This window comes from Sphaerodactylus townsendi, unplaced genomic scaffold (genome assembly GCF_021028975.2).
Source record: "Sphaerodactylus townsendi isolate TG3544 unplaced genomic scaffold, MPM_Stown_v2.3 scaffold_18, whole genome shotgun sequence".
Taxonomy (NCBI): domain Eukaryota; kingdom Metazoa; phylum Chordata; class Lepidosauria; order Squamata; family Sphaerodactylidae; genus Sphaerodactylus; species Sphaerodactylus townsendi.
Genome location: NW_025950341.1, coordinates 2,104,507 through 2,326,874, shown reverse-complemented (window position 1 = coordinate 2,326,874; position 222,368 = coordinate 2,104,507). Strand labels below are relative to the sequence as shown.

General features: G+C 42.3%; 5 protein-coding genes across 8 annotated transcripts; 2 read left to right on the top strand and 3 right to left on the bottom strand.

Moving 5' to 3' along the window:
• Positions 1-798: 798 nt before the first annotated feature.
• On the bottom strand, positions 799-49,687 carry EDEM3 (ER degradation enhancing alpha-mannosidase like protein 3). The gene is given in 21 exon segments (XM_048482512.1): positions 799-4,389; positions 6,136-6,183; positions 7,718-7,903; positions 9,372-9,532; positions 12,166-12,380; positions 13,687-13,840; positions 14,766-14,920; positions 16,968-17,133; positions 18,555-18,679; positions 19,727-19,810; positions 21,629-21,712; positions 22,975-23,100; positions 24,759-24,856; positions 25,295-25,400; positions 28,205-28,339; positions 29,616-29,769; positions 30,441-30,553; positions 32,935-32,974; positions 34,240-34,340; positions 38,636-38,681; positions 49,366-49,687. Coding segments are annotated over 21 exon segments (2,841 nt in total). The 5' UTR covers positions 49,530-49,687; the 3' UTR covers positions 799-4,009.
• Positions 49,688-58,031: 8,344 nt separating this feature from the next.
• On the bottom strand, positions 58,032-129,114 carry NIBAN1 (niban apoptosis regulator 1). The gene is made up of 14 exons (XM_048482529.1): positions 128,844-129,114; positions 97,462-97,592; positions 96,056-96,187; positions 94,584-94,698; positions 92,518-92,685; positions 80,171-80,286; positions 75,151-75,255; positions 73,558-73,720; positions 70,820-71,007; positions 69,280-69,441; positions 66,130-66,240; positions 62,368-62,475; positions 60,972-61,083; positions 58,032-59,227 (listed from the first exon to the last, which is right to left on the bottom strand). Exons 1-14 carry the CDS (start codon positions 128,896-128,898, stop codon positions 58,032-58,034), a joined length of 2,862 nt encoding a protein of 953 aa, XP_048338486.1. The 5' UTR covers positions 128,899-129,114.
• A 6,800-nt stretch (positions 129,115-135,914) lies between these two features.
• Positions 135,915-155,174, top strand: RNF2 (ring finger protein 2). Its single transcript, XM_048482518.1, has 7 exons — positions 135,915-136,084; positions 145,035-145,123; positions 145,380-145,540; positions 146,448-146,663; positions 149,155-149,427; positions 150,376-150,547; positions 154,809-155,174. Exons 2-7 carry the CDS (start codon positions 145,037-145,039, stop codon positions 154,908-154,910), a joined length of 1,011 nt encoding a protein of 336 aa, XP_048338475.1. The 5' UTR covers positions 135,915-136,084; positions 145,035-145,036; the 3' UTR covers positions 154,911-155,174.
• Positions 155,175-158,167: 2,993 nt separating this feature from the next.
• Positions 158,168-178,930, bottom strand: TRMT1L (tRNA methyltransferase 1 like). 4 transcript variants are annotated; one of them, XM_048482517.1, is made up of 16 exons: positions 178,795-178,930; positions 174,301-174,492; positions 172,698-172,808; positions 171,906-172,019; positions 171,565-171,629; positions 168,941-169,070; positions 167,944-168,067; positions 166,446-166,525; positions 165,871-166,120; positions 163,992-164,204; positions 163,332-163,522; positions 162,626-162,704; positions 161,605-161,771; positions 160,387-160,446; positions 160,039-160,165; positions 158,168-158,775 (listed from the first exon to the last, which is right to left on the bottom strand). In XM_048482517.1, the coding sequence occupies exons 2-16, from the start codon at positions 174,476-174,478 to the stop codon at positions 158,550-158,552; spliced, it is 2,115 nt and encodes a 704-aa protein (XP_048338474.1). In that variant the 5' UTR covers positions 174,479-174,492; positions 178,795-178,930; the 3' UTR covers positions 158,168-158,549. The 4 variants fall into 4 exon arrangements, with proteins under 4 accessions (XP_048338474.1, XP_048338471.1, XP_048338472.1 ...); XM_048482514.1 differs by lacking the exon at positions 178,795-178,930 and adding an exon at positions 178,592-178,787; XM_048482515.1 differs by lacking the exon at positions 178,795-178,930 and adding an exon at positions 178,592-178,787 and having other exon boundaries at positions 174,322-174,492.
• Positions 178,782-220,877, top strand: SWT1 (SWT1 RNA endoribonuclease homolog). Its single transcript, XM_048482528.1, is given in 19 exon segments — positions 178,782-179,273; positions 184,950-185,022; positions 186,303-186,371; positions 187,477-187,535; positions 189,597-190,335; positions 191,422-191,487; positions 193,284-193,413; positions 193,525-193,623; positions 194,638-194,826; positions 196,410-196,503; positions 203,924-204,057; positions 206,473-206,609; positions 208,725-208,885; positions 210,197-210,295; positions 212,991-213,027; positions 213,029-213,123; positions 215,959-216,025; positions 217,811-217,872; positions 219,875-220,877. Coding segments are annotated over 18 exon segments (2,400 nt in total). The 5' UTR covers positions 178,782-179,273; positions 184,950-184,965; the 3' UTR covers positions 219,981-220,877.
• Positions 220,878-222,368: the final 1,491 nt, after the last annotated feature.

Genomic DNA, 222,368 nt, shown 5'->3' with positions numbered 1-222,368 from the left:
TAGACCAACCTACATAGTTTTTCTATAGCACAATATACACAGTGTTTTTACACACAGCACAACACACGCAGTGCTTTTACAAATGGATATAAGGAAAAGGAAGGCCTGGAAAGAAAGAGAAGCCCCATCTTGGACACTGAGATGGAGCTGAGGCACTCAAGTAGTAAGGTCAGGCAAAGCTGAGATCCAGGATTAGGGAACAGAAAAAGTTTAGGGATGGACTGAAGGAACTACCATGCTTGAAAGCTTCAGGACTGGTTCACATTGTACAGAGACCATGTGAAGCCAGACCACTAAACAAGAAGCCTGTGGTCCAGTCTGCATCCCCACCCCCTCAATGATGTCTCAAACACAAACAGCCCCAGGGAAGTACTGTTTGCTCCACTGAGTCCAAATCTGTATCTAGGCATCAGTACATATGCATTTCCCCAATAGGCAGAATGGTCCCCCCCCCCCGCCCCCGGGCGATTTTAGGTTGCAAAAACCTTATGTGAATGGAGGCTGTGCCCCCCCCCCCCCTTTGCATATCACTGCCCTGATTCCAAAGGGGCCTGTGCTAATTCATTGAGTTCTTAACTGGGAACCCCCAGAAAATGTCTGAACATGTCCATGTGGGTGACAAGTGGGATGGATAACACGTGAATGCCCCCAGAGTAATGTTTCTAACGCAGTCTTGATGCTCTTTTGAAAAAGACGAATGGTTCTGCTTTGCATACATACAGATGGAAACGCTGCAAACTGAGCAACCAAAGAGCCTTCCTGGGGTTCGCCCGCCATGCCCAAATCAAGTCAGCGTTCTGACCAGAATATTTACACATTTTATTAAATCTTTACAATCAGCAATTATAATCAAGTACACAATTTTATATACAAGCACTATGTACACTTTTAGCCCATACTTTTACATCACAGTACACAGTTGCCCTTAGAAATATGGTACACACTTAAAATCACCAGACGCTAAAACCCACCAACAGTAGTGTTACAGCACCCCTTATTACATTTTTCATAAATTACATCATAAGAAAATAGACAGCTGTAAATTGGGCTGGTAAAAAGTCTTATAAAATCTGGATGTATGTATGCATTCACAGAATGTCTCCTCCATGGTCCTGATGGAAAGGGTAATCTCTACCCAGCTCTTCTTCCAAGCCAGCTATTTGTCTCCAAATTATAGGAGGAATTCAGGTAGAACAACAACAGAGAAATCCTGGCCAGCGGTCGACCTGCTATTGTGCCAGCTCCTACAGTTCTTTCTCCATTGGGCTGAAGAAATGTATGGGCCTCTCCTGCCAGGTACATGAATGCTTATTCAAAGGAGGGCTTCCATGATGATATGAAGATAGTAACTCATAAGTAGGTAACTCGTCTCTCCAAAAACTAGTTTCCAAATCCAGTTGATACAATGTAAACCTATTGTCTTTGCCATCAAAGGTGCTTATGGCTGTGATGAAGAACTTCAACTAAGATATAAAAAGGGCAACTTATATCTGAGGTAGACCACCACCTTTGAGATACTCCTTTCAAAGAACCCCTGGATCCACAAGGAGAATGCAAACCATTTTGCAAATTTTTAACATCAAATGTATAATATGGATTTTAGGTTATGGACTATAAGCAAGCCCTAACAGGTAGTGCAAAACTCTTCATTTATCTGTAGGAAAGGACAAAATCTTTAGCAGTAGCTGTGTAAAGCAGGTTTAATTCTATGCGAGATATTTTGAGACGATGTAATGACAAGAGAACCATTTTAACCAGAGTTACCGAATAAACAAAATAGTGCCTTAATGGAGTGAGATGGCTTAGATTACAGTTAATATATTACTACTTGCTCGAGTGGCCCTAGCCCTTAGACAGTAATTAATCCCATTTGCTTTTAACAAATCCAACATTAAAAAGGTTGCATTTTGTAGACTCAACCTCATTGCAGACATGTGGCCAAAACACACACACACACACCCCTCTGGATCTGGGTCCAAATTTAGCAAAGGACACTTCAGAGAGAGGCTTCTACATTCCCTGAAGGAATCTCTCTTGCTCTATACAAATCAAGCATGAACGTAATTCAGTCCTCCCCTTTTTTAACTTGTGTGCAAAAAAAATGAAAACATTTGAAAAAAAAAATTAGAAGGACACTTATTCACTAGTCCTCGAAGATTCACCTACGTCTGTAGCATGGTCTCTTCAGCTGCGTAATATGCTGTCAGAGAAGTGCCTGTACATTTGAAAATATGTTTCACGCACCTGTTCCTTTCTATATTAGAACTTGCCTTAGATTACATGAGTAAGTGTTTGCCAGCAAAACAACCGTAGGTCCTTCAGTCTGCAGATTTTTTTAAAAAATCACAAACATAAAAGCCTAATGCATACTAGCATGACCAGACATACACCAACTAGCACTCAGATAGGAAGGAAGTCAAAATTATTCTGTACCCCAGCCATTGGCAAAATGTAGATGTAGCCCTTTTCTCCCAGGCATCCAGCTTGCCATTCACTTCTCATGAGGAGTAAAGCACTACAGTGGAAGATGCCCTTACGGTCCTCCCAAACCTGTCCTCTTCTAACAAGAATCGCATAGTGGGTGAAACTGCCCCAACCGGTCCCTGCGATAGTCGAGGCTGTCCCTCTGCTTATACCCTGCCTCTCATAATGCTAACTTTCCACTAAAATTAACTACACGTAAAGTGGCCAAGTCTGGCACAGTACACAAGAGAGGGCCAAGTCGATTTTGTAATTCAAAACACGCCCACTCAGCAGAAAGAAGCTTAAAACAACCCAAATGAAAATAATTAAGACTGGATATAAATAACGCCTAGCAGACTTGCAAGAGATGCAAACGCATTAACGCCATTTGCTTTTTTTTGTGGCGGTGGCTGCTGCTACAGTCAAGTTCTTTTTTAAGTATCCTAATTTTAAATAAGACATTTGAGAAAAATGGTGGTTATCGTATTGAAACCTCTTGCAGTTCTAAAAGAATCTATGTCCTAAAACTCATACCATAGCATAGACCCGCTACTTCCAGGCAAGACTGTTACCAAGATACTGGCCTTTTCTGGAGAGAGGGAAAGACACACATTATGAACAGGAGCAAGAGTGGTACTGAGGTCAGGCTAAATAAAAAAAAATGGCAAACAAGATGAAAGTCATTCTGTCCTAAACACTAACCGATTTACTAACCTTCCTACAGCATTAATTTTGGCTGATTTTTAGCTTAGTATTTAATATGGACGTTCCAAAATCCAAGAGGGATGGGAGAGCAGTGGCCCCATTACCCAGATTCAAGTTTCAGAATTATCTGTGGATTTCCTTCTAGCTAACAGAGCTCATTACCTTTGGTTTATAGGCTATCTTGACTTGTACTCAGAACTCAACGACAACAAAAAAAGTCCAAGCTGTCTTGGTCATTTCTCAAAGCAACAAATGGAAGAAGTGATACACAGGTACAGCACACCTGCCATATTAAGTGGCACGGGGCAAATTGCAGCTGCCTGTTGTTCTGCTCTCATAATTAAAAGGCACAACCACTCGAAGTACCCTCGATCAGGTATCCAAGAAGGCTCTAAATGAGACACAACACCAACCCCTTCAAATGGCACCTTCCCAGCAGCCCGCCTGCGGCTCTCGTGAGACAGAATGTTGTGGCCCCAACTAGCCGTTCCGGACCCAGAGGCGCATTAATTCCATTGCATTCCTTCTTTGTTGTCTTCCATGGCTAAGGCAAGCTACCTCACAGCAACCTGAAACCCAGGAGGAAGCCGAATCATTCCCTGAACGAACCTCCTGCGTTACAGCACCATGCAAAGGAACCCTGCAAAATGGGTCAATTGCACATTCCCATTTAAAAAAAAACCAGGAAAAATTAAAAAAATATTAACACATGCTGGCTTTTGCCGATAAAACCTGGCTGCTAATCAAAATACTGAACGATTCTTTTCATTTTTCAGATATCAGGGTCCTGCTGTCCTCCAGAGTTCGCTGTTGTCTAGTCCCACGAGAAAGTTATTTGAAGTTATAGTTCATCCTTTTCCATCATTTCAAAAGCTTCTATGTCTTCATTCCAATCTGCTAATATTGATTCCATAGACTGGCCTTTATTATCCCAGGAACCACTGGGACTGGAGTCTGACTCTGTCTTTGATGGTTCCTCAGGGTAATTGTCTAGTTCTGAAATCTGACTGCTATCAGATTCCTCGGGTTTGGGGATACAAGAATCCTGGTTTTCAAGAGAAAGACCATTTTCACTTGATTCTGCAGGCAAACTCAAGCCATCTCCTCTTCCTCCTCCTCCTCCAGAATGGTGACTGACCAGATCTGTTGAGATGTCTTCTGACCTCTGATTATGGGAATCATTATCAGACGACTTCTGATCCATGCCTTCCATTTCCAAATCTTAAAGAGAAAGGGCAAAAAAACCGCACCCGTTATTTTAGGTTTCTGAAATAGCAAATAATGTTACTGTCAAATTATTTAATTTGCACATTTCCCAACTAAACCTTTAGTAAACAGGTTTAGAAAGACATCACAATTTTGTTACCAAAAAATAAATACAAAATCCATGGTCTCTAATTCAATATTATGTGCTCAGAGAATGTCCTAGTGCAGTGGTGGCGAACCTTTGGCACTCCAGATGTTATGCACTACAATTCCCATCAGCCAATTGGCCATGCTGGCAGGGGATGATAGAGATTGGTATGAATGCATATCTGGAGCTGCAAAATTCGCCACAACTATCGGGCAACCAGTCTGCCTGAATTCCTAAGTGTTGATTTTCTTTTTTTTTTATTCTGAGCATTGATACTTCAACAGAAATGTCAGCCTTTTATAAACTTGCATAAGTTTCCTCAAGTTGAGCTGTCTTGCACAAGGTTTTGTCATCCATAATCCTAGGGGGCCCAGCACCTGATAAGTTTCCTTAGCCGCCCACCTGCCGCAGAGGAACCCGGTGCGCGTGCTGTATCCAGGGGCAAGAGCAGGGCACCTTCCCCTCTCCATACACATCCCGCCAGATGATGGTTTCCGCCGAAGGAGTCTCAGGGCCCAGATCTCACTTTAGAGCTGCTGAGACCACTTTTGGCAGGCCCTCTGGGGCTACTGAATTTTTGACGAGCGCTTAGCAGGCATGGTTTTAAAACCATCACTGTTTCCCTAGACCTGCCCACCCATACAAGCTGAGTCCCTATCATGCTACCTGAGTGTGGCGTGCTGAGAGGGTTAAGAACAACCTTTGCCATTGCCCTCCATTCATTAACAACGGACCAAAAGAAACGCCGTCTACTACTGATGATCTGGGATCTAAGCTTTTTCCTCTCACCTTAAAAGAATGATGGCATGCCAGCTAAGAGCTGCCCATAGCAATTCTTTGCCAGATGCAAATTGTAGGGGAAATAGGCAGCTGTTTAACATATATAGGTAGTTTTGGGTAAACAAGCCCTATACCAGCTATGCCATAGAACAATTTTTTTCCAGCACTTGAGCTTTCCATGGAAACCCAAGCTGCCGCGTTTCCTATTAGCGAATTCTTCTGCTGCAACACACCTTCAGCATCACAGGGGCGCTTGCACGGCCTTATTGATCTGCCGTAAAGAGTACTCCCTTTACCAACTACTGGAGTGCCAACTTGATCCATAGGGTGACATCACATCACGACGTTTACCAGGCAGACTATGTTTACAGGGTGGTTTTGCCATAGCCAACACCTATGCCGCATTGTTAGAAGACGCTTTGGCACTCCAGGATGTTATGGATTTCCCCTGGCAATTCCATCAGCCCCTGCCAGCGGCCAATTGGCCATGCTGGCGGGGGGCAATAAAACCAGTCCATAACATCTGGAGAACCGCCCACAACAACCTCAACCAGGCTGGGTATTCCTTGAGGAACCTCAAGAAACTTCCAAAGATCTCTAGGATCAATAAGGGTTCAAGGAACCAAACACACCGTTTAAAAACTTCTGTTCTATGTTCTCTCCTGTGGGACTATAATTCATTAGCACAAAACTGGGCACAGGTTTTATTGTTAAAAGATCATTCTGATAAATTTGCATTCAAGTTCAGCATTATAAAATAAAACATACCAGTACAAGTAGAACAGTTTTAAAAGAATTCTTGGCAAAGGAGTACAGATCTATTTGATACTTACTGCTATCAATAATGTAGTTTGGAATCATTTTATCTTTAAATATAGTTGCTGACATTCCAATGGTAGCACAAGGAGAAGGGAAAAAGCACATATGCATTTTAAATCCATAGACCCACCAGCTCACATTGTAATTAACACGTTCAGTTCTGTTAGGAAATAATATTTGGAAATGCTATGGCGGACTGAGACAATTTACTGTCTAAATGGAAACACTTTAGCGCCTGGGGGGAGCCAAATTCAAGAATGCCATTTCACGCTTAATCAAGAAGACCTTCCATCTTGGCAGGATTTACATCAACGTGAAGTGGGAATGGAGATCGAACCTAGCTGAAGTTAAGCAGTTCTCAATTCCAATAATTTCCATGGGAGAGATTTTAAGAAGAAGAAGAAAGAGTTGGATTTATATCTCCCTCTTTCTCTCCTGTGGGAGACTCAAAGGGGCTTACAATCTCCTTTCCCTTCCCCCCTCACAACAAACACCCTGTGAGGTGGTTGGGGCTGAGAGAGCTCAGAAGAACTGTGACTAGCCCAAGGTCACCCAGCTGGCTTGTGTTGGAGTGCACAGGCTAATCTGAATTCCCCAGATAAGCCTCCACAGCTCAGTAGGCAGAGCAGGGAATCAAACCGGGTTCCTCCAGATTAGAGTACACCTGTTCTTAACCACTATGCCATTGCTGCTCCTTGCAAAGTATAGGACTTAAACACATCACAAAGTGAGCATTTTATCAGTTCTAGAATGAATCCTTTGTCCCAATTTCCCCAAAGTAAGGACAAGTCACAATAATTTGCTTGAAAACCAATACATTCTTATAGCTGTGCAGATTGCTGACCCTAGTTGAAGGATTTCCTAAAGTGGTTTATAGCAAGGTGTGGGATTTCTAAGGTATGCTTGTTCAAAGTAACAGCAGGATATTAAAGGGAACAGAAGTGCCAAAGAAAGAGTTTCTGAATACTGAACAGTCAATAAAACCAAAGGCAGGGAACTCGTAATCTATGCAAACCTGATAAGGAAAAGATCCGATTTAACCACAGTCGACAAGGAAGTAACTTTTCCCTGCTGCACCTTTCATGTATGGATTTTATGATTTTAGCACCCGCCTGTCTTCCAGGCACTGAGGGTAGTCAGGAGGCATCAGCATGGATACAGAGCACTTCACTCTATTGTGCCCACAACTGTTTGAGTTAAGAAGTCTTTATTTAGTGTGTGCTGCCTCTGACCACCCCCCGGGACATTTCTCCACAGCATCCCAGTTGCTTTCTTCTAAAGCGTGAGCCCTTGGGGTGCCACAGAGGATATGGTGTGTTGTATGTGTGTGTGTGTGTGGGAGGGGGGCAATACTCAACATTCTGATGCTCCCCCAAGCTTGATCTCTGTTTCACTCCTGAGACCTAGTAAGACCTGGGAGTCAATGTTCTGATCCTCAGCCTGCACCCCCTCATCGCCAACAAAGTGAGCAGAGTCCCAGGAGAGGGAGAAATAGGATCCCCTCACCCTTCTTTCCCCTTCCTTCCTGTTGGTATTTAGATGGAAGGCTCATTACGACAGTGACATCTGAAACCTGCTGCATAGCCCTGCCCTTACCTCTGTCTTTCGCTTTATCAGACAGCAGCACTTCGACAGCTTCGTACTCCTGGATGGCGTCAAGGATAATACTGCCCTCCTTGTGGAACAGAAACAGCATGGGGATTGTGATGTCATCGGTGTTCTTGCCATCTCCGGCCATTTGGAAGAGAGGGGCTGTGTCGCTGCTGCTTCCCTCGTTGTCATCTGATCGGCACACAGGTGCGACAAGCAAAGCACCCGTTATTTTATGTCCCTCTCGCTCAATGAATCCTGAGTGGTCACTGCTCATCCTAGCCTAAAAGATTCAGCATTGTATGAAATCTCAACTTGTCATACCAGCAACCAGACTCCACTCCCATTGGCATCCACCCATTGGCATTTAAGTGCTTTCCTTTTAAGCCAACAGTCGTAGTGCCCCTTGGCCCTGGATAGGAAACAAACTACCGCTGTACTTTTGTGCGCCCAAAAGAAAGTGTTGTGAGCGGCATTTGAGTGATTAATACCACATGAGCCATTAATTCACGTCACTGAACAAGAAGGTGAAAGAAATGTTCTACCCACTTTTAAACTCAAGATATGCTTGTTTATTTGATAGCCAAGAATCCCTTTGCATATATACCTTATGAATCTGATAGCTTAGGATAATCATCAAATGCACAACTAGAAATCACCATAAGGTCTAAAGAAGACCTGGGATGTAGACAATACACTCGCCAGGATCCAGCAAGTTGTGAAATTAGCTCTTGAAGCCCCAAGGAGCGTCAGGACTTGGCCATCCTGGGCAGCAACTCACGCCACAAAGCACAAGTTCTGCTGCAACAAAGGGATGCAGCTGACGGTCACAAGAGCCAACTGTTCAAAGCAGGGCCAGAGCTAAACTGCACCCAAGGCAAGCGTGCACCTTGCCCTCCTGCCGTGCCCCCACCTGCCCCAAAACACCCCGCCACGCTGTGCGCCCGGTGCACTGCACACACACACCCCGTCCCCTCGGTGCTACGCCACTGGTTCAAAGGAATAAGCCTAAAGTTTGACTGGACTAGCAAAAAACTGCTTAAGTCAGTGTTCAGTAGTTTTGAGGTCCCAGTCAAAGCCCTGAATGGTGGGGTAGAATCAATGCTTCTCTTCCAAAAAAAATCAATTATCTTCCCATCTTCTTCAGTCTACTTTTCTTTTACACCTGTGTGCACTGATTAAGTATCAGGTGTACCACAACTTTAGAGTCCCCTGCTCATCAAACCAGATGAACCTCCCATCTCAACCATTTAAAATTTTAATTTACAAAATGCCTTTTTGCCCTCCTGATGTAACTAATGCTTCTCTTCATTAAAATACTGGATCAGTTCAGGTATCATGCAAAACCATGGTTATATTTCCCCGCATCACCTTCTGTAGCAACAAAGCTAAGACCATGAAACCAGCATTTGTCACAGCAAACCTGAATTGGTGTGATCCCCTGGATACCAATTCCTGGTGTCACAACCAAACGATTTCATGCTATGTCTGAAATGAGTCACTAAAAATGTTCTATTGCGATTTAGAGGAAGATTGACTAGGATGGAATTATATCTGAGAATTCACTTTAAAACTATTTGAGACCATGATTTAGGCTTTGCTTAATTCAAAAGAGAACACGCACAATAACTTTCTACAGCTTTTCAATTGTTTTACTTGCCGATAACGATGCCGCCTATGGCCCCAGCTTTTTGGATGTTCCGGGCCTTTTCAGCAAACATGCACTGTCCTCTTTGCATCAAAGCAATTTTCTCCTTCAGAGCTTCAGGATTGGTGATCTCAGAGCATCCATTATAAGGTTTACTGACCGCAACAAATCCTCTTGTCTGTTGATGAAACACAAGAATATAGTACACAATTCTCAAGCCTGTAGAAAGTTTGTATTCCTCTCAGTGAATCACTGAAAACAGAATGCTAGGGAAGTACGGTGGAGGGTTTGAAATCAGCAGGCTTCAGTGCATTTGGGGAAGGCTGTGGTCAGGAGCTTTAGACCTGGGATCTTCAAACTATGGCCCTCCAGATGTTCATGGACTATAATTCCTATCAGCCCTGCCACTTGGCCATGCTGGCAGGGGCTGATGGGAATTGTAGTCCATGAACATCTGGAGGGCCATAGTTTGAAGACCCCTGCTTTAGACTAAAAGACTACATTGTAGAATTTCTCGTTACTTTTATCTTTGCGCTAAATAAATCATGATGTGCTGTTCCAAAACAAGGTAAAGAAAGCAACCCACAAGCAATATTTTGAAAACAATACAGGCTGATTCTACTGCAGTCTTCTGCTTTCAGCAGCACGAGGCTTTCAGTAATCCAGATCTAGAGGCCTGGATCTTGTTCCAAATAAGCAGGTCTGCCTAAGAAACAACGGATGATTGATATAAATGTAACAGATTTCTGTTTAAGTGCATTTGGTTTGTGTACATAGCTGGGATGCAAACAGTGTGACCACAAATCATTCCAGAGTTCTGTGTGCTTTGAGACAAATGTGATAATCTAATATAGTAAAATGATGTTATCTGGAAACTACCATGTAGACCACCACTTCCTCACATACTAATTGCCTAGATTAGATTTTCTAACTGATCATACAGCTGAAACGCTTTAGGTTACCCAGCTGCACCTTCGGGTATCCCAAGGTACCCTGTTTAGTCCTCTTCTGGAAATGGAGGATCTACAACAGTTACACACACTATGCCTTAATCCGGCAATCTTTTAGCATGTCCCATGCAAGAATACGCTCAAAGGTAATCCAAAACCACAGTGCCAACTTGTCACTACATGATTACAGAATGAGCCGGTGCTAGCTGTGAGGATGTTAGAACATCAGTGCTGACAGACCTGCAGTAGCTACCAATTTATTGAAGAACATAAAAACAAGCCAGCTGGATCAGACCAGAGTCCATCTAGTCCAGCTCTCTGCTACTTGCAGTGGCCCACCAGGTGCCATTGGGAGCTCACATGCAAGATATGAAAGCAATGGCCTTCTGCTGCTGCTGCACCTGGTCTGCTAAGGCATTTGCAATCTGAGATCAAGGAGGATCAAGATTGGTAGCCATACATCGACTTCTCCCCCATAAATCTATCCAAGCCCCTTTTAAAGCTATCCAGGTTAGTGGCCATCACCACCTCCTGTGGCAGCATATTCCAAACACCAATCACACGTTGATTTGATCTAACTCGTGGTGCCACTGTTGATTCCAAAGGTTTTAGTCAGCTTCAGGAATAGAGTACCTTAGAAATTACTTCCGTCTGCGTGAAAGTCCACAGGGATTTGTAACATCATGCAAACCTGTACAGGAGCCTCCTTAAGCCATACTGAGGTCGCTATCTTGAGCAAACAGGGCCTTTCCCTTTTGGCCTGGCCTATGGCAAATATCTGCAATTTGCACTGAATCGTTTTAGAATTGATTTATACTGATCTTTTTAGTATACTGATCTTTTTAGTATTATTTAGTATTTAGTATGTTTGAATTATCTTTTATGCAATTGACTTGTAAATTAAAGACTAAGTGAGAGACAGAACCATAAGGATAGTAAATAATAAACAGGGAGGTGGGTAAAAGTGGAAGAATGTTAGTTTCTGAACAGCAATTTATACAAGATGCAATTTATACAATTTACATGGTCAAAGGCTGCCCAGAGAGAGAATTACTTACCTGTTTATTAAAGCTATGTACAATATCTGCATCCTCCACTAATCCAGCAAGAGACTATTTATATGGATAGGGACTGTATATAGGTGCTATACATGTAATCTCCCAAGCTCTTATTAACAGTTCTTTAGAAATCCTGCCAATTAACTGCTCAGGAGGAGTCCGGATTCAGTCTATTCCATGCCCATTCCAACAGCCATGGGAAAGAAGTTCAGCTTTTTTCAGTGTGGGATTGTGGCCAGAGGGATAATCACACCGCCCAAGCAAAATTAATACAACTCTGCTCACTACCTCTTATGCCAATTACCACTATTATCGTGGGGGAAATGGTGAAGCAGGCTTTGGCGAAGACTTGTCATTGCTAGAAAGTTTTCACTGCAAGCTGATAACTACTGTTTCTAATTAGAACCTTTGAGTAACTTCAGATGTATCTTTTTTTCATGTAGCCTCTAGAGTGTTTTTGGCTTGCAATGTATGCTGAACACCACCACTGCTTGCAGATACTTAAATCATAGAGCAGCCATCGTTCACTAGTCCAGAGGAAATGAAGTTTCCTTTGGGCTCTTTGCCTTGACTGTGCTTGCTCCCAAGTCAACAGCGACCCATTCCAAGAAAACCTTCCAAGGTTACACTCAGAGGAGTATTCGCCATCTTGGCTTAGAAATGCTTATTATGTATGACACACATCACTTTTTTTGGTTGGAAGAAGCCCTATTATCAGAACAGTTTCCAAGCCATAGGAAGTACCCATCCCATGAACGTGCTAAAACAACAATGTGAAGCTTATATGACAGACAGCACAGCGACCTGTATTTGTGTTTGGACAAGTCTACAAATTTCCAGAGCACTGTGCAGGAGCCCAGCTAGTCCAACATTTCACTCTGGCCAAAGAATGGGTGGGAAACAATCTGAACTGCACGCGGAGGTAGCTGCTGTTCTTTTTGCTGCTGACTGGACAGTTCAATCATTTCTTGCATGAACCTCAGACCATCTTCCGCATCGACCGCGCTTGCTGCCTAATGAAAAAGCCAAACAACCACGTTCTCGTATCTTTGAACAACTCAAGTGCAAGTTATTGGGTCATTTATTTATATCAGAACAATTGCTGGCTCTGAGCAAAGATACATATTGAGACTGAAGGCAGAGAGACTAGAGGATCAGGAAAGAGAATTTGGGGGGCAGGCTACTCCTAGAACTTGCTTACTGTAAACATTTGAAATAACTTTTTCTTACAAAATTTTAATGTCATATTTCACCACTTTGGATTTTTTCTCTGCCCAACGGGCGTTTAAATATTTTGCCATCAAATGTAACATATGGCAGATATAGGCAAGTATCACTTCAGAGAGGCAAATATCACTTCTGCTTCTGTGGACTTATCCGCTCATTAACAGATTGTAATCAATTTCATCGCCTACGTTTACTGCTTAAACATCATCTTGTTAAAATAAATTCTACGCATTTAAAAGATGTCAAGTTTGCCAAACTCTTGCCGAGTGACAGAAATCAGACAACTGAAATAGCAGCAAACTTCCTAGCTGAAGTTATAAAACAAAATGTTCTCAAATATGAAGAAATCACTCAAATTTCTGCTAACCCTCCTTGTTCGGAATGATCTTTGGAAATGCACCCATTGCAGTCTTAATTTATAGTTAGGCAAAGTTCTAAAACCAATTTGATTTTGAAGTTTTATTGTATGTTATTTTTTTCTACATGCCATTAAAGGAAACTTGGGTCCTTTATTTATTTGCTTTCACATGGCAATCAAAATTTAACCAAGACCAAAAAGCATTTCAAACTAATTACTTTCTTTAAACATATCCATTTGCAGCAGGAAGTATACAGAAGGTTAATTAAAACTGCCGCCTTTTTCATTATTTGTTTGTATTTCCTAAGTACATCATGGTGAAGCATTAAAAGTTGAAGTGTATAGCATGGAACCAGTTTTACAATCTTACTAAAAACTGTTCCAATTTGACCAGCTGACAGTGAATCATTTCTTGTTGACTGCCTTTGTAATATTAAGAATTAAGTAATATTATCCCATTTGCTTCCTACAATCCAAGGTAAACATCTGGAAAACAATGTTCTCCTATGCCACAGGTGTCAAACTCGCAGCCCTCCAGATGTTATGGACTACCGTTCCCATCATCCCCTGCCAGCATGATGCTGGCAGGGGGTGATGGGAACTGTAGTCTATAACATCTGGATGGCAGCAAGTTCGACACCTATGTCCTATGCCCACCATTAAGAATTCTGGAATTCCCATCTTTCTGCTTGTCCAAGATGAACGTCAAGTAAAAGGGGTGTGTGCGTCCTTACTTGGATAGCGTGTTGCACCAGCTGGACTCGTCCATCTTTGAGGTGAATCAAGCTGACTCCCATCTTCTTCAGTATTTCCAAATGTTCAGGATTGCTGGCCATGAAATCCCTAGCTCTCAGGGGTGGCTTTGGTCCACTGCCTGAGCTCTCCTCCCTGCAAGAGAGGACACTAGAAATATTTTTAAAACTGTCAACTGCATATTTGAACTATGTAGCTGAGGATGTGCCAAACTACAGTTTACATGTGATGCAAACAGAAGCCATTAGAAGTGGAATGGACAGATTAAAAGGCAATGGGATGCTGTCATGCTGAAAATGCATTTCTCCTAAACCTTTCACGTCTCGGTTTTTGACTGAACTTACACTCCCCTCTTTATTGCTCAAGCATTTTGGAGGGCTCCATTTTGACTCCTTCTCACCAGATTCCATGTCGTGCTCGCCTCCCCCCCGCCCCAAACACAGTTAAAAACCACTTGCTCCACTCTGCTATCAAAATTTTCTTTCATGCACTTGCCTCTTCAGTTCTGTGTCTCCCCTGCAACCCTCAATAGATTTACTACCCAGCGAGCAGGACCGGTTCAGGTTTCTTATGCTGCTCAGGTCTCTCCACTAGCTTTTCATCCTACTTTAAATTCGGCATGAATCCTTCATAACACATAAGATTTTCCAGAGCCTTGATTTTTAGTTTTATCTCAGCCTCGCTGGTGCCACAAACTCACTCTTTTTACTTCTGTCACGTCAAAATCACATGCACTGAGTAAGTAATGTGCGAGTAGGAAAAAAGGTTAAATGAACATATAATCCTTTTCTTCCTTATAACAGGCAATTGTTTTTAATAGTACCGAGAATTTGCTAGTTGATTTCATACATCGATTTCTGCATAGGTTATCTTGTTGCATTAATTAGCAAGCAGAATTCAGCTTCTTTTCTTGTGCAGACATGAGTGTAAAAACAAACTTAGTCAAGCTCAGATGCATGAGAAGCAAGCAAATCGAATCAACAGAAATAGCTTCCTGTACATTTCTTTTTAATCACACACATATTCAAAGGCACAAAAGGTATATAATTAAACATCTTACGCTCGGGATACACCCCTAGGACAGCTCTTGTCTACCACATTTTTCAGAGGTTCTCTGATGCTCTGAGCATACATGGGGTCATTTGGAAAAAGAATCTGGGTGTTGGGGCATGTCCAGTCAAAGTTACTATCATCCAGTTCTGTGTATTCTGTAGTCTATAAAGGAAAGAGAGTAGGTGGAAATGGTTCAATGTAGTTGTATTTTCTTGGGTATCTGGCGAATAAGAAAACAGTTGCATACTAAAGCTGCAAAACCGGCATGAATATATTTGCAACTAGTCATAACATTAATACATATATCACAATTTCACATACCCATCAACCAAGGTGTGTATATACATATGTTCTTATACATATAGGCATCAATATATTAAGTATTACAATAAATCATTTCTCCACTCTACAAGGAAATGGCTATTTTTCTTACAGGTAAATCTTAAACATCCAATACAAGATGAAGTATAGTCACTGTGGTGTCAGTGTTAATATTGTTTGTCCAACACCATACCATCAGCTCTCCAACTGTTCAACCATATGAGAGTATCTCAGATTCTCTGATGCTGCGTAAACCGCTAGCAGAAGTCTTCTGGACTTGACGCACGAACCACAAATTGACTTCACCTGTTTGGCGTTCTTCTCCGGCTGAGTGTCAGCCTCACCAAGTAGAAAGGGTATCAGCCATGTACTGAGGGAAAGTGTCAATTTACACAGAAGCAACATGCATTAAGTTTGCATTTTCGATGCCTTTCATCAGTGTGTCATTTCTCCAATCATTCAATGGCCAATTTAAGATTGTATCATTGTCTCTTTCTCTGTTAACCATACACTTCCATTGTGTGACTAGTTGCAAATATATTTATGCTGGTTTTGCAGCTTTAGTGTGGAACGGTTTTCTTTTTCGCCAGATACCCACTGTTTCATTGGCACACTGATTGCATTATTATTCACTGTTGTATTTTCTTGGCCATAAGCCATTCCAGTAGCCAAGTGTGAACAATTAAACTCCAAGTACATTTAGAAGCAGACCAAGAACGAAAAGTGTGGCCACAGTTCACAACAGACCATGTTTACCTGCACAAATTCATTTACACAAACAGTAAAGCTAGTCAACGCTTTGTGCGACCACATGATCAAAAGCCTCCAGGAGATTATATATATGGGAAGATAAATCCCAGATGCCTGAAGCAGCTCACTGTTGTAGTTTGATAATATTCCCTCTAACACACAACTATGGCCAAAAACAGACTCAGCTGCTAGGCTCCCAAGAACTGATTATTTAAGGATTTTGGTTTTCCTGAATTCCTTTAGCAGTTTTGCCATGCAGAAAAATTCAAACAGATTAGCACAATAAATGATCTGGAATGGAGGTAAGGCAAAGTGGAGAAAGAGGAGCTAAGAGAAAAAGAAGGGAAGGGGCTTGTGACAGCCCCCTCGTGGCATACAGCACCACAGACTTCCGAGCACTCTGGGACTGCTGGACAGGGCTATGTTATGTACTCATATTGGGCTGGACCCTCCCCAGTCCTGATACTCCACTGAGGAATTTTCTTTTGGCTTAAGTCTGAAGCCTCTGCATTGCAAGAAGACCCACTTAGTCTGGAGGAAGGGTTGAATTCACCCCATCGTGTATTACTGGGGGCTGCAACACAAAAATCTGCTGAACATCTTTATGTACATTTTGTAATGAATTACTATTTCTATGCACACTCACCCTTCAGGGAACTAGGAAAAAAAACAGCTGTCTGCAGCATATTTCTATGGTGAAAGGGGAACATATACAACTGTGTCAAGCTGGGCTGTATCATTCAGTGTGCATTCATTTCTGCATCTAAGTCCTGTGTTAAAAATGCACGGTGACAATCACAATCTCTCATAATACACTGGTTTTCGAGTACTATTTCTGAAACATTTGGGGGCATGGTCCATTGTGGTGTAGGCACTGTTGCCTACAGGTGCGACACAGTTTTGTCCCTCTCTCCATTTACCCAACATTTACCCAACACTGTGGCTTACTCAGGAGGGCAAGAAGAAGGGCAGGCTGAGGATTCAGGTGGTGCACCTGGTTTCCCAGGCACCTGCAGGCCCTGTGGTATTGGGGGCGGGTGCTGACTCTTTTTGATTTGGGCAACTGCGCAGGAATGGATTTCACCATCTTGCTTTTTTGAAATATTAAAGGGATTTCAGTATCTACAGCAAAACTTACAATATTTTTCCTAGGGGCTGTTTGGTTTGTGGTAGACAACCAGAGAGGTAGCAAATGAGCCTCAGTAGTAAAGACGTAGTCTTCTATATCAAAAGTCAGATCTTCCTTATCAGCAAACAGCAGGTACAAGTATTTAAACATCTCCGCCAGGAAGAAAGAATCCATTCTAGAAAGAGAAGGGAAAATATGCTTTGGATACCAATTGGTGAGGAAATAGCAAAATACAGCAGGATACTTTTGAATGAAACAAGCACTACAGTAAATACAGTGCCCCCCCTTCCCGTTGGGCTCTTTATATCTGGGCCTTTCCATCTAATGGGACTGCCGCCTTTCCCTCTTGGGGAGGAGGATTTTAAATGGGGTTCATCGGACACCTCTTACTATTTTTATTGCTGTTTTAAAGGTTTAGTAATTTTATTGTTATCATATTTCTGTTGTACACCGCCCAGAGCCCTTCGGGGATGGGGCGGTATAAAAATTCAAATAATAAATAAAATAAATAAATAAATAAAATGCCTGTTAAAGCTGGTTCTACAGCTGACAGTGATGTGGACAACCCATGCTTACATCCTTAAGATTAATGCTTTCTTTGGGGAAAAAAATAATCTAAATTATACGATGGTCCTCTGAAGATGCCAGCCACAGATGCAGGCAAAACGTCAGGAGAGAATGCTGCTAGAACACGACCATACAGCCCGGAAACCACACAGCACCCAATCTAAATTATAATTACATTTTTAAAGGCTGTTATAAAATAAATAACTTTTAACACAAGTAGTAAAATGCATTACCATATTTTAGATAACTTGGGTACTAAAAAGGTCTGAAGTTTAACATGCCAGTTACCGTATATACTCGAGTATAAGCCGACTTTTCCAGCACATTTTAAATGCTGAAAAAGCTCCTCTCGGCTTATACTCGAGCATATACAATAGTTCCAAGATGGCGGCCGGAGCTGGGGCTGCTGTGGGAATCCGGTAAGCATGTTGCTGCTTTTTTTCTAACTCACCAGAGAGCCGTAAAAACAAGCTGTAAGGACAGCCTGCATAGCATTACAACTAGGTTGTGTGTGTGTGGGTGGGTGTGTTAAAAGAAACCAAGGCATTTCTCTCCTAAGGGTTATTGGTGTGTTGCATTCTAGATGAATACAATTCTTCATACAGTAGTTTACTGCCAAATACTGATGCTGCTGAAGACAAATACTTTCTTTGGAGCAAAGTTTAGGCTGGCATGGCTATGAATCCCAGAATTATTCTACATTTGGAGGAAAACAGTGGTTCATTTGGTGGTGGTGCTGGAAAGCTGCTCATCCCTAATGCAAACTCTGTTAAGCAACTCTATCTCATCTTGTTCCCAAATCTTCTGTTTTTAGCTGCTACTGAGTTAAGTTCGAAGGCTTATACTCGAGTCAATAAGTTTCCTAGTTTTTGTGATAAAATTAGGTGCCTTGGCTTATATTCGGGTCGGCTTATACTTGAGTATATACGGTAGTTATTGTAAAGAAATCCAATATGTATACTCCAAATTCCAGCTGACTAAATCAAAATGTCTGCTTTTGCAGGCCACATACTTTTCACTATATGTTACCTGTCTTCATGACTTCCAGTACGGACATCCTTCATTGCAGCGAATCCACAAGGTACACGTGCGTATTTATTTAAGTTCTCAATTAGAGTTTTTCCTACTTCCAGGTAGTAAGGATCTCCCGTGGCCTGTTTTTAAGGGCACATGTTAAGCATTTAATATGCAGTGTTATCTCAGAAGTAAAACATTACATTTACTTGCTAAACATTATTCTGGTATCTGACCTAATTGCATTCCTTTAAAAACATATTTGATCTAAGTTCACATACAATTTTAGAAAATAAAAAGCCACTTAGAAGTGGAAAGAGAACCGCACTGCATCCAGACTTGGTGGAAGATGGGAGAATTGTCAAGCGATCCAAAGGAGATAGCCTTCAAATCTAAATGGAACTTTGTTTATATCTCCAATACATTTTAAAATACAGTTATGTATTATAAAAGAGGATGGGAAAGATCCTGGAAATATTCCAAAAAGACAACATGAGTTTTGCAAGAATGATCCTCAGAGACCAAGAATCTAAATGCCAGAACCATCTCTGCTAGGAAAGATAAAAGGTCCATTACTATGGCTGCAATCCTTAAACATACTTACAAAGGATCCCCACTGACTTCAATGGAACTTACTTCTGGGTACACATGCTTACAGTTGTACCCTATGTGCAGCTACTCCACTCCAAGCCCACCGATTCCCCTGGAGTAACTCCAGGCAGGATTGTACTGAAGGCTGCTTGTCAGAAGGGTCCAAACTAAGTTGGACGTTCATAAACAGGAAGTTTGCAAGAAAAGCAAGGTGGAAGCAGTAGTTTTCAAAAGCTGCATGCCATCAGCATCTGAAAATCAGATACCGCTCCTGAGTATGGCAGACACATTTGACTGCCATGACAACAAGGACACATGAAATGTATAAACCCTTTTGACAAGCCATATCATTCAAAGGCCATTACCAGCTCCTGTTCTAAGGAATTCCATACACTGTATTTTGCAAAATTAGTGGTTTCTACCAGTTCTCAACCAACTGCCTATCAAACTTTCTATCACACGTGAAGCAACCAGAAATTAAAATACGATCACATCACTTCCTACAATGAATATAATTTTTTAAAACTTTCAATCAATTTCTTAACAATTTATAGGATTCAGCGTGCCTTGAATTTGAACAAAAACAGAAAACGTACTTTATACAAAAAGTAAGTGCTCTCTGCGAATTCAGGCCGTAAAGGATGCTGAGCCCAATGAACCCGGAAATCAGTTGTGAAAGCCTGAAGGAGACACAGAGGAAAGGCGGAAGGAAGTATTAAACCATTATGCTTTACGAGGCATCTTTGCTATGAGCATTTCGAGGATAAGTGATGGTTATTCCCATGTTAGAGACTGAGAGCTGATGGTGAGAGCAAGTATTGTGACTGATCCATCCAGCCACATGTGGTAGTCACTGATCTTTCCCATGTTTCTTTCCCAATTCAGTCCCATTCCATCCTTGGCTAAAGTACGAAGTAGAGCTGACCTAACAAAGGACAAATGCCAAGGCAGTTTCATCACCTTCCTCCTTCCTAGTGAGCCCCCCAACTTGCACAGCTGTTAGTCCACATGGGTTCTGTGACCCCAGTAATCAACTTTCCTCGGGCAAGCTGGGACTGCTGGGGGAGGGCAATGTGAGAAAGAGTCACAATTTTGCACTCACGGCTTGCTGGATACAACCCTTGGTCTTGATATTATATTGCACCCTCAACCATGACGACGTGTGTTCAACTGGTAAAGTAACACAACGTTTGAACAGCTTACAGTGACATCAGACAATAAGATACTGTCCAAGATCTTCACTGCATAGTCTGATAAGGGGGGGAAACCCCATATTCTTAAATGGAATAAGATCCATGGTTATTCTTACGATCCTGACGAATGGAATCTTCTTCCAGTATACAAATAAGACAGCTGCTTTAAGAAGGTGCACCAGTGGCCCCTACCATATATAGAACATCGAGATTTTCTATCAGCTAGTAATAAGTGCTAGTTTTGTACCTTTCCAAAAGCAGACTGCATTCAAATGTAGTAGTCATGCCCCAGGGCTCAAGGTTATTGGAAAAGAGCACAAAAGATCGTTTTTGAGATATAGAATTGGTCCTTAATTTGAAACCTGAACTTTGACTCTTTTCTGTCCATATCATATCAGAGAGCTACTACTAGACACTCTGTCCTCTGTGAGGATCATATCTGAATGTTATTAGAAATAATTAACCTTGGCAAATCAGAATCGTTCTTAAAGATGTGGACATTGTTATCAATAGTTAAACTAATAGCAATTCAGAATTCTAAGAATTTTTATACAACAAAAATTGGTATCAATTGGCTGCATTTAAAAAAAGACCTTTTGTTAAACTGAATGGATAGGAAAATAATAACTACAACTGTGCATATTCTGTTCCTTCACTTCTTAATTTGTGAACCAGATGTGTTATTTGCTCTGTATACTGTTTTTGATTATGTACTGTTGCATTTTAATAAAAAATTTTAAAAGAGAGTGTGTATCTACAAGTGCATTCAAATGAGAAGTTATCTGAGGACCAAACCACCATGACATGAGTTGCACTGAGGAAATCTTGAGCTGGCAGCATCCTTTCTGCAGGCAAGCATAACATCGGGGAATTGACATTCCAAGTGCATCAGAGCCCAATTCGGTTCAGGGATGTAACTTGGGGCTTCTGCCTTTTCTCCCACACTATTTTCCTGAGTTGAAATGGATCAGCAAGGTAGAAAAGTAACAGCAGCACAATTCTTCTTAATGTTCTCCTAATCACACTACTATGGGAGGCACAGTTAGCAGAAGAGAAAATCTCATACACTTAAGGAGGCAAATGTATGCAAGACTATTTCCTCTAGCGCTTCACACTCATCTGAGACATCCGTCAGCCAATGCTACTAGTTCTTTGTACTGTCATTTGGTTGTATCATTTTCACTGATTTTATAAACCCATTTGAAGGTCATAATATGCAAGAAAGGCAGGTTAAAATTCTGCATTAGGTACATGCAATAAACATATCTTCTAAATAAACTGATGAACTTGTAAACACATGCCTACCTCAGGAAGGAAGTTATGCTTTTTAATCACTTGGTACAGCATCTCATGAGTTTCTATAGCTGGTCTAATGTCACCTTTCAACACCTAGAACCCCAAAAAAGAATAAACAGGAATAAAATCCAAATAGGACTAAAAGGGTTAACATTTGCCTTATATCCACTCAAGATAATTTAGATACAAAAGCTTCCTGTCAGACAGCCATTATACTTTCTATGTTACAACGTGATCAATGCTTTGCTTTTTCTCTATAAACCACTAAGACGATGTAGTTTGACAGAACAAAATAGCACAGAATGCAAAAACTGAGAAGCCCTTGAGAAGTCAGGTGTAGCCACTTGTTTGAAAGGGCCCCCGAATAAACTATGCTGGAGGAAGGTGGACAAAGATCTGCCAATGGAATGCCTATACTGTCCCCAACAAGACTATTCAGGCACATAGTGCCATTCTGGTTAGTCTTTCCAACAGCATCAAACAAAATATGCATGGCACATTTCTCCAAATTTAAATTTTGTAATGAGAGCATGGTCTTTTGGAGATGTTAAATGTCAAGGCAAGTATCGTGAAGGTCAACAAGATACACAGAACAACTGCAAAATACACCAGTTGCCTTTGATGGCAGAGTAGGAAGAGGCAGCTAATAAACGTTTTAAATAAAACTAATAAATAAAATTGACCATCCAGATCTTTTTAGGCTCTTTATAAATATGATGAGGACAAATACGAGAAATGTTAAGTGACCGTTTATGAAAGATTGACGATTGAGAACACAAACTGATATTAAAAGATTTCTGGGCTAGTCAATAAAATTCTAATCTGAATGGCAATTTTGAAAGATGGCTAAAAGAAAGAGAAAGCACAAATAGGTAAAATCACAATTAGTAAAAAATATCTTAAGCTATTCCTCTGACATACTACTGTTACCTAACAGTGTCCAATATGCCTTATTAAAATAAACCACAATATTAAAAAGCACAAGCATGCTGTGAACTAGGGTGTGCTGAAGGAAATTAAATTTCTCATAATCTGCCAAGGTAATCAGTGTTAATTATGCAAAGTTAATACAACCAGCAGAGGGAGCATAAGAGATTATTCCTCCTGCTCACTCTCCAATTTTCTGAGGCACAGTGTGTCTCTGATTGATTTGGCTGAAATCCTTAAAGGGGCAGACTGCTCGTTGATTCTTTCAAACATCCTCCGCGTTCTAGACACTTCAAAAATACTGATTTCATTCAACCCCGCAACCATTTCAGAAGAACAGCTGTGGCTGGCTAGCTACTGCATTGTAATTGAATAGTTCAAAGAGAAAGAAGAATTTTAAAGTATCTGAAGATCAGAAAAAATCTTACCTGCAAACCTGGAAAAAATGCTAGCAGAGAATCCATCCAGGTCCGAGCATTGAGCATTGGTTTGTGTATGTGTACATCCAACAGGAGTGGTGGCTGGCTAATATATCTCATTATGGCATCATAATGCTGTAGAGCAACAGATTCTTGTGAGTTCATTTTGCACACCAAATATATCTGCAAAGTTGGACTTAACCTCCCCCTCAAAAGATGCGTACAGATACTGGGAGCCCAGAAGGAAAAGCTTCCCTGCATTAAAAGACATGCTGCTTAACCAATCCTGCGACATTCTGCTTTACTTCGCTTTCAAAAGCAGCTGAGAAGATAACATGAATTCATGTAGATCAGTGATCCCCAACGCTTTCGAGCACAAGGACATCTTTGGAATTTTGACACAGCATGGTGGGCAGGGCTACAAAATGGCTGCCACCAGAGGCGAAGCCAGCCACAAATTGGCCACCACAGCGAAGATCGTTCTCTCACTGCATAAAAAGTGGCTGACCCACCTCTATGGTAACACACCTCATCAGCCTTTACCACAATTAACAGACGCGTTGCCAAAACGAACTGCAGTCATGGCAGAGAAAGTTCATTCTGCGGCAGTTTCTTTTTCAAGATTGTTGCAAAAGAGGAATGTGGGAAGGCTTCAGTGGAACCATCTCTGCCTGTTCCATGATACGCAAGCAAATTAATTCCTCCTCCGTTTGTGTTATGCAAAAGTTTGAGCCATACATTCCTCACAAACTTGTGTCGTCCCTAGCAACAAGTGCAATTTATCACCCTCCCCCCTAGTATTTTCTTAACCTGTTTCTGAAAGTGACACTTCCAGAACATAAGAGCCCCAGGGGCTCAGACCAGTCCATCTAGTACAAAATCCTGTTTCACACAATGCCCAGTTAACCTGGAGGGTCAAATAGGTCACATAGTCCAGGGCACTTGTTGCCTCCTAGTCGCCATCTATGCTTATAGGGAGCAGCAGTGGCGTAGGAGGTTAAGAGCAGGTGCATTCCAATCTGGAGGAACCGGGTTTGATTCCCCACTCTGCCGCCTGAGCTGTGGAGGCTTATCTGGGGAATTCAGATTAGCCTGGGCACGCCCACACACGCCAGCTGGGTGACCTTGGGCTAGTCACAGCTTTTCGGAGCTCTGTCGCCCCACCCACTTCACAGGGTGTTTATTGTGAGGGGGGAAGGGCAAGGAGATTGTAAGCCCCTTTGAGTCTCCTACAGGAGAGGAAGGAGGGATATAAATCCAAACTACTACTACTCCCCCTCTGCTTCCTCTTCCTCCTCTTCCTCTTCTTCTGTCTATGTTGATTATGTATGCTGGCAAGGGCTGATGGGATTTGTAGTCCATGAACATCTGGAGAGCCGCAGGTTGCAGACCCCTGCTCTACCCTATACTTCAGTCTGCAAAATATGCTACTCACATGACTTATAAGCTACCCTAAAACTGGTCCTATCATTTCAAACCGATGATGACCAAAGAAAAAAAAGTTCACAGCCCTGCCTTCCCTACAAGGAAGGGAATATACAACCCTATAGCCGGCTCCCAACATAAAGCAGATGGAATGCTGAATGGATGTGTGGAACTGCAAATTTGTCAGGGAAAAAGCAACACTACCCAGCCATCTCAGGTTCAACAATATCGCATGTCTGAAGGTTGAAAAGGAACTCATCACTGCAAGGGTCCAAACAACTTATGCATTAACTGCACAGCTGGACTCTACAGTCTCATCTGACATTAAATAAGATTGCTGTTTAAAAAGAAGAATCAATTCTACTCACTGTGTTAAATCTTTCAAGGAAACTGTCATCTCCAAGCAAGACATAGGCTTTTAATAAATACTCATAATATGAATCTATTCCAGCTCCAACTCCACTATCTAAGAAGATAGAAAATGTTGTTGAACGTTTAAAAGAATATAGCTGCAGCTAGTCTTCATTACTGTGAAACAAATCTTTTCTTTGGCAAACTATTTTGTAGGAGTAGGTGAGGACACAAAGAAGAAGGGCTGGGAGAAGAAACTATACTGAGTGCAAGATCACCCTATGGACAGATGTATCTTTGTTCAATTCACATAGGCAAGCATCTTTTCCAGGAGCAGATGAGGCACATTTTAGTTCTGCCCCATAAAATGCCTTTCCTGGATGTTATATACAATTTGCAGTGCAATTTTTGGGACCAGCCCGGAGCCATCCCAGATTTCAAAGAATTGAGGAATATTTTCTCCAAAACCAGAAGTAGCATCCTAAATCTGTTTGCATTTCCCCAAACGAACACTAGATGGAGCCAGAGACCATTGAGATGGAAAGCTTCCTACCTTTTCGGACCCAGTCACCAGTATGAATGTTAATGGTGACTCCCACCAAATTACTGCTGCGCTGCCTTTTCTCCCAAAGAAAGTCAAGTGCCTTCCGTGCATATTCCTGCAGCAAATAAATTAACATTTTTTCTAAGAAGTGCAGTTTTAGTGCAAGGGTAACTGATGCGAATGACAGCGTGTTCATTTGCTCCTTTCAACAAAGAAAGGAAACATTCTGCATAACAAAATAAGGTCCCAAGGGCATTACCCAGAATTAGTTCTTGTCCACTCACAATATTATTTTGCTTGTTGCTGCAAATAAACGAGTCATTCCATCTCCACTTAAAGCAGTGGTTCTCAAATCCCATGGATTGTGACTGGGGAGGTTGAATAATTGCAAGTTGGGCTCATATTACGTTTAGCACTCCCAAATAGGGAGCTAATTTTTGATGACTGCTTCAACCATTCGTCAACTTGCTTGTGGATGGTTTCACTGCACTTGTTCCAATCCACAAAGTTCAGACATTTTCATACATGAACATTTTCACACAGTCTGAGTTCTACCACCCTCCCTGCATTAATGCTCTTCAGGCAACTGTTTACATAAGGCAGTTTCATCAGTCACAAACCATATCAATCAGTGTATTGTCAAAGGCTTTCACGGCCAGAATCACTGGGGTGCTGTGTGGTTTCCGGGCTGTATGGCTGTGTTCTAGCAGCATTTTCTCCTGATGTTTCACCTGCATCTGTGGCTGGCATCTGTGGCTGGCATCTACTATCAGATCTTCTGAAGATGCCAGCCACAGATGCAGGCAAAACATCAGGAGTGAATGCTCAATCAATCATAAATAAATGCTGTGTTCATCGCTTCTCGGCCTTTTGGCTAAGATCAAGTGTAATAAATAAATGCTGTGTTGTGATGAAATTCCTGTCCTTCGGAGGGTCATCTAAGTAGTCCTGAATGATGCTAATGGCTGCTGATTGGTTTGAACTGGCAGAACCTTGATGCATGCACAGATTAATTTTATTTAACTAGGCTTTTATGTTGTCCTTTCCCTTTCAGCTTCCATCAAACAGATATAACAAACAATTCAGTTCTGCAAAGATTTGAGGCAAAGCCATTTGGCAGACATTCATGGATGTTTAATCAGCTCATGTCTGATCGACACCTACAAACACAATAAGTCCGAAGGTCAACAATATTTGTAGTCAGAGTCTCAGCTTCACTACCCAACTTGCAACCCATTCTTGTCTGAGCCGGTCGTGAGTGCCAGGGAAGCAGTACAGCTCTTGGCCAGGCTCCTCCCAATGGTGGGAAAAGAAGAGAGGCACCATATTCCTCATGCCAGGCTATCTGCACCCAGATCGAAACTGAGCCCCTGAATGAACAAGCAGGCTCAGATGCACCCAGCAGCATAGCAAAAGACAGAGGGCTTTCCTGAATATGATGTCTCTCAGACCTCAGAACATTTGACTGGTCTTTGGGGCTGTCAGGGGTGAGAACATCCTGTCAGGCAGGCACTTCTTCCCCCGCTCCCCCTGTTGGGAACTTGAGCCCAGAGCTGTGGGGCTGAGCTCTCAGGGCTGTGTCAGCACTTGGTGAGAATGAGTGGAAACAGGGCGAGTGCTTGTGCTTTCCTGCACAGGCTCGCTTGCCTGGCTCCCGGAAGATCTTCCAGGCCCCTCCCAGGTTCCTGTTGGGAACATGAGCCTCGAGCTGCAGGTCTGGGCTGGCTGGGCTGTGGCTTGGCTAGCCACAGTGGCACTTGGCGAGAGTGAGGAGGATTCTGCACAGGCCATGGCAGCAGCAGGGCGCTGGTGTACATGACACTGGTGCCAGCCTGGGGCCGCTTGCACACGTGCGTGTGGGCAGCCATGAAGCTGCCGCAGCCTGTGGCAGTGCCTCTGCATGAGGTGCACTGCTTTAAAAAAAACACCTTACCTCCTCGTCCCTGCGTAGCTCCGTCAGAATGAGGGGATGCGCCCCCGTGGCTCTGGAAACAGCCCGGAGGTTGGAGGGCAGGAAACATGTCTTCTCGTCCCAACGGAGCTATGCAGGGATGAGGAGGTACGTTTTTTTTTTTAAGCTGTGCGCCGGAAAAAAGCGCCTTCCTCCTGGTGCCATTCGCTCAGTACTGGGTGGACGACAATGCTTTCCAAATGACTCGCTAGTTTAGTGAGTCAACTAAACACCATTTGGAGGGGAAAAGAGCAGCACTGACTCAATTTGGAGGCAGCAGCAGTGGGAAGTTCCCCCTCCAAATGGTGTTTTTACTGGGTCGACACCGGTTATTTCAGCCTGTGCAGAATCCGCCCAAGTGGGAACAGGGCGAGCACTTGTGCTTTCCCGTGTTGGCTCACTTGCCTGGCTCCTGGAAGAGCTGTCAAAAGGCAGAAAACTTGCTGGGGGAATGTTTCGGAAAGGGCAGGCTGCAATTCAGCAGAAATGAAACTGACGTGATGTAAGGTGGGGAGATCAGGTGGCAGGGCAGGAAAAATAAATCAGTTTTGATCCCATGGGCTTCCCATGGCAACAAGTTCAAGTTCAACAAGATCTTGGGAAAAGATCGCGATTTTAGCGGTTTTTGAAAAACCTGGGATGAGGGAAAAATCGTGGGACAAACCCGCTTTAGGATTGGGAACCGTGAGAACTTCTTGGCTAAACCGGGATATTTCCCTTGGACCATGTGGAATCAACCCAGGAGGGATAATTTCCAGAACATCTGAAAGCACAATGCTTCCAAGTATATTTCGAGCATGTAATTAATTGAACTCTTCTCTTCTCATGAGAACTCTTCTCATACAGCAAATTATTCATTACCGTTCCAGCAACTGATATGCCAAAACCGAAATTAATTGGATGCAAACACACTCCACTAATAAAGTTTCAAGTTACACATGTAATAATTAATAGGGCTTTTAGCAAACCTCGAATACTGATGCTCCTGTGAAGCGGCTCAGAGCAGCAAACTCCAGGATCAAGGTACCCGCACAAGCTGTACACGTGTCAGTCTCGGTTCCCGTTCGAGCCTCTGGACTCCTTATGCCAAATTTTAAGTTAATCTATGGAGGAAAGCAGGCAAAACTGACTTTACTATCATAGTGGAGTGGGTTTTTAAAAAAATCTGTGACCCAAAGCAAGTAAGAACCACACATGAACCCACAGCTCTCTCCTAAGTTCTCACTTCAATGCCAAAGCAGCAGGGAATTGAGCTTTACAAAAAAGCTGGCCATGGAGCATCAAACCTTCAATTTCAGAGGAAACTCTGGCAAGCAGCCTGCACTGCATAATGCACTCAGGCAGAGTTTTAGGATAAAGATCCCCCAAAGTTACTACTAACAGGCACAAAAGCTGAGAAGTAGTTTAATAAGCAAATATATGAAACCACAAACACCGCTAAACATAGGGTAATTTATTCACGTTAGAAGCAAAAATACCATGCGGACAGTGGTGGGATTCAAATAATTTAACAACTGGTTGTTTACAAGCACCATTTTAACAACCGGTTCTGCCGAAGTGGTGCGAACCTGCTGAATCCCACTACTGCACATGGAATGCCACAAGTTAATGTACAAAATAAGTGTCAGCTCACCCTTCCAACAGGGCATTAATCAATGTATCTAATGCTCAACATACCAGATCCTTAAATCCAAGACTGGAGCTACATATTCCATTTATTCAAGGTCTTGCCCTCACCCCAATCCTAAATGGTCTGACAATGACTCAGGTTGCTCACAGGAGGTATAGAATGTTGAGGGTAGTTGTGAGAAAAGGGAGAATTGGCCTCTCAAGCCCGAGCGCAGGATTCCCGGAGTGTGACAGCTGTGTATCTCTAACGCCAGATTCTTCCATAAAGGATGGGGGAGGGGGAATATAGGTTTGGATCATAAGCGGCGCGAGAAGGAAGCAACTTCATTCCCCCGCACAGCAGCCTCTTTTGCCCTCTGAAATCATGCTTGTTGGGTTAACAAATCTCAGAGAATAGTGCTGGGGGGGGGGTGTCAAATGGGAGTCTGCAGCAGGATAAGGGAAGAAGCAAAAAAAAATCATCTTTCCCTTCTACAGACAGAAAGCTGTTCTCTCAGAGATGCCCCTGTTGTGCCAACATAAAGGGACATTAGGAACCAATTTGGAGCCACATTATCAACTTCCATTTTATCTAGTCCTAAATCTCAGCAGTCTGCGCTACAGAATAGCGGTGCTGAATTCCTAAGGTTCAAGATCAGTGGATCAGGAAGCTACCATTTATCCCCACAGCTCAGCAGTCTTTAATGAGTATGCTACAGAGGTCAGTTTTCAACTCCATCCCTGCTCTTATCTCCAACTCGTTATACTTACTCTTGGATATGGCAGTCCACTAGTGGTGTTAAAAGCTGGCAAGAGCTTGTAGCCCAATTGCTTTGCCATGCGCAGAAGTTCCCCGTTGTACCACTGCATGTCTTCGCCCTTTTCTTTCAGCATGATGGCTACCGAGTGCCCACCTAGAAGCCCTCTAAGGCAACGAAAGAAAATATGTTTCAGGAATTACATTGAATTTATGAAAATATGGAGCTCAAACCTGGAAACACGTAAAGACAGGTACAGATGTAAGGCTGACCACTGTTGAGGTATCAGGAGCCTCCACCTTTTAACTGGGGTTTAACCAGGGTTGACAGTGACTAGACACAACTCTGTACCATGAAAAAAGGATGGACTCTGGAGATATCAGAAGCCAGGATTTGATTTTCTGTGGTTGGGGCTTCAATAAAAGCATGGCAAATGCCCCCCACCCTCACAATTTAGTAGACTCAGAATTATGCAAAACAGTAGATACTACACAAAACAATGAAAATGTGCATAAAACTGCTTTGTCCCATGATTTACACAGATCAAAGAATAAGGATTACCATAAATTGTATGGTTTCCATTACTCTTAAATTCTAGCAGAACAAGCATCATATTTGCACAAAAGGAAGATAACCCTGATGTAAGATACCCTCAAACAAAGATTACCAGTACACTCAAAGTTTTTAAAAAATATATTACTGTACATACTCTATGCAAATGTATGACAACCCCCTCCTTCTGGACAGCTAACTCAGCCTTCCTTGCAGGAAAATATAGTACATTTAATCTCAAACTAGACCAACTGCGGTACATTTTTTTCTTCTGGCACAAACTCACCCAAGAACTCTTATGTTTGTCTCGAACACTGATACTACTATGTCATTGTCCAAATTAACATCTCTGATCACTTTTTTAACAGCATCCTCAAACTCTTTGGTTTTGTTCAATACCTGCAGCACACACACAAACAAAAAAACCCCTCATTAAGCAATGAGTTTTCCTTCTGTGAAACTGATCTGCTGCAGAAATCATCACAGGTTTCAAATTTTTATCGTATCAAAATTCAATAATTTCAAAACATGCAGGGCAGTATTTGTTAATAAATAAGAGACCGTGTGGTGCAGCAGATTTTTAGCCTACATTATGCCAAATACCAAGTCCTATACAGCAAGTATTGATGGGTAATGATATTCACCAGGGAATGCCACAGCTGGCCATGAGTTCTGGAAACTCAAGAGAGGAAACCTTCAAGCGTATTGTGACAGAATTTACACTGTTTTGATTAGCGAATATACAGGAGTTGTGGGATCCCCAATCACATTTCTTACAAAGGGAATTCCTTTACTGAGTCAAGCCTGGACAATATGCTACTGGCCAGGGAAAGAGAGAGGCAAGAAAAAGTTACTTGAATGCCTGCATGCTGTTAATCATTAATTTAAAAAAGGGAAAAAATCTTTCAAAGATTATACCATACTCTAATCCCACACCAAGCATGTAATCTGTTATTCACAAAGTCTGGAATCTTTTCTAAGGGAGTAAAACATTTTCAAGATGCCAAGTTGAATTTTCACAGGCATCTGGTAACCAACCCTCTCTTTAAGATATACTAGAATGACATCAAGCTCATCTGTATTATATTACGTTTCCAGTTCTGATGTTTCCAACATCCACTGAGGGAGGACTTGAAATGTTCAGTTTCAGTAAACAAAATGGTTAGCAATATGGTTGACAGTTCACATTCTGCAAAAAAAAATTATGCCAGTTTGCCCTATAATCCTTCTTTTCACGGGCTTCATCTAAAACCTCACACCCAACGGAAGGAGGAGTTGTAAGGGGTCAGAATGAAAGGGAGAAGCTCACTGGGAGCAAACCCCAGAAGACAGGGGGCCTAGGGGCAGAGAAAGGAATGGGGTGATGTACATGAATGCGAATGGTTAGCATTAGAAGACAGAAACAGCCCAGAAGGAGTCACCCGGTCTTGCCTTTCAGGATCACATAAGGGAGAATTCTGTTAACTCTTCCTTATACTATCATTTCAGCATTTGATCTGGCAGTACCAATGGAACAAAAGGAGCAATGGACTAATGATGTGAAGCACTGCACTTCACAACCTTTATTTGAACTGATTAGCAGATTCTTTGGCTGTAGACTTCTAATTTCCAAAACAGTGTGTTATGTAAAAGCTATCTAGTCTTCATGCCTCATTACCAGTTCTGTCATGAAGATTCTTCTATCGGATGCACATGAAGTTCCCCACAATATGTACTCTATCAGAATACATGGCACACCAATGAAACAAATAGCGCCTCTGGAGCCCTTTCAGGTTGGGAAATTGACATAGGAAAGCACATATTTGAAATAATTGGTGTACCCAGACAAGTTGTGAGAACTGTGCAACAAGTGGTTAAGCTGCAAGACTGAGCATTTCCTGATGATTACCAAACCTCCCACTTTAATGTATATGTAAAGGTCAGAATGCTCAAAGTTCTACCACATCAGGTTGCCCCCAGTCGGGTTAATAAGCGAGTTGGCTTAAACATCTTGCATAAAATGCACATTGAGAGCCCTGAGCATGCCAAGGCTTTTCCATTATTTTCTACCAGTAGGGAACAGTGGGCACCAAGAACTCACTGAAGTCTACTTCCAGGAGTGAACAGGTTGGCACACTAAGAATGGAAGAACTGAGCTGATCAAGCAAGAACAGGCATCTGGTAAAATCTCCACGCAGTTAGTTCCAGATATTAAGTCAGCAACTTGGCTGGTTCACAATGCCACTCACTGCCCAACCCATTTTTGGCAGTCTGGCGATGCCACCACAAGCATGGGCTTGGGTGCAAAATGGATGAATGTCAAAAAACAGCCACACATATGTCACACCACATGCCAGACTCCGCACACAAAGTGTCAACAGCTCCCACTAGGCAATCCCAGTTTGGCGAGGGGGGGAAAGGAGCAGTGGGGAGGGGAAAGGGAAGAAAACCAAAAACAAGGGAGGAAGTCAGATCTAAAGCAATAGGAGTGGCACGAGGCTCCAATTTGAGAATGCTGGGAGCACAAAAATGTAGACAACTGAGCGGAGGAACGAGGCAGGTCAGATTCAAGGGTAATTAGTCTTGGATCCAGAACTGTAACCTGCTCTTAAAGTAAGAAGCTTCTTTGAAGTAGCAGCACAGGTAAACAGTAAAGTGCAAAATCAGTTAAGGGTGCCTTTTCCCCTAAAGCCAACAATGGTTATAAAGTTTTTTGTTAAGCAAGATCACTGTAAATTATACTCAAACATTCAACAGATCAAACAAAATAGATAAAGAGTGGAAGCCCAAGCAGTACCTACCACAAGAGTGTCCAAAGTATCAATCAGTGTTAGGGAAAACCTGAGTAAGACAAAACAGAGCAAATTAAAATTTTATTTATTTTTCTTATTGCTTCCCTGAGATGTAAATATCTTGAAATAGAGTGACATGGTCAATGTTTATTTTACCAGTCTTAGGAACACCGTTATTAATGAAGGGGCTGCAATTCTACTCATAAGAACACCGTTATTAATGAAGAGGCTTGTGAGCCAAAAGATCCACATGAATGGAAGGGACCTGGGCTCACAAGACCAAAGCCTTCTTTGCAGTTACCACAGCCAAAGATGCAAAGAAGTATCTGTCCTTCTTATGGCCCATTAATTGCAATTAAAATGAAAACATGTTTTGTAGAAGAAAGTAACATTTCCTCAATTTGGGATATACATTTCCTTGGTTCCCCTGACTCACTGAGTTCAGTCAAAGCTTACTGGACCATTAGGTATGAACAAGTCCTGTGCAGAAAATACCTATGACTTATTCCAGCCACTCGGCAACACAGCCAGATGCTTCTCACTGTGCCAACACGATAGACTCCCATTTATCTTAAGGAGTGTGGGCATGCACATGTGTGAGCGCATGTCACTTCTTCATTGGTTTTACATAAGGAGGGGTGTGGAAACAACTGACAAAGACCTTTAACATCAGTCATGTCCTATATGAATAAATGACTACGCAAACAGGCCCTGCTGATGCAATTCCTCCATGACTAAAGAAAGGAAGACAAATCACACAAGCAGGGATCACTCATCTAGGTCTCTCTGCTGGCTGAAGGTTCAAAAACCTGATAGGGGAGGCGCCATATGCCTGTACCTGACTTCCACACTAACTATATGTATACCTTTATGTGCTGGGGGCAGTGTATGAGCTGGAGCTTATCTGATGCTATTTTAGAAATAATATAATAATTCAGCTCCTATTTGCTGTGAGCAGCCGGCTCTGCACTGTGAACAGCAACTAGTGAACTTCATCTTGCAAACAGCTTCGTGGCATTCTATTAGTTCACTTGCCAACCGTTCACCTGAGTTAATCATACATTGTCAAAAGGGCAAATGAGTTTATGAATGGCAATTTTCAAGCTGGATCTAATCGCCAGATAATGGAACATGTTCTCCCACTTTAACATTAACTCGACTGACTTCAATGGTTATTCATCCAGCAAGTATATTTAGGACAACTTCTAAATCTACAGCATCTAAATCTACAGCATCTAGATCTATAGCACTAGATGCGTGAAAGAATAAAGTTTTGTGGACTTCATACAAAATGAATCAATCTAAAGCACTAACTTTCCCAAAGCATCATCCACATCCCCACGGCTTGGTTCTTGACCCCGAATTCTTCCACGGCAAGTTAAAGGCATGAGTTCATCAGCTGGGTAGGCATGTTCCTATAAAATGGGGGGGGGGGGGGAAGTAATACAGAAGAGCATAAATGAAAGACGACTAATAGGGTGTAGGCATGACTTTCATCCATTGTGGGAATTGGCTTCTCCAGGAAGCAAAGCCGTAGAATGTTCCACACTCCTTCACCTGACTGAAGTAACATTTACTAGCCAAATGGTAATAAAATGTGTCCGGATTTGTGGGGAGGGGAGAAAAAGAGGGAGAACCAGACATCAAAATAAAAATAAAAGGAAAAAAATAGTTTGCAAAATCAAAGCAAGATACTGCGAGTGAGTGTGTTAGCAGCAGCTCAGCAGGGTGAGATGCTCCTTATCTACACTGCACACACCTATATATCACTCTACTGTGCCCTGCCTCCACACATTTCCTCTGAGACCCCTCCCCTCCCAGGGTCTGTATATCTGTTCTTATTGCGGCAGTTACTAGAAAATAGACTGCAAAACCTTCACAGCATCAACACTCAGCCTCGCAAGAGGCAGGATGGCATTGCTTTGCGTAACACTGGCAAGCCTCATTTCTTAAAGCGGACATGCCTCAGTGAAGGCTGAAGAAAGTACAGTGACATGCACAGGACTACAAATGAGTAATGAGAAGGACTCCAATGACGGCACAGTTTGACTGTGCAGTTATTCCAGTCTATGGATTTCAGTGGCCTGGGCTGGAGTAACTCTACACAGGATTGTGCTGGAAGAGTGATTGCCTGTTTCCTGGGAAAACATAAGGAAGGGGGGGGTGTGGCTCACTGGCAGAGCATCTGCTTGGCATGCAGAACATACTAGGTTCAATCCCCAGCCTGTCCAGATAAAAGGATCTGGTCACAGGTGATCTGGAAGACCACAACTTCATTTGTGTTCCAACACCCCACTTCATTGTTCTGGGTTAGACTACCTGTTTCCTCTGCTTGCCAATTGTACACAGCCCCGACCCAAAGGTTGTTTACTGAGCAAAAGGCAAGAGAAAGGACTGAGATCACCAGCCGTTCCTAGTGGTGGATCTAACAGCCGCTTGAATAATCTGTCTCTTTAGTACCACTGACACCCAACTTACAGCTGTGCAGGTTATGACCAAATAAGCAGCTCATCTATTTATTTTTTTTAGTTACTGGCAAGAAATAACATGCACAGGAGAACATAAATGGATACCTCACAGCAATCCCAGGTGGGGGTTTAAGGCAAGTGATTAAGCTGAGATGGTTTGCCACAACCTTTCTCTGCAGTTTTCCTTGGAAGTCTCCCTTCCAAGTACTGACCCTGCTCAGCTTCTGAGATTTGACAAGATCAGGCTATGCTATACTACCCCATTATATCCCTTGCGAATACAGAAACTTTATTTGTCAAGCAACATGTCTCCTAACAAAAATTCACAGTAGCAAGCTTCCAAAAAATTATCCGTTCACAGCAGCCTTTACGTCAGCCTTAAGAAACTGACGTTAAACACTTCTCAAGTGTCCAAAATCAACAAACAGAGATGTGCCATTTGTTGACATAATGCCCAGCGTACGTGGCAAACAAATATCCTTTCACCTTTAAAGCCTCCAAGGCATTCTAAAAACCCTGATAACCCAAACACTCCATGCCACGAACACAAGTAAGAAAGCCAGTTCCCGACTTTTTACAATCACATCTTTATTCTACGTATTAATTCCAATATACAAAAAGAGGCTTCCTGCACAATACAAGATCCACCTTAAATGTGCCAGAGAACTTTGTCTAACATTCTATACAAAATGGACGTTAACCTGAGTCCAGATTCAAACGCTGCATTAAGGCATTTTCACAAATTATATTCTATACTTTGGAGCCAATTCCAAGATCCAAAGAAAAGCACACAGCGCCATATGAACAGTATGTGTGCACATAATGCCCTTGTTGAACAAGTAGCTTAAGTAGCAGGCCCACACATAAGTATTTAATAGGACAAAATAGGTGCTTTATACACAACATATATACTGACTATTTTGCAGGAAATGGTAATCATCTGTATGCTTCTGTTCATTGGTAATTGTGTTGCTAAATGCTTTAGGTGCTCAAAGCACTTTGGACACTTTGCCTCAGTAATATTTAAAAATAGTAATATTTATAGGGCTAAGGAAGATCAGCATCACCCTCACAATGCAAAAACAGAAATGACTGTAATTTGCCTAAGGCCACCTAGTGAATTTGTAGGTCTGGCAACATTTGAACCAGGAACTTCACACTCCCGGACATTAATGTTAAGTTTGGAGTTATTTTAATTTACGGAGCAAGGTTCATCAGTGGAATTAGCAGATTTCTCTCTCAGCCACAGTTCCCACCGATAAAAACGATCACCGGCATCGTTACACACACTACATTTACACCCTGGAAGCACTGTTTTTAAAAGCTGACGTTTTCTAAACTTATTATTGAAGGACTTAATGTATGTGAGAATTAAGCGTGTACAAGAATTAAGTGGGTACAAGCCATCTCAAGAGGCAGCTGTTTGCTGTGGGTGAGCAGGTGCAGATTTCATCAGAAAATAAACACAAAAGCCCAGAAGTGAACACACTAAGTCAAGCTCACGAAGGATCTCTGTATTCTCTGGCCCTGATGTCGGATCAAACAATGGTTTGCATTAACCAGAGCTTAATGCCCCAACATTCGAAGCAATCACAGCTAAAGCTGTCTGCCTTCTTTCATTGCTAATCCAGCCACCTCCAACAGCAGCCGCCGGTTCCAAGATACAAAGCACAAACGCTCAGCACCAACGTGAACGGTACACATGTACACAATGTGTTCGTTGGGCAAGCAGCTGAGATAGAGGCTGTGAGTACTTATAAAAGCAGCCATGCATGGTTACTCAAAAAACAAATTCCACCGAGCTGTCTGGAACTTACTCCTAAATAAGGGTGAACATGACTGCAGCCTCAGTTTCACCTGTGAGCTTAATTTCCAGCCAGGTTGCAGAACACAAGCAATCACCACAATGTTAACCTAAAGATCTTAGTAGGCAGTTTCCTGCCCCCTGCTCTTAATTTTTATTATTATCATCTAGATATCTAATAGCCATGTGAGGATCTTATCTGAAGATACCTAAATCTGTGGACCACACGGACAGAACAGGGTCTTTTCTCCAAACTTGGGGGAACTCTCTGGATTGCAGAAAAACCCTAACGCTACTAAAGGGGGGAGGTTACCAAAACCCCCAAAATGGTACAGTTGACTGCAAAAGCACAGACATTGAGGAAGTCAATGACGAGACTGCCAGCAGCTTCTAAAGCCCCTTGGCCAAGATTTGGACTGGTGTGGAAGAAGAGTCTTGGCTCACCCCCACCTCAGGGGGGTTGGAGTAGGTGTTGTGGCTTCCCACACCGGAAGAACAACAACTATGGCAGAACACGCCATAGCAGTACTTTCCAACCACAAAGCTCAGGCAAGTGGAGGAGGAGGAGATGAGGAAGCCACTGCTGCCTCCAACTGCCCCCTTCTAATGATGCAACCAGAAATCTCCCCAAGGCTCCCAGCAGACAATGCTCCTCCCCTGGGGGGGGGGGGCAGGCAGGCAGGAGAGGGACAGCAGCCAGCAGTGCTGTCATCAACCCGTATAGAGCAGCAGAGAGAACAAATGTTGGTCTGAGTGTCTGGGTTAGAAAGAGGCTGGAAGAGGGAATGGCAAAGGGGAACGTGTGAGGAGACAGAAGGCCAGGGGGCATGAGTGACAGGAAAGGGGAGAGAGGAAGAAGGAAAGGCAGGACGAATGGGAGGCCTCTTCCCTGCAAATTCTTTGTGGTTCCTGACTTGGACATTTTAATAGCACTATTCAGAATTTCAGACTTTAATAGCACTATTCAGAATTTCAAATCTGAGGATTCTTGAATATAGTGACTGGAGCTATGGACAGACAACACAGATCTTTCCACAAACGTGAACAATACCCCAGGTTTGCAAAAAAAATGAAACCTAAAATAAATGAAAGGAAGAAAAAGAGAAAGAAAGAGAAAAAGAATGAATTAATCTGTTAGGAGATTTGCAGTGAAACCTATAAATGCAGATCGCCTGTATTCAATAGCTTTTGGTTAATTAAATCAAACACTGTCAGAAACGTAAATACTATTTTTTAAAAATCATTGGAACTAGCTTCCAAGTACATGTCTTTAGGATCAGAATATATGATACCTATCAGAGTACTCACATTTACACTCAGAAACATCTCATTACTCACATTCTGTTCACAGTGTACATTCTGTAAAAGACTCCCAGAACAGTAATTAAATCTGATAGCCAGTTTAAGATTTGAAATTAAATATGATCAGGTTTCTTACCATGTAATTACTATAGGCATGATCAAACATTTCCAAAACTTGACTCCTGTGAAAAACACACAAAAAACACAGTGTAATTTAGGGGCCGATTTAGATTATCTCTGTCAGATTAAAATACACATTTAAGTACATACTTGGAAATCAACATAGCCAATGATAATTTGGCTAGTTAAACATATTAAAGAAAGGTTACCGGAAAAAGTTCATGGCATTAGTGGATTTCAGAAAGAGTCAGACAATACTACCTGTACCTACAAAAGCTGGCAAAGGAGAATCCAGCACAGATTAATTCTTTAAGATTTGTTTTGATACTGGCAAGACAAGAGAGCTATCTAGCAAATGACAGATACTGTATACAAGACTCGGGCAGAGTGGGAAATGTACGCACAGACTTGACATGCTAATGTGACTTGCATCCATCGTTGGTTCACCACCCAAGCAAATGCTTAAGGTACCAAAGCAGAAGGTAGCAGGCATGACTTGTGCCTACTGTCACTGCCCAGCTCCAGCAGAGATACTCTGTGTACTTGTGCCACTGCCAACTGGAGCCAGTGTACAGGAGAAGGTGTAGTCCACACACCTGTACTGCTGGAGGTGGGGGTCATGCCTTCTCTGGTGCCACAATCTCACCATATGGGACAATGCTGCATGTTTCCACAATGTAGAGCAAATTTAGAAATGTCTGCACTCTTGAGTTCCCTGGTGGCAGAAATAATCTCCCAACTTTGCTCACACAACTAGAATTCCTCATGTTGCACAAGTTCAACTCTACACAGTTGGCAAAAAACGGGGTGACCCCCCCCCCCCACAAATGGTGTGGACCACTGTCAAAGGCACCATTTCTCAACTCAGTCTTTGCTCGAATTCTGATAGTGAGAGAGGCGGCTGGGTGGCCCCTATCACCGGGGTTAATGTAGGACCACAAAACCATCAGGCTGGCTTTCTATTTTTCAGAAGGCTTGCAATTGACTTACAATGTACCTTGAGAACTCAGTGAAAAAAGCAGATTATATACACAGCAAATAAGAGAAAAAAATTCCCAGAAATGGTCATTGCTTCAAAGGATGCCTGTATCTCACTACTTTTTCTCTCTCCTACAGAAAGTTGCTGGGGGTGAACTATATATGACTGGGGAAGACAGTGGCAAACTACCCCATAAACACAGTCTGCCTAGTACAGGGGTAGGGAACCTGCGGCTCTCCAGATGTTCAAGAACTACAATTCCCATCAGCCCCTACCAGCATGTGGTGGCACATGCTTTGACAGAAGAGCTGATGGGAATTGTAGTTCCTGAACATCTGGAGAGCCGCAGGTTCCCTACCCCTGGCCTAGTAAATGTCATAATGTGTCATCACTCCAGGAGTCGGCAATGACTCAGTGCTTGCCCAGGGGGACTACCTTTACCTTTTTTATAGGGAGTTGTGCCCTAGCTAGATATACTGGGATATCTTGCTGTAGCTTTACAACCACATGTGATGAATCAATGAATGAAGATGCTGCATTATTTGTTCAAGCCCGATGGTGTGATGCATATGGCATATTCATGCCAACACTCCAGAACTCCACCGTGCTTTAAGCTTCCCTAAGCTTTCATGGACACCTCTACCTTTATTCCAATCTGCTTTCTTAACAACAAACATGAAGCAGATCTGCTGTAGGCATGATAATTCTGATATGCAGAATATGAAGACATTCTTCCTCTGCAAGCATTTCCTTTCTATTATTTCATGATGCTGGCAGGGGATCATGGGAACTGTAGTCCATAACATCTGGAGGGGCACAAGTTTGACACCTGTGTATTATTTGAATCATCATCCACCATCTTCAAACCTTTCAAAGTTAAATCCTTTTTTTGTTTTTTATTGAAATCTTAATTATTAAAGTAAACTGCACCCCTTTGTTTAGTATGAGACTGGATGCTAAAGCTTTAACATGACCTCTGTGTTCCTCATTTTTGAATAATTAAAATTAGTCCATTCAAGATTACTCCATTAATAATTGGATTGATTATTAATAATAGTCCATTAATAATAGTCCATGAATAATTAAGATTAGTCCATTCAAGCTTATAGTGTAACAAGAAAATTTATGAACTACCAGCACTATTCAATTAACAGATATAATCTGAATTAGCCTGCAGAATAAGGGATAAAATTAGTTACTTTTATCAGCACTCATCTAAATTCACTGATAGGAACTGAAAGGGAGACTGCAAGATATGAGCACTATTCTGACAGAGCGACTGCAAGAGATTCCCAAACACGTGGTACGGCACAGTGACAACCAGGCAGCCTACAGTCCAAGTTCTTTCATATTGTCATCGAGTTACCAGATAGAAGGAAACACCTCAGTGTGTGGACATTGCACACAAACGTACATGCAACTTTAGACACCAACCACAAACATATGATGGACCTGACTGGACCAGGTGGTTTCACAGATGCATGTATGCTTATTTGCTGTCAACACATACCATATTTGCTATGCCACCACAGCTGCATGGTAGCATTCTCCCCTGGGGATCATCTTTTAAGCCGCCCACTTCACCCTCACTTAGCCTGCCCCCACCTTGCAAACAGGGCACGATAATAATGGCCTATTTTACATGTTGTCCCTATTTCTTAAAATGACCCTTTATTGTCTAGTACCCAGTAAAACTGCTTATTTCAAGATTCAAAAAGAAGAAAAATGGAAAGACAGATATAATGAGTCATTATATATCACTTATTGAATCCACAAATTGATACTGTAAGAAATCCTATGGCTACGAGGCAGCACATGGACCTCTCCTGTTCTATGCACACAGAGTTTGTTTATTTTATTTTGGAAAACCCAGTTTTTTTTTTTTCAGCAATGGAAAATCTTCGCCATCTTTAACAGACCTACATACTCTCTAACTTTTTATTACTTATGATGTCTAGGAGTATGAGGATTCCAACAAGAGCATCTGCAACAAGCATTTATCCAGCCCCCAATGAATATAGAAAAACTATAATCTTGTGGGTGTTCATGGCACTCCACTCAGTACAACAAATAAAACAGAACATACCGCCACATACCTTCTTTTATTACTTGATTTAAATCATTTAGGTTTAAGTATGTTGCTTTCCATTACTGGTCTGTTAATATGTATTGGCATCTAAAATCCATTAGCTACCAACAGTGTGCCAATTTAAAAAGTAACTGAATTCTGCTCCCAATGGAAAATATTATCAAGCACTACTTAAGTTACATGCATGAAATGTTGCCAGCTATTCTGTGTAACCACTCATGGAAATATCTAACACAAAAGCTCATATCCTATAAAATTTAAACTGCTGAGTTGTATCCAATAGCTCTTCCAGTGAACACAAAACTCTTTAAGTTAACAGATTGACATCTTAGAATCCAACGCTTTGATCTCTTGTTGATACTAGCAAGAAATAATTGTTTTTGAATTTCCAGCACACACTCAGGACGTGAGGATCACGTACCATAAAGTTCAAAAGTAATTTATCAGGAGAAACAAGAAGTTACACATAAGCATACAAGTGAATATATACGATTTTCTAAGATACTCATGTCCTTCAAACATTACCAAGCCTCTCATTTGTATAACTTAAGGTAACTTAATGAAGAATAGTATTGGAATGGTACTTGGAACTCAAGATTGGGAATTATATATACATTCCCAATCGAAGCTAGTATGAATGAAGAACTTCTTCAATACCACATAAATTCAATATGAGTGTATAAAAAGCAATCAAGTTGATCAGAGGGGGGGGGGTTGGGGGGGAGAAGAAGACAAGGAAGAGGAAGAGGAGTAGTTTGGATTTATACCCCACCTTTCTCTCCTGTAAGGAGACTCAAGGTGACTTACAAGATCCTTTCCCTTCCTCTCCCCACAACAGACACCTTGTGAGGTAGGTGGGACTGAGAGAGTTCCGAAGGTCACCCAGCAGGAATGTAGGAGTGTGTAAACCCACCAGGTTCACCAGATAAGCCTCTGCCACTCAGGTGGAGGAGTGGGAAATCAAACCCAGTTCTCCAGATTAGAATCCACCTGCTCTTAACCACTATACCACGCTGTAGACTAACAGAGGTGGACATATATTCAATAGTGAACACTAAACTGTTATTTTTGGATGCAGAACCACATCATCAGCCTTACATCTTGAGACATACATCAGTCAATGAATCTGACCCAGTTATAAATTTCAGAAATATTAGCACAAGTCAAGCCAACAGCTACTGGGTACTTAGGTTTCTAGCTCACCTACTTTTGTTGAAAAGCAAGATGCCCGCTAAAAGACAGATGTAGACAAAAATACCATTAGCTAGTTGTGTAACAGACTTCCCTCTGTGATACACCTCTGAAGATGTCAGCCACAAATGCACGCGACACGTTAAAAACAAGATCTACCAGACCACAGCCACACAGCCCGGAAAACCCACAACAACCATTAGCTAGAGTTGGCTTAACCCCAATCAATGAAAGTAAATAGCACAGGGGTAGGGAACCTGCAGCTCGAGAGCATGCTGACTCTTCTGCCCACTATATGCGGCTCCTTGAGCCGAACCCGCGAGCTTCATCCTTGCCTGCCCTGCAGGTGGCAGGAACGAAGCGCACCAACTGCCCATGGCCCGGCTGGAGCTGCGCCAGCGGGCTTCCGCCCAGCCCTCATTGAAGTGGGGCGGGCACTCCTGGCGGCCGGCGAGGCCGAGCAGCCAGCTTCATCCTTGCCATGCGAACTGGCAGGGCAGGCGCACCAACTGCCATGGCGGCTGGGCTGCGCCAGCGGGCTTCCCCTCTTGCCGCCTCATTGAGCCAGGCGGGCATTCGGCGGCGGGGTTCCGAGCAGCCAGCTTCATCACTTGCCGTACCACGGAGTCAGCAGGCGAGCGCTGTGCCAGCGTCGGCTGGAGCCCGCACTCGCGGGCTTCCCCTCGCCCACCCGTTGGAGTGGGGTGGGTGCTTTCACGGCCCGGCGGTGAGCCGCCAGCTTCGGCCTTGCCCGCCTGCAGGCAGCAGGGTGGGTGCATGAAATTGCCGGTGGCGGCTGGAGCCGCACCGCTGAGCTTCCCTCGCCTGCCCTGTTTGGCCGGGGTGGGGCTTTCCGACAGTCGGCAAGGCTGAGCTGCTGGCCCCATCCTTGCCCGCCCTGCAGGCAGTAGGGCGGGCGCATCCATGCGCTTCTCAGAATGAGTGGAGTAAAGGTAAAAAAACCCAATATATACAGTGTTATCTTTATTTTAAATGTCAAAAATTATTTGCGGCTCCAAGTGTTTTCTTTTCCCGTGGAAAACGGGTCCAAATGGCTCTTTGAGTGTTAAAGGTTCCCTACCCCTGAAATAGCAAAAAATGCCATAGGGAGTATGCTTTCATCTTGGACTACTTTTACCCATTAACACGTGGGCAACTGAATGTTCATAAGCAGTGTCTCGAGGAAATAGATTTGGCATGATGGCAGACTCATGCTGGTCTACAGAACTTTGACAAGACAGCAGAGATTACATCTAGGAAGCATACATTTCCTTGGCACTTCTAAAGATTACAAGTAAAGAGGAAAGGTTCGCATGTAACCTGCAAGATGATTTGTACCTCTACTTTATTTCCTGGTCTGAGTAATGTGTCTCGAGCTTTTCTGGGTTTGAGTAATGTGTCCCAAGTTTCCAAGCATAATTGCTCCTTCAAAAACAAGCAAAACAAGCAAAACAATTCATGTGTCCTCCTTGTCCTCGAAGTATAAGCCTAGTAATTGTACTGGCTAGCAGAGAGACAGAGTTTATGGAAGCCTTAGCGGAAATTGTCTCCAAAGGAAGATCAGAACTATAATTTTTATCATCTGACATGGTCTGAGGCGAGGGGGGGGGGGGCTATAATCCACTTACAGAACAGGGCAGAGAATGAACAAGAAATTCCACACTTATCTTGGAGTGTCCGGCCGCTGATATGGTGCCCCCTACTGCTCTCTATTGCCCCTTGTTTTGGGGCTGTTACATCAGGGTCCCCTCATATTGAGGGGCCCACCGTCCCCCCCCCTCTTTTGGGGGTAGGTTTTAAATTTCGGTTTGGACACCTGTTTATATTATGTATTAATCTGTTTTCGCTGTTTTTAAGTTATTTTATTGATGACATGAGATGGAGCCTATGTATTTATATTGTATGTGTGATTTGCTCCTGCCTGTTGCTGAATTTTGTTGTTCACCGCTCGGAGCCCTTCGGGGATCGGGCGGTATAGAAATTGAAACAATAAATAAATAAATAAATAAATAAATAAATAAATAAATAAATAAATAAATAAATCTAAGGAATTTTTCAAACTATTCTCCTCTCAAATAAAATGAACACAAAAAACTTGTTATGTTCTCAGTAAGGAATGGCCACCTTAGAAAAAAGCAGCTTTCCCTTCCAATTCCTTCTACAATAGTTGTACGGATAGCATTTCTAATTCATGTTAGGTGTTGCAAGAACACGACAAGCAGAAAGACAATTTAATCATTCCAATGCAATATTTTATATAAACGTGGCCTAATTCAGCATCTACTCGAGCAATTTCTGAAGTCCACCCATATGTAACTTTTCTGACGTTCCTTTCCAAATATGAGATGCAGAGCAGTTATTTGCGTTAAAACAAAGATAGAAGAATTAAATTACTTCAGTCAATATAATCCCCAAACGTGGATATCATTACAAAGGACTTTTTAAAAGACTGGTGCTGAAGGACACATGTGAAAAAATTAGAATAATTGTTTGTTATGACAGTATTTCCAAAGCAGCAGGTACCAGCCCAAAAATGAGTTGCCAAGTCTGTGGAAGTAGGTCCCCATCATTTGCAGTTTTATGGATTTGTGTGTCCTCTGCTTTTTACATGTCACAGCATAACAAGTAGAAGAAGAAGAATTGGTTTTTATACTCCATTTTTCTGTATCTTTAACAAGTCTCAAAGCAGCTTATATTTGCCTTCCCTTTCCCTCCCCACAACAGACATCTTGTGAGTAAAATGGGGGTGAGAGAGCTCTGAGTGAACTGTGGCTGGCCCAAGGTCACCCAGCAGGCTTCACATAGAGGAGCAGGAGAAAAAACCTAGTTCAGCACATTAGAACATAAGAACATAAGAGCTAGCCTGCTGGATCAGACCAGAGTCCATCTAGTCCAGCACTCTGCTACTGCTTGAGTACAGGAAGGTGCCCTTGGGAGCTCACAGGATGTGAAAGAAATGACGCTGCCATGGCCTGATCCTGCTGCAGTCACAGAATCAGGAGGAGGATCAAGATTGGTAGCCTTAAATCGACTTCTTCTCCATAAATCTGTCCAAGCCCCTTTTAAAGCTATCCAGGTTAGTGGGCATCACCACCTCCTGTAGCAGCATATTCCAAACACCAATCACACATTGTGTGAGAAGTGTTTCCTTTTATTAGTCTAATCCCGCCCCAGCATTTTCAATGTGTGGCTCCCTAGTTCTAGTATTGTGAGAAAGAGAAAAATGTCTCTCTGTCCAAACTATCCATGCACACAATTTACTGAGCTTCAATCCTTATCCCCCTCAGACGTCTCCTCTCCAAACTAAGATTCCCAAAGCATGCAGCCTCTCCTCATAAGGAAGGTACTCAGTCCCTCAATCATCCCTCGTTGCCCTTCTCTGCACTTTTTCCTATCTCTTCAATATCCTTTTTTTGAGATGTGGCGACCAGAACTGAACACAGTACTCAAGTGCGGTCATACCACTGCTTTATATAAGGGCATGACGAAATCTTTGCAGTTTATTATCAATTCCTTTCTAATGATCCCCAGCATGAGAGTTTGCCTTTTCACGGCTGTACATTGAGTTGACATTCCCATGGAACTATCAACTAAGACCTAAATCCCTTTCCTGGTCTGTGACTGATGCTTGCCTTGACCCTTGTAGCATGTATGTGAGTTGGATTTTTTGCCCTATGTACATCACTTGCTACATTTTGCTACATTGAACTGCATTTGCATTTCTTAGCCCTCACTAATTTATCAAGGTCCGGCAGGAGCTCTTATGATACTTTGTGGTTCTCACCACCCTACATAATTTGTTGCTCTAAATGCAAACTTGGCCACCAAGCTACCACCCTACTTCCCGTCATTTATGAATGGGTTAAAGAGCACTGGTCCCAATCACAGGACCAGGGACACCGCTCCCTACATCTCTCCTTTTGAGTTTGCAGTACACCACTCTTGCTTCCTGTTTCTCAACCGGTTTTTAATCCATAGGAGGTTTACTTTTATTCCTTGATTGCTGAGTTTTTCTCAATAGTCTCTGGTGGGGAACTTTGTCAAAAGCCTTTTGGAAATCCAAGAGCAGACAATGTCCACTGGTTCCCCCCTTATCCACATGCCTGTTTACACCTCAAACAACTCTAGTAAGTTTGTAAGTTGGGATTTACCTCTGCAAAGCCATGCTGACTCTTTCTCAACAGGTCTTGCTTTTCTACATGTTTAATAATTTTATCTTTAATGATAGATTCTACTAATTTACCAGGAACAGATGTCAAACTGACTTGCCTGTAATTTCCTGGGTCCCCCCTAGATCCTTTCTTAAAGATTGGTGTGACATTGGCCATCTTCCAGACTTCAGGGATGGAGGCTGATTTCAGGGATAAGTTGCATATTAAAGTGAAGTGAGAAGATCAGCAATTTCATGCTTGAGCTCTTTAAGAACTCTTGGGTGAATGCAATCTGGGCCAGGGGATTTGGTAGCATTTAGTTAGGCTTTCATGGTTCAGCAAGGGATTCAAACCTAGTTATTCCAGGTATTCATTTGATGCTCTAGCACAGGGGTCCCCAAACTTTTTAAACAGGGGGCCAGTTCACTGTCCCTCAGACTGTTGGAGGGCCGGACTAAAAAAAACTATGTACAAATTCCTCTGCGCAAATAGTTGTAAAATGTTTGATTTCACCTTTCAGCCTTTCTGTCATGGTCTATTTTTAGAACAGTGACCAAAGTATGTCAAGTACAGGGTGGGCTCCAAATATTGTTGGGGAGGCTGTGGAATACCTTCCCCTGTAAAAAAAAGCAGAACTTTCCCAATGAAGCATTCCATCTAACCCAGGATCAGGTATCTTCCTGGGTTCCTTCCTCTAGCAGCTAGCGAAGCGGTAGCCAGCCGGCTGATGCCAATGGGAAGTGGTAGGAACAGAAAACAGAGAGCAACTACATGCCGTGTTAGCCAAGAGGAAGAGGCCCGGAGCAGAGGCGTTGCCACATGTAAGGTTTCCAACTCTGGGTCAGAAAATGCATGGAGATTTGCGGGTGCCATCATGTAACTGCAATCAACGGCCGTTGGGGCCAGTTCCTCCTCTCCCTCAAGCCCCCACTGCACATGAATGGAGCCATCACTGCCATGCCTGGCGGGCCGGATAAATGCCTTCAGGGGGCCACATTTGGCCCCCGGGCCGTAGTTTGGGGACCCCTGCTCTAGCAGCTAAACCACCCCAGTCACAACACTTGACGTTGTTTAAAATCAGCTATGCCTCTGCAGAAATCTAAACCAAAACCACCCCCATTAATGAAATGGTTGTGTCTGAAGACCTTCTATATGTATAACCTGGCTGAACACATTCCTGAAAAACAGCAAGCCACCTTTTAAAGTGACTGCATAATTGAAACAGTCCATAAGTGCAAACCACCTTTAGACAGATGTTCGGAACATGAAAAATTAAACAGAAATCAGCAAGTCAAAGTCTTCTAGCATGAGGCCTTCCCTGGGACTGTTAACCTGTCATTTCTGAACTGATCAAAAATGAACGGCTCCTCTGACACCGCCTTATCGGTGTTATTTTTAGTTCAGCTTCAGGATGGTTACACTTCCATTTATAGATACTTGATCATATAGGCAACATCCTCAACTCTAAGCGAAGTGGCAAAAGGGTCAGCACCTGCTCCTATATCTTTAAGAGCTCTTTCTATTTTGGAAGTTCTCCCATAATAGAAGGAAAATCCATAAACAGATAAGAGGTTGCCTGTGTGCATCACAGTGAAATACTTCTCAAGAAACAGGCTGTGGCAGAACAGAATATGTCACAGTGTTGATGAATTGGGTTGTGCATTTGCTACTTCTACTGCAATGCCACAAAGCTGTAGATCAGGGGTAGGGAACCTGCGGCTCTCCAGATGTTCAGGAACTACAATTCCCATCAGCCCCTGTCAGCATGGCCCAGTGTGCCATGCTGGCGAAACTGATAATTCCCTCTGGAAAGCCCTCTACTAACAAATCATCTATAGCAAAAGGAAAGAGTCCTAATCTGAAAGAAAGAAAGAAAGAAAGAAAGAAAGAAAGAAAGAAAGAAAGAAAGAAAGAAAGAAAGAAAGAAAGAAAAGAATTGCCTCTAATCAACTAGGCAGGGAAAACTCAGGAACAGCCACTTCTCCCCTCAATCTACAATTAAAAAAACTATATGTGGGTAGCTGAAAAAGAGAATTTCATACACTGATTAATCATCTCTTTATGAGAGTACAGTACCAAAACACAGCAGCCCATTGAGAGACTGAGGTGAGGCAAAGAAAAGGAAGCCCATCTCAATTAAAGACTGAAGAAAGCTTTTTCATCGTTCTGGCTTCATCTGACAGACACCATTAAAGACTGACCAGCCTCAATTATGCTCTGGTTAAGAGGGGGGCTGTCCCCACTCCTTGGAAGTGACAGGGTGACCTCTCAGCCGGAGAGGATAAGGAGGGGGCGAGCAGAGCTGACCACCGACCCCCCCCCCCCCCCCCGCTTACCCGAGGCGGCGCTTCTCCTCCCTGCTCATGGCCTGAGCGGTCGGGGCTGCCACCAGCACCGAAGAAGCGGAGAGCAGGCCCAGCGCCAGCCACTTCCATCCCGCCCAACGGCCTGTCGGGGAGTCGCCGCTCCTTCCCTCCCCACCGGCCAATGCTCCGCTCATGGCGGTCGCTGCTCTGCTAGGCCCGGTCCGGTCCCATCCCTCCTAGCCGAGCCGCGCTGCTTCCGCGACAAGCGAAGGGACCGGCCCTTCTCGCTCTTTTCTCCCTTCCTCTCCGCCGTAGCCAAGGTAACAGAGATCCTCCTGTCTGGCAGCTTCCGGGTTTCCCTTCCGGTAACGTGACTGTCACGATGAACAAGAACCAATAGAAACGAAGGGCTCCTGCCACGTGATAATGCGTCCTACACTCCCGGATACAAGGATTACGTGGAAGGGGTGAAAAAGAACGCGCGCATGCGCACATATGTTTTAAACTGCAGGGACGTGGCTGTCAAATGACAAATGCACGCCTCTCTTGGCTGTCAGCTCAAAGGCTGGGAAGAGTGATCTCTAGTTTGTTTCTTTGTATTTTTATTCTTTTACTATGCTTTAGGATTTGGACTTTTTTTGTTGTTGGTTCTTTTTAACAGTTAGCATAATGAAATTTATGGTTGAGTATTGTATAGCATGACACGATCTATCAACAAAGGCAGGGACTAACCAACTTATGGGCAGGCTTTGGAGTTGTCCAGAATTCTTTATTTTCCTGAATTGTTTCAAGCCAGGATCTTAAGGCCTTGCATTACTTGTGAATCTGAGAATATCCAGGGTTTAAATGGTAGGTTGTCCTTGTGGGAGAAACAACCATAAAATGGAAGAAGTCTTTGAACTAAATAAAAAACAAGTACATGCGGTTTTTTCCCCCGTAGCATCCATCTAAAGAAGAGTTTTGGAGAAAGAAATTTGCATACTGTTTTCTTTTGGTTGGTCCTAAGTTGGCAACCTTCAGGTGACACCTCCAGGTCTCCCACTATCACAGTTGATGGTCAGCCAACCAAGATCAGTTCCCCTGGATAAAATAGCTGCTCTGGAGAATGGTTTGTATGGCATTATACCATGTTGAGGTTCCTCCCTTCCCTAAACCTGACCTTCCTCTGGCTGCACCCCCAAATGTCCTAGTATTTCCCAACTTAAGTGCTGGCAACTGTAGTCCTAAGTTCAGGGCAGACCTGAAATACCAGTTCAGTCATGGACACATTGGCCTCCTTCTCAGGCAAACCCAACAACCAGGTTTCTTGTGGTAGAATACCCTTGTATGCCCATTCTGCCCTGAGCTTTTCAGACTAATGGTGGGGTTCCAAACAGAGAAAGCAAAATACTATACTGTACAGTACTATACAGTAACTAATAATGGACAAAAATGTTACCTGATGGCACTCATCTGCTGCCATGCCTTCTAGCTTTTTAGGAGTTATTTTTCTCAAGGGAATGAGAAAAGCCAAATGATTATAATCTCTGACCAGGGGTCTTCAACCTTGTTGAGCCTGAAGGGACTTTGATAAATTTGAGAGTGGGAGTGCTACTACAGAAGATATGGAAGAGTGGAGGCAGCCACCAAACAGTTGCTACATGGGGAAGAACCAGCTTCTTGATTGGGGAAAGTGGTGCTGTTTGGTTTGGTTTGTTTCCAAAGAAAAGGGAAGTCGCCGAACCAAGAGACTTAAGAAAATATGTGGCTATGGCCAAGTCAAGAATGCCTGGCTGTGAGAGATGTACCTGCTTGGGATAATGTCAAAACTTTGCTCATTGGTCAGCTGATAGCAGGACCAACTCAGGCTTGGGAAATTCCTGGAGATTTCAGGGAGGTGCCTGGGAAGAGCAGAGAACACACTGGAGGTATGATGCCATGAAAGCCACCTTCCAAAGCTTCCATTTCCTCCAAAGGAACTGGTCTCTTTTGTAGATTTGTGGTAATTCTGGAGCCCCAGACCTCACTTGGAGTTTGGCACCTTAGATGAATATCCCAGGTCGCCTTAAGGGTAATTCACATGGTCAAAATAAACGCTCAGTACAGGTTCTTGACCAAACCTGCACAGATTATTTGTAAGGGGAATGCCATTTGTGAATTCTCCCAGTCATGAATTTGATCACCGGCACAAAGCAGTGGCTGAAAAAAAAAATCTCCATTGTCCTAAAAGCTGTTGCTGGAGACATGTGGGTAGGGTCATTACTAACTTGTGGTCCCAGCATTTGCTATGCGGACTATTTTTATGGGGTGTTTGCTGCTGCCTTTCTCAGTTTTCTGCTACACTTGACCTCCACAAACTGGGTACTCATTGTATTAACCTTGGAAGAATGGAAGGTTGAGTCAACCTTGAGTCAGCTACCTAAACCTAATTTCCATCAGGTTCAAGTTCAGGGTTTGAGCAGAGTTTTTGACTGCAATACTGCAGCTTACTGCACTGCACCACAGGGCTCCGTATCTGGTCAATTTATATTTATCACGGGGAGACGCTTAACCACTATGGGTCCAGATGCATTACACTGAGATAGTTTGATTCTAATGTACAATTCAAATCCTGAAAACAGTATAATGATATCTGATTCAAATTTAGTAAAGGCAAGAGTCTCTTTTGCCAAACTGAAGTGTCAACAGAATTAGATTTGGTTCCATGCAAAGAAGCCTAACTATCCTCATTAAATTCATGAAGAGCTGAGTATATAAACCTCAGATGCCTTTAAAGAGACCCAGTGGTGACTTTCATAAAGCTGTAAACCATTATAGGAAGAAGAGTTTGGATTTATACCTCGTTTTTCTCAACCGTCAAGAGCTTACTAACTCCTTCCTTTTCTCTCCCCCACAACAGATATCTTGTGAGGTAGGTGGGACTGAGAGAGTTCTGAAAGAACTGTGACTAGCCGAAGGTCAACCAGCAGGCTTCAAGTATGGGAGTGGAGAAACAAACCTGGTTCTCCAGATTAGAGTCCACTGCTCTTAACCACTACATCATGTCGGCTTGCAATTGAAATGTATTTCATACAATAGTATTCAGACCATTTCTGAAGATATTGTTAATGAGGAAGATGTAATACATGAACCACTAAGCCTTTCCTGATAAGCAACCAAGCAGCCATTCTCCAATCAAGCCATCTGAAAAGGTACTGATTAGTTAGTTCACATATTACACCCTCCAAATGAATACAAATGTGGATAAATTCATAAGTGGACATATTTCTTGATGCCATCATTTTGAACACGTGAACTACTCCAACCAGTGTGCAATTCTCATCCACAAACATGGGAACTTTTATAGCATGACCTCTCTAGAAATGATATAATCAGAAAGCATTCCCTGTAACTACTACATAAGCTTCCAAATACATACATAACATGTGATAATGATATTTTATTTTGGCATAAGCAAGTGAGAACTGTAAAGCACATTACATTGTGTTTCACACTTTCTCTGTTCAGTTAGGTAGTAAAGCAGGTAAAATATGTACATTAAATATCCCCATTAAATCTAAACAGTGGAAAATATGTCTAAGATTTTTGGAACAAATTAACTGAATTTTACATTCTACATGAAAATATATGAATGGTAATTTCAAACAAATACTGAAATACTGGAACAATGTCTGAAAATATATGTTATTTTGAGACGTTTATGAAGATTTTTGCTACAGTATCACGTTACTGACTGTCCATTTAGAAAATTAAAGAGAAGTATTCTGAAAAGTCAGGTTCCAAAACAAAAGCAAAATATCACAAGTTAAAATTATCTTGTTAGTAATTTTCTGTATAATCCTTTGGAATTATTTGCACATTTTAGTGTACATTTTTCTTCAGGCAGTTGGCAACCTTATCCATTAGTACACTGTCTATTAATTTTTATTGGTCTCCAGATAAGAAACAGTAAACTGGGACAGAGCCTCAGAAAGTGATTTTTAATTGGCTGAAAGGGCTGGCTGGAAAGCATAAAAGACTGGACAGTTTGGACACAGATAATTTCTTTGGAGTTGCCAGATGCCTGGAGGAAAAAAATACCCTGTTCCTTTAAGAAAGGTTTAATAGGATGTTATTTAACAGGTGATGCTATTCACTTCGATGCTATGAAAAGCTCCATCTATTATTTGCACACATTAAGGGATGGGACATTTTTCTCCCAAGTCTTTTGGGAATCCTAGCATTTGTTGAAAGAGAAGGCTGTAGAAGAAATGTTAAAGACTAGTAGTACTGAAAGGAAGGCAGAAGATGGAGAAAAAATGAGCTAAGGAAATAGTTGAGTTTTCAGGAAGCAGCAACTGGCAGCGTCATCCTTGGCATATTTATTCAGTCCTAAGTGTGCAGAAGTCAGTGGGTCCTGCTCCCTTGCAAGTGTGCCTAGTATTGCAATCCTTGATACCCTACCTCGTGGATCTTCAGTGAACCGTTCTGATCAGGTAGAAGACACCAGAACTGGTGCCTTTTCTTCAAGATATAGAACAATCAAGAACAATCACCAGAAGAAAGACCAGAAAAATACAAACAAGGCCTTTATGAGTGCTGACTTGGGGTGGAAGCTAGAGTATGGAAAATGAGCTGATTGATCAAGATGGGGGAATAGCACAGAGATTACCATTTCCCATAGGTACAGTAATGTTGAAATCAACAACTATGCATACCTGTGTAATCAACATCCAGGGAAATAACTATATTCTGCTTTTAATGGTTCCTAAATAAATCTTTTTCATATTTTGGTTCCTGTTACACCTTGGATTCAGTGTCGATTTATCCCATGTCTATAAATGAGCTACCACAGTATAAAAAGTGTGCTTTAAAAAGAGGAGTAAATGATGGCTGTAGTAAATAGGATTAAATAATGAACAGGTAATTTGTGTGTGTGTGTGTGTAAATCGCCATCAAGTTGCAGCTGACATGGCAACCCCACAGGATTTTCAAGGGAAGCTGTCAAGCAGAGGTGGTTTGCCACTGAGTCTGCAAATTCTTCCTTGATGATCCCCTATTCAAGTACCAATCCAGCTTAGCTTCCAAGATCTGATGAGACTGGCCTATTCTATACCATTCCTCATCTCAAAAAGAAAATTAATGGGGTATATACTTCCTAATAATTTATGGAATGCATAAACATGCTCCAATCTGAAATTTGCTGGGAATAGAGGCATTATAGTCACCACCAGCACGTATTCGTCAAATAATTTGGTGTCAGTGTGGTAGAACAATCCAGTTCAAACCTCCCCCCACTTGGTGTCTGTTACATACAGGACTATGAGATGCAAAGAATTACATGCAATTAGAATATTCAAGTTAGTTCTAGTTCTATGGCTTGTAATGCATTTGCAGCTTTATCTTCTGTGTATTACATGCACATGTATATAAAAACCCTATCCTAAACTCTTGTTCCTAGACATGGTGTGGCACATTTTCAATCAAATTATGAAGACACCTACTTCAATGTTTACATGAACTAGATTACTCCTGCCTGCTACTGACTAAACAGAGACAATATTAATAGCTAATCCCATTGGGCAGTGGCGTAGCGCCCATGGGGCCGGTGTGTGTGTGATGCTACAATTAGGAGACGCGTGGAGGAGAGTTCCAGGGCATTGGGGGGCGAGGCGGTGGTGCGGCAGGGGCATAAGATGCGCCCTTTACCCAGGCGCAGTTTCCCCTTCCTCCGCCTCTGCCATCAGGTCCTGCCTTTGAATTTCTGATATAATTAAGGACGTGATGGTCACTCTTTTTGGAAATCAAGTCCAAAGAACAAAATAACGTCACACAAATAGCAGCCTCTCACTGCTTGGGGTGATTTCAAACATGACCTCCTGAACAAGGAGTAGAGGACAGAACAGCATCTGAAACAGGATGTGCGGAATGCCTTCCCTACCACAGCTGATTCCTTCTGCTTCTCTCATCTAGCGGTGCTGTGAACATTTACTACCTATGTATACTAGTTGCAACCATGCCCTAGGTTAGCTGTCTATGCATTAAGACAAATACTACAAACTTTAAAAAATCACTTTCCTGAAATAGTAGGTGGGTAAAATGTACATTGCAATTTGTATCGGTGCTAGGGCCAGGATCAACATTAATTCTGTTGGTACTGTGAGGAACTGTTTAAATAGCATTGTCATACAGCAGAATTTCCTATTGTTAGATGCTATTAAAATTTGTGGATCAATTGTCAAGTATTATCTTTACTTTAGGATCTTATTAAAGCTTATTATTTATAATGCAGATTTGGTACATCTGGACCTTGAAAGAGCAGTTCTGACCATACCATCAAACTTAAAAAAATTTATAGAGCATGACTGTTGCATTACAGCTTATCAAGGGAGCAGGATGGTAAAACTATATATGTATGGAGGAAGGAAGTGTGGAAAGCCAGGGATACTGTAGGCCTTTTAATTTTCAGCCTGCATTTTTTACAGTAGTCTTTCTGCTTACATAGAAGTTATGGGAAATGTGTAGGAAATAGTCCACTGATTGTTCATTAAAAAGTAAGCCTGTATGCGGCTTTCAGTGTTGCAAAGGCAACGGGGATGATCTGTTGACTGACTCGACTCCTTGCCCTGAATAATGCAAATATCTTAAATTTGCATAATTTCTGCAGGTTGCATAATTCAGCTTTTTCCCGTGTGTGTGTGTGTGTATTCACTCTTGCCTTTTATATATGCCTTATATACATGGAGATAAAATAAGAAATCCTTTCTTTCCTGTTACACATCTACATTACTGTACATTTGGCTACATCTTGGTACCCATTTGCTGTCTCATGTTTGTGGTGGTGGTGGTGTGCTCAAACAAGGAAACGGAGTTAACTGCATAACTTCAGATGTACATGCTCACTAACATGTAAGCAATGGCTATCTCACTGACCAATAGCTAATCAATAGATCAGGTCACAATCAGTAGCCAGCAACTGTTTACATACAAACAGTTAACCCTTTTATAACTGAGTCATGACGGACACTTGCAAAATCCCAACACAAATCTGAGTTGCTTTGATGTATTTTTTTGAAAAAATATAGTCCGGGCTAAGAATCTGCAGAACTGGAACAGGTACAAGTTACTGTAAATGGCTGTCTACCCCCCTCCCCCCATCCCAAGCTATAAAGGTGTGCAGAAGACCAGGACAGAGAAGCTTGCTTCAACTATGCTGGCAATTTTAAACAAATCAATAACAAAAAAAAAGAGAGGAGTAGGATCAGACCACTCCACCGTCAAAATATCAAAGTTTTTAAATACAGTGGTAACCATCCAGCCACCACAGATCATAGTTATGCTGCACAAACAATCAATAAGCAAATGCCACCCCCCACACACACACACACTATTTTCTCCATGCTTCAGACAAATACTATACATTATACTTAACTGAAGTTGATTGTAGCTCTTACTCCAAATACTGCTGACCCATCACTGCAAGCCTCATCTATATGCATGGGTCATGCATTCTAAAAAGCCCCAGTGAATAATTGCAGTGTATATTTAAGAAATTTAAAGGGCTGTTGAAAGGAATTTCGAAAGCTTTAAAATATAAATGGTTTGCATCAGTCTTTGGTGACAATGACTAATTCTCAGTTGTCCGATTCCAAATTGTTAGAATAAATGAAGCAGAGATGATTCAAACTATCAAAATTCTCATTCAAATAACTTCAAAATATGAATGCTCTCAAATAGAAATGTATAGTATGAATGAATCTCTCCATTCTCAGTTTAAAGGGACTCTGATCATGCATTTTCTAAATATCCCCTTTCTTCATTTCTCCATCAGTGATTCGGGACAGTTGCCTTCAGCACTTTCCTGTACGCCTGTTTTTACTTCTGTCAAATTAGCAACGTCAGCACTCAGCAAGGGCACACCTGCCTGCGTAGAATTATCCGCCTCGGCCGAGGGGAAACTTTGGCACTGTGTGTTCACTGAGACCTCCACGGTGCTATCCACATTCTCTTCTGGAGGAATGAGCAGATCACTTGATTCTACTTTCAAACCGGCAGTATTCAAAATAGTAGACTTTAGTGTTTCAACAGAACAGCTGGGGAAAATCTGAGAATCTACTTCTGGTGAGATAGATTGAAGAGAGGAGAGGCCAGATTCTTCATTTCCAATATGGGGCCCTACTTGTGGACTGTCATACACTGAAGAACAATGAAGGGAACCAAATCTCCCCTCCGCCTGGTCAGATTGTTCTCTTGTGACATGTTGTTCTACTTGCAGCTTCTCATCAACTGGGACCAAGGGAGTAGGGGAAAGATCTAGTCCACTCTGGTCAGACTGTCCACCTTCCACATGTTGACTGTCATATACTGAAGCACAATGAAGGGAACCAAATCTCCCCTCTGCCTGGTCAGATTGTTCTCTTTTGACATGTTGTTCTACTTGCAGCTTCTGCACCATCTTCAGGACCAAGGGAAGGATCTAGTCCACTCTGGTCAGACTGTCCACCTTCCACATGTTGACTGTCATATACTGAAGCACAATGAAGGGAACCAAATCTCCCCTCTGCCTGGTCAGATTGTTCTCTTTTGACATGTTGTTCTACTTGCAGCTTCTCATCAACTGGGACCAAGGGAGTAGGGGAAGGATCTAGTCCACTCTGGTCAGACTGTCCACCTTCCACATGTTGACTGTCATATACTGAAGCACAATGAAGGGAACCAAATCTCCCCTCTGCCTGTAGTCAACAGATCTGTTCTCTTTTGACATGTTGTTCTACTTGCAGCTTCTCATCAACTGGGACCAAGGGAGTAGGGGAAGGATCTAGTCCACTCTGGTCAGACTGTCCACCTTCCACATGTTGACTGTCATATACTGAAGCACAATGAAGGGAACCAAATCTCCCCTCTGCCTGGTCAGATTGTTCTCTTTTGACATGTTGTTCTACTTGCAGCTTCTCATCAACTGGGACCAAGGGAGTAGGGGAAGGATCTAGTCCACTCTGGTCAGACTGTCCACCTTCCACATGTTGATTTGCTCGACACTGGTCATCAGCACTGTCACTTTCCATGTCAGTATACCAGATGCTGGTCACTGTTTCCAAATTGGCCGGACAAACATCCAGTTCTGCAGACACATCTGGAGAACCTACTTCAGTCCTGTGGCTTCCTACTCCATTAATGCTTTCTACATTTATATAATCTGGCTCAACAGTGGATAAAAGAGAGAGGCTTGTCACAGTTACACTGCACACTTCTGCACTGGGAAGAAACGGCACTTTAGGAGACTTCTGCATCTCAAATGTTTGCAAGTCATCTGCAATCAGTTTGTCCTCCTTGTCCCTTTCTTCTGCACATTCCTGTGCCTTTGAAATTCCACATTCATGTATGCTTTTTTCTTTGTTCTCAGGAGGAACATCTGCTGGCAGTTCGATTGTCAGTGTCAGCAAGTTTCTTATTTCATTCAGCGTATCAGGAGCTGGTACCGTTTTCTCTTCCACTAGTACCTCATTTTCTGTTCTTGAGCTTCCACTAAAATTTGTTTCTGGACCATCTGGAAACTGTGGAGTTATAGTTTCCTCTGCAGCTGTACAAATCACAGGGGGGGACTCCTGCTGGCTACTGAGATTAGAAACCATCCTGTCTTCCCTCCCTTCTGGAGGAATACTGGAGACATTAGCAGGAATTCTTTCTTCATCATCCAGGGTCTTTGCAGTCTCCTGGCAACTCTCCTGAGTGACTTCTTCTGGCACAAACACTTCATTACTCTGAATATCAGCATGTGATATCTCTGTCAACTTGCCAGCTGGTTTCCTAGCTGGGCTGGCTTGAGCTGATCCTGAAGGGGTTTTGAGGTCACTCAGACTGGATACACTTTCAGAAGGAAGGTTTGTTTCCTCAAAGAGATTGTGTTTCTTCAAGTGGGCAGCCTCTTTTATCACTAGAACAGAAGATGGGGAAAAAGAGTGATTTAGCCATAGGGATGTAAAGTATGGGGGTAGGGGTGACATACAAACTTTTCCAAAATTCAGGTGGTTGGGACTAGCCTTTCCCAAGTGGACTACTCTTTTCTCTGGCTTCTGTCCTTAAGTCTCATTTTTGACCCACACTAAATTCAGACAGGCCTTGGCTGCTGGCCTAAGTCTTGAGGAAAATCGTGATGTGGAGAGAATTGGATGAAAAAAAAGACAGCTGCTTCCTTGATGCTGCTAACAGAAACATGCCAAAGGTATGGGTGGTACTAGGAATTGGAATGAGTGGGGAAAGGCGGCACAGCTTTATTGAGGGGAAGAGGATGGTTTTGGCACCCTGATATGCCTCAATCCCCACCCCTGAGAGATTCAATGTTCTGGGATTTCTTCTTGAACTAGTATTTCCAAGACACAGTGAAACTGATCTTCACATTAATTATGTTTCAGCTAAATGGTTACCCTAAGCAGGCCCTCTCCACTGTGGTTGGGGGAATTAGCTGGAGACAGAGAGTGAGAGGCAGTAACTGGAACAGATAAACTGTGTCTATCATGAAAGTCCTAAGTGAAAACTCTCAAAGGAGCAGGCAGCTGTATAATTAAAACTGGTCTTATTAAAGAATAAAGATAGTAAAACAAGAAGTCTATTTTAAGCAATGAACATATGCACACAAAGCATATAAGAGCTGGCCAAATGAAAAGGGAGGAAGTTTGATAGTGTTTCAGGGTTGGCTAATAGTTGCCAATCTTGAAAAAATGTCCAAGGAAAGTAGCACTGAAGGTAGAAATGGCCAGCACTTCCAGGAGTGGAAGGAAGACCCCACACACAAGTCTAGAGTACACACACACAATTAATGGCCAAAAGACCAATATTTATACCCCAAAATGAGGTGGTATGAGATAAGCTGGCAGGAGAGACAGAGAACTGATTGCTTTTCCAGTGTTCCGACAAAAAGATAGGAGAGCCTCGATGAGTCATCAGGACCCAAGAGAATGCCTGGACTATTCCATTGAATACTGATTGATTGCTGGGATGAGTACAGATAGGATATGTAGTGATGAAATCACCCTAGCGAGACACAGTGGGGATTAGCTAGCCCCACTGTACAGTCAGGCACACTTTAGGGCCAGAGGAAAAAATTCAGCTGTTAACTGCTTTCCTGCCCTGGTTGTCACATAAGATGGATCCAAAAACTCTCTGAGAGGCATCCATTTTGTGGAAAGCAGTGTCTTGCTCTTATGTCAATCTTTGGCCCTCATGCCTTCGTGTTATCCCTTAGAAGAAGGAGAGTCCAACTGCTTACAAAGCCAAATACTCCAATAACTGGTGAAGTTCAAATCTGGATCTAAATTTTGTTTTTCATCCATTTGTAATGGGCTAAATATGATGTAATCTCATTTGCAGACCTGAATCAGAACAATGCCAATTACATGCTTCAGGAGATCATTCAGTTTGACCTCTTGTCTTGTGAAAAGGTCATAGAAAGAACACTATCCAAGCAACTGCCATTTTACCATTCAAGGCCCTGCTTGGCCCTTGGGAGATTAAGACCTCTCATTCTGGGAAGAAGGAGCCACAGTATTTACAATGGAGGCAATTATATTGGAGTGGGAGAAGAAACCAAGAAATTGTATTTTTAAAATGTCATAAGCTGTGTTGAGAATTCCATGGTTGAAAATCAGGATATCAAATAAGTAAATCAGAAGCAAATTTACCTTTCAGGATTTCAACAAGGAGAGTTGCGAGTAAAATTTCTTCATAGACATTTTCGACTTGTATCACACTGGTATGATCAGCAAAGATGAACTGTTCATATTTTTGAAGCTCCTATGTATTAGGATATAACAAGAGAATGAACAAGAGAGCCTCGTTCAACCAACTCTACTAAGGACCTATATAGATGATGCACAGGGAATTCTGAATACAGTTCTTCCAGTTGCTGGTTTTTGAAAACTCACTCATTAAGTTTATTGGGTCCAATTTTGGATTGGGACAGCAGAAATTGTGGGACGGGATTCCAACCAATTCAAAACACTGAATTTATGTAAGCCAATTTGTATCCTACAACATAGGAGAAAAGCAGGGTATATATCAGTGATGGTGACTCTATGGCATGGATACCAGAGGTGGCACTTGGAGCCCTCTTTGTGGGCACGTGCACACAGAGTTAGTCATGTGGGGGGTGGAAAATCACACACGCACACACCACACACACACATATCTAGGCTGGCCTGGGCCACTGAGCATGACATGCGCACACCGTGGTGAGAAGGGAGGACTCGGCTGGTGGGCCTGGTGCCTGTGCTCCAGGTGGCTGCTGCCCAAGGGAGGGGTGCAGAGGAGGCAGAGATACTAGAGAGGCATAGAGCGGTGCGCGCGGGACTTGCTGGAGGCTAGAGCAGGCTGGCCCCTGCTCAAGCAGGTGGGGCTGAGGAAGAGAGAGCCAACCATTTTTTTCTAAACAGAAACCTCAGCATTCAGGTTAAATTGCCAGGTTGGCACTTTGCGATAAATAAGTGGGGTTTGGGTTGCAATTTGGGCACTCAGTCTCAAAAAGGTTCGCCATCACTGGTATATATATATTTTTAAACAGTTCTTTCAGACTAGTATTTAGCTGAGTGTGTGGAGCAGACAGACTAGCAGAAGTTCAAAAGCTATCTCAGTAGATGCACCAGAGAAAACATATAGTGGTGGGGAGAGATAATTCCGTAGTCGCCATCCTGTGGCCACCTGAGGTTAGAACACTGAAGACTCTCCCAAATCATTGCTGTAACTGCAGCTTCTTTTCATGTCCCCACTGCAAAGGCACTGAACTGACTTGGCTTACTGACTTATACAGAAAAAAACAAGGAAAGATGTTACATTTGAGAAACTAGGTCCTAGAATTCTGGGAGCTCCTGCTGCAAGAAACAAATATGACCAGGGTTTCATAATTCCTTTCTGGGATTTACAGGCTGCATAACACAGAACTGCACAATGTACTTGAACACAGCCCCTACTATCAATTGTCTCTTAATTCCAGCAGTTTTAAAAATGATCAAGATCATGAACTAGCACATGTGCTCCAAGCTTTTCCTCTCCTTTTGACTCCACTTCAGCACAACGACTTACTGGTTTGCAAGTTGAAGCCAATGTCCGCTGCAGTGTAGGCAAAGAGATTTGGATCAAAGCATCTTGAAATATCTTTTTCCGGACGTTGCTGCTGTCATAGTCATATTGCTGCAGATGAGAAAGAAACAAGAAATAAAGTCTGCAGTCAAACACTAAGGAGCCTACAACCCCTTGCCAGTTTCCACTGGACAGAAGCACTAGTGGGTGGGCTTCAGAGGTGGGATCCAACCAATCTTCAATCAGTTGCATTTATGACAGGCTGAAACTGGGTATGAACCCTTGAAAGAGAAACAAACAAATTCTATATAATTAGAACTGAGAATCATGCTGAACTTTATTATTCATATGCTGCTGTGGCATGGTACTGAGTAATGTAAAAAAAAATAAGAGGTTTTTTTCCCTCTTTTGATGCAGGAGGCATTTCATGCAAATACATGGAAATGTAAGCCTGGCAGGCACTCTTTTTCTGAAGAAAAGTTGGTGCAATGGGGATCCAATGTGAGTGGAGGAGTGCTTGTGTAACCCCCATGCCCAGAATGGGTTGGCCCAGAATGGGTTGACCCAGTAAGGGGTGGAGACTCAGAGCAGCAGAGAGGCTGAAAGAGCTCTTTTGCGGAAGAACAAGGCTACCAGACTCGGACCTTGATTTCTATAAGCCCTTAACACCTTGTTAAGGTAATTTCAATATTGTTGGGAACTACTGGGAAGGTAGTTGTTGTTTTGCTGTGTTGTAAATGTTGGAGTTTATTGTTTCAGGGTTTCTTTTGTGGTTGTAATGGGTGAGAGCTCTCCTGGAGACCTTCATCATGTTGCAACCTGTTCATCAAGCCCTTGGAGTCTTCAGGAGCCAGCCAACTTGCAAAGAAGATTTGGACTTGGCAATATCAGTAGACTGTAAATAGAAGGACTTGAAATGCAACCTGAACAGGACCTTGAATTGTAACGTTAAATGTTGATGTTTTAAAAGTGTTAATTGTAAAGAAAAAGTAAACCATTTTGTTGTTTAAAAATTGTTGTTGCAACTCATTCCAAGTACTGCCCCACAGAACCCACAAGCTGAGGTTACACTTGCATGCAGGCTACCTGCAGCCACAACACAAAAACCTGTAATTACAGCAAGATGTAAAATGTAGCCTGGATAGGCACCTTTTCCCTGAAAAAAAATGTGGTTTCAGCCAAACCCGTTAGAAGCAAAGAAGCAACTGGTTGGAAGAGACAACTAGTTCTTTCCCTGCCAGCCATTTTTGTCTCTCCATATCAACTCCATAAAGCTACTTTTACACCCATAAAAGTTTATCTGAGCTCTACTGGGAGAAAGGTGTTTGAGGGGGCAATTTAGAAGAACATCAGCTTCTTTAATTATTATGCCCTCATCTTCTGCTAATTTTTTCAAGATTTTTAAATCTCTTTTAGAACCGTTATGAAAATGGGATTTTTAAAATGTCCAGTTTTGTTTAGATCCCTCAAAATAAGCTTTTCAAATGTGTTATGCTAAGTGCTGCAAGCACCTAGTAAGATCCTAGGGATTACGTCATATAAAAATGTTCGTTTCCAGCTGTTAATTAGCATAACAAGCTTTAATGAGTATTCACGCTATCTAACCTAAGTGCAATAGAATAGCATGCAGTCTGACCTGGGAGCCATGCTCTGTTGGGAAACACGTTGCAAGGATGTTTCTGTTACGAACATGAATTACATAAGTTACTAAATTATATAATATTTTATAAACATTATCTACTATTCACTGTGCACTATTTATTGCTATATTATTACCGTAATTTTAGTATACCAATTTTCTATGTTATTTACTAATGGTATATTTATGAAACGTATTTTGAATGCTGCAGCCAGTATATCATTTTTATTTATGTTAGATTTACAGTACTGTGATCCTAAGAAAATAGCGGGCTAGAACTAATAACCAACACTGAAGAAGCAGATTTAATATTTCCATGAAGCAGGGATAGAACTAGGGGGCTCATCCACTTGGATATTCCACGTTTGAATGCTCAAATTGAACTACAGTGAAACCTCGGTTTTCTTTGGTAATCCGTCTGAAAAGAATTGATGAAAACCGAAAGCGATGAAAACTGAGACAAACTTTTCCATAGGAATCAATGTAAATCCAATTAATCTGTTCTAGGCACTCTAAAAAAATACCAAAAACACATTTTTGGTGAATAAACATAGTGTTTAATGCTGAAAATAGTAATAAACAATAACACTAGGACCAGCTTCAGAGCCAGTGGACCAATGTCGCACCAGAAAGCTGTCCAAAGAGATCTGTTCTGATGCCTCTTTAAGATTTATCTTAAAGACATTGTCATTAAACAAGTTGCAGACACGGCCTGCAACAGCTTTGTCCGGGTGATTTTTCTCCACAAACCCCTGCACCTTACTGCAAATCTATGAAAACCGAGGCAAATCGATGAAAACCGATTCAAATTTTTCTCTGAAAAAATCAATGAAAACAGAAACCGATGAAAACTGAAGGCAATGAAAACCGAGGTTCCACTGTATATGCTTTGAGGACATATTTGCTTCCCTATGAGCTTTGGATTCATATTGCATGCCTATCCATTTATATGTGTATGTTAAATATGCATTGCATTTCTGCATGATTATTTAAGACTATCAGGAGTATTATTGTAGCCTATGGTAGAGACTGTATTATTTTTTCAGTCTGATTTGACAGCATTATACCTATATTTCCATTCAAGTTAACCACGGAAAGGAAGTTACACATCTGTACACAGTGTACAGATATGTACACTACAGCTTTACCACTCTAATCTAGCACAGCTGTACACACCTTTGGCCTTTTAAGGCCATCCATTAATAACCTCTGTTGTTACTGTGTACTGAGGATGATTTACTTCAGTTATTTGCATACATATAATGCACATGACAACATAGTCATAGAATTCAGTAAAACAGAGTCAACAAGAGAACTAGACCAGGGGTAGGGAACCTGCGGCTCTCCAGATGTTCAGGAACTACAATTCCCATCAGCCCCTACCAGCATGGCCAATTGGCCATGCTGACAGAGGTTGATGGGAATTGTAGTTCCTGAACATCTGGAGAGCCACAGATTCCCTACCCCTGAACTAGACCCACCTGGAGTCTTCCAACCCCTGGTTTATTAGGGAGCAAGCTACATTCAAGGAACTAAACAATAATGATGCTCATGTTATGTACTTGCAAAAGGCAGATGCATTCTACTGTACCAAGAAGTAGTTTGAAAGTACAGTTCGCTCCTTTGGAGATCAGATTGTACAGCAGAGCCTACTTGATAGCCACTGATATGCAAAAAATAGAAAACTTTCAATTAAAGTTTTACAGGAATTATTTTTGATTAGTACAGATTGGGCCCACTGAAGGTATCAGATTAGAACGTTCCATTCAGATGAGCAACCTCAGCAGACCCATCATCCTGACAGGTACAAAGAGCGTACAATAATATAAAGGAGGAAAGAAGAGCTCCTGTGCCATGAATAGTTATGTACAAAAAGAGACAGTGCAGCCTGTAAGGTACAATGGAGGGAAACTGTACCTGCTTGAATCCTTCTCGCCTATATAATTAAAGCAGAATACATGCACTCTGCTGTCCCCTTTTGAATCTACTATTGTTCTAATAGGTTTGCAGAATCAAACACCTAAAATGTAATGAATGCAAAAGTATCTGCGTGGAAAACACCTTCATTAGATTTTAAGTGGACATTACATATTTTTCTGTGCAAAGACAGGTAGAAAATGGCATACCTTTAAGACCCGAAGTTTGACTTTTTCAATGGCTGATGCCGTTTTGGCTGTATCCTTTTGGTGGTCTAAGCTGAGCAGCTGGTCAAAAGTATACACTGCATTTTCCATAAGCTAGAAAGAAAATAATCAACAACAGATATATCTATAAGGCACCCATTTCTGCTGAGGTTAATACCATAACATCCATTTAATTCATGTCCCTATTACTGTACATAATAAAGGTTCATATACTTAAAAGGCAGGAGATAGTCTATGAAATAGTTTGTCAGGACTTAAAACAGGAATATCTTGTATGCGAGGATCTATCCCAGGGGTTGGTAACCCACGGCTCCGGAGCCGCATGTGGCTGTTTTGTCCTTATACTGCGGCTCCGCAGCAGCAACGCCAATGACGGCAAGTTGCACTTGGGACACAGTGAGTGTGCCTCCTTCCCCGCCCCCTCCTTCCATCCTCCCTCCAGCGTCCTTTCCTCTCCTTCCCTCGTCTGGTGCCTGGGAAGGAGAGGAAAGGACCAGAGACTGTTGAGAAAACTCAGCAATGAAGGAATAAGAGGGGAAGTCCTCCTATGGATTAAAAACTGGTTGAGAAACAGGAAACAAAGAGTGGGTGTAAATGGGAAGTTCTCACAATGGAGAGATGTCGGGAGTGGTGTCCCCCAAGGATCCGTTTTGGAACCAGTGCTCTTTAACCTATTCATAAATGACCTGGAAGTAGGGGTGGGTAGCGTGGTGGCCAAGTTTGCAGATGATACCAAATTATGTAGGGTGGTGAGAACCACAAAGGATTGCGAAGAGCTCCAAGCGGACCTTGATAAATTAGATGAGTGGGCTCAGAAATGGCAAATGCAGTTCAATGTAGCAAAATGTAAAGTGATGCACATAGGGGCAAAAAATCCAAACTTCAAATACACGCTTACAGGGTCAGTGCTATCAGTCACAGACCAGGAAAGGATTTAGGCTGCCTTAGCTGGATAGTCTCCATGGAATGTCAACTCAATGCATGGCAGCCAGCAAAAGGCAAACTCTATGCTGGGGATCATTAGAAAAGGAATTGATAATAAAACTGCAAAGATTGTCGGCTGCCCTTTATATAAAGCAGTGGTGCGCGACCGCGCGACTTAAGAGAGTAATTGTGTCCAGTTCTGGTCGCCGGGTGATCTCAAAAAAAGCGATTATTGAGGAGATAGAAAAAGTGCAGAGAAGGGCAACAAGGATGATTGAGGGACTGGAGCACCTTCCCTATGAGGAGAGGCTGCAGCTGCTTGGGACTCTTTTAGTTTGGAGAGGAGGCGGCTTGGAGGGGGGGATATGATTGAAGTCTACAAAATTATGCATGGGGTAGAAAATGTTGACAGAGAGACATTTTTTCTCTCTTTCTCACAATACTAGAACCAGGGGGGCATTCATTGAAAATGCTGGGGGGAAGAATTAGGACTAATAAAAGGAAACACTTCTTCACGCAACGTGTGATTGGTGTTTGGAATATGCTGCCACAGGAGGTGGTGATGGCCACAAACCTTTATAGCTTTAAAAGGGGCTTGGACAGATTTATGGAGGAGAAGTCGATTATGGCTACCAATCTTGATCCTCTTTGATCTGAGATTGCAAATGCCTTAACAGACCAGGTGATCAGGAGCAACAGCCGCAGAAGGCCATTGCGTTCACATCCTACATGTGAGCTCCCAAAGGCACCTGGTGGGCCACTGCGAGTAGCAGAGAGCTAGACTAGATGGACTTTGGTCTGATCCAGCTGGCTTGTTCTTATGTTCTCTTATGTTCTTAAGGACGCCGGAGGAAGGAAGGAAGGACGCCGGAGGAAGGAAGGAAGGAAGGAAGGAAGGAAGGAAGGAAGGAAGGAAGGAAGGAAGGAAGGAAGGAAGGAAGGAAGGAAGGAAGGAAGGAAGGAAGGAAGGAAGGAAGGAAGGAAGGAAGGAAGGAAGGAAGGAAGGAAGGAAGGAAGGAAGCGTGCTCACCGCATCCCAAGTGCAATTTTCCATCGTTGGAGTCGCCGCCGCTGTCTATCCCACCTGGTTGGCTGAAGGCAGCGCTTGGGGAGGCTGGGGGTAAGGCTTGGGGAGGCGGGGTCAAGTGGCTCTTTGGGTGCTAAAGGTTGCTGACCCCTGATCTATCCTGACGACTGTGTATTCAGGACCCCTTTCAGGAACAGGTGCAACATCAGCCCTTCAACTGGTAACCAAAATGGAGCCATTGGATTCATTGGCCTAGAATAAATATTAGTAGTTTGGCACCTACGAATGGGGGCATGGCTCAGGAGCAAAAGCATTTGCATTTCATGAGTAAGGTCCCAAGATCAATCCCCAGCATCTCCAGTTGATGCGAAAGACATGAGGCTGCCAGTCAGACCAAGGATCTGCCTCAATATAAGGCAGCTTAAATAAGGGGTCATGGCTCAGTGGGAGACCATGTGCATTGCATACAGAAGGTCCAAAGCTCAATCTCCATTTCAAAAGAGAGGATAATAGGTTAGGTATGACTAGTGAGCTGCTGCCAGCCTGAGTGAACAAAACTGACTTAGAAAGACGAGTGATCCAACTCTGAATAAGGCAGGTTCATATGTGAATGTGACTTTTCCCTGGTCAACACTTTCTGCATGTTGTCTATTCTGCTCCAGCAACTAAACCTATCTCAGGAGTTGTCATTCACAAAATATATCATCCAGGCCTGGCTTCTGGTAGGGCTGTTCAAAGTGCTAGCCAGGCCCTTACAGGTTCAACAATTATTCAGATTTGGAAGAATTTTTTTTAAAGAAAACATTTCCTGTGTAAATTGTCTAGCAATCTAAATAGGCTTTGTACTATTCATGAGATCAGGATGTCCCTGGACTACCACTATATGAGGGACTGATAGTGCCAAGCAGAGTTACACCCATCAACGTCCACTGAAGTCAATGGGCTTGGCAGGATGTAACTGTGCTTAAGGTGGCAGTGAAAGCCATCAAAGAAACAGCTACAACTAGTTCTGTGAATCTACACCAAATCATTTGTTCAGAGGATCAAATGAGATCAAATCATCTAAGTGTGTATGCACATAAATGGATGGAAAGCAGTATTTATTCAGTTAGGCAACTATTCTGAACCTACAAGGCCCAAACTTTGGCTAACAGTGAGAGGACAAGTTAATTTCACTATACCTCCTGCATGTGATTTTGCGTCCTCTGAATAATCAAGTCAATATGGTAAAATTTGAAGCGGCTCTTGAGATCCTGGAGCTCTTCTTGCAGGACATTCACTTTCAGATAGCAAGGTTCCATTTTCGCAGAGTTGTATGGGAGGTTCATCAGCAGATCCACATTCTAGCAGAAAGACAGATTTGCAAAGAAAAGAGATTCTCACAAGTGGTATTTTTACTACTTTTGTATGAAAACCTTGCATGGCCTGAAGCACATTAGCTAGAAGGGTGATTCTAGGCTTGGGGAACCTAGAACTGCAATGGTGATGAATGACAGCTAAGTGGCTGATGGAACGAAAGGGAGAACAGATATGGCTTTTGAGGAGGATAACAGTGACATCAAAAGTAAATTATTCATAGCACTTGTGTTGTAATCATCACCCAGGAATGAATGACTGATTTGATCTGAAGTCATCAAGAGGTTTGCCAGGATAAGGTACTATTGGCTGAATTAACGTCTTGGTTGCTCTAATGTCACTAAGAGAAGCATGCAGCTGCCCAGTAAGCCATAAGGACATAAGCAAACCAGGCTGCAACCTACTGAAGGACATTTTTCTCATGCAAACTATTTAAGTAGTTTCTCTGTTTTTTAATTGAAAGACATTGGCCTGGTTGCACCAATACATGTGTAGAAAAAAAGTTAAATGTAGTATAATTCTCCATGCACCAGCAGTGATACAAATGACTGCAGCAACACAAGAGTTTAAACATAATTTTGAATAAAAAAATATGCATATGTAGCAAAGGAAAGTACAGCAAATTGTTAACATGATTTTGTTGAATTTGTTTTTCAGATTGCATCAAAAGCAATACCTTGTGCTATGCCTTGAACAAGCAGGAAAGTTAGTATTGATAGAGCTGCTTTCACATGACATGAGCTGATAGTGAAGAATAATTTTAGCATTTCTGCAAGGAGTGTTGTCATGCATAAATTTTCCATGGGATTCACCACATGGGCTGCAGATAGATAGATGGCAGCAAGAAAGTTTATTTCAGTGGCATAGTGCCAATGGGGCAGGGTGTGTGTGTGGCACCCTGGGCGGAGCAGCGTTGGAGGCGTGGCTGGGCCATAGAGGGGGCTTCCTCCGCTGAAGGCGGCAATGGCAAATCACCTCAGCTTCCCACTTGCCTTGAAAGCCCTTTGTTGGGGTCACCATACCTCAGCTGCAACAAGGGCAACAAGGGCAAGAGTGATATATCAGTCACAATCACTGCTTTCCCCCAGAAAGTCCTAAAAAGTCCTCAGTGTTGTGTGAGAGGCAGTGATGGCTACAGGGAGTTTAGGTATGGGAAGTACAGGGGAAATGGCCATGTTGATCTTCTGTCAATGAAATTTACAAAGAGAATGATCGCAGCCATACTAAATTGCTAGGTCATATCATGAATCCTGGATGGCAAAATTAGAAGATAATTACGACAGAAGCACAAATGCCCTAGGGAAAGAAATTATCAACCAAAGAAAACGCTTTCTAAATGAATACTAAAACATATAGCCATCCTACCTCTTTCAGCTTTGTGTTGTCATTTGTTGCTTGGAAGTTCTGGCTGATCTCATTGACTTCTTTTTCAAAAAGCAGACGCACTTCTCTAAATCCAGAGCTCACCGGACCCATGAGCTCCTCCAGTATGGAAACTAGAAAGGGCTGGATGCTCTCACTGCAGCATTTCTGGGCAGGATCAGCCACACTTTCTGCAGGTCAGGCAGATGGGCATTAGATCACTGAGGGAAGATACTCTATCATTACTTTAAGAAACAGAATTCCAAGGTGGGGGTATGCAAAACAGTAGGGCTATGCAAATACTGGATGGCTCAGTTTTCAATTGCTCTGACAAGTTATGTAGAATAAAGTGAAAGGACTGCAGTTTGATGCAGAGGTGAGACCTTGACCCTCTTTCCAGACATCAGGAGGATGGGTCAGATTTTGTTCCCAACACAACGGTGTCTCAGGTTTTTTTTACACAGAAATGAATGGCTGTCATTCACTCACATCAGAGGTCTTCAAACTATGGCCCTCCAGATGTTCATGGACTACAATTCCCATCAACCCCTGCCAGCATGGCCAAGTGGTAGGGCCCATGGGAATTGTAGTCTCTGAACATCTGGAGGGCCATAGTTTGAAGACCCCTGACTCACATGGTGGGAAAAACCAAAGTACCATGCATGAAGACAATTATCACAAAACTGATTCATTGCTGTTAACTAGAGCAAGACAATAGCTACTGTGAGAAGCTTCAAGAGTTGACACCACACTCCCTTTTAATGTCAAGAATGATGCAGCCACACCCGCCACAAACTGGTAGTTAGACTATGAATCTAACTGATATATTTGACTATGTATACACAATTTGCGATAAAAATGCAAGGCAGTGTGACTCCTATGCAGCAGGAAGCAGTGGAACAGCATAACCTTTACTGAAAATAAAAAAGTGAGGGGGTCTTCATGTTTCCGGAGTACAGAGAGGAACAAGTACGGCACTGATGGGACAGGCAGGGTACAGAAATGTTTCCCAGAAACACAGCAACCAATTAGAGCTGTACGGGGGAAAGTTAAGATCTGTCAAGAGAAGTTTGTTAGTCAGAAAACTGAGAGTCAAGAGTTAGGTTTTGAGGGCTGAGAGAGAACAGTGTAACAGGACTGTAAAATTAAACATCTGAGGAGATACCAGATCTTTAACAGTGCAATCTAGATGGGGGCGAAGAATGGCCACAGGAGGCAGAACAGGCTCAAGCAGACTTGTTTACCCTCAAGACCGGCATAAGTGGTACCTGCCGTCGGGCGCAAATAGGGAGGCAGGCAGGTGCCGTGGAGTTCCACGGTGGCCAATTCACCTCCAGCCATCACTTCAACAACTGTGCCAGCCTAGCGGGGAGGCCAATGCAGCTGGGAACATTTTGAGGGTGTTTCTGAAGACAAAGTCAGTGCTGGTCAGCTTCCACCAGGCTTTAGCCCTGTAAACACCAGTGGGATGGTCGACTGATTTACACCACTCTTTTGGGTGGTGTAACTCCATTTAGCCCTATGGAGGGCTTTTGGACAACTGGGGTTTTTCAGCTTTTCACTGCCTCCCCGTGTCGCCTTGAAGCCCACTGGAGGAAGCACAATGGTGTGGCAGCAGCACCGTCCCCGGGTCTGGATTGGGCTACAAGTCTCTTTCTGAAAGAAGCTGATTGCACTGAGGTGTTACAGTGAGCCATCAGGGTTTTGCCCAACTTAGCTGCAACAGAGCACTGTGCTGATATGTTATAAACCTGCTTGAGACAGGGTGTCTTGAGGCAGGTATGGAATATAACGTCCTATACCTCCTGGTTAAGTGTTCATATTTACCTCGTGAGTGTGTATGTGTTTCTGAAAAAAGCTTTGTTCTTGTTCACTTTAAAAAGCAAACCACCCCATGCCTGTCATGTTTACCTGTTATCAATCCACATCTATGTGAGTTTGTCTTCAGGCATACATTCTGTCCTCTCAAACCAGTTCTCTCTTTTAAATGTCCCACTGTGAACACCAGAGCAGCAGGACAGGTGGACAATTGTATTGTGACCAGTACTGCCAGCAGGGAAAATATGGGGAAGGGGCAAGAGCATTTGGAGATACAGAGGGAGGAAAAGATGGCACACAATGCTCTAAGAATCCCCCCCCCACAACCACTATAGTGTTGTGCCATCTCCCCTGCCCCATTTTGTCCTCCACTGAGCAGGGGCTGGGGGAGTCAGTGATTAATATGCTTTAATGTATATAACAACACACTATTAATTATTTCAATGTAACATTAAAAGTTTTATTTTTAAAGCTTTAAACCTCTACTGCTGCTAGTCATCCTAAAAGAGACCTAACCAGAGTTTTCCGTCCCAAGATATACCATATAAATCAGAGGTGCTGTAGAAATCTGGAATGTTGTAGAGATTACATACATAGTTACTTACCTTTTAAGAATAAGAAATTACATAATAGGTAATCATTTCAGATTAAGATTGCCCAAATTTATTTCACATTGGAATCCATTTACAAATGTTCAAGATTATGTATCATTAGACTTTGCTCTGTCCTGTGATTTAGTTGATTCCCTCTCCTATTGCATACCACCTCTTTGTACCCCACATTGTTCTGGGGGTCATGCATCCCTGAGGATGCAATTTCAGGGGGTGCAGCAGGCTGCAATGGGAGACGGGAAAGTTCCCTTTCATATAGCATAGCTCTGCTCACCCTAAATCCTCCCCCTGTCTATTCAAGGTTCTATGTACCTTTTATTTTCCCAGCTAAAAAATTCTTGGAGTTCACAATCTGATCCATGTCTGAACGAATAGTTCCTTCGAGCCCCTTGGTAGCCTCTGCACATTCCTCTTTCAGAGAACATAATCCTTCTGAAACTTCATCTTGGACCAACCGGTACGTATCTTCTATTATCTGTAATGATAGAAAGCAAGGATGTAACCAATGACCAACTGGGTATGCAAGCATGCTTTTTGAAAAAGCAAAACTTCTGCCACTGTAAGCTTTGGTAGAGCACGGCACCTGAAAGTGCTCGATTGATTGCTGGAGCCTATAGTCCATTATGCATGCTCCACTTTCCCCATGGCTTCACAGCGGGGTTTCCTCAAGACTTTCTGTCCTTACCTGATCAACCTGCTACGAAGCATGCTGAGCCACCATTTTGCCTGCTCACCAGTCTTTTTTATTTTCTTTATACTCCTTTTTTTGGCAGATCTAGTATGATTTTACTTGATTTAATATGGTTCATTGCTCCAACGATACATCTATGCATTAAAAGGTAAAGAGCCCTTCCGATCAATCTATAATACTGGAACTAGGGTGGAAGAGGGGGGGGGGGAGCAGCAAAAACAAAAAAAGGAGAGAGTAACGCAGAGCCATCTGCTTCGCTTTCTCTGCGGAACCAGGGGAAAAGTCCCTCTTTCCCTACTCTTGGCAACAACAGAGATTATCAGATCTGTAGCACAGTGAGTTTGGGAAGGGGGAAAAAGGTGTCCGTAACAGAAACGCTGCCCTGAAAAGAATGTATGCTCACCACAAGGCATATCACAAGTGCATAATATGCCTATACCAGGGGTAGGGAACCTGCGGCTCGAGAGCCACATGCGGCTCTTCTGCCCTTGCACTGTGGCTCCATGAGCAGAGCCGCCGGCCCCATCCTTGCCCGCCCTGCAGGCAGCAGGGCGGGCGCACCAACTGCGAGAGGCTTCCCCTCTCACCCGCCCCATTGGAGCGGGGTGGGTGCTTTCCTGGCAGCCGGTGAGGCCGAGCCACCGGCTTCATCCTTGCCCGCCCTGCGCATCCATGTGCTTCTCAGAATGAGCGGAGTAAAAGGTAAAAAAACCCCTATATATATAGTGTTATCTTTATTTTAAATGTCAAAAATTATTTGCGGCTCCAAGTGTTTTCTTTTCCCGTGGAAAACGGGTCCAAATGGCTCTTTGAGTATTAAAGGTTCCCTACCCCTGGCCTATACCAAATCACCAGACCTTCCCCTCCTTATTTAAGTGAGGTTCAAAAAACCCCCCAGTTTTGAAAATAGCCACAAAAAGTGGGGAAGAGTCCTAAGTTTTTGCAGCTTGCTGACAAGAAACAGCCTTTGAGCTGCCAGAGCGCGCTTTTGGGGAACGGTTGCTGTTTCAATACTAGTATTGGTTGCCTGTTCGCATGCCTGCTCGCTTTGCTCTGTATGTTCAGCTGTAAAGAGCTTTAACTGTATATAACAAACAAAAAGAAACACACTCTATCATAAATCTTTAGTAATCTCTGCCTGCAAAAAGCTACCCTACAATTTCCCACTGCTTGGGAAACTGGAGGGGGGCACACACACATTAAACAATACTTACCCCAAACCACGCCCTCTTTCTGTCATTCCTCTTTCCTTTCATTTTAGGAAGCAGCATACTCTGGAGGCTAGGTAACAGCTCCTCCATCACAAGGTTGCTGAGAATCTACAAGAGGAAACATAATTTTCTTTTCAGCTCCAAAAATGTAGAGCTGAACACCATTTATTTGACCAGACAGACATTTTCTAAGCATGATCTTTTACAGGATGTCTATCATAAGCAGATACAGCAACCATCAGCTTATGAATTTTACCTGCATTCCTCTCACCCCTTAAGTCTCTTTTAAGCCCCACAAAAAGTATTCCTGAGGTCAAACCCAGGCAGACATACACACAGATAAGTGGGCCAAGGGGCTGCTGCGAAGAGAGGGAAAGGGATGAAATTGCTTCTTGAAAAGCAATTTGCTGCCTACCAGAGATCTTCTCCTGCCATGAACAGCCATTGGGAACGGTTAAATTCAAGAAATAATAGCAGGGCCCAACAACACAATTGTGTGCACAATTGCTTTATCATCTTCAACTCTCTGAAAATAATTATCATCTGCCCTCAGCCGAAGACACTGAATAGTTTTATTCACAGGTAGCACCAAAGAGCTCCTACAAAAAGTTAAAGGGCACTCTAGCAAGACTAGGGCATGTATGTGCAACTTGGACATTCATGTGAATCCTTGTAAGGTTTGGAATACTTGCATGCAAAACATAGCAAACTGTTCTCTTCAGTTGGAGCACTGCCTTCAAATTATACTTGGTCAAAACAAAGATGAGAACATACTCGGTCCATATGATAAGAGCCTACTCAAGTTAGATTATTAAGCCAATAATAATGAAATGCTTCCAAGCTCTGTTATTATAGCCTTCAAGAGTGATAAATGCTACGTGCTTGCCAAGTTGACTAAAGACACACTGTAAAATTGTCAGGTCAACATGAAAATTTGCAAAAATTTCAAATTATACTTTTATCCTCCTGAGATGTGTCCTTTCACCTTTGGGATGTTGGATTCCACAGGGCACTTTGTACCATCCCTGGGCCCAAAACACGTGCAGCTATGGTACTAGAAGAATGGCTTTCTTAGCCCTACAGGAAAACAGTCTGGCTACAATTGTACTTGCAAGTGATTTGATGGCAAAATGCCCCAAAGAAACAAACATTGATGAAATCATTCTGGCATTGATGAAATTTTTCTGGCATTAGTAATAACAATTAGCATTTACACAGAGCAGTTCAAAAGTTCAAATATGCTTCCCGCACGTTATTACAGCTTTACTTTAAATCAGCTTTGGTTGGATTCTGGGAATCTGTTCCCTTGTAGAGATGTGTTCTTTTGGCGGACAGTCTTCCACTGATGTAAAACTTGTATCAGGGGAGGATCCTTCCATCAGAGGAAAGCACATAACAACAGGGATATTTCTGTATGTACAGGTCATCTCTTGTAAGCACAGTTAGGGGTTTTAAAAATATTTTTAAAAATAATTTCCTACAAATCCATATACAAGTTGTGATAAACAGAAAGTAAAGTGTAAAACAAGCACAAATACAGGTTCTAATACGAACTTAGAACCCCTTATAAGAAAATTTTATAAACAATGTTGATTTTATATATATCATAAATCATGCTATATTACTCCAAGAAAAAATAGTGGAACAACATATTAGTGGTGGGAAAAACAGTGCAAAGAGAATGTTTCTCACTATGACATGCTTCTTAAACAGCAACATACAGAAGTATTTTTAAGCCATGAAAACCACTACACTGCACTACAAACAAATCTTCCAGCCAATGAGTCAAAATTTAAAATATGAGTTTGGCAATTGGGGGGGGGGGATGTGTTCCTCAAATGCTTCAGGAGATCTGTACCCATATTTTTCAGACCCGTCGATGCTTCAAACACCACCCAATATTTTCAGTCCAAATATGCTAACGCACAAGCACATGCAACTCATGTTCAAGACCTACATGTGCTTCTGGCAAATGTCAGCTCAACCAGTCACCTTTCCCCTCTGTCCTTCCTCACTATGAATGTATGTACTGCTTGTTCAACCATGCTATCAGCCAGATGGTGCCATCAGAGTGGCTATTTGCTAGGTTTCATCTTTAACTCAGCCTGTGGATGACATTGGAGAGCTTGGTGAATGATTGACATTTGATAGTGTTGAAAGGTTTGTTTGTGGATTTAATTCATATTTGAATTCATCAGATTTAGGTTTTGATGGTCACGTTCTTTTAGAATTATGTAGATGGGATTCTCTTTGTATTTTGTTGACATGTGCCCAATTGTTTTGAGTTAGGTAGACAAGAAAATTAGGGAAATGCTGGGCATTTTAATGTTGCATTGAACCATTTTTTACTGAATGGGCAAAGCCGTCTACCAGACTGGCAATTAGGCAGAACCACATGTTTAAGTATATTTCATTATATTCATGGCATGGAAAGGCTTGGGTTGGAGAGGAAGATAAACACCATGTTTTGCCAAAAAGGCAATCCCCAAATATAGGCATCCTGGGCAAAATTAGGGCATTTTTTAAATATCTGAGTCTCTTTCTTCAGTAGCTTTGTTGTGTAATTGTCAGAACTTCTGTATTGTTCCTGGGAATAAAGCTGAAGAATAAACAGCCTGTAGGCTGCAAGGAAGCTCCGTATGCAGCTTGACCGAGGAGGATCGGCGCTGCTGGTTTTGTTAGATCTTACAGCAGCGTTTGATGTGGTCGACCACGACCTTTTGGCCCACCGCCTGGCCGTTTCCGGGGTGCGGGGCATTGTCCTTCAATGGATTGTCTCGTTCCTCCGGGACCGACGCCAGCAAGTGTGGTGTGGGGATCAAGCTTCCCGGAAGTGCCCACTTCATTGTGGTGTACCCCAGGGGGTGCTATTATCCCCGCTATTATTTAACATCTATATGCGACCACTTGCTCAGCTGGTACGGAGCTTTGGGCTGATCTGTCATCAGTATGCTGATGACACTCAGCTCATTCTGTTGATGGAGGGGGGAGCGGTCACGGCCCCTGCAGCTCTACAGCATTGTTTGGAGGCGGTTGCTGGTTGGTTGCGACAGAGCAGGCTGAAACTGAATCCATCGAAGACGGAGATCCTTTGGCTTGGCCGCAGGGGAGGGGTGGAGGATTTCCAGCCGCCGGAGTGGGAGGGGGCCATTTTGGCGCCGGCCTCCTCCATCAGCAGTCTGGGGGTCCACCTGGATTCGTCTCTTTCAATGGAGACCCAGGTGGCCCTTGTAACTCGGACTGCCTTTTTCCACCTTCGTCAGGCCTGGCGGCTGGCCCCCTTCCTCTCTCAGGCAGACCTAGCCACAGTGATCCACGCAACGGTCACCTCCAGGTTAGACTATTGTAACTCGCTCTACGCGGGCCTTCCCTTGTGTTTGATTCGGAAACTGAAACTGGTCCAGCATGCGGTGGCACGCCTGCTCACAGGGGGCGCCTTTCGTGATCATATCCAACCTGTGTTGCGCCAGCTGCATTGGCTCCCAGTGGAATTCCGAATCATCTTCAAGGTGTGGGTTCTGACCTTTAAGGCCTTACACAGCCTGGGACCCTCGTACCTGAGAGACCGCATTACCCCATATGCTCCTACTCGGCCTCTGCATTCGGCAGAAGCCAATTTGCTGGTGGTTCCTGGCCCCTCAATGATGCGGCTGGCTTCCACACGAGCCAGGACCTTCACGGCCCTGGCTCTGGCCTGGTGGAACACTCTCCCTCCAGCTGTCCGGGCCCTGCGGGACCTTGGTGAATTCCGGAGGGCCTGTAAGACTGAGTTGTTCCGCCGGGCCTTTGGAGTGTCCAGTTGCTGAGGTGCGCCCCCCTCCCCGCCCCCCCTCCTTTGCTTCGCTCCTTGGGCTTTTGTTCACTATTTTATATTTTATTTGTATATTTATTGCTATTTTAAGGAAGAGTTTGGCCGCTCCCCCTCTTTTTTGGGGGCAGTTTAAAGGAATTGGGCTATGGGACGCCATCACCATCATTACTATTGTTATTGTTTCTGTCCGCTGCTTAAATGGTTTTAATTGTTTTAATGGATTTTAGTGTATTTGGTCACTATCGTGACCCTTGTTATGTCTTGCATACATAGTGTTGTACACCGCCCAGAGCCCCTTGGGGATTGGGCGGTTTATAAATTCAAATAATAAATAAATAAAATAAAAATTGTCCACAAAAGCCTGTGGGCTTTATGTAAATCTTCCAATAGGCCTTCAGTGTCTAAGCATCTTCCAAGCCTTATGATTGGGCTGGGGGGAAACAGTGCAGAAAGCAAAACCAACCCTTGGTGAGGAGACAGAGTGCTAGTAGAGAGCATGTAAGGCCTGCACAGAGAAAGCAGGGGGTGGGGGAGGGGGGTGTCACTCCTTGAGATTAAGCAACACACAATAAGATCAATTTTCTTTCCCTCTCCCAGTTTGAGCCAATGTGCTTGTAAGTACTCACTTAAGCAATAACAACTACACTGTCAGAAAAGAGCTTTCTCTCTTTTGAATTGCCACTGAGGATTAACAATCCCACAATCCATATCTTACAAGGCTCTCACAGCAGCAGTGAAGACAGTAGTGATGCTTTATGAGCAACTCCTCACTTAAACTGAGATGAGGGAAAGTAAATGGTTGGAGAGGAGAAACATTGCTGGGGCACCAAACTTGTGGTGGGAACCCTCTGGGGTTACCTTTAGGGCTCCCTGCACCCACCTGCAAGCTTTTCCCCCACCCACACATTTGCTCACAAGCTTCCTAGCACCTGTGCTCCCAGCCACACGTGGTGCTGCACCCCACCTACATGTGTGAAGCAGGCAGAAAGCACAGGTACCAGGTGGGCTTGGACTTGCAAGAAAGTGAGCTGGCAGGAGAAACTGCATGGGTGGGCAGTGAAGGGGGTGTGTACAAAGATGGGTGGATAGTGGATGGCAAAAAGGAGAACTTTTTCTTGCCCCAAGTTTGTCCCAACCTTCCTCCATCAGTTCCTTTTGATGTCTACCACAACAATGAACACTACAGTGCAAAGGACAAGTCAAGGAAAGTACCTGAATTTCATGGCCAGTTACCATCTCCCAAGTCCCATAATGGCCTTTCTCCTGACGGAAAAACTGGACAGCTTCTAAAAATGCTTCTGTTTCAAATGAAGTTTCTTTGAAAAAATCTGGAAGAAACAATGAATGCGAAAAGTTGGCTCTGATGAACAGATGCTGATATTTCTATGAGAACAGTATTCAGTTTGATTCCATCAGAAATTGCTATCAGTTGTTACACTGTGTGATCATTCTTCCTTGGTCGTTTAATGTAATGGAACAGATACAGAATTTTGAAAATGGGCGGGGGGAGAGAGAGAGAGAGAGGAGGACAAAGACAAAATCCACCACTGCTAACTGTTGATGAAATACCAGACATTAATGGAGCAGTACTAAATGGTATAACATTGTGCTAGTGCAGGTACCAAATGCTGCAACCAGAGGTGAAGGCTATAGATGCAGTTTATTCTTCTGTAAGCAATAGAACTTGTAAACATTGTTCTGATTACCAGGAGGCCAGTCAAAGGAAGCTTCCAGTCCATATTGGGGTTTGGCCAGATGAAGATCCTGATGCTATAATTATTCCGGTGGTGGGACTATGAGTCATGTGGTTTCATATTTAACAGCTGCATTCACACCTAACCAGAAAGAGACAAATGGAGCAGCTACGTGCCTGACATTTGGATAGAACGAAGAGGTAACCACAAATCAGTGGTTGTGAAGTTTCTTTCACATCAGTACATTTTTTAAATTTAGAATTAGTTTCTCCCTCCTTGAGCTACTTCTTATTTCTCACTCTGTTACAGGAGAGGAAGCAGCATCTAATTTCTGATGACAAATGTCACAAAAGAGTCAGTGGAAACCTGTAGCTCTAAAAAGTAGGGCTGGTAGAAATCCCCATCCATCCTCTTATGCTACTTACACCTTCCCGCTGTTTCACCTACACAAGCCTTTCCCACCAATTATTACAGCTAAGCAGAACCTCCATGTTTAGAGGCAACATAAGTCTAAAGATCTAGTGGTAGGCATGAAAAATGGAGGGATGTTGCTGCCCCAGATTCTGCTTCTAAGGTTCCCACAGTAATTTGGCTGGCCACTGTTGGAAACCAGATGGAAGTAAGTAAATCACCCATGACCAGAAAATAAGTACATGGAAAAGGCAGCAGGGAATGAGGCCCTGATGCATGCTGTCTCATTTATTTTACAGAAGACAAGTCTTGAAAGGTCAAGACACTGGGCACCTTTTCTCTACTATTCTGACACTATCCTTGTGATGGGTAGTTTGCTACTCTCAGGAAACTCCCTTCCTTCCTGCTTCTCTTCCATATACCACCATTCTTGCAAGCATATTCCACCAACTTGCATCAAGTGTCCAGAGGTGCAGATAGCATCTCTCACCATCCACGAATACTCTGCTCCACATACAGATTATAGTAGATTGTATATTCCTCCACCACAGAACAAAGCATGCCAGACCTTCTTTGTTGTAGAATGCTCCATCTGGGCCCTAGTGCCTACCAAGCCCTCCATCCGTTTAAAAGTAAAAATAAATTTCAGCATAAATGCTCTTGTATCAAACTACCATGTTCAGTAATGCATAATTGTTTTGACAAAGGCAGAGCATAAAAAAGAATTATAATTCTCATATTTGTTCAGGACAATATTCTAATGCAGAGGCATACAACTGACCAAACTATAATTAGATGGATCTAGATCAGGGATCTCAAACCTATGGCCCTCCAGATGTTCATGGACTATGATTCCCATCAGACCCTGCCAGCATGGTCAATTAGCAGAGATGATGGAATTCATAGTCCACGACCATCTGGAGGACCATAGGTTGGAGACCCCTGATCTAGATCCATCTCTAATAGAGACTCCTCATATTAGTTTGAAACTACAAACTGGTTCTGAGTATACACATGTATGCCCAAGTAAGCTCTGCTGTGTTTTGCCTCTGTGTACTTTGTTGTAATAAACAGGCATCTCTTGCCAGAGAGAAAAACCAATAATTTTATCTTCTATGACTGGGCAAAACTCTATCAACCAAATATCTCAATAAGAGTCATGAGCACTGCCCCTGCCCCTAAATTCAGGGCAATCGTTTGAAAATCAGAACAGAGCTTATGTATGAATGACTGTAACTGCACCACATCTGAAGAGTGTTGACTTGCCATCCGAAGAGGAGTTTCATACTTTTCTGAGCCCACTGGCTGTAATGGTCTTAGAAGGGTGTCCCTTTGCTTAGGATGACAGTGCTAGCCTGGTATTTTAGTTTCAAAAGTGGCCAGCCATGTACCCCTCAGAAGTTCATTAGCAGGAGATGAATGGTAGATTCACAAGACAGAATTGCCAGTGTATGAGAGTCAACCAAAACCTGAAAGGCTTTAAAACATCTCATTCACCATCATAGCTTCTTTGTGTGTAAAGATTCTACACATTTAAGCTGTAGGTTCGGGACTGTAACAAGAGATCAGATTAGTCTAATATGATTGATTAAGGTGTTGCCTATGAAATATGGCTTGCATCGAGAAGATAATTGGTTTGAATGTCTGAACACTTTCATTCCCTGTTTATTTGCAAGCCAGAACCGAATGAGATTTGGAATCATTAGTCATTTTCCAGGACATACTTCAAAAACTTGAAGAATGATCAGATCATTTATCTGCCCAAAGGCTATCCCCCCCATCCCCCCCGCCCCCAAAAGGCCAAAGAGGAAACAGCCTGAACTGTTTGAATTGAAATTAGAGGCACATAGCAACACTGTACAAAGTATTTAGCACAGAAAAAGTTCTCAATCTGTTGGAATCACTTGATAGTGTCTCTTTGAATAATCAGAATGAATAAAGGCATTGACAATACCCATTACTGCACCGCAGAAGATTTCTGAAATACTGGAAAAAAGCAGTCAAGCCAACATCGCAATAAGCATTTGGTAATGGTTCTTAATGAACCAAAAGTCTGTCCTATCAACATGGAACTTGAACACTCATCTTGATCCAACTTTGCTTTTTGTCTCTTCTGCAGATGGGAAAGATCTAAGTTTACAGAACTGAGAAATGCCTAAGACACCCTACACATTTTTCTTTATCTTCTGATGTTTCATTAGCTGAATCTAATAGCCCGACAGCGACCTAAATTTATGAGGTAACTTTGTCTACCCTGAAGCACATTACTGTTACTTATTGATTCATTTCACCATGACTCACTTTCGGGAAGTACAGGATTAGTTTGACACACAGCTAGCAAAAAACTGGGGGTAAAGAAAACTGTTCTGTAGGATCTCTTCTGAAACTTTGGCTTGTTGCTAATTAAACTGCAAAGACCATTCCTACAATACTAAGCAGAAAGAAGTCCTAAGCAGAAAGAGACTTTTCTAAGCCCATTGTCTTGAATTCTGCTTAGAAATGCACTGTTAATGGCATATTGAATGTCTTCCCTTTCTAAATATCACTATCTCTAATTCCCAAAATGTGATTCTCCACTGTGAAGATCACAAAATCCAAATGTGGTCAATCAGAGGTACAAGAGATATTTCTAAAAACCTCTGGCAGTGCCAGGGGTTTTTTAAAAAGAGATTTTAAAAAAACAGAATAGAAAAAGTGATGTGTACCATTGAGCAGGCATTGCAACTGAACAAAATTTTAAAAGCCATCTGAAATCTTTCCAGACAACACAATCACCATTGGTATTACAGGGCTTTTTATCAACTCCACACATCCCAGCTTTTTTTTTTTTTTTAAGTAAGGACAGACCAAGGAGAGGAGAATATACAATTGGGGTGTGGGGAGACAAAGGCCCTTTCTACACTACAGATTTGTTCTAGAATAATTATTTAAGGCTGTTCCATATTCTGCAAGTTTTCCACACTGTAACACGGAACAGTTTGGTTGACTTTCTGATTTGTTCCACATCTGACCGTTTACCTCACTTTTTTCCTGCTCCTGGATGTATGTACAACTTTTTTTTAAAAAAAAAAAAACATGGTTTAACTTCAGATGTGTCTGGCTAGTGTGTAAAAAAACCTTGCAACTGCTCCACTTTCAACATGCCCGCCCAAGTGGTGACACAATTCAAACCAGCCAATCAGAAGGCGCCAGTTAATTGGCGAGGCGCGCGCAGATGTTTAAGTTTCGATTTCCTGTCACTTGCCTGCTCCTGCTCCTCATGGTCAGTCATGCTTTCCACTATCTCTGCGTAGCAAGAACAAGAGATCTCAAGCACTTGTTGGATCGGCAGGAAGGGAACACGGCTCATTGTTAAAATGTTTAATCGGGGGGGGGGGGGGCTATCCATAAGAGGCAGAGCCCCCCCTTTGGATGCAACCAGTGTGTACTTCGGAGATGCTCTTGTAGAAGGAAGGGAATTATCTGCTACAGTGGAGGGGTGGGGGCTATCTACATACTATTGGCACTTTCCTTTTTTTTTAAATCTACCAGCTTGGCAAAAACCATGGAGAACAGCACATCCTTGTAACTGATAGAGACTGAAGTCTTTTTGACTCAGCTCCAGCTTTACGGTTTGAGCTGGCAGTGAAACACGTTCCCTCTATTAGATGAAACACTGGGGTAAGAATCGGGAAGGTTATATTTATTTCTTCATTTGGGGTAGATCAGAATCACCAAAGATAGATAATAACCCCAGTGATCCCAGGGGAGGCTGTCCATAAGAGGCAGACAGCCCCCCCCCTTTGGATGAAACCAGCATGTACTTCGGAGATACTCTTCTAGAGGGGGAGGAGGAGGAGGATCCACGCATGACAAGCCAGGGGCTGGAATAGAAGGGAGGGTAGATCAGAATCACCAAAATAGTTAATAACCCCAGTGAAGTGAGAATACTACAGTTTATTTTTAAAGTGCAGGCACCAGCTCTGTATTCTGTTGTGCAACTCTGTATTCTGTTATTTTCAGTAGTCTTGCAATAGACAGAATTTCATCTCAGAAAAAAAAGCCAGGTCCTTGTTGCTTTTTCCAAAGACACATTCCAGCCAAGGATGTCTTGTGCTCAGTTGTGGAGAGCCGCTCCATTGTAAATTAAAAAGAACTCGGTACATGCTTTTGGATGGCCAACAGATCTGCTGGAAAATGTCTTTTTTTTAAAAAAAGTCAAGGCTTAATGTGTGGGAATGCGGAGCACAAGCGCACGATAGCCAATTGGAAGGAGGGGTTCCGATATCCCATCACAACCACCGTGAGAAACCACGAAATAACGATAGCCAATGAGAGGGAGTGACATCCTCTCGTTGCCACGTCACAACGTGGTAACGTCACCACGTTGCAATGCGTGCCAAAAGTACCCGCCATGCCAGGGCACGACGGCCAATCAGGACATCAAGGGCAACAGCACTTCGCGGTAGTGTGGAAATGTCGGCTTTCTTGAATCAGATGCAGGACCAGATACCTTCCATGGAATGTGTTTGAAGTATGTAAGAAAAAATCTGCAACAAAAAGTTTCGGTTGCTGCTCCACATAGCATTAATCCACATCTGCTTCACATTTTTTGCAAGTATGGAAAGGGCCAAAGAATGTCATGGGAAAGAAGAGTGGAAGGATTCCCCTTCTTGTAATGTTCTATCTAATAGAAATACTTTGCCTCATGGTTTTACTTTCACCTATTTGACTTAATTTATATCTTGGCACTCTATTCTGTCAAATGTGAGTAGATGGAAACACTACTAGGCCCTTTCCGCATGGGCCAAAAACGGCGGCCTGGGGACGGCAAAAACGCCGTCCCCAGGCCGCCATTTGCACAGGCGGCGCTGCTGAAACGCAGCAGCGTTGACCTGGCTCCCCTTCCCCTCCCTCAGGGCGGCGTCAGGCCGTCCTCAAAAACACTTGTTTAAAGGGTAGCTTTGAAGGAACAGCGTTCTCGGGCGGTGCAGCGCTAACAGCACCGCTGAACACGCTGTTTTCTTCGTCTTCATTACGCCGTCGTCACCCTGTTGTCTTCGACCATAATCACCCCCCTGGGGGTCGGAGGGCAGCGCAAGGGCGCTCTTAGGAGGACAGCAGGGCTAATAACAGCCATTTCAGGTAAGTAAGAGAGGAAGGGGGAAGAGGCGGCTCCATGCGGAGCCTCCTCTCCTGCGCCAGCCTCTGCTGGGGCCGCTCGCACGCTTGCATGCGAACGGCCTCCACCCCCACGCCGGCAGAATTCTTGCCGGTGTGAGGGCGCCCGGAGGCCTGTGCGGAAAGGGCCCTAGTTAAAATATACCAAGGGTTGATTTATGAGAATTAGTTTAAATTGTAAGATTAACAGCCCCACACAAAAGGGGGCAGTTGAATCCACCAGTGGGAGTGGTGCTGGATTGCGCTGGTGTATTTGTTCTCCCTAGGGCACTTGCCTCAGCAGAGGGGCGAATCGGCCGGTGGGTGGCTGCCATGCCCCTCCCCAGTCTCTTGGCCAACCAACAGCAGCTTAGGGTCTTCAGCACAGTTCAGAGCTTTATTCTTCAGAGAAGATGGCCATACCCTCTTTATTTGCAATCTTGCACCAGGAAACATTAACAGTTTAAATAAAAGCAAAAGCAATTAACAAATCTTGGCTATTGGTAAAAAAATGGACTGATAACCCCACCCAAAATACAATGCACTCAACCACACCTTTGCATAGCAAGTTCCACCCAAACACTTACTGATTGGTTCCCCATCCTGGGACATGGACAATATACCCCACTAAATTTTCCCTTCTCACTAGACACAGTGTGAAACAGACTTTTCTCTGTCAGATACACTTGAAGATACAGTTATTGATGGCGAATGTTAGGAACAAAGATCAATAGACATTTGCCATTAAAACCCACCACAACTGAAACCAATACTGGTTGTGGTGGGTTTTTCGGGCTGTGTGGCCGTGGTCTGGTGGATCTTGTTCCTAACATTTCGCCTGCATCTGTGGCTGGCATCTTCAAAGGTGTATCACAGAAGGAAGTCTGTTACTGCAATACTGTTTGAGGATATAGTTGCATTATAAATGTTTTTGGATTACATTCAAAATGAGCCCTACTTTTTGAAAGAATGCAGAGAAACCTGCATTGACTTAAGCTAAGTCTCTAGTTGACTGAAACAGCGACTCTATTATTCAACATTTGATTGTTGTTTGAAAGTCAGAAGACTGAGTAAGAGCTGATCTTTGCGGAGCTGGGATATAAATGTGATGTTTCAGTGAGTACTCTCCATTGTAATAAGAGCTGAATTGGTGAAGTATACAAAGCGGCTTCCTTCATCAGATCATGTGGTAGAAGATCCGCTAACCACCAACAGAAACTAGATGAGGTCACTTCCAAACAGGATACAGGGCTGTAATCATGTGCAGTATTTATAGCAACCAAAAAACTGCAAGCTTCAAGTACAACATGAACATCTGCAGGGTTTAACTATCTTCAGTTTGAGGATTGGATGGTTCTACTTACTGAAGGATTTGGATTAAACACTGCCTAGTCGTAATACTTGAACTTTTGGAAGCATGGGATGGAGGAAGTGGAAAATTCAATATTAAAATGTTTTTATTAATGTACTTCAATTTTTACCCTGTTCTTTCCCAAGGGTTCAGGGAACGTTACTAGATTTAGATGTCATACAAAACCACAATTTTGACTAACAGAAGTTAGTTGATCATCTACATGAGGAGCAATCCACTAACTATAATCAGATTTCAGGATCCAAGTTTGAAATCCTTCATCCAGCAAAATACATGCAGAATTTTCAGGTGAGTCAAAAGAGATTTGATAAGAATAGTACCGTATATACTCGCATATAAGCTGAGTTTTTCAGCCCTGTTTAAAGGCTGAGAAAAGCCCGCTCGGCTTATACGCGAGTCACCATTTTCTATCCATCACAAGGAAGCTGGGGGCGGGGCCAGGACAACCTTCCTGCCGCCGGGAAGCTGCTTGTTGCTGCCCCCCTCGGAGGGTGAAGGGGGAACCCCAAGGCGCCCTGGCTGGCTGGGCTTCGTCAAACCCCAGGAGGCAGAGGGAGCTCCTTATTTGGGCAGTGACTCCCCCTGAGGGACAAATAGTGGCATACCTGACGCAAATAGCACTTGGGGACCACCACCCAATCTGTGCCCTCCCCCCAAAATTGTGACCCCGGGGAGGGGCAGAGTGATAGGGTGCCTTTGCCTATCTCTCCAAGTTTCTGGTGGGTGGGTGGGTGACACCGCAGCAGGCAGGCAGTGGGTGGGCAGTGGGTAGGCAGCCAGTGGCCAAGCAGTTGGCAACCTGGCCTGCAGGGGGAGATGCAGTTGCCACGGATCCCCTGCAAGACAGGTGGGCAGCAAGCAGGCAAGCAGGTGAGCAGGCGACAGCCAAGCGGCAGGCACACCAAGAGGAGGACAGACAGTTGGCAGAGACAGCAGGAGGGCCTTCCTTGTTTGCGAGGGGGAAGGGAGTGGGTGGGTGGCCAAAATATGCCCCCCACATGACCCAGAAGAATGGCGCCTTGGTGAAATGTCCCCCCTGCCTCCCTAAGATACACCACTGGGGGCAGGAATTGTACAGCTTAAACCAACACATATTGGATTTTTTTGCCAAAACAATACGTGAATGAAAGGTTGACTGGAGAGGGGGCAAGGCTCTCCTCTGTGAGCAGACTTCAGATGTTGGAAGTTGATCATAATGCAGGGAATTGACTCCCCAACTGTGTCAAGCATGTCTTATTTATCAAGAGAAACCTTTAGGTGCAGGTTTAGCCCACCATTTCAGACTCATTTCACCCATATAAAGATTTTAAGACACTGGTCTTTTCAAGGTTGCAACAAGATGAAATGTTTCCAGCCATGCATGCTGATGTGGTGGGTTTTAGTTCTGAACTAGTATATTAGGATTTGAACACTGCTTTATTAGGATAGTGCCCTGATGTTTAGTTATATCTTATTTAAAAGAGTGATTGGAAAGAATATCATGCCAGCCTGTGGCAAATAATAAGTGTGCTGCCTTCTTGATGCTGGGGAAATAGGTGGCGGTTCTTATATCTCCAGATGGATTACATACCCCATCAGCCCCTACAATTGGCCATGTTGGCAGGGGCTGATGGGAATTGTAGTCCATAACATCTGGAGTGCCAAAGGTTCGCCACCACAGGTGTATACAAACATCTTTATCAGCCATAAGTTTTGCATATATTGCTGAGCATTTTCTTTCCCCAAAACAGCACAACTTAGGTCAACATCTCAGAGTATTCAACAGCTGTTCTACACACACACACACACACCCTGTTGCAATTAGTCTTCAATTAAATATTCGGTTACTTCACATGTGGGAAATCCCTCCACAAAATAAAATATTTCCATGTGACCAAGAAGAAACCAGAATAATGAATGGGACATGTATCCCGAGGCGTCAGAGATGGAAAAGCCTTAAATCATCTGCTCTGTACTTGGCTAGCAAAGTTTGGTCCTCTGGAGAAATGGGCTGGAATTCAGTTAGGAACAGAGACTGCCAAGAGCACTGTCAGCCTGCTAAAGTTTTTGCAAAGAGGAGTCACCATAAGTGAAGCCACACACACCACAGACCAACAGGGTGCCAGGAAAAGTTGATCCACACAAATTACTAGCCTAGCAGAGAAAAAAGGATTGAATTTCTCGTAGATCACTGCATGACTGTAAGAGATGAGTAACAGGGATTATGAATCATCAGAAGGACAGACTTTTTTCTTAAGAATTCACCACAGGAAACTGAGTTCACCTGGTCATTTTACAAAACATATTTACTTCAGTTTATAGAGTCAAGATTCTCTGAGGTGTCAAGTACATGTGTATTCCTCCCCAGACAGAGGCTTCCCCATACGTGGATTGAATGCATCTTGTGGTGAGCCACAACTTATAAGAATTGGGGGAATTTCCCTTGCTTATAAAAAATCATACTTGGGTTCTTTATGAGCACAGCAAATTCCCTTAAATCTTGTAAATTATGGGATGAAGCTATCAGAAAACATTCCTGTGGGGCCTAAATCACAGGCCCTGTGGCTGCTAGGCTAAATTTGGGTCTTGTGGAGGCTATTTTCTGCTTTAAATAAAGATTACATCTGGCATGACTAGAGGAATGAGCCACAGTTGTAGTAAAAATCTGTCAAATATTCCAAAATTTGCACCACATCCTCGTTTGGGCATTTAAATTTTGCAAACAGTATTCAAATGCGAAATTTTGAATGTGAAATGAGAAAAACAGTATCTTAGTCAACTTGTCATTTATCACAGCAAAAAGAAGCAACTGTCCTTTCTTCTGTCAGATAAAAGACTCAGCGCTTACCAGGTCTGTTGTCAAATTTTCTCTTGCTGATACTCAAAAGGCAGGCCGATTAAAATTCAAAACTGCTTGAACTATTCATTTATTGAATTTTATTCATTTTAATGTATTCATTTTATTCATTTTAATATACTGATTTTAATGAGTTATAGTCTTGACCTATTGTATGTATGCCAATAAAGGTATCTTATCTATCATAGAAGCAAACAAAGACACAAAAATAGGTGTGGAAGAAAGAGTTGGTTTAGAGTCATTGGCAGAAAAGAAGATGTTTAGGGCTGGAACCACAATAGCTTAAAAGACCAGATTCTCCCAGGGACAAGGAAAAAGGAGGGAAGGGCTGCAGGCTGCTCCAACCATGCAGGAAGCCCAACCATGCAGGAAAGGGTCTTAGCTGAGGCAAAAGCTAAAGGACTCTGTTAAGGATCTTGCCTCGGGGAGCAAACTGGGAAGATGGCTATCCATGCACATTTTCATGCCATCTGGATGGGAAAGTATACATTTCCAATGGACCTGCCCACATTGGCACAACCTTCCTTTTGTCAGCCCCTTGCGAACTTCATTTTCCACACTGCAATACCAGAAGTGGTTTAAGGCCTGGGGCTGCTCAGAGACACAAGTTGAAAGGTTCATGTCCTTCTGCTCTTCACCTGAGGATCAAAGCCTACAGCAGGGAAGAAGTCCTGCCCTGTTCTGGTCTTTGCTCTATTGTCCTGTTTGTTTGTTTTTTATTGTATTTTTGTACTGGGGGTAAGTGTAGATGACTGGGTAAGGCAACAGCAAACCATCCCATAGGCATGGTCTGCCTCGTAAATGTTATGATGTCACATCGCCCGTGGGTCAGAAATGACCTTGTACTTACACACCATTACCTCTCCATTCACCATAGGTCATCTGTAACACAACCACACACTCACACAGCACTGGGCTGGAGTCTGGAGCGGTCTGATTCTCCAAAGTTCCTTTAGTAGGTCTTGGGGGAAGAATCTCAGAAAAGAACAAGGAAGATTTTTTTTACAGTACCTAATCCTGCCAGTAACCTCTCCCAGATTGTCCTAGGTGAGGCCTGGCCCTTCCTTCCTGGTTGTCCCAGGGCACACCTTTTAAAGGACAGTCTGCGGATGGGACAACTATGGCCTTATCTCAACTATGGGCCTATGAGAGTGGCAGACCCTAGACCCACTGGGCAGCTCTCTGCCTGGGATTCCATTTCCCCTACTCCTCCTCTCTCAGAAGTCTTATAGAGCTTCTCTTCTGGCTCCTCCTGGCTAAGGAATTTACTCTAGTATATTTCCTGCCTTTCCCTTCCAGAGACAGCTTCCTGGTTCTACATCAGATGAAAGGCCTGTGGCAGATTATGCAGCTCTTCTGCCACTCCTGTAGTCTCGTGTTCAGTGACGCTTACTCTCACAGGCTGGCTGCCTTGGCCTGCCTGGTGTCTCTGGGTATCGCATGGAGCTGGGAAATTGCTCCTGTGACATCACATTGGGCATCTGAATAGTTCCCTTGGCATAGTCTGGAGGCTTCCGTCTTCTCAGAGGTAAGTGCAGCAGGAGGTCTGACTTCAGACACAAATATATAAATACATTTAATCCTCCAAGCACAGTAAAATGCTTTTAGGTTGGCCCTGTGATTATAGCACATCATAGACAATTCATGTTTTAAATGTGCTAACAATAATGAATAAGTGACTTTCTTGTGGATGGACACGCAGTCAAACATACCTGAACAGTACTGCTTCCTCCCTCCCCTTTGTATCATTAGGCAGAAACACAGTCAACTTAAAAGACCGAACATAGGATTCCCAGCCCAGTTTCTGACTTTCTAAAACAAGTGTTTTCAAATGGAAAACCTGCTTTTCAATTTTAGGATGGAACACATATTGCATACAATGAGGGTAAACCACCAAGAATGGCAATGTGGCATCAAGTCCTTCCTTTCCGCACCTGATTGCGCATTGCCCCATTCCCCCATCTATGGCTGCCCCAGGACCGGGGTGGGGAAATGCACTATTGAAACTTTGCCTCAAACAGTCAAACATTCAAAGCTGGTCTCCCCACCCCGCTCCACAATATAGATATAATAACAAGGCTATCCATTGCAGCCTACTGGTACTTACCATGGTTTAAGTGCCTGATGCAGTCATTCAGTACTGCGCTGAATTGTTTTTGGGTCTCTGGATCCGGAAAGCAGAAATAGCCATGTCTGAGGAAAGGCTGCCACAGATAGACAGGAAACTCTTTTGGAAGGGTAACAAAAGCCTGGGCAATCTCCTTTTCACTGGAAGCTTTAAAAAGAATTAAGTTATTTGAAAAACCTGGAGTTCCACTCAACTGAACAATCATTTGTGAATTGATATTCTACATTCTGTTAGTTTTACATATGACTACTTAATTTTACATACAAATGTCTAATTCTTACAGTTTTTTTTACTTAAGCATATCACTTCAATCAAACATCTGGATTTTTTCAAATGAAACACTATGCATCAACTTGGCCAAGACAATCATATGTGCCCCAAAGTATTCCACAACTGGAATTCTGATCTATTTGAAAATCTGAACCCTATGTGAGTGTACTGTTCACCCAGAGTTTTAGGCAAGATGGAATATCTTAACAAGAGTGGGTGGGATGCAGGTAACAGCAGAGTAGCCATGATACACATATCTATAGTTGGAGCAACTTTCCCAGGTGTCACTGTACCTGGATGAATTATGGGACAAAAGACCTATTGAGCCTCCAAGCCCAAGATGGACTGGTTGTTGGGCAGTCATAGAAGTAGAGACTTTGGGAAGAAGGGCCGAAGATGCAATCACTGAGGGAGACACTGAATCTGGCTCTCAAGAGTTTGAGAAGTTTTAGGCCTAGGGAAACTTTCTTTGTCAACCTTTAAAGACCTGAAACTCATCTTAAACCCCAAGTGGAAACCTGAGCTGAGCTGCAAACATTTGGGAAGAAGTATCACAATATCACAATCATGTGACAGCAACAGGCCCTTCTGATGGTGCAGTCTGTTGTACCACCTCCAAAATAGTTGCCATGGGCTGAAGGGAAAAAGTACTCTCCAATCTCCCTTTGCTACTCACCCTGCCTCTAGGATCAATAAGCTTCTTCCCCTAGAAGAAGCCATCTTGGATATCCTCCTTCCTGCTGAAATAATCAAGTGCACCAGGATCCCCTGGGTCCTGTCAAATAAGCTGTGCCAAAAACCTTATAGCTGAAGTGGCCACAGTTGAGAAAACACACTCTTCCTTGTTTCCTCACTCCAAGAATGCCCACTGTGCAGAACTGGGCAAACAGGATTTTATTGAGAAGAGAAACTCAGTAATGTGGAGTTAAGTTCAAAAAGGAATGTTACAGAGATCATAGACAGAGATCACAGGCTTAAGGAAGGTATGACCATTAGCTCAAGGCAGAAATCTGTAGTATGGCTCATGGAACTTGCTGTGACGCCTTTCCTGGTTCCCCCCAGTGTCTCTAGAGAGTGGGTAGGGCTTCTGCTCAGCAAGGCTTTTGATAATCCACTAGTGGTCAGATTGGCTGTGCACATTAAAACAATGTTGTTTCAGTGGCAACTGTCACCACAGTGTTGGTTTAATTCTCTCACTCCTATTGTTCAGTGAATTTTTAAAAAATATTACTCCGCTTGGCTCCTGAACTTGAGCTTCCTCTGTGTGTATGTGTGATTGACTCCACCTGCCGTGGCAGCCATCTTGTGGTTGCAACCACCATCCTGTGTCATAATTCCACAAATGGTCACAGGCTCAAAAGGGGGGCCCTGGCACAAGAGTTCAAAGCCAACAAGGCATAGTTACAAGAATACAGTCTACACAAAAGGTAATCCTAGCATGACTAGCTAATGGTTTCCTGCTCTAACTGTATCACCTGTGTTGTTCACCTTTGTCTCTTCTGACTGAAAGATGGAACACAGATACATTATAAGAGGGCATAAATCTTTCCTCTTTCCTGGGGTTTTTCACACTGCCTTTACGAAGACAAAGAAGCATTTACCTAAACATAACAAATAACATAAAAACGTGCAGCACTTCTTGAAAAATTGTGAAGAAAGTTATCTGAGCCTGTTGTCCCCAGCTCATTTCTAAGGCCTAGCAATGGTCAAACACAAGGGGGGGGGGGGGAAATCCTGAAGACATCACATTCCCCATAAACTTTACTGTGTCTTACCAATGGGGTCTGGAAAATGTTTATCAGACAGAGAGTTATACTCCTCTTCTGTTGTCAGTACTTTGCCTCCAACAGGGAGAATGCAGCTTTTGGAGCTAAGGCCCTTCTGGAAGGCCTGGAACGGAGGGAGAGAAATGAAGTTTTAGAAAAATAGATTAGTCTAAGTTAACGAAATGTATCCAATTCAGGTGCTTCTACACTGCAGCGATTCCCTGTTGTAAATTCAGAATAAATGACTAAGTATCCAAGAAATTATATAAACATTCCGAATGAACAGCTTCTCCTGGCACAGTATTTGGACTAACAGGTCGCACACCTCCTTACCCACTGCCTAGCTGTATAAAATAATGTATGGTGAGAAAGAAGTGAATAGATATAACTCTGGTTTCCCCGTAATACTGGAATTTGGGGGTACCCAGTGAAGTGAATGGGCAGACAATTCAGGACAGATCAGAGCATACCCATGAAAACTCATTACTATGGGATCATTTAGATTACTCTTAAAGGGGCCAAATCCAGTGGATCAATGGCTGTTAACCATCATGGCTAAATTGAACCTCTATATTTAAACAAAGCATGTCTCTAAATACTCATTGCTGGGGGAAAACAATGAGGGGAGAGGATACTATAACCTCCATACCCTGTTCGTAGCCCTACCAAGGGCATCTGCTTTACTCGGGGAAATAAGATGAATAGACTAAATGGATTAGTGCAGTCTGATCCAAAACATTTCTTCTTGTGTTCTTAAGGGCAGAAAAGGATTGGATATTTAATAGGGACTCTCACCCATTTGCTGGGCATAGCTATTGTATCTATGTGGGGCTGTCCTTGAACACTATCTGGAAGCTGAAGTTGGTACAGAATGCTACAGCCAGAGTGTTGACTGGAGTGGATCATAAGGACCATATCACCCCAGTCTTGTTGCATCTACGCTGGCTTCCAATTTGCTTCTGGGCTCAATTCTAGATGCTGTTATTGACATTTAAAGCCTTGTACAGTCTGGGACTAACATACCTGCTTTCCCCATATAAACCTACCTGCTCACTCCAGTCATCTGTAGAAGCCCTGTTTTGGTTGCCATCTCCATCGGAGGCTAGATATGTGGCAAACTGAGAAAGGTCCTTCTCAGCCATGATGCCAAAACTCTGGAACTGCCATCTCAGAGAGATTCGTCTGTCTTCCTTTTTTGTTTTGGCATACCCCCAAGAACAGTTATTGGCCCTCCTCCCCAGTCCAGGTGTTGTTTATGTTTTTACTAACAACTTTAGTTGTTCTACAGTTTGAATGTTTGTTTCAATTATTTTAATGTTTTAATGTTTTACGAGACCCGGATTGGGTGGAAAAACAGCATTAAAATGTTTTAAATAAATAACGTACCATTGCTACTGCTGCTGAAGAAGACACTAGAATCCATTTTAAAACATAACTGGTGCATGCACCTAACACCAGATATTGGTAAATCAGAGTTTTACCTCTTTGTTTTCAAAGCTCTCCACAGTATAATTGTTCTTAATCACGATGTATCTGTCCTTCCATTTCTTCAAGTCTTCAGCAAAATGTAGCACTTCTCCCTCATAAAAGACCACGGTGGACTCTGCCAGAGGCTGTAGAGATAGGAATAGATTACAGAAAGAGTAATAGACTTATTGAGAGCCCTCCTATTGATTAATTTGTAAAAAGAGAGGCCCAGAGCCTCAAAACCTGTCTGGAAGATATCCTGAGAAACAGAAGTTCTGACATTGAAATGAGGTTGTTTTGGGGATGGCAATGATCACACAAGAAATGTTGAGGTTTTTTAAAAAAAATCTGCATTGCTGTGTAGGGATCTACAGTTCTGATCCTTGGTGCTACGTGATGCTAGCTTTTAACTGTGCTTGTTTTAATCAGCTGCGGCATTTTTATTATCAGGGAATATTTTACTGTCTTCTGAGGTGAAAGGTAATATTAAAAAAAACTAATAAATAAGCCAAAATGTCTTCTTCACAAGCTCAGATGTGTGCTCATCTTTATTATTATGCCAAATAACACTGATACCAAAGATTCATGATCAGAATTTCTCATAGTTTTTTTTTTTTTAAGATATCGTATTAGCTTTGCAGCAGCAATTCCAATCAGGCGGCAGCAATGGATGAAGAATAAGTCTAACTTCTCCCAACCCTTTGCTATTTATCTCATTTAAGCCACTTTAACACTTGCCATTTTCCCCATAAGGCAAATAGCTAATTATATATATATATATATTGTCTCAAAGGTGATTATCGGTCACAATCCATACCACGCCAAGGAATTCTAAGAATTATAGCTATCGTAGAAGCTTCAGATCTCACAAGAAAAGAATTCTCAGGACTCTAAAGGATGTTGGGACCATTCAATCACTTTCAAGCAGGTTCAAAAGATATGATACAGATCAGCCCCCCTGACCTGCACAGCCCAAGTCAGCTTGATTTCATCACATCTGAGAAGTTCAGGAGGTCAGCCTTGGCTAGTATTTGGATGGGAGACCACCAAAGAAGTGCAGGGTTGCTACAATGGGCAACAGCAAACTATCTCTTTTCATGTCTTGCCCTGAAGACCATATGGGGTCACCATATGCTAGCTGTGTCATGACAGCACTTTCCACCACCGTAGAGGCAGCCACTGGGTTGTATTCTAAGGTGCTGCTCTGTAAACAGCACTTTCATTGGCACTGAAGCACACAGCAATTTTCCCAATACCCCCTTCCCAATGTTGACCCTCTCACTTTGCCCCACATTGTCCATCAAGGGTCTTTAGTGCATACAGAATTTTATACAGCAGACTTTTATAAAACTCAGTGGAAGGCAGGGAAGTCCCATGTTGAGGTGGTACTCGGGATCCATCCCATAATACTAAACATTACCTTTGTTTTTAAGAACTGGGACCGCAGATCTCTGTTTTGTTCCAGCTCATTCTGGATGTGCTTACAGAAGGACACTGCATACTGGCGTCTGTAATGTGGGCTGAAGTTCTTGATTACAGCTTCAGTCTTTCCTGAAATGGCAGATGAAAAGATGAGTTATTACATTTTGTTTTTATTTCTTCCAGGCTTCACAATTACAATGTTTTCAAAACTGTTTTACAGTTTGGCAAAATAACTGCATAGCTGCATGCAACTTATGATGATGGCAGGTAATTGTCCTGTATTCTGCAGACAGGGCCAGTCAGGTCTCCTCAAGGGTTACCAGACCCAGGAGGCAGAGTGTAGGTTTCAGCACTATAACTTTTGCTAGGCTAGCTTGGCACGAGTTTGCTACCTCCACAGCTGGGTAGAGGGCAGGGGGATTTTGGTGGGCTTGTGAAAGAAGAACAACAGTTGGTTTTTATACCCTGCATTTCTCTACCTTTTAGGGAGTTTCAAAGGGACTTACAAACTCTCCCTTCCTCTCCCCACAGCAGTCATCTTGTGAGGTAGATGGGGCTAAGAGAGTTCTGAGAGAACTATGATTAGTCCAAGGTCACCCAGTAGGCTTCATGTGAATCAGTGGGGAAACAAACCTCATCAAATTAGAATCCATTAGACTATGCCACTCACATGGAGGAGTAGGGAACCTAAGCCGGTTTTCTAGATTAGAATCCAACACTCTTAACCACCACACCAGTGGTTCTCAACCTGTGGGTCACGACCCCTTTGGGGGTCGAACTACCCTTTCAGAGGGGTCGCCTAAGACTCTCTGTATCAGTGTTCTCCGTCTGTAAAATGGATAAATGTTAGGGTTGGGGGTCACCACAACATAAGGAACTGTATTAGAGGGTCGTGGCATTAGGAAGGTTGGGAACCACTGTACTACGCCATGCTGGACCAAGTCCTGGGCTGGCACTTTCTAGCACTAAGTCACAAGGCAAAGTTCTGGAGACAGAGCTTTAACTACAGCCTCCTCAGGGGCAAGTTCAGGAGGAGCTCCAGCTACAGGCACCTCATAGGCAGCCTCTAGAACACATGAGCCAGGGGCATCTACCTTGCAGGGGTCTCTCAGATGTGATAAATCCCCATTTGTTATCTAGAATAAAGACGTTTCTCACATCATGGTGCTACTAAATTGTTTCACATTTTGGGGCTTGATAAAGAGTGCCCTGGAAGATTCTGAATGGAACACTGACATCTAGTTCTCAAGAATTTGGTTCCAAAATCTTAATGGTATAACTCCTCTTCGAGTTCTGTTGCCCCTTACTTACATTTCTCATTTTATGTTTAAGAACACACCACATACCCTTTTCACAGATTTATAAACAGCAACTGGCCTTTTACATATGGGAAATATGAAGTTATAAGTACTTAAGAGGCATGACTACATCTGGATGTTGTTTACAACTTTTGCTTCCTTCCAGCTGTTCTGAATTCTTAAATCACTTCCGTTGTGTTTTCTAGTTTCTGAGGAGAATTCACATCCTTGACTTCACAGCAGAGCAAATCCAATATATCTCAAGGCTGTGTGTTCTGAGTCTCACTTTCTCTATCCGTAGTTCACATTTATATGGAAATGTTTCCCATCTGTTCCCAGTTGCTTGCTATTCCTATGGCAACCTCAGTATTTCAGCACATGAGGAAATAATATTACATAATATTTGAATGCATTTTCACATCTACTCTTTTATTACTAACTTTTAAAGATTTCTCTACTATCAGCACTTATTTGAACGAGAGACCTTTAACTACAAATTGATTCTGCTTTGCTCCAGTGAACATTCTTTACTTGGGCGAGGTACAATTGACAAGACACAAAGGCCTCACAATTCATTTTGTAAAACAGGTCTCCAGTCATGTTGAGTCATAGGCCCATGTTTTATGCTCTCCCTTCCCTGAAATTCTAAGCAACCTCTACGGTTTCCCTTTGGGAAAAAAGCACTGGGCATTTACTGCATCTTGGTAGTGATCTGTTTGCTAACTGATTTACAGGTTGAGAAACCAAGCACAAAGGCAGGGATACAATATCAGTTTTATATGCCGAAATCCTGAATTAACTCCCCAGCCTGATCTAAATGAAATCCTTCTATTCATCTCCCTTATGTTGTTCAAGTGGGCAAAACTTTTTGTTGGGAGATGGGTTTCAGAGCAAGAACAGCCAAGTTGTCCATAAACTACCAAGTTACACAAAAAGCAGCACAGGTGAACCACTGCCAGGTAACCTTTATAAGATCTCTTTAGAGTTGCATGTTCTTTACTGCTATTATTACTTCACTTTTTCCAAGTACTGTTAACAAAAACTTTAAAATTCCTTTATCGGTAAGAACAGGACTGGATTTAAAGCCAATTAAGGGTATGGCAAACTGAAGTGACTTTCCATGTGAATATATATATGGCCTGAGAAAGTTACTAATACCCTTAATTTTCTTCCAGATTTCAAAGCTCGAGAATTGAGCCTCCTCGTTTAGACGATTTCCAAATTTAGTGCTGATTCTTTGGTATGTATGCTAAAGTTGCTTTAGATGAAGCTCAGCCAAGTTTTTTCTGTTAATTTGCTTAACAAGACTGATGTGTCCAGCCTTGAGGGGGAAAACACAGCTGAGAGCCAGAGGATGCAGTGGAACAGATCTGTCCTGGAGGAAGAATGGAAAGGATGCCAAACTCTCACCGGACGCGGGGTATGGCACTGACTCCTGTGACTTCTGGGTTAGAACCTTGTCAAACCTAGAGCAGTTGTTTCCAATATGCCCACCTCCAGAGAACTCTTTCCCCCTTGACTGTTTTTGCCAAGGGATCTCTTATGTACCATCAATCTTCCCATGCATGCAGGCAAGCCTGAGACACATTCTAGGCTGGGCACATATACAAGAGTCTGGTGCCACTGGTTTTTAGATCTATTTGTAAAGCAGTTATCTATGTTGGCCCAAATATATTTTTTTAGCTGGAAAAACAACCTGTAGTAAAAATTAGCACATGAATACATGCAACAGATAAACAGGTCTCATCATCAGCCAACGTTAATCAAGCACACAACCTAGAAAGCACCCAGCATCATACACAGTGCAGTAAATCGGTAGCAATCAGCAAACTCGTCTCTACCCTCCCCCAATACTCCATGAGCCATAATTCAAGAAATACTGCCTGGCCTGCATATAGATACAGTGAAGGCAGCCTTATTAACAGTTGCTGTGACTGAGTTCTGTGACACTCCTCTTGCCCTTTGCCCTTTTCTTTTTTTAGTCTCCTCCTTAGACACATGAACACATAAAGATGTCTTATACTCAGGCAGACCATTGGTCTATATTATAGGTCATAATTACATACCCTGACTGGCAACAGCTCTCTAGGGTTTCAGCTACCAGATGTTCCTTTTAGCTGGAGATGCCAGAGGCTGAACCTGGGATCTTCTGCATGAAAGGAGACTCTACACCTAAGGCAGGGGTAGGGAACCTGCGGCTCTCCAGATGTTCAGGAACTACAATTCCCATCAGGCCTTACCAGCATGGCCAATTGGCCATGCTGACAGAGGCTGATGGGAATTGTAGTTCCTGAACATCTGGAGAGCCGCAGGTTCCCTACCCCTGACCTAAGGTGTCAAACTCACGGCTCCAGATGTTATGGACTACAGTTCCCATCATCCCCTGCCACCATGATGCTGCACACCTGTGCTCTACACCATTAAGCCACACATACCCTAACCATGATTACATCCACCACTAGTGCTTAATACTATAGTTTAACTGGACGTTTACAGTTTCCTCCCTTTAATTTATTTCCCCTACCTTTTCCTCTCTCACCCCGCTTCCTTGAAAGAAAGAAATAATTTTAACAGATGCTTTCTCTGTCATTCCATGCCAGGAAAAACGTCATCTTCCACTTTAACCGTTAGGAGAAGAAAAGGGAGTACAAAACATATCCAGGATCCACAGTCCCAGCTCTACCATCATTGATGCTTTTATAGATGGCAATTTTGAAAACTGCAACAGTTGGGGTATCCGATTGGCGTAGTTGAGCTGTAAGTTCTGATGCAAACTTAAAATTCCAGACAGGTTTGTTTTGGTCTTCATTTTAAACTGTAGATGCTGCTGCATTTCTACAAATTACAACTCTTTTTCAAAGGTGAAATATGTAGTCATCATCAGAATAAGAAACTTTTTAAAAAGGAAATTGAAGATCCCAGCAACATATACATTAATATTTTGAAACTGCTAGTGTTTATTGTTGCCACTGGATTGCACATTGTATTGTTTTAGATATTTTAACTATGTGTATACAGTTTTGTATAATATGCAGTGTGAGCAAAGTGACCGAAGAAAGATCAATCCTGTTTGTAATTAGCATATGAAAGATGGATTGGATCCTGGGCATGCATTGCAGTGATAGTCTATGCCAGTGGTGGCGAACCTATGGCACTCCAGATGTTCATGAACTACAATTCCCATAAGCCCCTGCCAGCATGGACAATTGGTCATGCTGGCAGGGGCTGATGGAATTGTAGTCCATGAACATCTGGAGTGCCATAGGTTTGCCACCACGGGTCTATGCAGAACTCCAGATGTTCATGGACTACAATTCTATACTGACCCCCCAATTAAAATGCTGAAGGCATTCAGTATTGTAAAATGCTTCTATGGAATATCATACAATCATGGGACTTTGGGCAGGCATTTGCATCTGAATATTTCCAGTGAAACACTCCACTGGAAAACCAATCAAAGTGATAAAAGGAGTCAACATTTTATTTCTACTCACCCACAGGTTTGAGACATTCTTGTGCTAATCTTCAACCAGTGAGCACAGACAGAAAAATAAGAGGTGTTTTTTTCCAGTACTAAAACTCTGAATTAAATCTGGAAGAATGTTTGAAAGCCTTGGCACAAAAGGTTTTGCTCACGCAACGCAAAACTATTTACTGCTTACAACATTGAGAACTTAAGTTGAAAATAGTGTTGTTGTGAAGAAGAAAAGCAGGATGTCCTGATTAACACCAAGAGAACCTATCCTCAGATAAATCACCCTCTCGCCTGGGAATCAAGCAATAAAACCTTGCATTGGAGGCTGAGCTGAGATTGCCCCCCTCCCACAGAGACAAATAGGAAGGGCAGCAACAAACATTGTCCACTTGCCAGGAAGAGGCAAGATCCGTTACTTTTGGATATTCTGCTCTATGGACATAAAGGTAGACACACCCCTGGCTATTAGTGGATATAGGGAATGGCAGAAAGAGTACAGGAGTCCACTACCATTTCAAGATATGTCAAAGAGGAACCTCCCCTAGTTGAAAGAGAAAGAGTTAAATTGTTAAAGCACACTTTATGAAAGCAAAGAACTGGGGGAACAGAGAGAAATTAAGTCTGTCTCACCCAGCTTGGCTTGAGCTCAGGTAAACCTAGTGATTAGGACAACCTGGTTAGCTTCACAGAGTTTTTTTTTGGGGGGGGGGGGTGTTTCTGTAGTGCCTCTGCTGATTTTCTGATGGTAGTTTTCTGTGCTTCTGTACTCCTAGAAAATAGAAATGTATGCTAGTAAATAAAGATATTTTCCCCAGGGCCTGATCTAGGGAGGCCAAGGGGGGATTCTGTCTCCAGCAGCACATGAAGGGGGGCAGCGGCAGATTATATGAAGAAAAAATGTATAGATTTGGTAGATTTGCCTTCCCTGAGACACTTACTCAGAAAGAGGGGCAAATATGCCAGCCAGCAGCCTCTGCAGCCCTCTGGGACAGCAAGACGCAGCACTTGGCACTCCCATGTCACTGCCAGCCACAACAGCACAGTGGGAGTATAAAGGAGGCATTCCTGTGGGCTCAGCTCCCCCCCCCCCCGGGTTTGCAGCAGTTGCGCTTTTGGGTGGCACAAGTCCATTAAACCCTGTGGAGGACTATCTGGTGGGGAGGTTGATTTATTTTTACCCTCCCCACACTGCCATAAAATTCTCTGGGGCTGGTAAGATGGTGCCATCCCTGCTTGCCTGAGCCTCTGGTTTTAGCTGTTAGTTTTTTTCAATAGATTTCCAAAAAAACTGCTAGTTAGGTGATTCAGTACTCTAAATCACACCAAAACTCTACATTGACTCACCCTTCCTTCCTTGTTGACTCACTAGGGCACCATGGAATGCAAGCTCTAATTTCTTCTGCATGCACTCCTCACTCCTTCATTTACTTGTACACATTAGATTGCAAACTCTCCAGACTTAGGAATGTCCCACACCAGTGAGAATCACTGCTATCACCCTAGGCAGAAAAGCCAAGCATCAGCTGCTATAGTTAGAGACCAGTCTTGCTTTCACAATGTTATGTGTGAATACTGTTTACCCAAATTGCTAAAAGTCAAACTTCCTTGTGTTTGTATTTTTTAAACAAATGGCAGAATCCTAGTCCCCCATTCCAAACATGGCCAAAACGGCAACAGATAGAAATGCAACAGGGAAGTCAGATGTTATCTGTAGCATTCACGGCCCCCTTGTTTAATTTGGGGTACAGAGCTGTTTCATTTTCTGCAATGCTAAAGTAGGAATTATTTATTCTTAGAGGATTCATAGGGGGTTGGGAATAATAAAGCTGATAACAACACTGTGGGGAGATGGTCAGCGGCAAAGCCTGTTACCTTGAAGTTAATATTTACAAAGAAAGAACTCTCCTAGCTGAATAGTTCTCCAGTGAATTAGACTGAATTCTGCCTTTGGTTTTTGTGGTCCTTAATGCTCTCACCTGCTGTGACCTGGGTGGCCCAGGTTAGCCCAATCACCTCAGATCTCAGAAGCTAAGCAGGGTCAGCCTTGGTTAGTACTCGTGGGGTGCGAGGGGAGGCCACAAATAACACCAGAGTCATTATGCAGAAAAAGGCAATAGCAAACCACCTCTGTTTGTCCTTGCCTTGAAAACCCTACTGGGTTACCATAAGTTGGTTGTGACTTTGCGGCACTTTACACACACAGCGCTCTAACCCAGTAGAGGCACATGTGCATTTTAAAAAGTCTGATACTGGGGAATCTGCCAGCAATTCTGCTTCTATGGCTACATTTCCCTTTTAGCAGATGAGGCCAAGAAGTAACATGATCTCCAGATGGATTCTTCCCACCTGAATTTCCCTAAAAGAATCAGACATGCAGAGTTCCTCCTTTCCACCATAATTCCTTATGTGTGCAGTCTTGGGCCATCTGCACTTCCTTGTCCAATGGAAGACAGATTGGTAGTCTGCTTGCCAAATAATGAGAATTGCACACAAAGGAGACACTTGTATAAATATAGCCCCAGAGTAATAACAATAGCAATCTCAGCTGGAGCAGAAGAAGAGGATAAACACCCGCAGAATTGACTCTGCAGTGACCCTTTCCTAAAGCATAGGGACTTGAGCCAGTGGAGTGACCCAAAGATTAACCCTTCCAAGAGACAAACAAACTAAGGCCTGAGTTTTGCATGTGTGTGTTGTCAGGGAACATTTGAACATGCAACTCCAACATCTGTGGCTTGCAGCAAGCCAGTGCGAGATGACAAATTGTTTCAACTGATTATACAGTTTCCATTTAAGAAGATTTGCGAAGGGGCCACAGCTCAGTAGCACAGCAAAAGCGCTCAAATATGAAATCAATTTCGCAGGCATCCTTAGGTAAAGGATTGCAGATAACAGGATAGGGAGAGCTAGCTCCTGCCAGATAAAGTGAACATAACTGCCCAGTCAGATAATAATTACAACATGTGCAATTATGTCTACTGGATCTACCAACAGTTATCAAACTGGTGAGAATTACTTTAAGGATATGAGATGCTGCCTCAATACAGGGTCAGGAGAGATGAGATTCATGGGTTAACAGCACATGGGACAGCAGAGTTAACCTATAGTCATTGATAGAAAAAGTGAGTTGTTAGATTATTGGTGCAACAGTGGCATTTCAAAATCCTTCTGCCATCCACAGCGACTTCCCCCACACCATTGCTTTAAAGAGGAGTGCTGTTCTCAGAAATGTACTTTCACCGCACAAAAGATAATGGCATCTGGCCACTTCGGCACGACTTAGATTTCCTTCCCCTTTTCACAGGGGCACACAGCTCCACAGTTCAGAGAAAGGGAGTGCTTGTGATTTCACTGCCACAGCAGTTTTTCTGAACAGTGGGACATGTGGTGTCCTCACACACACACACACACACAAAGGCAGGCTGCTCCACAATGAGTCACGTTAAGAAGATCTTTTGGGCCTCAAGAGGAATTACTAAATTGAACAATGTTGGAATATCATTTCCCCAAAAAAACAGCCATGACATGATGCCTTTATAAGATAGCTACAAAACTGTTTGCTTAAAAGTCCCACTTCACCTTCGACAGTCATGATGCGATAACTACAGCATCATGTGTGACTTGTGGGAGCAAATCAGCTACTGCATCTCAAAATACCACAGGAAAAAATGTGCATACTCTACACCAAAATAACTCAGGCACACAAATGCAAGAAAGTGGCCGAAGTTCACATATTCAGCAATGAGCCATCAAAAATGATAAGGAAATCAAGTGATATACAAGCATTTGTGAACCAGCCCATGCTTAATAAACCAAAATAAATTCCAAATCTTAAGCATATTTTTAAATGCCTGGAATTCTTTCAAATGAGGGGTCTCCAACAGGAAACTTGTGAGCTGATGTACATTAACTCATATATCCCAGAATATCCAGAAAAAAAGACTGCAAAAAGATCTGCTCTAGAATTTTTAAAACTTTTCTTTCACAGTTTTTTTTCCATGCTACTTTTGTTTCATGGGGTTTTTCTCTGTGCTTGATTTCTGATGTTCTTCCTAGGTTCAAACTAGATGTGACAGTTCCCCAGCTTTCATGTCATAGCCTCTTATTTTATAATTTATTGTATTCCCTCCAACCCGATCAATCCCTTGTTCCATCTGGAGACACGGCAGATGCCAGGAACTACATTCCCAAGCACCATAGGGGCTAATTCAGATAAGGAGCATTATGTGGGGGAAGGAGGGCTTCAGCCTCTTCTCCTCACTTTCCCCCCCAACTACAAATGGCCAAAGGATGTAGAGTTTGTCCTACAAGGCTGGTGAACTGTACGTGTATTGTCTCATCTACTTTGAATGTTAATCTAGGGCCCCTTTCGCACATGCAGAATAATGCACTTTCAATCCACTTTCAGTGCACTTTGCAGCTGTGCAGAATAGCAAAATCCACTCGCAAACAATTGTGAAAGTGGATTGAAAGTGCATGGTAACATGCTGAATTAACTCAAGATGTTTTTCACTGCTCAGAACTAGCTGTCATTGAAGAAAAGTTTGGTGACCCCTGTTTCAAGCTGATATTTGAGCCCACCCTTACAAGGACCTTTTCAACTCTCTCCTTATTAAAGTCAATTAATTTGGGATTATTATATTTTAATCCCATTTTTCCTTGAAGAAGCTCAGAATAGCGTAACTAACATCCTCTTACTATTTTCTCTTCACAATAACCTTAACTCAGTGAGATGATTTAGACTGAGAAATTGAGTGACTCAGTGAGCTTCATAGTCATGTGGAGATCTGAATCCAAATCTTCACAGTCCATGTCTGACATCTGATCTTCTATACCAGACTTACTCATTACATATTTTAGCTTCCTGTAGTAATTCTGGCTATCACACTTTCTGCAATCCTGAGGTAAACATGGTTTTAAAATCAGGACTTGAAATTCTGAGAACTGTACAGAAAGTCAGAAGTTGTCCATGCCTGTCCAGGAGCAATATTATGAAGACTGGAGGGGGAGGAAGGAAAAAGAGAAGAACATTTAATCTGCCAGGACCTTCAGTAGCAAACTAAATTGGATTGAAACTACCTGGAGAGGGCAATCAGGAATCCAAGATGATCTTGGCTGTATGAGCTCAGTGTATTTGAGTGACCACATATGTAAAACCTGTAACAGCCCAATCCAGGGCCGAGGGGAGGCTGGTACATTTGCTCAACCCACTGGTGTAAGTCAGGGGCGTACCTAGGCAAACTGGAGCCCTGGGCAAAACCTGAGTTTGATGCCCCCCACCCCCCACAGGCGGCCAACCTCTCCCACGGTAACCAAACAATGATTTTTTTCCACCAGGTTGTTTCAAAGTCACCATCACATTATAGACCATGCCCCAACTTACAAATCTGAACACAGCAGAAATATTTTTTGAAAACATTTTCAAAATGCTTTCGAAAGGTTTTATTACTTCTATGAAAACATTTTATGGTGTTGTACCCTATCCCCCCAATTGGGGAAAACAGCATCACTTTCAATGTTATTTAAACAGGGGACCCCAGATTCTTCCTTTAAGGTGGATTTAAAAGGAAAATCTGGGCTCCGTAGTTTAAACAAGTGATGCTGGAATCCACCCCCAAACAGCATTATTTTCAATGGTGTTTAAACTAGGGAGCCCAGATTCTCCTTGTAAATCCACCTTAAAGGGAGAATCTGGGGTCCCCAGTTTAAACAACATTGAAAGTGATGCTCTGTTTGGGGTGGATTCTCCCCCACCCTGAAACAGCATCACTTTCAATGTTTAAACCGGGGACCTCAGATTCTCCCTTTAAATCTATGCCGAAGGGGATGGATTTAATAACAACAACAACAACAACAACAACCACCTTTATTAGGCAGTGAGAGAATAAAAGAAAGAAAGAAAACAAGCATTGGCAGGAAGGGGGTGGATTTAAAAAGAGAATCTGAGGAAATTTAGGGGGTGCCTGCTGTCAGGGGTGCAATTATTAAGATAGCAGCACCAAAATTTCAGAGTATCTTCGTGAGACCCTACTGATGATACCACCCAGGTTTGGTGAAGTTTGGTTCAGGGGGTCCAATGTTATGGACCCTCAAAGGTGTAGCCCTCATCTCCTATTAGCTCCCATTGGAAACAATGGAGGATGGGGGCACTCCCTTTGGGAGTCCATAACTTTGGACTCCCTAAACCAAACCTCACCAAACCTGGGTGGTATCATCAGGAGAGTCTTCTGAAGAATCCCTGAAATTTTGGTGCTGCTAGCCTAAAAACCGCGCCCCCTGCAGGCCAAAATGGAAAAAATACTAATAATACAAAAAATCCCACAAACAAACCTACGCCCCCCCACAAGGCTGCGCCCAGGGCAACTGCCCACTTTGCCCAATGGGAGGAACGCCTCTGGTGTAAGTGGCACTTATGCCAGTGGGGAGGGCTAACAGGGAGGTGGGCAGACCCTGTGGAGCTCCACAGCACCCTATCCGGAAGCAGGATCAGACCCCAGAGCTGTGCTAACCTAAATCTGGCCATTGGTGCAGCTGGGGGCAGGTTACGGGCTTTCCCAGGGGTGGAGCTGACTTTAGTTGGTTTCGGCTGGGCTTGAGGCCTGGGAATGCCCCAGTGCAAGAGCCAGACTTGTGTCACACAAAAGGTTGGCTTAAGTCTGTTTCATACTACGGGGGATTCTCCGGTGTCTGTAGACTTTCTCCTTTTTGCAGCCTTTCCATGCCACTTAGATCCCCTCTGAAGGCAGTACAGCAGTACGGCAGCAGCACTGTCCATAGCCACAGCAGCCCTCTAAATTGGACTGTAAATATCACACTGCAGATATTTCATAGCAAACCACATTGACATTTGGACTAAATACAGATATCTAATAGCCTATACTTTCTATCTGACTCCATAGAAGGGGAAAACATTTTGAAAGTATTTGGACTCCCACTGGGTAGGGGATCTTAAGTCTATAAGATGCTACTGAACTTAAATATATCCATACAAATGAGGTGGGTTGACTATATATCAAGTCAATGACTGTACAATGAATTATGTGACTTGCATGTGAGAATGACATACCGGTAAAACTTTTGGTGTTTTCTTATATCAAAAGCAAATATCCCTTTTCAATGGAGTCACGTCCCATGTTCAGCTTTCAGACACGAAGATTACAGTAATCAAGAGAAACCACCAGGCTAAACTCCAAATCTTTAGAACTAGATGTCAGTAACTGAAGACTTCCTCATATGAGAGTCATATGAAAAATAATCTTGTGTTGAAACCCGCCCCAAGACCTTTGAGTATCGGGTGGGCTAAAAATACATGCAAATAAATGATATTTTTTTTGTCCTCAGAAAAATATTTTTAAAATATATTGTCTATGACCACAGAAGAATTTAATTAGAGCTTGCTTTTTCAATTTATAGTTCCAAAATTCTAGATATTTCTTTGGTATTACAAAAAGTACTACAGGGAAAATATTTCTAGCCATAATGATATAGCTTTAGACTTTTAGTTTTCCACAGTTACTGTAACAGGAAAACCATTTTAGCCCAACAGCTGGAAAATTGTATTCTAGACAAGAAATTGTATTGGTTTTACATACGTCTCCAGTCTCATCTTTCTAAGTAAATTAAAAATGTTAATCACAGACTGACCCTGAAATTACAAATCTGGATTTCACATCCTTAAACCTAGAAAGGCTTCAGCCAAAATTTCTTAAGGAGCAAATATCTGGATCCAGGTCAATATTTTGTATACATTTTAATAGAAATGGGAGCCAAATTACAGAGATCAATGAGTCTGAAACTGAAAATACCAGTTAAGGATGTCAGGACAATTTAAGGCACAGCCAGAATATTGTTATTCCTCCCCGAGCGATCCCCACCTATTACTTATGGTGCAAAGTATTGGAATGTATCGTATTGTGATGTATCAAAATGTGATATGATTGCTTTTATTTGTTACATGTTCCAATGTTGTGAGCCGCCATGAGCCCATTGATGGGGAAGGGCGCTCCTTCCAGCCATCAGGCCCTGCGGGACCTTGGACAGTTCCGCAGTGCCTGTAAAACAGAGATGTTCCACTGGGCTTTGGGGGAAGGACAGTCGCTGATTGCCTCCCACATCATTCTCCCATATACCATTATCATTGGCTGCCATGTGCTGTGCCTGGTCCTCTCCCAGGGGGATAGGAGGTTTCTTTCAGTTTGCCATCTAATGTTAGTTTTTTCCCCCTGTTTTTGTTGAGGCTATATTTAACTGAGTCTGTTGTAATTATTGGATTGTGATTTCAATTGTTTATTTTTATCCTCTGTACACCGCCCAGAGCCCTTCGGGGATAGGCGGTTTAACAAGTTGATAAAATAAATAAATAAACAAATAAGTTATACCCAAAGGACTGCAGTGTATTCTGTGAGATTTCTCTGAGCAATGTCCCCCTGTATGGTTACTAACTACATTTGGAATTCTCATTTTCCAAGGCAAATTGGAGAAGATGGTGGCAATTATCACTACCCAATTTCAACAAAGCAGATCAATAATGGCAAGTTAAAGCATAGTACTCTTTCCTTTCCTTTATTCTCAAGCTCCTTTAATCTAAAAAATCTTGGCCAGTAGTTAAGGAGCTTTTATTTCTTTCAGGAAAATACAACAGAGAGATATTTAGTCACTGCTGGCATGGTCCTTGACTCTCTTTCCACCAACAAGTAGAGGACTATATCATGAGTGGATGGGCCCAGCTTATACATCCTTTCTTCCAAAACTGTTTCTCAGCAGTCATTTTCTTTTTAGCAGAATTATGTTTAACATGGGAAACTTTCACTGGCTTCTGCTAACACAATGGCATTTGACATTTCTCTTACCAAAAAAAATGACACATAAATCTTTTTTTACCACTTGCTTGAAACATCTGGTTCAGTGATACACTTTTTGTGGCTCATCTACGTGACCAATTAACATCAGTTTCGCATCAGGTTGAGAAGGAATGACTATTAAAATCAATTAAGGCTGCAGTGTCTTCTGGTTTCAACTTGTAGTGCCATTACTTGGTTCCTGAGGACCAGGCTGAACATTATCAAGGAGTGTTTTACCCTTTCGTTGGCAGAAAATTCTCTGTAGAAAACGTCCCACTCTGGACCCACCCAAGGGTAAGTTGGAATATGGAAGAAACAGGCTTCAGGAATATTTGCAAGGGGAAATCGGTGTCTGTGGGAAAGTTAAGCCACATCCCCCCCCCCCCCCACTTGCACTCGATTCTCTCTGAAAATGCTCCTCCACTCCAATCCCCCCTTATCCCGGCAAACATAAGATTGCGGCCATGCATTTGTTAAAACACTGCTTGATTAAATTGGTGCTGTCAGGCTTCAGAGGAGTCTGGCCAGAGTCCAAAATTGTTGCAGCCTCCTGCATCCCCTTCTGGCAAGGCTTGACCCAGAAGAGCCTCAGAGCAGAGGAAGGAGGGGGTCTCTGAAAGTTTCTCCCACTTCTGCCAGCTTCTTTCTCCTGAATTTTTGGGACAAGTCTGGCCCTTCCTCCCTGGCTCTCCAAGGAACCTCCTTTTAAAGGGCTCCCTGTAGGAGGGACACATCCACTCCCCAATGCCTCAGGGATGGGTCATATTGGACTAACAGGCTTTCCCGATCAATGGGCTGCCTACTAGGATCTCTCCACTCTGCTTGACAGCAGCTTTCTTGCCTGTGTGGCACCCTGCAGCCCTTGCCAGGTCGATTGTCAGCTAGATGTCTGCCCACCCCCTCCGACCTCCAGGTAGACAACCTATTTGTTACTGTGCTGTCTCTGCCATGCCCCCCACCTGCTCCAGCAGGATTGCCACTTCCTCTCCCAGCTTGCACAGTGCCTCCATCACCACTAGTCTGAGTGGCTGAGGTTCCCGCTTGCCGGCTCTACCAGCAAAGCTTGAAGAATACACTGTCAAACAGCACTAAGTACATGACTGGAGAAAGACACATTACAAGTTGTCTACCTGGCTGCATTGTGGCCAATACTGGAGAAGGAGGAGGAGGAGGAGGAGGAGGAGAAGGTGGTGGTAATAGAGGAGGAGGAGTTTGGATCTATATCCCACCTTTCTCTCCTGTAAGGAGACTCAAGGTGACGTAGAAGCTCCTTTCCCTCTCCCCACAACAGACACCTTGAGAGGTAGGTGGGGCTGAGAAAGTTCCGAAGAACTGTGACTAGCCCAAGGTCACCCAGCCGGAATGTAGGAGTGCGGAAACACATCTGGTTCACCAGATAAACCTCTGCCACTCAGGTGGAGGAGTGGGGGATCAAACCCAGTTCTCCAGATTAGAATCCACCTGCTCTTAACCACTACACCACGCTGGCTCTCAGGTACAAATAACTGGGTTCATGGACTTTAAAATGCTTTGCACCCTATTAACTGTTGAATGTCCAGCCCTTAAAGAATGCCCCCCACTTCAATTCAGCACATTTTGTTCATTAAGCAAACATTTGCTACAGCTGGTTCTTACAAGAAAACAGAATATTTCAGTTGACCACATTTCCTGTTGCTAAAACACAAGACATACAAAAAGGGGAGAGGAAGGGGGAGGTAAATGTTTAATACCTCTTGCTTAGACTGCAAACTTCTGCTCAAGTAACTGCATCACGTTTTTACTCATGCAGACATTTTTGGCCTGTTTGTTTACAATCAGAAACCTGCATGTATCCAAGCCCAAACTGGAAGATGAATCATGCTCAGTTTAGTACAAAACATTGTTGACCAACTTTGTTACTTCCCCAACAACCAGGAAACCAGTAACACACACCAAACAAAATGTATACTCACAGGTTCAAATACTTGTTTTAGACCCAATGCCAAACCCTGGTTTGTCATTATAAAAATAAGTGTGTGAGGGGGATGTCATAGGCTCCCACGCTTTGTCACACAGATCTTGATAACTGTAGATTTCAGATTTCCCAGCAAATCATAGCTTGATATTACATCTGAATTACAAAGTTCTCTTACCTTCAAGCCAGGATTCCAAACTAGGGCTAGTGACAACTGGAATTTTACTCTGCAGAGAAGATAATTAGTGGTTCCAATTAAGAAGAGGCTATTATTTTTGGTGTAAAAAAGCAGGAGCATTTAATTATCAAGCGTCAGAGGGAGGGAGGGAGTTATACAAAGATTCCTAGCAACCATGGTCCCCCCAGATCCTTGTACAACACTTTAACCACTACTGCAGGCTAGCTGTCAGCAATGGTACCTAATGTATTGGTTGTGATTTATCCTGTTAAGTGATACCCTTAAAAATAAAAAAAATGTAAAAATAAAACAGTAGCCTCTAAGGGTGACTCCTTACCTTATGGACATGCTGGTGTTGATTGATATTCCATAGCTAACATAACATGGGAATGACAAACACATACATTTAAACACCCATGTACAAGCATCAGCAAGCCAAAGTATCTGCATGGTTAAGAATGCCCATCTGTTATGTACTTTCCACTTGACTACTGAGGGAAATCCCAGGATGCAAGAAACATGAATGTATGGAACATGTAGAGTTGCCAGGTCCCTCCTACCAATAGGCAGGAGCTAGGGCTGTGCAATAAAAAAATGTATCAGTAAAATCTGGATTTGTATCTCATAAACCTGATTTTTTTCAAGAATTCCAGGTATTTCTGAACCCTCATATTAGAACATCCAGAATTCCTGAAAAAATCTGGGTCCATCGGACCCTAATACGAATTTCCTCCCATCTCCCCTTCCCCTCACAAACCTAAACTCCGGTGGAAAGGGCAGCTGCCTCCAAGGCCCACGTGGAACCTGAAGGGAGCAAAAGTGGAACTCTGCCCCTGCCTCGTGAAAGCCTTCGACAAAACATTTAACGGGACATTTCCACAGAATGCATTGAACCTCAGGATATTAGCTGAAGCAGACAAACATGCTCCCTGGACCTCAATATAATTATAATGCAATAGTCATGGTCAGCATGTATCATTTGCAGAATTCAGGTCCCATTCTTATAAGTAGATAAAGCTCAGTGCATACAATTGAGAGCTGTGTGAGCATATTCAGATGAAAACATGAAGTTTCAGCATGTGAGGGCCATCCCATTCACTAGAAGAGGTGGGACAGCTATGCATGTGCACATTTTATTGCAACTTCTTGGGAAACCTGGTGACAACAGCCCTAAGTATCAGGAGAAAGATGAGATATAAACTATTTAAATAAACAAACATTCCACAGATTGAACTGCAGCTGAGAGAATTCCATATCTATGCTGTAGCCCCACTGCTTACAGCAAACCAGTGCACTAGGGATATTTTCCAAGAATGTGTAGCTAAGTGATTCCACAAGATCTTTGGCAAATGTGGATGTAATTGTGGCAATATACTGATGGGATTTACGTCAGAGGTCAACATCCTTAGGTAGCTTTCTGCCATCCTATTCAGTTTTAATTAAGGCAAGGCAATAGCTTTGCTTTGGTTTCACTTGCAAGGAAATCTCGTTTTCAAGAACTAAATGCAAGGGTGAGAGAAAAAATTCACAATCTAGTGCTAACTTCTCAACTTGAGTTTTGCATGCCGCGTATCTGATGCATCACTATAACAGTCTTAATGCCACCTGGTGCTGCCTCAATACAGCCTGATAACTCAAGAAGAATTCCAGAGCTAGAATAAAGCAAGTTAAAATGTTGAGGCTAGGACCAAGCCTACTAAGCAAGCTGGAACCATGCATATGCTGGCTAATCTGCTTCAGTAGTAGATTTAAAGGCTTTGGACTCACTGTGAATATCAGGAGCCGTCTGTACTGGTCTGGAAGACAAACAGTACCTTCTGCCTGCAACTGACTTCAAGGGGCTTAACTCACCGTATAGGCTTACTTCTGCAATTAACTCATGGATTTAGTGTGAATCCAGACACAGCAATTCCCAGGTCCCGCCAAGCTCTAACATGGGGTTGAGTTAGATTGAAAAGATGACTTCCGGCCATTTCAGTGGACAACAGGATGCCAAGAAAAGATAAAGAAATTTAGCAATCCCTGGTCTAAATGGCAAACACTGCCATCTTGCCATGTGATGACTGGTACGTTTTAAAGGAAAAGCAGCAGCTTGTGGTGTGTAGCTTGTGGGGGTTACATGTGGGCCTGTGGGGGGGCTGAGGGACAGTGAGGCTGAGCAGAGGGCTGCTGCAGGGTTAAGGTGGGCTTGCTAGTTGGCTGCTTCGCAAAGCAAAATGTATTTTTAAAGGAAAAGTAACAGCACTCTCCTCACTGTTGTTTTGAATTTGAAATGGACCTAATACCAAGAAAGAGGTGTGCGTGTGCATATGGGGCGGGGGGGACACTTGGGATGTGGCCTGGAAGCCAAGTGGGTGGCAGCCTAAACAAGTTTGGGACAACCTGGCCCCCATAAAACATGTAGCAAAAATTAGCAGAAATATGTCTTGCAAATCCTAATAGACATTTGCACACACACCCCCTGTATAATCTGCATTGTATGGAGCCAAGGATGGTCCAGGCTACCCCAATCTCATCAGATCTCAGAAGCTAAGCAGGATCAGCCTTAGTAATACTTGGATGGGAGACCACCAAGGAAGTCCAGGGCTGCTACACAGAGGTAGGCAATGGCAAAACACCTCTGCATGTCTCTTGCCTTGAAAACCCAACAGGTTGCCACAAGTCAGCTGCCACTTGATAGCAAAAATAGTAGAGCCAGGGCATTCAACCTTATAACTCAGTGTTGTCTACTATGACCAACGGCAGTACTCAAGACAAAAGGCCTTTCCTAGCAGCTGCTACTTGAGATTCTACCACAAGGGATGCGTGGAAAGAACACGGTTCTTCTTTTTGTTGTTTTTAACTTCAGTATTAGATGTCTCATGCTACAAGGACTCTACTCCATTCTTTGGAAGTCATTTAGAGCTAACTTCTAAACTTGTTTTCCCAGGGATTCAAACATTTAATTAATTTTGACCTGTAACTTTAGTACACTGTTGTACCACTCTAAATCGTTCTTCTGCTTGTTTGGTGTTACATCCATTAAATATTATGAGCACACCTAATCAAGTCTATGTTTAATAAAGCACAATGCAGGAACTGTATGACCATTTTGACATTAATCTCTTCCTTTAGACCCTATAACTCAACTTTGCATTCCTCTTGTGTGCTGCCATGCCATAAATTAACTGCTGTATTCTGCTCATGAATACAGAGGAGAATTGTGATTCGGTAATCCCCTACTTTCAAATTTGATTCAAAACCCACTCTACTGAAAATTATCCATACAGGGTCTGAGGTTATAAGCAAACAGTGCCATCCTAACAGAGCTGCATGCTTCTAAACCCACTGACTTCAATTAATTTAGAAGAGTGTGACTCTCTTCAAGATTACACTGTAGATGTCTTTTTTAAAAACACAGTGGACAAGTTTTAATCCTTCCACTACAAGAAGGATTCTATGGTTCAAATTCAACAAAGGAAGGTAATAAAGAATAAAACTAACCAATTTGTGTTAACATCCGTACAAAACTTTTTCTAAGAAACAAATTTGGGTACAAACCTCAAACAGTGATTTGGAAACTGTCTCCAAAGTAACAGGCTATTGCTTCTCACCTACCTAAACATTTTATGTGGTACTGCAATTTAAGGTTATGTGGTTTCAAGTGCTTAACCCACAGCGAAGTGCAGGCCCATCGAACAGGCTGCTGCAGAAAGGATATACTTCCAAATGTAAATGTGATAACATCAAAAGTGCTGTGCTTCTCTTTAGAAATCAGATTCAACAAGTTACCCAGTTGTAGAATAAGGGGTATGCACACAGTATTACTCATTAGCAAAATACCCATCATCACAATGGTAGAGATGGGAGTGGAGGAAAGGGGTGTTTTATGTTACAAAAGTCCCATTAGATGCTCAGAGTCATCTCTGTATTCTGCAGTATAGATATACCAACATTTCAACTCCCTGAGGTTCTCAGAAAAAGAGATATGTGAAGGGAAAGGTGTGAAGGGAGATGATACTAAGGCATCTGCTCCAATTGCACTGTTTCAGTTTCCACAGTGGCTCAGTCATAGAAGGTCCCAGGTTTAATATTTGGTTAAAAGGATGTGGAAATCCCCTGCCTGAATCGCTGGAGATCCGCTGCCAGTCAAAGCAGAAAATATCAACCTTGGTAGACCTAAGGTCTGACTCAGTAGGAGGCCGTTTCTGGTGTTCATCTGAGTGGTAACCAATCACTTAAACTGGAAAAAGGATTGCATCCAGGAACATGGTTGGGATGAAGGCAAAACAGGCACCCTGACCCTAGTGATTTCAGTGAACTCAGCCGCTGACATTTGAATTTGGCTGCCCCTGCACCCCCACTCCAACCACATACAGGTTTGGCAGCAGCCTAGGGGGGGAAATATCCTGTCGCTTTAGGAAAAACTTAATAGGACATTATTTACCAGGTGATTTTATTTACCATCTGCCCATCTCTACACAGCAAATATCTGTTAAAGGAACAGGACATCTTTGGCCAGGCCTATTAGCAACCATGTCCACAAAGGTTTGTCCTGGGATCTTGGATACACCAAGAATGCGAGGGACTCTCAAGAGCTGACTTTTAGAAATAAAATATCTGCAATATATCACTAGTTCATATACCATTTTGAGAGCCAGTCTAGAGTAGTGGTTAGAGCTGAGAGCCCCCAAATTTTTGCACCCACAGGCAGCTTTGGAATTGTGGCACAAGGTGACGGATGCATCCACAAAATGCCTGCAGCAGGAGGTGAAGTCAACCATGAAATGGCTGCCACAGGAGGCAGCGCCAACCAGGGAGTGAGGTTATGCATAACTCTAATAGTAACTCTTCAAAATTTCTGGCAAAACCTTTGTTTAACAGGATACCTTTCAAAAGGAAAATATGGTTTAAAATATTTACTTACACACAGCTTACCTGCCGACAGTGAAGATTCTTATGCTCTATGTTACAGTGTCTGACTAGGATCTGAGAGACCCAAGCTTGAATCCCCACTCTGCCATGGAAATTTGCTTCATGACATCTGCTTAATCTACCTCAAAGGATTGTTGTGAGGGTAAAATGGAGAAAAAGGGAACGTTGTAAAACATTTTGGGTCCCCACTGGGGAGAAAAATGGGGTTTAAATAAAGTAAACCAACAAATGTTATAGGGTAAGCAGGAACCCCATGCTCTCAAGGTCTTCAAATATGTATGTATGTATGTATGTATGTATGTATGTATGTATGTATGTATGTATGTATGTATGTATGTATGTATGTATGTATGTATGCATGCATGTATAAAAGTCTCACAGGACAAAGGAGGAAGGAAACAATAAGGTTTGCACAAGTACTGTGTGTCAATGCAATTGCACGAACAATTTGGCAATATTCTGGAACTGAGCCCAGGATGAGGAAGTTTTTGTGGAAACAGGGTTTTGACATAAAGATAAAACCCCTCCTCCCCTTTATGGAAGTTCAAAAGCAAGCAGCTAGGTAGAAAAGACTGGACTCTAAGCAAGGGCTTAGTAGAGTACAAGCAAGAGTCTTAGACAAAGGATTAGCAAAATCGTTTGGTGGGGGAGACTGTGGAAAAGTGCAGAAAAGCAGGAGTTTCAGATAGGATGCAAAAGGAAAAATAGTTTGCACTAACATATTTGCAGCCCTAAGTCATGCTGCCCTTTCCTCTTCTTTTGGTTTTACATATGTATAATAGGTGTTGAAATATCTAAGGCCCAATATCTATGAGATACTTCTGTCGTCTGCCCTGTCTGAAAGCCAAGGTGCTCAGGAAAGATTCTTTATTAAAAGTCTGCAGTTTTCACAGAGAGTTGAAAGAGTATAGCCAGGATAGAACAAGAAAAAGCAAAATATTTAAAGAAGTCTTGAGCTGCAAACCTTTGCTTAAGGAAAGTTAAGGAGAATTCACATCAGTAATGTTTTTCACTTCTTGACAAAACTTTATGTTAGGGCTTATTACACGTTACACGTTACACAAAATTATATGCTTGCGTTTTTTTAAAGAGCTGAGTCCAGGTTCCCTGCCCCAGCCTTTCCCATGTGTAAAACTTGCTGGGGAAGCTGTTTATTTCCACATTTTTGCTGCTCTATGTGAAATGTTCTGTGCACGTAGAGCTGCAAAAATGGGGAGGGGTAAGACTGCTTCCAGTACTGTTTGGCAATGGAAAGGAGGAGGAGTGAAAAAGGAGCACTTTCTCCCCAACAGTGGCAATCTGAGCTCATCTGGGCTCTCTTATTTTTTTAAAAGCCATTCCCTGCAGCTGCTGTGTGGCTGAGGGAACCTGGACCAGATTCTCTGAAAATATGAATGTGTTGCAGAATGTTCCTAGGGGTTTCCTGTGCTTGCATAAAAAGTTGATGAATAAAGTTTGTTTTCCCTGGCAATCCCACGCATGTGTCGATTTTTCCTTTTTTGTTTTTGTTTTAAGGGAGGTGTCTTTGTAGCTATAACAACACCATCTAACACTAGCAGCCTTCGGAGGGCATGTCTACGGTCAAAAGCAACGGGTAGACCTGGCCTCTGCAGAGGCCAAGAGCGCCCATTTCTTCTTAATGGGAGGTAGATCTGCCCTCTGAACAGCTGTAATTCTTAGATGGTGTTGTCAAATTTACAAAGACAAAATAACAACACATGCACGGGATCACTAGAAGAACAAACTTGATTTATCGACTTTTAATAGGGAAATGGCCATCAAATGAGCTACAAGCAGAGCAAGCTCCTGGGAACATTTCGTAACTAGCAGTGGCAGGATGGAGGCTCCTAAGCAGACACAAAATGGTGGGTGCTAGAAAAAGGATAGCAAGACCTCTAAGGTGGGGCGGGGGGGGGGAGTTGAGGCAAGTTTTGCTGATAGTCATTTGATGCACTATACATGCTTTGTTTTCAAACTACCATGCTTATTAGTGCACAGAATTATGCTTTTGATGACGTGTGTGCTTAAAATTGATTCTTTAATGCTCACAGACATTGTCACCTGCTGAAACACAGTACTTTCATTTCTGCTGCATCAAGACTGACCGCACTTAGATCTTTCGATGGAATATATCCTGTATAACCGCTTCAGCTTGGGAACTATCAGCATATAAAAGTGGTGCGGGTGTTAAAATCCGGCTGGGTATTTGATTCCCGCATAAAGTAGGGAACATTTCCTTTTGACATTTTAAAGCAAAAAGCCCCAGTCTTGTCTGAGAAGTTGATAATTAGCACTCTTTTCCGCTCTGGTAGAGGGTCCAAAAGCCTCCAGGGGCTCATCGGAATAATCTTGTAATCCACAGTTCTGTTCCACAAGGACCAACAGTGCCCATGGGCTGCTAATCAAATAAACATTTGACCTATGGTCTATCAAACCTTAATAAAGTAAAGCAAAGTTCAAAAGTAAGTTTTGAAGTTTAAACATAGGTCTACAAAAAAAATTTGAGATCTCTGCTCTATGTAGCCAGGGTTGAATTATAGTTAGGAGGGAAACCCATTTTAGATCTCCCATATGTATTTTTATTATTAAAATTACAGCAGCTGCTGAGGGATGCCAGCTTCCATCAGGGCCATGAGCTGTGGCAAAACATCAGTTCATCATTTCTTCAGAAAAAGTCAGCACTCCAAGCTACTATTAACTCTAGTCAAGGCTAGCCTGATCTATCTCAGCAGCGGGTTAGATGGAAGAAGGAAGTCCAGGGTAGTTACTGAGAGGCAAACAAACAAACTGAGAGACAACAGCAAACAAACTCTGAGTCCCTTGCACTGAAAACCCTACAGGGTTGCCTAAAGCTGGCTGTGACTTCAGCATTTTCCAAAAAGGCATATATAATATAGGTCTGTCTTTTTGTTCTGTTTTGCAGGGCAAACAGTCTATTGTAAAATTGGAATAGGGGCTGTCCATGGTCTGATCATATAACATAAACTCTCACACAAACTATGCATCAACCTGTAACTTAACAGATCCGATGCTCATGTGAATTAATATATTAGTGGACCATACCCCTGCCTTAATAGTGTTCATTCAGAATTAAGTCCCACTGATTCCAGTTGCGAAACCTTTGCACATATTTAAGAGCAAATTCCACTGAATTTGTAAATGAACTTCTGAGCAAACAAGCTGGAGATGAAGCAGCTAGTTCTTTTTAAAAGGCTGGCTACCTTTCCCCATAAAATGACAGCACTTGGGATTACCTGAAATACCTGATTTTAGAAACTGCAGGCTTTTGTTTATGAAGCAGAGTTCACAGTCATGGCTAGATCAAAGTAATGACCATTTTCTTCAACCGGTTCGACAAGGATCAGCTCAGTAATCCGGCCAGCATGAAGTAATGTAAAGACTTTACTTCAGGGCAAGATAACCATCCAATTGCATTATCTTGATCTCATTTTGTGCAACTTTCCACCCACCCCCCTCCAACTTGGTCATTTTATCCCTCTGAAAATTTATCTTCTCCTACCCCTGCATAGAACTTCCATAACAGTTTATCAAGAGTAATCTGGAGATTCTTGTCTCTTTAAAGTCTCTACAGCTTCCACAGGAGTGTATGCCATAGACAGTTAACAGGACCAGCAGGGCAATTTCAAAGCATCAGATGTCATCTCTGCATAACAACCCAGCAGCCCTGATTATAATAGAAGTTTAGAAAGATATCTTAATACTTGTTGGCTACATGCATTACTTCACTACTAACAACTTTATTTATTGCCCAAGTTTCACTGATGTTATCATTTATTCACTTCATTCATTGTCACCTTTCTTAATGTGATTCAAGATAGACTACTAAACTATTTTAAAATATGCGATAAAGACCAGTAAAATATTTAACAAGTAGTTACATTGAACCAGTGGCGTTCCTGCCTAGGGACAGGGGGTACCCTATGTCCCCGGGCGCCCCCCATTTGGTCACGTGGGGGGGGGCGCCACCATTTCAGGGTCGTTTGTGTGATTTTTAATTTTTTTAGTGTTTTTTACGCTTTGGCCTGCAGGGGGCGCATTTTTAAGGCTAGCAACACCAAATTTTCAGGGTACCATCCAGAGACTGTCCTGATGATACCACCCAGGTTTGGTGATGTTTGGTTCAGGGGAAGCAAAGTTATGGACCCCCAAAGAGGGTGCCCCCATCCCCATTGTTTTCAATGGGAGCTAACAGGAGATGGGGGCTACCCATTTGAGGAACCATAACTTTGGTCCCCCTGAACCTAACTTCACCAAACCTGGGTGGCATCATAAGAATAGTTACCAGATGATACCCTGAAATTTTGGTGTCACTAGCTTTAAAAATACACCCCTTACAGGCCAAGAAAGTTGCCCAAGATTCTTTGTTTTGCAGTGACTTTGCTCCATTGTAGCCAATGGGGAATTTCTGAGTGTATTGCACATTTTGAAGATAGAGGCACCAGACTTTCAAGGTGGCTCAGGGAGGCCCTCCTGGTAATAGCATCCAGGCATAGTATCTTTTGCTTCTGAGGGTCCAATTTTAGGTTTCAAAGGTTATTTTTCCCTGCTCCTTCATTACGACGTTTCAGGGCTGAGGTTCTCTCAGAACTCTCTCAGCCCCCCCCCCCCCACCTGCAGCAAAAGCTCACCAAGCTTGGATGCTATTACCCAAGACCTGGTGGCGCCTCCTTGAAAGTCTGGTGCCTCTATCTTCAAAAATGTGTGGTCAGTGCTTACACACTCAGAATCTGCCAGGCTCTTCAGCAAGTTCTGTGGTGGGAAAATTACTTTTACCACCATAGACTTCAATGGGCTTTCTGTTATGCCCAGATGGCTCTGGTGGTAGAGGTTTCAATGGGAGGCACTGTGGCAGGGGGCTTGCTCTGGGTGGGGGCATTTTGCAGGGCTGCTGGTGTGAGTCTCCTGAAAGGAACCAACCAAATTTGCTAAAATGCTGTGGGCACCAAGTTGAAGGTGAACCTGATGCCCACAGCATTCGGCCATCCCAGGCAAACTTTAGTGCCCCCACCCAGAGCAAGACCACTACCACATTGCCTCCTGTTGAAAACCTCTACCACAGCGCCAGCTGGGCATAACAGAGTTCCATTGAGTCTATGGTGGGAAAAATAATGTTTCCCACCATAGAACATGCTGAAGAGAGAGATTCTGGGAATTTCTGAGTGTGTAAGACTGACCACACATTTTTGAAGATAGAGGCACCAGACTTTCAAGGTGGCTCTAAGAGGTTTGGGTAATAGCATCCAAGCTTGGTGAGCTTTGCTTCTGGGAGTGGGGGGGAAGCAGTTGAGAGAGTTCTGAGAACTCAGCCCGCTAAGGCTTCATGGGCAGGAGCATGGAAACAAAATAAGCCTTTGGGGCCCATAAAATTGAACCCTCAGAAGCAAAGGTCTCTTTGCCCTGGATGCTATTACCAGGAGGCTTCCTGAGCCACCATGAAAGTATGATGCCTCTATCTTCAGAAACGTGCAGCCTGCCTACACACTCAGAAATTCCCCATTGGCTACAATGGAGCAAAGTCACTGCAAAACAAAGAATCTTGGGCAACTTTCTTGGGGTGCCTGTAAGGGGTGTATTTTTAAAGCTAGTGACACCAAAATTTCAGGGTATCATCTGGTAACTATTCTTATGATGCCATCCAGGTTTGGTGAAGTTAGGTTCAGCGGGACCAAAGTTATGGTTCCTCAAATGGGTAGCCCCCATCTCCTGTTAGCTCCCATTGAAAACAATGGGGATGGGGGCATTCCATTTGGGCGTCCATAACTTTGCTTCCCCTGAACCAAACATCACCAAACTTGGATGGTATCATCAGGGCAGTCTCTGGATGATGCCCTGAAATCATGGTGCTGTTAGCTTTAAAAATGCCCTCCCTGCAGGCCGAAAAACACCAAAAATACCCCCCCCCCCAAGCCCAAATACCTTGCATTCACATTTGTTCATATTTGGGCAGGACATAATTGGATACTTTTTGTCCAAATGTGCCCAGATTCCGGCTGAATCTGGTATTTGTTTCATCTAAATCTCCAACCCTCAAAAGTGATGTTGTTTCAGGGTGGGGGAGAATCCACCCCAAAACAGCATCACTTTCAATTTTGTCTTAACTGGGGACCCCAGATTCTCCCTTTAAGGTGGATTTAAAAGAAGAATCTGAGCTCCCTAGTTTAAACACCATTGAAAGTGATGCTGTTTGGGGGTGGATTCCACTGGAGGTGTTTTGTGAGAGATGATGCTGACATTTGTTTGGTAAATGTTTTGCTGGGGGTGGTTTGTGAGAGATTTACATGCTTAATACCCACTTGCACTGGCTTGGAGTTGTTTCTCAGGCTAACAACCTACCTCATAGGGTTGTTGTGATTAGGAAATTAGGAAAAGAGTTGGTGGGGAGAGAGCCATGTATGTTTTGCTGGGAGTGGGAGGTGTTTTGTGAGCTGGTGCAAAAAATAATTGTTTGTTCATGGTGAGGGAGGGTGGCCGCCCATTCGCTGGGGCGGGGGGGCGCCAAACTCAGGTTTTGTCCCCGGGCTCCAGTTTGCCTAGGTTCGCCCCTGCATTGAACTGGTTTATACTATTAGAGAATAATCTTACCCATAATAAAATGCAAGAGGTGGAATGTCCTGACAGTGAACCCTCCTCATTTGGTGGGGGACATTCAGTGGTGGGATCCAAACGTTTTAGTAACAGGTTCCCATGGTGGTGGGATTCAAACTGTGGCGTAACGCCAACGGGGCTGGGCGGGGCACAACGGAGGTGTGGCCGGGCATTCTGGGGCGGGGCATTCCTGGGTGGGGCTGTGGCAAGGACGCAGCCACTGCGCTGGTCCTTGGGCAGGAAACGAATGCACGCAGGCGCAGGCTGCCACGCACACCGGTGCACCTCCTGCTAGACTGCTTCAAGTTCTGCGCGCTACTACTGAGAGGAGGGGCGTAACTGAGGCAAAAATCACTTGGCAAAATCACCAATTAGTAACCCCCTCTCGGCACACACAAATAATTAGTAACCTACTCTCGGGAACCTGTGAGAACCTGCTGGATCCCACCTCTGGGGACATTTCATCCCTTCCCTAGAGCAGCAGAGCCTTGGCACCACTGTTCTGGGGCTGCAGAAGCCCTCCCGCCTCCCCCTCCCAGCCTGTGGATCACCTGCTCTGTGAACCCAGCAAACTTCTCCCATCCACCCCAAGCAAACCCCTCCTGCCCACCCCCAACACCAAGGCCTGGTAAACCCCTCCCCCACCCCAAGCATCTCAATTCCACCCTCCCCTTACCCTAAGCCTCACCTTCTAACCCTCCCCCATCCCTATCCTCACCTTTCCACCATCCAACCCCAAGATTTACCTTTCCACACTCTCAGCACCCCACACCTCACTTTGCCACCCTTCCCCCACCCCAAGACATTCCTTTCCACCCTCCCCCTAGCCTACCTTCCCTCCTACCCCAAACCACACCTCTCCATCCTGTTCAGAACAATGGGACTGGAAAATGTTTATCAGTGACCAGGTCGTGCCCTGCAAGTGTATGCTAACTGGACACATATCATCAGTGCTAATAATTATGCTGAACCCCCACCCCACCCAACCCGTACTCTTTCCTACAGACTACAGAATGGAACACTTCCTGCAAGCAGATGTCCTTGCAAATATTGCCCCAGAGTGTCATTTGAAACAGGTCTTTTTTCCCCTTATTTATATGGCTTGTTCCTGATTTTGCTGGTTTTTCTGGATGTGGGAAGGAGTGTACACTGTAAATAGAAGCGCAGGAAGGACAGTGAAGAATGTAAAACAAGAATTTGTGTAAGTTATCAAGAGCCCTCTGTTTGCAAGCAGCATATCTCTGCTCAGGACTGGATGTATTTTATAATTTTATTCCAGACAAACACAATGCAGAATGGGGCACTGGGTCTAAAGCAAGTTTCCTGTAAATCACAGCTTCCATTCTTATTTTTTTTAATTTCCTCATCCTTCTGACTGCTAAAATGTACCTGAAAATGAAATCTCAAAAACCAGAGAGACTGCTACTTTCCATGGGCAGATTTTGATGCCTTGTTTTAGCTGTTTATATCCCACTTTTCTCTCTAACAGGGGCCCAAAATAGCTTATAACATTGTTCTCCTCTATTCCACTTTATCCTCACAATAACCCTGTGAGGTAGATTAGGCAAAGAGTAAGTGACTGGCCCAAGGTCACCCAGCAAACTTCCAGGGCAGAGTGCAGATTTGAACTGGAGACTCCAAGATCCTCGTTTAACCTGTACACCACACTGGTTCCAGCCACAACACCCCACTTGCATAACTCTTGGTTTCTTGACTGCTAGCAGAAGAGGTACAAATTATGACAAAACTCTGCAAAACTCTGTGAAATAAGCAATTGTGAAAATCTGCCACATTTAAACAGGCAGAAGAAATCAGTTGCTTTTCTTTCAGAATATGGATTGCTGTGGGGCTGTTCTGTTTGTTTTTTAAAAGAAAAGCGACTTGCAGCCCAGACCTAACACAAGAAGACGACACAGTTTTAATAGAGGGAAGCTGATTGACTCACTCATGAAGGATGAAAAGCATCTACACTGCACAAAGGTTACAGATCCATTCAGGAGACACCCTGGCACACCAGACTGACCTGGTGGGTGGATATTAAAATCCTGTCAGAGTCTCATGTAGTACATTTCTTTGACTCTTACAAGAGATACCACTTCCGGTCTCTTTTCCCCTCTTCCTTTGTAATATTTAACTAAAACACGATAATGATAACAGCACTGTGCTGTGCATAGTCTTGCTGTGACTTCACAACACTGGCTCTCAGCTAATATAGCCTCTTGCAAGTTCATCTTCACAACTCTGGCACACTATATCCCACTTCCAAAAATTAGACAAGCACAGGGCTTTTCTCAGCAGTAGGAGCAGTTTTATGGGATACCCTGCGCCCACAAAGGCCAACCTAGCACACCATCTGGCCTCTTTTTTAAACACCAGTTAGAGGACACCTGTTTGCTAGCAAATTGCGTTTATTACACTGCATGGGTGCCCGCTTCATGTTATTTGAACTGGTTTCATGGATGCTTTCCTGTGTGCGTTTAACAATGTCCAAGTTGTTGCCAGAGTCTGTTCATGGACTAGAATGGCAACAAGTAAAATAAATTATTTTTCAAATAGGATTTTTTAAAATGTCTTTCAAGATGTTTAATGCAGCACTGGAAGAGTGGGACAAGATGAAGCAACAGCCAGATCTAGTCACTCAAGGAGACAAGAAAAAACAACTCCTTCCCAGAGAATTTGAATTAGCAGGCAAGCACTATATCCACCACCAAAGGTCAGAATTTGCTGCTGACCTCTTGGATCTCCCTGAAGCCACCACAATTCCTTTCCATCTTGGAAATTGGCTAGTCAGTAGCATCTCTTTTCCCATTCTCCCGAGCGGTCCTTTCTCCCTAGAGCACACTTCAAGTTTCAGGGTAAAGTTCCCTCCACCCTCCCAGCTAAATCAAAGTCCACGTAAACTTTTTAATGCAGCTGGAATAAATTGTTGGCCCTTGTTATAACAGAAACAACTGGTTGCCTCGGCTGAATGGCTGGCTTTATTAATTGCTGCCTCGCGATGTGTAACCCATGACATCGTGAAGTGAAACAGTAGACCAAGATACCTAAATGACTTAACCTGTTCCACTTCATGATCATTTATTCGCCATTTATGGTCTTGCCACGAATTGGCAAAGACCATTCTTTTTGTTTTTTCATAACTAATGGTCGGTTTATTGTTTGTACAATACTGTGCAAATCGTTTTCGGACAAGGCTTCAGCCCAATCTGCGCAGTTGAAGCAAAGCAGCGTCATCGGCATATAACAAGAGGGGCACCACCACTTTCAAACCCACCCAGCCTTGGACTACTAGTCCATCAACTTCCAACAGGAAGGGCAACAGATCAATGAGAAACAGATTGAATAAAGTGGGCGCCAAGGGGCAATTCTGCTTCACACCTTTGCTAACTCTTATTTTGTCAGCAAGCAAACCCGTTTGTGTGCACTAGACCTGACAGCTGGCGCAAGTATAAAGGTTCTGAATTGGTCCCAGGTAGCTTCGGAGTTCATGTACAGGATCGCGTTCGTCTGTTTCCGCGGTTTGCGTATCCTTTAACACCAAACAGCCCTGCAAGCCCGATCCTCAGCCCATTTTTTCGGAGTCCCATTGAGTTCAATCGCGCTTATTCTCAAGAATCTTCGCATCTCAACTAGGAACGGCGTGCGGTGAGGATCGCGCGTAAAAGAGTGCAAAGCAGCTAAATGGACTGTGGAGCGGGCGTGGGAGCCTGAACTGGCATTTAAAAAACACACACGCAGAACTCTTTCATTCGGTTTAAGAAACGTATGCGGATTCTTAAGAAACTCAGGTCGGATGCCCCCCCCCCCCCGAAAAAGCAACGCAAGCACTATAATGCTTTGCAAACCTATCCTCAAAGTGCAACCGAGGCCAAACGTTCCTTAAAACTTGAAAATAAACATTTGCAAAACTTTTCACACACTGTATGTCAACTCTAGCAAGCCCCGCCGCGCGTGGAAGGAAACGTTTGGAAAACTGCACGCCGACATCCCGCCAGCAGCGCCCCCTCCAGCAGCCCGCCAAGCCCCGGCGCTTGGAGGAAAGCCTTCGCAAAGCTCCCCTCCGCGATGCGCGGCCGCTTCGTGGAAATCGCCTCCCAGCGCGAGCCTGCAGGTACCTCGGATGTAGGTGCACTTGCTCTCGTCCAGCAAACTGGAGCCTGAGCCGCCCATGGCGCAGGTGGTCCGGGCGACGACCGAGGCAGCAGCTCAGCTGCAGAAAGGCGCGGCGGGGTTGCGTCTCGTCTCCTTTCCTCGGGGAGCTGCCGGTTCCTCCTTGCCACACAAGGAACCCCGCGTGCTTCTCTCTCCGGCAGCCCTGGAGCAAAACTTCCTCCACCCCCCAAGGACGCCGCCTTCAGAGGCGGCTCCCTCCTTCGCCCTGGCAGAGGGTGAGTGAAGCAGGCGGGAAAGTCCTCGGCTGCAACTGCGAGAGACCAGCCCCTCGCCTCCCCTTAGAAGGCAAAACCTTTTACCCACTTCTTCGAGGGAGGAGGGTGCCTGACGCCCCGTGGGGTTTGTGATCTGGGGAGGGGCTTTCCTGGCTCTTTACATGCCTCCCTGCCCTGCCCTGCCCAGCCCAGCCCAGCCCAGCCCACACCTTTTGTCTTCCGCCTTGGCAGTTCAGAGGACAACTCAGCTTCACCTCCACCTCAGAAACGGAAAAGAGGAGCTGGCTTTTGTACCTCACTTTTCTCTACTTTTAAGGAGTGTCGAAGGGGCTTACAAACTCCTTCCTCTCCCCACAACAGGCACCTTGTGAGGTAGATCATGGGGCGGAGTGTGTCCTGAGAGAACTGTGACTAGCCCAAGGTCACCCAGTGGGCTTCATGTGGAGGAGTGGGGAAACGAACCCAGTGCACCAGATTCTACGCTGCACTGGCTCCTGTAGAGATTTTCTGACAAGAGACGTTCCCAGGTAGTTTGCTACTAGAGCTGGCAACCTCAAGGTTGGGCCTGAAGTAAAATTGAAGGACCTTTCTGGATGATAGAGATCAGTTGTCTTGGAGGAAATGGCAGAGGGTAGACTCTACCACCTTAGGTTTCCAAATTCTCCCTTCCCTAAGCACTGCCCCCAAATCTCCAGGAATTTACTGAGCAGGCATTAGGAACCATGCATACAGTGCTGCATTCTAGAAAGAAACATTAACCGTAGGCATTAACCTCTGGCGTCTGCATTTCCTGACATAATTCCACATTTTTCCTACAATTCAATTACTTGTTCCAATGTTTGGCAACAAGTGTTTTTTTGGCCATCACAAATAAAACACATTAAACAAAGCAAAAAGAAGGAAAAAGAAATCTTAGCGGCTACATCTTTTCATGAGTCACTTATTTTTAACCATCCCAAGGATCGTAAAACCTCATTACTGTAGGGAAGTAATCAAAACACTTTATTTCAAAAGCACAACAAACCACGAAACAAATAGGTCCATGGGTTGAGTTTGAATACCATGCCTGGGGTGATTCCTACTTTTTGTAATAGAATGCCTGGTGCATTTTCATTTTTTTTAAAAAAAACAAATGCTCTCTTAAAAATGGATCTCAACAGCAAATTGTTTGGAAGGTTCTCCCCCTTTTCAATCATTTCCCAGCTCCATTTGATTCATACTGTGGTACACACTTCTGGGAGTAAGTTCCACAGAACTGTTCCACTTAAACTACCCTATAAACCATCTTTCTGCCAGGTATTCCAGCCATTTTATACAGGACAAGGATATCCAGCTGAGGCAGATACCTCTGTCTCTTCTGGCCTCATAATTTACAAGCTTCTGGGTTATTCTCATTGTTGGGAGTTTGCATGGGGTAAAGAAGTCTATTTAAAAAATTTCAGGCTGAACTCCTGGGCCACACATTTGCACATTTTCCTCCTACTCTTTATATTTCATGATTGCCCAGAGACTGAAGAAATTCTTCCAGGGCTGCAGATTGCAGCTAACCCCTCTAGCATGGCTCTCCCAGCATCATTCTCTCTAGCTTTAACTCCTACAGGTCCTTCCCTGAGCATCCTTCCTTCCCTATTCACCCACTCTGAGCTCCACCCACCTAATTGCAGTGCCACCTAGTGGCTGAATGATGCTACAGCTGCCTACACATCTGCCCCATTTCTGCTTTTAAAATACTTTCTCAAAAAAAAACTTGCCATGTATTTTCTCCATCAAGTGCAATATACATTCTGTCTCCTACTGAGGACCAATTCACATGATATATAGTCCTTGTGTCACCCATGTGACTGACATGGGTCACACAGCAGGATGGTCGGACCCAGTCTGCAGCAGGCAATGAGAAAGGGTTTCAGCCTTTCCCATGCTGATTTCATAACCCAAACAGCCCCAAAGACCCACTATTTATCCCTGGGAAAACTCACATGTACTGAAGGCTACATGTAAATTTCCTCAAAGACCATTTCAGGTTAGGAAAACTGTTCTTGGGGAAAAGCTAAAGCCTTGTCTTCCCATTAGTTGCCGTTCCAATCCAAACTGGGCTTCCATATGCTTGGGAATTGAGTTCCAAGCACAGAACCCCCAGATCATGTCTGTCATCCATCCTCATGTGTGATATCAGGATTTTGTAACATACAAATATGCCCACATGTAGTTTCAAATATATAAAGATTCACAACCTCTTTTAGCTTGGTAATCTGAAATATCTTCTAGGTTATTATCAGTTTAAAATAGGAATGGGTGTTCTGCTTTACTTTCCTATTAGCAATTCTGGTTGTCTGCAATTCTGGTTGTCTGTCTCCATTAGCTATTTGGCCTATAACTTAAGAGATCAATAAGAAGATCTGGGGTGTTGTGTGGTTTCCGGGCTGTATGGCTGTGTGTTCTAGTATGGCCATGTTCTAGTATGGCTGTGCTACTAGAACACGACCATACAGCCCAGATACCACACAATACCCCAGTGATTCTGGCCAGGAAAGCCTTCGACAAAACAATCATTTTCTCCCAATATTTTCTACCCAATCAACCTCCATTTGTTTTAAGATAGTGAAGGCTACTAGTAATGTGGTTACATTTCACTCTCAATTCAGGATAGTCAGAAATCTGGTTTTCCTAATATTTGATCTTTGCTCTTCTGTCCTTGGCCATTCTTAGGTCCAGAAGGAACTATCTTCTTCTGATGATAAGCCTGACTTCCTCCATGTTAAGGGTACTCTTATCTTTGACATTGCTTCTGTTGATATTCCCTCCCATAAGGACACCAGGAGTGTTGATGGGTGGAAGTCGATGGAAGGGCCCCATATGATTCAGTGGATTTTTTGTTCTCTGTAATTTTAGAAAGAACCTCATCAGTCTTAGCTGAGAACAAATTCTCTCCTTCAAATGGTATGTCCTCCACAAGTTGTTTGATCTTAGTTGGAAGAGCTGTGTTCTGCAATTATGCATGCCTGCGGCATCACCACAGCCATAGCCATTGAACATCCTGAACTGTCAATGTCATGCCTAGTGGCATTGATCTGTTCTTTTGAGAGTTTCATAGCCTCACTATAAATCTCCTTAGCTTTGGCTTTATCACTTGCAGGGAACAAGTCCAGGTACTTATTCACCTTATCCCATAATGCCAACTGGTAACCTGATAATATTGCCATACAGTTATCAATCCTTATACTAAGAGATGCTGAAGCATAATATTTTCTACTTAATGCATCCAATTTTCTACCTTCCTTACCTGAAGATGCCAAAGATCCCTACTTTGGTTGCAACTCCTCAATTACCAAGGATGATGGAGGGGAACGTATTCTTAGGACTTTGCAGTTATCCAGTTTACCTATAACAATTTTCCAACTTTTGGGACGTTGTCAGTGCTGATGGTAGCTTCGTCCACATATCTATTAACATTTCTAAAAATCCATCCATCCAACTTTGGAAATTCCATAATCCCTGACGACCCTGCCTACAGATGTGCAAGAATCTTACCTTTAAGCTTCAGAACTGATGTTTCAAAATCAGTGTCCAAAATTTCAGGCATCTTCCTCATCTGTTCTCCATACAGTCATACTCTGATGTGTCCAAAATCATTTCAAAACTGATCTCAAAATCTACGCCATTACCATCTTCCCCATCAGATTCGAAGGTAGACTATGCAGATCCAATGACTATGCTTGTACTTTGGTGAGGCTAGCAGCTGTATCAGATTCTGCCACACCTGGGTTGCTGCCTCATCAGTATTCTGAACCACTTCAGGTCTTGGATCTGCTCTCAGCTCTGATAGAACCGGCTGCTTCAGTTCCGATGCTTTCTCCATTTGCATCTCTTCCATGGCTCAGGAAGGTAAGTATGCTTTTTGTGGTGGGTTTTCCGGGCTGTGTGGCCGTGGTCTGGTGGATCTTGTTCCTAATGTTTCGCCTGCATCTGTGGCTGGCATCTTCTGAGGTGTATCATAGAGGGAAGTCTGTTACATTAAGAATGCTTGGTTTGTTTGGCAATTTTGGATTAGCTCTGTGTGGAATTATTAGAGGAGCTTCTGACTGCAGCAGCAGGGCTATCCAGACTATATAGGTCCTATAGGACAACCCACAGTCACCCAAGAGAGCCAGCAAAATTGGCAAAGCCCTATCTGTAGCAGCTGGGGATGTGACCTAACCAGTCTGGATTTCTAGGGCCCCACTGAAGTAGAAAGAAACCTGTCTGCAGCCATTCAAGATCTTTAACTATTACATGTTCCCATAATGCTTCATATAAGATAGCAGACAGGATTTTTGAGTTATATAGAAAAAGAAGAGTTTGGATTTATATCCCCCCTTTCTCTCCTATAGGAGACTCAAAGGGGCTTACAATCTCCTTGCCCTTCCCCCCTCACAACAAACACCCTGTGAGGTGGGTGGGGCTAAGAGCGCTCCAAAAAGCTGTGACTAGCCCAAGGTCACCCAGCTGGCATGTGTGGGAGTGCACAGACTAATCTGAATTCCTCAGATAAGCCTCCACAACTCAAGCGGCAGAGCTGAGAATCAAACCTGGTTCCTCCAGAACCACCTGCTCTTAACCTCCTTTGCCACTGCTGCTCCCATATAGTTTGAACAGTGCGGGAAAAGATTGTCCACCTGTCTATTTTATCACAATTGATCATATAATACTGTGTAATGTTATAATTGTGTTCATTATATATTGTATAGGCTATCATATGCTAAGGTGTGTTATTATCATAAACATTGTTCAATGCTCTCTTGCTATAATCATTTCTGTTTATTATATTATATATATTCTTTCACTTTTTTGATGTAATTGTAACTGTTGATCTGATATTGTTTCTATTTTTTCTATTCTGTTTGTATTTATAAAAAATAAAGTATTTAATTAAACATAAAAAAGAGCTACAAAATATTCTTTACGGATCTGCCACTGGCTACCAGGATCAAGATAATTTATTATATTCCCTATTATTATGTATGGATTTGAAAGCTGGACAATGAAGAACATTAATAGAAAGAAAGTTGATTCTTCTGAATGTAATGTTTGTGGAGAGTTATACAAATACTGTAGATCACCAAAAAGATAAATTAGTGGCTTCTAGATGAAATCAAGCATTAACTCTCCCTAAAAGCTAAAAAGATTACACTGGGGCTATCATACTTTGGTCAGATTATGAGAAGACAAGAATCACTGGAAAAGACAGTAACACTAGGAAAAGGTGAAGGCAGCAAGAAAAGAGGAAGACCTAATATGAGATATATTGACTCAATCAAGGAAGCCATGGCCTTCAGTTCCAAGCAAGGCTGTTAAGAACATGATGTTTTGGAGGTAATTATTTTATAGAATTGCTAAAAGTTGGAAGTGACTTGACAGCGCTTAGCACATATGCACACAAGTAGTTCCAGTGCTTCCTGGATGGTAATGCCAGAAGTAGGTGCCGGTCAACTACTCCTCCATGGCTTCTGTCATATGGAGTTTCTCACATTCAATTTTTGTTACCCCTGCTGTCTCAAGAAACCAGGGAGGATGTCGAGGATATGGAGTGTGTTGTCACCAGTATGCTGATGATACTCAGCTTTATTTCTCCTTTTAACCAGAAACAGGTGAGACAGTTAAGTTCCGCAACCCATAGCTGGACACTGTGATGGAGAGGATTGGAAAGAATAAACCAAGATTTCCCTGTCAAAGCAGAATTGATGGGGGAAGTGGAAAGAGTGAAATAACTTTTTTTTAAGTTGGAAGCTGTGGAAAAAGCAGGACAAAAAACATCTTGGGAGTGTGTGGAAACTGAATCCAAACCAGACAGAGGAGGTGATGCTCATTGGGAAGCTTGATATTTTAGAGGAGTTGGATCCACTTGTCTTGAAAGGTGTGGAGACAGATCAGGTGTTTATGGACCAAGTGTTGCTGTATGAAAGCATGTAAAGAGTGTCCTTTAAAAGCTTTAAAAGGGGCTTGGACAGATTTATGGAGGAGAAGTCGATTTATGGCTACCAATCTTGATCCTCTTTGATCTGAGATTGCAAATGCCTTCACAGACCAGGTGATCGGGAGCAACAGCCGCAGAAGGCCATTGCGTTCACATCCTACATGTGAGCTCCCAAAGGCACCTGGTGGGCCACTGCAAGTAGCAGGGAGCTGGACTAGATGGACTTTGGTCTGATCCAGCTGGCTTGTTCTTATGTTCTTATGTCCTGACATCTATCAGCTGGAGGAGATGGGGCAAGTACCTTGAAATAAGATACTTGAAATTAGATGTAAGGGAAAGGGGACATTAAAACATCATTGTGGAAAAGTCTTACTTCAGGGTTGCCGACTCTGGGTTGGGATATATACCTTGAGATTGGGGGTGGGAGAATGAAAGGTTTTGGAGGTCCGGGAGCAATGCCATAGAACCCACCTGCCAAAGCTGACATTTGAGAACTGAACTCTGTCGTAACACAAAGAGATCTCCAGGCCTCACCTGGAATTTAGCAAGCCTGCCATCTTTTCAACCCAAGCCGTTAAGGCGAACGTGCCAGAAGTTTAAAAGGGGATGAGCGTCGAAGACTGCCTGAAGTTGCGCTGCCACAAAACCGCTGAGAGGACGGCGCCTTCCGACTGCCTGCCAAAAGGCAGCAGGGAGTGGCGTTGCCGGTGGGCAGACCTTCAGCTGACTACCGCACCGCCTCCCTGACCCCCACCCCTTCCAGGCCTCAGCCACCATGAATCATACAACTCCCTTCTTTCCTTCCCGGCGTCCCTTGCGGCAGGCGCCATATTGTGTCGCTTACAATTGGGGGCGGGGGGCTGAGGCAGCCGCTGCCCACTCGCCTCAGCCCTGGCTGCGGGGAGAGGGGACGGCGGCGGCGGGGCCGGTGGTGGCGGCGGTACCAACGACGGGCGAGAGAACCGAGCAGTGGGCCGGGAGCGGACGAGCCTCCGCGAGGGGGCGAGCAGCGGGGCCGGTGAGTGGGGTGGGGGCGCTCGCCCCGCTGTTGTCTATGCAGCCGGGGGTTGGGCTCCAAGGGGGAGGGTCCCTCAGTGGCCCCGGGGAGAGCAGTGGAAGCCCCAGACTCTCCCTCTGCAAAAATCCCAGCCGCGCTGCCTGGGGAGGCAGTTCGTGGGTTTGCTTTCGAGTAAGCATGCGCGCGCGGGGTTGGGGTGCACAGACAGCCCTGTTCGGCTGCCTGGGTTATCACACCCCCTTTTCCTTCTGCTACCCAGATGGGTGGTTGCGACCGCTCCTCCTCCTCCTCCTCATTGAAGTGATGCGTGGCGATGGTTGTCTTCTTCCATCGCTGTCCCCTTCGGCTGTCAGGAGCGTCTCCTGCAGATTGAAGAGCCGGGAAGGTGGGGGGGGGGGGGCGAAGTCTGACTCCTACTCCCAGAATGATGCTCCTTGTGCAAACCTGTGCAGTTATTCCAGTTCAAGCCTATTGACATCAGTGGCTTTGGAGTAATTCACTTGTGGGTAGGATTGCCCGTCTATGGCATCAGCAGTTTATAATCCCCCCCCCCCCCCGTGGCTGCATTCATATACTATAAAGAGAAAACTGCGGGCCAAGTAGCTTTTGTGGGAGGTATTTGATTCTGTTTGCAGGTAGTGTAGTGTATGTGCTCATGGATAGTTTACTAGGGAGTGTAGATGTGCTTTGTTGTACTCCTGTTGGCATCTTGCTTGATAGTAGTCTGCCCTATGAATAGTGTAAATCAAAGGATAGAGCCAGTAGAGTAGCTATTGGAGAGATTAAGAAGTTATGGTTGCTAGCATCGCAACTGTTGTGAGTTGGAATCTAGTGCCACCTGAAAGACTAACACAATTTTTAGTCAAGTAGATGCCTTCATGGAGTGGAGCCCACTCCATGTGAACTTTGAGGTATCTGTGTTTTGCTTTCTTTGATACTTTGTTAGATTTTTGAGCTCTGGTCGGATCTATGGAAGGATGTCAGAGTCTCAGTGGAGCTCTCTAGAAAAGGAATATTTCATAGTGTTGCTGGTTTTTGACATGAGGCTGATTCCATGTATCTTTTTTGTGGACATGCCATGGTAAAATGACTGTGTGTGATAGTGCCTGTTTGTTGGTAGTACCCTGTCTCTCATTTGATTTTTTAAAAAGCTGACCTTTGTAAGCAAAAACTTTGTAGGTGGGAACTGTGCCTGGCTATGTCAGGGGAGATGGGGCACAAATTAAATAAATAAAACTTTTTTTGAGATGGTAATGTATATTTAAGTGCTTTATGTTTGGTTAATACAGGTAACAAAATTAGCAGTCATTCTTCAGCTGCGTTTTCTGGTACTACAAAGGAGTTGGGACTGTATATGTCAGTAGGGATATCTGGAAATGTATCTGTAAAAGGGAAGGGAGTGGGTGAATTCTTTCCCCTCACTTTATGGCATGTTTTGGGATATGTTTTTGTGTGTGTTTTAGGCATGCTCCTTTTGGTTGAATTATTATATTGATTCAGAGCAGTTTTTTTTTAAGGGTCACTTGCTCCCTCTGCCAATATGCTCATCACACTTTTCCTAATTGATCAGTCTGTAAAGCATATCTTTGGCCAGTAGCTCCTCACTATGTGGAATGTGTGCCAGTGTGTTGTGACAAAAACTCCTAGGAGATGCTGCCTGCTGTGTCTCTGAATAGAGTTCCTGCTTTGGACTAGCCTCTTTTTAATGTGAAGGCAGGCAGGGCCTTTTACATGAAGTTCAATTGGATCAGTCAGTTACTACATTAATTAGGATTATATACCTTTAGGAGGCTTTCCATTGTGTTTCTATGTGGTTGACCATGCTGGATTTGCCTCCTTCCAGTGAGGACAAACATGCAGAAAATGTGAGATTCTCAGAGAGGGGGTAATCCTCACTGATACGCTAAACTTTAGTGTATGGAAGGTGTATAGTGTATGATACGCTAAACTTTAGTGTATGTGTCTCCAAGTTTGATTTGGAAACAACTGTGCCTCAGCTATCAGGCACTGAGAAAACACTTCTTCAAAAATCATAACATCAACATCATCCCTTATTTTTTTCATTTGCTTCTGAGGAAAACATCTTCAAATACAACCTGTTCATCTACTGAGGTGCTTCCAATAGAGAATTCAGTAGAATGCACAATGTTTCTTCAACACTCATTGGTCTGACTTAATTGTAAATCCTAACAAGGTTGCTTGTGTTTTAATTTGGTATAGTGGGTGAAATTGTTTCTTTTACTTCTTGCCCTGATTTTTCTTATACAGTATTGTCTCTCTCCTCCCTCCCTAAGGCAACGTAGTTATTTTCTCTACAGTGATCTGCAGCAAGGTGATATGACCTTGTTGTCTCACTCTTTTAAAAAAATTGATTTTCGTGTGATAAAAATTGTGGTCTAGTAACTGTTGTGAGAAGAGATTTGTTGCTGCGTCTTGTGCATTTGAACCCATTCTGTGTTAACTTCCTGAGAAGTTTTAGTAGTCACCTTATCCATATCTTAAGTTTAAACATGAATGCAGAAGTGTTTTTAGCATTCTGACCTACGCACGACAGAACTAGGATTATCTATCAAAAGGGTCAAGTGAATAAGGCATAAATGGGAGTCTGATTTCTAGATGAAATAGCCTGCACTCAAGATGTGGTAGAACTAGTTGGAAGAAAGAAGCCGTTCATTGTTGAGTTCCTTGCTGTTGCTGATGCTTAGTTTCTGCAGCTCTTGAACAAGAAGTATCTGTGTTTCCATGAAGCAGGTCAAGTCAGTAAGGCAGATAGATGCTGAAGGTCAGATAACAAGTTAAGATTCAAGTAAATTTAGTACTAAGACTAGAGTTGTTGAAACTAATCCTGTGATGAAATTTACACTGAATCTTGGTATTCCTCCTCATACTGAACCTCAGGGAATTTGGATAGTAGTGAAGCTTTGATAGTAGTGAAGTTTCTAGTGACTCTGCATAGTCCTACTTGTGACTTGCTTTTTGTCTGGCGTTTATTGATCGGTTGGAGTACTTCCTCAGTGTCATAATGGGCTTCCCAATATCAAGAACAAATGTGTTTAGATGCCTTAAAAATCATTAACTCTTGTAATGTGCGGGTGTGGGGTGTGGTAGAGACCATTTGAATGGCCCTGAGCTTGTTTCAGGAGGGATAGGGCAAATATAATGAAAGATAAGAATCACTTCATATGATTCATTTTAGACTTGGGAGGCAGTTCCCATGTTCAGACTGTTACACTTGTCTGCATGCAGTAGTATTAATTATAGTTTTCACATGTATAAATTGTAGCTTTCCCTTTCAAAAAACAACAGTGGGGGTTTGGTCCTGAAAGAAACAAGTGCAACTGGTACATGTCTGTAATGATAACTGCAGATATGTGTGGTTATCTTGGGAATCAGTTCCTGAGTTAACAGTAGCAGTGCATTATGTGAAGCGCCCTGAAGACAAAGCAATGATTTCATCTCCAGGCATCTTAAGTAGACAGTTTGAAAACTGGAGGCTCACAATGTATCCGCTTCATCATCTTCTAGAAAAGGAATTGAAGAAAGAGCAAAATCCCTGCAAGTGCCCCAGTGGCATTCTGCACAGAAACAAGTATGTCTCCATTGGGCTTCCTTACTCATGGTACAGAAGGCATCCAGTTAGCTTGAGTCATGTGGTACCAAAACTCATGTATGGGCTGTTAAACCAGCTGCTATAATGGAGTGTTCTTGAGGGAAGGGTTCAAGTCTTACGCTCTGTATACTTAAGAGTCATTGGATCCTGAACATACCCTCTCATGAAAAATAGCCCTATCAGCACCTATTAGCTGCCTTAACTAAACGCATCCTCCATGTTAGGAAGTGGTATATCTCCCAAGTGAGTGATGCTGCATTGAATGGGAAAGAGTTATTGCTTTCATGCTGTAATTGAAAATGGACAAGAAGCAGCAGCTGGCCACTGTTGGAAGCAGAATAATGGGATTCTTACCTGAGGTTCTTGTGTCTGCCCTGTACAGCTAGGTTACTGAAGAGATAGTGGCTTGCCTCAGGCTGTTTGTTGAGCTTCCATGGCTGAGTGGTCTGTGAGGATTTGGAACTGGGTTTCCTGGTTCCATGGCCTTATGCCACAATGAGTCTTGCATCTCCCTGAGTGACTTGCTGAAATTTTTGAGAAAGCTGGCTCTGAAGGACCAGTAATGGAGGAAAGAATGCACTATTCTCTGGATTTGCAGATGTTGAGACTTGCTACACTGTAGACTTATTAAAGGCATAACATTTTCCCCCTCTATACCTCTCTTGTCAGCTGAAACATGGTATATACTACAGTTGGAAAAGCTCATTTCCTCTCTCCTGCTCCAGACCCTTCAAGGAATTGGTGAAGCCATGTGAGATTACAAATGGTCTTATATTTCCTTACACTGGCTGCAGCCAAGACTCTAGTTGTGGGAAAAAATGAACCTAAAACATAACAGGATTTTTTGGCTATGCTTTAGATCAGATGTTTGCTTAACATAATTCACAGAAATGTCCAGGAATATGTGTTTTAAAAAATATCAGTAAGACTAACATTCCCCTAGTAGTTTTATATTTATACAATAAATATACAATCTTACTATTTATGTATTTTAAACACTAGCTCCCATTGATTGAATAGTCTTTTGTCCCACAAACAAATATGTAATGTACGTTTTTAGAAGAAACTAAAATACTTCCGTTAGGTAATCTGAGACAGTGGAGGAAATATTTTGAATCCTTAATATATGTTTCTTTTTCATTGTGTGCTAAGGCTGCATGTATGTGCTTTACTAGAACTTCCATGGAAGGTTCTCCAGAAACAAATTCCAAAGTAAGTTTTGAATGTCAGAAAAACTTACAGAAAAGCTGAAGTACTATAAGAGTACTGTAATGGTAGAGAGTCTGTCCGTCTATAGACTTTCTCTGCCAGATTTGCCCTAAAGCAAAATCTGAAGCTGAATTTGAGCATCTTTCCATGCGGTGTGGTTGCTGGAGTGTCAAACTAAAGCTCGTAAGAACAAGGTTCAAGTCCTCGTGGAACTCACTGAGCCTTAAATCCTTCATAGGGTACTTGTGAGAATAAAATAGGGGGAAGGAGACCACCATGTATGCCAGCCTGCGTACTTTAGAGGATGGGATAAAAATTAAATAAATACATGATATGATTCCAATTATAAATGGGAGGTTTATACATCCTCCTTTTAATTTCTGTAATGGTAATAACCACCATTACTAACCCCCATACTAACCACCCCACAAGTTGAAAGCTATGAAATTGTAGTTATGTTTTTGGCTTTCTGGTAGGAAAGGCAAGTAATGATCTTTTCAATCACAGTCGTTGTTGGTGCCTCCCTTTCTCTCTCTTTTTTTTTAAAGCCACAGCACAGGCACTAATGAAAGGAATATTGGAAAGGAGTAGTATGCAGGATGTGACGGGTGGATTTTTGCTTGGGACACTGTGGAATTTCATTGTATTTGGTGAATGTTATATGCTAGGACTGTGCATCTCTTATTAGTATAGTGCTTTGGCTTCTGTCAAACTCTGAGCAAGATTTTTGCGTGTAATCGGATATGTCTGACTAGCTAAAGCAACATTTAGACATCTTAAAGAAGTGGCAGTTAACCTCACCTGGTACTGCAGCAACATCCAGGTTTATCTGTTGTACATGGCCTCTAGCGTGCAAACGTAGTACAATATGATAGACATCCTATTAGAAGTATAGGAGCTAGGGTTGCATGGATGTTAGTATAATATAGAGATTGTTTCTTTTCCCCATAGATCATGTGAGCCTATTTTTGCAGAATGTACACTGCCATGTAGCTGACAGGCTAAGTAGTAGTTGTGATTTAATTTTATGGTTGTAACCACGTGGTCTTAACAAGCATAAAACCAAGAGCAAAAATGTAAGCATAAAATACAAATAAAACTGTATACAACTATAAAATACAAGGTGTCAAAAGGAGTCACATTCAAGACAGAACTTAAAACAACAATTTGACGAAGTGGCTCTCATGGTTAGCGAGTAAATTCCCCCCCCCCCCCCTGATTTTAAAAGACAAGGCAAAAATTGCCACCTGACAACTGACATCAAGAAAAACATCTGCAGGAAAATCTCAGTAAGTTCCATGTTGGTGCCTGCAGTAGTTGTGTCTAAGTAGGAAGTCTATGTGATAGCTTACATTTTAGAGTTCAGAATTTTAAAATCTCAAATTCAGCAGAGGACAGAGGGAGGAAATTGAACGCTGGTTCTTTACTCTGCACTGATGGAACATTTTCCTTTCTGCTGTTCCAGGGGGTGATTTCTAATGCCTCATCTTGAATGTTCTCTGTCTCCCCAACAACATGTTTCCCCTTTACTTTTGGCTTTCTAATGGTTTCTCTTCATTTTGTACCATTGTGTTTCTTTGTGTAAACGTCTCTCGTTGAGCCCCCTTCCCCCCTAATCTGCCTCATAGAGTAGGATCCTCAATTTGTTTCCAGACCTATCTGGCAACGCGAGCAGCTGCTCATGAAAGCTCATATTGAACGAAATGTTAGTCTTTAAGGTGTCACTGGGCTTTTTGTTGCGTTTAGTTGCATCCTTCCCTCTTTCTGCTGCCTTCAGAGCTATTTGTGTGATCTACCCCTATTAGATAATCCGTCTCCTCATTGCCCCAAGCAACAGAATATGTTCACCAAGGCCTTTCTGATGGCTGTTGTGTAAAAAGTCCAACCCTACACTATTTTGAATAATAAAATGCCAATTCCTATGTTGATTGGTGATCTGAAAAAGAAACAGAAGTTTATATTGCTGTTCAAGGGACGGTAAAATGAGGAAAACTGCAAAAAATAATTCACTGTGATAATCTACGTGCCTGCAGGTTAAAAAAATAATAAATTGAGAAATAAATATAATTCATATATTCAAGCATTGAAAAATGGGAGACCTTAAAAATATTTACTTGCTATAGTGTCTTCTGACAAATACTGTTATATTTTCCCTCTCGAAATGAATAGAGGACTTCTGTATTCATGAATGCTTAAATTTCTTCTCTTCCTGGTTTACATTTTACATGAGAAATTCTGCTCTGCTTGTTCTGTTTTTTTAAATATTGGAAGCAGATGCACTGGTATCCAAAAGTGTTTTTCCTGGAAAATCAGATCTGGTGTTGGTAGGAGTTAAGGGGATTTGTTTAGTGATTCCCCTCCCCCTTTTCCACCTAAATTCTCAGAATAGCTTAAGACAAAGTAGTAAAATTACTTGCTACACTAAAAAAAAAACCTAATGTGAAAGCAATAAAAACAAACAACATGGCAAGCTGCTTGACGCAGATACTTTTCTGATAACGTTCGATGGTACCAGTTAATTTTCTGATCAGCTGTTCAGAAAGATGTGGATTTGTCTAGTTCTCAGAAAGGTTTTCATTAGAGAGCTACTTGCAGATTCTACCCCCTGCCACCTTTGAAGCAATGTAATATTATACACCTGGGGCTATGAAATAGGGAAAGTAAAGCATTTGACATTTCAGCACTAATTAGGAAATGGTACGACGTAAGATCACCTGGCATCCAACTTAGAATTGTGTAAAAATTGGAAATAATTTATATGCCATTAAAGGTTGAAATGAAATGAAATGAATTCTGTAAAAATGATGATGTTTTTGTGATGACATATTCCTTTCTCTGTGTAAGAATCAATGCTCAATAATTTGATTGGTACAGAGTTCTGTGAGTGGTAGCTTGTATATATGGAATGAAATAGGATATTTCACAAATCCAAGCCCATCCTATGCAACTTTGGTTTTTAATAATGGGGTGGTTTGAGTTCTGTTAAAACTGTTGCATGAGAAATGTTGAATTTTGGTCATTTCTCATCTTTCTGTGTTTGGTGTTACCTTTTTGTTTAATAAGTATCTAACAGCCTATACCTAAATGTCTAGGATTTTCATCAAAGGAGGTAGTGCTAGAAAGAGTTCAGGGGCTCTTTCTCGTTCCCTGCCCCCTAGGACCTCCCTGCTTCATAGTGAAGAATTCTGGGCCACCACAATCTCTTTTATGTATTTATTTATTAAACTTATTATACTGCCCACCCCTGAAGGACTCTGGATGGTGTACAAAATTAAACACCATAAAATCCTAGAAAATTACAAGTAGTTACAAGTAATTTTCCGTGTGAAATAAATTTACTTTTTGGTTCCAGTCTAAGTGAAACTATGAGCTGTTTAGATTGCATTATCTCTTAGGGCCAGACTACACGTTTGGGTTTTTTAAGAGTTAGACTGAGGTTCCTCTTACACAGCTTCAGTTCTGCACAGCCACACTGCAGCTATGGGGAATGTCTTCTTAAAAAGAAGAAGTGCCATTACTTATAGTGCCATCACTGGCTCCAGCCTCCCCCCTCCCCCCGGTGCAAAAATACTATTGGGGGTAGTCCCCCCCCCTTTGCTGCTCCACATGTATTCTATTCACATGTAGTGGCAAAAATGGAGACATAATTGCTAGTGCTGTTTCCACATGGGAAAATGGCTTGGGGGTGAGGTAGAATCTTTCCTCCCTTAGGAGTGTGCACTCTGAGCCCATTTGGGATCACCTTCATCTTTAAAAATCAGTTTCTTGCAGCTGCTGTGTGGTTCCCCAAACCAAACTCTTTAATAACCCAGATGTGCTGTTTGGCCCTTTTTGAAAACTCCCATGTGTTCATGGAAGCTAGTGGATTAGAATGTGTGCTGGAGAGCTACCCCTAATATTTCTGCAGTCTAGATATCCAGGACTGATATCCTTGGACCAAAGACGTTCTATATAAAATTATGGGGAATGTATCTAAATTAGAAGTAAACTGCGGAATGTAGTCTGAACAGCTACAGGAGAATGTCCAAATTGTGTCTGAATCTACCCCAGTATGCTGTTTGAGTGAAAATGCCCAATGCTTATAACCTATTTCAATGCTTGATTTTGATGGGGTTTTTTTGTCTTTTAAAGCTATGTCTCAAGCTGTGCAGACAAATGGAACACAGCCACTAAGCAAAACGTGGGAGCTCAGCTTGTATGAACTTCAGCGAACACCTCAGGTACTGCAGGGTTGCTTTTTACCTCTTCGTTTAGAGTGCAAGGAACACAGCATGTTTGTGTATGTGATTGTACCCCATCCCCCAACTTCTGATTTGTAATTTAAAATGGTGCAACAAAATTCAGATCTTAGATTTTTCACTTCAAGAAATAGAAAACAAACGAGTTTTTAAGAAGAATCATTTTTCACTTGGTAACATTTTAAAATAATATCCTCAGCCAAGTATATCATTGCCTAAGAGCTCTTTGTATCATTAGGAAGCAATAACAGATGGCTTGGAAATAGTGGTGTCACCCCGAAGCCTCCACAGTGAACTGATGTGTCCCATTTGTTTGGATATGTTGAAAAACACCATGACTACGAAGGAATGTCTCCATCGTTTTTGTGCTGACTGTATCATCACAGCCCTCAGGAGTGGGTAAGTGAGGAACAAGTTACATATGAGGTTTGGACTAGTTACAGCCTCTGCACAGTAAATTTATGATTCTGGTATACTGTGTAGTATATGCATTTGCTTTAATCTGCCCCAATGGCTGGCACTCTTAAAATGTTCTGCTGCAGCACTGGAGGAAAGGGAGGGCTTTCAGTTAGTGCATTTGTTAGTGTTTTTCCCTGGCCCCCACCCCTAAATTTTATCCTTACAACAACTCTAGGAGAAATATCACTAGAGAGTTGGGGATGGATCCAGAGTTACTCAGGCCTCTTTGTTCCAAGTCTAACAGTATCCAGTGTGCTTTGTCAAGCAATTATTTATATTGACTGGGGAGAAAGGCTGCAAAAGGAATTCTTCTTCCTTTTCCCTCAGCCATCCACCAGGGCCTGGGCCAGACTTTTAACATGTGTGATCTCATCATGAAGCAAGTCTGACTGCACTTAATTTACACATGTCAAAGTTCTTATTATCAGTCAGAAACTTTTCAGGTAGCCAGTGTAGAATAACAGTTAAGAGCAGCAGGCTGTAATCGGGAGAACCAGTTTTGATTCCCTAATTTGCCACATGAAGCGGGCTGGGTGACCTTGGGGCAGTCTTCCCTAATCCTCCACATGAAGCCTGCTGGGTGACCTTGGGGCAGTTACAGTTCTCTCTCAACTCTCTGAGCCCCACCTGTCTCACAAGGTGCCTGTTGTGGGGAAGGGAAGGGAAAGCAATGGTATGCTGCTTTTAGACTCCTTGTGGTAGAGAAAAGCAGGGTATAAGAATCAACTCTTCTTATTTCACAAAGCTGTCAAGGCATTGGTTCAGGCAGCAGACTCTTAGCTTACAAAGCATGGAATGAAGGGCATATTTGGGGAATTAGTTTTCACCTTTTCTCTTCTGCTCCTAGAAACAAGGAATGCCCTACATGTCGTAAAAAACTGGTTTCGAAAAGGTCATTGAGACCAGATCCAAACTTTGATGCCCTCATTAGTAAAATCTATCCTAGCCGTGATGAATATGAGGCTCATCAGGAGAGAGTCCTAGCAAGGATCAGCAAGCACAATAACCAGCAAGCTCTGAGCCACAGCATTGAGGAGGGTCTGAAAATTCAGGCTTTGAACAGGTAGGAGGTTCTGAACTATTAGAGCTGTAAATGAGAAAGAGCTATTCCTCAGCAGTAGAGCACATGCATTTCAAGAAAAAGTTTCCAAATTCAGCAATCCTTACCACGTTCATTTTTTAAAAGAATCTGATTGAGAGACTTGGGGAGACCCTGTAGAGCTTCTGCCAGTCGGAATACTGGCTTTGATGGAGCAAAGAGCTGACCTGGTATAAGGTATATCAATAGATTTATTAACTTGGATGTGTGTGAAAGGTAAAACTTGAATAAGTTCTGGCATATGTCAAGGCATGTGAATCTACAGCTCAGTGCTATAAGCAGCACTCTATCAGTGTACCCTGCACTACTTTTTGGAATGAATTGGCTGCAAGTGCAGTGTTGATTAGAATACCACATTGAGTGCCTTGAATGGTATTTGTGTACACAAATATTGTGCAATATTTAACAGGGTGGATAAAAATTAATGTTTTTTAAAATAAAAAATTGGATGTTTTATTTAAATATTTTTAAAAATTAAATCAGATTTTTAAATAAAATACCTTTTGAGGAACAAATCTATCTAAAGATACTTTAAATATTTTTCTATTTAAGATACATTATAGCCCAATGGTTATTCATCATGAAATAAGGATTCATTTTTAATTATGCAGCATGAGACTGTATATTCATGCAATGTGTAAATTGTTTGGTAAATGAATTCTATTAATCCATTCACAATGTAATTCTCATCCAGAAGTTTCTGTAAGAGTATTTGGGTAGATATTATCACACATACCTTATTTTACAGCTCTCAAAACTGTGAATTTGTGCAGAGATAACATGCCACTTCATCACAGTAAAAATGTTGTAAAATTATCATACAGAGTTGAGAAAAAGTCCTTAATGCCATTGTTCTTTTGCAAATCTATGTATTCAGAATCAACCTCTTTCTTAACTGCTAAGTTTCAAGAAGTTCAATGAATAGAAAATTGTTGGGAATGGAATACATCTGCACAAGGAGCTAAGTGTGAGGAGGGAGAGGCAAGCAGTAAAAATTAAAATGGAACCTTTTGAGCAGAATAGGTCTTGGGATCTTTGTATGTATAGCCTGAGGTTAATCATATTATTTTCTCCCTGGAGAAGAAAATCTATAATGGCAGCTGGCCATAAGAGACCAAGCTTGGGGATATTTTGATGAACCTAAGGCAGGCATAAATCTAGTTGTAAATATGAACATTATACCAGCAAGAATGAGTCTTTATGTAGAAAACGGTGATTTAATTTAAATCTTGTGGACTAGTGATTTAAATCAAATCCATCCTGGTATTTAATGAGCCACTTGGGAAATTGTACTTTGTCAGGGTAATGCAAAGGAGTGCCGTTTTGCAGTTGGCTAGAATAGCATAGTTTTGCACTGTAAATGTGATTTGTAAATGTGATTGGGAAGAATTCCCACCTGCTTCTTATGGAGCTCTTGCACATTCCTTCTATAAAATGATTAGCACCCCAGTGAAAGAAAGTAGACCAATTATTTTGTGTTTCCCTCATTACTTGAGAAATGTCTCTATCCATTCTCTCAAATAACTTGTAAATTATGATGCTTCATCACTTTAGAACAGTATATTACAAATGGTTGCACCACAGATCTATACAGATATCTTTCTTAATACATTTTGCTTGTTTAATTGACTTTAAAATTCTTACATGAAGAGACTGTATTTTGGAGCACAACTCTAGCAAGCTTAGGCTGCAGATTTCACACCCCTTCTTGATTAGGATTCACACATTTCCATGTTAGTTACTTACTTAGTTAGTTAGTTACTATCCTGTTAGTTAGTTACTCAGTTAGTTACTCTGTTACTATCCTGTTGACTTGTGCTTTCCTTTGCAATCTCTAGTTAACTTGTAACACTGATATAATCATATCCCTATTTGAGATCATGTGAGAAGACCCTGTGACTTCCCATTAAAGCTACCCATGTTGCTCATCTGCTTTTGTACTGATCTGTCTGTGTCTCACCTGGAATAAAGGAAAAATGGCAGCACAACTTAGTTGCCTGCAAACCAACTGCACATCACTTACTCATTAAGACACTTGGGTGGCTATCCTGCATAGACTGCACTGACCAACTCTCTACTTGAGCTCTGTGTGATGAAATTACCCTTTGGTTCTATGGGACAGATCCTTCTGTTTTTCTGCTGGTACAAAAAGGGAGGATGGTCTAAATCAGCCACTCAATGTAGCCTTCTTGTACATGGATTTTGTCCACATGTGTGCTATGATCTCCCCCTAGCATATTCCTTCTGGGGCAAAAGGGGCCTCCTCTTATGCCAGTATAACCTCTCTCATGCCAGTGGCATAAGAGAGAGGATTCAACAGGATTCAACTCTCTGTCATTTACTGTAAGAGTTCCAGATTGACTACAGCATTTCTACTAGTTCGTTCTAGAACTCTGCAAAATAACTGGTTGACAAGCTTATGCAATTTCTTGAGCTTGTTCTGTCTGTTCCTTAGACTACAGAGAGGCAAGAAGCAACAGATTGAGAACGGTAGTGGTGCCGAAGACAACGGTGACAGTTCACACTGTAGCAATGCTTCAACTCACAGCAATCAGGAAGCAGGGCCAAGTAACAAAAGGACCAAAACGTCGGATGATTCTGGGCTAGAACTGGACAATAACAATACGACAGTTGCTATAGACCCAGTACTGGATGGTGCAAGTGAAATAGAACTAGTTTTCAGACCGCATCCTACCCTCATGGAGAATGATGATAGTGCACAGACAAGGTAAGTAGGAGCGGTTATCCTGAGTTTAGAAACTACATTCTGAGTGGCGTGCTAGGCTTTTTGAAATGCTATCTACTGTGTGCTGTATTAATCTCTTTTAAGTGCTGGTTAGCTGCCCATCACACTTAGCGTGGATTGCTTTGCTTGTGAACCGTTAGCAACGAAGGTGAAACAAGTTGAATCAAGACAAATTGGGTATCATGCTGTTTTGGAAGAAGTAGATCTACTTTTGGTGGATGGAATGGATCTGTATTTGCAGAGCAGGTTAAAAGCTGTTTGAAAAGCTGTTTGTTGATCAAGAGTGCCTTCTGTCAGCTATTCTTGGTTCCCCAATCTTCACCTTTCTTAGACTAAGCTGCTCGGCCATGCTAATCCATGCTTTTGTAACCCTTCAGTTGGATTACTGTAGTCTACTCTGTTTTGCGCAACCCTTGAAGAAGATTTGGAAATTGCAGCTGGTTCAGACTGAAGCAGCCTAATTACAGTCAGAAACTAACTGATGGGACATACCTTACCCACCTTAAAACAGTTATATTGGCTGCCAGTTTGTTTCCGAGTCCAGTTCTAGGATACAGTTCAGACTTTTATAGCTGGCTAAGCACCCATATGGTTCACATATTATCTTTTCCTGTGCCCCATGTGCCCGCTGCAGTCTTCCGGCTGCTACCTTCTAGCTGTACCACCTGCCTGGCATCCACCAGTGCACATGCTTTTCCCATCATAGCTCCCACCTTATGGAGTTGATTCCCTGAGAAGGTAAAGTGGGCACCATCCCTAGAGTGTCATGCAAGCACTGCAGGTCTTCTTTAACAAGCTTTTTAATGGGGTATAGGCAGCAGGCATTTGGGAGCTTTATTGTATACTTTACTTGTAAGTTGCCTTGAGCCATAGGGAAGGATGGGATATAAATAACAATTTTTAATAGCTACATCTGTACTTCTATTGCAGATATATAAAGACCTCTGGCAATGCCACAGTTGATCACTTGTCCAAGTATTTAGCTGTAAGACTGGCCCTGGAAGAACTTCGGAGCAAAGGAGAGTCTAATCAGATGAATCTTGAAACAGCGAGTGAGAAGCAGTACACAATTTATATTGCTACAGCTAATGGCCAATTCACTGTGAGTAGCTGGTTGAGCTGGAAATCTAACTGGGGCAAAATGAAGTGCAACAGTCGTGAGATATGCTGTACTTCAACTCTTCCTGGGGCTGGCTGTACCTAGCTAACTTACATGCATTTTTCTGTGAACTGTGATAAAGCTTCACTTTTGCAGCAAATTCAGGTGTGTACGTGCCTTCCCTGCTAAACAGAGCCAAATAACTATTCAGTGCCTTGGGTTTGGATGTGTGAAGAGAAAATCCAGGTTCAGATCTCTGCTCATCTGGGAAGCTTTCTGAGTAGACAGTGCATAGTCTCCATTTCTGAGCTTTTCTGAGCTCAAGAGTAAAATGCAGTTCTTAACCCACTAGAGGAAGGTCAGAATGCAGATGTAATCACATCTGGCGTTCTGGCTCCTCTATTAGCCTTATGGAATTTTCATATTTGTATCAGGCTTCTAGAAAAATAAGATCTTGGGCTAGAAAGACTTAGTTTTCTGTATAACAACATTTAGCTTTTATCATTTGGGACAAAATAGGCAGCCTGTTGCTTCCAGTGCCTCTAGAATCAGTGGGATGTGAATTCTGCCTCCAGCATCTGTGTGTCTGCTTCCTATAACAGCTCACCTCAAGTAATTTGGCCAGTTTAGCTGAGGAACCAGGTGACCATAATGGCTGGTTTGTATATGTGTAGATCAACATGTCCTGAAATTGGCAATTAAGCCAGTGAAGTCCTTTAAAAATCTATATTAGGACCATTTATTTATACCTATCAAAGCAATACAAAACTGGGTGTTGAGCCTTCTTCTGTTAAAGAGACTGGCAGGCTCTATTTCCTGCCCTAAAGGGCTTTTTATAACTTTACTTCAACTTAAAGCATGTGTACCATATTAGATTTATTGAAATAATGATAGATCTAACACGGGAATATTGAAATACCAAGGAATATTAGAAATAACAAGCCTCTTTCTCTTCTTGCAGCAGCAGCAACAGGATGTGTGTGTGTGGAAAGAGAATGTAAATTCTAGGATATGGTCCCCTCTTCAGCAGAGTATGGTCCTGGGAATTGCTTTGCCTCTTTCATTTGGGGGTATTATTTTTGGAAAAGGGCTGCAATATTGACAAAATCAATATCAATATAACAAATTTAAAGTGCTTCAACAAGCCATTAATCCTGTGACTAGCGGGTGTGATGAGATGTGTGCCTTTAAGAGTGAGTTGATGAGCAGAGTTAAGAGTACCAGGAACTTAGGCACAGGAGAGTTCACCAGGCAAGCTGCACAGCAGGCAGTGAAGTGCATCCTCACATGTAAACAGAGAAATGTGAGGAGACCCCACTACAACCCCACTGCGCAGTGAAGAGCCCCAGGGAAAGCATTCCATGCATAATGGACCTTTGATTCTTGCAACTGTTTTTTTTGGGGGGGGGGGGAAGTGAGGAGACCCCACTACAATTCCGCTGCGCAGTGAAGAGCCCCAGGGAAAGCATTCCATGCATAATGGGTCTTTGATTCTTGCAACTGTTTTTTTGGGGTGCGGGTGGGGGAGTACTAATGAGACATGGCTTGAAAAAAACCCTGGTGACATCAAACTGGATAGCAACTTTTTATTCTTACCTTAGAAAGCTGCAGCTGTAAGCTTCTTGGCTCAGCAACTCAAACACGTTTGAGAGAAACCCTTCCTGGAACATGGTTCTTATGACTGTCTTAACTGCTGTTGCCCTCTTCCACTCACCATTTGATCTTCATAATGTCTAAAATATGTGTCACCATGTCACAATGTTATGACTTTATTTTATGCACTTGATGTGAAAGCGTGTAAAAAACTTGAGAAGCATGTAAGCTTTTCTTTTATGGTTGACAATGAGGAAAAGTTGTGTAATCAGCCAGTTAATTTTGTTCTCATTCCTACTCCAGTTTAAGAATTGTAAATGTTTCTAGCACTAGTTGGAAAGGCTTCAGTAAAGTAGACACAGCTTGAAAGTTGTTTTAAAACATCAGGTTCCATCAGGATTCAAGTGCTCAGGCTTTCATCAAAGTTTTAGGCTTCGAATTTCTAAGTACCTTCCATTGAGAGTCAGAAGTAATCCAAGACATTACTTGCAGTGGTATTGAGCCAGAAGAGATTTCCTTCAGGCTGGCATTGAGCCTTGAAAGGCTTGGAATTTGGTTTATATATTTTGGATTTTTTTGAACATTAACTGGAAATGTAGCTCCTTTTAATAGCCTGTGCCGATCGGATGAGTAACTTACCGCTGAGCTATTGTACTCCTTCATACTAAACTAGCGGGTCTGGCCACGCGTTGCTGTGGTCTGGTGAAGTGGAAAAGAAAGAAAAGGAAGCAAACGGTTCGAACATGTGTCATTACACAATGCTTGCAAGGGAGGGGAGGGGCAAGGGGCCCCTCGCTCCCCTCCCTCTCTCCTGTTCCCTTGCATGGCAACCCGGCCAGTCCCTCCCTAATGTTCCCCTTCCTCTGCTAGGGTGGGTGGGCCATGTGCAGGTGGCTGGTCCTGTCCCTTTCACTCCCTTCCCTTGCAGGCGAATTATCTAGCATAAAACACGCTGGAAGGCATGAGCTACGTTGTGTTCAAATTTCAGAGCGTTTGGTCCAGCAAACCCCTGGACCCTCCCTCACCTTCCCCTTCGTCCGCTAGGGTGGGTGGGTCATGTCCAGATGGCGGGCCCCATCCCTTTCACTCCAGATGGCAGTGGTTTTCAAGGAAGGCATGGTTGGTTCCCTTGTATCAGAGGGCGTTGCTTTGATGGCCAGCAGATGGCGCTGTTGTGGAACAGAGCTGTGGTTCCAACTGTCACAGGTGTGGCATGTACACAATAACTGGCACAGTTGTGACATGTACACAACAGGAGTATGGAAACCTAGCCGTACGCGAATGCGACGTTGTGTGAAAATTTTAAAGCAATCAGTTCAGAAGTTTGGGAGATTATCTGTCAGCAGAAAAACAAACTGATAGATTTTTATATATATAGATTAACTAGCAGGGCCCAGCCATGCGTTGCTGTGGCTTATTGTGGTGAAATGGGAAAGGAATAGTAGCAGCAAATCAATTGCAGAGGCCAGCAGTACGTGCTCATGCAAACACGCAGCCTGATACTGTGCGACGTCATTGATGTGTCTGCCCGCATTCCTTGGCGGCGGGGGGGGGGGGGGGAATGGAAAGGCACCACTCCCACACATCTAGGCTGGCTGGTCATGATCCTTTACCTAGGAGTAAGTTTGGTTGGTGGCAATGGGTGTCGCTTCTGAGGAAACCCTCTGAGGGGCACGACGCAACCATGCAAAGTATGTCACGGTTGCTTTACCGAGCTTACTCCTGAGTAATGCGTGCCTGGTTTTCTTAACTGTAACCGCAGTATTCAGGAAATCTAGGTTGGCTGGCCCCTCCCTCCCGTCCCTTGCATGTCGCCCCTCACTCTCTTCCCTCCCTCCCTTCTCTTCCCTTGCATGCCACCCCTCCCCCTCCCTTCCCTTTCCCTCCGCTAGGGTGGGTGGGTCATATCAAGATGCTGGGCCCCCTGCCTCCCCTCCCTTGCATGCCACCCCTCACTGTCTCCCCTCTCTCATTTCTCTTCCCTTGCATGCCTCCCCCTCCGTCCCTTTCCTCTCCCTCCCTCTCTTCCTTTGCATGCCACCCCGCCCTCCCTCTCCCTCGTGTGTATGTGTGTGTATGTGTTTCACTTCCACTCGAGTTACTGCCTATGTACTGTTTCCACTGCTCATATCTGGCCTTCTGAGTGAACATTCTAAGCTGCACGAACATTCTAAGGGTGACAGTTACACACAGGCAGCTGCATGTCCTTCACCAGGGAGCGCCAGGAAAAAGGCGTTTTACCTGGGCCAGGTGTGAAATTTCAGGTATGTGAACATCTAAAAACACTCTCGCCTGGCTGACTATAGTGGCTAGGAATTTTCAGAGGAATTGGCCCAGCAGTTACTGAGGTATACTGTCATCAACAAAAACACTGTTAGCTTTTTATATATATAGACAAGGATAGCTGTATAAAAAGAATAGCAGCGTAGTGTGGGAAGCTAGTAAAGCATCCTTTCTCTGTGTAAACCTGCTTTTTTGCTTTGGCACTGGGCTTGTCAGCTGGTTTATATTAACCTATTTATTTATAGACTGAACGTGACTAAACACTGTCTTAATGCAGTTTACAGTATGCTGGGTCAACACTTTGTTTCTCTGGCTATATATTTGATTCTGTTTCAGATGTTGTAATGTTCATTTCTGGTTGTGACTCTAATTTTAATTTTGTCTTTAGGTGTTAAATGGCTCTTTTTCCTTGGAGCTGGTCAGTGAAAAGTACTGGAAAGTGAATAAGCCCATGGAACTCTACTACGCACCAACAAAAGAACACAAATAAGCTTGACAGAGGCTTAAGAGTTGGACCTGTAATTGCTTTTATAGCTCTGGCTTACTTCACATGAAAGACCAACCTTTGCATCATGGACAACTGCTGAGAGAGACTTGGATTCCTTGGTGAATATTCTTTACAATTAGACAGTATTTTGTGTGATATTTATGTTTCTCCCCCCGCCCCCAAAGGACTGAACGATCTCTACATTCCATTGTTGCTGTTGAACATGCATTTTAATTCAGTGGTTTTGTTTCATATGTATACTAGAAGCAGCCAATTTTTTTTTGTGTGGATCGGATCATTCTGACTGACTTCAGAGTGGCAGAGTTCGTCTGGCACTTTATTAAGTATTGGCAAACAGCATCACATGGTTCGGATCGGTTTCCTAGTAACTGACTACATGTAATGAGTAGAAGGAAAAACAAAACAGCTGATGCTGCAGGGCCAGAGTAGCTGATTTTTTTTCTTTTCACAACTCTCCCATGCATTGCCCAGGAGAGGTTTTTTCATTTGTAAATAAATGAGTGGTTCTCATGTAATTCTGGCTGTGTTCCGGAATGGGGAGCCAGCGTTTGGAATGTGTGTGTACTCCCTCCCCTGGTACAAATTCCCCTCCTGTCAGCAATCTGAACTCCAATTCCAACGTGGTTATTCTTAATTGTCACTAAACCATGTTTTTACATATTGCTTACTGGCAATGGAAAGGGTGGCAGTTAACTTGTTGTAGGAAACACTGAAGGAAAGGGAGTAGATGTTTCTGAAGCTGGCTCTTAGCTGAACAGGGAACTAGTGTTATATCTACACTTGTCTGCTTGAGGATTCAGAAAAATAATCCCTGATGCTAGCTTGGAAGGCCTCAGTATCAAGCAGCTAATTGAATGAAGGCAAAAGAAGCAAAGTAAAAAGCACAAAGTGTTTACCTTTCTCAAGCATGCTCTTTGTGCAAGAAATGTAAGAATATTTTTGATGTTTCCCTAATATTTTTTAGCCATATTAACAAATATCTGGAACTTATGGGAACGTACTGATGACAGAGTGTTTGGGTGACTTCTATATTCTGTCTCACCAAAAGCAAAAACCCAAAATTGTAACTTCATTTGCCACAAGCTGGATCATCTTTGTTTTAGAATGCTCCATCTGGGTCCTAGAACTAGGTAGGCACTAGGACCCAAACAGAGCGTCCATCCTAAAACAAAGATGGCCCAGCATGTGGCAAATGAAGTTACAATTTTGGTTTTTTCTTTTGGTGAGAGTTTAGTTTGCAGTTTTTTCAAAAGCCTGAACCCAACTTAAAGTATGGGAGACTGTGAATTTTTACGTACATGTTACAGTGAATTTGCTGAATATTTATATTTAGTTAAAATACACCAAGTTGTTTTAATCAAAGAAAGCCCTAATTGCTGTATGCCTCATTTGATTGCTGCATGGAGGCTTAAGACAAAGCAGTGATTGACTTCGTTGACTCAGTAGTGTACCTTAGCCATAGCTGTTGTCTTCATCTACTGAGTGACCATTTTGTAAGGCTGATGATGCAACAGGGACTTTACTGCTGGAACATTTTTTTAGTGCAGGACCTGGGTCACTGCCTCTTGAAATTAGGAAGAGGGGCTAATCCTCTAATTCATTTTGGATGTCTTTGTGAAGTACCTACAAATCAAGCTTCCCCTTAAACTGACTCTATTCTATTTAGAGGGAGACACAATTATCATTTTTTGTCATGCAGGAGAACTCAGTAGTTTTAGTATTTTTTATTTTTAAGATCCCTTCTATATTGAGTATTCCTAAATTATGCTAGCAGTTTGTGCCATGAAAGTTACAATTACTAGAAGTCAGGGGTGGGGAGGGAAGTTGTACCATGTCTGTCTGATTTTTGTTGAGTACTTTTGGTGTAATGTACAACTTATATAGCTTGGTAGTGCATGTCCACTAAATATAATCTGGTTTCTTTTTGTGGAAAATGTTTTGTACGGGCAAACATCAGCTGCAGCAGAACCATACATGTGCATTGTGATTTCTATCTAAGGTTTAGCCCTATAAGCAGGGTAGTGTCTGTAAAATTTTGAAAGTTTATTTACCTAAGGTGTGTATTGTTCCCAACTTAAAGTATGGGAGAATGTGAATTTTTACTTACATGTTACAGTGAATTTACTGAATATTTATATTTACTTAAAATACATAAAGTAGTTGTTTTAATCAAAAAAGTCCTAATTGCTGTGTGCCTCATTGAAAGTTTAAATCCCTCTTGCCATCCAAATTGCCCCATAGAACAAACAGGCTTACACCGCGCTTTTGTGTGGCGCCAATCTTCAGGGCCAGGTTGTATTCCCAGACGGGAATGGTGGTAGAAGCAGACTAACATTGGCTTCATCCCCAGGAACCCGCCCCCCCCTTTCCTTCACTGGCATCCACACAGACACCAGCACTGCTCCATGGTAGCCCAGACTCCTGGGTTTGCCCACCATAATAGAGCTGTGGGGTGGCAGGACACCAGAGTTTTTGCACCCTCCACCAACATGGCAGCCCCTTACACAGACAGAAGAGCAAACACGTTGGCACAGCCCTCCACTGCTTCCACAGCACAATCACTCCCCTATCTGGATAGGGCTGCCCACCTTCCTATAAAGTAGAAATAGCCAGAATTCTCTGCCAGTATTTATATCATGGCACTACTGATGTAACTGAATATCTGATCTTTAGTACACTAGTAAAGCATCCCCATTATTTTTTTAAAATGTTTATGCTGTATTTAAAGAAGCACCATTGTTGCACAATTCATTATATGGGGGGAGGGGGAGAAGATTGCTTCTGCCTCTTACTTCCCCCAGAGGATGCAATAGTAAAAATAAAAGGAAGCTTAATTCATCATTTGGTTATTTACAAACTTGAGGAGTAAGTGTTGCTGTCCAGCTGCTGTTTCTTAGGAGAAGCTTCTTGAGTTGCTACCGTGTTTCCCCGAAAATAAGACAGTGTCTTAAATTAATTTTTGCTCCCAAAGATGCACTATGTCTTATTTTCAGGGGATGTCTAATTTTTCTGTGTTCTGTTCGTCGGGCATGCTTCCAAACAAAAACTTTGCTACGTCTTACTTTTGGGGGATGCCTTATATTTCACACTTCAGCAAAACCTCTACTACGTCTTATTTTCCGGGGATGTCTTATATTCGGGGAAACAGGGTACTGGGCATGCTACTTGGAGAGCCTAAAATAATGCCAAAGGAGAGGCTTCTGCCATTTCCAAGCTTTTAAAAAAATCGACATTCGACAAAAGATAGAACACTTTATTTGTTAAGTTATAATAATTAATTACACAAGCATTTGGTACCCCAGGTCCCTGCAATTCCATCCTCTTAAAAACAATATTATACATCTGAACAAGAAGTTTCAAAAATAGGAAAAGTTCAGGATAGCTGCAGAATTCAATAATTGAAAAAAGTACAAGCATTAAAATAACAACTGAAAAACTGAACTACAATTTCAGGAGAAAATAGGAGTGGCTGTTCTTCTGCGCTGTTCTAAAACTATCCAACAGTTAAAATAGGTCAGCAGGTCACACTGTCTCCAGAGATCACTGACTTTACTGTACTACTTGACATAGATCTTCAATTCAAAAAACCAAACAGTCAAACCTCTTTCTAGAAGGGTCATTTTACAAGTTTTCTTCTGTGAACTCGCCTTGAGTTCCTGCCTGGGAATCCTCCGAAGCATGCACAGAGCCTTCAGATTGCCCTCCTACATATGTGGGTTTGCTGTATTTCGTAAGAATGGATTTAAAGTGTTCCAGGGGGGCATCAGTGCGAACGCCCATGGGGTCAAAATGAGTTCGACTTACTCGATACCCAGCTTGAGAGAGGTAAAGCAAGAATTTATTCAACCTGGAGGGGAAAAATAAGCATAAAATAAATGGATGGTGGATTAACAGTTGATTAAACGACAGGATGTAGAATCTGAATAAATGGACAGTTCTTGTCATGGAGGGAAGGAGCTGTGACGTTCCCACAAGGATCAGTATTGGGTCTAGTGCTATTTACTTGTTCATAAATGATGATGATGATTGGCAGTAAGCAGTGTCGTGATCAAGTCTGCAGATGACACCTAATTATCTGTGATGGTGAAAACCAAAGTGGATTGTGAAGAGCAATAAAACATGGCAAATTAAGTTCAACACAGGAAAGTGTAAAGTGATGCAAAAAAATGCTGTCTTTAAACACATGTTGATGAGGTCCGAACTGGCCAAGATTGAGACTGAAAGGAATCTTGGGGTTGTAGTGGATAGCTCAATGAAAAAGTCAACTCTGTGCAGCAGCAGGGGAAGACAGAATCCATGCTGGGGATAATTATGAAAGAATGTGCCAATTAAAGGACCAGTCTTGTAATGGCCTTTTACATGGCTTGGCTCCATTTGGAATATTGTGTACAGTTCTAGTTGCTGTATTTCAAAAAGGATTCTGCAGAGCAAAAATGTATCAGAAGACAGCAACCTTATTTCTACAAGGGTTGGCATGCTTTTCCTTTGAGGAAAGGATAAAGGTCTGGGATTTTTCAGTTCAGAAAAAGGTGATTAAGGGAAGAAATGAGATTTATAGAATAATGCATGGTGGCGGGGGGGGGGGGAGTGGACTAAGAGCTCCCCCCCATCATAAGACTAGAACAGGGGTCTGCAACCGGTGGCTCTCCAGATGTTCATAGACTACAATTCCCATCAGCCCTTGCCAGCATGGCCAATTGGGGCTGATGGGAATTGTAGTCTATGAACATCTGGAGAACCACAGGTTGCAGACCCCTGGACTAGAACTTGTGGGCACCCTATGAAGTTGATGGGGAAATAAATAGTGAAATGGCCTGTCAACATAGTAGCAGGCACAAGCAAAGATGGCTTTAAGATGAAGTTAGTCTCATGGAGAATAAGTCGATCAGGGGTTACTAGCCATATGAATAAAAGGGAACCGCCATAAAATCTCTAAGTAGTAGTGCTGGGATACAGTACACAGCCTCTGTGTGCTCTCTGTTGGCCTTCCAGGGCAACTGGTTGGCTGCTGTGTGTGCCAGAATGCTGAACTGGATGGACCATCCTTTGTGTTCTTATGCCTCCTCCCCATTCAATGTTCGTTGTGGTCTTTTTAAAATGGGGGACTTACTTTGGCATATTCATTCCTTTAATACTGTGTCTATGGATATTGTAATAAAAGGCAGGATGCTCAACATTACTCTCAAGCTTTTGACGTTTGGCTCCATTTTGGGTCATTTCATTGCTCTTTCGTTTTTCTGGAACATAGGAAAAAATTAAAGATGTCACATCAACAAGAGGGCAGAAGAGCCTTTTCAACACATATAAGTTGGACTGTGGAGGCCCAGCTTTACCTTCCAATAGAAATTCTACAGATTGATACACTTTTAGAACTAACTTTTTACTGTAGAAGACTGTGTGCCATCTTTGGTAACCTCAGTCAGTCACCAGGTTACACGTTCTACCAACTGTTACCTACCGTGTATAATGCAGTAATCTGCCGCAGCATCTGGTGTCTTAATCAACACACCACACTCTTCTAAAATACAAGGAAATCAGAATGAGTTTGAGTCTGTGTGGGGAAAAGAAGCACCTTTGAAATGATGCTTATGAAATGAGAAATATGAATAACAGGCGGGGGGTGGGGGTAGGTGGGTTAGTTTTGCAGCAGCTTGCCTCCAAAAGGATTTCAGGCAGCACATAAAAGAGGGAAATGCAAAAACACTCTTGTTGCTTGAATTGCCCCATAAATAAAACAGGCTTATGCCACACTTTCCAGTGGTGCAAGTCTGTGGCTGGGGTTCCCATGCTGCAATGGAAGCCAAGTAAAGTTGGCTTTACCCCCTGGAATGCCCCCACTGCACTGGCGAGCTCTCCTATGCTGGTGTAGCTTCGGAACAGCAGGCTCTCCAGGTTTTGGGTGCCACAGAGCTGTGTGGTGCCCAACTGCTGGTATCTTTGCTCTTTCTGCCAGCGTGGCTGCTCCTTACACTGGCGGGGTGGGTGAACACACTATAGCAGACTCACATTGATCTTGAGACTCCTTTTGCCACCCCCTGGATTGGGCTGCCCTTTAAACAGCACTTTTACCACAAAAGAGCTAAGACTCCACAAACAATTTAGCAGCTGCCAATGCATACACATCATGCATTGGTGCTTTCATGATAGAAAGAGTGCTATCTGTTGAAATCTTAGTTCTGTCCATATAGGGGGACACCGGTATTTTTCAGAAGCCTTTACATACTTCTAGTTATTTGGTTGTGTGCCATTCCTGTTAATAAATTGCACGTCACCATCATCTGATTGTGCTTTGTGGGTATAGCTAGAATTTTCCCCGTGTACTGTTCCAGCATTTGGCAGGAAGCCAGTGACTCCTTTTACTGAAAGGTGGTTACTGCAGCCAGACTGGAGGGTTAACAAGCATTTTGCTGTGTCAGGAAACTGGGCTGGACGTGGTCTTGAGTAAGAATATTAAGAACTACAGTCATCATGACAAGGCTGAAAAATTTGAAGCTTCTGAGCATCCAATCTATTAGTAAGATTTTGTATACTATACATAGCTTTGGAATTTTCAAAATAATAATTGTTTATATGCAAAAAGTCTATTGCTATTAATGAGCCATTGTTTTGTACAGTTTAGCCAGGTAAAGTTTTTAACCTAAAGGATTTTGAAATCTGTGTCACTGCATTTTCTCACCTTGTCTGTTATGGCTGCTGGGGCCGTGTATTAAAAACTGTTTGTGAGTTGTACACTCTGCTTCACAGATTAGTGTTTTTAGAAGGGCCTGGATATCATCCAAGCCATACTGAACTGCTTCAAACAACATTCTTCTTAGAAATCCAGTGTTAAAGAGGGATCCTGACCTGGAAAATAACAATTTAAGTATTTTATTCTTCGTTTTTTAATATTTATTTTAGACTAATTTATTTTAGATTTCCTTGCCCCTTCCCTTGGTCACAGGACTCCTGGTAGCTCACAACATACAATTATAAATCAATAGGGATAAAACATACAATATCTTAAAATAGTCTATAAGACAGTATCCCAGCTCAGGCGTTAAGACTAAAAATACCATAATTTGTCACCTGACAATCAACATCCCAGACTGCTGTGAAAAACAGGCAGTACTGCTAGTAGAAAGCTAGCCTTGACAATCCTCAGCAGAACACCTGGTGGAACTACTTCATCTTACAGGTCCTATGGAATCTCTTTTAAAAATATTTTAAAACTGGAGCCAATGAACAGTCTATATTCAACAAACAAGCTTGAGATTCTTCAAATGAAAGATGACAACCTGGAACAAACTGCTCTCCAGGTAATGTGTTTTTTCTCTTCTCTCAGTCTAAGATCTTGGGTGTTCCACTTATGGACCAATCGGGGGGGGGGGGGATGCCGCTTGGATGAGGCACGGGATTGCACTAGAGTGTTTGCCCCCTCTGCCAGTGTAAACACTGTGGTAAATAAATGCATCTTTAAAGCAGGTTCTTAATCATGGTCAAACAAGCTCCTTATTGATTTCCAAGCCCGACTTAGTTAGCATTGCTTGACAGTTGCAGTGTTAAGCTCCTGGAAGTGAAGAAGCAACTGTTTGAGTCTCCCCACTACAGGATTCAGGAGAGATCATAGCCCTTTAAGCATCTCACTTCCCTTTGGCAGCTATCAGTGACTCTTTAGTGATGCCTTCCTGGCTGTTTGAAAACTGAAAAAAACTACGTACCATAAAGGACCGAGTTCAACTGCTGTCTTCCCTGTCATACTGCTATAGCAGTCGCAAGGGAGCTGCCAATAAGGGTTTTCTGAAAAGAAGGTATTCGCATTTATTTAAAAAGCAAACACGTGATATTTGTTTTTGAAAAATCGTGAATATAATGGAAATGCACGCAGTATGCTACGTTAAAAATATATCAAGTGTGCTTGAAGCAATTGCCTGCAGTAGCTGTTATTAAGTGCAGCATGAGTCAGGATGTGATGCCATGACATCAGGGTGTCCTCTCAGAATCCAGTGGGAGACCATTTGGAAAAGCCAAACTGGAAAGCTGGTTTGCTGGATTAATGTTCTCTTCATTATACCTCATAGAAGTTTAATGCAATGTTCAAGATAGGCAGTTCCAGCCTTAGGTGGTCGGGTGGTACAGCAAATAATGGCAGACATCAATAGGGAGTTTTGGATCCACATTGACCAACATGCATGATTTAATCGACTTCACAAGGCTGTTGTGAGAACAAAATGGGGGAGGGGTGCTGCTGTCCTGAAGAGCATGATAAATGAAAATTTGAGCTGCAATGGGCCTGCCAGGAAACCCACAGTATTAAAAAAGTTTATTAGCACAGAGGCTCTACTAGATTAAGGTTAGTTTTTCAACAACCACAAAACCAAAGCAGACTTATTCTATTTACACTTGTGTATTAAAATAAATGGTTACCTTCTATCATGTTGCCCTCTCTTTTAAATACCCTTTCTTCACACCACTGACAGTGGATCAGGTATTGAATCTTCTTGACAGTGTCATCTGCAGGGGTGGGTCCTCTCAGTACTCTCACCTGCACTAGAACAAAATGTTCTAGGGCCACTGCAAGCAAAACTTCAATGCCTTTGTTGCATCGTGCAGCAGCTCTGCAGAAAAGACATGCCATTACTAAGGTAAATCAGCAAAAGCTTATCCCACTGTGTCCCATTCTGAATGTCTATAGCGGCTATGAAACTTGCACAATTGCACTAACCAATTTCCTTGCTTGACTTTCTGTCTTTATTTTCTACTTCTACTGTATTTTACAACATACAAGCCAGGGAAGTGATCCCCTTTAATGCCTGTTGGTGACTGAAAAAGGACTCCAGAGTAACTGGCAGATTCCAATACATGGCTGTTGGTCTGTATTGATCTTACTGTATTATGTTGTGTAGTCCTAATCTGAACTGCTTAATTTGCTTTTACAGTGTGCACCTTTCTAGCTAAGTCCTGAAGACTGTTGGAGAACAAGATGCAATTTCCTGCAGACTCTATATGGGAGAATTCAACTGGAGGGGGGAAGGACTGCTTCTGCTAGAGTGAGAGACAACTGCCCTTCAGAAACTATGAGCATACCTTGCCACAGCAGCAACTACCATGCGAGCTGCCAGTTCCTTGTAATACTCTGTCCTGATAATGTTGCAACCATAGTGGCGCTGAGCCACATGCTGAGCCTTGGCGTAGAGAGAGCTGGTATCTGTCGATGTCACTGACACAATGCCAAGATTTCTTACATTCCTGAAAGCTGCATCAAGATAGTTCACTGAAGATCCAAATGGGTCTAGATGTCTATTGGGTAGAGAACATAAATATACATTAAGAATCATAACACAAGATTTACAACACAATCATATTTTTTACTCAAAAGTTAATCTCGGTGGGTAGGGTCCTATAAACTGCAAGGAGCGGCAGATGTTTCAACCCTTCTTGTTCCCTCGGCCACCCACTGTGATGCTTTGTGGGGGTACTGAGCTGATAAATCAGTTTTGGGGCTCTTTGAGATTAGAGGTGAAGAATGGGATATTTGTGGACAAAATGCCATGCACATAGGGGTTGTGGGGAGAAGAGGGAATGAGACGCCAGACTGCCACTCTGCTCTGAAGGCTGTCTTTACATAGCACTTTGTTTATAAGGTCTAACTCACTAATTTCAACAGAATTTCCAAGTAAGGATCCTTAGAGATGCACTCATCTGATTATATAATCTGAAATCAATAAAAGGTGGGTACTTGGCTCATACAGGGACAGTATCTCCCTGGGCTTTCTTCTGCACACAAAAGTAGAAAGACGCATGCCTAGCTAAGTTTGCAAGCTTTTATCATCAGGAAGTATGCACAGCTAAACGTAGCTTCTGGTGGTACATCAGTTGTACCTCATCTTGGAAGATAATGACTTTATTGCAGTTATCCATGTTTTGCTGTTAACTTCCCTCTGTGATACACCTCTGAAGATGCCAGCCACAGATGCAGGCGAAACGTTAGGAACAAGATCCACCAGACCATGGTCATACAGCCCGGAAAAACCACCAGAACCGGTTGAATCCAGCTGTGAAAGCCTTCGACAATTTCTCTGCAGTGTTTAATACAATTATCACAGTAGGCTGCAGGACAGTCGACCTCCTCCCATAGGCCCCTAACCACCTGATAGAGCTCTATAGGCCTACAGTGTGCAGTGGTAATCACTGGTGGAACTAGGGGGGCCAGAGGGGCCTGGGTCAGATGCACGGTGCACTTTGGGCCACACCCTCATCTCCCTGCGCCCAGCCCTCAGCTGAACTTCCCCCACCACTGCACCTTTGCAAAACCTGTCCCAACAAACTTTTTCTCCTCTGAGCGGTACTGTCTGGCAACACACTGGGGGAGGGGTTAAGGTCAGGGAAGCTACAATCCCCCTCCCTGTGTGTGGCTGGCTGGCGCTGCTTGTAGGAGGAAAAGGTTTGTTGGGGGGCGGGATTGCAAGCCGGAGCAGTTCAGCAGGGGAGTTCAGTGGGGGTGGGGAGGGGCTGTTTTGTGGCAGTACGCCACTGGTTGCAATGTAAGCAGTAAGTACTGCTTCTTTGACTCGATTTGTTCCATATGTTAACTTCTTTAAATAAATCAATTTTAAAGGGCTATAAATCATTTTAAATAAATAAATTTATGTATTTATGCAAAACTTATGCAACATTAATTTATGCAAACTTTCTCTTAAGGTGTGGCAATGTGCCACTACAGTATCCATCTCATAAATTTATTCCACTTTATATCCTTTTTCAGTAGATGGATATTCCATAAGATGTGAAGTTTTGTTATTGTCAATAAACCAGTGTTGTCTTTCTGAAAGTGTTATAATTTTGGATTTTATACACTGAGCTACACCCCTTTGGGGATATGAGAAGCATCAGGAAATGTTGATATGTGAAAACTAATTTAAAAATTATTTTTAAAAGGGAAGTGTTGATACGTGAGGTAACTTACATAAAATCAAATGCTCTCAAGTGCATGATGACATTTGCATCCATTTGTGTCACTTCAATGGTAGGAAAGTTTTCCTCCCCTTCTTCCACTGTTTCATTACAGTCATCTTCCTCTTTGCTGCTGGTCACCACCTTCATCTTATTTAAATGACAGTTCTCATGTATCATTGTTACAGAATTCTTATTATAATCATTAATGGTGACCTTTACAGAATTTCCAAGATGCTTTGCCCACTGTAATCCCATTATACCTAAAATACAGGAGACATGTAATAATGCAGACAGATGAATGAATTACAGTGAGAGATTTTTCCTGTTTCTTTAAACCAATTTCCAAATAGACTAAGTTCTGGGAATATATAATGGAAAACAATTTTTTCTAACTAAGGCTACAAAATACTGAGACATTTGCTCCCACACAGCTGCCAAAAGCAACAGGACTGCTATGAATTCTATTTCAAGTATCTGTTTCCATTAATAGTATCTCCTTTGCTGGGATAGCCAAAAATATGGCAGAATATGAATACAATCTATTTAAAAAATACTTAGTGAATCCAAGTCAAGACAAGATGTTACCTGTGGCTCCAAATGCATCCAGACACTCCAAAGGTTTTCGCTCTTCAACTAAAACAGCTAAAGCACAGACTGTCAACTGCCTAAAAGAAAAGGAATCCTGATGAAAACAGCTGTAAAAGTACACATTTATTGTTTATTACTGCTATCCGTTTAATGGCATTTTCTAAAAAGATTTTGCAAAATAACATCATAAAAAGATTTTGCAAAATAACGTTATAAAAGTAATCATTATTATTCTTGTGTTAAGCCTGATAGTTGACCAGGTTCAGGTTTTTGATAGAATACATTTCCACTATTAAGGTGTTGGACTAGGTACTGTGGTGACGAACCTCCAGATGTTCATGGACTACAATTCCCATCAGCCCCTTGGAGTGCCATAGGTTTGCCACCACTGGTAGGACCTGGGAAACTCAGATTCAAATCCCCACTTGCACCATGGAAGCTTGCCCGGTAACCCTGGGCCAGTCGCACACTCTCAGTCCTGACCCTGCCTAGTATTTGAATGGGAGACCCCCAGGGAAGCTTGTGATGTGGAGACAGACAATGGCAAACCACCTCTGAATGTCTCTTGCCTTCAACCCTACAGGGTTGCCATAAGTAACACTGGCTCTGAGAAGGGTGAAGGAAAATAACTCATTCAGTAGCTCAGTTGTAGAATGGAAAGCAGGAGCGCCCCCCCTCCCAATAAAAGCGTTCTTGCCCAAAGAAACCAAACCTCCTTCAGTTCAGTCTGTAATCCTGTAGACACCCTGTCTGAGAGTGAATCCAACTGAGTACAAGAGACGTTACTTCTGGTTAAACGTGCATAGGATTGTGCCATTAAAAGTCAATTACAGGCACTTGGTACATGCTCTCAACTATTTTGTAACCAGAAGTTCTGAAAAATGTTGCCTTGAAAGTTAAGATGCTGTGGCTCTGAAAGTCTCTGTTCTGAAACCAGCACCCTTTAATCTCATATCCTTCTTTGTCTCATAAACCTTGTTCTTCTGATAAGTGTTTGTTGTGTGTATGTGGGGGGTGGGGAGGCATGCAGCAGAATTTCTTTCTTGAACTGGGTGTTCCCACTATTGTTGCAAACACAGAAAAAAAGGAGAAGTTGGGATTAAAATAGGAATCTGTTTTCTCTGGCGTACATTAGACAGGAACCTGCATAGGGATCAGTTGTGTTAAGAGATTGTAGTGCTGGGGACAGAAATGGAATTAGTTGGCTCTGCCTACTATTTACTGCCCTGTCCTCTGCCACACCACCCTCGGTGAATACTTGCTACCACAGCTGGGAGCCAACCCACAGTTTTTTGCCAGCAATGTCCATGTTATGCCCAAAGGGCTGTGATGTTGGTTGAAATCATTCCTCAGCCATGAGCATATTTGGCAAGGGTCTTTGATTCTGTCCAACAGAAATATCAACCATCTATTGATTTCTGTGATTCATGTTTCATGAAAATATTCTTAAATGCTCCCTAGAGTAATTCCCTAAAACCCCATCATAATTTCTTACCTGTTAAGCTTCATTTTGGGATTAAAATAGGAATCTGTTTTCTCTGGCGTACAATAGTTAGGAAGGACTTGTATATCTGTGTCTGCTTCTTTCAGGACTTCGTGTGTAGACTTGGGAGCCTGGGCTAAGAATATTTTTCAGAATGAAAGAAACAGTACTAAGCAGACTATGTGTGTACATTTTCTGTGACATTCAAAAAGCACCCAGGATTTTTAGATCTATGTTAGTGGTAATCCAGAATACAACAGCCATAAAAAAGACTTTTTGGGCAATAAGAATACTGGGCTTCTTGGGCAATAGGAATACTGTTAGCCACATTTGTAAAATTAGAAATAAACAATTCTGATTTATACTGTGTAACTGCCATACGACTTGCAATTTTATTTTGATTCAAACCATCAAACATATCCTTCTGAACCAGTAGGTGTAGGGGAGGCAGGAATTCTACTCGTAGGCAATTAAGCTTTTGAATATATTTCAGATCCCTTTGGATACTGAAAGTCAAAGGTTTTAAAACCTATTTTGGATGCTGGAGATTCGTTTGAGTTCTACAAGAAAAAATGGGATAATAACTTAGGGACACATGGTCTCGAGGCCAGGAAATTGGCTGTGAAGTATGATCCTTGAATGACATTTCTCATTCCATGAAAGCTAAATCTTAAGGTACAAATTACATGCTTTAGGATTTTGGTTGTTTTGCTCTGTCTTGCATGTGCTGAACAAATGGTAGAATAAGCTACTTCATCAAGCACAGCTCTCAAACATCTTAGAATAATTAATCCATGTTAGACAAAGGAGGCCAATAAAGAAAGATTTACCAATATGCCTTGATATTGAATGCTATGGAAAGTCCTTTCAAATGGCTTCAAATTTGTTGACTCAGGCAGGATCATATATTCCGGCGCACACTAACTGCATCACACATTCTATCTATGCCTTGTGATGAACATAATGTAAGATTTTCATAATGAAGCAACGGAGATGCTTAAATACTTACCAGCGCTATACCTAGATTCAGTTTCTCCCTTATTAACATGGCGTCTAACATGCCCTATCATATCAGTCCTTCGGGTAACGGTTGCTGAGCAGATAATGCAGTGGTAATGGGCTCCTATTTTTAGGGATATCTGCAGCATACATTGAAAGCAGAGTTAAAGGGTATCAGAAAAGCTTTCCAACATGATGATCAGACTGCATAGGACAACAATAAACAACCATTATACACTACTATCGATGTCATCAGGAAGACAGTGTCTTTATTAGCAGCAAGATCTAATGAAATTTCTTAATTATTATTCCAATATGAGGGTTTAACTTGTTCTCTCTCCTAAGATAAATTGTCCTAAAGAGTTTAATAAAGTTGCTGCTCTGTTAAGTCTTCCTGGACGGCTAAAAGGTGTTCTGTGTGGAGCTGACGGTTCAGAAACTACTGAAAGAATTTCAGTAAGCACTTTGCCTGGGCCGGGTCGAGGATACTCCAGGAAGTATCTTCTATACAATATCTAGTCCATATGCACGCTAATATTTAAGACTTTGTATTACTATGAGACCTTTCTTTACACTGGTAAATCTAAAGGCAAGGCAGCATCAGTGGTACTGGCCTTATGCAAGATGCTCATCAACAATCAGTTCTATTGTGACTTTTAAGAAGTTGGCTTGACGTAGGAGGGATCACTTTGCATTCAATTTTTGAGTGGAATATGGTATATTTTACTATTTTATTTAATGATTTACATACTGCTAATTATATTTAATTTGGTTGTTCAAATTTTATGATGTCGGAGGGAAGGAAGGTGCCATGGTGTAATCCAATGGTTCCCCTTTTTTTTCACTCGCATACTGCTTGGCATACTCCCTAAAATTGTACCCCCATTTTAGTAAAACCATTATGTAATTTTTGTGTACCCCCCACCCCCAACCACTCTGGTGCAACCCCTGGGGGTACACATACCCCAGGTTGGAAACCACTGGTATAGCCCAATCTTGATAGAACTTGGAAGCTAAGAAGGGTCAGTAATTGGGAGACCACCAAAGAAGACTCTGCAGAGGAAGGCAATGGGAAATTACCCCTGCTTCTCACTTGCCTCAAAAAACCCTTGCTTGGATTGCCTTAAGTCAGCTGTGACTTGACAGTGCTTCATGCACATATCTTACTAAGTTACTCACAGGTTTCTTAAGACCATTACAAAAGTGCAAACAAACTTTTTGTCTTTATTCAGGAACCATCCCTAAGCGACAGTCTCAGAACCAGACACAAAGTCTTACTATGCCCTGGGTTGCCTAGTGCTTTACACACAATATCCTGTGACCTGACTAGTGGGTCATGATTCAGTTTTCTAGAATCAGTGGTTTGTGATAGAATGAAAGGAAGCAGAATTGTCTTCATGTTTCTATCATCTTAATTTAAATGTAATAAGTCTATAAGGTGAAAAGAAGTACCTTGACTTCTAATATTTTCCTGACAACCTGTTAGAAGGTATTTAACAAGCTGATAAAAATTTACTTTCTACAATTCCCAATATTATTATACCAATACAGAAGGGCATAATTTCAGTCAGGACAAAGTATAAAATGGCTAGCTTTTTAGACAAGACATTTAATTAATCTAAAAAGTGAAGGGTAATTTAAGACAATATATACAGTATTCTATTTAGAGTAACTTCTTAGAACCCCAAAGTACTGGTTTTAAAGTAACTTTTAATAGAATTTAAACAATAAAATGCGGACACTAGCATCCTAGCCTGCCCTAAAATAAATACAAAATACAGGTATAACGTTTATTATTAAGGATCTATATATTCAGCATTTCCTTTCCTCCCTCAATTTTTTTACATAAGATGAATAAGAAGTGTCAGAAAGCAGAGCTGCTAGTCTCTGGATTAACTAATGATTTCTTACAGTTATCTCAGAATACAGCTGCAGGAAGAGATTGAATTATGTACATATACTAGCAGGAGAAGATCAGTTTAACGATAAAACCTCATGCCAAAACATGTTTGTTAGCCCAGGGTTGGTTTTTGGGTCCATTCACAGCGCTGGTTTTCCCTTTGAAAGCCCTCAACATACTCAAGAGTATATTAATTGTCCTGCATAAACTATATTTGTAAATGTAAGTTAGTGTTTAACCATGATTTGTAAATCACCTTATGAGAGGCAGCACATAAGTATTTTAATTAATTAACAAATAAAATTATCACTAAAAGCCTTTCTCCATAATCCCTGCCATCTGAGGTGCAGTGGGCAACAATACAAGATAGGACAGTTTTTGGTGGCAGTGCCAAAATTATGGCCTAGGAAGGATCATCTTTGCCTAGGAAGGATCATCTTGCTCTTTGTATGTTGCAGTTTATATAGTTTTTTTCAGAAGGCTTTTGAAACTAAACTGTTCTTTTCTTGATCTGTGTGTTTTATATTGCTATTTGTTCATTGATTCTCATTGCTAGGCTTTGGTATGGTTTGTTGCTGCCTTTAGGCATTGGTTTTATCAGCCTGTTTTTGTATGTGCTGTGTTATTGTTAGCTACTCTGTGAGCCTGTCAGGCCAAAACTGAAACTAAACCATTTTTAATTACAGCAAGCTTTTATAAAAAGATGAGGATTTGTATAATTACAGCTGCAGTACCTGGTCTCCAGCAACATTTGGTTTCAGGGGGTGACACGGTAAGTGACAGATGCACATTCTGTATCCTGGAATGTAGAAAGGGCTTGGTCACTTCAGAATGATACATGCACAGACAGTAAGTTCTGTGCTGCACAGCCTTCATTTTAAGCCAACTGCAGCTGGAAAAATATCTTAGCAACACTGATCAGATTTACTGGTCAACGTTAACTTTAATTTAGAGTAAGCTAGCCAACAATTGTGGGTTTTGTCTTGGAACCTGAAGCACACAAGAAACAAAAAATCAGTGACTTCAAGCCACTGTGGCATGACAGTATCTACACCAGTATTTTAGCGATCTTTACCTTCAAATTCAACAGACACTTTCCAGTGGAGGTTCTGAAGGTGGCGGTGGAGCTTATGATCATAACAAGCTTTAAACCTGTCTTCAGGACATAGAGGACAAAGCTTCTTTCTACCTGGTAATGTAAATTAGATCAAAATATGAAGAGATGCAGTAACCAAATAAGCACCTATTTTACAGGCTGTTGTTCCTCTTATCTGCTTTGCAGGATTAATTTGGACACTGTTCTGAGGATTCCTAGACAATCATATATGCTTTTCCAGAAAGCTGTTCAAGAACCAACTCTGATGGATCAACAACAAAGCAACTCAGCATCCTTGCAAACAAATAAGGCTATCAAAGAAATGAGAGCTGATGTGGACTACTTTACTTTGGTCTCAGTCTGGAGGAAGTTTTACTTATATAGTATCTGAACTGCTAAATCTTACCTCCTTTACAAGGTAGTTTGCGAAACCTAAACTTGACTTTGTCAAGAACCAGGCAAGAGTATGATACCCAGCCTCTCCTCTCCTCCCTCCACACATGAATGTCCGGTTGATGCCATAGCCACTTATTTTTCTCTCCCAGTAGGACTAGCTCATGTGCATCTCCTGGCTTGCAACTGACAGAGGATAAAGGCCCCACAATGATGTATGAAACTATCTGTTTCAATTGTCTCAAGTGTTCTATGTAACATGGTTATCCACCAACTGTTATGCAAACACTGTTAGGTTAGGTGCACTTTTAGGAGTCCAGCACCACACACATTCTCTATCAGCCACAGCTTTCTCTTTGCTGGAGTTAGCTTAAATACCTGCCACATGAGGGTCTGTTTTCTGGAGAACAGCTGAGGTCATGTCATGTTCCTTCATACCAGCCAGCTTTTCTAGATCGGCAAGTGTTCTCTGGATTGAAATGTGTTTTTCTGCAACAAAACAGTTATTTTTTTTCTTACATGGCAGTTAATAATCAAGTGTTACTTCTTTAGCAGCTTGGCAGCAACTGGAAGCTTCATCCTCTACATCCCCCATTCTGCACATGCCATTTTGCCCTGGCCTGTCATTTATTTACAGTTCTCCTTTCTGTTGCATGAAACGGAACAAAAGCACGTAGCTTCATCTGCAGAATTTGAGCAAATCTTGTCCTGGCATAAACTTTTCCTGCTGCAGTCCTAATAACGCTCTTCTAAAGTAAGCTCCATTCAATAAAATAGGACCTAGTTAAAATAGACCAACTTATGACTGCTCCCAAACCACATACAACCTGTGTTACGCCGTCTGCACTGGCTCCCAGTTGAATTCCGAATCATCTTCAAGGTGTGGGTTTTGACCTTTAAGGCCTTACGCGGCCTGGGATCCTCGTACCTTCGGGACCGCATTACCCCATATGTCCCAGCTCGGCCTCTGCGTTCGGCAGAGGCCAATCTACTGGAGATCCCTGGCCCCTCAAATGATGCGGCTGGCCTCCACGCTGGCCATTGTGGCCTTACGCAAGCTCTGGGCCCCTGCCTGGTGGGAACACTCTCCTCCATCTGTCCGGGTTCTCCAAGGGACCTTTGGGATTTCCCCCGTGAGGGCCTGTAAGACTGAAGTTGTTTCACCGGGCTTTTGGAGAAACCAGCCGCTGAGTGCCCCCCCCTCCCTAGGCTGGAATCCCAATTAATGGGATCCATTCTTAAGAGCTATGGGTCCCTTAGACCATCGGGACCATTACCCCCTCTTGTTGAAGGGATTAGGTTTAGGTGGGACGCCATCCTGATATATCATAACCGCTGTTTTTATTATAATTTATGGATGCCTCTGATGTTTTTAAATGTTTTATGTTGTACACCGCCCAGAGCCCTTCGGGGATTGGGCGGTATATTAAGTTAAATAAATAATAATAATAATAATAAATGACTGCTTTTTGTAAAATAAAAATCCATCATAATTTTTCTCTACTGATACTTTGTATCCAAGTGCAAGGTTTAATGTTAATAATCTCCATGGTTAATATTCCCCAAGTTTTAAATTATTTTTTAACTTTCTTTCTTATGAACAATTGTCATAATATGAACAAAATAACATATTCAATCATTTTTAACAGAAAAGCAGTCTGCTCGTAGTAAAAACAATTTGCCTAGTATAAATTGCAGAATTTGAATGATTTGGTCTGAACACTGTTCACGTTACTACAGTGAGTGTATAAAACGAATTCAGCGATACATTAATTTATCATTTAATTTTGGGAGAGACGTTTTTAAGTGTGGATAAAGAAACTGGCATTTCAGACTGGAGATACATTTTTTCAATACTGTCTGCTTAAAAACATAGCCCAAGTTAAGAGGCAATAACTGCATTGTTTTATTCATTTGTATCTGAGGAAGCATGTTAAGAGTGTATTTCCCCTAACACACGACACACCACACCCTAACACACCATAAAGTTGGGTTAGCAAACCTCTAGGAGATTCAGATGATGTATCCAGTAAATTTCTGTTAGTTTCCTTTCTAATTTCTTGTTCTTTTTCCTCCCCTTCAATTTGCATTACTGTTTCTTCCTCTTCAATATGTATTTCTTTCTTAATCATTTCCATACCATGCTGAGTTGTTTCCATTTTTCTGGACACATCTAGGGAAAAATTGAAAACCACATTTAGCATACATTTTAATTTAGATGCATTACTATTAATGCAGTATAAAATGTAAATGATTCTAAATATGAAAAGTAGCCTGTGGAGAGTAAGCCTGAAAGCTGGAGATGATCTAGGTTTGTCTAGACTACCAGTTGATAGTACAGTCCGACATCCACGAACTAGACCTGGGGGGAACCAATTATGTACCCTACTATTAAAGCCAGAAATTGTGTACCCTACTATTAAAGCCACAAAAATCAAAGAGATACTAAAATTATGAATAATCAATACAAGTTCAATAAAAAATAATAATTAGCTTTCAAATGAAGAAACACAGAAGCATGTGGTTACCAAAAATAAGAGGCACGTTATACCATTGAAGAAATACTTCTTAGTACCAAAACAAAAGACAATTATTAATAGCCTCAGAAATATCATAAAAAATCAGTTTCACACAAGCACAGGTTTGGATACTGAAAACAATTGCAGAGAAGAATAAAATTTGTTCACCTTTGCTGGACTGAGCAAAGTTTAGAGAACAGTGTTACATTCTCTCAAAGGTGAGAACTTACAAGTGCGGCCCTTACCTGGGTTGGTTTTCTCTGGAAGAGTCCTATGCTGTTCTGGTGGCATTTACTTATCTACTGTTACCCCACTTCAGATCTCTGGAGAAACCAGGACCTTCAATGTGCTTCAGCCCACTCACAGAATAATTTCTTGCTCTCCAACTTGGCTAGAATCTAAATCTGCTGCTTTGTCATATGCGGAAATACCTTTGTCGTCTCTATTCAGCTGGAAGCAGTCATGTCCATCAAGCCCCAATGGGCTGTTTGGAGGGAGTCGTTTTCTACCACTGAAGACTCACTGAGGTAATATCTACAGTCATTAAGAAAAACTACAGTTTCTTTTGTCATGAGCTCTGGTTTCCTTGAGGCATCTCACTTTATGCCAGGTCCACAGGATATAATCATTTACTGCAAATGTACTGCATCATTTCGGTAACCAAGGTTCCAGATCTGTAAGCTTGAATTAAGGTAGAAAATCTTACAGGGAACACTTGAATTTTAGCTAAAAGAATATATTTCTGAAAATTTTTTGATGTTCAGTATTCCTTCAGTACTCAGCAGCTAGATCCACACTGTCTTCCATTAATATAGCAGAGAAGAATTTTCTCAGAAATATATTACTCTATTGCTAATTTGGTAGCCTAGCACTTCTAGCGTGGCTATGTTGCATACTTTAATTAAAAATGTAAATGCTACAAGAGAATCCACAGGGTTAAATGTAACATTAGTTCAGGGAAACAAGGTTTCCACAAGCTATAAGAAAAAGCTGAATTGGCAAGACAAAAGGGACAGTTAGTGGAGATCAAAAATAGAGATGATCCACAATTGACAATTCCAGTTGCTGAGGGAGAACATTTGTATAAGGGGATTTGCTGGTACATTGTTCAGGAAATAGTTGTCCTTTAGCATACAAACTTGAGAAAGACAGAAGAGAAGAAACAAAGGATAAGTTTCTGGTAATGGTTCTGAACTTAAGTGAAAGTGGGGATGAGAGATAAAAGGAACAATGCCTAAGGTTGCATATCATTAAAAAAACATCGTTTCACATAGTTTCAGACGGTACCTGTATTGGTCTGCAATGAAACAGCTAGAAAAGAGTTTGAGGAAGGGAGCTTTGACTCTTGAAAGGCTTATACCCCAATTCTGTTGTTCTCTAAGGTACTTCTTGACTGGTATCTAATTATTTCACATGATTGCTGTCATGTCTCCAAAAGGAGTGTGCACATGTCAGGCATCTTGGAAACTATGTCTTTGTCTCAACATAACATTCTCATCTCTGACCATGGATAAGACAGTAGGATTACATGTTTCTTCTCTAAATCCCCCCACCCCCGCTTTCCATCTGCATCTGCCTCACTCATAGTGAAAGCTATTTGTTGTTTCTTTTCTTTCCACTCTTCCCTAATTGATTCCACTGAGACAACAGCATCACAGATTAAATAAAATCAGGAAGAATCAAATGTGCTCAGGTGGGTTTGTTTTTTCTTTTAAAAAGTGAGGGTACAGAAGGACACCAGACCAACTTCACTGAAACACATTTCATAGGTTGTGGGGTTTTCCAGGGTGTGTGGCCGTGATCTGGTGGATCTTGTTCCTAACGTTTCGTCTGCATCTGTGGTTGGCATCTTCAGAGGTATATCACAGTCTGACTTCCCTCTGACTTCAACCAGTTGAATCCAGCCGTGAAAGCCTTTGACAATACATTTCATAGGAAGTACATTCTCACGATGGCTTATTATCAGTTACTTCTTGACAGACCTTCAGTAACATTTTGGCCATTCAGGCTGCCATGAGTAAAAAAAAAAAGTTTTGCCTTATTTCAGTTAACAATAGGCTGATTTTATAAAGGCTGATTCAAAACCATGCTGCTACTTTTCTACCTGTTCTTACCAGAGAGATAATGCTGAAGGGTATGAGAAAACCCTCTTTCCTAATGCCCTCTATGTGAACAAGAATTTAGACTTAAGGCCCTGAGCCAGAAGAATACCAATTCATCTCTCGCCTACCTAACTGTATCTTTATTTTACAAATACAGATGCTAAGGTGTTTTTTTTTTTACAAAAGAAATATTATGTGCATATTCAGAGACACTATTCCTCAAACTCAGCTAAAAATCCTAATCCTCCCAGTCTTTCTGCATATGCTCGGAGGCACTTGGCTTTAGGTATCAGAGCTGTTTGACAAAAAATTGGCAATTCTAATAAAACAAATAGTAGAATACATTGAACGCCAAACTGGCATCTTGAGATCTCCACATTTCAAGGCTCCCGCAAATACTAGATATATGCTTGGATCAGCTGTATATTTGTCCCTGTTAGAAACAAACAACTGCAAGAGGGGCATTTACCTTAGCCAAATGGTTGGCATCACCTTCTGAAATGCTGAAAAGTAGATTTAGGAAAATTCACTACCCAGAAAGCTTTCATCTATGTATGTCAGGAAAAGTGAAGTCATTGGAGCACATGTTTGTTCACTGCCCATATTATAATGTAGCTCACTCTGAGTTTATCAGACCTTTGTTGGACAGGTCCCTGGCTTATTTGATGAAGCTAGACTAGAGCAACTTTTATCTAATGAGAATCCCCAGATGTCCTGACAAGTTGCTACATTTTGTGCAAAGTTTGAAAGTTTGAAAATCACAAATAGTTCCTCAAGCTGATTAAATTTTGTAATGCAGACAATATTTTAATTTAATTAAATGAGTTCTATTTTATCAAATGAATTATCGCTGCTTAAACTAGCAAGTCCCTTCATATTAGTCAAACTGTTCCAATGTTAAACAGTAATTTTATTTTGTCACTATATTGGTATTGCTAGTTGAAGACCATAAGATTGACAGACATACAATCATAGCATGCATGGCTGACTGACCCACATAAAGCCATGGCAATTTTGGTGGGTTTTCCAGGCTGTGTGGCCGTGGTCTGGTGGATTTTGTTCCTAACCAGACCATGGCCACACAGCCCAGAAAACCCACCAGAACCAGTTGAATCCGGCCATGAAAGCCTTCGACAATACATAGCAATTTTGCTCACGGGTGAAGATTCTGTGGTCATGTTGTAAACGTGGAGAAAGAATACACTTGAAAATGTGAAAACAACCACCTTTCTCTCAGTAGAGATGGAGCAGGGAAAATTTCCCTCAGTTTTCTTCTAGGGAATTATATAGATTATGAACTGTCTACAAAAACTGCAAGTTATTTTTCCTCCTACAGCTGCCTCCATAAATGAAGTGATAAACAATGACTCAGTCATCCTTTATTTTCACCCACCCTAACAATAAAACTTCTTTCATGCTTAAAGACTGAAGTGTGCCTCCAATTTTAATTCAGGTCCCCCCTCTTTCCAAAATATAAGGCGCGCCTCACGCATACATTTGGAAAACACTGCTCTAGGTACGTAACGTGTGTATCAGTTTAAACTCTTCCCTCAAACTAGCAGGAGGAGGAGGGCCGACACAAAAACAGCTCCCGGCCAAGCCCGAATCTCACATAATGGACAATTTCTGATTTCCTCCCGTCGGTCCTTACAAAGCTTATCAGTCTCCTCCTCCTCCTCCTCCTCTTCCTCCTCCTCTTCTTCCAGACATCCCTGCTCGCGGGATAGCAGCAACCCTGCTTGCTGGTCCGCCATCTTCCTGACAGATAAACGAAAATAACCGAAAGGAAAAAGGACCCTCCTCCAACAAGGGTGCGTGCCGTTCCAACGACTCCTTCCCGCAGAAGACTCCTACCTGGTTATCGTCACGCAGCAGCTGTCGTCCGAGTAACGCCTTGGGCGGTTAAAACTACATTACCCAAGATGCAAAGCGAGAAACCGCCTCCTGATATACCCAGAATACAATGCAAAGGGACAAACGGGCTGCGCGTGGAAGACGTTACAGTGTATTCTCCCAGAATGCTCTGCGGCGAGGTGCCCGTCTCCCACAGAAATCAGAAAAGGGAACATAACGGAAACGACGCAGACTCTGACAGACGTACAGCTTTCAGAAACTAAAGAAATAGGAAACTTACATAGTCCTAGGGCGTGGGGTTTTTTTTCTGCAGCGTGTGAGGTGAGGAATCTTGGTAACTATCGTTTTTTAAAACCACACTTCCCAGCAAACACTGCGGCACAACAAATATACTTCAGAAGAGTAGGGAGTAAAGACTACTAGGGCAATTGGCTCTTGAAGAAGGTTGCCTGAACTGAGCAAGGACTGCGGAGGAGCAGGTCAGTGGCGGTGGGATTTGCGGGGCTTGGTGGGACTCAGAGTTCGGGGTCGGTGGAATTTAAGATTATTGTGTTCTTTACGGTATTTAGGTGATGATTCTTCACAGGAAAGTACTTGGAGTTTTTCAAACTTCGTAGGGAGGCGTGTACGAAGTTTAGAAAACTCCAAAAACCCTCATTGAGGAAGGCAGCAGCGTCGCATGGCTTTGGAGCCTGCCCCAAGAAAGAATCGGCCCTGTGCAGTCCTATTCATAATAACGCTAGTTCGATCCCATTGAAATCAATAGGCTTAGAGACTGTAGTAACTCTGCATGGGGCTGTATTGCAAGTGGCTGGGTTCTTTTTTGTCTGCTCGCTGTGCTGAGGAGCAAATTCAAACCAACAACGCCTGTTAAAACTGTTAAAATTACGGCATGAACTTTATGGGGCGTTTCTATCCTGCTTTTTCTAGAAGCCGAGAGCGACAACAATCAGTCATCCAGGAATACAAGCCAGGAGTCCGAAAAGTAATCCAAAGGGAATTGAAAAGATTAACGAAAAGCCCTCCTAAGCATTTTCCACTTTACATGGTTTCCTGAAAGGAAAGCAGAGATCAGGTCTCATGCCTCTCTAGTTAGGCAAGTGGTGGCTGCCGAGCCTGGGCCTGTCATAATACTAATTGTATCTCAAAGAAAGGATGGATGGAGCAGATTGTTTTGGGAGAAAGCAGCTGGTCACAGGAGCTCTGGACTTTTCCGGGCTACAGCACATTTGGCCAGATTTAGGAAATGTTATTCTCTGTCAGTGAGAGGGGCAGACTGAAGTGGTGCAAAGCTTTCAGTGCTAAAGATACTACTATTGTAGAGAGCACAATAGAAAACAAGATGTAGTGAAAAATGTCCACAATCCAGTCCCTGAGGATGTGAATCACTCCCAATTAGTGATGAAGTCAAAACAAACCAAACAATATATAAACATAGACTACATAAGCACCAATAATTTAATGGTGAAATTAGTTACCTATCATTCTCCTGCTACTGGTGCGTAAAAATCCGGCAGAACCTTAAAGACTAACACTCACTTCAATATTAGCTTTTGTAAAGTCACGACTCACGTCCTTGGTATCTCAGGAAGTAAGTTGTGACTCATGTACCCTCATTAAAATTAATGTTAGTTTAAAGTGCCACTGAACTTTGTTTGTTTTTTGCTAGAACAAACTGACATTTGTAAACATGTAGAACAGGCAACTTTAACTACTACAGAGTGTTTTATGCTCTACATATGTTTTATGTTCCTTGTGTGTTTTATGGGTTTATAGAATGGTTGCTGCCTTAAAAAATATTTTGAAGTCATTTCAGTAACTTTTTAAAAAAACTGCTGTTTCTGAGATTGTACAAGCTGCAAAATGGGGTCTTGTAATCAAGTCTTGAAGCATCTGTTTCTCTTCACTCCTCTCTTTCAAAACTCACATGTTGCTTTGTGAGATTTCAGCTGGTCCTAATAACAAAGATAATACAGCTCTTCTACTATTGGAATTTTGCTCTCTGCAGCATTCTAACTTTTCTCAGTTCAACTTGTTCCCAGCACATGTGATGGTCTCCACCTATATAAATACCAACACTACAGGTTCAAGCAACTATCCTTCTGCAAACCTTCCTGTGTGCTTTGTTCCTGATTAATGAACTTTAGCTGGTGAAAGTTTTTTTAGAAGGGAGAGATAATGGTGTAGGTCGGACATTTTGCCTGCTACATTTTTGTGTTGGTAGAACAGCTTTAACACCTTTTCTAATTAGGGAAGGAAGCACTATAGTATAGCCTGATCTCAGATCTGAAAGCTAAGCAGGTCATACTTGGGAGAGAAACCATCAAGGAAGTCTCTGCAGAGGAAGGCAATGTTAAGCTACCACTGCTTCTCACTTGCTTTGAAAGTCCCTTGCTGGGATTGCCATAAATGAGCTGCAACATGATGGCACTTTACACACTCAGCTACTTAATTCTGCTAGCAGTATGTGTATAGCTGTTTGTATCTGCTCCACATTATTCAGGGGTGATTTAGGGAAGAAAGCACATAGACCAACATGACTGAATTATTAATTGGGAATCATAATCTCAGAGCTTTAACATTTTTTTTCATTTTCCTGAGGATTCTCACAAAGAGAAGGGAGACTCCAGTTATTACTATTGTAGTAGCAACCAGGATTTTGAAAATAAGTCAATTTGAATAAAGTAGATATCAGGTAGTAATGATTTTGGATAAACTCAGATTGTGCGTTTTACATTTATCCAAAGTAGATGCTAGTTCGTAATAAACTGTGTGATGTATGTGATAGATAGAATTAATAAAAATTATTTCAGGATTCAAGGTATAGTACTATAAACCAACTTATTCAGGCCAAAGGATTAAAGCAATGGCTTTTGTTCCTCCGGCCTTTTGGCACCAAGCAGCCTCTCAAACCTGTCTCTTCTGCAGCCTCACACATCCAAGGCAATGTTCCCCTAGAGCAGTAGTTTTCAACCTATGGATCGGGACCCCTTTGGGGGTCGAACGACCCTTTCACAGGGGTCGCCTAAGACTCTCTGCATCAGTGTTCTCCATCTGTAAAATGGATAAATGTTAGTGTTGGGGGTCACCACAACATGAGGAACTGTATTAAGGGTCGCGGCATTAGGAAGGTTGAGAACCACTGCTCTAGAGTTATCTCCATATGTCAGGTCAAAGGGTTCTTTGATAAGGAGCATTCTGAATGCCTGCAAATGACTACTAAACTGTCAATTGAATACTTTCTCTGTCTCAGCAAAACCTTGAAGCCAAGACACTGACCAGATAGTAGTTTGCTAGAAACATGAGTTGTTATTTTAAAGAGCTGTACAATTTTGTGTTACTGACAAGCAGTGAATGTTCTCAGTCAAGGTTGGCAATGTAAACAGCTGCATTTATTATCTTGACAAAAGGTACTCATAGAACCGTCAATAACCGACTACACTGTTATTTAGGATGCTGGGACCAGAATGTGGGAAACTCCCCATCATAAAATAAAAGGATGATGTATTTTAAACCATCCCCTGTAATGTATGTGTTCCTTGTTTTGTTATGCATGGACCAAACATTCCCAAGATTTTCCCTATAAAAAGGGTTGACTTTTTGTAGTCAGGGAGTTTCTCTCCAATGCTCTTGTTTACTGTAACTCTCTATCTCCTGGCTATCCTTTCCCTGTCCCCTGCCGGGAGCAGGTAAGCTGCACTGTTAACTGCCTACAGTAATGCTATCTTTTGCTCCTCTTCTCTTGCTTTTGTAGTAGTGTAATAAGCCAATTCCAGTCTCCAGTTAATGCCTTGGAGGATTATAACAATTTCTCCATCTTGGCAGCAGAGATCCCAGTCTCTCTTCCCTCATGCTTAACTTAGGCGCAATGTTCTTCAATTTCTTTGATCTTAGAAAAATGTTCCACCATTTCTGTTCAGCTTGTCCAGCTGACCAGCCAGAAAACCAAGAAGGGATGCAAAGAGGGTTCTCCGTCGCTAATTAGCTGGTAGGCAGAATATGATAAGAACTGTTCTTTTTTGTTCATACTGGGGGAAGAGCAGCAGGAGAGCAAAGAACCTGCCACCTCTCTAGCCTCTTTTCTTTATTGAGCGGTGGGTGTTGCTGGGGTCTATTAGTAATTCTATTGAAGGGAAACATTTTTATTTGAAAGAAATGTCATCAATACTGGTGGGATTAGTAGTGTGTGGTAGGGGTCCCTTCATTTATAGCTTTTATCCCATTATGTGTATGGGTAGGGGTGAGAAAGTTGGTGTTAGTGATACTCCTCCTTAGCCGCCAAGTGTCTTCTGTCTGGATTCTGGTTTTCTCTTTTCTGTTGTCGTTATGGACCTCACATATCCTTGGAAAGGGGTGCTATACCTGGAAAGGGCCCTTATAACTACCCCTTAGGCTCCTGGATGTAGTGTGACTTCTACCACATGTTTATATATAATCTTGCTAAAATTTTGGGGAGAGCAGTGGTTGTATGACCTGATCATATACAGTAGCATGTTTGAATTCTAGGCATGTTTAATGTAGATGAAAAGATTTATGTAGATGAAAAGATTTATTAAAAACGAAGGATTCAGTTGTGATGGTTGAAATTCAAGCATTTTAGTTGTGATAACCTATTATTAGTGGTAAGTTCTTCCATAATTTGCCTTCATAGGATTATTCTGTTATTAAGACAGTACTCTAGGTCTCACTACTTGAACCAGCTAGGCTGCTGCTGTTGGGTACTGCAGGGGAGGAAGCAGTCGGCCACTATGATTGTTTAACTTTTTTTCTCCCTCCTCCACTCCCCATTGACTTGTCAAGTAAGAGAGATGGGCCAGGATCCGAAGATCTGTTCAAGTTTATGCAAGGGACTCGTTCAAGTCCAATGAGCTTCTGCCATTGGTTTGCTTGGCACAGCTGACCTCTATGGCATGTGTCAAACTGGCTTTGAAACTCAAAAACGGCTTGCTGTGTTCCAAATCATTTTTGTGCAAATGTGTAGTTGATGGTATAAAACTATTCTACCCCTCTCATTTCCACTGCTGTTGCCCATGAGCTGGAGGGAGATCTACGAGCATTGAGACAGGGCTTTGTTTTCCCTTCTCATTTGCTTGCCACCGTCACCCATGCACTTTGTTTTATTTTTCTGCCTATAATTTGAGGTACCTGTTGAAGCACAGAGAGAGGCTATGTGCATCTATGTGTGTGTACCTCTTCCTCTCTGGCAAGTGTAATTGTAGCCCAGTCAGGAATTTCTGACTGGACTACAATTGTGTGGGTGAGGGCTTTACCCACAGTTGGCGATCTTTAAAAGTAAAAGATCTGTATTGACCCACATATAGCCTCATTTCACTAGAGCACAAGGGCACTGGAAAGCTATATCAAAGCACTGTCAGGCGTTGCAAAACTAAAAAAGCAAATAAAGAGACTAAGTAGGTTGTACAGTTTCACTGGTGTTTCCTTGGGTTTCCCTTCCCTGGAATGGACACAAGGCCATAGGAACTTTGAAAATAGAGGTTGGTCAAGACAGATATTGCTCCATTAGCTTCCTGTTCCTAGGCCATGGCTGACAGGCACACTTCTGAAAGGATGTCCAGATCTTTTAACCCTTCCTGTTCTATCTGGCTTTACTTTGTCCTATCATGACATTTGGAATGGGTCCCAGATATACTGCTCTTCACCCATTCTCCAATGACATTAAGGTGCACGTCCCAAACTTTAATTGCCCAGCTCAGGATATCCAAATAGCCACCTACCTTGTCTCTTCCTGGCAGGTAGGTAAATGGTCACCCCCACCCTACCTATTTGTCTTTGTAAAGGAAACTTGGCTCCTAGTTGGCTAAAATTTGAAATATTTATGGTTCTGTTCTCAGAGAAATAATGTTTTCTTTGAGATCAGGGCTTCTGAGTATTAATTAGGTGATCCTTTATATCTCTTTATTATAATAGGCAGAACCCTAAAAAAGGACCCAACTCAGGCACATGGTAGCTGAATTTTTCCCCTCACAGAGGGAACTGGTTCTATTAGATATAAGGATGAAAACTGGTTCGTAACTGTAGTACTGATTCCAAGAAAACAACTTTAATTATTAGTTCAATTTCATGTAACAGGAAGTTTTGTACTGTTCAAATAATATTTCCTGGATATTGGGAGTAACGTTCTATTATCTTTTTAGATTCTGAAATTTTAACATGTCCCGAAGGCACAAAAAGAAATCTGACAAAAAATGTGACACTTCAGATGACAAGGTGAGAAAGTGTGAATGCTGAAAATTGTACTTGTAACTACTTTACAGTCACAATGTTTACAGTGTTTACAATGTTTACAGTCACAATATTTACAGTCAGAATATTTACTACTACTGAAAACAAGCTAGGAGAACCTCACAAACCTCACAAATAGTTCTAATCCCATCACTAACAATAATGACACTAATGTAATGCATTTCAGGTATCTGAAAGACTTTTAAAATATTAGTAATTCCTTTTTTTTGGTACATTACACATGCCTATGTTAACTAAATCTTGGAATCTTGGGAACTAGGGTTGTCATGTCTAGATTAAAGGTCAGGTCATCCAATTTCTTCCCTTCCTAAGAAGTCACTTCTTCCTGCCACTTCACATCACTTTCCTCTGCCTTCTCTGTCTCCTTATATTGCTTGTAGGCCTCTGTGTGCAAATGTTCTTTATGTCATAGTAACCTTTTCATCCTAAGTATTTGTGCTGGTGTATCCAGTTATATTCTACTCAACTTAAAAACAAACAACCCTTCTCAGTATCCTCCTTAAGGTGCTTGTCAGTGTTAAAGAGAAACATCCACTCTGATTGCCCATAGGAGGATGCTAACCATCAGTGGTCCTATCTGTCTCTAAATCCCCAATTTTTCTGTGGTCTTTAATGTCATGACAGGCAACAGTCAGTTTCTCCTATTCTCTATAACAGCCGCTTAGAGTCTTAGTCTCTTGGTGCATCAAAGAAGAATTGCTAAAGTATCTACCCTCTGTAGCCACTCTAGGACTTCCACTTCTTCTGTGTGAATCTTTCCTCCAGATTGCCATTTCTACAGAAGAACTGGTCAGTGTAGTCTGGAGATCAGTTATCATTCCAGGAGAATTCCAACTTCAAGTTAGTAACCCTATGGCGAATCGGCAACATACCGCAATGGGCTGGCAAAGCTACGTATAAATTTACAAAACTTCAACCCATGAAAGTTGCCATTGAATTGTACTTTGAGCAGGAATTCATCTGAAGCCATAGTTTTGCTCTGTCCTTATCTTTTGTTCCTGTGACAATCTAATCACTCACTTGTCTGGGGTAAGATCCCCTTTGGGCAGCCACATTTGGAAGTTTTTTTTAAACTTGGTGTTTTCTCTCCCTAAGTTACTGATACACCTTAAATGCTAACAAGTATGGAATCTGTGGTATTTTGTTGTTCATATAAGTTACTTGCATTGTTTCATAGCTGTTGTGATCTGCTTCAACCCATTATAATTTTAAAAATTGACAATCCTTTTTTCTTTGTGTATTAGCATTCCAAGACTTTCAGTGACAGGTGGTCAGGCCATTCTAGTTCATCTTCCTCACAGAGTATTGCAAAAGTGAGTTTTTGATATTGTGAATGAAAAACTGAAATTTCTGAGTTAAAAAGACAAGTGCTTATTTCACTATAAAACTATTCTATATAAAACTATTAGAGCAATACACTAGAGCTTTCTATGTGATTGTGACATACATTTACTTGCACCAGCTGACAATGGTCCTTCTAAGCGTTCCCCGGTGCTGCGCAGCGGTCTAAAAATTTTGCACAGAGCTGAGTCTCCTGAGATTGCTCCCCATGCTGGGCAGCCCCTTGTCTATACAGCACCAATATGGTGGCTAGGCGACCATACATGAGCGCAGCTTATAAGGAACATCGCCTGCTGATTTTAGATAGTATAATTGTTTAGTCACTCTGTCACTGTAAGCTCTGTTCAGTTTAAATCATGAAATGTATGTTGAAGATTTGCATGCTTGGTGAAGTAATGCAGTTGCATGTTACCTGTATGCTGATAACTTATTTTTTTTCCTTTGTTCTAAATGTCATAATTATGATTGCCTGAATTAATAAAACTTAACGAATATGGTGGCCGAAATCTCAAGACCTCCAAGGCATAGATGCACCATTTGTACAGTGCAGTGGAGCATGTAATACCAATTCTGAAGCAACTTAGTGAGCTTAGAAGCCAGTTTGAAAGTCAAACTTACCATGGTTTGGGCAACCTTGATTTTTTATAATTGATATAATCCAATGAAGTATGTTCCTGTTGTCTCTTGGGTTGGGGTTCTGATCAATTGCCTTAGTTCCTGCCCCTTTTTGACCTGGCCTCTTTGTCCATATAACTTGAGTCAGTCTTGCTTTTGTTCTGTTCGCAGTAGCTCTTCTGTTTACAGTATTCAGCTCTTATCAGTCTCAAAACATCCTGTACTCTGGATTTTTTCCATTAAAAGTTGAAATGAATGAGGAATAAGACTTGTTTCAAATCTATGGTAGTCTTGTGCCATATTATCTATTACAAAATTATAGGCCACTGTGTACATCTTCCCAATAGCCAGAAAAGACCAGTCACTCAATTCCTTCCCTGGAATTTGTTGCAAAAGGTTGAAGTGCTGTTACATATTTGTTATAAAGCTGTTATAATTGCAGCCAATGTTGTTCTCTTTCAGAAATATGAGGGGGCAGAAGTCCATAAATGTAATAACAAAGTACAGCCATGGAGTCAAAGGTAAACTTTTCTTTGCAATTAAGTCCAGCAACTTAAAAATATTATTGTATTAATTGCTTTTCTGTAGTTGCTTTTTATGGTGTAAAAGGTAAATGTAGTCCCCTGTGCAAACACGAGATCATTAACCCATGAAATGACATTCCATGACAGTGTGTACCGGGCAGACTATGTTTACAGGGTGATTTGCCATTGCCTTCTCCATTCATTAACACTTTGCCCCCAGCAAGCTGTGTATTCGTTTTACCGACCTTGAAAGGATGATGGATTGAGTCAGCCTTAAGCCAGCTACCTGAACCCCCCCCCCCGCCCCCCGGAAGAAACCCCACTGATTTCCAGTCACAGAATATTTGTGAATAGGTGAATAAAACTAAAGTGCAGGAAGGGGAATTAGGCCACTTTGAGCCCTAAAGCTTTAGGGAGAACAAGATGCACATTTTACCTGAACTCTCCAGTAGTGCACAGAAAGGGGGATGGTAAAAATACCCTCTTTGCACTATGCCAGTCAGGTTAGTGACCGGCTTGTTGCTTGCTTGGCCTCAAATGCTGCAGCAATCAAACCATGGCTTGTGATCTATATAGAGTAGACACTTGTCACTTTTTGGAAGGAGGTGCTGCTAGAGGATATGTCTGAAGGTTAAAGTGTGTTGTGCATTCTACTTTGGTCTCCTGGGGAGCCACTTTTAGCATTCTTTTCTCAGTGTAGTATGCTGTCTGGTTTACCCAAGGTGGAGACACAGTCTCTCAATATGGTGGGGAATATTAGCTTAGAGCAGACTACTTATTAATGTTGCGAAAGGCTGGGTAAGGAATCTGTAATACCAGCGTATATGAAGATCAGCTTTTGGAAGAAAATCCACAGAAAAGGATATAATGCAAAATTGACAGTCTTTATTGTAGGGATAAGGGGTTTACAATGACTTGGTTCAATGCAGCAAACCTACACAAACAGAATTTGAAATTTTTTTATATCTCCAGGATAAGCAGGATTATACTTTATCACTCCCTGCCAGGAGGAGTTCTTATATTCTCCAGGACATACTCTCTACCAGCCCCTGCCAGCATGGTCAATTGGCCATGCTGGCAGGGGCTGATGGGAATTGTAGTCCATAACATCTGGAGTGCCAAAGGTTCGCCACCACTGTCCTAAGCTATAGATAGGTTGGAAAATAGGTTTGGAATAGAAAAGGATATGGGATATATGGGTAATACGACCTGATTGCGACATGAAGAAGATCCAGGGTTCAGAGCCAAATGGCCAGCGTTTGGTTCCGGGGGCAACACATTTGACCCAGTGACAAAGATGGAAAGATGTCAGTGTTACTGGGCGGTTGGCCCTTTGGAAGGTAGGATATTTATAAAGAACTACCTTTGTGGGGATGTTAGGACAACTTCTGGGAGGTGTCCAGATGGATTGTTTGAGAAACAATAGAGTGCATTGTATAGTGGTCAGAAGAAGTTAGTTACAGAACGGAGTATCTGGGTTAAGATAATCATGGCAGACAATGATATTAGGAGTCTTCCTGTGGCTGGAAATGAGTATCCGTTCAGCAAGGCTACTTTCTCATGTTGGGGACGCATTCTTCCTTGGCTGTGGAGCTGAAAATGTGCTGATATGGCAAACAAGCTCCATGAGAACAAAAAAACAATTCCTGGAAGCTTCTTCTTGTAGGTAGACGGGCTATTGCCAGAGAATGGGCTCCCCATCTCTGCAACGCCAACATCACTCTTTAGGCTGGCAAGCAGGCAGGGATACATGTGAATAAGCACTCTCCCCCACCCCTTTTTATGCCAGGGCAGTATGGTAACAGTCTGGTGCTTAGCTCGTTTCCTAGTCTTGGCCTGTTTGCCTGGCTTTAGGTCCTATTTCTAGGAAAGTTGAAACCCATAGTTCTGGGGGGCATTATATTGCAGCCCTAGGCTGCTGAACTGCCTTGCACTATAATAGGAGGGGGGGACCTCTCAGCTGTTGAGCCCTCCCCCTTCATACCTCACCTGCATTTCAAGTGAATTCTCAACTGTCACAAATTGCTTTGTAATATCCTCTCCATGATGCTTCTGCAGGTCTGGTGATGACTCTGGATACACCAAAACAAAAAGGAGTCTTGAACTGAAAGAGACTGCTAAAGGTTTTGAAAAAGAGACTCCAGAAGGTCCCAGCAGCAATTGTTTTTTATTCCTGCCTACTAAGAAGCGTGAGAAGATCACTTTACATTTTAAAAATAAGGCTAAACACGAGGGAGATGGAGGAAGCCATAAAAACACAACAGCCTCTCCTAGCAATGAAGGCTCTGAATCAAATACCTGCAGAGACTCTGATGCTCAAAGAAGGAAAAGGGAGTTGATGTGCCTAAATGGTTGGGGGAAAAACAAAAAGAAGGTCAAAGTGGAGCACACCAAACTGAAAGAAATCATAGTGAAGCAAGTGCTAGAGCAGTTTGAGGAAGCCTCACTTCCCACCCCATGCTCTTCCCACCTTAAGAAAAAGCTTTCCAATGTGAGTACAGTCAACAGACCACAGCCACCGTCCAAAAAGCCATATGCAGTCTTGGATGATGTCTCAGGCCAGAAGCTGTTCATGCGAGAATGCAAAGAAGCGCCTCTGAAAACAGCGAAGCATGCTTTACCAGAGCTACCCAGGAAAAGTGTCAAGGAGAGGAGACATGTTCCCTCAACTGAACTGTCAAAAGGTTGGAAGGATCAGAAGCAGAAAGAACAGCAACATCTTGATCATATCGATAATATTTGTAATGCAAGGACACGCAGAAAGATAGGGGAGGAAGCAGTTTTGCATATAAATCAGGTAAAGTGAAAACAATAAAAATTAAATGAAGACCTGAAATAGTCAAGTTCCTTCACTTTATTTTATTTATGAAAATATAGACCCCACCTCATACCTGCATCTCTAGGCAGCTTACCCAGGTTAAAAACTATAAGAATCCACAATAAAGCATCATAAATAAAATATAACAATTAAACAACAATAAAAGTAACATTAAAATAGCCCCAACCTTCATTCCTCAGATCAGCAGCTGAAGAGGGGGTTTCCAACGAGACTTCACCATAAATGCTATTGATTTTTTTTAATGCCAAAAACATTAGTTTGGTCACACACACCCCCCCCCCCCCTTGTACTGCTCTGTTGTTAGCTGTCCCAAGCCACATTCTGTGGGAGGAGCAGAATAAAAATCTAATAAATAAATCTCTATAGCTATAAAATAAATAAATATCTACACACATCAAACTTCTCTAATTTTATAATTTCCTACTGTACTGTCTATTGAGTAATGCAACACCTTCTATAATTTTCTTGGCATCACGTTTATCCGTTTCTGGCGGGAAAATTTTTCCCCTTCCATTTTCTTTTCTGCAAAAAAAAGTTCATGGTTAGCATTTTATTGTGCTTTTGTCAGTGAAACATTTACAGGCAGATATGTCATGCAACGTTTGCAGACATTCCTGCGGCCAACAGAAAACTTGTCAGCCTCTGTGAAGAAATGTTATTTATCATCAGGGTTCTAGTGAAATTCTTGAAAGCCACAACTGTATAGACTTAACAGACTTGACTTATTGTTTCTGTGTTCCAGAAATGATAAACATTCAGGCTGGGGAGTCTTCACTGGCCTCTGCCCCCTCCCCCCTCCCTCAATGGAAGCTTCTTTCATTGTAGAACAGAAATCAACATGGATAATTACTTTGCGCTCCTAGTAATATTTCAGCCTCACCATCTTAGAGGTTCACACTATTTTCTGTGGTATAACACTTTTGATACGACATGAATGTTTTATTTATATTATGCCTTTCTGTTCAAAAATTATACACTAAAGTTGACTAACAGACAAGAAGAAACTTCACTAAATGTCAACCTAATACTGTTGCTTCTTTACAGGACACCAGAGGTCTGCATCATTCTTGCCTAGCTCAACCTGCTGAAACTACCAATCCAGACCAAGAGGTTAGAGCCTGCGTCGTTTTATTAGTCTTACACATCTGTATTGTGCTGCCGTTTTTTGTTCACACAGTTACAACCCTTACCTTTTCTAATTACTTGAACTCATAAAAGGCCATAGATCTATCAAGGTAGGTGTTGTCTATTGAAACTGGAAGTTTCAGGACTTCAGGTGGAGGTTTTTCATACTATCCATCACCTTGTAATTTTTTTAAACTGGACATGTGGAAATAGAATCTGAGACCTTCTTCATGCAAAGCAGCTGCTCTCCCACTGAACCACAGCCCTTCTTCCTTGACTCTGCAACTTTTTGCCAAGAAGCATAAATAGCTTAATAAAGAAATCTAGTAGCACTTAATACTGAATCCAGTAGATTGAGTATTCTCCTGCCAAGGATTGCCAGCTCTGAGTTGGGCAGTTCCTGGGGTTTTGGGGGTGGGGTTTGGGTGAGGCAGGGTTTGGGGAGGGAAGGGACTTCAGCAGGGTGTAATGTCGTAAGTTTCACCCTCCAAAGCAGTCATTTCCTCCAGGATAAACTAAAGAGCAGTTTTAATTCCAGGAGGATGCTAAGCTTCACTTGAAAGTTGACAACCTTAGGTCTAAATGAACATTCAGCAGAAAGAATTCCCAGTAATTACAAATGCCATAGGTTTTTCTTGCATGGGGCTGGTAGAAGCATAATGCGGATGATCACTTAAGCATAGTTGGGGGATTGCATTCTTGTCCTGTCCCTCTTACAGCCTTTCCGGTATGAATTCTTTCCACTAAGCGAGGTTAACAGTTATTTATTTATTTATTTAACTTTCTATACCACCCATCCCCAAAGGGCTCTGGGCGGTTTACAACATATAAAATGGCAACATAAAACCCAATACAGTATAAAATCACTTAAAATTAATAAATTAACAAATATACAGTATAAAATTTTAATTGGCAAGATGGCAGTCCTATTTGCATCAACGAGAGTTGAGAAGGTGGTAGCAGCATCAGATGTTACAAATTCAGCCACCAGATGGAATATAGGGGATGGCACTTCAATGGCTAACCCTCCCCCCCCCAAAAGAAAAAAAAGGCCCGGTGGAATAATTCTGTCTTACAAGCCCTGCGGAACTCTGCAAGGTCCTGCAGGGCACAGACAGATGGGGGCAAGGAGTTCCACCAGACAGGTCCTGGTCCGGGTGGAGACCAGACATTATGGAGGGGCCTGGGACCACCAGTAGGTTGGCCTCTGCTGAACACAGAGGCTGGGTGGGGACATAGACGGGCAGACAGTCTCTGATGAGGGCCCCAGGCCGTGGATTACCTTAAAGATTAATACTAACACCTTGAAATTGATCCCATGCTCCATTGGCAACCAATGCCACTCATCTAATCATTTTGTTGGGAAAATCATGGTTCGGCAAAGAACCTGGTTAACTATGGTTAATGTCAGTGCTGGAAAAAATCCCTTTGATTTAAGGCTGGACATAGCAGATGAGAAATGGGAGGCAACAGATCATCTCACAACTGCTCCAAATTGCTTACACATGTTTAATAGATTCCCTTTCTGTCTCTTCCACCACTCCATCCCCAAGTTATCCTTGTGCCAGTGCTGAGTTTGGAAAGCAGGAAAACCTCAGAAAGCTACTTTCTTCTGTGAATAAAATTGTTATCCATGGGCAAAGGTTGTGGTTGTGAATAGGTTGTTACTTATTTGAATCGAAAAATGCCCTAAAGCAGGATCACTTATGTGAAAATTCATGACCTTAATGGATTAAAATGTGCAAACGGTTTATTTTATATTTATATTTCTGTTCTCACAGATGCAGATAGTAGAAGACTTGCATGCTGCTCGTGTTGACAGAAAGATAGTTTTGCCTGTGGTGGAGACTTGTGGAGAGTTGACTAGCATGGAAATAGATCTTCCAGATGAGGAAGCAACCAAGTTTTCTAGTAAGTTGACTTGTGTAGAGTGTTTTTTGGTTTCCTCTGTGGGAAAGAAGAATAAACACGGTATCCAAATTATTAAAATTGTAATTACTGTGCCGTTTATTCTTGTAACAGGGAGGCTTTCTGACGTGAATACTTTGATTGTGATTGATACTAACATACTGATCAGCCATCTAGAGCTCATTAAGTCTTTGAAGAATACAGATATCCCAGGTGCGTGGACTTAGCTGTAGAACTGAAATATATATAGAATGCTTATCTTGCTCAACAGCTGTTGCATTGCACAAATTAGGCATTGTGTATTGTTACTCTGTACCTTGTAGTGTGCTTCTGCTGGAAAGAAATACCCTGACATTCTCCTTGTTTTAACATAATTTCAGATGATAAACTTGTATTTCTGCTTTTTTTCTGATTGAACTTTGAAAGTGTTAGCTGATAAAGCAGAGAGCAATCTCCTGGGTGGTTGTTGGTTTTTTTTTGTTCCAGAGAAGGGTATTCCTGAATTAGGTAGGCAAAGGGATTTGCCCAAGGTAGCAACCTTACCATCTCTCTATTCCTCCTTGCCATTTATCACAGGGAGAGGTTTAGAATCTCTGCTGGTTTTTAGTCATTAATTTTCCTGAAAATAGGCACACTGTCATCTGGCAAACTAAAACAATTTAGGGAGAAAAAGTGGAGCCAGTTAGGGCCCAGGTGCAGCTCTGCACCCACTGACCTCTCCCTGGCTATAAACATGATTTGAGAAGGATGAAATATTTTCTGTTCTTCAGTTAGGAAGGCTGAGCTGAATACCATGACCACCTTTGCTCCACTGCCATCTTTCCACACTTGAGAGGCTACAAAACTCTCTTGGAGATCACTGCCTTTTCAAACGTGTTGCATTCTGATGAGTGAGTTGGATACATTCTGAAAGCAGCTTTTATTTGTGAGGAGAATGGGAAGAACTGGTATATTTACTGACTAATATTTGACATTATCTGGTTCCAGTCTAATTTGTTTTTCCGTTGATTAGACAGAGCAGTATTGATAAATATACCAGAAGTTGAGGAATATTAAATAGTTCTTACAATGTCTGTATTTAAATGGATATATTGAAACAGGAACTATTTTTAAATATTCCAACCAGATGACTGGTCTGTAGCTGAGTCAGTTTTTAATATAAAAACAATACATCTCTTTGTAGAGGACATTTATAAGGAAGAAAACAGCATTTGTCTTCTGTTTCAGGTATTGGTAAATTTGGGCTTGTCATCCCCTGGGTGGTCTTACAAGAACTGGACAATTTAAAGAAAGGAAGAATATTGGCAAATGTTGCTCAAAAAGCAGTCCCTGCTGTACACTTCATCCACACGTGCCTCAAAAACCAGGACTCCAAGTTGTGGGGACAATCTATGCAGCTTGCTTCTCAGCGAACATGTAAGCCATAGCAAAGATGATGGGTTCTATTAAAAATTTGCAGCATGGCCTGGCTGCTGTGAAGGTTGCCCTCTCCTTCTTTAATCAGAATAACTGAACATATATATTTTTTTCAGTTTCAGTATAACTTTATGTCATCTGAACACCTTTTTCAGGGATGGGGTTAGGAAGCATTCCAGTGTGTGCCCGTGAATATGGCAGAGGGGAGGGGGTACTGCATTGCTTATACCTGTGTATAATCCCACATTCTGCAATGCAGAATGTGCGATTACACAGCTACAAAACTTTTATTTTGAGCTGCAGCCAAAATAGGCAATTGACCAAAGACAGAAGCAAAACTTTTTATTTTGAGCTGCAGCCATAATAGGCAATTGATCAAAGACAGAAGCAAAGTTACAGTCAAAGTTCAGAGGTTATATAGATATATATATGTCAGTCACAAAAACATTCTTGATTACATAATTTTTAGCCAGTCTTTTACATAAGGTGATCCTGACCAGAAAATGCTGACTAGGAGGGCCTTTGGGGTGGAGATTTTGCCATTCCAGTGATAGGGCAACATTCCAGCAAAATTGCATATAAAACTCTTCCACTGCAAAGTCGCATAACAATGAGTTGGTGTTTTGGCTAATGTCTTTATCTCTTACCCTGGAGGAGGAAGAATCTAATTAATGGCCTTTCTGAATCTTTCATGTTCTTCAAGTACCCTTCATGGGCAGGAGGCTTGAAACTCCCTACTGAGTTATTGTCTAGGCCAGGAAGGGTCATTCACATTTCAATATCTTTCAATGCCCACATTGACCCCAATAGTCAAAGGCAAGGTCCCAGAGGCTGGATGCCCTATAGGCATGCATAGAAGGCAAAATGCCAGTAAGCAGGAAAAAGACGTTTTTCTCTTTAGCTTACCTATGCTGCAAAGGACCCATTTCTTTATTAATATCTACTGTCTAATAAAATATATATTCCTGGTTATGATCTGTCTATTCAGGCTACTGCCACAGTCCAGGCAAACCATTTTAGATATGTAATAGCATGGAGAAAGTTCCATGAGAACAGAAAAAACCAGACACTACTCTTGCAAGACAGCCCCCCCCCCCCCGCCCCGCCATTCCTGTTATACTGATGCTACATTTGTGGTACTTCGACCTGAAAAAAAATGCTACCCTTCTTGGTCTCATGGAAGTGATGCTTGCTTCCTAGTTGCTACCTGGTGTGTAGAAGTCTGAGAAATGTCTCCTTGTAGGGATTCTTGGTTCACACAAGATATGGCTCAGAAATGATTCCATGGAGAAAGTTCTGCAGCAAAAAAGATTCTGTGCCTGTTCAAACAATTCCCACAAATTTTACCTTGGGAGAAACAGGATTCAGGCCTGCACATTCCTTCTGCCATTTTTCTTACCATAGGAACAACTTTTAACAAATTAATTGGCAAGATTCTGTTGCTTCTAAACATGGTGTCGCCGTGATACTGCAAGAGGGGAACTCAGGGTAAAAGTGTAATCTGAATTTCCATAACTACTACTTTAATATTATGTACTTAGCTTCTTTTAGACTATACTGATCTATTTTTGTTGAATTTATAGATGGTTTCAGTGTTGAGAATAATGATGATCGTGTGTTGCAATGCTGCCTTCAGTACCAAGAACTCTTCCCTCAAGCTGAAGTTGTATTATTGACGTAAGTCTTAAAAGCATTCCACATTTGTTTTTCAGTTGGAGAGCTGTTTTCAGATAGAGAAAAATAGTTCTTCATATGCTTATGTGTGTGTAGAATGTGTATATATGAAGAACACATTTAAGAATGTGTAAATTATGTTAGTCAGTTTCCATGGGTTTATGCTTATGTTTTATGTAATGTTATATGAATATGCTTTTATTGGCAGCCCTGATCCCTGAGTGAGAGAAATAAAATCTATATATCTAATTCCCACGTCTCCCCTTCCTTCAGAGACTTCAGTCTGCAAATTGGGGGCACACTCACCCCAACAGATTTTTCTGCAGACTTATGAAAGCCCCTGTATCTGCAGAAATTAGAAAAACAACTGTGGGGAGGGTTGAATCCCCCAAGTTTAAAAAAAGCATCATTTGTGCATATGTGGACAATGCTCTGCCATGTCAAAATGATGGTGGCGCTGCTAGAGGGAGCCAGACAAGGCTCTGTTGGTTGCTGGGCCAGACTAGACTACAGTAGTGATGGCAGATGCCAGGAGAGGCTTCTGGACTGTGCCACTGCTGTGGCGGAAGCCTGGGACAGCTCTGGGTCTGACAGTTTCCACAGCAAACACCTGGGTTTTAGATCAGTGGTTGAGCTTGCCAGCCAAGATTGGGACTGGAGGAAGTGGCCTGGGCAGGTTCAGCAATGTGTGTGTGTGGGGGGGGGGGGGGGGGGGAACTTCCCCCTCCCAAATGTTTCATGGCCTCCCACTTGTAAATAAATGAATTGACATATAGTTGAACCAGTTATAATTTATGTTATTTAAATACCGCCTTTCTTCCCAGTGGGATCCCAAAGTGAGAGCAAGCGTGGTGTAGTGGTTAAGAGCGATCAACTCTGAGAAATGGGTTTGATTCTCCACTTTTACACATGAAGCCTGCTGGGTGATCTTGGGCTAGTCACAGTTCTCTCAGAACTCTCTACGCCCAACTATCTCACAAGGGCCAATTCCACACTCACTAACTCAACCTAGGTTCGATCCTTCGGGCTGGAAATGGCGACGTAGGTCTATTCCTCCGTTACTCCCCACAGCAGTTGAGGTCATCCTGCCGGAGCCAAGCTCAGAGGGCGGAATCACCTCAGCACGTCATTCAATCCTCGTTCCTGATAGGCTGCTGCGTTGCTATGAGCATCGTTTAATTCACCCTCCGTTTATGCGCATGGCCTATACAGGCCATATATACAGAAGCGGGGGGTGGGGGGAAGGCGCGCTTTTTGCCGGCCTAAGTCTCCCATTCTGCGCATGTCCAAGACATTAGACCCGTGATGGCGAACCTTTGGCACGCGTGCCTGAGGTGGCACGCGGCAGCCTCTTGCTGGGCACGTGAGGCTCTGACTCTCCCCCTCCCCCTCTCCCCCCCTCGCACTGGCTCCGGCTCGTCAGAGGCGCCAGAAAGGGCCTCCGAGGCAGGGCGCAAAAACCCCACTGCCTTCTGGGGCGGTCTTCCTCCCGCGCTGCCTTCTGGGGCGTTTCCCTCTTTCCCGCCCTGTGCTCTCTCGGCTCTCCCTCGTGCTCAGCTGTTTCAGTGCTCTCTCGGCTCTACCTCGTGCTCAGCTGTTTCAGTGCTGGTGACTGGTCCATCTTGTCGGGTTGTCTGCTGCTGCCGGGCTGCTGTGCCTCCTGGAGACCGTGCAAGCCTCGGTAGGTCCAGCGGCAGCGGTCACAAACTTGGAGGGTGGGAGGATTTGAAAGGCGCGGCAGAGTCAAGCAGTAAAAAGCGAGAACCATGGAGGAGCCTGTTGGGAGGGGGCTCAGAGAGACGTGCTCCCGGCTGAGGGAGGACACATGGCTTCGTGAAGACTGGAGAGAAAGCTCCCCGGGAGCTCCTCAGAGGAGACCCTTTTTCGGGGGGGGGGGCTTCTGGGCAGTCCAGCCCGCCCGCCGTGTACCATCCTTGCATGAACTTGGAGGGCACGATCTTGGAGGGGGGGTGGATGGGCTCGGGTGGACGAGGCGGCTACGTAACAAATGAGAAAGCTGTAGGAGCCTGTTGGGAAGGGGCGCGGAGAGACACGCTCCCGGCTGGAGGAGGGCACATGGCTTCATGGAGAGAAAGAGACGCGCTTTCGTTAGCGGCGGGCGGGAGGAGACGTTTCTTGCCGAGAGAGAGAGAGAGAGAGAGAGAGAGAGAGAGGGACTCACTCCCTGCCTGGTCTTACAGCAGCGCTTCGACTCCCCTCCTGGCCCCTTTTATTTCCTCCTGCCAGCAACCCCGTTAGCTCCTCAGAGGAGACCCTTTTCGGGGGGGGGGGGAGTCTTCTGGGCAGTCCAGCCTGCCCGCCATGTACCATCCTTGTAAGGACATCTCCCTCACTTTGCCTCTGAGAACAGCCTCTGCTCCACGTTTCCAGCCAGTGCCGGATTTTGTGTCTGGAAGTTTTTGAGCAGCAGGCACCATGCACGCGCTGGCTGGTGTGCTCTCTTAGGAAAGAGATTTCTCTCCCACAAAGACATGTTTTCCACAGTCAGTTGGGCAAGCACGGGGATTATCTCAAAATTTGTAGCTGTTTACATAAAATGCGGGTGGGGGTGGATGCCTTGAAAAGAGCGTGAGGACGATCCCCCCTCCTCTCCCCAGTCACCGTCCAGCAATCGCTAGCTCTCATGTTGACACACCTTGCCCTTCCAGCCTGTCGTGTGTGTGTGTGTGTGTGTGTGTGTGTGTGTGTGTGTGTGTGTGTGTGTGTTTATGGAGGCAAGGGCATTCGTAAAGCACAAAATGCATTTCCAGTGGACCAGAGAGAAGGTGGTGGTGTTTTTTATCTTTTCCCCATTAGAGTCTCCTCTTCATTATGTAAGGAGGAGCGGTGAAGAGAGAGGGGGAGGGGGAAAGGAATTTAAGATCTCATGTTAACTTCCTTTTTTCATATTTCTTGGGAGAATGATGATTTGGAGGCAACCAGATCTCATTAAATAAAAATTTCAGGATCCAAAGATCCCTGGGCAAAAAATCCCTTCCCCCCACCCCAGCAACTCTCCATGCTTTCTGAGATGTCTGAATAATAAAATCAATAACTTCTCTTCCACCACCCCTGAACTTAAATTGGGAGTGAAAAGTTGGTTTAATGAGGCATGCAACCTGGGAATTGCAATTGAAATTCCCTGAAATTACAGGGTTAATCCTAAACAAGAATTCTTTATTAAATATGTATTGGTCAAACTAAGGGTCTTTTTTTTTAATTTAAAGCAGAGTATTTTCATACTTTTAATTCCTGCCAGTGATTTTATAATCATTTATTCCCTCTCAACTCACTTTCTCCAGCTTTAAAAAACTGCTGCTTTAATATGGAAACCATGTGTAGCCAAATGCCCATAAACAAAGAGCAAAAAGAGTGAAGGGAAGATTAAATAAGGCATGTAAATAGGTCTGCTTTCAACATTTGCTTTAAATTAACAACCTGTATGGCTTAAAGGTGGTTCTTTAAATTGTTTGTTGACACTGGATTTGAGAAAAATCATGCTGAGACTTGTTGATATTTGAAATAAATATGGATGTTTTAAAAGTATTGGGATGAATGAGCAAGCAACAGTTTGCCAAAATGATTGCATGGAGGAGGACAGTGTAATGAAATTCTCAAAGTAAAGATGCTAAAAAGCTATATAAGCTGAGGGAAAGGAAAAAAAAAGAATTGATTATTGTTTCTGTACAACACAAAATGAAGTTATTGGAATGATTCCTTCTCTTTCAAGGAACAGTTATTGGAGATATTTTTGTCAAGAATGTGGCACCAAAGGTGGCCACTGTACTCATTGGTCTTTTGCAAAGAAATCTGCCATTATTACCAGGGGCTTGGTTTGCTCACATGTGAGCTTTTATTCCACGCAGACTGAGCTGAAAACCTTTATATTTATATGCCTCTCTATATACTTCCTTAAATATATTCTTTGCTATCATAAGACACAACCATTAGGCTTTCTTAACACTTGCTAATTCTACCTTCCACTTTAATCACCTCCCCCAACAGTCATCTTGTGAGGGTAGGTAAGGCTGAGAGAGTTCTTGGAGCCATGTGTTGCCATTCTGGTGGTCAGCAAATTCAAAAGGAGACAGTTGAGAATCACTGGTCTATTCAGGGAATATCCATTTCTTTAGTGTTAGATATGTTATTATTAGGATAGATTTGTACTGGATGCTTAATTTTTAACAAATGTCTTTCTCCAGCCTCCAAGTCACCCAGAAATGGCTACAGCCAAAAAAGCTAAAATAGACAGTGGAAGATCACTCCAAGAGACCTGGACAGAGTTATTTGGAGTGATTGAGCAGCGATTGGGAAGGCGTTCTGTGTGTCCTGTGTAATGTAGAAAGTGTTGTCTGTCGCACATCAAGTGTCAAGCGACACTTTGACACCAATACGAAAATGTTGCCAAACTTGATGAAGCTGAAAGAAAGAGTTTCTTGAAGTAGAGGAGCTATCATTCAACATCTTAGTTGTTCCAACTATCTTTCCAGAACAAATCATCTGACAGCTGCCAGCTTTCAAATTTCACGCTGCCTAGCAAAACACGGCAAACCCCTCTCTGATGGGGAGATTATCAAAAGCAGCCATGTTGTCTGGGGGTAATTTACTGTTTTCATGATTTCTCAAACAAGGACAAAAATTCTGAAGCGGCTTTTCTGAGATGGCAATTGCTTAGAAATACTGTGAAAGATCGAGTCCAGCGCTATGGCAACTGATGTTAGTCAGCAGCTCACCACTGACTTACAAAAGGCAGCCTGTTACTCCATTTGCGTGGATGAAAGTACAGATGTGACTGATCATGCCAGGCTAGCAGTAATTCTGGCGGTTATGCTGCTGGTGACATCATGAGAGAAGAGCTGGTGAAAAACTGGTGTCTTTGCCCAAAAAAAAGAACACAAGGGATGAATATCCACAGTGCTGTGATGGAGGCTTTTGGCCGTGCAATATCAGACCAGAGAGAGTGGTTTCAATCACTAGTGATGGGGCACCTTCCATGGTGGAAGGGGGGGCAACATCTGGCTTCATACAGTTCTTTGTTAAGAAGTAAAACATCCAGTCATCCAGTTCCATTGCATTGCCACCAGGAAGCTCTTTTGTGCCAGGGACAGCAACAAAACATTTGGCGATGTCCTCAAAGATGTCACAAAATGGTCAATGTACATCATGGCTCGTGCTCTGAATTACCGACAGTTTCAGACACTTCTTGAGGAGGTTCAGGCACAGTATAATTGTTTACTTATGGTACAACAATGTCGGTGTTGCTGAGAGCAGCGAGTCCTGGAGATTTGTAGCCTGCTTGGATGAAATTAGGCTGTTTATGAATGAAAGGGGCAGGAATTTCCACAACTCACTGATATGGCCTGGCTTACCAACCTAATGTTTTCACAGATTTTTACAGCACACTTCAAGTACTGAACAAGCTACTGGGTGTTGGGGAAAACAACAGGATGTTTTGTGATATCAAAACATTTGAGAGAAAACTGCAGGTTTTGAAAGAGATCTTGAAAGTGGGCAGCTGAAATATTTCCCAAAACTAAAATGCATTTGGAAAATTCTACAACTTTTGCAGACAATCCTACAAGCCATCAGAAATCTACAAGGAATTTCTAGCATTGTAGCAGCTGCAGGTGAATTTTTAGTAAAAGATTTTTACAGTTCATAAGATGGAGGCAACACTGTCAGCTTATCCAGATAAAACCAAATTTGAAGAACTTGATCTTTCCTGTAAATTAGAGTGGTTAAATTTAGAAAATCTGGAAATGGAGCTGCTGGAATTTCAAGCACTCTCTGGAAAAATAAATTCTATGACTTGCATTGAGAAACACTGGAGAAGATAGAAAAGGATGACAGAGGAGAACACAGCTAGTTCTGAAAATGAAATCCTCAAAGTGTGGAATTCTCTGCCAAATAATTTTAAATCAATGAAGGAACTTGAGATTGCTTTCCTTTCGTTGTTTGGATCGTCTTATGCTTGTGAGCAGCTGGTTTCAGCTTTGAACTATATAGAATCTGACACAAGTAACAGACTTACAGATGAGCTGAGTGCTGCATGTGTTGCTCTCAAACTTACTAAGTATGAGGCCAAACATAGACAAATTATCAGCATGCATGCAACAGCAAAAATCACATTAATTGGTCAAAAGCATGCCAAATGCAAACGTTCACTTTCAAGAAAAAGTTGTTTGTAAAATAAAAGTTGTTTATATAAAGTTGTGTATAAAATAAAATTTGTTTATATCACTGAAAGCTCTGTCATTGTGTTTTTCTTTTCAGATAAAATATGGTGATGTATGAGTTGTTTTTTGTAAACTAAAACCTCAGTATTCAAGTTAAATTGCCGTATTGGCACTTTGCGATACATAAATGGGTTTTGAGTTGCAGTTTCGGCACTCGGTCTCAAAAAGGTTCGCCATCACTGCATTAGACTGTGATTGGATGAACAGGCAAATTGAGAGGACAGAGATTCCCCACTTCACCAGCTTCGAACTGAATTCAACGTAGGTACCCCGGAAAACTGTACCTCGGAGGTGGAGTCGGAAATTTAACGGCAGGGCGGAGCAGAGCAGGAGCGCCTGCCGGGCTTCGCTGGATGTGAAATTTTACTGCCTAACCTAGGTTAAACCTAGGTTGAGTTAGTGAGTGCGGAATCGCCCAAGGTGTCTTTTATGATGAGAGAAGAGAAGGCGTTTGTAAGCTGCTTTGAGACTGTTTAAAGTTTAAAAAGTGGGATATAAAAATCAACTCTTCTTCATTCTCCTCTTTTCTCCTTTTTCTCCTTTTTCTCCTTATAACAGCCTTGTGATGGTAGGTTAGGCTGAGAGGGCATGAAATTAATGAATACTCAAAATTGGATATAATTAAGATCCAAAACATTTGCCTGTTACTACTGTGAGCAAGACTGTTAAATATAACCATGACATATAAAAATAAATGGCCTGTCCCCAGCAGTCAGTGCATTACAAACCTTATAGATTGTAATCCAAACAAATATCAGAAAGTGGACTTGTTTTCAAAGGGTTCTGCTGATCATTTGAATTTGCTTTGCTTTTGACTCTTGTCATGAATAGAGGATGTGGCCAGTGAAGTGACAGTTAGTGACAGTTGGTGGAAAAAACCTGTTAATTTTTATTCACTTGCTGGAGTCTTGATTAGAAAAGTCAGGGTTGGTTTTGGTTTCCTGCCTTTTCAAGGAACAGATGGAAGTTGGCAAGAATCATAACAGTAGGTAGCTAGATGTGTTAGGGGTTATGTATTCTTTTGTGTGTCCTTTGTGTATTCCTGAAAGAATGGAGTTGTCAACCACAACTCATGTTGATTCTGTAGAAGTTCTTTCTTAAACTGGCTTCATCCATATACTGAGAAAGTTTTTATATTTGCCACAGGGTAAAATGCACACAAAACAAAACCAGATTTCTTTCTACAGGGATGATAAAAACTTGTGCAGTAAAGCCCTGGTGAGTGAAGTAAAGGCACTTTGTAAAGCAGAACTAGTTACGGCTCTCCAGAAGCTAATCGTAAATAGTGCAGATGGCTGCACTTCGCTGCAATCCAAAAAAGGTTAGTTTTTCTTAGCCCATTGTTTTCATGGCAAAACAATCTTAACTGACTAATGTTTTAGTTTGCAAACAACCTATTGGCTTTTTTTGTTATGGAAATTTTATATATAGGATAAAAGTTTCTGTCTGTTGAGTAATCTTCATTGTTTCGTGAAGTGCTAACCATTCTATCAGATGTTAGAGCACAAGGGATAGAAATTGTACATTTTGTTGATATAAGCTGAGAGTTATTTAGAAATTACAAGAGGGGGAAAAATGTAGAAATCCTACTGCATTTCTTTTAAACTCTCCTCTTCCAAGGTTCTGTAAGGAGCTTGAACAGGATGATTCCCCACCCATCACCCACCTCACCGACCCTTTAACAGATGCTTTGCTCCTGCCTTGTTTTTCTTTTGGACAGTTTACAGAATCATATTTTCCTGCATATATGGATTATCCCCCAAGTATGAAGAGACACTCCTCTTTGCCTGTGAATGGCTTTGCTTTGCTGTTTTTCCAAATAGCATGGTAGCCATTAGATGTACGTGATAGCCATTATGTTACCCAAGATGGAGACACAGTCTCTCAAAAATGTGGGGAATATTAGCTTAGAGCAGACTGCTTATTAATGTTGAGAAAGGCTGGGTAAGGAATCTGTAGTACCAGTGTCTAGGAAGATCATCTCTTGGAAGAAAATCCACAGAGAAGGATATTTGCAAAATTGACAGCCTTTATTGTAGGGATAAGGGGTTTACAGTGACTTGGTTCAATGCAGCAAACCTGCACAAACAGAGTTCCTAAGCTATAGATAGGTTGGAAAATAGATTTGGAATAGAAAGGGGTATGGGGTGTATGGGTAATACGACCTGATCGCGACGTGAAGAAGATCCAGGGTTCAGAGTAAAACGGCCAGTGTTTGGTTCCAGGGGGCAATGCATTGGACAGAGGTGGAAAAATGTCAGTGGCACTGGGCAATTGGCCCTTGAGACGGGTAGGATATTTATAAGGTAAATAACCACTTCTGGGGATGTCAGGACAACCTTTGGGGAATATTAGGACAACCTCTGGGAGGTGTCTGGATGGATTGTTTGAGAAACAATAGAGTGCATTGTAAGGTGGTCAGAGGAAGTTTGTTATAGAAGGAAGTATCTGGGTTAAAATAATCAGGGGAGGCAATGACATCAGGAGTTTTCTTGTAGCTGAAAATGAGTATTCATTCAGCCGGACTACTGTATCATATTGAGAACACATGCTTCCTTGGCTGTGGAGTTGAAAACATGCTTCTATGGTAAACAAGCTGAGAATGTGAGAACAGAAAAACAATTCCTGGAAGCTCCTTCTCGTAGCTTGACCTGGCTATTGCCAGAGAATGGGCCCCCCATCTTCACGCTTTAGAGCAGGTTAAGAGCTCGTGTATCTAATCTGGAGGAACCGGGTTTGATTCCCAGCTCTGCCGCCTGAGCTGTGGAGGCTTATCTGGGGAATTCAGATTAGCCTGTACACTCCCACACACGCCAGCTGGGTGACCTTGGGCTAGTCACAGCTTCTCAGAGCTCTCTCAGCCCACCCACCTCACAGGGTGTTTGTTGTGAGGATTGTAAGCCTCGTTGAGTCTCCTGCAGGAGAGAAAGGGGGGAGATAAATCCAAACTCTTCTTCTTCTCTTCTAGACTAGTATCTTGGGGCAGGGATACTCTGTGGTAAGCACTCCTCCGCTCCATCCCAGCCAGGGCCAGGATTATGGTAACATTATGCCTCCCAAGTTCAAGTTCTTTTGTAAAGTTAGAGGAGAGAACATTACAGCAGTTACCAACTTTATAGTGAGCATGAAGAACAGGAAGAAAAGCAGCCCTGTCTGCAGTAATTAATTCCACTGCTGCTTCAACTGGAGTATAATTTAAGCACTGGAACAGTGCAATGTGGCTTCTGCAGAAACGTTTCTTGTCCCTTACTTTGTAATAGCTGATAGAACATCTCCCCAACCTCAATGCCTTTCATGTATCAAAAGGCTGTAATGAAATTTCAGGAGTGGCCCATCAACTCAGGAGTAAGATGAAGAAATTAATTAAACAATACCAAAGTAATACATGGAATTACATTTGGGTCCTAAAGATAGTACTATGGTACAAGCTATTCCTTGTAACATTATCGGATTTTATGTGCATCATGCCAAATTTGGTGATTTTTAACTTAGCAGCTTGTTAAAAACTGTATGAGCATCAATTTTAAAAACACTCTCAGATGATGGGGATCTCGGTAGATAATTTATTTCTAAAATATGAAAGAAAATCTTTAAAGAATATGCAAGCTAGAATTGAGGGCAGTGCAGTGAGGAGCAAAGCCTATGAATGGAATGTATTTATTCATTCTGTTAGCTAAACTGTGATGCCTTCAGCTGAATAAGTGTGATATCCATTGTGCTTGCTTAACAAATGCAGAGCCCAAGGACCTTGGGGAACCATCTACTGATCCTCTTTCAGGCATTATTCACGACCTTGAAAAATCGTTGGGAGAAGTTTTGTCATCGATTTTGCAAACAGAAATGAAGATTGCTTATGGAGACCTATGGACAGAGGTGATTGTCTTTTCAAATGCAAACAAAATAAACTGCATTAAAAACAACAGCAGTAATGTTGCAGATGTGAATGTAACCAGTTAGCTAAAGACAGCTGTTAAAGCAGGGATTTTTCGCAGTAGTTCACCTCAGTCCTAGCAAAACAGAGCAATTGGTAAGCACCTACGGAAATCTCGAAAGTTAAAACTAGGATGCTTGATGTTTAGTGTCAGTACCACAGGGCAGGGGCTTTTTTTCCTTTTGTTGTTTTTGCAATTTATGTGGTATTTTAAAGGCAGTGAATGGCTCAAGAGTTAATGCCACATCACAGTTTGGTGTTTCATGATGGGGACAAGCAGCCCAATTCAGAGGGGGAGGGGTTTGGAGCCACACTTGAAGCCGACACAGCCCTGTGCCCATCCCACCAGCTCAAAGGGCAAGTGCACTGGAAGGGGGTGACTTACCTGGGCGAGCAGGTGCTGCGCAGTTCTGTGGCATCAGACTTGCAAACCATCATCCCTGACTAGGCCTGCCAGTGCAGAAAGCTGTGCCAGTGTACCTGAGGGCGTTCTGGGGGCAGGACAGGCTAGGGAATGGAGCCCACCTTAGTCATCGTCTACTGTTCACCCAGCCTCCATGTGCCGGCCTCAGAAATACACTATGTTTTTCATGGCATTATCCCCCATGGGGGATTCTCACTGGGTTTTTTTTCTTTTTTTATTGACTTTCCATGCTGCGGGAAAGCCCTTTGAAGAGGGTGGGGCGGTGCCAGAGTGGTGCCATCCCTTCCTGCCCAATCTGGATTGGGCTGTTGGGCATGCATGCTTTCTCCCTCCCATTGTGTTCTCTGAATCTCTCCTTGACTGCTTTTTTAAAGTTGGACTGTAGTTTACCATTTCGACTGGCAATATACAGATAGTGTTTGCCTTCCAGAGCATGTTAAATAAACCTTGAAGTTGATTAAAAATCAACTTCCACTACCTGGATTCAGCAGAACTGCATTAGGGAGAGTAACATATTTGTTGCTTCTGGCTGTGCTCTGTTACTTTTAGATTTACCTTTAGAGAAGTCTGAGCTACAAAAGAATTTATGTGAGCAGAAAATGTTTTCTTGTGTTATTAATCTGAGATCTTCAGTAAGAAGAACTGGATTCAACAACCTGCACAGCATGAAGTAGATGGAACAAAACTGTAAAATATGATTTGTTCTGGATTGTTTATTTCTTGCTGTCTGGAATAGTTCTGAATTTCACCGCTCAGTGTCCTGCCCCTCCCTGTTGATAGCAAGCTCCTTCTTCAGCCACTGGGAATCTTATTCAAGCACCCTATCTAGCTGCTTAGATTTCAGCATGTTACCCACAACACTATCAAGACATACCTCACAGCTTTAAATGAAAGCTAAGATTCTCAGGAAGCGGAATTCTGCATTTAGTATCACCTTCTGCCCTTTATCTTTGCCCCCAAGGAATCATGGCTCTGAATTATGGCTCTGAAATGTTTCTGGGTGTATCTGGTGTGCCTGTAACTTCTTAGCAAAACATTCCACAATAGAGGTAAAACTGCAAGCATCTTTGTTGCTGGTGGGGAGATACCTGGTGTTCTGTTGCTTTTAAATTGTAAGATTTTGTTAGTGGCTTAAACGCCACCTTGAGCCATGAGGAAAGGTTAGATTGAAATATGAGTACATATTTACAACATGAGCGGTGAGTGTTTCATTGATCTGAGTGTTTCATTGATTGTTCCGGTAACATTGTATGCTTCAATTTCCTGTTTCAAAAACATTTTAGGTATAGTATCATTCACATCTCCACAGTATGATTTCTTTTGGGAGGAGAGGAATCTTGGTGTTCAATCATATATAGCATCAAGTCTAATACATTGTAAACAAACACTTTTTGTTATTCTTTTGGAGTTAATTGCCACAAAGCCTCAACATTTTTCCCCCTGCCATTGCCAAAAGAAGCATACTTGATTGCATTGATCAGAGGTGAGGCTTTGAATTGTTTTGATATTCAGACTTTCCTCCCATAGAGACGGGAGGAGATAGTAATTGTTACTTAGTATCAGGGTTCTTACACTAATTGACTCAATTCTAGAATGCAAATCTAATCGCCCAGTTTAATTTTTACTTTTCTAGGTTGTGTATCGGACACCTCCGTGGACGTTAGCAGACCTACTGGAGTGCTACAAAAAACACTGGATAGCTGTTTTTGGACTGATCATACCAAGAAGCTTTCTTTCAACAATTGAGTATCTTTCAACACAGCTCTGTAAAGGTAGAAATGTTTGCATTGACTCATAAGCATGTTTTGCATTTTATGGTTAAAAGTCTGAATCAAAATACATGCTTAATATACTTACAATTTATTTGTGATAACTTTTCCCTAGAATACACCAGAACTTTCCAGCACCTACAAAATACTAAAATCCCAGAGTTACTCTGCAGAGGTCATCAAACAGGTTTCAGCCTGGTATATGTTTGTAGAGTAGACATTCCTGAGTGAACGTTTGAAGCAATGTTCCATGTAAGCCACATGCAGTCACTATATTAGAGCCTTGCATATAAGGGGCCACCCAGCAGGGGGAGCTCTCCCAGGTGGGCTCAGTTTTGCTCAATCCGTGCAGTGGTGGGGACTGATTAGAAGGACTATTGGTTGGAGATGATCTTGGGAAATGTACTCCTGATACAGAAGAGTATCTACTGATGTCTCAACAATTCTGCAAATTACACATGTATATCATATGTCTAATACTGACTTAAATATTATGGTTTTGATCCTACCTGTTGCCATTGAAAGGAATGTTGGTCTTTGCTGTGTAGATCCTGGAGGTTGTGGGAGTCACTTGGATTAATAACCAAGCAGGTAGTGAGGCACAGTGAAAGAAAGTCAGGGCTGGCTTTTTTTACTTTGGCGAGGGAGATGAATTGTCAAAGAAGTCAACAATGGACCAGGAAATACATTGGCAGATTCCTTCCTGGAGAATCACTGCATTCAGAAGTGACAAAGCATAGTGGTAGTATCTTACTTTTGTATTGCTGCTCTTGGAGTGGTGGTGAATTGTCATTCATCAGAAAATTGCTTTTGATCATATTTGCTTTTCATTACCTGTACCCTTCTACCATTTCTTATCTTTGCTGACTCTCTTAGACAAAAGGCTAACCATGCAACAATGAAGCAGGTGCTTCAGGAAACCAAAATGCTGTTGGAGACATTCAGCTCACGATCAAGCTATGATGGTACCCTTCCACAGGCCTCTGCTTCGAAGTGAATACACTGTTATGTGAGACTCTTGAGAAGGTTAGAAATGTTTTGTGTCATGTGCAGTTCACATAACACCACACACTGTTTTCATGTCTAAGCCTTGAGCTTGCTCGTTCTCCTCAGATTAGATCGCCAGTCTCCTGTAATACAGTGATTGTAAATTCTTTGCTTTGGATTTCTCTGCTATTAGTTTTACCACAGCAGTATTGTTAATCTCTCCAGACCCAGTATGTTTATTGCTTACTTCCTCATTTCTCCAAAGATTCGGTCAGGTACCGGACAGAATTCTTCAGAAGCTACCTGTGAAAAATGGAAGATGTGACTTTGATTCAACACACTGAGGCAGGAGCCAAGTCACTGCCAGCGAGCCATTGGCTCAAGGAAATAGACACCAAGAAATCTGGTCTGTCCTTGAAAATGTCTGGAACACAATGAACCTATACAGGTAATAAACTTTTTTTCTCCTAATAGCCACGGGCTGACTTTTTTGGCAAAAGCTTACCTATTAGCAGTAGAGTTGGTTTACTGCAGCACAATCTTGCTTTTGTACTCCTCCCAAACTCCTCCCAAACTTTTATTTACCATGTAAGCTTGTTATTGCAGAGATCCGTTTGTTAATTTGTTGGGGGATTTTTAAATCCAAAGTAGACTCTCCTGGTAAGATGGTATTGTGTAAGTCTAGGTGGGCTCTTCCCGAAGGTTGGCAGCAGTGCTCCATGGTAAGGTCATGTTTTTCAACATATCTGCCCCTCAATCAATTATTGAGTTCTGCTGCAATTACTTTCAAGGGGTATAAAAGCTGGAGTGATTCTCTAATCCCTACTAGGCTAAAATGCACTTAGTCCACTTTGGATTTTTTAAAATCCCATATTTTGAGAAAGAGGATACCAGGTTTCTTGTCCAGGGTGGCTTGAAAATTAGTGTCCTCAAAATATCATATTGAACTCTTAAAGGACATTGTACTTTGTGGACTCAGTGTTTGTTCACTTACCAAGAACTGTTTGGTTTTGTGTACTGGGCTTTCCCTTTACCTTATGCTATTTGTTCTGCATATTTGTACATTGTTCAGGCTCACTTTGCACTTTATGATGCCTACTTGTACTTTTTTTTTGTCTTTATTAAATATATGCTGCACTTAAGCTTTGACCTTGTTTGTGTACACTGTAAGCAGCCAGGCTATGGTGGTTTGTTAATTGACCATATTAACAGGGTATTGTCAAGATACATATGAGTAGAAATTGAGAAGTTTGCTGGTGCAGGCACTTGTGAATTTGACAGCCTCAGCTTGTCAGGTGAATCATTTATAGAAAGATTGAATAGAGAAGATGTAAAAACACATCCTTGCCTAACCCCTCTGTGCAATGTAAATGAGTCAAACAGCCCTTGCTTGTTGATTTATACTAAGCAAAACTGCAAATATACCTGGTGCTTAAGAGAAAACCTCAAGCTGATCACTCTGTGCTACCTTAGCTCATATATCTTAATTTTTTTATTTGAAAAAATAGAAAAAAATAGAAGTTAAACCGAGAAAAAAAACAAGAGTTGTGTTAAGTAACATAAAATACATTATTTGGTCAGAAAAAAGTTACACAAAGGGTTAATATCTGCACAGGTAGATGAAATTCCAGCTAGACTGCTGTCTTCTTTCTTCCGTAGCAACTGTTTAGAGAGAGCTCAGTTCTCCAATTAAACTTTCAGAGTTTTCATCTGAGGCTTTGGTGCAAAATTTCTGCCTTCTGAAATTTCCCCGTCCAGCAAGGCATGGCAGTAAGCTGTTTGATACAGCTTTCTTGGGACCTACTAAGTCCTGTTTAGAAGTGGGCAAGGCTGGGTGGGGCTTTTCCCAGCAAGATTGGGTAGTTATTATTAGATAAAAGGCATCCTTTTAAAAGAGCTGATGCCTGAAATGTTGAGAAGAGTTACTATACTATTAGAGTTGTGTATTACCTCTGTTTCCTGCAGCAGCCATTTGTGATTGTGCCCACTGCCCCTATCAGAATTCCAATTGATCCGTTATGTATAAAGTGTGTAAATGTATAACCCCACACACACACACACACAAAAGACCAATATACATCATAACAAGAAGGGAGGGTAGGGGGCGGATGGACTGGGAGGCTAACTGGTCAAAAAAAAGCGTTGCTGCCTCAGCCGTAGGCCCAGTGGAACATCTCTGTCTTACAGGCCCTGTGGAACTTGTTAAGGTCCCACAGGGGCCTGGTCTCAACTGACAGAGAGTTCTACTAGGCTGGTTGAGACCAGCCGCATGTTTGTGGGTCCAGGGACCATCAGGAGATTACTTCCAGAGGAACATAATGTTATCTAGGGGTGATTAGGGGAGACATGTACATTTCAATACATTTTATAATTTTCCCTAATAATTGTCCTGAGTTTCCAGTGATTAATTGTTCAAATGTCATCTTCCTTCTTAACTGACCACCTTCTTTTAACTATTTGTTCTCTCTCAGCTTTGATACCATTTGATGATATAACAACCATGGAATATTTTTTTCTTTCATCTTTGGCTATTTGCCAGGATTTTTATTTTTTCTAGATTATCCATATTCTCATAAATTATATAATACATTTTCTTCTTTGTGCTACTTTCACAGTAAATATCAATGGTGAAGTTGGTGGGCTTATTCTACTTTAGCACTGAAACCACATTCTTAACAAACCAGCTCTCAAAATATATCTTCCATTGTATTTATGTTTTATGTCTATGTTTATTTTGTGTATTGAAATAAAACTTTGAAAACGAAAAAAAGACATAAAGCAGAGCTTTTAAAGACAGTAGTTTTTAATTGGTTTGGTTTTAAATTCTGATTTGTGATGTGGTTTTGGGTTGGGATTTATGATTATATTTGCTGTTCTTATATGGGAACTGCTTTTGAGCTGTATGGAAGAAGCAGTCTACAAATACCTCGAATAAACAAACACAAAAATAAAAGTGTCAAAAGAAATAACCCTGCTGTGACTCGCGGCAGTAAACTTATTTACCAGACTATTTATGGGAGATGAACAAAGCAGGCCTTTGTCAGCAAATGAAACCGCTGGACTGCCTCCTGCCTCCCTTCCCTCCCTTCTATATGTAGTATCTTGCTTCTTCAAAATCAATCACATCTTTTTTCCTTCCTTAGGCTTGAAGTTTTCCAGAAGCTGGATCTCAGTACAATAGACACGCTCGAGTACCAGGTCATCGTTCAAAGAAGCTTTCTTAGGCTTACAGAAATTAATGGCAGCTGTGAGTGAAATTCTTGCAGGAATCCAGCTGTAAGGGTATTGGATGTATACATAAAGTGCAGTGGAATGCTTGCTGAGGTTTGGTAGTGTTGTAGTTATGCATTGACCCTTGTGGGGATGGGTAAATTTCAGGCACCTGGAATACCTGTTGTCCTGCCATTATGACCTGTTGGCTAGCAATTAGTTTCTTTTCTTTGGTCTTGGCCATAAAGGAACTTCACTGTCATGCAGTGGAACAAGGGTTTCTGAAGGCCAGAAGCTTTGATGTACCTGAGGCTAATGTTTTGTATCAAATATAATCAGATGCCTTCCAATACAAACCCCTGAGGGCAGCTGTTACTGGGACAGCATAGTTTTATTGCCAAAGGTTTGGTGGCATGTTTGGGCCAGCTAGAATTAAAAGTTGGCTCAGAACTGGTGTAATATTTCTGTCCCAAGAACCTGAAAGAGCTCCACCAATCTGAACAGGGAGCAGCTTATATGGCCCTGTGGTGAGCTGGAACCTGGCACAAAGAGGTGGAAAGGAGGCAGGCACTCCAAGAGGCCCAGGGACCAGGGACTGCAGCCCTCTACATGTCCAGAAGGCTTCAGGAATGGTAGCAGTCACCAGAAGGGACCCAGCCTGAGAGACAGCTGTAACTCTTGGACACCAGGTAGCATAGGGATGTAGTGCATAAAAGAAAATGGTCTGGAAATTCTGAGTTGTTGAAAATACCGTGATGAATAGGTGGACTGGATATGCGAGTTTTTTTTGTCAAGTGTGATGTAGTGCTTAAGAGCTGGTGGTAGTTTAATACGGGAGAACCGGGTTTGATTCCTCACTCTTCCATATGAATGGCCAACTCTAATCTGGTGAAGTGGATTTGTTTCCCTACTTGTACAAGTGAAACATACTGGGTGACTTGGCTAGTCACATTTCTCTCAGGAGTCACTTCAGCCCACATACCTCACAAAGGGTTTGTTGGTGGGAGAGAAAGGGAAGGAATTTGTAAACTGCTTTGTGACTCCTTGCAATGATGAAAGCAGGATATAAATCCAACCTCTTCTAAAGATGAAACAAAAGCCCCATGGCACCTTAAAACAAAACAATGTATTGCAGGGGTAAAGTTTTCATCAATCTGAGTTCATCTGTGTCCCATCTGGTTCATGAAAGCTTATGCTGGAATGAATTTCTTAAGTTTTTAAAGATGCTCACAGAACTCCTCTTTTATTTTGATCGCTAACTTCTTTATTTTGATTATTCGCCCATGTAGAATTACCCTTTTTAAAATAATTGTTCATTGTAGATTAAGGGTGCAGAAACATCTGCTGCCATCTAATGGCAATTTAGGGAGACAGTAGAAAATAACCGTGTGGCTTGTCCCTTTGAGCAGACCATCTCTTAATTATGTTGGACTGTGCAGCTTAGGCATGGGAATCTTTGAGCACTCTCTTGAGGAGTCTGTAATAAGGAAGAAACAGTTCTCACTAGTACCCATTGGTGATGGACTGTTGTAGATTTTCCTTGCCTAAAAGTCCCATGAAAAGCAGACTATAAATAGCATAAATAAAACATAAGCTCTGCCTCTAGAATTCTACTGACTCAGGGGTAGGGAACCTGCGGCTCTCCAGATGTTCAGGAACTACAATTCCCATCAGCCCCTACCAGCATGGCCAATTGGCCATGCTGACAGAGGCTGATGGGAATTGTAGTTCCTGAACATCTGGAGAGCCGCAGGTTCCCTACCCCTGTGACTGATCTCCAAAATGAACATAGTGTACTAATTGATTCCATTTGCACTTTTTTCTGAAGCCTGTCATTTTTGTAGAATTTAGAATATGATCAAAGACCAGTACAAAACTTAAAGTATTTCTGCAAGTCATAGTTTGCCATCAAGAAGAGAAGTATGGATAAAACTGAATTCCATAAGGGTGGGATGAACACCTTTATATGGCTAAGAAGCCCAACACTGAAGCATACTCCCTTGGATGTTAAGGAAATTTCAGTTGGAATACTTGGAATTTCCTGCCCTATCTTGAATCAGGAATAAGAATCTTATATCCAGTTGAAATTAGTAAAGTACGCTTACAAAAAGATGAATGGTTTTGGCACTGGAACTAAAATACAATTGGGATTCTGTGAACATGCTGAAATCCTGCTCATAATGCATGTGTCACTACATTCTTAGACAGATTTCTGTTACAGTTTTCAATCTAAGTAATGTTGTAGACTGAGACTACTCCAGCGGAAGAACTAGCATATGGAAGTTCTCAGCATATCTGGGTTCTCTTCCTGGGTTATTTCCCTAGCCATGGTTAAGAGTTGTATTGGACTACTTCATGTTTATGGATTGTCCACAAATCAAGATGTGAAACCATGGCTAAATGTGAATCTGGTGGGAGCAAACTATGACTAAATAGGTTTCCCCACCTTTCCAGCCTTTCTGTTTGCAAAGTGACAAACAGATCTGAGAAATATCCCCCTATGAGGACAGAGATTTGGCTCTGCAAGCCACAGCGTTAGCTTACTGTTCATGCAGAACCTTACCCAGGGTTAAGGCATTAAAACATGGCTAATGATAGCCATAGTAGAATAATTAATTTTGTACTAGACTTTTTAAATGCCTCAATGATCCATATGTGAGTCCTCTTCTTTTGAGCCTTTAAAAAGATCTTGTGTAGAAACGTATGCGCTCATTTCCTACAGAAGCACAAACATTTCTAGTTCTCTCCCCCCCCCCCCCCATTCTTTTTACATGCTAACAACATGCTGGTAATGTCATTCTTAATCTGTAGTCTAAATGATAACCTGAACTCTTTAAATATTAACATTAAAATACTTTTAATGAGAAGTTTTGATGCCTATTTTTATCTCTTTCCCCCCAGAGTTTTAATGCCAAACAGTAGCTTTCAGGATATCTGGACTCTCTATAACTTTTTAACTAAAAACAAGGTGGGTTAATTTTTCAAAATATTTGGTTGCCTGTATTTTTATTCTACGTGTGCATGCTGGGAGAATCAGAATACTTTCACACAACTTGAAATGTGGAACAAGTGCTTTGATTGTGAGAGAGATCTCCAGAACCTGAGATGTAAATATATCTTCCTTAAAAAAGGTAAAGTGTTTCCCCAAAACAGCGGAGGGGTGTCACATTAGTTAGTTGAAATTTTAGAAATATGTTTCAAATATTAATCTAGCACAGTAGCTGATGAAATCTGTTTCATACTGACTGATTCAGGCAGAGTCATGTGGGGAGGGAGGAATAACTTTTAAGGTAAGTGAACAAGGCATAATGGTATTACCACAGTAGATATCAACATGGGACAAAATGTTGGCATGTGGGTGTTGTGTTGTCTCTTTGTGCTCTTGAATCAGTCTTGAGATGGATTTCTATTAGAAGTAGAAGCATTTATATCTCCACTTACTGGCTGAAAGAACATTTATCCTGACTTTCAGTCCAAAGGCTTCCAAGGCAGCTGGATCCATGCTAGAACTGAACTTATATCCGTGCTTGCTGAATGCAAACTCCACTTGCTTGTTGGTGTTTTGATTGAATAATTTTATTTTTATGATTTTATAATTTTAATTATTCCAGTTTTTTATTGTTTTTATGTGTGCTTTCTTGGGGACCCTGATTGGATGGAAAGGTGGCAAGTTTTTAAAAACAAATAAATAAAATTGGTTTTTTTAAACAAATAAAAATAAGTGTATAATAATAACATCCAGTCCATAGTACAGCTAATTATATTTGCTGGCTAGTAACTCGTTCTTCCTCTTCTAGATTTCTACAGAGAATTCTAGAGCAACTATCTTGGTTTTATTAACTATTTGGTATAAAAGAGCCTTGCCATATACCAGTGGTGGCGAACCTGTGGCACGTGTGCCAGAGGTGGCACTCACAGCCCTCTTTGTTGGCACATGCACCGTTGCCCCAGTTTGGGCACTTGGCAGTGGCATAGCGCCAAGGGGGTGAGGGGTGTGCAACACATTGGACGTGTGCCCCTGCAGGGGTGTTTCAAGGCATTCAGGGGGCATTCCAGGGCGGGCGGGGGCTTGGCAAGGGCACAGGGCACATGCGTGCCCCGGGCGCAGTTTCCCCTCGCTCCACCCCTGGCACTCGGTTTCTAAAAGGTTCGCCATCACTGCCATATACCAATATTTCATGTTCTTTTGAGGAAACCATTAGAATTAAATTGGTATAAAACAAATTAAATTTTGTCGCGTGTATAGACATATTTTGTGTTGTGTGTACTGAATCAGAAGCTAAGCTAGTTCACATCAAATAAGTGTCTCTACCAGAAAGTGACTTTTGGTACAATCTTTGTTTCAATAAAATACACATCTGAAGCATTCCTTGTCTTTTTTATTTTTAACCAAGATGAATGTGTCCCATTAAGCAATGCCATCCATTTATGTTGACACTAACAGTAAAGCCCATTGTATGAACAAATACAACAGGCTCTAGAAAACTGTTGGGGGGTTAACAGTCCCCACCAAAGCGTCCGGCCCCTCCTGCCTTTCTTTTCCCTTTGGCCCCACATCACCAGCTTCTTCCTGGTCTTCTTCCTTTTCCTGGATGCCTGCATCAGCATGCAAGGATTAATGGCAGCCGTTCTATGTAAGCTATGCCCCCAAACCATGTGTGCGAGGTGATTGGCTGGAAATGAGTTGTCACCACCATTGCTAGCCTTAATAGAATGCTTGGAAAGAGTCACTGTTTTATTCCTTCTTCCTTAGATCAACACTACCATGTTTACTGCTGAAGAATTCTATGACTGTGTTTCCCAGGGAATGTATAGGTAAATTTTTTACAAATCCATAACTGCTTTTCTGTTTATTACTTAAATATTTTGAAGTGGCAGCTCAATGATTTGTATGTGTGCATGCTCGCACAAAGGTACATTTTGGAGCTTTTGCCTGCTCTGGAGTAGGAAAAAATTGAGTATTAAATTTATAAATGTAGATTTTCATTACTGTTGAAATTTGACCAAAAGATGTATGCTTCAGGGGATTGAGAACACTTGTTAGTTAAAACATATGTTCTAAGCTATGGTTCATTTTCAGCATATCTGGTGTAGAGCTTTTGCCTGCTCTGGAGTAGGAAAAAATTGGGTATTACATTTATAAATGTAGATTTTCATTACTGTTGAAATTTTACCAAAAGATGTATGCTTCAGGGGATTGAGAACACTTGTTAGTTAAAACATATGTTCTAAGCTATGGACATTTTTAGCATATCTGGTGTAGCGGTTAAAGTGTTGGCCAAGGATCGGGGAAATCAGATTCAAGTCCCCACTCTTGCTGAAGGACCTTGGGCCACTGAGTCAACCTTGGCTGTGGCAATTATTTGGATGGGGGGCCTGCAAGGAATACCAGACACATGATGTGGAGGCAGGCAATGGCAAACCATCTTTGAACATCTCTTGCCGTGAAAATCCTATGGGGATACTGTCATGTAATTGGACAGCCAGTGATGTGTAGTGGTCAGAATTCTGTTAAAGCACATGGCAGCAATATTAATGTTTCAGGAGGGGCACCAAGGCCTAGACCTGCACAGGGACCAGATTAATATAGCACCTAGAATGTCAAACTGAGACTGTGTATTCATATCTCTGCTCAACCATAGAACAAGCTGGGTAAAATTGGTCCAGTCGCACACAATATTTGCTGACCTAACTTGCAGGGTTCTTGTGAGATAAAATAGAGAGGTGAATAATGTATGCTGGCCTGAGCTCCTTTGAGGAAGGGTGATATACAAACGTGATGGCTAGATGGAGCCCTACTCTGAAAGGCAGTCCTGTACTCCTTAATTCCAAGTACATCATAGACCCAGTGAGGAGGGAGTGGCATTTTGTACATGCTAAGAGGTAATGTTAAATCTGCCTGGAAGAAGTGGTGTGGAACTATAAGGTTAAAAGTCCTGTATCTAAAACAATAAGGCCCTTACAGCCAAGGCCCTGGGAGTGAGAAGGGCACAGAAGCGGCAGGTGGAGGGCAGGTGTGTCTTCACCCAGATACGGGGCAGTTCTTGTGTCATTTTTGAACATTTTGGCTTTACAAGTGGAGCATTTTTTAAACAGTGCCTCTCTCCTTGAAGACATGGTGAAAACAGGCAAATTTTACCTCAGAAAGGTGAATAGAAAAAGCTGAGGTAAATCCAAAGAACAGAACTAAGCAGTAGAACTGAGGCGAATGCTCCTCCTCCCTCCTTATCACGTGACCTTTTGACGGGAAAAGCTGCCAGGAGGCTCTGGCTAGGGACTGGGAAGAGCAGTCTGGAGAGTTAGTTTTCACTATAGCTTGATATTCATTACTGTGACTGGTCTGTGCAAGCGCAGTCCCAATGTGCGCCTGCACAGAAGACCACTCGAGGAACAACTGTTGCAGGTATGTGCAAGGTTGTTTTTATTAGTGCTTTTAGAGGTTCTCCTGGCTTTATCTTCATTGACAGTGAAGCCATGGTAAACAGACTGGTCCAAAGTGAATTGTACAGTTTTGATTATTTCAGAGGGTCGCTATGTTGGCCTGTAGTAGAACTAGATCTGAGTCTACTACCACCTTTGAAACTAATGAGATTTTGGGAGTATGAAGGGAGCTTTGACTCTCCAGATCTGATACCACCAACATATTGTCAGTGTCTAGGTGCTATTAGACTCAACTCTAAGTGTTTTGATTAATGAAATTAAGTATATATAACAATAGACATTTTCTGATAGGAGTTATTTTGATTTTTAAAAAGTCAAATTGATATCACTTTTGACTTATTTGGACTTGCAACTTTTCTTTTTCCATCCTTTCCAGGGAACGATTGTCAGTTGGTTGTAGCCAACTAGTTGAACTGGAACACACAATTAAACAGTGTTATGAATCTGTTGGTTTGGAAGCCAGAAACAGAGGATGGCTTTGATCCTGAAGTCATCTGAAACTTATGAAGGGACAGTGTTTTTTTCTGTTTGCCTAAGGCTGCAATCTTATAATAAATCCAGTTATATTTTAGTGAGATTTATTTCTCTGACTAAACATTCATAGGATTTCAGTCCCTGTCTTCTGAAAAAATATTTTACACTGATTTCTGCTTGATTTACCAGAGCACCAGTGTCTGACTTGTCAGAAAAAAGTTGTTCAAGGTACTTGATGCAAGTGTGAAAAGCTTTTATGCTTTCTGCACCTTCATAATATTAAAATTTAATTTTTGCTGTTTATTGACGAATTCACTGTTTAAATTTGTACATTTGTAGTGTAAACTAATCTGTACAAAGAAAAGTTTCTTATGGTATCTCATGTAAATAAAGGTAGAAAGGAGTTCTTGAATCGCCACTTTCTTGCTACAGATCCATTAATTTCAGTGGGACAATTAAGCATGTGGCAGTTTTAAAAGTCCTTAACTGTAGCTGAATTCCTGTCCTCCAAGTAGCCCGTACTCTGTATACCTAGATCTGAGGTAACTTTGCTTGCCATGTATGTACACCATATTCTCCTGTCTTTTAAATCTTTTACTGTCTAGTCTATTCAAAATGTTATATTCCTCACAGATCACATGGCTGTTCTCTCAACTTGAGCTGAATATATGTCTGTGAAGCCTAAATAAAAACTGTCCTGTTACCTCCAATATGAAGTAATTCATTTCTAGCCATTGCTTTGTTGATGTACCTGTACAGGAACATAATTTATTTCTATCATAAATAAATCCTCCTAATTGTGAAAATATTTATTTGTACAGCAGGGGTTTTTTACATTTTAAAATTGTTTGTAAAATATTTGTAATTTGAGCCAGTCTTTCAATAAATTGTAGTTCTCTGCTAAACTGTCTTCTTGCCAAATGTTTATCCAAGATTCATTGAAAGCCAGCATTGGGTTACAGTGAAGATAAAATGATGGACTATGAATGCTACCTTAAATTTCTTTGAGAAACAGCAGGATAAAATGTAATGGATTCATTAATGTAAAACCAGAATCAGAGTTGCAAATTTGCCATTAGAAGGATTCTGACCCATTCTGTCCACAAACAAAAAAATTTCAGGATCAAAAATGCCATAGTTGGTATGCTAGTATTGCTCCAATGCCCATCGACTCTTTCAACTATATGAAACATGTTCATTCTTTACAAATGTACTGGCAAGCAAGACAGTACTCTTCACAGAGGTGGCAGGCACTGTGTTAACATGTTCTTTGAAAACTTTGAAATACCCATTCACTTGACTACTTTCTCAAGCTGTTTGTAAATTAGTCGAAAACTGAAGGGAATGGGGAAAGAAGTGAAAAATGCAGGCTGTATCCTGCCAAGAGCCATACTGGTTGGCTGAAGTGGGATCTGAGAAACTAAAGGGCAAATCTCCATTCTGTCATAAAAACGCAGTGGGTGACCTTGAGCCAGTCATTCTCTCCCCAACCTAGTGTCGAATGGCTGTTGTGAGGATAAAATAGAGGTGGGAGAAGTGAGGCATCTGGAGCTTGAACAAGTTAATGTCCCATCACCTTAACTGAGACTGTTTGCTCTTAACCATCTGTTCCTTCTGAAACATTTTCATTTCTCTGTAATATTAAATACAGGGATAGGGTTGAGATCCTTCAAGAAACTGCAGGAAAATGTTCTCAGTTGAAAATGTCATGCCATCCCCTTAAATTTTGCCTCAAAGTATGCAGCATTCTCAGCTAATCTTGATATTCTGTTGAGTTCTTTTCAGACTGTGTTTTATTTTCTAGTATTCTTGTGATCAGTTTTCCTAGTCACAAATTTGTTTGAAAATGTTGCTCGGTAGAGATAGGTGAATTCGGCACCAGCTAGAAAAGTAGCTGCTAGGGGACAAAACAGAAAGGTGAAATCCAAGATAGGGAAAGAGAAAGCGGAGATATTTTTCTCCAGAGGAAATTATTTTTCTATGAAAAAAAAATTCCCATCACACCTTAGTTTATGAGGAACACAGCAAGCCCAAGACTTACTTCTGTAGATGTGGGAAATTTATGTTATACATGTTGGTGTGACTGATTCCAGGACTTTGCTAAAGTGTAACTAGCCAGAGTACCAATATAAACAGTATAAAGAATTTCCTATAGAAGCACAAAAGGGAACGTGAGATCGCTTCTGATTGGTTGGAGGAGAGAGAGCCAGTTAAAGTTAGAAGAGAGGCTTGGAGAGGCAGAGGTTGAGTGAACAACTCTTGGCTGAAAACATTACTTTCTGAGGGGATTGTCAGACAGACCTGGCTGGTCAGTACCCAAAGGAGGAAGAAATTCTAAATTCTTCTGGGAAGAAGGAAAAATGATTATAACCCATGTAAAGAAGGAATAATAATTA

What these genes read in the sequence shown, in the direction of transcription:
- NIBAN1 (XM_048482529.1), bottom strand. Translation starts at nt 128,898, where the DNA reads ATGGGCGGCTCAGGCTCCAGTTTGCTGGACGAGAGCAAGTGCACCTAC. An exon ending in CAAGTGCACCTACATCCGAG is followed by an intron (nt 97,593 to 128,843) that starts GTACCTGCAGGC and finishes CTGCCATTTCAG; the next exon opens with GAAAGACTGAAGCTGTAATC. An exon ending in TAACTGGCCATGAAATTCAG is followed by an intron (nt 75,256 to 80,170) that starts GTACTTTCCTTG and finishes TTCCTCTTGTAG; the next exon opens with ATTCTCAGCAACCTTGTGAT.
- RNF2 (XM_048482518.1), top strand. Translation starts at nt 145,037, where the DNA reads ATGTCTCAAGCTGTGCAGACAAATGGAACACAGCCACTAAGCAAAACG. An exon ending in GATGATAGTGCACAGACAAG is followed by an intron (nt 149,428 to 150,375) that starts GTAAGTAGGAGC and finishes CTTCTATTGCAG; the next exon opens with ATATATAAAGACCTCTGGCA. An exon ending in CAGCTAATGGCCAATTCACT is followed by an intron (nt 150,548 to 154,808) that starts GTGAGTAGCTGG and finishes TTTTGTCTTTAG; the next exon opens with GTGTTAAATGGCTCTTTTTC.
- TRMT1L (XM_048482514.1), bottom strand. Translation starts at nt 178,694, where the DNA reads ATGGCGGACCAGCAAGCAGGGTTGCTGCTATCCCGCGAGCAGGGATGT. An exon ending in CCCAAAATGAAGCTTAACAG is followed by an intron (nt 166,526 to 167,943) that starts GTAAGAAATTAT and finishes CTTTTCTTTTAG; the next exon opens with GCAGTTGACAGTCTGTGCTT. An exon ending in GTTGAACTCGGTCCTTTATG is followed by an intron (nt 161,772 to 162,625) that starts GTACGTAGTTTT and finishes GTTATTTTCCAG; the next exon opens with GTCAGGATCCCTCTTTAACA.